General features: G+C 37.1%; 32 protein-coding genes, 2 long non-coding RNA genes, 1 other non-coding gene and 3 pseudogenes across 49 annotated transcripts; 17 read left to right on the top strand and 21 right to left on the bottom strand.

Annotated features, from left to right (window-relative positions):
• Positions 1 to 237: 237 nt before the first annotated feature.
• Positions 238 to 15,991, bottom strand: LOC145216497 (ankyrin repeat domain-containing protein 27-like). Of its 2 annotated transcripts, XM_080084506.1 has the most exons (25): positions 15,758 to 15,991; positions 15,533 to 15,697; positions 15,098 to 15,320; positions 14,368 to 14,600; positions 14,095 to 14,154; positions 13,979 to 14,032; positions 13,819 to 13,884; positions 13,426 to 13,502; positions 11,221 to 11,342; positions 10,637 to 10,666; positions 10,064 to 10,202; positions 9,609 to 9,681; positions 9,482 to 9,538; positions 8,881 to 9,011; positions 8,728 to 8,816; positions 5,322 to 5,437; positions 5,149 to 5,241; positions 4,740 to 4,848; positions 4,182 to 4,348; positions 3,783 to 3,902; positions 3,000 to 3,149; positions 2,170 to 2,352; positions 1,601 to 1,720; positions 1,330 to 1,491; positions 238 to 1,228 (listed from the first exon to the last, which is right to left on the bottom strand). In XM_080084506.1, exons 1-25 carry the CDS (start codon positions 15,857 to 15,859, stop codon positions 506 to 508), a joined length of 3,564 nt encoding a protein of 1,187 aa, XP_079940632.1. In that variant the 5' UTR covers positions 15,860 to 15,991; the 3' UTR covers positions 238 to 505. The 2 variants fall into 2 exon arrangements, with proteins under 2 accessions (XP_079940632.1, XP_079940633.1); XM_080084507.1 differs by lacking the exon at positions 13,819 to 13,884.
• A 410-nt stretch (positions 15,992 to 16,401) lies between these two features.
• LOC145236437 (cilia- and flagella-associated protein 74-like) lies at positions 16,402 to 33,655 on the top strand. Of its 2 annotated transcripts, none has more exons than XM_080099658.1 (40): positions 16,402 to 16,580; positions 17,221 to 17,304; positions 17,370 to 17,493; positions 17,779 to 17,863; positions 18,115 to 18,233; positions 18,500 to 18,673; positions 18,738 to 18,834; positions 19,092 to 19,229; positions 19,380 to 19,516; positions 19,588 to 19,681; positions 19,778 to 19,927; positions 20,364 to 20,534; positions 20,977 to 21,150; positions 21,657 to 21,775; positions 21,846 to 21,912; positions 22,475 to 22,564; positions 22,656 to 22,826; positions 23,258 to 23,360; positions 23,490 to 23,585; positions 24,021 to 24,109; positions 24,228 to 24,350; positions 24,552 to 24,608; positions 24,673 to 24,737; positions 24,808 to 24,936; positions 25,267 to 25,528; positions 25,989 to 26,183; positions 26,612 to 26,720; positions 27,100 to 27,206; positions 27,511 to 27,681; positions 27,931 to 28,067; positions 28,128 to 28,262; positions 29,054 to 29,219; positions 29,666 to 29,785; positions 30,253 to 30,408; positions 31,324 to 31,456; positions 31,666 to 31,820; positions 31,949 to 32,078; positions 32,381 to 32,508; positions 32,955 to 33,089; positions 33,490 to 33,655. In XM_080099658.1, the coding sequence occupies exons 1-40, from the start codon at positions 16,499 to 16,501 to the stop codon at positions 33,586 to 33,588; spliced, it is 5,076 nt and encodes a 1,691-aa protein (XP_079955784.1). In that variant the 5' UTR covers positions 16,402 to 16,498; the 3' UTR covers positions 33,589 to 33,655. The 2 variants fall into 2 exon arrangements, with proteins under 2 accessions (XP_079955784.1, XP_079955783.1); XM_080099657.1 differs by having other exon boundaries at positions 27,925 to 28,067.
• Positions 33,656 to 34,677: 1,022 nt separating this feature from the next.
• LOC145211060 (sulfotransferase 2A1-like) lies at positions 34,678 to 37,294 on the bottom strand. The gene is made up of 7 exons (XM_080080019.1): positions 37,039 to 37,294; positions 36,482 to 36,595; positions 36,174 to 36,283; positions 35,604 to 35,745; positions 35,086 to 35,201; positions 34,855 to 35,017; positions 34,678 to 34,787 (listed from the first exon to the last, which is right to left on the bottom strand). Exons 1-7 carry the CDS (start codon positions 37,292 to 37,294, stop codon positions 34,678 to 34,680), a joined length of 1,011 nt encoding a protein of 336 aa, XP_079936145.1.
• A 2,047-nt stretch (positions 37,295 to 39,341) lies between these two features.
• Positions 39,342 to 42,433, bottom strand: LOC145211044 (sulfotransferase 2A1-like). Its single transcript, XM_080080018.1, has 7 exons — positions 42,178 to 42,433; positions 41,732 to 41,845; positions 41,396 to 41,505; positions 40,263 to 40,404; positions 39,744 to 39,859; positions 39,513 to 39,675; positions 39,342 to 39,451 (listed from the first exon to the last, which is right to left on the bottom strand). Exons 1-7 carry the CDS (start codon positions 42,431 to 42,433, stop codon positions 39,342 to 39,344), a joined length of 1,011 nt encoding a protein of 336 aa, XP_079936144.1.
• Positions 42,434 to 44,211: 1,778 nt separating this feature from the next.
• LOC145211027 (sulfotransferase 6B1-like) lies at positions 44,212 to 47,346 on the bottom strand. Its single transcript, XM_080080017.1, has 7 exons — positions 47,091 to 47,346; positions 46,517 to 46,630; positions 46,000 to 46,109; positions 45,446 to 45,560; positions 44,927 to 45,042; positions 44,379 to 44,541; positions 44,212 to 44,321 (listed from the first exon to the last, which is right to left on the bottom strand). The coding sequence occupies exons 1-7, from the start codon at positions 47,344 to 47,346 to the stop codon at positions 44,212 to 44,214; spliced, it is 984 nt and encodes a 327-aa protein (XP_079936143.1).
• Positions 47,347 to 54,699: 7,353 nt separating this feature from the next.
• LOC145231360 (uncharacterized) lies at positions 54,700 to 59,989 on the top strand. The gene is made up of 5 exons (XM_080096337.1): positions 54,700 to 54,902; positions 55,945 to 56,138; positions 56,487 to 56,673; positions 58,001 to 58,141; positions 59,081 to 59,989. The coding sequence occupies exons 1-5, from the start codon at positions 54,743 to 54,745 to the stop codon at positions 59,383 to 59,385; spliced, it is 987 nt and encodes a 328-aa protein (XP_079952463.1). The 5' UTR covers positions 54,700 to 54,742; the 3' UTR covers positions 59,386 to 59,989.
• A 1,713-nt stretch (positions 59,990 to 61,702) lies between these two features.
• LOC145235423 (cytochrome P450 2U1-like) lies at positions 61,703 to 64,297 on the bottom strand. Its single transcript, XM_080099585.1, has 3 exons — positions 63,389 to 64,297; positions 62,762 to 63,075; positions 61,703 to 62,505 (listed from the first exon to the last, which is right to left on the bottom strand). Exons 1-3 carry the CDS (start codon positions 64,275 to 64,277, stop codon positions 62,095 to 62,097), a joined length of 1,614 nt encoding a protein of 537 aa, XP_079955711.1. The 5' UTR covers positions 64,278 to 64,297; the 3' UTR covers positions 61,703 to 62,094.
• A 2,433-nt stretch (positions 64,298 to 66,730) lies between these two features.
• LOC145220381 (cytochrome P450 2J4-like) lies at positions 66,731 to 69,479 on the top strand. Its single transcript, XM_080087645.1, has 4 exons — positions 66,731 to 67,430; positions 67,987 to 68,231; positions 68,301 to 68,602; positions 68,947 to 69,479. The coding sequence occupies exons 1-4, from the start codon at positions 66,793 to 66,795 to the stop codon at positions 69,352 to 69,354; spliced, it is 1,593 nt and encodes a 530-aa protein (XP_079943771.1). The 5' UTR covers positions 66,731 to 66,792; the 3' UTR covers positions 69,355 to 69,479.
• Positions 69,480 to 70,004: 525 nt separating this feature from the next.
• Positions 70,005 to 73,555, top strand: LOC145220570 (CBY1-interacting BAR domain-containing protein 1-A-like). The gene is made up of 10 exons (XM_080087805.1): positions 70,005 to 70,117; positions 70,380 to 70,512; positions 70,709 to 70,810; positions 70,869 to 70,937; positions 71,023 to 71,124; positions 71,193 to 71,303; positions 71,621 to 71,734; positions 71,837 to 71,997; positions 72,316 to 72,427; positions 72,802 to 73,555. Exons 1-10 carry the CDS (start codon positions 70,074 to 70,076, stop codon positions 72,868 to 72,870), a joined length of 1,017 nt encoding a protein of 338 aa, XP_079943931.1. The 5' UTR covers positions 70,005 to 70,073; the 3' UTR covers positions 72,871 to 73,555.
• Positions 73,556 to 79,898: 6,343 nt separating this feature from the next.
• LOC145220192 (uncharacterized) lies at positions 79,899 to 85,530 on the bottom strand. Its single transcript, XM_080087500.1, has 2 exons — positions 82,232 to 85,530; positions 79,899 to 81,339 (listed from the first exon to the last, which is right to left on the bottom strand). The coding sequence occupies exon 1, from the start codon at positions 85,480 to 85,482 to the stop codon at positions 82,240 to 82,242; it is 3,243 nt and encodes a 1,080-aa protein (XP_079943626.1). The 5' UTR covers positions 85,483 to 85,530; the 3' UTR covers positions 79,899 to 81,339; positions 82,232 to 82,239.
• A 634-nt stretch (positions 85,531 to 86,164) lies between these two features.
• Positions 86,165 to 87,876, top strand: LOC145220477 (uncharacterized). The gene has a single exon (XM_080087719.1). The coding sequence runs from the start codon at positions 86,424 to 86,426 to the stop codon at positions 87,561 to 87,563; it is 1,140 nt and encodes a 379-aa protein (XP_079943845.1). The 5' UTR covers positions 86,165 to 86,423; the 3' UTR covers positions 87,564 to 87,876.
• A 146-nt stretch (positions 87,877 to 88,022) lies between these two features.
• On the bottom strand, positions 88,023 to 102,057 carry LOC145220292 (gelsolin-like). Its single transcript, XM_080087568.1, has 16 exons — positions 101,962 to 102,057; positions 101,682 to 101,823; positions 98,635 to 98,789; positions 96,040 to 96,204; positions 95,693 to 95,827; positions 95,344 to 95,448; positions 93,569 to 93,710; positions 92,891 to 93,034; positions 92,245 to 92,405; positions 91,566 to 91,793; positions 90,750 to 90,871; positions 90,116 to 90,249; positions 89,640 to 89,791; positions 88,919 to 89,069; positions 88,440 to 88,588; positions 88,023 to 88,314 (listed from the first exon to the last, which is right to left on the bottom strand). The coding sequence occupies exons 1-16, from the start codon at positions 101,980 to 101,982 to the stop codon at positions 88,288 to 88,290; spliced, it is 2,133 nt and encodes a 710-aa protein (XP_079943694.1). The 5' UTR covers positions 101,983 to 102,057; the 3' UTR covers positions 88,023 to 88,287.
• Positions 102,058 to 105,137: 3,080 nt separating this feature from the next.
• LOC145234678 (uncharacterized) lies at positions 105,138 to 115,402 on the top strand. Of its 5 annotated transcripts, none has more exons than XM_080099424.1 (23): positions 105,138 to 105,194; positions 105,264 to 105,349; positions 105,864 to 106,004; positions 106,105 to 106,247; positions 106,447 to 106,638; positions 107,363 to 107,607; positions 107,919 to 108,040; positions 108,099 to 108,236; positions 108,705 to 108,996; positions 109,059 to 109,172; positions 109,316 to 109,423; positions 109,837 to 110,112; positions 110,487 to 110,591; positions 111,193 to 111,309; positions 111,387 to 111,436; positions 111,861 to 112,001; positions 112,081 to 112,233; positions 112,642 to 112,873; positions 113,304 to 113,490; positions 113,777 to 114,010; positions 114,485 to 114,662; positions 114,738 to 114,789; positions 115,102 to 115,256. In XM_080099424.1, exons 1-22 carry the CDS (start codon positions 105,190 to 105,192, stop codon positions 114,779 to 114,781), a joined length of 3,303 nt encoding a protein of 1,100 aa, XP_079955550.1. In that variant the 5' UTR covers positions 105,138 to 105,189; the 3' UTR covers positions 114,782 to 114,789; positions 115,102 to 115,256. The 5 variants fall into 5 exon arrangements, with proteins under 5 accessions (XP_079955550.1, XP_079955542.1, XP_079955531.1 ...); XM_080099416.1 differs by having other exon boundaries at positions 114,738 to 114,797; XM_080099405.1 differs by lacking the exon at positions 114,738 to 114,789 and having other exon boundaries at positions 105,264 to 105,310; positions 115,102 to 115,402.
• A 744-nt stretch (positions 115,403 to 116,146) lies between these two features.
• On the bottom strand, positions 116,147 to 119,276 carry LOC145234704 (bifunctional arginine demethylase and lysyl-hydroxylase JMJD6-A-like). The gene is made up of 7 exons (XM_080099434.1): positions 118,902 to 119,276; positions 118,269 to 118,568; positions 117,905 to 118,076; positions 117,330 to 117,456; positions 117,065 to 117,221; positions 116,581 to 116,781; positions 116,147 to 116,348 (listed from the first exon to the last, which is right to left on the bottom strand). Exons 1-7 carry the CDS (start codon positions 119,087 to 119,089, stop codon positions 116,297 to 116,299), a joined length of 1,197 nt encoding a protein of 398 aa, XP_079955560.1. The 5' UTR covers positions 119,090 to 119,276; the 3' UTR covers positions 116,147 to 116,296.
• Positions 119,104 to 120,318, bottom strand: LOC145234716 (uncharacterized). Its single transcript, XM_080099445.1, has 2 exons — positions 120,183 to 120,318; positions 119,104 to 119,984 (listed from the first exon to the last, which is right to left on the bottom strand). Exons 1-2 carry the CDS (start codon positions 120,308 to 120,310, stop codon positions 119,585 to 119,587), a joined length of 528 nt encoding a protein of 175 aa, XP_079955571.1. The 5' UTR covers positions 120,311 to 120,318; the 3' UTR covers positions 119,104 to 119,584.
• Positions 120,319 to 120,813: 495 nt separating this feature from the next.
• LOC145210889 (uncharacterized) lies at positions 120,814 to 121,339 on the bottom strand. The gene is made up of 3 exons (XR_013856253.1): positions 121,257 to 121,339; positions 121,048 to 121,169; positions 120,814 to 120,933 (listed from the first exon to the last, which is right to left on the bottom strand). It is a non-coding gene; the product is annotated as an uncharacterized LOC145210889 (long non-coding RNA).
• Positions 121,340 to 123,265: 1,926 nt separating this feature from the next.
• On the bottom strand, positions 123,266 to 128,233 carry LOC145203077 (integrator complex subunit 10-like). Its single transcript, XM_080075832.1, has 14 exons — positions 127,840 to 128,233; positions 127,356 to 127,423; positions 127,201 to 127,292; positions 127,006 to 127,145; positions 126,520 to 126,721; positions 126,110 to 126,206; positions 125,659 to 125,825; positions 125,126 to 125,302; positions 124,652 to 124,796; positions 124,517 to 124,589; positions 124,255 to 124,457; positions 124,025 to 124,191; positions 123,674 to 123,752; positions 123,266 to 123,455 (listed from the first exon to the last, which is right to left on the bottom strand). Exons 1-14 carry the CDS (start codon positions 128,218 to 128,220, stop codon positions 123,284 to 123,286), a joined length of 2,163 nt encoding a protein of 720 aa, XP_079931958.1. The 5' UTR covers positions 128,221 to 128,233; the 3' UTR covers positions 123,266 to 123,283.
• Positions 128,234 to 128,698: 465 nt separating this feature from the next.
• Positions 128,699 to 130,422, bottom strand: LOC145203093 (catechol O-methyltransferase pseudogene; annotated as a pseudogene).
• A 774-nt stretch (positions 130,423 to 131,196) lies between these two features.
• LOC145209011 (catechol O-methyltransferase A pseudogene) lies at positions 131,197 to 131,847 on the bottom strand (annotated as a pseudogene).
• A 1,783-nt stretch (positions 131,848 to 133,630) lies between these two features.
• LOC145237307 (catechol O-methyltransferase A pseudogene) lies at positions 133,631 to 135,218 on the bottom strand (annotated as a pseudogene). Its single transcript, XR_013861975.1, has 2 exons — positions 135,075 to 135,218; positions 133,631 to 134,823 (listed from the first exon to the last, which is right to left on the bottom strand). The product of XR_013861975.1 is annotated as a catechol O-methyltransferase A pseudogene (transcript).
• Positions 135,219 to 135,539: 321 nt separating this feature from the next.
• LOC145237316 (tetratricopeptide repeat protein 36-like) lies at positions 135,540 to 137,326 on the top strand. The gene is made up of 4 exons (XM_080100130.1): positions 135,540 to 135,783; positions 136,117 to 136,317; positions 136,479 to 136,651; positions 137,074 to 137,326. The coding sequence occupies exons 1-4, from the start codon at positions 135,678 to 135,680 to the stop codon at positions 137,164 to 137,166; spliced, it is 573 nt and encodes a 190-aa protein (XP_079956256.1). The 5' UTR covers positions 135,540 to 135,677; the 3' UTR covers positions 137,167 to 137,326.
• A 78-nt stretch (positions 137,327 to 137,404) lies between these two features.
• LOC145211011 (uncharacterized) lies at positions 137,405 to 143,117 on the bottom strand. The gene is made up of 11 exons (XM_080080016.1): positions 142,912 to 143,117; positions 141,909 to 141,973; positions 140,821 to 140,982; positions 139,923 to 140,096; positions 139,438 to 139,597; positions 139,104 to 139,212; positions 138,729 to 138,872; positions 138,203 to 138,364; positions 137,911 to 137,973; positions 137,766 to 137,852; positions 137,405 to 137,544 (listed from the first exon to the last, which is right to left on the bottom strand). The coding sequence occupies exons 1-11, from the start codon at positions 143,048 to 143,050 to the stop codon at positions 137,493 to 137,495; spliced, it is 1,317 nt and encodes a 438-aa protein (XP_079936142.1). The 5' UTR covers positions 143,051 to 143,117; the 3' UTR covers positions 137,405 to 137,492.
• A 969-nt stretch (positions 143,118 to 144,086) lies between these two features.
• LOC145209587 (growth arrest-specific protein 7-like) lies at positions 144,087 to 163,330 on the bottom strand. The gene is made up of 15 exons (XM_080079906.1): positions 163,015 to 163,330; positions 162,528 to 162,656; positions 161,999 to 162,089; positions 161,707 to 161,772; positions 161,510 to 161,571; positions 161,070 to 161,273; positions 160,629 to 160,718; positions 160,023 to 160,132; positions 159,492 to 159,566; positions 157,667 to 157,745; positions 154,900 to 155,009; positions 149,568 to 149,649; positions 148,941 to 148,986; positions 148,006 to 148,184; positions 144,087 to 145,641 (listed from the first exon to the last, which is right to left on the bottom strand). The coding sequence occupies exons 1-15, from the start codon at positions 163,069 to 163,071 to the stop codon at positions 145,528 to 145,530; spliced, it is 1,494 nt and encodes a 497-aa protein (XP_079936032.1). The 5' UTR covers positions 163,072 to 163,330; the 3' UTR covers positions 144,087 to 145,527.
• Positions 163,331 to 164,451: 1,121 nt separating this feature from the next.
• On the bottom strand, positions 164,452 to 185,952 carry LOC145209588 (short-chain dehydrogenase/reductase family 42E member 1-like). The gene is made up of 13 exons (XM_080079907.1): positions 185,787 to 185,952; positions 185,492 to 185,648; positions 185,219 to 185,314; positions 184,955 to 185,012; positions 184,654 to 184,769; positions 184,097 to 184,172; positions 181,214 to 181,296; positions 174,275 to 174,406; positions 172,213 to 172,278; positions 171,499 to 171,562; positions 169,757 to 169,830; positions 166,305 to 166,431; positions 164,452 to 165,988 (listed from the first exon to the last, which is right to left on the bottom strand). The coding sequence occupies exons 1-13, from the start codon at positions 185,861 to 185,863 to the stop codon at positions 165,888 to 165,890; spliced, it is 1,227 nt and encodes a 408-aa protein (XP_079936033.1). The 5' UTR covers positions 185,864 to 185,952; the 3' UTR covers positions 164,452 to 165,887.
• A 1,092-nt stretch (positions 185,953 to 187,044) lies between these two features.
• LOC145235814 (uncharacterized) lies at positions 187,045 to 188,154 on the top strand. The gene is made up of 3 exons (XR_013861931.1): positions 187,045 to 187,464; positions 187,870 to 187,995; positions 188,068 to 188,154. It is a non-coding gene; the product is annotated as an uncharacterized LOC145235814 (long non-coding RNA).
• Positions 188,155 to 189,661: 1,507 nt separating this feature from the next.
• On the top strand, positions 189,662 to 194,079 carry LOC145209169 (nuclear protein localization protein 4 homolog). The gene is made up of 5 exons (XM_080079423.1): positions 189,662 to 190,787; positions 191,171 to 191,365; positions 191,624 to 191,836; positions 192,426 to 192,667; positions 193,705 to 194,079. Exons 1-4 carry the CDS (start codon positions 189,705 to 189,707, stop codon positions 192,624 to 192,626), a joined length of 1,692 nt encoding a protein of 563 aa, XP_079935549.1. The 5' UTR covers positions 189,662 to 189,704; the 3' UTR covers positions 192,627 to 192,667; positions 193,705 to 194,079.
• A 656-nt stretch (positions 194,080 to 194,735) lies between these two features.
• On the bottom strand, positions 194,736 to 199,438 carry LOC145209171 (HUWE1-associated protein modifying stress responses-like). 3 transcript variants are annotated; one of them, XM_080079427.1, is made up of 8 exons: positions 199,413 to 199,438; positions 198,748 to 199,035; positions 198,325 to 198,439; positions 197,926 to 198,000; positions 197,496 to 197,604; positions 197,235 to 197,374; positions 196,221 to 196,307; positions 194,736 to 195,912 (listed from the first exon to the last, which is right to left on the bottom strand). In XM_080079427.1, the coding sequence occupies exons 2-8, from the start codon at positions 198,862 to 198,864 to the stop codon at positions 195,767 to 195,769; spliced, it is 789 nt and encodes a 262-aa protein (XP_079935553.1). In that variant the 5' UTR covers positions 198,865 to 199,035; positions 199,413 to 199,438; the 3' UTR covers positions 194,736 to 195,766. The 3 variants fall into 3 exon arrangements, with proteins under 3 accessions (XP_079935553.1, XP_079935552.1, XP_079935554.1); XM_080079426.1 differs by lacking the exon at positions 199,413 to 199,438 and adding an exon at positions 199,309 to 199,405; XM_080079428.1 differs by lacking the exon at positions 199,413 to 199,438 and having other exon boundaries at positions 195,848 to 195,912; positions 196,177 to 196,307.
• Positions 199,439 to 199,493: 55 nt separating this feature from the next.
• On the top strand, positions 199,494 to 202,032 carry LOC145209170 (speriolin-like). Of its 2 annotated transcripts, none has more exons than XM_080079424.1 (3): positions 199,494 to 199,903; positions 199,972 to 200,227; positions 200,322 to 202,032. In XM_080079424.1, the coding sequence occupies exons 1-3, from the start codon at positions 199,672 to 199,674 to the stop codon at positions 200,806 to 200,808; spliced, it is 975 nt and encodes a 324-aa protein (XP_079935550.1). In that variant the 5' UTR covers positions 199,494 to 199,671; the 3' UTR covers positions 200,809 to 202,032. The 2 variants fall into 2 exon arrangements, with proteins under 2 accessions (XP_079935550.1, XP_079935551.1); XM_080079425.1 differs by having other exon boundaries at positions 199,972 to 200,131; positions 200,322 to 202,031.
• A 59-nt stretch (positions 202,033 to 202,091) lies between these two features.
• On the top strand, positions 202,092 to 221,653 carry LOC145209168 (NEDD4-like E3 ubiquitin-protein ligase WWP1). The gene is made up of 23 exons (XM_080079422.1): positions 202,092 to 202,235; positions 202,999 to 203,155; positions 203,773 to 203,897; positions 204,782 to 204,907; positions 205,621 to 205,728; positions 206,740 to 206,824; positions 207,081 to 207,148; positions 209,496 to 209,601; positions 210,093 to 210,188; positions 210,782 to 210,929; positions 211,490 to 211,616; positions 212,549 to 212,633; positions 212,928 to 213,059; positions 213,212 to 213,281; positions 213,919 to 214,079; positions 214,880 to 215,039; positions 215,616 to 215,749; positions 216,562 to 216,702; positions 217,036 to 217,156; positions 217,817 to 217,903; positions 217,993 to 218,107; positions 218,366 to 218,438; positions 219,076 to 221,653. The coding sequence occupies exons 1-23, from the start codon at positions 202,187 to 202,189 to the stop codon at positions 219,173 to 219,175; spliced, it is 2,574 nt and encodes an 857-aa protein (XP_079935548.1). The 5' UTR covers positions 202,092 to 202,186; the 3' UTR covers positions 219,176 to 221,653.
• LOC145210995 (protein disulfide-isomerase 2-like) lies at positions 221,073 to 230,904 on the bottom strand. The gene is made up of 12 exons (XM_080080015.1): positions 230,739 to 230,904; positions 230,299 to 230,493; positions 229,855 to 229,985; positions 229,485 to 229,640; positions 228,316 to 228,429; positions 228,073 to 228,198; positions 225,459 to 225,671; positions 225,055 to 225,175; positions 223,705 to 223,880; positions 223,554 to 223,637; positions 222,626 to 222,779; positions 221,073 to 221,529 (listed from the first exon to the last, which is right to left on the bottom strand). The coding sequence occupies exons 1-12, from the start codon at positions 230,902 to 230,904 to the stop codon at positions 221,372 to 221,374; spliced, it is 1,794 nt and encodes a 597-aa protein (XP_079936141.1). The 3' UTR covers positions 221,073 to 221,371.
• Trnas-gga (transfer RNA serine (anticodon GGA)) lies at positions 227,493 to 227,566 on the top strand. Its single transcript has one exon. It is a non-coding gene; the product is annotated as a tRNA-Ser (tRNA).
• A 936-nt stretch (positions 230,905 to 231,840) lies between the features above and the next one.
• LOC145213468 (cytochrome c oxidase assembly factor 7B-like) lies at positions 231,841 to 232,745 on the top strand. Its single transcript, XM_080081756.1, has one exon. The coding sequence runs from the start codon at positions 231,915 to 231,917 to the stop codon at positions 232,668 to 232,670; it is 756 nt and encodes a 251-aa protein (XP_079937882.1). The 5' UTR covers positions 231,841 to 231,914; the 3' UTR covers positions 232,671 to 232,745.
• An 11-nt stretch (positions 232,746 to 232,756) lies between these two features.
• Positions 232,757 to 234,096, top strand: LOC145213449 (uncharacterized). The gene has a single exon (XM_080081735.1). The coding sequence runs from the start codon at positions 232,769 to 232,771 to the stop codon at positions 233,627 to 233,629; it is 861 nt and encodes a 286-aa protein (XP_079937861.1). The 5' UTR covers positions 232,757 to 232,768; the 3' UTR covers positions 233,630 to 234,096.
• On the bottom strand, positions 233,919 to 236,119 carry LOC145213457 (solute carrier family 66 member 2-like). Its single transcript, XM_080081745.1, has 4 exons — positions 235,828 to 236,119; positions 235,637 to 235,770; positions 235,213 to 235,429; positions 233,919 to 234,738 (listed from the first exon to the last, which is right to left on the bottom strand). The coding sequence occupies exons 1-4, from the start codon at positions 236,052 to 236,054 to the stop codon at positions 234,555 to 234,557; spliced, it is 762 nt and encodes a 253-aa protein (XP_079937871.1). The 5' UTR covers positions 236,055 to 236,119; the 3' UTR covers positions 233,919 to 234,554.
• Positions 236,120 to 236,793: 674 nt separating this feature from the next.
• Positions 236,794 to 245,277, top strand: LOC145213426 (E3 ubiquitin-protein ligase Mdm2-like). 4 transcript variants are annotated; one of them, XM_080081709.1, is made up of 11 exons: positions 236,831 to 237,014; positions 237,111 to 237,234; positions 237,481 to 237,570; positions 238,003 to 238,136; positions 238,224 to 238,305; positions 239,980 to 240,075; positions 241,221 to 241,355; positions 242,109 to 242,195; positions 242,889 to 242,927; positions 243,514 to 244,060; positions 244,930 to 245,277. In XM_080081709.1, the coding sequence occupies exons 2-11, from the start codon at positions 237,232 to 237,234 to the stop codon at positions 244,989 to 244,991; spliced, it is 1,275 nt and encodes a 424-aa protein (XP_079937835.1). In that variant the 5' UTR covers positions 236,831 to 237,014; positions 237,111 to 237,231; the 3' UTR covers positions 244,992 to 245,277. The 4 variants fall into 4 exon arrangements, with proteins under 4 accessions (XP_079937826.1, XP_079937835.1, XP_079937843.1 ...); XM_080081717.1 differs by lacking the exon at positions 244,930 to 245,277 and adding an exon at positions 244,595 to 244,923; XM_080081700.1 differs by lacking the exon at positions 244,930 to 245,277 and having other exon boundaries at positions 236,794 to 237,014; positions 243,514 to 244,455.
• A 7,219-nt stretch (positions 245,278 to 252,496) lies between these two features.
• Positions 252,497 to 257,682, bottom strand: LOC145210979 (2-Hydroxyacid oxidase 1-like). Its single transcript, XM_080080014.1, has 9 exons — positions 257,541 to 257,682; positions 256,975 to 257,126; positions 256,825 to 256,910; positions 256,552 to 256,691; positions 255,794 to 255,939; positions 255,509 to 255,600; positions 254,681 to 254,839; positions 254,216 to 254,285; positions 252,497 to 254,154 (listed from the first exon to the last, which is right to left on the bottom strand). Exons 1-9 carry the CDS (start codon positions 257,672 to 257,674, stop codon positions 254,069 to 254,071), a joined length of 1,065 nt encoding a protein of 354 aa, XP_079936140.1. The 5' UTR covers positions 257,675 to 257,682; the 3' UTR covers positions 252,497 to 254,068.
• Positions 257,683 to 264,879: 7,197 nt separating this feature from the next.
• LOC145235455 (uncharacterized) lies at positions 264,880 to 269,570 on the top strand. 2 transcript variants are annotated; one of them, XR_013861928.1, is made up of 6 exons: positions 264,880 to 265,034; positions 265,222 to 265,385; positions 266,578 to 266,737; positions 267,248 to 267,417; positions 267,965 to 268,106; positions 268,885 to 268,945. XR_013861928.1 is itself a non-coding variant. In XM_080099587.1 (5 exons), exons 1-5 carry the CDS (start codon positions 264,977 to 264,979, stop codon positions 269,568 to 269,570), a joined length of 681 nt encoding a protein of 226 aa, XP_079955713.1. In that variant the 5' UTR covers positions 264,880 to 264,976. The 2 variants fall into 2 exon arrangements, 1 of the variants encoding a protein (XP_079955713.1); XM_080099587.1 differs by lacking the exons at positions 267,248 to 267,417; positions 267,965 to 268,106 and adding an exon at positions 269,430 to 269,570 and having other exon boundaries at positions 268,885 to 269,042.
• A 628-nt stretch (positions 269,571 to 270,198) lies between these two features.
• On the top strand, positions 270,199 to 276,665 carry LOC145235439 (receptor-type tyrosine-protein phosphatase S-like). Its single transcript, XM_080099586.1, has 11 exons — positions 270,199 to 270,260; positions 270,432 to 270,707; positions 270,864 to 271,142; positions 271,650 to 271,958; positions 272,433 to 272,754; positions 273,238 to 273,445; positions 274,470 to 274,633; positions 274,766 to 274,940; positions 275,374 to 275,444; positions 275,774 to 276,258; positions 276,612 to 276,665. The coding sequence occupies exons 2-10, from the start codon at positions 270,443 to 270,445 to the stop codon at positions 275,961 to 275,963; spliced, it is 1,983 nt and encodes a 660-aa protein (XP_079955712.1). The 5' UTR covers positions 270,199 to 270,260; positions 270,432 to 270,442; the 3' UTR covers positions 275,964 to 276,258; positions 276,612 to 276,665.
• Positions 276,666 to 278,139: the final 1,474 nt, after the last annotated feature.

The following is a 278,139-nucleotide window of genomic DNA, read 5'->3' as shown; positions in this document are numbered from 1 at the left end:
AACTGTGAGGCAGTGTGATTGCTGGGCAGTAAAAAACAGCAGTGTCGCCCATTTTTTAGAAGTTAATCATGAAATTGGGTTGTTGCAGCTGTTTTTCGCTGAACGAACGGTGAAACAAACGTTTTGATGCGAAGATAAAGATAAAAAAGCTAAGAAACACTTTCGCAAGATCTATACGTTAGCATACAAGCCTGTTGTGTCTTCGCTTGATTATCTTCGATCCAAATCATCTTCAACTTCTGGGCAAATAATTTAATTGCAATGCAACTGAAGGCTGAAAACAAAATCAAAATACAGCAAAACGGGCAATATAAATTACAGAAACTTGTAGGTTTGCGCAGGCAAAAAATACACTGGAAGGCGCAGTATTGCACGTGGTAGCTTAAAATCAGACAAAAAGCACCCAAACGGACAGGTAGAAACAAAAAAATGGTTTTTAAGTGAAATTTAGACACACGGGAGTTTGTTATTGCAAAAAAATCAATCTAATACATCATAACTAGCGTTATGAATTGTCAGAGCAGGCTTTATTATTTAAACACAAATATGATGCGTCTGAGCTCCCAGCAGTGTCACAACAATCCTTGTCGACGTCATCCTGGCTCGCTGTGGCATCATCAATTTGATCGAGCACATCAGAACACAGCTTGGAGGTGATTTCAAAGTAGGAGTCGGTGTTAGGCGGCTTTGAATCTTCCACTTCACATGAATCCTGGATTTTATCGCCTTTGGATACGAGGACCTGGTTCTCACTTTCTGTAACGTAACTTACCTTAGCTTCGACACCCGACGCACAAGGCGTCATGGAGGCGTCGTCATTAGTTTCCACGCATTCTTGTGACGTCACACTTGTATTAGCAACGTCACAAGCGACCACAGTGGATTCGAGTTTGTCTGAAACTTGTTCAAACAATTTTAACGTGTCTTTATTTTCAACGCAGTTTTCCGAAACAGCAGGCTGCATATCGGATTCAATGACGTCATCGCCATCGTTTGACGACACTTTGGATATGACTTCATACAGTGGTGGAGTTGAAGGGGTGAGGTCGTTGAACTTGTCGTACAACTCATTGGCGAGGGCCTCGTCAGCCTCCGATTGGCTGATGCTTTTACGTGACAGTGAATCCGGCGCTTTCCGATTGGATGAATCAGTTGTCACGTGTTCAACAGCAGCTTCTAGGGGCTGACTGCTTTTGGCGTTGGTCAAGATTTCAAAAATTTCAGGTTCCTAGCACACAATACATGGTAACCAATCAAAATGTAACGTTCTGTCACGTGACCATGGTAATTGTACCTTCTTACCGTAAACCAAGCAAGTCGCGAACTTACCGTTTCTGCCCAGTCGCATGGAGTTTTATTGAGGTTGTTCTTGTAATACACCTTGGCCCCGTTATCGACAAGCAGTCGCACGGTGTCGCCATGTCGCCATTTGACTGCTTCATGCAACGGGGAATCCCTTTTGTGGTTGCGAATGTTAACCGATGCCCCGTACTAGAAGAAAATAGAAATTTAACGTTTTGTAATTATGATGTTGCAATGTTTTTAAATTCGTCTGAAAGATATTTACTGGGTGAACTTCTGTACCGGTCGACTAACCTACCTCTAACAGGACTGAGATTGATGCACAATGTCCGTTCATTGCTGCCATAAATATCGGGGTATTTCCCTCGCTGTCACGGATGTCGTAATATGCACCGTGTTTAAGAAGTAGTTTCACAATCTGTTCATAAAAAACACGCGTTTTGAATGCCATTTAATGACTATGATTTTATTCATCATTGAAAACAAGCTTTTTCTGTTAATAAGACACAGAACACCTTATCGCAGTGGTTCTTAACCTTTTTGTTGTAGTTTCCCACAAAAGTTCATCACCAATGTCAAATTCCCCCCTTATTATTCATATGATGATGTTTTTTTTACCGTATATTATAAATAATTTGAAAAACGATTGAAAATAGTTACTTTGTGACTAAATACTCAAATTTATGAGATATTCGAATAACTTTTAAACAACAATTTAGGTACAATTCACTGATACAAATTTCCCCATTTACAGAAGTGGGAAAATTTTCCGCCGGTAAAGTACCACTGTCTTGGAGCAACGTTGCGAATCCCACCACACATTATCGGGATTAGTACTACATTTTTGCACTGGTTACTTTAACTTACCTCAACATGGTCGTATTGACAGGCAAAGTGGAGCGGAGTATGACCTTTAACCCTGATTTTTGTGTCAGTTTTTGCATTATGCTCCAACAGCAGCTCCACCATTTCAACATATCCCAACTTGGATGCAAGCATCAGTGGTGTGTTACCGTCCGGGCCAGTGATGTTAGCATGCAGTACGGTATCCTAGGTATAAGTAACAGTTGGTTAAAATCAGGGTTTGCCGCTACAATAACTTTGTGTGCGGTACGTCCAGGGCGGATTTTGACACTAGAATCCTCGATACTGAGCAACCCTGTCTTCGATGATCGGTAAATGAAATGTGCTGGCCTTCGCACAAAGAAAGGCAAATATAAAGCAAATCATTTATGTTTATCGGCGTATTATGCAAACCCTTTAACTCAAGAAGAAAAAAACGATAGAGAAAAGCAACAATAAGTTAGCAGCAGACAACGTATACTGTTTAGACCTAAAATCTCTCAAAAAATAGTTTTATTGAAAATAAAGTGACCGGTCTTCTGTTCCGTCAATGAATTTGTGACGTCATAAATACGTCATAATACCCCGAAGATTGTAGAATGCATATGAACAGAAGCTTTGTGCTCGGTTCAATGGAGTTTTATTCCAAACTTGGCAATGGAAAATGAGACCATGTACTTTTTTAGTGCACTTTCCTAAAAATACCTGGTTGCCAAAAGCGTATTATGACGTTATTATTCCACATGACAGTTCTTTAACAAAACGCCGGAAGCCAACTAAAACTCTTTCCTACTTATGTGTCAGTATTTCAATTTGTGAACGTTTTTGGCATACACGAAGCGGCCACAACTTACCAATAGAGGAGGTTTACATTTACTGCACTGACATAACGGATGACATTTTTCAGTGTTACCATCCTGGGCATTTTCAGCGGCCGACCAACCGCACAGGAATGAAACCATGTTGGTGTCATTGTCTTGAACTGCTCTCAACAGCTTCTCAACCTGCAAGAAAATCAATCTTCCGTCGTTAAATCGATACTATTTTACAACACTATTTGTTTTTGTTAAATGACAGAAAGGTACAAAAATAATTAATTTTAATACTGGCAGCATACTTTGCGACATTTTCAGAAAACACAAATATGGTTCAATGCAATAAACTCTGCCACTCACAGTTTAAAAAAAATTACAACCAAAGATTTTTTTGTAAATTGATATGCAGCACATCTTTTACTTTTACAACACATCAAAATATATTGTTGGCAAAAATTCTTTTTCAAAAAATAACCTCAAAGTGTGTGATGGAGTAAAAAGCGTGAAGAGCCCTGGTTAAGATAACCAGTGGTCGGCAACCGCCGGCCCCCAGACCGGTACCGGTCCGCGAGGAGTTCGTTACCGGGCCGTATAATTTTCAGTGTAAATGCTTTGAAACATTTTCCCTATGTATCCAGGGGATGATTAACTAATTTAAGCCTTTTTATTTCTAAATATTAGTAGTTTTTGAAGACAGGTCCGCGATAAAATTTTAGTTTCAAAAACGGTCGGCAGAGCAAAAAAGGTTGCCGACCGCTAAAATAAACGATAGGTGATGGATGCACCACCTAGGTCTGTGAACAGTGGGATTATAGGTCAAACCTGTTTTTCGGTGTTGTCTCCATCATCAGTGCTTCCCCGTTTAGTCTTCGATTTTGATTTTCCTTCGCGTTCAGCAGAAACCGTCGCAGTGGCAAGCGTAAAACTTCGATGTAAGGATTTCTGAAAATTAATTAAAAAAATCTTTGAAAAACACAGTGTACAAACATGTAGTGTTATTACAGGGTTTTCCCGTGAAAAGTGGGCATCCTATTTCGACGATCACTATTTATATGTGTATTTTTCTGCAAGAGTAATTGACGAATCAGCAGTGCTTCACAATCGGTCAACAATAGGTGTGAACACAGTATATGCTACACTACACCCATGTGGCATCATCGGTATCACTTAATAAAATTAAATGGGTCAAAAACATTTTCTTTTTAAAGCACTCTACCCAACCTTTTTCGGAGGATCCCTATATCTGGAAACAGCGTTGAGGTCAAGCTCAGTGGTACGTAACGTATTGGTGACGTCACTGTTGTGGCTGACGTCAAACGGTGTTAGATTTTTCCTGTTCTTGAGTTTGGGGTTGGCTTGGTATTCCATCAGAGCTTGAACAATTTTGACTGTAGCAAGACAATAATGTTCGTAAAAATCTATTTTTCGTTAAAAAATATAGCTTTGGTGTCTGTTCAGTTTTCATTTAAGTTGAACAATGTGTGTCAAATTGCAAAATATTTTGTATGCATGTCGTTTTCAGCAGCAGTCTTAGGTTTGATATGTAGAGGGTTTTTATAAGTTTAAGCAAATATGTTAGAGAACATAAAGTAATTTATAGTAAAAGAGAACATAAAGCTTAACATTGAAGGATTTTACCAACATTTATTAAATTTTACTCAGTCGCACACAAAGGTGCCTTGGTGACATATTTTATACATATTTCCATCTCCAGCAAATTGTAAAAACCCTCATATTATACAACACATTCTATGAAACTCAAAATTGATCCTTGCTTACCATATCCCCATTTTGCTGCGATATGAAGTGGTGTGTCTCCGCAATCATTCGTTGGATTGATTTTCACGATTACAGAGATGGGATCAAAGTAGAGCAGCGCCTTTACACACTGCAATTAAACAATATGAATTAACACAAATACTGCCTGTATACAAACACAAAACCTCGAGCTTCTTATACATAAATGTGCAAAAAGATTGTTATAATTTAGTCCAGTGGTTCTAAGCATGTGGGTGGTTACTGGTTACTCCTAAAGGAAAAAATGTTATTTAGCAGCAATTACACTATCTTATATTGTTGCGAGACGTCAATCTTGTGTGACGTTATAAATCAAGGGGGCAAATGAAATTCAAATGGTTATTACTAGGGGTAAGAATAATAAAAAGGAATCATAAAACCATTGACTTACCCCTTCGTGACCACCAAGACAGGCAAGATGTAGTGGCGTATTATTGTTGTTATCTTCGGCGTTGGCATTGGCACCATGATGTAAAAGCAAAAACTGGTACAAGAGTTTGATAAATTGGCTACCATACATCTCTATAGGGGAACGAATTTTGTTTGAGCAACATCTCAACCTACCATGACACTTTGAGAACCTTCAGCAGAAGCAGAGTGCAAGGGAGTACAACCGTGATAATCTGTGGCGTTTAAATCTGCACCAAACTCCACCAGAACATCAACTAACTCATGTTTTCCTGTTGCAAATATGATATGATAAAACATGGGATATACAACCACTACTAAGTGCAACCAGAAAAAAATACAACAATTGAACGCCATAAACATCACACCATAGGTTCCAAAATCTGTGCAGCGGCACATTACAATAAAACAGCCCCCTTTGATAAAGGATAATATGCCCAATGGAAAAATTGGAAAATAATATGGATTTTAGTATTTTAAAACGTCATTGCATCTAGATGTGCTAACTTAGACTTAAAACTAGAAGGGTGGCTTAGCACATTTTGTCGTTGCATTTACACTAACCTATTTTAAAACATTAATATATTTTCTATGCTGATTTTGTATTGGGTCCCATATTAGCCATCGTCTTTTATAACCTTAGTCGTTTCTGCAGGCAGAAACTCATGGGTCCCCACACATGCAAAGTTGAAAATAATGCAATTCAAGAGATAACCATGAGAAAGTCGGGTGTTGCAAGGGAAAACACAGTGTTTGGCACTGGGCTTAAATAATAATACTATGTGGAATACAAATTATAAAACTAGAAGGGTGGCTTAGCACATATTGCCCTTGCATATACACTATAACCTATTTTAAAACATTGATATATTTCCTATGCTTATTTTATATTGGGTCCCATACCATCCACTATCTTTTATAACCTTAGTTGTTTCTGCAAGCAGACACATGCAAAGTTATGCAAAGTTAACACATGCAAAGTTGTAGATAATGCATTTCAAGAGATAACCATGTGAAAGTTTGGTGTTGTAAGGTAAACGCAGTGATCGGCACTGGGCTTAAATAATAATACTATGTAAAAACATAACATTTGAGTATGTTTAATAAACTTTGCAAAATTTCATATAATTAGAATGTTTTTTAAAAGTTCATTTATTTTAGGGGGCTAGTTGAGTAAATGTTGGGGCTAAAGGTAAAACACATCAACTGAAACCTACAAATAGCATAGTCCACATACTACCCCAAATTTTATCCAATCCAGACACTGTTTAAAAAACTGACCCATTGTAGGGGACTAGTGGGGTAACTAATGGGGTCAGACACTCAAACTAAAAAAATATGAAATCTCAATGACTCAATCAATAGTACTGCAAAATTTCAGCCCAATCCGCCAATGTTTAAAATTTCGACCACTAGAGGTGTTTTGAGCGACAACCGTTAATGTTTCAGATGTCATAGGGCTGTTAACAACCCCCTAACTAACGTTCACCAAGCAATCCAAAAAGTCACAAAAGAGTAACATACAACTGCTTGCCCTTGTAACACTATTGAGCAACAGAAATCTTTCGTTTGTGGTGCCCAGTAACACACAAATACGTTTTACACTTTAGGGGCTTGTGGGATAAATGTTAGGACTACAGGGTTAAACACAACAATCGACACCTATAAATGGCATACTATACAAGCTATTCAAATTTCAGCCAATTCTGACACTGTTTAAAAACTCAGCCATTTTAGGGGGCTAGCGGGGTAAATATTGGGGTTATAAACAAAAACAAAGTGGTATGCACATCTACATGAATATATCTACCATCTGTGTAAATTTCACACAAATCCATCAAACATTTGATAGAAAAATGAGTCGGACAAACTTTGGGTAACAAACACTCATTTTAGGAGGCTAGCCGGGTAAATACTGGGGTTATTAACAAAAACAAAGTGGGATGCACATCTACATAACTATATCTACCATCTGTGCAAATTTCAGCCAAATCCATCAAACATTTGATGGAAAAACGAGTCGGACAAACTTTGGGGAGAAGAAAAAAAAACTTGAGTAAAATCAATATGTGTCCCCTTCAGGGAAGGGGACCCATAACAAGCAAACGAAATATCATTTACATATTCCACTTAATGTGTCATTTTTTATTTAGTATGTTCCGGTTTAGTGCATTTGGGCTTCATGCAAGTGCAAAACTACATGTTTACACAATGAACGCTAGTACAGTTTATCCTGTATGGTATTTTATGCAGCACAGGACGTTACTCTGGTGTTGCCAATCACAGCATTTTCAGCAGAGCATGTTTGGCAAATTCCGGGAAATAAGTAGCAAAAGCTTTTTGACAGATGGTACAAACCGCACTCTGCAACTAGAATAGTGGTTTTCCTATATTTTGCCAGTTTACATATACTACATATATTTAACGATGTATCACATATACCATTTACTATATTTATAATGGATGTATATTTGGCACCTACATTTCATTGGGTCCCTATCTTTTTCCCGGCACTTTGCAACATAATTGTTTCTGCAAGCATAATCTAATGGGTCCCCACAAATATGCACATGCGATTTGGTAACAGTAAAATTAGGACACAATGATTGTTAACGTGGAATATAATTATGGTTTTTAATCTGCACATAGCATTCCCTGGCGCCGTTAAGTTTCTACATACCAGCAATACGATTGCTTAGCTGGGCTTTTTATGTCCAAAACCTGTTCTGAAACAGTTTTATTAACGCTTTCAGTTTGAGAAGTCATATTACACAGGTGTAACAAATTGTGCTGCGTTGTCCCTCTGCGTTTCGAAACACGAATAAGTTGACCTACATTAACGTTTACAGCGCAATATAACTAACATTGCAACATCTTAATTCCAACCAGTGAGAAAATGGTCAAGTGACAACTGCGTTCATGCGTGAAGCAGAGGCTTATCGTCAATCACTCCCATTGCGTCAGCAAAGACAGCATGTAAAAACATATTTGGGGTTTAAAATTTCAGCAGGTTAAGTCTTGTATTTCTGACCTCATTAACATGTGAACAAACAAACAAATATTTGGGGGTAAATGGGTGAAAATGGATATATACAACTTCAAGTTACAAAATACTTAATACACTGCAATGTACCAATCAAAAAAGTATGAAACTCCAGAATCATCTGCTTTAGCAAGTATTGCCGTTTTAAAAATGTTACGTTTTGGGGGGCTGTGGATGAACCGAGGGTTCAAACGGTGTCAAAATTCACATGGACCATCTTTAGACCAATATATATCTATAATGTGTGTAAATTTGAAAAAGTTTGAATCATTCTTTCTTGACCAAAACGTGGGAACAAATCCGCTTTAGACGGAAAAATAAAGAAAAAAAATATAGACAAAAACAATATGTGTCCCCTTCAGGGAAGGGGTCCCATAACAAGCACTGCCACTTTTGATTTTGACAATGTTTACAGCTAAATTGACAATGTTTACAGCTAAATGTTCTCGGCCTGTAGTTAAAATGTACACTTTTTTGTATGTATAAACCTATTACAGATGATCTACATGTGAAAAATACCTGTGGTTGCAGCTATATGTAGAGCACACCTTCCCTTATCATCCCTTGTAGTTACAGAAACTTGTGACTTCAACCCGTGCCCATTGTTCCTAGTAAAGTCAAGTGATTGGAAAAAACAGGAAATCAGTTAAGCACAGTTGCAAAGTTTCTCACCCCTGAGTAAGTTTTAGGCACTTTGCACATTCACACAATGGATGGCATTTGTCATGCTCATGAAGGTTTCTCAGTGATTCAGCTTGACGAAGAAATCTCTGAACACCAGACTTGTCGCCATCCCGTATTAACTGCAAAAACATGCAGGTGGAATTTAGTTCCATTTAATTTTTTCACTGGACACCATATGAATGACCCCACTAATGGTGTGTTTTGTTGAGTATGTATTGTGTTTTTTTGCCTAAAATGTTCATTTTAGTGTTGTAACTCCTATGGTTCTTAATAATTTCATTGTGTAAACTTTAGTTTGTTGTAAAAACAACGTTCTTTATAATAGTATTTATGGAGCATATTATGATATTTTCAACCCTGATATTTTTAACCCTAAAAGTTAAACAAAAGAAAAAAATGCGAATGCAACAAAGCTACAGCCAACATGGTAGGAGAACAGTTCTAACCAAGAAGTTAGCTACTGATTAATTGTGGCAAATATTTTTGCACAACATTTGGTAAACAAAGTGCAACTACTGTAAATATTTGTTACTCTGCTTATATTCGTCAAACTTTAAGCAATCAAAGTCAAAACTAAAAGCTACAGTACCATAAATAATCTCATTAATTGCTTTCCATCATCAGTAGAATTTTGTCTTTGCAAAACCTGCAAGCAATACAAAATGGTATAAATTTTGTAACTATATCAAGTTGTAGAACACATAAAAATGTATTACCTTGGCAGCTTCAATATTCACATTTCCTTGTCTAACATGTTCAATGGCTGCTTCAAGCGTTGCCAAATAAAAACTGCATAAAAATCAAGGATTCATTTTAATCAGCAGTTTTTAACCTTAATAAGCTTGTAGGCCAGTAAAATTTAAAAACAATTCTGATGTGTGTTTTTTACCATTTTAACTTTCACATGAAAAAAGGCACATAATGATAATACCCAGGAAATAATACAAAGCTAACAGAATTAAAAGACTTTATTGGTTTCAGCTGTGCTGTGTTTAGTACTGATATTTTTATGTCCTAAAAATCCTAACATTGCATTTACTTTAGGCACTAGTTAAAAAAGTTTTTCATGAAAAGATTTCATGATAAGAGGCAAAATAGGTATATTTCTGATTGCTTATTTGATATGTACTACAAGTTATTTACAATCCCAGTTTATAGTTACTTAGCTTACCCTGATTTATCCTGAGCTGTCTTCTTAAATTGAAAGAACTTTAGATAAAAGAGATTAGCAAGCCAGTTTGCAATGTCACACTTGATGACAAGATAAACCAGAATAGGCAAAAGGTCATCCGAGGACAAGACAGCCACTTCTACAGAGTATAAAAACACAATCCTAATCTAATACCAAGGTAATCCAGCCTAAATCAAATCCTTTAACAGCTTGGTTTGCTGTAATTTCAACACAGGTAATTTAATCGCATAGTGATTACCGTTAAATACATTTCCATGGAATTGTAATTACATCATATTAAAACCCAGCTAAACGTATGAAATTAATGTAGTATTACTACTATCCAATGAAATTACCACACCACACCTAGACCTGAATATGTTTACTGATGGATATATTGGTAAATTGCTAGAGCAATGCCATAGTCTTTAAATGATAAAAAAGTTTGCAGCAAATTCAGTGCTATAAATATGCTTGTGTGATGTCCGGATATGCATTTAACTAACTACCAACTATTGACCGTAAAAAGAATGATGCATATTATGTGCAAACAAAAGAGTGTAAATAACGTACCTTGCTGAATGTGGTCTGCTGCTGATGAACCTGTAAAGCATGAAATTATGAATTGATTTCCATGTGCAATAAATTTCAGTCTAAACAGGTAAGCAAAATTTGCAGTAATTCTTTTCATGCCACTTTTTTTACCATATGGTTAGTGCTATCAAGAGTAATACAAGAGTGATTATACTGAGCCATATCAGACTCTCTTACAGACAGCATGATCATTTACGAACACTGTTTATGACAATAACTGAGAAAGGAAAATATTTTACATGTTACAGAATCAGTCAATGAATTTACATGAAATATATAGCCTAACTGGAATCTATAAATAGTTCTTACAAATTCACAGTCAGTATAAAACATATTAAGAGATGAATAAAAGTAATTAAAACACAACAAAGTGAACTAAAAAAACAAACTGGAGCAGATCATGAGGGAAAATAGCTTAGACAGCCACTTAAAAATTGTTTGGTTATATATTTGGAAATATAGACATATATATGCCATGTAAAATCATTGACTGAGTTTGTTACTTGGAAAATGTTTTCTATGCTCTTCTATGATACTCAACATGTGAAGCTTGCGTGTCATACTTGCAAATGGTTTCTTCTGTGATAGAAACATGACAGCTTTCTGTATGCATGCCAGTTTCTCACTAGGAGTGTGGAAATGATTTAGAAGTGAGAGCTCTCTTCTTGCTCTAGGAACACCAATCCTAAAACATAACAAAAGGTTAAGGTGGAATCAATTAAGTGAACTATTTTTTTTACTTTGGTGTTCAGACTAGCATAGCAGTTGCCTACTAATTATTAATAAATAGTTGAAAAAATTGCATGCAATTTCAAAAAAACTTTTTTTATGTGAGTATGCATAATCATTTTGGAAACTAGAAGAGTGGCTTTCTGATATACTTCCATTTTATATATTCTATATGATATTTACCAATTTACTATACACATCATTTGATCTACACATATGATTGTTTTTGTAAACAAAAACTAATGGGTCCCCACACGCGTGTTTGTGCGGATTTACGGTAAACAAATGTTGCGGTGATTTTTAGATTCTTAAGGACAAATTTTTAGAAAGCATTAACCCAACAATAAAAAAAAATTGTTCGTATTCTTTTGGCACTATTATTGTCATATATATATAATTACAAAAACATTAAAAAACGATACAAATACTTCAATTTAATCTCTTGCTTCGACCCAGATATTGTCGTCCAAGGTCGGGTTTTAAACAAATTTTCCTACAAAGCCTTAATTACAGACACTATAAATTAAACAGCCATTTGCTGCACAGGTATACATAACAAATTGTTTTTTACTTAACTTTGTTTCGCAAAACGACTACCATTGAGCTTTAGTAACCTCTCACTGACCTTTAGTAACCTCTTTTGACACCGTTTTCAATAGCAAGCAGACTTAGTGTAAAACAATACCGGTTTGCCTAATTTTATATTTTAGTATTGGTTTGTCAAAAATAATGAAGCTACGTTGTGACGAAAATTCTATCTTAACTGTGTTTGTAATACCTACAAGTTGACCTTTAGTGACCTGTGGTCATGCGGCGGCCAAGCTGACAACGAGAATTTAAATACCATTTATCACGGCTATAAAAAGAAATTATGTTTATTTTTTCACCTTTATGTTGATCAACAATGTTTTGCTTGACATTTACAAAACCGAAGCACTTTTATCGAATTTAAATTACGTCTTAGGCGTAAAACGTTCGCTGGAAGTGCAAGTGATAACTTATAAAACGACATGGCATTGCTGCGCAAAAACAGTTGATTTCTAATCACTGAAAAGACTGTCTCTTAAAACATCTGTCCGGACGTCAAGCTGGTCCCTCCCGCTCTGCACTAAACCGTTTTAATCGTAAACCACTGAATGACCCTTGGGACTTCTGTCTGACTGACAGTGTACACAAACTATGGGCTGTGAAAGTCATTATTTGGCCGATTAAGGCAAATTTTTGAATACTAAACGAGTAAACTATTGCAAACAATTGTTTGAAATTTCAGCACATTAGAGCTTGTATTTCTGGCCTAAAACCCAAAAAGATTATTTCGGGATTTAAGGGGTGACGATTATTTCGGGGTTAAAGGGGTAAAAAATGGGTAAATCCAATAAAAAATTAGAAAAGTATTTAGAATACCTTACATTGCACCAACCAACAAAGCATGAAACTCTTAGATCATGTACTTTAGTCAGTACAGCCGTTTTCAAAACTTTACGTTTTGGGGGCTTGTGGGTGAACCGCTGGGTCATTTGGGGTCAAACTTTAGGAGGATCAGGTTTTAAACAATAGCTAACATCTGTGTAAATTTGAATAAATTTAAAGCACTCTTTCTTGACCAAACGCGTTTGACAAACCAGCGTTAAACAGAAACGAATATTTTGGGGTTTAAGGGGTAAAAATGGGTAAATCCTGTTAAAAGTTAGAAAATTCTTTAGAAAACATCACATTGCACCAACCAACAGAGCACATAACTCCTAGATGATGTACTTTATTCAGTACAGCCGTTTTAAATTTTTTACGTTTTGGGGGTCTGCGGGTGAACCGCTGGGTCATTCGGAGTCAAACTTCAGGAGGATCAAATTTGGATTAATATGTAACATCCGTCTAAATTTTAATAAATTTGGAGCACTCTTTCTTGACCAAACGCGTTTAACAAACCAGCATTAGACAGAAAAAAGAAAAAAAATACGGACAAAAACAATATGTGTCCCATTCATAGAAGGGGATCCATAATAAACCTAAAAACAATAGTTTTGAGAAAATATACAAACCAAAACTGTTCTTGGATTTCCAGGTCAACACGTCCAATTGAAAGCAGATTCCTAGTGATTTTGTTGAAATGAAAGTCCTGAAATTCAAATGCAATGACAAGAAGCACTGCGAATTTGTGACAATGTGTTTTGTACAAGAAAGTAACTTTGTAAAATTGGGCTACTCAGTGTTTTTTTACTTCACAACCAGGTTCATATTCTTTTCAAATTGGTAGCTTTGTACCCATGGCCATAATCTGTTAACTTGCATAAGAAATGTGTGGTGTACAATTAATTTCAGAAACCACTTTTTAAATTTAGTGCTCGCTCCATGTTAAGAGGCTTCATGGCTTGCGCTGCTTTTGTGTGATGATGATAAAGCTTAATAAAAAATTATATTTTGATTACTGTTACCTGAAAAGAAAGAAGATCTCTCAATTTTCCCATTATTGAATCATGCACGTCATGTTGAACATAATTCTAAAAGCAATTTAGGTTTTTGGTTGCCCTTGTTTCACACATTTGTCCTTTAAACAGAAAAACAAGATTAAAACAAAGAAATGTTAGCTCTTACCTCAAGCGTTGTTTGAAACTCTTCATTTTGGGCAGGAACATCACAAAACTTTTTCTGCAAAAACATTGCATGAGATTTACATCAATTTAATGTCAAAAACTCAGAAAAACTCTTACCAATTTAAAGTCCTTTCGCAATAGCTGATAGCAAGATGTTAACAGTTTCAACATTCCATCCTTAACAACAAGTATCAAGAGATGAAAACCTGGTTGATTAATTCCAAGTTGTGTCTGACTATTTTGACAAGATGTCCAAAAGATTGGATTTGTTCAAATTTTTTCAATTATTTTTACTGTTTGCCATTCAAATTTAACAATGCACAATTTGCCACAAGATTGGAAAATACATCACAATATTAGTTTTAAAAAACATGGCATCCATTCACTTACCGACATGCTGGACACTTCTTTTAGCATTGCCTTTTCATTTTTGGCCATTTGGGTGTAGGAATAAGGCCGTGTCATTTGGTCATTGTTAAACTGAGTAATTTTCTCATTGACTATATTCCGACATCTCGTTGCGTTGCTGGCTTTGCCCCAAATAAACGTTCCATATTGGTCCCACAATGATTTAGGTGGCTGAAGCTCCATTGAGTCAGAATCATCACCAATGTCACTATTTTCTAATTGGATAAAAATATGATATTAACACTCATGATAACAGAAAAGTGATTGTTAAAACATTTGGAATAAAATGCATTCGTTATGTAATTTGTCCATATAGGTGGAAGCAAATCAACCAGGTCTAAAAACTTATTTCTTAAAAAAAAAAAAAAAATTAGGTTTGTGGGCCTCTAAATTAACTGATCATAAAAAGTTCTTCTGATGCACACCACTTAATGAACTTTATTTTAGTTTATTCAACCTGTTCGTTCTACTTCAAAAAGAAGTAGTATATCAAGCTAAACAGCGAAGACAAATACATAACAAGTTTTCAGTAGTTACTCTTTCAAATTAGGTCTTATCAAAGCAGTGACATTGGTCAAATGAGCTAGTGTAGTCATATTATGGCACTCCAGTTTGATGAAAGTAACAGACTATTTGTCTGGGACGTGTCTGTAATGATTAGGACACTGCGTAAAAATAACAATGCTTAAACTGAAGTAATGGATTTAATTACTTTTCTGCAAGACAAGCTCAGATTCCAAGGGCTGTGAAATACATAGAACGACATAACTCTCATCGTTTTGGTTGAAAAATGTCTCCTCAAATAGAATTTCCGATGAGTGACAGCTTTCGATTTGCAGGTCCAGTGTTTCACTTCGACTGTCATATGACGGCTTTTGGAACATGTTACTAAAACCATTTCCACAGAGTATTTTTGACCCTTCAATAGAAACTTCCTAAAAACATTACAAATATTTTAGGTTTGTGGTTGCAAGACTTGTATACATCCTAAATCACAATTCTACACCCAAAGTGAACCAATATCCAAATGTGTTTTGTTTATAAAAAAAACCTGTCTTACTGCAGTTTTTTTTATTTAAAGTTTTTTACTAGGTGATAAAAACAATCATTTATCAGGGTGAAGAATTTCCCAAACTGCAGTCTGTACCTTTCCATTAAATGTCATGTACTTGTTCTGAGCAACATTTCCTTCCTCTTTGTCACTAGAATAAACCACCACTGGTTTCAGAATATGCGACTCAAAATATTTTTGCGTAAATAGATCGCCATCATCTATTCCAGCTTTCCATGTCCCGTTTCTTGGAATGCAAATCTGCACAAGTCGAATATTAAGCAAAAAAACTAATCCGTAAGGAAATTGTAAAATAATTACCATCCATCGTTCACTGGATGCCCTTGCGAATAAATCTTCATGTTTGCCGCAGAGCGAAATATACCAATCGTTTGCTGTTAGGTCTTCGTCGTAACTTGCCATCTCTCATCGCAAATCTTACATTACAAATAGTAAAAATACAAGCGCAGATACGCTTTTACACGAAATCGATATTATTATACACCAGAAACGAGAAACTTTTGACGTCGACTAACACAAAAACTCAAGTCTAAACAGAACTTGTTGCAAACATAAAATCACTCATGCGTAAAGATTGGCGAAAACAAAAAATGAATTTTTTAATTTGATTTTTATTGAGAAATGCAATTTTGTTGTTTTTTAACCAAAACAATTTTTACAATCCTTAAAATTTACAAAACAATTAACATTGAAGAATGTTGATCATTTACTCTCAAAAATTACAATACAAAAGTATTTTTTTAAACTAGTTTTTACCCTCAAATTTTTAATTTGATTTTTATAGATGAGTGCAATTTGGTTGTATTTTGAAAAAAACACTTTTTTATCATAATTAAAATTTACAAAATCACAAACACACACAAAATCTCAATATTTTGTCCTCAAAAATGACAACACAAATATCTTAATAAAAAATTACCTTGTAACCTTGCTGCCATGGAAACGGGCAAGTCCCTTATTGTAGAGAGGTTTAAATTTATAAACTTCGTCAGATTTTATTTAGAAAATCAGGTAAAAGCGAGGATTATAAAGCAAAAAAGCATGGATGACATGTTGGAACCTATTGGAATGCCCAGTAATCAACAGTGGGAAAGTGATTCTGATGACGAAGAAGGCGATTATGGTTTGTTTATTTAATTTTCCGAATAGTGTAAAACTTAAATTGTTCTTCACATCTGCTTGTTGCTGTTGGAACAGACATTAACAAAACCTTTCAGGGAAAACTACTGCCATGTTTATGAAATAACTGTTACTATACACCAGGGGTCGGCAACCTTTTAGACGACGCGTGCCAATTTACTTGTTATTTTCATGTGTTAATGACCTCGCAGCCAACGTTTTTTTCTAAATAATAGTGGTTCATGCCGGCAGATATCAATAATAAACAGAGTGTTTTGTGCATGTAAGGCTGAATTTTGAGACAATGGCATGATAAAAACTATAAACAAGTAGTATAACAGGTTAAATTGTAACACTGTATACATATTTGTTCATAAGTTTAATGGTGAAAATAACGGCCCTAATAGATGTAAAAAGCGACATGCTTTATATTTCAAACATTTGGGCAAATGCTCATGACATCATCGGTGATATGAAGGCTACAAAAAAGATCATTTTTATCCGACACTAGCTTCACACCTTTTTTATCATTCCTTCCCATGACTCAAGTGTATATAAATGAGTGTAACTGATGTGGCCTTCAAATCACGGATGGTGGCCAGTGGTTGCTGATCCCTGCTATACACCATTAACCAATATTTCAGATCACCAATACGATGACTTTGAAGATTTATTTAGCAATGAAACAGACTCTATTGGTTCCAGAGATCAGGATGATAATCAAATTGGTTTGTAATGCAAACAGTTTCTTTGATTTAAAACTTATTTCTTATGGGCTGACCTTTTGTTTTAGGAATGTATTTGGAGACAGACCCAGCTCTTCAAAAAGAAGTAGCACAATTGATAATGTTAAAACGGCATTTAGACTCACTGCAACAAAAATTGCATGAAAAAGAATTTGGTGTTTTGAAAGCAAGGTAGTATTTTTCTGTTTTTAGTAGCATTAAAAGCCGATTTGATCATTTTTGTCCCAAAACCTACAAAAATCCAATTTTAATAGGTTACAGTTACACTTTATTACAAAAGTTAAAAAGAATTGATTTAAAACTAATTGATTGAATGGAACTGATCACCGCCAAATTCTTATTTTTTTATGAAGGGTCTGATAAAAAAATCCGTGATTATGAAAGCTTGAACTTAGGATCTTAATGCCTCTTGCTTAAAATAAAAATAATGAACTAATATAAAATGTGCTTTGCCAGGGAAGAATTGGATGCTTGTCGCGTAAGACTCCGTGCATTAGAAGAAGAGGTGGAAAGTGTGGAAAAGAATATTACTCTTACCAAGGTCTTACAATAGTTATATTTTTAGCAGTTGCTCAAAGATAAGAGAATACTGTGATTACATATATGCCTTGTGATGTTTATGTTGTCATTTGTTGGATTGACAAAAATAAGATACCAATCACTTTGAATTACTTTACCTTAATATAGTTTGCTTTTCTTGAACTTTAGCTTAAGCTTGTGACATAGCATAAATATCTTATTCAGGTTTCAAACAAATTTCAAGTTAAGATAAGACTTTACTTTATATTGTAGGCCAAGGACAACATGGCGTCGTACCATCGACTTGTGTCAAAAAGAGATAAACTCCAAACTGAGATTGAGGCTGATCGGAAACTGGAAGTTGACATTCAAGCTCATTTACAAGAAGCAGAGTAATATTTAAGCCACAACAATCAACCACCTAATTAAAATAGTCAGATTCTAAACAAAAACAATGGTGTTTTAATATTGGTGTTCATATAATAATGGAAAAGCTTCGGCACATTTAGGAAGTATCTTCCTTTTACAAAGCCCCAAACTTACACAGTTTTTGTAGCAAAGAAAATATTCTTTTCTATTGTGTTGCTATCAGTTTTTTAACAAAAGAAATCTCCATTTAGGAACTAGAAGTATAACACCAATTCATTTTTATGTTCAGGTTGTCTCATTCAAGAGTTGAAATTGAGCAAAGGCATTATGCCCATCTTGCTGAGAAAGTTATTGAAAAGGAGGATAAGGTGGCTCAGCATAAAGATAAAATGGCTAGATATCGGATGAACAAAGAACATCATATTGCGAGGACAGCAGCTCTTCGGCACAACAAAGCAGTAAAGTAAGTTTTAAATTGTTCTTATTCGGTTGTTTTATTAATAACATTTGCCTAATGTTCCACGCAGTGACCTTCAGAAAACGATTGAGGAAAAACAGCAAAAACAACAACACATAATTGAATCAGCAATCGAAAATCACGAGAAGGCAAAGGTCTTTCTTAAGGTAACTTTTCAACTGAATGTCAACTTTTTATCTTCGTGTTAAAATACCTTCAAGTCACCTAACCCCTAAAAAAAATAATCACTAAAGTTAAATCTTTCCAGTGAGACATAATAATATAAAACATGTTCACACATTATTACCCACAAAAGAAAAATTGAAAACAACAAACTTAGCTGTGACAGTAAATTGTAAAACAGGGTTGCCCTCAAAATGTTTGTCTTAATTTGAGCTTATGTTTGACTTAAACCTTTTTGTAGCAAAGTCTGTCGAAAGTCCGCCAACAAGAGACCAGGTTGGACAAATCCCAGCAGGTTTATATGAAAAGAAAAATGGACACAATTGTTGGGCTCAAAAGTAGCATTGCTTCAAATCGTGAAAATCTCAGGGCACTACAGGTATCTGACATTATTTTGTCAAGTTTAGAATAAATTTTTCAAACAGAATTATCGGACTATTTGTGTGTAAATGACTGCTATATTTTGTCACTGCTGAAGAATTTGTTTTTTGGATTTTTTTTCAATGTAAGGTGTCTTATTTTTTGCCAGGCTCGTGATGCAGCCTTCGACAAAAAAGACAAAGCAGCTGAAAAACTGGAGCGCCATCAAGTGTTGAATGAGGGTGGAAATCCAGAACAGGTTTTGTTGCGACGAAAGAAGTTGAATCAGTTTGAAAAGGAAAAGCAGTAAGAATCTAAAATCAATAAGACTACCTCCATTACTAACCTCTGTTTTACTATTGTTTGTTAATTTTTAGGGATTTTGAAGCAAGGCAAAAAGTCAACAAAGCCCGAATAGTTTCTTCTATTTTAAATGAAGAAACTAGCATTAGCAAGCGCAAAAAGCAACAGGTTTGAAACGTTTATTCATGTTTTAATTTTGTCCAAAAAAAACAAAATATCAAGTCCCAAAAATGTTACAATTTTATAATTTTAACATTCGTCCAGCCTCAACTGTGGACTGACAAGCACAGGGAAAAGGCAAAGCAGCTCGGACCACCACCAAAACCCTCCATTCACAGCAAAATTGAGTTGACCGAAAAAGATGAACCCGTTTTTCTTCAGCAAGTCAAGTACATGAAACAAACACCTAGAGAAGTAAGACACTATTAGCTGCGTGCTCATTTCAAAGTGAACCCAATTTTTGGTGCTTAATATTTGTTTCTTTGGACAAGCATCGCCAGACTGTGTTATGCTCAAAATTTTATTATTTTCTTGTTTTATTAATTGAATTTAACCCATCTGATGCCACTGGGTCGTGGCAATGGGTGGTTAGTGCAACCACCCACAGTTCGCAAAGTTGTCGATTCAAATCCTGTCCTGGCAACTTGTGTTTTTCTGATCAAGTATCAAGGCAGTTTGGCAACGATTTGGCCATCTTGACAAATCTTGGTTTCACGTTTTTAATCACTCCAGCACACAACTTGGAAAGCAAGCCGTTCATTCAGTTTTCTTCATAATTCGCTCATAAACACAAGATGGCTTATTTAAATGATAATTCGGAGTCAAGGATCTTTTTTTGTATCATGGTCAGGATATTCAAAGAGAAGTTTTGTCGGAAGCCTCGTCCAGTGACGTGGTGGCGCCTCATCCTAGGTCATCATCAGATCAGCGCGTCACACCTCAAGCGCCGGTTGAACAAGAAGAGACTCTTGCACAGCCCGAGTTCCAGGGCTTGTGGGAGCAAAAGCACAAAGTGTACAAGGTCAGTTGGTAATGTTATCTTATACAGTACCAATAATTGCCACTATGTTTTACCATCGATGCACTGACAGCAGCTCACAACATTTTTACACCTTTGTTGTCTGTATTACACGTCATTAGTTCACTGTAGGCTGAAAGTTTGCCCACTGCACCAAAATAAAGAGCCTGGTAGTCTTTGAAAACGGTTTTAGTACCTAACATCTGACATCTGAGTTTTTTATCAGAGATATAGTAGTAACTGTTGTAGGAAAATGTACCACTGTATAATGAAAGTTTTGAAATTAATGTGTTATACTTTCCATTTTTCACACCAAACAAATATTACTGTAGCTACAAAAAAGACAAACAGGGCAATTTCTTAAATTCAATAAAAGTTATCCTACTTTGCAACTAAATATTTTTTTCAAATACACAATAATCAAAAACTGCTAAAAATATCTCAGGTTCCAAAGGAAGATGTAACTGTGAAACCAGTTGGTGGAACAAAAATGGAACAAGAGATATTGAACAAGACACTAAACAAACATAGAGACGGGATTATTGTGAAGCAAGTTGCAGCTGGTCGAGAGTTCAAAGGTCAACCTTTCTACAGCAAACCAGATGTTATCCATTTCAAGGTACTAACCGTGGCTCTCAAATTAACATGCGATAAAACTTAATCAGTTAAAGTTTAAAAACAATAAATTGACATCTTAGCTCAGTGGTTCCCAACCTGGGAGGAATTCCTCTCAAGGCAGAAATTTTAAGGGAGGAAATTACTTTAATTTTTGCATGTGTGGTTTAATACTGTATGACATAAAAGTTGATAAAAGACCCAATTTTAAATGATCTTTTTATGGTTTAGCTCTACTGCATAGTATATTTTTGTGTTTCAAAAGGGAGGAATTCGTGGAAAAAGGTTGGGAACCACTGTGTTAGCTTTATCATGTTGTCAATTCATTCTTTGAAGATTTGTAAACCAATGTTTACTTTAGGACAATAAACCAAGATCTGTTAGTTTTTTTATGAATGTATTTAGTATTTTTTGTTTTGTAGGTATTCAAGTAAGTTTTACAGAACTTTTATAGGACCTTCTGACCAAGTTTATCTGCCTTAACTTAAATAACAAACACATGTTATTTAGGACTTAGATGTGGGCAGAACTTACAAAAAGAAAATCGTCATCACAAATGTGTCATACAGCATTAACTTTCTCAAACTGACAGGATTGTCGGAACATCTGAAGGATTTCATCAAAATTGAGTGAGCAACCTAACAGACTTTTACATAAGTTAAGTGTGCCAAACTAATTTATAGTATTTGTATTTTTAAGCTTCAATCCTCCAGGACAAATGTCTGCTGGGATGTCGTGTGATATGACAGTCACCTTTAAACCGATGGTATGATATATTTCTGTTTCCTATTTTTAGCAGGGCTGTTTCCTGCAAACAGTACTCAATAACAAATACAGACAAATCTGGTTAATTGCATAATCAATTTGCCAGTTTTTCGGATAATGCGATTAAGTGGTTGATTTCTTGAGGGACGGTAAACTACAATTTATGACATCTGTGCAGTTAACCGATTATGCGATTAACCAGTGTGCAACAAAATGAAATTGTCTGTATTTTTTACTCTATTTGCTAGGTTCTTTGCAAAGCATTAGAAGCATTTCTAGGTGATAACCCAAATATGCTTGGACATCGTTATATAATTAGCAATTGACAAATCAAGGTTTATAATTTTAGAATCATTAAACACTTCCTTTACTCGTTTACTGAACTGGAGAGCTTTTTCAAACATATTTTTCGTTTGACAAGAATATTTTAGTTTAAATTGTCTGTCATTGAGTTAAATGATGTGCCGATTTGACTGATCGTTGAGCTTTAACATAAGATGCTGGGCAACACAGTTCCAAAGAATTCAACGAAGACGTCATGTTTTTCTATTTAACTATTTCAGATCAACGAGGATTTGATCGGCGAAGTTCGTTTCATGGCCCAAACTGGCCCCTTTACAATTTCACTGAAATGCACAACCAAGAAATGCGACGTAAGTTATGGATGCAACGTTGTGTCCTATATGCATACCTTGTGTATGTTTAAGACACCGACTCCAAGTTATTTATTTCTCTTTAATTCAGTTATCAGTGGACGTGACGTCAATTGACTTCGGCTCACAAGTTGTGGGTGAAACAATTCGCCGCTCGGTGACGCTAGTGAACAAGGGAGCGCTCGGCACCAGGTTCGACTTCCAGAAAGTTCCAGACAAGCCTGCAACCACGTACACACTGGAAACTTCTCTCGGCAGACTGGTAAGCGAAATTTAGGTGTTATGTATGGTATGACATTGGCCAAAGGTTTAAGTAGGTCGCTCTCCCTTAAAGCAATGGTTTTCAAGCTTGGTTTTGCTAAGTCTATAAAACCAAAGGGTTTCATGCAATAAATCAAATAGCTTTGTGGAATAAATCAAAGGGTTTTATGCAACGGTTCAATTGGATTAAAGTATTTTTTTATATATTTCTAAATTCGTTTTCATAATGGTCCGCAATGTATGTCGTTTTTTTTTCTTCGATTCCTTGAATACATTTTGGATTCGTGTATTTTTTTGTGTTGTCACAATTTTTTTCTAAAAGTTTTACAACATTGTTTGTCATAAACATAACTAAACTATCCGTGTTACTAAAAAATAAAATTATGTCTCCGTATGCAAGGCTCTCTAATTGTCATCCGTTCTCAATTTCAGACAACCGCGGAAACACCAGGTATCACTGACGACTCTGACGCAATGAAGGGAACCCCCAATCCTGAAACTGGCGCAAGATCGAAACGTCCCATAATCAGTGAAGGTATAGGAAAGCGATAAAATGGCGGATCGTTTTTCTGTTAATATATTTGAAATCAGCAACGCACGAATTTTGCGTAAATTTTTAATGAAGAAAATAAATTTAAACTGGACATTATCGATGCTCTTTCAGGTATGCCACAAACAGCTGATCGCTCGTTCAAGATCTCAGAATATCCTGACGCATCAGAACAAGATTATGAAGAAAGAACTGAATTCGTACAGCAACGTAAATACAAAAGATCTAACAACGTTTTTCAGAAAGAAAAAAAAGATTTTTTTGCAGATTTTAAAAACAAAATTAAAACAGGCTTTTGATCCGTATTAACAAATGAAGAATACAGCAAATTAAAAATCGTTTTTTGATTTGACAGAACTTAACTAATTTAAGTTTGCAAAAGTCACTTCAATTTTTGTTTACAGTGGACTACCCATTTTTATTTATTTTTGGTGGTTGAAAATTTGTAATTAAACATGTCGCCAAATAACTGTTTCAGTTTTGCATATTAATAATTTTAAGCTTAAATAGGCTATAGTTTAAATTTCTGGATTCAAAATGATCTAAATATTAAGGTTCTACTATACCCAATACAGAAGTTTTATCAGGAAAACCGTACTAGTATTACAGAAAGTTTGTGTTAAGGCTTTTTTATATCTTGTTCAGATTATGCTCGTGGCGAGGGAGACGAAATAACTTTTGCCACTCCAGCTACCGAATATCAAACTATGGCTGAGGAATTGAAAGTTGGGGAGGTACATTTCAAATAAACCCACAAATTCGCATTGCTTAACTGACTCAAAACAATAATAATTGGACAGAAACAAATTTGATCTATCTCATTATCTGATATTTTTCAATCTTTACAAACAGGTTATGAGTGGAGAAATCGAGTCTTTTTCATCTGTACGGCTTGACATCGTTTTTGCTCCTTGCATACCAGGAGATATACAAGCCACGTTCAGAATTTCTTTCACCGACCCGGAATCTGCACCTGTAAGTTGTCTGTGAAGAAACTCCCATGACCCTAGTAACATCAAAAACAAAAGTTTATTAACTTAAACAGTTTTTTTTTACTATGTTACATGACTGTTACGATGATTAATCTTCGAAAACCAACCCCTTTATTTATAATAAGAAGGTCAAAATATCAACAAATTAAGTTTTCTCTTTTCTAAAACGTCTAATAATTTTCAGTTGGAAATCAAGGCATCAGCTGTAGCAATTCATGTGCCAGTGTGGCTTGAAAGACAGGTATTGTGCAACACTAATTTAATGTTAATTACAATTCAAAGTTATACCGCAACGTTTTATGCAGAACATCGATCTTAAAATTTGCATGTACGACCGGTTGTACCAAGACCAAATCATCGTACACAACAGGTGAGTTCATTTTCTGTCCGTTTAAAAAAACTTAGAGCCCTGTTGATAACTACAAGTGTTTATGCCACAGAGCAAGTACTGCGCTTCGTCTTAACTTCGAGGTACCCAGGGAGCTTCGTTCACATCTAGAACTGCTGCCAAAGACCGGTTACATCCAAGCAAAGTCGACCTTTACAGCCCAACTCAAGTTTCTACCCAGGTTTTAATATGTTTTCACTACTTTCCCGTTATTTCAAGTCTTATCAACAAAAATTGTCGATTGCGTAAAAGGTTTAGTTCAAAATTTAGGTGTTTTCCTGACGAAATTGTTATAAAAGGCTTATTATAGTGAAATAGATCAAACCTCTGTTTGTTTAGCCTAGCTTAGCATCTCAAATCGTACCGGGATATTGTTTGTTTTTGTCATTTTTACCAAATGAAAAATACCTGATATTTAGTACATTGAACTAAGTCGCCAAAAAAATTATAAAATGCTACGTTTCTGACAACTATTTGACGATGTTTTTTTTTTAATTCTACTTTTATTCAGACAAAACTTGGCCGAGGATGCAAGTGGGCTCTTTGACCCAGAAACAGGAATATTAGAAGCTCCACTGGTTATTAGAGTGGCTGACCAAACCAGACCCGTTGAATTTGTTGTGAACGCAGTAGTGACGTCATCTGACCTTGAATTTGACCGGACCGACATTGACTTCGGACATTGTGGGATTTACGAATCGGTGGTGTCCACTGTAAAACTGACCAACCATTCAATTTTGCCCCAACTCTTTGGATTTGTGAATATCCCAGAGGTTTGAAATAACTAAGTGTTCCTATCTACTGTAAGATTTGACCTAAATAATTGAAAAATATTTGCGTTTTAGAATGTTTAGGAAAGTTGTTGTTCTTTTAATTTTAAAAAGTTGGTGGACTTGAAAAGTAGAGTGTTTAGAAACGCGTTTCCAAAGATTTAGCTTACTTTAAACTTTGCAATGATGATTGAAATGTTTGTTTATTTCTAAAATTTTCAACGAAATGTTACGTTGAATATGATTAAAAACAGTATTTTCCTTTGCTTGTAAAGAATGGTTTTTTTCATTGTTTGTAAAGGATGGTATTTTGTTATTTTAAAGAATGGTATTCTGCTTTGCAAATTTTTAAGCAACGAAAAAAATACAACCCACTGCTTTTTTTTCCAAATTTTTATTGTCCCACATTTCCCCATTGTAAAAAGATGCTCAAAACTTTCATTAATATCATACGTTTTCTCAGTTTGTGGACGTTCAACCAAACGATGGTTTTGGCACGATTCTGCCGCTAGAGACGATAGAGATCGATCTGATTGTTGAAGCGAAGAGAGCCCGGCATTATGACTTCACACTCACTTGTCGCTCAGGCATCAATCGTGATTTTCCTTTACACTGCAAAGCTGTAGGAGTCCATCCACCTCTTGACCTCAGCCACCAAGTTAGTGTTACGTTTTTTTGAAATGTTTTCTGGCTTTGGAAACATGAAATATAATTTAAAAGTTCAGGGATTTAATTGTAAAATAAGATTTATTGCATAAAACTGCATTTTATTCAATAAAGGATTTCAAAAAAATCTTGTCATATGTTTGAAAAAACGGTACCTTTGTTTATAACAGACAACATTCAGGTTGTTAATGTTCAACATTCACATTTTAGATAAAGGAGTTTAAGCAAAATTCTTGTGGAAGGCGAAAAACTGTACGACATTTTTTGAAAAATTGTGGATTCAAAACGAACTAGACTAGAATACCTAACCGTCCTCTCTTGTGGACTTTTGTGTGCTCAGCATGTCTAAACTACAACCAAACAATGATATGTTTACAAAAGAACTAATTAAAACTGTTTGACGCTTTTCTGCATTTTAAGGTTGTTCATTTTGCGGCCACGGCCCTCGATGACGTTTCAACCGCTCTTATCCACGTCATCAACGCACATACAAGTGCAAACGAGTTCACTCATCCCGTGCCGAGAATAGGTGAGTTCCAAGCGCTTCATAAAATAATCTCCCTTCTGCTTTATTTCGCATGAATACACGAAAAATCAAATAAGGAATATACAACAGCCCAAATACACGTAAAAAAGCGACATGCTTTATTGTTCAGACGTTTTGACAAATGTTTATCTCATCATCAGAAATATGAGACCATATCAGCAACACCCGTTTAAATACACAGGTCGCATAAAACAATTAATAGAAAGGTTTCATGTCATTTGGGGTCGTTATATCCTTGTTAGATCTATCAACACATCTGTGTATAGTAAACACAACTATTGATCTTAGTTACGTGGTTACGTCTAATAAAAATTAAATGTTTTAATAAAGACTTTCAAAATCTTTTTTAATGTAACTGCAGGGAAAGGAGACATTGTTCCAGTCGGTCCAACCTCATTTGAATTTGTTCTTCCTGGCGATTCCCCGATATCAGTTACCCCGTGTGTTGGAACTGTAAATCCTGGAGAAGTAGGTCTCATATTGAGAAAACCCAGAGTTTTAAATCTATTCCTTTGCTACTTAAAACATTAAATGGTATTTTGTGGTGTAACATAAATTCACTGGCAAAATCATCCAAGTTTTGTGACTAATACCTATGATTTAAAATGAATTGTTCTAAACATATATTTATCAAAAAACTGCAAAGATATCCTTGTTGAGTGTTTTTAAATTACTTCAGCTTTCTTGAAATTAATTATTTTAAAAATTACTCAAAAACTGTTGCAAATTAAATCGTTTGCCTCCATTGTTAATTTCCTTTGTGGCGTCACAGAAGTGTCACGTGACTTTGGAGTTCGCGCCCAAGCTGAGCGACAGTGACGTCAGGAAGGAGGCTGTCCACGTGATGCAGGAGCAGCGGGAGGAAAAAGTGAGAGAGGAGCAGGAAAGATTGCGCAAGGAGCAGCAAGAAATGGTTGCTAGGCAACAGGAGGAAGAAAAAGCGGTACGACAATTCAATTTGGACTTTCGTTGTTTATAGCGTATTTTTAGCGTATACATAAACATAGCGTATTTTTAGAAAGGTTTTTGAATCCGGTTTAGCTGAGTGGAATGATTTTTGAATTATTTTTTGTGTGTGATTTGCCCTGCCTTGTATATACCAAGTGTATTTTTTTTCCTGATATTTCTGGATTCATATTTAGGATACCTGTTTTCTGCACTAAGCAAACGCTTCTAACGATTGCAGTTTCAGGCTAAAGGCAAGAAAACTCCAAAAACACCAGCCAAACCAAAAACTGGCGACTCGACTTCAAAATCAGCTAAAAGTTCAGCAAAATCTTCGGAAAAGTTAGACCAGCCTCTTCCCACACCAGAAATGATCGATGAAAAGTAAGTTTCTTGAAAAAAAATTACATAAATTCGGCCTCACTTATTTTGTTTCCATTCCAGCTCTACAGCGTACAAAGCAGCTAGGGCTTCATTGACCCGAAGTTACCCCGGTCACTTCAGGTCATTTACGATTCCTTGTTATGTTGCAACAGGCAGTTGTTCTGACAATGTGGACCCTTCATCACTACAATTCAAGTAGGTTTTACGACAAAAACTCCAAATTTGGGTCTAGTGTGTCGTTTCTTGATTGTAAAAATATTATCACTCAAAATAGGTTTGAAATAAGCCATTTATAACGCAATTTTAAATGGCTTGTGTCGTGGGTTCGAATTCTACCACAGGCTAGATTTTTTAGCCTCCGCCTTGCCATACAAATCCTTCATGAGACCAGCATGATGTGGTATGGCGCCTTTACTAGGTCATGTGTACTATTATGTTTTGAATATTTCACAAGTTCACAAGAAGCGACCTACCATTTTGCATTGATAGATCAAGTAAACAACATTCTGTCGTTAACCGCATGTCGGGCCAATATTTCGACCACATTCGTGTCGCAATTTATGCTATTTAAAGCTGCAAAGTTCGGGCCGAATTAGGGCGTCTCGATCAGCGTGTCTGACTTGCGTTTTCCGGTTCGGGCGTCAATTTTAGGCGTTTACAGCTCTAATACTACTAATACCATTAATGTAGGGCTTTTGGTTTAGTTTTTTCATAGCTTGTTTTCACTTGTCCCTTTCAATTTTTTTCAACAGTTAAAGGACTTTTCCACATTATTTCTTTGTTTGTCGTTCACAAACCATTGCTCAGTTAATAGGGAGCAAGTCGCGGGTAGGCCCGTGTCGTGGGTTTGAGTTGCACCACAGGCTAGATTTTTCTAGCCTAAACCTTGTTATACGTGGGAATGCTTGGTGACAGGCTTATTCAATATAACGGCTTCAATAGGCCTGGAGTCATATCATTAAAATCATTAATGTATCCATTTTCAGCGACGCGAACACATTGTTCCTCGAAGTTCATTGTCCCGCGATAAAACCACCTGTGGTGATCATTTCCAACCACGGTCACAGTCTCACCGATTTCGGGCAGGTTTCTATCGGTCAAAACACCATCAAGCCAATCAGCATACAGAACATATCGGACCACTCTGTGGAGGTCAGTGACCCTATTCTTGGAAGAAAAAACAGGGCATTTGTTATGTGGGTGTTCTATTACATAAAGCTGTATTCGAAATTAACACAAACTATAATAAACTTCAAACAAAGTATTTTAAAAGTTGAATAGAATGAAGTGTTAGAGAGGCTTTGTGTATACCAGTCGTTTTGGTATTCCACATACAGACAACGGGTTATTTGCAATCCGAATTCCGTTTTATTGAAGACAGAATTCTTAATTGTAGCCCAATATATAAAAAAATCTGGATATTTGCATGCTTACGTTTATTACAAGAACAAGCTTGAGAAATGAGAGCTATTTACCAAAATCGCTTTAGTAGTAAATGAGAAAAATACACTAGTGACTGTTTATAAGTTTCTTAGTTGATATAACAGCTTTTGAATTTAAACAAACACCTTTGTATTATCAAATGGGAAAATATTTAGTTGACGTTATCGGTATTGGACACTAACGGACCGTTTCAAGTCCTCAACGCACTGAGGATACTGAAACCAGATGAAACCCACACATTACTCGTCTCGTTTACTCCAACTGCTGGCAAAGTGGTCAGTACTTGTTTCCTAGTTTCATTTATTCTGTAGCCATAGATTTGGCTTCATACGAAATTAAATGCATATTTTGCCTTGCACAGGTCACAAAAACATGACTTTAAAATGTTTAGAACCAGTGATCTTTAAAATCATTTGTCTAAAATGTTTTTAAAGCAGCTACGTGAGTAACATAAAAAGAGTCTTTTGTATTGGTACAGAGTAACCTTTCTAAAACAATGAATATGCAAAAAAAATCTTAAGACCATATCAAACTAAGTTTACGATGAAAAACGCGTCACAGAGAGTGCAATCAAAATGTAAAAGCAAAAGTAATGTGATTGCTTATCAGCTTAACATTGTCGAGGCCCCTCCCCGCCTCAACAAGTGACGACCGACCCTAAACAAAAACATGTCGTCTCCCGGTCATACAGCCATACGAAGTTGTTTAATAATGCTCAATTTGTACAAACCCGTTTTCTCAGTTTTACGAAGTTTTGAAAATCGTCAGCCCGTCATCCGAACTTGACGTGTGCCTGACCGGAAGAGGGGTAACCCCCGTCGTTCACCTATCGCCGGAAGGTGGCGCCCTTGATCTCGGTCACGTTCTTCAGGGTGAGACGTCAGAAGCCACGTTTACGGTGAGACACCAACCTGCCATTATATCGCAAGTCTGATCCTACGTTATCTAACTTTGTACGAGTGCAAGAATTTACGCATAATTTGCATCATGTCAGGCTAAAGAATTTGTGTAGGATCTGTGTAAAGTCAAAACCGCTTGTTGTACGAAAAACATTTCGTCGAAGCTGTACAAAAAAATCAGTCTAATTACAGTAGACGTGCCTCAATTTTCACCTTTTTGAAAGATTTTACTGATTAAACTCCTAAACCAGGGGTTCCCAACCTTTTTTCGATCTCGTACCACTTGGACGCTTTGTACTGCCACGCGTACCACTTCTTGCAGAACAACTTATTTTATTAAGAATAATAATATTGGCCTACTAAAATAACACGAAAGCACGACAACTAAATTTAATGATATTTTTGTTTACTGTCCACCAATTGGCCGAGCAATCATTTGCCGTCATCAACGCCCACTGTCCCACAGCGTTGTACGGCTTTTCAAAGCAACTGTGCTTCTTGTTGACAATTGACATGGCCTGTAGTTTGTAGATCGTAATGATACGAAACAACATAAATAGTTACGTACCAATAAGAAGAGGCTTGGGGATTTTTTTTGTAAACAAAACCAGATTAACAAAATATAAAGTTGTGAATCCAAATTTTTGTGAAAAAAAAACGAAAGCTACTCGCGTACCACCTAAAAAACCTTCGCGTACCACTAGTGGTACGCGTACCACAGGTGGGAACCCCTGTCCTAAACGAAGGTGTTGCCAACGTGCACTATTCAATGTATAAAGGAATTGAAGCCTTTGTTCCGTTTTTTCCGTTATTAACCCTGTACTGGAGTTTGACATTTTCGTTGAAACCAATTTTTTATTTCCAAACATATTCATGTCCTATGTGCTTATAACACCGTGTTTTACCACCTTCAGCTGGAGAACAAGTCGTCACTTGCTGTGAAATACAGCATCAGAATGGACAGTGCAAGTTTACTTAAGCATGACAACCAACAACAGCTGCCCGAGTTTGTCAGAAGGGACGGAAAACCAGCCAAGGCACTCGTAGGTAAGTCAAAAAATCTTGTTCCCTGTAAAACAATACTGTTAGTCGGCCAGACTCATCAATAACATAGCATGCTTGGTTGAAGTAATTCTGCACTAATGATGACAACAAAGATTGTAGAGACGTCTGCATTGAGATTAATTCAATACATACAAGTTTTCGGGCAGTTTTGTTTTCGGCCAAATTATCCATGCTGTTTGATGTGGTCGCAGGTCCGCAGAATAACAACGGTTCGTGCGTTTTCGACTGTGTACCTTGCGAGGGAGAAATCAAGACAGGTGAAACACACGAGATTGAAGTCACGTTTAATCCGGACCACGAGAGTCGACATTTCTCGGACGGAGCTAGAGTCATTCTCTTCAATACTGTATGTTATATTATGATCTTTGTGTAAAACTAATATGATTTTTGTGTGCGATAAACTATAATGTTTCGTAAAGTCACAGTCTATGAAGGCATTGGGCGGATTTAATTGTTTTGTTTTGATTTTTTTAGGAGGAAGCCCACGCCATTCACGTCACCGGTCAGGGTCACGAACATATGATGTTTGTGACGGGAAACGATCCGCTGGATGTCGCTGTCGAGTCGCTAGCTTCGAATGGAAAAGTTGTGCAAGAGTCAGCAGGTCAGTAATGCTTGCTGCTATATTAGCAGTACAGGGAATGAAACGAAATAACATTAATTTTATACGAGAAAGCTCGTTCGCGAGAAGTTAAATGCAACGTTAGAAGATTGTTTGGAAAATGTAGCAAAGTTACCGAACAATAATCGAACTTTTTGAACCAAAATATGTTCGACTGGGATAATTTCGTACTACTGTATTGCTTATCATGACTTGTGCAATTTGCATGTATGTTAACTTCTAAAAAAAACTGTTTAACTTAAGTTTAGTATATTTTTGTAATCTAAACTCAAACGATTTAACAGATGCATTGGCTCCCGCCCAAAACATCCTCCTTTCCTTCACAAGTCACGTGTCTGATGAAGGTTTCACGCAGTCGACAAGAACTCTTAACGTAGGATGTCTGAAGAGCAATGCATTTGCCGGTCGAAAGGTAAGTGTCTGTAGTTTATTGCCCTGGAATTTTCGTAACACAAAGACTCACAAACCACAAGTAATGTACTGATAGGGGTATATGGACTTATGTAATCTTATTGAATAATGTTTGAAACAGAGTACCTCCAGGTATTAGGCGACTGCTTACATTTTTATGTTGGAAAAAGGATTCTGGTCTCATCCGATTTAAAGTTTGGTAACGTTTGCGACCTTAAAAAAATATTTTTAGTTTTTTATGTGTAGCTAATGCTTTCTACGTGGGTCGTAACACCTGCAGGTACCTTGTATAAAATGTATACAGTATCATATAAAAGACATTTTCCGAAGACGTACAGTATACAACATTATGTGCCTAGAAAACTTATTTAAGCAAACAGAATTGTTTTTCCTAATAGTCATGCATAACCAGCCGAAACTTGGTGACAAAAGGAAGTTTGTTTGTAGAATGGTGAGTGGATTGTTGACAACGTCCAGCCAGCTCAAGGCAAAGGTTTTGTTGCCGAACCACTGAAGGCGTCAGTGGATGTGGATTCTACCAAGGAACTGACATTCACCTGGAATCCACCAGAAAACCACGATGTAAGTAAATGAATGTCAAATCAACGACTGTGATGTAATATTTGCTGCAAGACACATAGAAGTATATGACTTGGTCAAGCATTAATTTCGGACAATATGAAATTCTTATAGCTATACAAGCTTTGATTAAACAATAGCTTAAGAGGATATCTGTTGTCAACAAATTGAAAATATTAACGAACAGTGTGACTCTGTGTCGTTTAATACGCCTCAAAGGTCTTCACAAATTTGGATGTGCTTGAATTTGGGGCTTTTTGTATTACTTGCTGGATCCAGTTTTATTATTTTTGTTATTTATTACTGGTTTTCGCCCGAAAATGCATTGCATAGACCAGCTATGTTTGACCAAATGAGGAGGTTTTGGTAATGCAAATTAAACAAAGATTCTTCTTTTTTGCAGCCGAGCGTACCTGTCGAAACAGCGGTGCTGCTGACGTTAAAGGGTGACGTCACTCTGACGTATAATGTTATTCTTACTGGATTGATTTCTTTCAAATAGTTCCTATTGCTAACGTTTGTTTTTAATATTTTACCGGAATAAAATATACGTGATTTTTGTTATGACACTCTTTTTGTGTGTTTAGTTAAAAAATACAAAACCAGGGTCGGAAAAAAACAGTAGGTCTAAAAAGCACATATTTTTTGGCTTACTTTTTTTCGACCATTAATTAATACTGCAGCTCAGTAATTCTCAAACTGTATGCAGTGCCGAATTAATCATTTTATTTTAATCGGTTATTTTGTGGTAAGTAGCGCTTTATGATATAAAGTTGGTGTTCAGTGTCTAACTCAGGGGTGGGGAACCTGCGGCCTTTTCGGGCACCAAGTGCGGCCTTCGATGTCAAAATACATTTTAGGATGTTGATGTTACAAACTGCACAAGGCGCTGAAATATAGACAAAAACGTATTTGTTGACCTTTATTCCACATTATTGATTAGTTCTAGGACAGCGATTTTCAAACGTGAGTCAATGGTCCCAAGGCGAATTCGTAGGACTACTAAGAGCCCAAGTTCTACAATCTTACTTCTTAGAACACTTGTTTGCGCATAATCGATTGTCTTAAACTTGCCTGAGATGTCACAAGCGGCTCTTAGATAATTAATATTTGTAAACAAGCGAGTTTACACGTAAAATAAATCCTGAATGTTGTAGTGATGGTGGAAATGTAGTGAGGAATTTTATTCAGCTTGGGTCGTAAGTACTACAACTCCACGAAAATGTTGGAACACCTCTTCCCTATGCCTGGGAAATAGTCTGTGCGGCCTAAACGAGTATCGATAAACCGTTTCGTGGCCTTTATAAGCAAAAAGGTTCCCCACCCCTGGTCTAACTTATTACATAAAAGTTGTAATTTAGGTGCTTCAAAAAATTGTTTTCTAAGTCGTGGCGGGTAGAAAAAATAAATTGTTAGTGTGCCACACGCTAAAACAATTAAATTTGTCCATTGTTGTTATTGTGCTCTTGCACAGAAAAACCGCGACGCATTTGATAACGTATTTAGCTCATTAGGTACATTCCAAAACTAGGTAGGCGTTGACCAAACAACAGGAATTACGACTAGGAATTAAGCTACATTACTCCAAAAGCTATTCGTAGATAAATTCAATGTCAGTGTCTCCAAGAACTTCTTCAAATTTTCTGTCGACAAGTTCAGATTGTGCAACTGTTAAGTGATTTTTCCATCCCCCGATGTTACCTAATTGAATAACAATACTTTATTACATATTAGGACAAACTATAAAAGACAAATCCAAGTTCAAAACCTGTCCGAAACATCTGCATTACACCATCTCTCTGCGTACCACCAGCTTCTGCGCGATGTTTCATTGCAGTAAACGAAGTATTTTCGACAATCTTGTTAACTTCTGCATCAGTAAGTTTTTCGCCAAGAAAGTCGGCGATTTTTTTAATCTCCGCATGAGGATTCTACACCACATAAGTAGATAATTAGTTGCTGTAATATACGTTATATCAGAAATACAAAACCAAAGGACCATTTTCAGTTCTTCATAAACCACAATCTTGAAGTTTTCCTCGACTTTGTGCTTGTACCATTCTTTGAGGCATTCAAAGTAGCCTTCCCCGTCTTTAGAAAACGATTTTTGCTTTCCTATAGACACACAAGGTGTGAATTTTGCTTAAGCGCAAGCGCCTTCCAAAAAGCAGTTAAAATTGTCAAAACAAAATGAAAATATTTAGGTCAGCAAAAATGCTCAGTTAATCCCAGTTTCACTGTAATTTTGCAAACCTATTTAAAAACTAAAACACTTTTTCATGACAAATTAAAACGTTGCAACCAAGATGCAATTGTAACTGATACAACTTAAATTATCAAATCATTGTCAATCATAAAACGTGTTCCTTTTTAGTGTTACTTACCTTTTGATGCAAGGGAATACGGTTTAGTTTAGGTTGAACACAACTACAGGGCAAAAAGCGCTTTGTCAAACGTGCGGCAAAGATTTTGCTTGTTTGACTTGAGTATGTGACCTACATTACATCTGACACTCACCAGAAAAGCAAACATCAAGAAACTTGCGCATGTCTTTGGGAAATATCGGTTCCAACGACTTGTGGGACGACAGTGGAAGCGATTGAACAAAGTTGTACCAGGAAACTGCACGGTCTTTTGGATTTCGCATCATATATATCACCTGAACCGGACTTTTAACTTGCATGATGTATGTTTGAAACTTTTTTGCTTGCTTAAAGTTGCTCAGTTAAACATTTCAAGATTTTCTCGGACATTGGTATTTTTAAACTATTCGGCATTGAGAGTGTTTGAAATAAAACAATTGGTTCTCTAGCAACATGATCAATTTGGACTTTAAGCAGGCCTAAAAGTGAAGCCTAACCATACAAATCCGAACCCGTAATGTTATTCAAAGCCCAAACTGGGCACGAAAGTTGATGATATTACAATACTAATGTCATGTCCCAATCCAACCCATTATATTTCAGCTGAAGCCCAACCCGAACCGAAAAGCTCCACCCAGCTTACAACTATGTGACCATTGCTGTTTTTTAGCGTGTTTGGATTTGTTTTACCCCTTTTTTAAACAACTTATGTGTAGGGTTTTACCTTAGCTCCACTTTTTCGGATTTTCTCCATGTTTACTAGTGGTTCGGGAAGATGCGTGCCAAGAAATCGCCTCGGCACCTTTAAGTTTTCAGTAACCCGGTATTTGGAAGCTGAAAAAGGAAAATGAACGATTCTATAAAATACGACACCATTGGTGCAATGTAGAAATCGACACCACTTGCAAAAACAAATAAACACATTTACTTAAGAATGCATGAGAACGTTTATGAGCACAGCTATAAAACAATACTCGAAATTAAACAAAACTCAAAACTGAAATGAACTTTTGTGTCAAAAAAATATTTTACCAGGTCCGAATTCCATGTACGAAAAGAATAGTGAAATCTTGGAAGCCTGTTCCAGAAATTTTGGATCACGTATGTAAAGAATGTTTTGAACAATAGCAGTCATCCACGTTGTACCTGCACCAAGCACAAACAAACTTTTTTTTCCACGCCAGTAAAATTTATTCAAAGAAGTTATTGGCAAAGATATCAGGTTATACGAATGCTGTAAAGGCGGGATTTAGCCTATATATTTTTTTTAAATCTTGTCTTAACAACTGACTTAGTGTTTTTCATACACTTAAATCAACAGACATAAGGTTTGTTTCAGTCTTCATCCCCTAAGCAACGAACTGGGAGATTCTAATTTTAAGTTTAGTATCGTTAAGTACAAGCATCGTTAAACAAAACTACCTGTTTTGTGAAAATTATTACCTCTTAACTATTACCTCTTACTCAAAAATGGTTTATTTTTATATTAAAACATACAAATTAGCCCACAAAACACATCTTTCTTTAAGCCTCACAAATAAGTTACAACTTTTTGTGAACAAAGTTTGATATCAAACGTCAGTATTGACCTGTTTTGGGGTAAGTAGAAACAATGACATCCCCTTTCTTAAATTCGAAATTATTGTAAGCGTATCTTGCGCTTTCCGGTTCAAAGCCAGGAAGTAAATAATATCCATCAATCTCATGCAACTGGTCGCCGTGGGTTACATTTCTCAGAAGAAATTTTCTGTATTCCTCTTCATAAATTCTGTGTTCGGGATCAACCAGGGCAAGACCAGGTGCTAACATAGTTTCTATGAATGGGTCCCAAATTGCTTCCGACATTGTCTAATGAAATCAGTTCAAATTGCTTTTCCTAATTTGCGTAAATACACATAGTTACATAAAGCAGTCAGTCCAACCTGTCTCCGAATTCGTGAAATTTAAAAAACTTTGTGTGGTACAACTAACTTTTAGGCCCAAATCTGAATATCTTTTTACAAACGAACTAGGTTTCAAAGCAATTTACCGAAATAAAACGATTTGGAAACGGATAGGCATGAATCTTAAAAGTTATAAGAATACTCCTTGAGCAAATATATTTCGAACAATGAATGTAAAAAACATACATATACAGCAAAGTTGAAATTTAGGTTTGCATCTACCTAGCTGCCTTAATGAAAATAAATTAAACTCAAATCCGACCAGATACCCAGTACGCAATTGCTTTAAATATTACGCCGAAAACAGTTCCATCAACAAAACGTGGATCGAGTTAGAACTTCTTGCTTGAGTTTTTTAGTCACGTAAAGTAGGTACTATCCAACCAATAAATTCACGAAATTATTTTGACTTTTGGTAATTAGCGAATATTCTGATTAATCTGCTTCTATTACAAGAACTATTCTAGTTGACAGAAACTTTTCTCCTGCTATTGGTTTAAAACAGGCATACCAACCTAGATTGACAAGTTTATCATTTGCTAACACGCATTTGTGGCCGGAAATTCATGTAACAGTTTTAACCAACTAAGCATATATAACAAGGTGCAAACATAGTGTGACTATTTGCGTTTAAATTGAACATTACTGTGCTTCATCCTAAAACATCGGTGCGAAGTAGAGCATGTGTAAAGTTACTAACTTTGACAAAAATGCTCAGTTTCGGCTAAAACCATCATTTGCAACGGCTGATAGAGAAGTCCCCTCGACCTCTTACGCCAACAAGGGGAACAACGACGGCAAAGGCTCGCAAAATTAGCTATGTTTTAAATAGTTTTTTTTTTTCATTGCTTTGTGGGCTGGAAATTAAAAATATGGTATGGATCGGATTTGTAGCTGTTAGAACTGACCGTTTCATTAGCTTTTTTGTAATTTTGCGAAGTCTGTTTTGCGGGAAATGAGATGACCATAAACAAAACAAGAAGATCCCAAGATATTTTAATGCAAATTATTTTGTTTTTGATTACGGTAAATCCGGTATTGGTAATTCAAAGCTTTTCCTTCATTTCTGCTTGTATGGTGGTTTGCACTTTTCTTACGGTTTTACAGACCCCAAATAATATCCTTTATATGTTACTTTGATGTTTGTTCCAGTTGTTTTATTTTGTTCTGTATTACTGGTTTTTGCCTCCAAAACACATTGCATTGACGTGTTTGACTAATGGAAAAGGTTAAGAAATGCAGAAAGTAAACTAACAAAAATCAAGTAAATTAAGATTTTCTTTTTTTCAGCCGAGCGTTCCTGTCCAAACAGCAATTCTGCTGACGTTGAAGGGTGACGTCACTTTGGCGTACAACGTTATTCTTACTGGACTAATTTCTTTCAAATAGTTTCTATTGCTGATGTTTGTTTTTCATATTTTACCGGAATAAAATAAACCATATTTTTGTTATGACACTTTTTTCTTGTGTTCAGTTGAAATACAAAACCAGGATCGGAATAAAAATTTCGGCTTACTTTATTCGATGCTTATTTGATACTGCAGCATAGTAATTCTCAAACGGTATGCTGTGCCGATTAATCATTTTTTATTGGTCATTTTGTGGTAATTAGCGTTTCATGATATAAAGTGGGTGTTCATGACTATAGCACCAAATCTTGATCTTATTTCTCACGTAAAACAGTCTTACTTATTGCATTGTACATATAAATAGGATGCTTCAAAAATTGTTTTTTTAGCCACGGAGACACCCTAAAACTATTCAAGAGCTACTGCTGTTGTCCACAGTGACAGTAAAAGCGTAATAACAGTTATTACGCTTCTTCACACAAAACCTGCTAGGCAATTGTTAACGTATTTAGCTCATCGGGTATATTCCAAAACCAGCTGATAGGCGTTGACCCAACAACCGGAATTACTACTTGGAATTAAACCACACTAATTCAAAAGCTATTCGTAGATAAATTCAATGTCAGTGTCGCCAAGAACTTCTTTAAATTTTCGATCAACAAGTTCAGATTGTGCAACTGTTAAATGATTCTTCCATCCCCCGATGTTACCTAATTAAGTAACAATACTTTATTATATATTAGGACAAAAAGCCAAACTCAAGATCAAAACCTGTCCGAAACATCTGCATTCCACCTTTTCTCTGCGTACCACCAGCTTCTGCACGTTGTTTCATTGCAGTAAACGAAGTATTTTCGACAATCTTGTTGACTTCTTCATCAGTAAGTTTTTCGTCAAGAAAGTCCGCGATTTTTTTAATCTCCGCATGAGGATTCTACACCATATAAGCAGATAATTAGTGGCTGTTATATATGTTACGTCGGCGATACGAAACCAAAAGACCATTTTCAGTTCTTCATAAACCACTATCCTGAAATTTTCCTCGCTGTTGTGCTTGTACCATTCTTTCAGACATTCAAAGTAGCCTTCCCCGTCTTTAGCAAACGATTTTTGCTTTCCTATAGACAAGCAAGATGTAAACTTTTCTTAAGCTCACTACACCTTCCAAAAGGCATGTAGAATTATCAAAAAATAACAATTTTTAATTCAGCGAAGATGCTAAGTGTTTCATAGTTACACTTAAATCTTACAAGCCTGTAAAAAACTAAAACATTTCCCTTTTTCAAGTTAAAATGTTTCAACCAAGGTGCAATTAAAACAAATACAACTTATTAAACCATAGTGATTCATAAAATGTGTTCCTCCTTATTGTTACTTACCTTTTGATGTAAGAAAATACAGTTTGCTTCAGGTTGAACACAACTACAGGGTAAAAGGCGGTTTTTGTCAACTCATAAGTTATACGTTGATGTTTCATTTGTTTGACTTGAGTATGTGACCTACATTACATCTGACACTCACCAGAAAAGCAAACATCCAGAAATGTGCGCATGTCTTTGGGAAATATCGGTTCCAACGCCTTGTGGGACGACATTGGAAGCGATTGCACAAAGTTGTACCAGGAAACAGCACGGTCTTTCGGATTCCGCATCATATATATCACCTGAAGGGGACTATCAACTTAGGAGTATGTTCAAATCTGTTTGCTTTCATAAAGCTGATCAGTCGAATACTTTAGGGCGTTATTTTGGAGTTCAAATGAGATTGAAAGTTTGTTAATAAACATGCTTAGGCAGATTTTCTTTCGACGTTGATATTGCTGGTAGAGACACTAACAACATACTTCACGGCGTACCCACATTTAGCTAAATTTCGATGGGTGTCTCCAAATGCAGGATTATTTATTTAGCAGCCAAAGAGGGGATGATTTTAAATATTCTTTGAAACTCAGTTTTAAGGTTAGTTTTGTAGAATTTTTAATGATAATACCTTACCCCAACCCTAATAGCCTCAACCGTCAACTTTTTTGGAGATATACCGGTTCTGAGTTTTAGAGTTAAGTTTTGAGTTTTTTTTCTTTTCTTTTTTTTCACGGGGTTCGAACCCAGGACACTCCCCGGGACGAATCCCGATCAAGGTTTTTTATGTCTGTATATGAGTCAAGCGCGCCAGGCCATTCGGCCAAGTTCTATACCGTCTCAAAGGTATTCGTGCTATTTGCGCCACCTATCGAAAATTAGCTAAATGTAGGCCTGCTGTGAGGTATAGTGTCGTTGATTTTCCAAAATTGCTGAACTAAAGGGCTTTGCAAGTGTTTAAAATGAAAACGTTGGTTTTCTTACAGAACAAGAATAATCAGAGCGGTAAGCGGGATTGAAAGTGAAGCCTAAAAATACAAATCCGAACGGGTAATGTTATTGAAAGCCCGTACTAGACCCTAAAGTTAGTGAAATTACGGTACAAATGCAGCCTTAAAATCAGGCCCCAATCCAGCCCATTGTATTTCAACTGAAGCCTAAACCAAACCGAAAAGTTCAACCCAACTTGCTACAATGTGATCAATGGCGACTGCTGTTTTTAGCAATCAAGTGTTTGGATTTTCGTGTTTTGCCTTTTTCTCCCCCTTTTTTTAAATAACTTAAGTAGGGTTGTACCTTGGCTCCACTTTTTCGGATCTTCTTCGTGTTTACTAGCGGTTCGGGAAGATGCGTACCAAAAAATCGCCTTGGAACCTTCAAGTTTTCCGTAACCCGGTATTTGGAAACTGTAGAACAGTAGCAATGAATGGTTCTATAAATTAGGACGGCATTGATGCAACATAGAAATCGACTTTATTTGTAAAAAAAAACAGATAAAACACATGTGCTTAAGGCGGAAGAAGAATTTCCGATGAGTTCAGCAATAAAACACTACTCAGAATCGAACAACTAAAAGCTTGAAATTGATTTGAACTTTTGTGGTATCAAAAAATCGTATTTCTTAAAAGTTACCAGGTCCGAATTCCATGTACGAAAAGAATAATGAAATCTTGGAGGCCTGTTCCAGAAATTTTGGATCACGTATGTAAAGAATATTTTGCACAATGGCAGTCATCCACGTTGTGCCTGCACCAAGCACAAACAAAATTATCTTTCGTTTGTTTAAATGTTTAAACACGCCAGTAAAATTCAATAAAAAAGTTATTTGCAGAAATATCAGGTTAAACAAAGTTTACCGTTTTTCAAAAATCGTTTACCTCTTAAACATTAGACCAATCATAGCAACATTTTGCAATGAAATCGTAGATTATTTTTATATTTGAACATACAAATTAGCCCATAAAACACATTTAATTTTTCTTTTGATCTCATATAATTACATTTTTTTGGAATAAACTTTGACATCAAATCGTAAAGCAATAGGCTGTTTAGCACAACTAATCTATTTCTGTGTTGACCTGTTTTGGGGTAAGTAGAAATAATCACATCCCCTTGCTTAAATTCGAAATTATCATAAGCGTATCTTGCGCTTTCCGGTTCAAAGCCAGGAAGTAAATAATATCCATCAATCTCATTCAACTGGTCGCCGTGGGTTATATTTCTCAGAAGAAATTTTCTGTATTCCTCTTCATAAATTCTGTGTTCGGGATCAACCAGGGCAAGACCAGGTGCTAACATAGTCTCTATGAATGAGTCCCAAATTGCTTCCGACATTGTCTAATGGAACCAGTACCAATTGCCTTTCCAAATTTGCGCAAACCTGCAGTTACTAAAAACAGTTAGGTTGTCCCTGATATACTGAAAATTAAAACCTTTTGTAGTACAATTAACTTTCCGTTCCAAATCTGATTATGTTGTTAATTGCTGAATTAGGCTTCAAAATAATTTACCGAAGAAAAAAAAGATTTGCCAGGGCTTAATCTGAAAGAGTTATAACATGTAGGCTACGACTGTACGCTATTCAATACAGCCGGGCGAATGCATACATCAACACATAGCAAAGTTGGATTTCAGGTTCGCATCCAGCTAGCCCGCTAAACAAAAATAAACTAAACTCAAATTCGACCAGATACCCAATACCCAATTGACCCTAATTTTATGATGAAAACAACGCATAAATATCGACAATAAAACTTGGGTCGAGAAAGAACTTCTTGCTTGAGCTTTCTTGTCACGGTAGCTACTATCCAATTGGTCAATAAATTTTATTTGCCATTTAGCAAAGTTTCTGATTAATCTGCTTCTTTTTCAAGAACCGTTCTTATTGACATAAACCTTTAGCCTGTCATTGGTTTAGAAACAGCCATACCAACCTAGATCGACAAGTTTGCTAACACGCGTTTGTGACAGGAAAATGCATGTAGGCCTAGCAGTTTCAACCATATTAGCATTGATAACGAGGTGCAAACATAGTGTGAATATTTGCGTTCAAATTAAACATTGCTGTGCTTCGTTCAAAAATACCGGCACGGAGTAAAGCATATGCAAAGTTAACAACTTTTACCAAACTGACAAAATGCTCAGTTTCGACGGAAAAGCATTATTTGTAACACGTGATCCCCTTGGCCTCTCACGTTGCACAGGCATTACACCATGGAGGGGAACTACGGCCGCAAAGGCTCGCAAATTTGGCCATGTTTCAATTTTTTTTTCATTGCTTTGTGCTGGAAATCAAAAATACAGCATAGTTCGGATTTGTAACAATTAGAACTGATTGTTTCAAAAGCTTTTTCAAAATTTTGCAAAGTCTATTTTGCGGGAAATGTGATGACATTAAACAAAACAAAAAGATCCCAAGACATTTTAATGCAAACTATTTTGTTTTTGATAACAGTAAATCCGGTAACAGTGCTTCAAAGTTTTTTTTTTATTTCTGCATGTACGGTGGTTGGCAAGTATCGCTCACGACTTATTTGTGTTTTTGCAGGCCCTATTACTGACACTTTAAAGTGAAACGTTGCAAAATAATCGCAATGTCAGCGCAACTGACACAGTACTACATCTTGTGTATAAGTAAGTGGGCCAAAAATCTAACATGGTAAATAGTTTACTAAAACTTTTTGTGACCGTCTGTTGCCATCAAGGATACGAACATATTTGACACCAGCACTCCGATATAATTAAGATTTTTATGTTTTAGATGTACAAAATTTATTTATTTTTTGACCTATTATGACAGAATTTGAAACTTATTAAGAAGCATATGCATTTTTGTATCTTCCATTCCCAAATACCATCAAAATGAAATTTTATGACAATGTAACATGCCGTTTACGTTATACAATCTTCAAACAATACGTATACAGCATGGCAAGTTTCTAACGCTAACAAAAGATACTTATCTATATGATAATAATTTCAAGTTTTCAAAATCACAAGACGATTGCAACCATTGCACGGTCGATCAAATGATTACAGGACGGCCGTAGAATTATAAATGCACAAAAAATTGTCTAACAAAATTTAACAAATACGTTAAACACTCGCTGACGTTAATCATATGTAAACTTGATGTCTGTGTGTCCAAGTATTTCTTTTACTTTGCGATCGACAAGTTCCGACTGTGCGACAGTCAGATGGTCCTTCCAAGCTCCAGCTTTGCCTAAACACAGAAAATAAGTGCTAATAAAATTTTGAGTTTATCAGGAAAGTAGATTACCTTTTCTGAAAATTTGCATTCCACCTTCCTGCTGTGTTCCCGATGATTCAGCCTGTTTTTTCATCGCCGCAAACGAAGTCATCTCCACAATATCCATCAGTTCCTCGTCGGTCAGTTTTTCACCAAGGAAAGTTGCAATGTTTTGAATTACTGTTATAGGATTCTAAAACGACTAAAAACTTTCAGTATGACGTCAAACCGGTTTCGCTGACGTAGTTGTAGGTCTTTTAATCAAGTAATCTTTAATTCTTTTACCTCTTACCCCATGTACCTTTGTATTTGTGGTAACAATAAAGGCCGGTTACAGACAAGGAAAACGTTAAGCTAGTACCGTTTTAAAAGGGCAATACAGTACATTATCATACACACGCTGTAAGTTACTTACATTTACCAGCTTTTTTGCCTTATACTAATAACTTAGTGCCCTTGCACCCCTGTGACTGTTGTGGTTGGGTTAGGTTAAAGAGCGCTGTTTTATTTCGAATTTAACGTTTCAGTTATGTATTGCCATACAAGGTTAGCTCGTTGACAAAAAAGTAAGCACATACCTTTCTTAATTCCTCGAACACGACAACTTTAAAGTTTTCATCGTCTTTATGTTTGTACCACTCCCTTAAACTCTCCAGGTAGCCCTCGCCATCCTTTACGAATGACCTTTGTTTTCCTGTTTACAATAAAATTGATTACAAACGGTAGCTTGCCAAACGTATTGCATTTTCAAATAAACGTTACTATACACCTATAGGTTCATGAGAGAAATGAAGATATTACAGACGACGGGCATAAGCACTTGCCGAAATATTTGATTAATAAAGCATGTGGCTTTATAAGTCTCTTTGGGCCGGTATTTTCTTCATTAAACAATTTTATTATCTTAAACAAAAATAAGGCAGTCAGATAATGTGTATTTAGTGACTACATTGTGTTTCCAATGGGTATAGGGAACTTTGTTGTCATCACTGCACAAGGAAAGTGTTCACAACAAACAAATTCTTTGGCAGGCTTATTCACCCTTAAGTTACACATTAAATCCTACCAACCGGAAAAACAAACGTCCAGAAAATCACTTTCGTTCTTCGGAAAAACATCTTCAAGCGATTTGTGTTTTCTGTATGGCAAACTCTGAACAAAGTTATACCAGGAAACTGCCCTGTCTTTGGGGTTCCGCATCACATAGATTATCTAAGAAGGAATTATGTCGTTTCAAGTAAAATCGTTGGAAGCAAAAGTGGTTGAAGAGAAATTTGCATTATTTCAAAAAAACATTCACACAATAAGATGAACATAAAGTCAAACTGGGATCAGCCCTGAAGCGTCTATGCAAACCATCGATCACAGCACACTCATTTTTAAATCACAGTACCCCAGGCCCATCGAAGGCGCCAAATCAGCCGATGACCAAGTATTCACCACCATATGGCAAGGCGTAAGCTAGAAAAATCTAATATTGGTGACATTTATAAAAATATACATTTATTTGTCTATGTGGAGTAGACAAACAAACGTACATTCATCATTTCAGAGTGTACATAACTTATTATCTTCCCTTTGGGTGAGTTGCCACACAAAAACACTGACTTAACATAAAAATTTGATCCAATAAGACAATAAGATTGCTTACTTTGCCGCCACTTTGCATGACTTTCTTGCTGTTCACGAGTGCTTCGGGCAGGTGAGTGCCGAAAAATCTACGTGGCAACTTGATGTTTTCCATCACTTCATACTTCGAAACTATAATGCGTACAAAACAAAATGCAAAAGTGTGAATAAATGCGTGATCTATAGACCCAAAAAAATGAAGTAATGTAATAAATAAGCTGTTGCTGCCAGGCATAAACAAATATTTCTTTTCCAGTTGTTAGTGCAAACAACCGACGTTTCGACGTCCAATACGAAACGCCCTCAACATCGGAATAATGGCATATCATACAAGGCACACTTCAACAAACTACACATAAAAACGGCCATAAGAAGATCATGCGACTGCAAAATTGCACCAACAGAGTGATAAAACATAGTTCAGTGGTGTAATGTAGTATCGAAGGGAATTGGCGATACATTTAAGTAAAGTTCTGCTATATGTTTGAATTCTGCGTTTGCCAACACCCGACAAAGTTCGAAATGACAGCCCGACAAACCTGGTCCAAATTCCAAATACGAGTAAAACTGTGATACACCGATGGCAAGTTCTAGAAGCTTTAGATCGTGTCTGTAGAGGATATTTTGCACGATTCTAGTCACCCAAGTCGTACCTGCGCAAAACAGAGTAATGCAAAGATCCACGGCCTACTTATTCATAAATCATAGTACGCCTTTGGCCCAATGACTGCGTCATAACAAATCAAGCCGGTCTCCAAACCTTCCCCCATAGCAAAGCATAGGCTTGAAAATCGAGCCTGTACGTGGTGGGATTCGAACCATTGACACGAGTTTTTCCGAGAATTCGCGCTTTATAATTTGATCAAACCGAATCTTCGCGCCTTCACGCCCGAACTCCGTGTCGATTTACAAACGATAAATTCTTTCCTAAAGTTTTAAAATTTCTCCCTTGGGTGGAATTTCTCCCCGGTTGGGAACCACTAGCCCAGAGTATTACAATTTTAGTGACAAACTGATTTTGTTTTCCACCCAGATTTATGCCAATCAGACACGCAAAAAGTTAGACAAACTAGCTACCAACTTCGAAAACGAACAAAAAGTCTTTCAAACTACCTGATTTTGGATAAGTCACAACCAGTACGTCGCCATTTTTGTACTTTAGCTGATTGTAAGCATAGCGAACAGTGCCAGGTTCCATGCCAGGATTCAAGAAATAACCGTCGATTTCATTTTGCTTGCCCCACTTGAAAAATCTCTCTTCCATAAATTTCTTGTACTCTTTAACGTGGGTTCGGTGTTCTGGATCAACCAGTTGCAGTCCGGGATCAACCCACACGTCAATAAACTTGTTCATTGCTTCATCTGACATTATTCAATGCGAGGTTATCCTACCCTATGTTCAAAAAACAGAAATTTAACAAATTTTTGTTGTGAAAACTTATGCCATAAGTTTAAACAGAGTTGTTATGGATGTTAAATTGGGACCCGAACCCAAAATTACAGATCCCAAACCTGGCCACGACCCGATGTTTTATTAACAAAGCTTGTTGGGCTCGAAAGTTGTCCGCTTTTTATAGTTAAGCCTATACACGCGACCAACTGGCAACTACTCTTGTTTTTAACAAGCAATATAAAAGCGTTTCCGCTGGTGTGTTTTCAAATATTTCACTTCATTGCTTTAAAGAAACGTTACCGTTCTGGTAGGCGAGACGTCAGCAAAATTACAAGTTCTTAAAAAATAATTAGTATTTTGTTTAGCTTCAGTCGTGTTTAACAACAAATTTCATAAATATGCAACCTTTTTTGTTTTTGTTTTTTTTGTAACATTGGTAAATCGCTTGTTCATCAGTTAACACTTTACACCTATTTTATAACCCCAATCAACATCTCAATAGCTTATGCAAGCTCACAGTCAATACCATATAGCAACCTCCTTACCCAAACCAAGATCTTGAATAGTAACCTCAAATCATCAGACTTGAAAAAGCTACTTTCGTTAAGTTGAGTTGAATATTACATCGTCAGCTAAACGGTCCTCCATCTTTTGATGAGAATCAATAGATCTTGCGGTAAAAGCCGCATGTTATTAACAGGTTGATAAACATAAAATTGATAAAATCTGCAACCGCTTGACAAGTGGAGGGAAACCGCTTGACAGGTGGAAGTACAAGTTTACAATTTCAGTATATCGTCAATCGGTGTGCTTGACACAGGTTCAACATTTTTAACCGTGTAACGGCCAAATTACTTCCCTAGCCATAATAAACAGACAATTAAAGTATTCTTTCGAGAAACACCTACCCAAAAATGTTTTGTAGGGGTAAGAAAGTTAGAAATTTTTTATTGCGAAAAGTTATTCAAGTATATTTTTTAAAACGTTTTGATTCTGTCGAATTGTTTTACAAATTGTACTAAATTGGCCACGGTGTGTACAAGCAAACAAACAAAAAAATGATTATCCATGGTTAACAGGTGAAAACGTTTAATTATTGTTTGTTTATCAGCATTTCATGCATACGCGTAATTGTAGGAATTCCTTTGCTGTGATGTGGTAAAAAAAACGCCCCCAATTATCTTGATGTTTGAAACTAAAGATCTGCTAGGTTAAATACCTGGGCCCTTACAACATCAATACAAAACTATATAATAATGTTCTAGGGACAACTTGTAGACGATTATATCAGTGTTAACAGATGTGACACAGTGTAGTATTGTTGTTCACTTGCGGATGTTCTACAGGTTGCATTGGACCAGGGAGACTTTAGAATGTTTTCGAAAAAGAATACTTCAAAACGTACAAAATATACTCATAAAGAGTGGCAGACGATCAGCGTCAGTGTAAAGTTTTATTTGCAACAGAAATATTAATTTCGCCTATAAAGGCATCGTCACACTGACGCTGATCGTCTGCCACTCTTTATGAGTATATTTTGTATACTTGACAAGCGAAGACAGATCTGTCGGTCACCACCCTGTTACAGAGGCTGATTCTTGTAGTCTGTTATGACATCACACTCAAAACGTACAATTTAGAGTTGTAAGCAGGTCTGAAATTATGGCCCGAACCCGAACGTACAAGCCCGAAACCCACAGCCAATCGGATTTTTTAGTTAGCGCTCTAAACGTGATGCAATAGCAGCACAAACGAAGCTAAGTGTAAAGTCAGTTTCAAATAAAGTCCGTTTTATTCAAACATAAACTCGAGCACAAAAAAGTCCAACCCAATCCTAGGTTTAAGAAGCCGTAAAAAAGTGTAATCGTATGAAATATACAAAATATACTCAAAAAAGAGCAGCAGACAATGCTATATTTGATAAGTGTAGACAGATCCGTCAGCCACCACCCAGTTACACAGGCTGATTCTTGTAGTCTATGACATAACACTTATAATCGTATGAAAACACCTTTTTAAATTGGAAAGTTTTCTAATTTTAAAATAATTAAAACCCAACTATAACTGTATTTAGTTTTTCCAGACGCAGTAAGTTAACCTGGTGCGTTTCTCCTAACGTTTGTCACAGTTCAACCTGTTTTAAAGCTAAGTTTAATTCACATTGACCTTGTGACAAGTTGCAAAGAAAACAAAGTTAAATGTAAAACTATGGATGTAAGTTCACAAAAAATTTAGTCGTTCATCCTTTAGTTTTAATTATATGTATATTTCGCTTTTACAGCATCGTCAGTATCCGAAAACATGCAGAAAGATTCGTAAAAAATGAAAACAGTATGCGTAAATATCTTCTAATAAAATTCCAGCTTTAAGTTTCAATTACGAGAAAAATAAACTAACTACAAGTACAGAGGTGTATATGGGTATACTTACGGAAACCAACGGCCGTAATTCTAAAACAAGATAACTACGGGTTAAAAATTCACCAGGTATGTTAAAAATCACGACGGTTTGTGTTAATTAATTTAGAATTTGTCCGAATTGATTACATACAAAATGCGTTACAATCACAAACTGCTACAAATTTTCGCACAATGGATTTTGACGCTACAAGTGTAACATTGGTCCATGTCAAATTGCTGAGTAAATACGCGAGTGCAACAAAAACAAACAGTACAAGAGCAATTTGTTTCCCAAAACAGCTCTGGCGTACGAGCCAACTTCGAAGCCGCGCTGCCAAAAGGCAAGGGCCGAAAATTTTCATCACTCCAAAACGGACCCGTGAGTTTGTTTTTCCCGTCAAATTACGAAATACATTCTATTTGTCGCAAAACAAACAAGTGCAAGGCCTGTGGATGCCGATCTCCTTGCCGTGTTTGGAAAGGCGACGAATTGGCGAATTGGTGACCTCTGTCTGAATCGCTGACTGCCGTAATTGCAGATGAGACTCCCGCTGACCGTCGTAGCACCTGCGTTGAGCAAAATTGGGACAATTTTTTCGCCACTGCGTTTATTGATTTTGCATGCGTCGCGAGGTAAATTGGAACCTTTACCTAAATTTAGTATCGTTCTTCTTAGAACCAGTAAAATGCAAATGCACGCGCAATGCAGTTGTTTTTTGAGTTCACACTTAAGACTTAAGCTAAATTTGATCATGCTTAGTTATGTCTTTATTTAGTTTTTCTTACAGTTTAGACCAATGGTTCTCAACCGGGAAGAAATTTGATTTAAAAAAAAAACAATTTTAAATAATCTTTGTATGGTTTAGCATCTACTATGTAGTCCATTGGAAATGGGTTGAAAATGCTAAGTAAGTAATTTGTCGATAAACGTTGGGAGCCGTTGGTTTGGACAATAGCTTAACTAAGAACAAAACTGACATTGAAGTAATATAACTTAATCTATAGTCAATCGGCTAGATTTTGTGGAAAAAAGATGCCAGTATACTCATTGAGTATTGGGAAGAATATCCACATTGATCTGAAAGAAAGACATTCAGAAAAGCGCTTAAAATTTAGAAAGTTTGCGCCATGGAAATGCTTGACTTTATATAAATCGTCTAAAGGCACAGTAAACTATAATTTATGTGTGAGTGTACCGTGATCGCAGGTGTGCATGAAAGCTTCAAGGCTAATCCCAATAATGAATACCTTTTCAAAAGCGTATATATCATAGTAAAGCTTTTTGACGAAAAAAAAACATTCTCTTGAAACGTAGATGTGGTCTAGATAAGTCACTTAGCAAGCCATTTAAATTTGTGTGAATATACGATTCGGTATTTCTTACAGCTTGTTTTTAAACTCAGTACATGTTTGACACCCCGTTATCTTGAATTTCAACCATGACCGTTCACTTTTAAAGGGCGGTTTCCCAGCCCGCTTGCAATCAACTGTATCTTAGTCAAACGACATGTCGGTAGATAATGTCGACCTAATTGAACATTGAGCGTTTAATCCCCTTCATGGCAGGCAGAAAACCACATTAAAACACATTCGAACCTTAGAAAACAAGGGTTATATGCTTTCAGATTGCATTATGGGTTTTATTCACATTATTTGCGATCAGGCAGGACTTCAGACCTAAGTTTTGTCGATTTAGCTTATGCAACATTTGGCTTTAATCAGATCTGGGTAGAAGAAAGATTATTAAAGGTTAAGGCGCCACGATGTTCGAGTATTAAAAAGCAATTGTAAAAATGAGACGTACACTATGTAATCGTGTCTGAAATTAGGCCTTCAGAAAGAAGCTTTTCAACAATCTATTACAATTTACCGAAAATCTGAAAATAGTGCTGTCGACACGTTGTTCTATTTTTGAGTCTATCTTAATGGCTTGTTATTATTATTTAATACGCTTTAACCATAAAAGTGTTCCTAACGTTTCCTAACGTTGGGGTAAAATACTATTTCTGCCAGCTTTAAGTTATGTATTGTTGAGCGCATGTATCAAATTCTGCGTATAATTCAGATTATATCGAAGTTTTGATGATTTTTACTGTGGCGGAACCAGGGCAATTACGAATGTCGTGGGTCTCAGAATGTTCGTCCGTTTGTCCGGTGCGTTTATTTGTATGTTTCGCGGTCAAACAAACTGGCATCGTGCTCTCGCAGTCGGCGAAATACGTTACTAGAAAACCTGACAATTTTGAAAATGTTGCCGATTTCTGAGAAGACGACGAAAAGTTAAACTTATTGTATTTATGTCTGAATGTCGTAGTTTGAAAGATGCAGTTAATAAAGGTGTGGTACAGGTTTCGCAGTAGAAAATTGCTTTGTGCTGGAACTCGAACAAATATTGAAGATACAAGTTGTTGAAATGACAGCGAAAAGTGATTGCATTGGTCAACGGTTTTGTAAAGATATTTCAATGCTAATTTATAAAATAGTTTTAAAGATCATTGCTGTTGCAGTTGCTAATGTAATGAGATGTGGTTTTGCCGAAGAAGTTTCACGAAATAGTAAGGGACATTTTTGCAGTCGCAATACGCTAGTCAGGTAGTAAATCTTTTCTTATTATTGAAATCTCCTTTTAAGTAAAGCAACTGCGACAACTCATGATCATCAAAATCAGATCAAGAAAATTCAGTGTGAAAACCATTGAATCTGTCGCTGTGTTTTGACGCTAATAAGGGTTATTTTCCTTTTTGTCACCAGAGGGAAAAAGTCTGTCTAAAAAAACATTTGTTTGTCGAAAATCGATGAAATATAGGTGTGGCCAGATTATAGCTTATGACATGAATTTGAGCGATCTCTAGAACCAATTTCTGTCAATCAGCAACTGTTGCGCCGCCAACACTAAAACCTTTCCTGGCGCTTTAGTGGTTAAACGATTTTCGAGCAAATGTTAACAAAACCGCCTGCAAACAATATCTTGTCAGGTGACTTTAAACAAGTCATTACCACAACCAAGAAGGTGTAAATTTTCCCACGCGATTCTGTGTGAAGCAATTAACAGCTTACGGCCAAGTTTTTGCATATTGCAGATAATCAGCAGCGCTAAACACCTCTGAGTTTACCAAAATTGGAGGTTGCATAAGAGTTGTGTGTCGGCCCAGGCCTTTCGGGTTTGGACTAAGGTTTAAATAAATATACCTGATTCGGGTCTGACCTCACGCTCGGGGGCAATCGTGGCCCAGTTTTAACAGTTTTCTGACCTTATTCCGGCTTTGTAGTAAAAAATAATCTGGTTTGGCCGGATTTTGGGATTTCGGGTTCGGTCACAAATTTGAGTTCGCTACTAACTCATATGTTTGGTAAAATTAAAATTTGCAACACAATTTGGGAGTAGAATTAAATAACAAATAACTTGTTTCTGAGGTTGTTTTATTGCCCTAATTTTCTTAAGGTTTGCGATAAAATGGATACAATCACGCTAAAAAGGTGTATATACACGGTACAACTTCGCATCAAAGTATCTACATCAACAACACGAATTAAACATACACGTCAATGCATCATGCGCTCTTGTGTGATTTTAGCGCTAAAATAACAACCGCGTCGTTATGGCAGGCGTGCCCACGTAGGAAGTCACAAATTCAGTCATAAGCGCCAAACCAAGTTTTTAAGATGTTGCTAATAGGACTTCCAACCAACAAATGGACATAGTGAAATGGAAAAACAGTGTATTTGACCAAAATAGGTGAGCCGCACCCGCACTGCGCCGGCCCTGTTCAATGCAATCAATACCACATTTACAGGGCCGATAAGAATCTGATTCAAAGACTTGTGATTTAAATCACAGTGGGCGTGAGGGGTGATTTTCAATATTCGATTTTTTTGGTTTGGGGTTGTGATTTGAGATACCGAATGTGCGCTATGTTTTTCAAACCGGACTTTTTTGTACAATTGCTTGCGCCGAGTGGTTACGACGAACTTTTTTGACGAACTTTTTAGTGTTAGGCCATTAAGTATAACTAAGACCAAGTACAATTTTTAATGCAAATAAGTCTTATAAACGACCTAAATTATGTTTGATAGTGGTAATACGGAGGGTTGATTTGACGGTTACCCTTTTTCTCTTGTCCATAATTGCGCCGCAAAGTTTTAACTTTTGTGATAATTGGTTTTCTAATTCACATTTAGGACTTAGTAAGAAGATATATGTTCATGAACTGAAAGTGCAGAATAGACAGTAAAGGGAAGGAATCTTAGTCAGTCGTGCTAATAGCAGCGGCATTAGGAAAGTGCAAAGCAGTTTAGCATAGTATGCTTATGCTTGTTTCCTGTATTTAGCAAGAGCTAAAAAAGCTTAATTTTTGTTAAAAAATGTCGAACCAGTATAGCAAATATTGTGAATGTATCTTTCACAATAGATTCGCTCAATCATCTGTTTTGACGTAACTGTGGTTGTCGTAGCGACAGCCTCCGGTGCGCAATTAAATTCAGTTTTGATATGATAAGTGCGGTTCAGCAATATAATTTTGGCCACAAAATTTGTTGGTTCCGGGCCGCAGGAAATGTTTTCCGCGGCTTACAAAGTGCCATGGTGTTATATCATCAAATTTTTGAACTTCTGTCACTTGCAACGTATCACTTTTTGTGTTTATTTAGAGAGCATGGCGTCGCATTGACATTAGGCAAACAAAATAAACTGCAAAACACAGCACAGGCTTGCCTAACGTACGTCTAGTTATTAGACATTTCATAGACTTTACGCAAGAGAAGGAAACGACCAACATGTCAAAACATTATATTTTGTGTAGGAACGTAATATATACAATAATATCTACAGAGGTGGCTGTATGTCGGGCAGGTAAAGAGAGCGTGTCATTCAACATTGTATTTTCATACCTAGCCACATTTAACTTTAAATTCTATGTTTTTTGCAGGGTTGTATAACGCTAAGTCGATATATACCCAGATAATTCAGAGGAGCAATGGTGAACATGTTGTCTAAGGTGGACCCGGTGGTCGTACGGATTTTCCTTATTCTGTTTGGCTTTATCATATTCGTGTGTGCTCCGATATTCGCCTTTCTCAACAGTATACCTGTTAGCGTGAACACGTTTGGAACCAATGTAAAACTCTTGGCACCAGGCAAGTATATTTTCTGTACAAAAAGCATTGAGCGTTGTACATAGCAGTAAGTATAAGCCAAACGGTTCTTATGTATTTTCGTACTGGAATTTGACCATGGCTACACAATGTACACATGTGGTATGGGCTACACTGGAATGTTTGAAAGAACTTAAGAGTATCGTTGACTATAGGTCATCATGGTGAAAACGTATTATTTTTTTAACGCTTTAATTTCCACGCCTAAATTTGTGTACAAGCCATTACAGCATCGAGAAAAACTTAAAGAAAAACTTATTTTTCGTAGTAGCATTGGTAAACTGCGTGTGGTATGCAATATCTTGCAGGAAATGTACAGTAAACTCGGCACAGCTGCAATCATCATGTGAAACGTGTAGCAAAAACCACAGTTTATCAAACACTCCAATTAAATAAGAAGTAGTCTACGCCCAATACGTAAACCGCTAATACACAGTACCACCACGAGCCAAGTTTTATCTGTGTTAATATCGCTGATACAATCTTGCTATGACGCAAAATTCGGTGGAAAAGTTATATTAGAGACTTTTTAGTTGCAAAGTTCGAATTGATATAAAGGAGAATGTCCTTTGGTTGGTTTTTCACGTTTTCCAGTACATTTTGCGTTTTAGTGGCCACTGCTTTAATCCCGCTATGAGGTCAACTTGGCCGATAAATGTTGCTAGAGTACATTAAACAATGTGTGTTTATCATATATTCGTGACGCTGGAATTTGTTTTTAGTCGGTCAATATTTAGCCATAATTAAAAGAACACTGCGACCTCCGTAAAGGGTGTGTTTGTCATCTATGTTAAGCATGTTTGTAGACCCAGTCCAAAATAAGAAAAACATGCTCTGGACACAAAAACAACACATAAAATTTAACGTTTTGGAGGCCTGTGGTCGAACGGCTGGGTCACCCGAACAAACCAGCTTTAGACAGAAAAAAAACACAGACAAAAACAATATGTGTCTACTTCACGGAAGCGAACCAATAAAAGGCAGCTTAACATTTTTGATCTTAATCTGTTTGTTTGTTTCACAGAACTTTTCGAACACAACATGGAAGTGTTAAGTGACAAATACCCGATCGATATAACGCCAGCCGGTTGGGTGTTCTCCATTATATGGCCCCTCATCTACTTCTGGAACTTTATATCTGCTTGCTTCATGCTTACTGCGCTTTGCGTCAAACCGTCCAAGAACCCGATTCTGCGGACTGAATATCTTCTTCCTAACGTAAGTACTTTCTTAAGTAATGACATATAACCTGTCTTATATAAGGTATGTGTGTTTGGTATCAAACCTTGGGCGGCTTAAAGCAGAATGTCATGTGGATTTGTTTCCGACATTAAGAGCAAAGAAAAGCCGACAACATTAAAGACTATTTTAGCTACATGTATACATGTATAAAAAACACGAAAGGGAAATAATTGAAAGGATAACGAAAGGCTATGTATGACTTAATAAAGTCCATAATAATTGCTGAATTGGTATTTAATAGCAATACAATTTGACTTCTGTAGTTGTATACGACGCTTAGCCACTTTTGTATGTCAATAAATCGAGACCTTGTTTCATATTTAGACTTTCTTCTACTCGTGGATGTTGGCATTCGCCTGCATCGTCGGTTGGCTTTTCTCATTCGACCGGGAAATATTCGAATTGTCGTTTGTTTTGCTCGCTACTTCCACAGTCGCCGTGATAACCTGTCTAGTGGTGTCATATCGAGCTATTCTAAAGGAAGTTTCTTATCTCAAACATCAACATAAAGGTATAAACCAGTCAAAGTGTTTTCCATACAGATTAACTAACATTTGAACATTTTCGCGAAAGATTAAATGCAGATCTGTTTTGCATATTTACATGTAGTCTTTTTTAAGTAAAGATTTTTTCCATTTTTACGTAAAGCAGTAAAGATTTTCGACCGGTTCGAATCTGTATGTACCTTAACAAAAATACTACACAAATCGCAGTTTTCGTACATAAAGATATTGGGCTCAGTATTGGCTTATAGAGTTTGAAAGGTAATCTCAAACCTTCATGTAGTTAATTCCTTACCTCTGTGTCATCTACGGCAGGGCTACTCAAACTTACTTGTTCTGCGACCCCATTTTAGAACATAAATTTCTACGCGACCCCTTGATAGATATGATGTAAAGAAATACTTATATTTGATATATATACCATCTAATGGCGCCTAAAAAGCCCAAATTAATTACTAACTTGATACACAGATTGACAGCCTTAGTTTTTATGACGTCATAATCTATTGTGTCGCTTGTGGTATCTGTTTTTTCGCATTGTTTGCACACAATAGACATAAAAAAGTCTGGAGCATATGACTACTATTAGGCTGGTAATACTCTTTTAAGTTCTGCAAAATGTGTTTAGAGCAGTTTGGATACACGGGAATGATATTTAAACAATAAATGTACGAACGTATACCTTGTATTGTGACATAATAACCCATAAAGTTTCGCGACCCCAAAATTATATTACGCGACCCCAATTGGGGTGGCGACCCACAGTTTGAGAAGCCCTGATCTACGGTACCTATCCACCAGATGACAGCACTGAGCAATGTCAGTATTGGTTAACTGGGGCGTTTGGTTAAGGAGAAAAGGTCCCCGGCTAATCCTCTGTTAACCGCAACAAAATTATGCCGTGACGGCGCTATGCTCTGCATTTTAAAGGTCAGCCAGTTCGGACCATGGGAACAAAATGTCCGTTTGTTGACGCATTTTTCCCGCAACAAAACCGCAGTGGCCGCAAACTTGCACAAGCCAAAAGTTCTAGTTTTTTAAACTGATTAGGTAAACCGCAACCCAGCACAACCTTTATGTCGTTTAACGTAATTTGAATGAAAGCCATACACCCGGCACAGTCGATTGTTTTGGGGATGCAGTTTCGGGCCCCCAAGCATTTTTTGTCGGCAACGTGTTGACCTTAAGATGTAAAACCTATATTCAGTTTAATCAACGATTTAATTATGAAATACATTAAGTAGTTCCCTAAATACATCTTTGATTATAAACAAGTACCATCGCTGCAAACAAAGTTTTTTTTATTTTTAAGTTTGTATTTTCGTTTTTCTCCAGTTAATCTCTACCTGGTCCGCATTCTTATTCACAACGGACTTGGAATATTTGGAACTTGGATTGCTGCTGCAACTTTGCTTAACCTTAACGTCGTGCTCGTTTACTACGACAGTCCTGGCGTCACGATTCCACGCGAAAGGGGTAAGTGCACAAAGTTGTCGAATGCAAACAACAAAGAATAAAGAAAAGTAACTAAGGTATAAAACAGTGGTTCTCAACCTTTTTTCTTTCGTGGCCCACTTTCATTGCACAAAAATTCTGTGGCCCAGTAAATTTTTATGAAAGAAAGAAACAACTATAAAGTAGGTTCAGAACAAAAAAAACTGCAGGACATATTTCAAACACATAATAAGTTCAAAATATGTTAATGCGAAAAATCATAAAACAGCACTTTCCCTTCTTTAATCAAGCACTTTCAGGTATGACCGAATAATTGGACAATTGATATTCTGCTATTATCTGGCTTTATTGTAATCACAAAGTAGTTTATTACATCATAAACATACGGGGTTGCAGAAACTCAAAGTAACTTTATACCGTAAATAGAATAATTCAAAATAATTTACATTCCTTCTCAATTCCTCCCCAAGCCATTATTCTTGTAAAATTGAGTGTAGTGACACAAATGAAAATTCTTAAAAAATGCTTTCTATTTGATTGGTCTGTGGCCCAATCAAAATGCTTCCATGGCCCACTGGTTGAGAACCGCTGGTATAAAGGGAGAAAAATTCCTGCACACAAAACTTCAAATTGACTTCCCCCCATAAAAACATACATTTTGTAGATTTTTGTGCACACTAATGAGTAGATTTTTTTTCAATTTGATTCTGCCTGTAAAATGAAATGAAATTTCAATGGAATGAAGTATTCTAACTTTTTGCGTCGAAACTTTTTATTGGGGCTATTTTTTTCTGTAGAGTTATTCACACACAGAGTTGTTTGTAGTACTTGTTTAAACTGCGATCATTAGGTGTGGACGTGCGGCCTTCAGAAAGTTAATAAGTACAAAGTGCAAATAATACTGGACGCACGATTCTAAACACACATCAAGACCTACAATTACCAGATCTCTATTTGCAGGTTTCATTTCCGCTGAAACTTCAGGCACCATCATGCTTTCCATCCTCATAGTGGCTGTAATAGTCTACTTCATGCTGGAGAACTTCGTCTTCGAACGTTACTGCCGCTTTACGCTTAGCATCTTCCCGGCGCTTCTCTTCGCAACCAGTGGACTTTTTATCCGCAACTGGTACGGATCAGTAGGAAGACAGAATCCCATTCTCTCGGCGTGTCTGGTGGCTCTCAGTGCGGTCGGCATGATCGCTCGTTTTACGCTCTTCTTCTACAACTACGCAAAGCGCGTCCGACAGCGTCAAATTTGCTGAGTCACGGTTCTGTTGTACTGAGTCATGGTGTCATGCCTGTGGGTCGCACTTTAAAGAAACGATTTTATTTCACACAGTTGTTTCGAAATTTTAAAGAAATTAGTTGCATAGAAATGCGAATGATTCGTTCTGCTATTTTGGCGCATCTGTGCGCTTTAATGCTTGCTTGCGCTTGTTCATTTCAGCTAAAAACGAGATGAGTTGATTTGTTGCATCAGTTTGACGTATTTTCTCCAAACTTTGTGCTCACATGTTTACGACAATTTTCAAGATAGCATAACAACGCTCATTTCTCTCTTGATACACATTGTGGACCATACAGTGGTTTACTTTGAAGCAGGGGTGCACAACCATTTTGCTATAGTCGGTGGCTATATTGGTTTTAACTTTACCAACGGCTTCTACTAAGAGAAATATAAAGAATCTACCATGGGACGGTCCTTGTTTAGTGTTTTTAGCTGCAGTTCGTTTAATCCAAACCCTTAATGTTGCATTCATACAACAGCTAACATTTTTTATTTAAATTTAATCGTTAGGTTTATATATTGTGTTCGTAGCGTTATCAATCTCTGACAACCTTTGCAATACACACAATTCACTTGCACTTTGACATATATTTCGAAAGTAGTTGCGGCAATTTTCTCGCAAAAACCAGCTGCGGCCTTGAAAACGAGAAAGTGACCTTCGGATTTTCAAACAACACACGTAACTTTCAGGAATCGGTTAATCAACACAAGGTTACGAAACGCATTAAAGCATATTGCGGTATTTACCATCAGTGCTTGCGTTTGTGGTTACCCTTTAGCAAGCAATACGGTTTCAGCAAATAACTGCTGAATTCTTTTTCTGAAAGTTCTGCGTTTGGACACAGTTGTACTTTATGACGTTTCTAGAAAAATTGGTATGAGATAGCCATTTCAATTGACCGTGTCTTGGGGCCCATTCAATGCACAAGAGCTGCGAAGTAAATTATATTACAGGAGCTGCGACGAGTATGCAATATTACTGTGATCTGGTTTCCTAACTAATCGGGCTTTGACTATAAGCCTTTATTGCCATTTCGTCTGAACTATTTTGCAAAAGCATCATCAGTGAAATCTAGTAATTTAACGACCCGTTTTTTTTTACCGAAGAACACACTTGGGTTCTCAAATTGATTTTTCACGTTTACCCTGCAAAGGCAGTGTGTAAGATCAAATTTATCGACATGTTTTTCGTACCAAACTTGTCCCACGAAACTGTTGCGAAAATAAAGTCCAATTAAGTTCATTGCGACCTTGTTAACAGTTCGTCGCTAGCATGTGTACAAGTCATTGTGAACACAACGAGAACCAAACCAGATAAGTCAATTTTAATTTCCCCAAAAACTGTTGAAAGTTCTGTTGAATTTTTTTATCCCACATAAGCATGTCGATTTATATGGAACAATTCAACTATAGTATCAGAATTATTTCACACTTCTCTAACTCGACCGGAAGCATACAAAGCCAAACAACTTGCGTCAACAGAATTCCGAACATTACCATTACATCATTCCCCATCTTGTTTGCTCTTGCCGTTTTATATCTCTGTGAGCAAACATTTTGTTCCTACAAGCGATGCCAAATGACCAAAAGTTGAAGTGAAACTGACCTAACGTAACCTCTGATAAAGTCATGTTAAAAAGGCGCATTGTAAAGTTTTTAAATAGAGCTTTCATTACAATGCAAGTAATTGCTGAGTTGTTAAGCAGATAAATAGCCTGTTGTAAGATTCGAAGTAAAGTTTAGTTCCATTTTTAACTTCCGCTTTGAGGATAAAATCATTTTTCGCGCTCCTTCTATCATAGGTAAAAGCTGTTCCAATTATTTGGCCATATATGGTCATTGTTATTTTGCTTTGTGTGCCTTTGTATATAGGCACCATTCTTTACCTCGAATATACATGAATCATTTTCAAATCCAATTATAATAATTTAAACTGCTTTGTGAAAGTATTAAGCTCGACAATCGAATCAAGCTCAGACCATAAGTTCACTTGGCTGATGGCCCAGATTATTTCCAGTAATCCTGATGTATTTGAACGACCTATATCAGCAAAGTTACCGAGTTCCAATAACTTCACGGCTTATTGTTTGCCTCCCGGGTAAAGGTGATACTTTACCCCGAGTTTATCGGTTACAGTTAAAGTTCTCTGTTCAATGCAACGAAACCCAATTAGCAAAAACTGGCCAAATCTCGTGCATTATCTTAAAATCGATTGTATAGGCATTCAACACTTTTCATTTTTAATCATTTTGCAGCAAAATGCATAAAATATATGTTAAAATTGTAGCGTATGCAAGACCACAAAGAGGGCGTACAGCATTATAACTTCAAGTGTGGATCAATTCATCATAGATAACACTCGACAATTTTCTTAAGTTATCCCAAATACGGGTTTAGCTGACAAATGCTACACGAAAACAATCGCTGCAACAGATAATAGCTAGAAAAAGAATCAAGAAACAGCAAAATAATTTAACGGATCGCGCGATGAAATAATAAATGAACTTCACAAAAATCATCACGAAGCAATAACTTTGTTTCGCTTTACCAATAAACGGAACTTAAAACCAAGCCTGCGAACAGATTCCAATGACTAATCAAGGCACAGCCTATATACTCGGATGTAATAACGCACAATCTTCAAACGCTCACAACTCACACAAAAGCTGAATGAACGATAAATTCAAAAACGCTTTGAAATGACCATTTCACAGGCCGGGGGCCGCAAACTGACCATGCTGACACCTCTCATATCCGGATTTTCCCCAGCCTTCAGTGCAAAGCGAAATTTGCGCAGAAGAGTAGCAGAAACCGTGAAGAGCTGCATCTTGGCAAGCTGCTGACCGAGACAACTACGAGTGCCGACGTTGAACGGAATCACGTTGGGAGACTTGACAAAACAACCGGCAGCATCCAAGTGGCGCTCTGGCTTGAAAAGTTCTGGTTCAGGCCATATTTTGGGGTCGTGGTGAATACCGAATAGATTCGTTAGCAAGGTGGTTCCTTTTGGAATTCGGTAACCCATCAGATAATCAGTTTTGGATGCAATGTGCGGAAGACTCAGTGGAACAGCGGGGCGACACCTTGTGATTTCCTGAAGCAAAATAGTGCAACGTTTTTTTTTAAGATTGGTATTAGCGACCAATACATTACTGAAAATTAAATAGTCCATAAAAGTGCTTGCAATAGATCACTAAAAACCTTCGGATAAAAAAAACAGGCCAAATTTTGTTTTCTTTAGCAAATTCCAAAACTATTGCACCAAGATAGGCTTTACAAAGTCCTAATGTTTAAACCAAAAAAAGCATAACAATGCAGAGGATCTAGTGGTTTTAGTTTCAAAACTGTACCTGCAGGGTTGCTCTGAAGTAAGGAAGCTTATCCATAAGCCGCATCGTAATGATACCACTCTGCCCATATACGCTTTCTAACTCCTTTTGGACTTTATCTTGAATGTCCGGATGTTTACAGAGGAAAGTAATCATCCACAGGGTGGTAACGGATGTGGTATCCGTGGCGGCCATGAATAGGTCCTTAGTGATGTGGATCAACTGATCGCGGGAAAAAGAAGAAAGAGGACGCCACTCACCCTGATGAGATGATTCATCATGATCATCCTCCTTTATGCTGTTGTTATTCTCATTTTGAGGTCTACTTTTGTTTTCTGTGTAATAAGAAATAACGACTTTGAGTAATTGTAAACGAATAACATCAAAATAAGGGCGTAAAGGGCAATCCTGAAGTAGTGAAAATGTTGTGGAAGAGCGTTTTTTTAATATTTTTATTCTTAAAATAGCTGATAAAATTTAAGATGCAACGATAAATCTATGAGCCTATAAGTTGGATAAAACATCTTTTAGCTTGTGGAATTCAGCACTGTTTTAGTTTATTTACATTAATATATTCTGAATCTGTTACAAAAACCTTGAAACTTCGCTCGAGTATTTTCACAGTTTCAACATCATTGACACTCGTACCATTGGCCTGTTGTCGTTCTGCTTTTTCCATCTCATCAAGGAAGCAATCGACAAAGTCACGTGGATTTCCAGGGTCACGTGTTCTAATGTGCTCGTCGATCTCCACTGCCATCAAGCGGTGAAGCTTGTTGCGGAACAAGTCTTCCTTGCGTCTCGTGTAATTAAACACTGGGAGGCGCTGCAGGAACGGGGCAATGAACATGATCGCATGGAGGACGTGGAGCTTGCTCGGCTCCACCATTTCCCGGAGAACTTTCTGGAATTCTTCCTTCTCCTCAGCGACCTTATAGCCGAACACCATATGCGAAATGATATTCGAAATTGTGTCGTACATTAAATATTCCATTGCAATAGGAGCTGAAACCCCGCCGTTTTGATCACAGATCGAGTCTAACCTATCACAGAGTTCGTTTGAGATCTCAATTAAAGTCGGTTCCAGCTTACGTTTGCCCATGCCAAACTCTCTAAGCTTGTTGAGACCGAAGCGCCGCTGTTCGGTATGAAATTTCCCGCTTTGTAGAAACAAAACTCCGTACTTGCTCGAGAAAAGAGACACCGCGTTGGAAGGTCGGTCGGCAAAACTGCTGGACTTTGCAAAAGCTTCGTTTGCGGCTTCGACGCTTCCCAAAATCACAACATCCATCAAACCCATTTTAACCATACACACGGGCCCGTACTTCTGACTCCACTTGGCCATCACCCTTTCGGGGTACGCGCGCAGGGAGGTGATGCACCCTAGCAATGGTAGCCCCCTTGAGCCAGGGGGGCTAGCGGGGTGCTTTTTGCTCCACAAATGCCAAGCCACGTAGCCAATCAAACAAAGCAGAATAGTGGCGTCAATAAAAGGTTTTGCAAAAGACGAAAAATAGGTTTCAGAATCCATAGCCATTGTAGTCTTGCGTGTGTTACTGTTTACAGATCCTGTCACATTAACAAAAAAGCAATATTGGTGACAATTAGCCTCGTAGTAGCAGCAGGGGTATTTTACAACCATAATAAACGCAGCTACATCATCAGGATACTCCATATTGCACATTTATTCAACTCGGAAAGATACCTTTAGATATAGTATACTGACAAACAAGGTGCAATTGGCGAATGTAGCGGCAAAAAAAACTCTTTCTTAAACGCTACGTATATAGCTTCAACGATATTTAGAATTTTACAATATTTTGCCTTTTTATTGTGCCTTATCTACGTCAACTTTAATACAAAACACCTAAAATGTCGCCTAAGCACTTTTTCCTTGTACGTTAAAAAAAACCAATACCTCAAAAAATATGTAATGTAAACTATCCAAATCCAAACGGATTTGTTTTCCACAATGACAATAGCCCAATATCTGTTATAGATTTGAAAGCGTCCTAGTGGCAGCAAAACCCGATTGCAGCGGGTAATTCCACGAGCGTCGACTTTTAAGAAAGCCGAAACGACCGCTTCAGACTTTTTTGATCAACAATTGTCACGTGACCTGACCTGCGCGCTCGAGAGCCGAAACCGCCCGAAAGCAAAAACACAAGTAACAGGGGTTACTGTGGGTTAGGTGCTCGAGTAACCTCTAACCGAAGAAGAGCTTTGGGCTTTAGACTAGGAGACAACGTGCCGTCAATAGCCGTGGTTTGCTGTAGTAGGATACGCCTCATTGTACAAAAAGTAGGTGTGTCTGGTGCAAAACAATATGGGAGTCTCCGAATGTATTTTGCGCCCTTTCTCACTACCTTCTGTTCAAACCAAATTTTTGTTTTAGTGGTTAGCACACAATTAAATTGTTTTGAGACACCCAAACTTGAGAAAACCGTCTCACACCATTGTCTGCTAACACATCCCTTTGAAATTTAGGGAGCAAACGTTGCAACAAATTTCGGAAGAAACTATGTAACAAATTTCACTTTAGGGGGGATAAAAAACTTTTAAACTCAAGGGACAAAGTAAGAGTAAGTTGTTTAATGAACAGCAAGTAAACTACATAAGTCACTCACACCCTTGAAAAAAGCCGTCTCACACCATTTGTTTGCAAACACAGAACCTTTTTAGAGTTTGTTTGTTGCACATTGACGTACTAACGCTGAACATTCTTTGCAAAGCGCTCTTCTGAACATTAGGGCAGCACACATAAGCTTCTATTTACACACCGGGTGTTCCTGGAAAATTTTATATTGATTACTTTTGCCCGCAGCAGCAATTAACAATTTCTAAGAAGTTTTCTGATTGGAAATTAAGGTTGGCGGTCACGAGTGCAACACTCAAGTTCATAGGACACTCGTGAACTTGCTTGTCGCAATAAACAATAAACTTAATTGCGTTCACTCGTAGGAAATTCCCAGCTGTTTGCTCAGGCTATATGTTAACCAAACCGAAGCGAACCGGGTATTCGTTTTGAAGTCAGTGTACAATGATCAAATGTCTTTGTCACCCATCGATCCTAAAACTTGGCGAGTTTGGGCAAATTTTCAATGCAACACCGCATTATGATGCCTCAAGTCAGAATCATCAAGATACAACAATGTTCAAAAATGGATAATTTAACAGTTTCATGTATTTGTTAGAGTTTCTTGTTTGATTGTACATAATTAGGAAAGGCAGAATGGCACACCAGTTGTAAATAAGGATCATTATTTTACTTGTGTGCGTTTTCAGCAGTTTCTGCGTTTTCAGCAGGTGTAAATTGCCGGGCGCAAATTGGCTTGATTGAACAAGAGCGCTTGTCGACGCGAATTTAACAACTAAGAAACGCACTGCCTTGATAGCAGTTCAGGTCTTGCTTACCTGGTAGTTCCCTTGTTGCAGAAAACAAAAGCTTTTCAATTCAGAGAACTTGCCACATTGTAGTTTCATTACACAGGCAAATTTGTTTGCAGTAGAGTTTTTAGTTTTTTCTGGTAAGATTCGGGCTAAAGTTTTGAGTTTCAACAAAACTACTAGATTTAAGCCTGACTTTCACCAACTTTCGGGCCTAATTAGGGTATTGTTTTGAAACAAATCGTGCAGGCCGCAATTTGATGCTCTTTGGTTTAAAGTGTTTGCTTTACTTATGATCATCAGGTGTGGTTCGTCGTCCGACCTTCCGGAAGTTAATGAGTAATGTACAAAAAGTGCAAATATTTCGAATATTTGAAACCACTTCAATGTCGGCCTTGTTGCGGTTACCGAAACTGGTTTGCTTTGAGGGTGCGGGCCTTAACAACTGGTAACTTACGGGTTGTTGATTTGTCCACTTAGTTGCAGTTGGCAGGAAGGTAGGGTATTTTCTTAGTGTTGGAAGGTAAATTAGTAAATTTTAAGCCACTGTTGTAGACTGACATGTATCTAAATTTGTGTTAATTATTTTCTTCTTTCAGGGTCTAAAGATATATTTTGATTTCTTTTCTTTTCATTATTTATTTATACTTTGTTTATCAACCATCATGTCGACTGCCTCTTCGGTTTTTCTTACCTCCCTGGAGCCAGTTTCCTCCTACGGCAGCACCGTAGCATTAGGAATTCTTCTCTGCGCTGTGGTGTGGTTTTGGTGGAACCAAACTCCCAAAGGCAGTCCGCCGGGATTTTGTGGTGTTCCATTTCTCGGCGTTATACCGTTCATGCGCAATCACCCAGAAGTAGCCATGACTCGTTGGTGTAGAAAATACGGCGACGTATGTTTAGTTAAGATCGGCCTTAAAGACGTGGTAATAGTTGGAAGTGTTGGAGCCATGAATGAAGCCTTTGCAAAGTCGCGCAGTTTTGGTGACCGCTTACAGAACTGCATCTCAGTTTTCGACGGGGACCTCGGGATGCTCCTGATCAACGGCGGGGATTTTCATCGCGAACAGCGGCGCTTTGGTCTCAACACACTGCGAGATTTCGGCATGGGCCGCAGCAGCCTTGAGCCCCGATTGATTGACATTGCTAACGAGTTGTGTGATCGCGTGGACAGCTTGTGTGGTGTCGACGGGCGATCTGAGCCGTTCAACATCGAGCGTATGGTCCTGGAAACAGTTTCGGATGTTGTATCGCAAATTATGTTCGGACACGAGAAATCACAAAGCAGCGAAGCCATTTGCAGGTGAACATTAGGTTGTGTTCAGTACCTGACTAAGTTGTGGCGCAGAAAATATTTAGGCTTGTTGTATGTGCCACCACTTTTCGTGGAAAACGAAAGTTTATCGAAAAATATCTTGGTACTGTAGTACTAAACTACTGCAAAACAGCTACACAGGACCCTTTATTAAACCTGTCAAAAGTTTATACTTTCGTACAATGCTTGTCTGGTGGTCTGAAAAGAATACTTTTGAACCATTTCTCCTTCATAACGCTTGGTTTAATAAAGTTACTCATGTTTTTAAATCTCTTTTACGTCATTTAAGTTTAGTTTATGCAGCTCATTATCATTAATCGTCTAAATCTATGTTTGCAGAGTAATGCTTGTAGTTTTTTGCACAATAGTACTTGCAAGAGTAATTCTTGGGTTTTGCTGAGCAAAGGTATAATTTTTTTCATAGCAGTTCTTGAACGTTTTGCTGAGTAATCCTTGTATTATGTAGACTTGTAGAGTAATGTTTGAATTTCATTTTCCGGAGTAGTGCTTGTATTTTTTACTGATTAATCCTTGTATTTTGCAGAGTAATGCATACCCTGATGGAGCGGAACAAGTTCTCCGTTCTCTCGTGGGTCATTATGTTTGCGCCGCGCATGAAGTATCTACCGGTGTTCGATGAAGTTCACGCCAGAGGTATTAGACTTCGTGACTCTGTACATGACTCGATCCGAAAGGAGCTCGACACTCACATTACGTCACGCCACGCTTCGTCAGAGGCACGTGACTTCATCGACAGCTTTCTGGATGAGATGGACAAAGTGGAAAAAGGTTAGTGTGTCAAAAAAGCATCGGTATTTTTCTACAGGAATAGACTGGCAAAAAAGTTTTTGTTCACAGGGAAACAGTCAACCAACAATAACAACAATAACAACAACAGCAATGAGAATCAAGAAAACAACAACAATGCCGAACAGTCAACCTCCTTTACTGAAGAACAGCTTATTCATCTGGTTCGCGACATTTTCATGGCGGCTATGGACACCACCTCTATCGCCATCTGCTGGACAATCCTATTCCTGTGTCAGTATCCGGAAGTGCAGCTCAAAGTACAAAAAGAGATTGATTCTGTGATTGGACAAAGCGGCCTTCCCACAATGGCTACGTCCAAGAAAATGCCGTACGTCAAAGCAGTGTTACAGGTTTGTCAGATTTACCAAATATTTAAGCTAAATTTACAGGTTTAAATGTCAAGCCGACTGAATTCAAAAACTCCAAGACTAAATTTTGGGTCTAATCATATGCTGTTTTAATATGGATTTGGACGCAGTGTTGACAAAGCCAAATTTTGTTTCAATGCAAATTTTCGGTACATATAATTACCTTGTGGGCAGCGGTAGTATGTTTACTGTGACACTAATAATTTGTTTTCAACAATACCCCAACAATTGTGCAAATATTAAAGCATTCCGCCTTAAAACCTCTCTCTTTCTCATCAAGTGGGAATTTTAGCCGAACAAAAACAGCAAATTGCAGTTGTTTACAGGAGGTTCTGCGCATTCGGCCACCCGTACCACTCTCCGTTCCACACGTAGCTTCGGAAAACGCATCTCTAATGGGCTACCGGATACAGAAGGGTGCAATTGTCCTACCTAATATTTGGGCCGTCCACCACAACGCAAGCATTTGGCCAAAACCTCATCTCTTTCGACCTGAGCGACACCTGGACGTCGATGGACAGTTTGTCAAGTCTCAGAACGTGATTCCGTTCAGTATTGGTTCAAGAAGTTGCCTCGGTCAGCAGTTAGCTAATATGGAGCATTTTATACAAACTGTGGCACTATTTCGGAGGTTCAACTTTCAACTCAAACCTGGACAGAATATTGACATGCACGGAGAAAGCTTGGTGACGTTGCGACCACACCCATTCGACTTGATTGTCATACGGCGCTAAATCTAAATGTAATTTCCTTTTTTGATATATCAACCAACGCAACAGCTGCTCCTTCTTTAATTCTTTTTTGTTTTGATTCTGTTTATTTTTGATTGAACAGTTTATCTTTATATTTGGATGCAATAGACCCTTGAAAACAGCTTGGTTTGCATCTTTTGGCGTGGAGCATAAGTTTAGTCAGTAGCCTAGTAAGTTTTCTGTGTCCGTACCCGTTTTTAACTGTTTAGCGTAGCAGTTCACTACAGTCATAAAACTTATACCCGAGTGATGAATCACTTACTCAAAATACACAATTTAGTTGAGTAATTTTAATGCGATGCTACAAATAAAGCAACTACATTACCCCAATCAATTATAAAAAATATTTTATTCAACCGTAAAAATCACCGTTAGACACGCTTGAATAATGTTCAGTCATGCGCAACAAGGGTACGCCGAAAATAAAAATGTTTTGTTGCGAGGCAATAAAATTGAATGTTTTTCTTGGTAAATCTCTTCTTTAAAGCCAAAATAATCACTTAAATAACTTTAAAGCATTCATGTAGATTAATTGTATACGGTAATGTGTATACAGCACTATAGTGCAGACATATTAAAGTTGTTGCATTATTTATTATAGAATTGCGTTTACGTAATAGTAACATCAACTAAATCTATAACCTTAACCGTATTTTTTTAAAGGCAAAACAGTTTAAAATCAAAGATTTAGGTACTAAAGAATGATATCTAGAAGAGGACATGCGTCTCCTGAAGCAAGGGCGCGGTATGTGTTAGATTCATTGTATTTTGTTACTGAAACAGTTCAACTGGTTTAACTAAAACAAAATGGTTGAGTTATATAAGCTTTTCACTTGATCGTAGAAAACACACCAACACAAGAAAATACTTTAAATTTCTCTGTAACTCTCAACTGGCTCATCGTAGGATCAACACACAATATATCATACATTGCATTTTAAGTGTGTATGTTATGTTTGATATGCATTCATTTATTATTAATTTTTATTTGTATTATGTTCAATCAGAGAGGATCAAACTCGCTTTATAGAAGACTCTGTGAAGAAAGTGGACAAGCACTTTGGTTCGATTTGCAATGAACTTGGTTCTGTATGCAGAAAGACTGGTCGCTTAAGAGACAAATATGACAATGTGGCAAAGGTGTGTACATCATATCTACATTTTTTTCTGCAACAGAGTTTTTCTAACCCAAATCGCCAAGGAACACGGTAACAATAAGTCTACGCATGGTATGGGGGTATCAGTATTTGTATGGTGTTTTTTTTATGTGACATTGCTCATTTAGGATTAAAACGTTTGCAACAATGTTTTATAAACTGTACATATGTTTGTTCAGCTGTGTGTGGAATATGCAAAGACTGAACCCGAGCCACTGAAAACAAGTATGACACATTTCGCTGAAAGACTTTCTGCAATTCAAGATTATCGCGATGCACAGGTAACAAATAAAGATTCAAATTGTGTGCATAAAGCACAAAGTTTGTACTTTTGTACAGATTCAGCGATTGGAGCACAAAGTAATCAACCCTTTGACAACATATGGAAAAGAATGCAAGCATACCCAGGTAAAGGCCACTGTTGTTGTTCTGAGTTACTGCACATAAAGGGTTAATATATACAGTGGATAACTAAACATTTTAAATTACTTAGGCAAACCTGAAATCATCAATTAAGACACGAAATGAGGAAATGAAGCAACATGACAAGGTTGAGACCCTCCGTAACAAATCAGGAGGTGATAGACATGCCCTGGTAAGATTTTATGTGTGGACCCCTAAACCCCTACAAAAAAGGCAAATTCAAATTTATTTTATTTTAAGACCCAAGCTGAGGCTGAGTTGCAAAGACGGATGGTTGATGTTGAGAGAACAACACGAGTTCTGGAAGAGACAGCTGACAAGTTTGAATCAAAGAAGATACAAGATCTGAAAGTAAGTTTAATCGTAGCTGTTATAGAAGTGGGAAATGTCAAACAAATGACAACTATGTACATGTATTCAATAATCACAGTGTTGTTGCCGGCCAATTATTTGCTGACTCCAAATGTGTTTGAGTGTATCATGACAAACCAGCATGATTCAATCTAATGTTGTTATTATGTACATAAATAGTTGTGTTTTAGTTAAGACTATTTTTAAGTTTGTGGCTAATGTTTTTAATTTCAATCTCCAAATTTTATTTGTGGGTATCAAAATATGGAGTATTTTTGCAGTTAAGAAGTTAAATGTCTACTTTATATATGCTTTAGAAAATCTTCATGGAGTTTATCAAAGTTGAGATGTTGTTCCATGCAAAGGCACTGGAGCAGTATTCAGCAGCTTTCAATGGCATGCAGAACATTCAAGAGGAGGAACATATTGCGGTAAAAACCTTTACGATATGTAAATTTTCCATCACAAAAAAACTTTTCTCCTTTGACATAACAAGTACCTTCATAAGTGGAAATAATGAATTGCAAATTTAGATGTTCCGTAACACACTGAGGCCAACTACCAACATGCAAAACAGAATGGATTTGGTAAACCAAACTGCTGACATGTCATTGGGTGATGCAAACAGACCTGCAACCAATCAGCAATTAGAACCCACACCAAGACCAAGAAACAGTGCTCAGCCGTCAGACCAGTAAGTTGTACTTATGAACTTGGCATTTGGTAATATTTTTGCTTAACAAATAAGCTAGTTTACCAGACAATAATAACAAGCCAAATTTAAGTGCAAGACAAATCAAAGCAATTTTTTACACAGTTATTCATAAGCTCAACTAAAAAATGAATATGTTGTGCTGTCTTGTACGATATATACCTAATAGTTGCATGTGTGGGATGCAATAAATTTTTGCTTGTGGAAGCAACAATGCTAGAAAAAACATTAGCTCAGTGAAGCCACATAATCGATGTGGTAACACAATCAGTTGGCTTAATCACAACATGCAATTTTCAGACACACATCCAGATCACGGGATCAAGAAGATGATGAAGACGATGATGATGAATATGACAGCGAGGAAGATTCACAGGAATATGATGATGATGAAGAAGATGATGATGACGAGGTTATTGTTTTATATTTAGCAGTTTGAAGAATGCATAAAACAGAATGTGTCCTCAATTTTGGTGATGAAAGTATGGTAGTCCTATCTTTTATCTACTCACCATGCCTACAGTGCCTGCAGAATCTAGTGAAAACTTTTTTTGATAAAATGTGTAGTATATTATTCAAATTAACGTGGGTGTGGCCCAAGAAGAATGGATCAAAATTTATTTTAGCTAGAGGACAAGATTTTTGTAATTGTCTTTTTCAAAACCTCCAAGCCAAAAAAATTCTTAGCATTAGAAATAAGTTTGGAAACTGCTGGTGTAAACCACTGTGACACTCATTCTTGGAAAAACTATCACCTAAATAAGGCCAATTGGTTCTCTTTTTTAGGATGAGGATGATGACGTTGAAGAAATTTCACCACAAAGAAACCAAAGGGCTAGAACCAAGCCCTGGTGATTTTTTTAAATGAGGGGTAACATGTATTTTTATGTACACATCTGTGCAAGTATCTTGCTTTCGGATTTATTTTATTTCAAAATCCAAATTTTGAGATTAAATGACAAAAAAATAATTTGCCATTGATTAGTTCCGCTGCTAGTTTTTCACATTTTTATATACTGTTAATAAAATAATTTAAAGTTTTTTACTCCCTTGCCGTTTGGTATGTGCCGTTCAACATCAAACTAGTATTTGTTACCAAATTGGTTGTAGAAAACGTGTTCCTGTACGTACATGTTATTGGACCCTGTTTTTAATCTCGATTTTTACATGGCACCAATTACACCTTAAAATGTATGACTCGTCTGTTTTAATTGCGTACTGTGGCACTTTTTGTCATCACACCTTAAGTTTTTTAATGTAATGAACTACGGTTGTATTCATTACATTTTCATTACGAAGAGAGAAAATATTATATGATGGTCGACTAGTAGAAATTTTAATACAATGAAGGTTTGAATTATTTTGCACAACTCGGATTTCGTCCAAATCAGATCTAGACACTGTAAAAAAGTTTTCACTTCTTTCTGTAACCGTTCGATTCAATCGATTCATAACTAGCAAGTGTTTTAGTTAGAGCGTTACGTAACTTGTGCTTATACCGTGCTTAGTACGATGCGCAAATACATTTTCCTAAAAACTATGGCTCGGTGTGTCGAATTCGTTAGGTTAACAGTAGTGATGTGACGGGTACTCGGTATCAAAATATTTTGCCTCAGTTTTCGATACCAACGTTCGATACCGAAGGCCCCAGTATACACCATAAGAATAAGGGCGACTTTTTGCCAATTATTGCTTCGGACAGCACAAAATCAGGAAAAAGATCCGCCAGGTTACATTTTTTTGCTATCGTGTGGAGATTGCATTTTTCTTCATGCGTTTGTAGTCGCCTGTATCCCGGCCATGGCAGATAATTTGGCCAGTGATATACAACACTATACATAAGTAGGCTACTCCGTACTTGGTATCGAAGGTATTTTTACGTGGTAGGCTACTCGGTATCGGTACTCGCTTTGAAACCTGGTATCGTCCCATCACTATAGTTAACAGTGGTGACTCTTAATGAACCCATATGATCAATCCGATGTTAGAAAAGTTCCTAATGCCATAAATGAAGCAATAAACTTAAAAACTAATTTGATGTTTGACGTCATCCACAAACCTGCACTATGTTGTTCAATTCAATTGCGACTCGCAGAAGCAAATTAAATTAGTTCATCCAATGCACTGAGCTTAGCCAGAAGCCTAGTTGAGCAACCGTCCACAAGCGATACTGGCTTCAATACATTGGGTTTGGGTATGCTTGTGAAAACAGCCCAGAGGCTAAGGATCTTCAATGTAATCCAGTCGACTACATATCTAGAGTACCTATAAATAACAAAGTGGTTTTGAAATCGAAAACTTGCACGGGTCTGAACACTTCGTTTTGCAAACAGCAAACTCTATTCCATTTAGATAAACTTTGGTTTTCACAGAGTCCACTTGAAAGAAACTATGGAATCTGAATAAATAACTTTGATCCATAGAAGTCAACTAAACACTTACGAACCTCCTAACATTCTCCGACATTGTATCAGTAATATACTTTAAACCACAAGTTCAGACAATAAATCATTGAAAAATGTTTGTTTTATACACCTCTTGGCAAGTAGTAGGCTAATTTTATTGCTACTACACGTGTAACTGTGGCCCTTCATATCACTGATGGCGGCATGAGCATTTGCCGAAACGTTTGAACAATAAAGCATGTCGCTTTTTACGTCAATTTAGGCCGTTAGTTTTATCATTAAACTTATAAATAGATCCGTGTGTAGTGTTTCTTATTACCACTTTTCTGATAAAACTGAAATATGTGCAGGATTTCTTCTGCTTTCGAAATAAAAGTAAACTAAATTGTATGACAGAGGCTATTAGGCTAATCTAAAAGAAAACTGACAACACAGAACAGTTGATTTTTGTTTCATTTTATTTGTAATTGACGTAGTTGAGTCCACCACCAGAAACATACACCTTTGTTGATTTTGACGTCATTGTTGATTTATACAGTATCCTAATTATTTAACAACCATTTCTACAAACCTACACCTGTAAAACAAAACAAAATATTGTCAAATGCAGTCTTTAGCACTTTTTCTGTAATTAGAAATGAAACCTGCAGAGACTACATTATACCCTTAAATTTACCATCTCATATTACACAACAGAAGTCCGTAGACACAAACCGCCGAGACACACGAAAATATACCTAAAACACCTCTCTTTGTAATGGTACCACCGGCGCAAACGAACCGAAATAGCTAATTACTTGATAAGTACAAAACTAAACAAATTCTTAAATCACTTAGATTATTGCCAAAGTATGAATAAGTTAGCACATATGAGACATATCAAATGCAGCTAGAAAATCTGCATGATTAACTTGTTTATTTGCTGATGACGCTTAGAAACTGAAAAAAAATGTGCTGTAGCGCCATTGTCACTGCTTTTACCGTTTTCTTGCATGCCTACAGCGAACCGGACAGATTGCCTTCTTTCTTTCACTCTCGTCTTATGCGGCGTATCGGAAATCTATTTTCGATGTACCTCGAATGCACATTTAGCTACATTTGATGCCCCTAAGCTTTTCAACAAGTTTTAAATAAAAAACAATCGGTATGCAATCACAATTAGGCTACATTACCAATGGACTTTGAAACAAGCTTTCTAATGTAGCCTTCAACATGCAGCCTGTGGGCCAAAACAAAAAGTAGAGATTTTTTCTCCCTTTTACAATCTCAACGTAAAACAAACATGGAAAATAAAACAAATAAGAAGTAAAACATTATGTTACATGTAGTTTTAACTTTATGGAAACAATACCCTAAACTCCATAGCAGTGGTTCCCAACCGGGGTGCCAATTGCAATGCTCAAGGGTGCCGCGAGATATTAACATTGCATTACTGAGGCCCATTCTTTATTTTAACTTTAACCCGTGCCGTGCGGAATTTATTTATTTTTAGCCGAATTTCAGTAATAAATGTTAAGCACTCATTTATTTCATTTAACACTAGACGGCGATTCGCTTGGTTCATCATGATAACATTGTTGGAAACTTTTGCATGGGAATACGATACATAGCTAACCGATCTATACATAGCTAATAGCACGATGCATAGCTAATCGAGAAATGGCTAAGATATAAACCCTTTAACTGCGGCGGGTCCATAAATGGCCACGAAGACATTTGTCAATTTGTAAATCGCGATAGAATACAAACTAGTACGAATTTTGTTTGCCAACTAAGGTAGGCTACGTTTGAAAGCAAATGTGCAAATGGTTCTATGTGTGAGTGGCTTTTTCGTATTGACAAACATAAAAAAACGACAACGGCAACTTATAGTCGAAGAAGAAATGCGGGTGTCTTTATCGAATGTGCACCCAGATATTAAGGGACTTTGTGCAAGAAGCCAAGCCCAAATTTCACACTGACTTTTGAATAGATACATTTATTTACGCGTGCTATACTGTACAACTTATTCTGTGTTATTACATAAAGTTATTTGAAATACAGAAACCTCATAAAATTGATCCAATTTTGCCAGGGTGCCGCAAACTATTTATCTCTTTGATAAGGTGCCGCGAGGTCAAAAAGGTTGGGAACCACTGCTCTATAGAATCAATAAATGTTTTTTAGGAGATTGTTTACTTTGTAACCCAGATACGTTGCTAAATCTACGTTGTGTCATTAAACCACACAACAAACAAGAAGTGTCGCCAACATATACAAGACTACTTCCTGTCACTTTTATTTGAAATGATCCGTCAAATTACTTCAATTTCCGGTAATACAGGCTGCATGTGGTTCCTGAGTTTCACACCTCTCGTTATAGGAATTATCACAGCAGTTTGGCGATTGAACGTCAAATGGCATCAGCGGTTGGGCTAAATGTTTTTGTAACATACGCAAAAGCAATATATTTAAACTGTTAAATTCGTGTCAACGAAAAGTGTCACTTAGAGTTCGGTTAAACTAGGCTGGTCTAGCAAAGTTCGCATGTGGGTTACTTTGAGTATTAAAAAAGGAAAGTCACCAAAGGGTGTCTCAGTATTTAAATGCATTGCCAAATCGGAATTTTTAACGGTATTGTGTCGTCTGCTACAATGCAACTGTAATTTCAGATGTTCGGTTCGGTCGCCACCCACCGGCCCTTCAGGCACAAGTCATCTTTGTGTGAGTCGCCGAAGTGCTTAGCGGATATAAATAGCTTTTCCGGCTCTGGGTAAAACAGAACCTGAGAAGAGTAATTCCTTGTCTTCGAAAAATTACCAGGCGGCACATTTTGACAAGTAAATCACTCTACCATTTTGTGACGTAGCGAAACAGGGACCAACCTGTAAAGACAACCTTCATTGTACCAAACCCCTGTCTGAGGAAGCTGAGAAACAAAATTTACAGCATATAAAACTTACAAAGGTTATTGCGACACGCGCATAAACAAATGCTACATCGAAACTCATTTTCATTTTAACACGACCACTACCTAGCTCCCCTAAAAAATGTACAACGAGTAATGCAAAGTTTCGACAGTAACAGCTTTAATACGAACAAACTCATGGGTCATAGGGCCATGTACTTTACAAAATTACGTCATTCTTAATTGACTGTGGTGTGGGGTTCAACTTAGGTCAAAAGTTGTAGTACATAACTTCAGGTTGATATCTAAAACACGCGCGAATTTTAAGTATAAACCTTTCTTTCCCAAGAAAAGAACACAACCTGTTCACAAAGTAGAAAAAAAAACATGCGTCCGCACAAAAAAACAAGATCCATAACTAGACTAACAGCTCGTCGGTCAGCCATATCAAAAAATGATTACTGTTAAGGATAGGAAGAATTTTTTTCACCCCTGTGATACAACTGCTACCGACAACAGTAGACATTTTTCGCGTGGGGTGTGTGGGTGAACCGCAGGGTTAATTAGAATCAAACGCTACTCCCTTTCTTCACAAATTGATTTAATTTGTGTATAAAATTGTTTTCAGGTATAGACATTATACGTCAATATACGTTCTGCTATATACGTATTTTTAACCAACAATAGTTGACGCAGAATATAGCATTACTTAACAGCGTTATCTAGCACCACAGCATGTGGCTTACATTCTTTTTTAACACCTCAACATAAAGCTCACAATCGAGTAAATAAGGTAATTTATAAAACATTTGTGCGGAAAATAGGATAAATAACGTTCGGACAAATAATTCACTTTGAATAAATGCACCAGTTTAATCGTGATTGCTCCTAAATACCTTGTGCTGTAACAGGGGAGACATATCACCCCGGTCACCTCTTAATTGACACCTGTGGCTGTAATCTATACAAACTGTAGTTAGTTACTACAGTGCACAAAATCCAAAACATTTAACGAACAAAATTCAATGGATTTGGCACGCCAACCTATCGGAAAGTTTCCAAGAATTGTCATAATCTACGCTGCAAACAGTAAACGCCCCCATTGGGATATAATTGATCACAGCAACAAATCAATAATTAATACATACAGCTGACTTTTCTGCCTCTTTAACTAAACTTAACACATCCTCCCTGGAGCGTCCATGCAGACTAGCGGTCACGGCATACTCATCCAAAAAACATAGCGCGCCAGGCCCATTAAAAGCGTCATACCGAATCAAGCCTGTCTTCCAAGCACTGCCACATGACAAGGCACAGACGAAAAAAATCTAGCCTGTGGTAGATTTCGAACCCTCGACAGAAGTCTTCTTAGACTAGCGCTATGTCATATTATAACTATTATGTAAGGCGTTCGAACCTTATTTACCCATGGTGCCTTGCCTTGGTTATCGCCTTTTTTTTAAATTTACGAAGCGAATTACGAAATGTTACTATCCTTTGGATCTTTCGAATTTATCAAGCAAAACTTATTTAACGAGCATTTTTGCTGACATATAGGCTTATGTAGACTAAGACTTCTACCCCAAGTCCCTAACAGCTTTGTTTTTGAATACGTGCATTTTTTATGATTTGAACATAATTTAATGTTCTTTGCTAATCAAGGCCACAAATGCTACAAGCTTGTGTATCCAACCGTTTCCTGTGCAGAAATTCCTTCCCCTGGGAATAAGACTTCGTTTGTTGTCGCCTTGACAAAGGCTTTATCATCAAACACACAATTATTAATAGCTAGCCTTTAAAAGTGCTAATTAGAAAAACTAAGAAATTTTAATACAAAAAGCTTGTAGTTTTATAAACTCTGGCACATTATTTCTTGTGTATCGCAAGACACAAAAGTAGATAATTAACATATATTGCTTTGCTTGAATGCATGCGCCACACACTCAAAATGAGATAAAAGTAGTTTTAACATTAAATTTTCATAAATGGTAACAGTAAATTTTTTCGTATAAAATTTTGCACAGATACAGTAACTATTCCAAAACCAACGCTAACGTCACTTAATTTAGTTTATACAACATCAATTGATTTCCTACATAGCCTTTGCTTAAAAACACTTATATTTTTTGTTGTTGTGTATTGGGTTTTTCATTTCTGCAACACTTTATTTAAATAGTGTTCTACCCAGCTAACTGTTTTGGGGTTTCACAACACTTGACACATATATCTTATTACATAACAAACAAAACTGTTTTTACTTGTACAGACTAATCCTGTTGGTCACATGACCACTTTGTCATGCATTTTTCAGAAGTTTTTCTTCAACAAATAGCTTTTTTTCTCTATGCAATTTAAAGGATTGCCCAATTAACCAGATTTGTCATATCGGTAACATAGTTTCTGTGCTAATGTATTATTATTTACAAAATAATATTCCAAAAATTCTTGCAAGCAAAATAATCTTTGGCGAACACAACCATCTCAGTTGAACATAAACATCCCTTCGTACTGATATACATTGTAAACATAAAAACAGCACCTAAGCTTCATACAGTAGTGATCCATACACTGATGCAAGTCTTGGCAGCATATGCAGCAAAAGTGGTGTTTATTATACAGAAGACACAATCTACTGTGCTTGGCAGGTTGGCAATAGTTACATAATAGCACAAAATATCAACATTATGTACACAGCTAAAAATAACTGCTGTCATCAGTTTTCTTCAACAATTTTGATTTTGCAGAAGTAGCATTGCTGTTTGCTAACATTCCAAAAAAAAACATGCTTAGCCATGTTGTTTAACACAACAAAAAAGTGATAAACATAATAAGTTCAGAAACAAATCAGAATTTGACTCATATTAAGTCAAGAAGTAAACGTTCAACATGCACAGATGCATGGTTTATCAAAAAACTAATATGCTTGTTTGAGTTGATTGTGTAGTTGTATAAATTGTATTGCCAACTTAAATAGATTGCAGCTTATCTTGCACACATACTTATAACTAAGCTGTCATTAACAGTTTGGCATTACATCTGCCAGAACATTATTATACATTTTACATAATTAACAACACAGACAAAATCTGTTAAAGGCATGACTAATTTGTCAAGCTTTTTTCAGCTATTACACAAATTGGGTGATTAACCAATAATTTTCATAAAAGGTTGGATTTGCAATCCCTGATTCCCCTATGCAAATAAGTTGGAATAAGCTTATAATTTGTGGTATTTATGAGTACAACAAATGGTTTAAGGTAATCTCAATTCTTTATGATCCCAACCATGGGATAACTAAGACATTTGACCTCAGTGGCAAAATATTTAACTAAAATACAAAAGTTTTCATGTAGTCAGACAGAACAAGACTATAAACATAAGGGATGTGTATGTTGCTTTGATTCCAATCTTCCTTTTTTAATTTTAGCATTTAAAATGTGCAGGCTGCACACATATACTTTTCCTCATACAAGTTTATATAACCTAAACTTTTTTGGCACACCCCAAAACAGTATTAACAAATCTGAACAAGTTTTAACAGTAAGCTGGCTCAGCATGTAGTATATAGCAACAAAATACAAAGCAAAACATGCCTTTTCAAATTTACTAAAACATATTATTGTAGCACCTAACAAGAGTAGCAAGGGTGCTAATTTAGCCTCCAAAAAATCTTAATGAAAGTCCTCACAATTTTTTTACTTCATGTAAATAATTTGTAACAGCCTTAAGCTACAGTTTAAGCTGTAGTTTTTCAGATTTTAAAGTAAAATCATTAAACATTTTTTCTGGCCTTTAAAGTATCATAATCCATTGATACATTAAACATAGCACATAACATATACATAAACAAGTGAAAATTGAGTGATGTCAACAACAAAAACTGTACAAGATTTGACAATTGGCAAACTGTTGACAACAGAACAGTTGCTTCAAAACTGCAGCAAAGACTAAACAACAAAACAGATTGGAGCTTGATTGAATCATGTGGACAGTATCTCTGTTGTCAGGTTTCACATCACACTGACTATTTCCCTGCAAGCATTGAAACGAAACAAAATAAGTCTAGGCAAAGTGTGGCCTTGAAAAAATATGATTTTTTATCAGGGATGGGCCATAACTTGATTTGGCACCAAACATTACATTATAAAGGCTTGAATGAACTGTAAAGTGATCTTATGTGCCTGAACAAAATAAGCTTTAGTCTAAGCAAAGTATGTTAAGCAATGAAAAAAATTTAATTTAATGTATATAAGTTGAAATGTATAATCGCCAAACACTTTTCTCCCAGACCTAGTATACCATATTTTTATGTGTCAAAAACAGAGCCTCCCAAGTAAAAATGCTGGCCTTGGCCCATCCCTGTTAGATATTTACAGCAGTAAACATTTGTTTAAATCTAGGCACTTCTTCATAGAAAATTCACTTTTACATGGCCTAAAACATATATATACTAAAGTGTGTCTATCTATACTATAGTGTAGATATTATATATCTTATTTACCCAATTTACTTTCTAAAGTTAACAAAACAAGTTATATAAACAAATGTTCACAAAACAAACGCTTTGTAGGGAATGCATGCTTTTTTACAAATACATATATGTAAACACATTGTTTATGTATGTTAAAAAAATTGAGTAACAGAAAATGAGCTACATTATCTGACCAAGCACATATCGTAAACATACACACACACACACACAAACAGCCAAATATTTTTTCTTAAACAATCCAATTTCAATAGCTAGTTATATTTAGGCCCAAATCATATTTTATGTATCATAGATTACAAAACTATTGCAACTGATTAAACCACCCAAAACACAATAGCACCAGATACACCAAACAGTCACACTTCATTCAACTCCACTATTTTGCACACAACAACAAAAAACAGTTAAGTTGTTAGCCATTTAAATTCCCACCTTTGAGCTTACTGCAAAAACAGCTTTATAGGGCGTTGGCGCAGATTTTTGCCCTTAAGTTGATCTATTGCAGCCCGAGCAGCATCAATATTTGGAAATGATATTAATCCATCTCCTGTGGGTTTGCCTGATTTGTTATACATCAATCTCACAGAGTCAGGTATCGGGTCAAAACTCCAAAAAAACTCAACTATGTCCTCTTGAGTAACTTTAAAATTTAAATTTCCCATTTTAACTGAGACAAATTTGGCTGGGTTCGGGGGCAATGGTGGTCCACCCATAGGAAAGCGGGGTGGTCCAGCACCTACTGGAGGGGGAGAAAAATAAAATGGTGGACCACCAGGGCCTCTAAGTCTTAGCAGTTCCTCTGGAGTTGGTGGTGACCGGGGGCGCATAAAAGAATCAGGGTGGCCAGGTGGTGGCATTCTACCATCACCAAATGGAAGAGGTGGCGGCAGGCCATCCTTCATCAACCCTGGTGGCAGAGGTATTGGTGGGTAACGACCAGCATCTGGCGGAATATCTCTTGGACCAAACATTGGTGGTAGATCCCTTGGGGGCATTCCTGGCGGTCCATCCCTTGGATGATGCATTCGTTCATCACGATATGGTGGTAGCGATGACTCGGGTCTGGTTGACATTGGAGGCATCCGAGACATTTGTGCTTCATTTGGTGGTGGAAGATTTGGTGGACCACGAGGAGGTGGGCCCATTGAGCGGTGGGGGTCTGAAACGTGCCTTGTTATTTCGGCATTCATTCTTTTGTCATGGTTTTCTATGTCTTTTCTCATGTTATTCCTTGACAGGGGAAGAACTCTGATCGAGTTTCCACGGATTGCCAGTATGTTATGCAAGTTTGCCGCTTTTACACACTCCATGGCAGAGTCAAGCTCCATGTATGCTTCACCTGTGCATTTTCGATCCAGGCCTCTCATAATAACAAGGCTTTCTCTAATAATCTTTAAATCCCCAAACAAATTAAACATGTCACCAACATTGGTGTCCCATGGTAGGTTTCCCACACATATACATGTTAGATTGTCACTTTTAATTCTTTTAGTTACAGAGTCCCCTAAAGTTGGTGCTGAACTACTTTTGTCAAATGTTGGTGTATAATTTCCTTTTGTGAGCCTAAAATATATTTCCTGAAACTTGTCCATGTTTGAAGCTTGAACGAGCACATTTCTTCCTAACAAGGGTTCATCATTCTTTACAACAGCACGTTTTGCATCATTTACTGATGTGCATTTAATAAACACATGCCCTGAACGCATGCCCTTTTTCATTATAAACTGGATTCCATTTGGTGCAATACTGACATCACTGAAAAATCTTTTTATGTCATCTTCAGCTATTTGAAAAGGTGTATTGGCCATTCTGATATATACAGAGTCTTCCAACTCATTTTTTACTTCTTCAACAGCAGCAACAGCATCCCCATTGGTTTCTTTAGACTCAGTTGGTTTAGGTGGTTCTCCACTGGCAGACACAGAATTGATGGTTGTGGCAATATCTGCTTTATTCTCCATTACGGGTGGAGTTGGAGGTGGTGGCAAGGCTGAAGCAGTGGGTAAAGGTGGAGGTGGTAAATTTGCCATGTTTGGAGGCATAAAATCTGAAGGATTTAGGTTAGGTGGCAAAGAAGGTGGTAAAACACCAGGTATTTGTGGCATCGGCGGTAATGGAAAGCCTGCTCCAGGGACAACAAATGGCATTGCTGCTGCACCAACAATGCCCCCAGATGCACCAAACACTGGTGGTTGTGGCAATGACATTGATGCTGGAGTACTTGTAGTGGGTAAAGTCTGCTCAACTTCTTCTATTTCCATTTCACCAGCACCAGAAACAGTTTCTTCTTTTTTAATAGTGGCTTGTACAGCTAAAGAACTACTGTCCGTCTTGCTGTTTTCAAGGTGCTGCAACTCTGCCTGCCTTTTTTGTTCAAGTTGCTGTTGGTGGTGAATATCATACATTCTTTGGTCCTCCATACTCTTGAGAAGCATTTGTTTTTCAATGTCTCTTCTCTTTCTTTCCTCCTCTTCTTTTTGGTGTTGCCTTCTAAGCCATTCATCCATTTCCTTTTGTTTCCTCAACTGGTGTTCTCGCTTTCGTTCTTCTTTAATCTTTTTTTCTTGCAGCTTTTTCTCTTTTTCCCTCATAAACTCCTCTTCTCTTTTGGTCTTCATGTGTTTCTTGTGAATCCTGATTTGCTCCAACATATTTTGCTTGGACAAACTGATTACTCGGACCTGTTTTCCATTCAACATGTCACCATCCTTTAACAGAGCTTCTTTAAAATCAGCATAGGCCAAAAATTCAACAAACGCCCGCCCTTTGCAAACTTTTCCATCTGTCTCTACATACAATCCCCCATCAGCAAACCTTAGTCTGGTAAAAAACTCACCCACAGACTTAAAGTTGGCAGTGGATGGCAGACCTCGAATTTCTACACAGTTGTCAGAGCGTAAAGGCGAAAACTCTCGTGAGCGTTTTGGGGTGCCTTCAGATGGTGAAAGTGGGCGCTTTCTGTCCACTGCTCTCAGTGGATCATACATTGGTGCTGGTGGCAATTGTGGTTGTCTATCTGCAATTGGATTCAACTTAATATACCTGTTTCCAAAATAGGTCCTGTCTTTTTTCATTGCCTGATAAAGATCCATTGGTGATTTAAACTTTACCAAAGCATCTCCAGTTCGTCTACCAGCTTCATCGACCATGAATCTTATGCCAATAAGGGGAATTGGTGCAAAAAAGTACATTATTGCACTCTCGTCGACATCAAAAGGCATCCCTTTTATTTCTAAATGCATATCATTGCCAGTTGGCAAAGAAGGCATTAACTCCGGACTGGGAGGTTTGGCATGAAATTGCCTGATTTGTTGTTGTGGTGGGTATTCTGCTCTACCAACTGCTGATGAATGGCTGGACAAGTTAGTAATAGGGGGTTCTGGTGGGCGGAGGCCTCTTAATTCTTCACAAACCCTTTGGCTGTCCTCAATAACACTTTTCATCTCTGAATGGCTGCTTAGCATCAACTTGATAGGCATTCCTGTTATAGTCTGCCCATCGCGCATCATTGCCTGTCGTGCATCTTCATCAGTTGAAAATAATATAAAAGCTGTACCTTCTTCACCACCGATAATGTGAACACCTCCATCAGGAATACGAAGACCACCAAAAAATTGACGAATATCAATTGTGCCAGCAACAAGCGGCAAATTACGTAATCGAATTACAACACCAGTTGCCATATTTTTGACAGGCAACAAACCAAGAAAGCTATAAAAAAATAGCCATTAAAAAAGTCTTACATAAAATTTTAGGAAAGTTTAAATTTGTAATCTTATGTAAAAGAAACTCCTTTAAGTCAAAAAGGATCTAATAAAGATATACACAAACAGTTAAAGAAATGGTTATTTTAAAATTTGGCTGAAAAGCGACAGACAAAGACAACAAATCTGCATGCAAATTTAATCATTATTAACAAATCATGTTTTACTTCTCTTTATCAGATGACTCAAATTGAAAATACTTGGGAATTCTAGTTTATTCTGATTATTGATGCAATGCAGTCCCTAGCTTGACAAAAAAAACGCATCTCCTACCCAGGTTACGACTTACGATAAGTTAGACAAACAAATTACAAAAAGTTATCAGAAAAATCAAAATGTTTGTACAGTTTTTGCAGATGTTTGCATGTCTTATTTTCTACAATTGTCGTTACAAGTTGAAACGCAAAATAACCTTAATTTTCTATCTGAAATCTAACTGCCAAAGAGGTGCATAAACGTTTCACTTAACATTTCAGCTAACCTCATTTTTTACCAATGTTCGCCATCTTGAAGTCGAAAGAAGAAAGCAAAGGTTAAAGGTCAATTGTTGCATCAACCGTTGTAAGCAAGCGTTTTTTAAATAATAGGTTTAAATTTTGTTTGTATAAACACATCAAGACAGCAATGGTTTTAGCAAATTTTATTTAGCAGGCATATGCTACTAATAAGGTTAAACACCTATGGTACAATATGGTATACGTTTCGCAATACCTGTATACGTCAAATGTTTCACCGAAGGGAAATACACCGGGTTTTCGCTGAAAACTTTCTGATTTGTGTTTTATAATTGCAGTATTCTTTAAAGTAGTACTACCGCATAACAGTGCCGTGCCTGAAAACGTATGGATGATTAAAAGAGTATGGACTACTCTGCTTTTACAGAAGAAGCACATAGGCTATTTTTGACGGACTATTCATCAGAGTTAAATCGAAATGGGATTTTACAACCGACAAAAAATCGAGACCCTATTTTTCCGCCTTGGCTTGGTATCGAATACGAGTCTATGGAGATGGACAGAGCGAAGTACTTTTTGTACTACACTTCAATACACTTATGTTTGAAATCATGGGACCCTAAAAATATCCTGAACATATTGGTCGTAGGTGCTGGAAGGGGTAGACTTGTTGATTTTTGTAACGAGTGCTTAAATGAGTTTAACATATCTGGTACTGTTCATGTTTTGGAAGTTAATACATGTGCCAACAATTTACTAAAACAAAAATTTGATGGTGACTCAAAAGTTGTAATTCATGAACCCATTGCCATTAGAACTGTAAAAGAAATAGAAAGTGCAATAAGTAGTAATCATTGTGATTCAAAACTAACTAATCTTGCAAAAACAAAATGTGTTGATTTGTTTGTTTCTGAACTTTTTGGCAGTTTTGGCGACAATGAATTTGTAGCAGAAATTCTTTCCGCAAGTGTTAAATTATTCGGTAAGCACTCAGAGAGTGGTTTACCTTTGTGTACCTCAATTCCAGAGTCATATACAACATATATTTGTGCTATTCATTCCAAAACATTGGGAAAATACTTCAAAGAAAATCCCAGTGAGCAATTGCATGTTCTTGGGCTACCTCGCGATACAACTTTTTTGACCCAGATTGCTGATGTCTACACTGCATCATGTACCTCAAGATTGGACAATACCAAACACAATGTCATATTTCACAGAAAATCTGGTACTGAAGACATTACGTGGACAGGACTGGCTGGGTATTTTAGAGCCAAACTGTATGGTGAATTGTACATAGATACAAGACCCACTGCTAAACAAAATACCTACTTTTGGGAGTCTGCTTTTTTTCCACTGACTAATGATTTTACACCCAGTTGTCAAACAGTTACAGTTTCAATTTCAAGAATATGCGAGAAAGTCAAAAGTAAACAAATTTTGGATGTAAAATATCCACAGCTTAAAATGTGGTATGAATGGACCTGCCCAGAAGGAACAAGTACACACAATGCTAATGGAAAGCACCACATTCTATACTTATGACTTTATGCAGTTTGTGACTATTGGACAAAGTATTTTATCAGCCTTGGTGCAAAGTTTCCCCAAATCAAGAGTTCCACCTCACAAAAACTTTATCAAAATTCTTTCATAATGTGTTTCTAAGATGTTACCTTTTTATTTTCCTGTAAAAGTGTTTCTGTCCACTTCTTGCCTTATTTTATTGCAGTTTTCAAATTATAGCAGACTTTTTTATTCTAATCAATATTGAATCGGTATGTAATATGCAGTACTTTGTAAGTCTTATTGGCTTTTAACATGTATATATATATTTTAAAATACACAGATGCTATGACTACTATGGTATTTATTCCTAATGTTTTTCCATCATATTTCATTCTGCTATGTTAAAGCCATTATACCATCTTTACCTGAAAAATCCTGGTACACATTTATGACCCCTTGTTAACTGGACATAAACAGTGAGAAATAATGAAAACTTGCTCCTTAAAATAGTTTGACATGACAGGCCAATGTATTGTGGAAGCTCGCTCCATACAAACAACAACAGTCACAGCAGTATGTTTTATATAAGGTGCAAAAAACGTTTTGTTAAGACTGCATTTTGTAATTCAAACAAGGTATATCTGGAACATTCAAGTACGTCTTCTCAAAGGCCTGGTTAGCATTCGAAAATTGCACGAGCTTGTCTATGAAGAAGCCATGATGGGGGTATGTATGTACAACTTGTTTGGGCTTTCCTGACTCTTCAGGCCCAAAGCTCGTGGTCCCAACCCTGAAAAAATAAAGGCCTGATAAAACACTCTTAATTTAAGAAACTGACCAGCGGCCGTTTACGCTGACTACACATCATATTATAAATTCCCATTCACAGTTTTTTATATGTCACCAATTAGGTACCTGGAAAAAGCCTTTGAATGAAAGCGGTTCCTTGCCCTGATGTATTTTGTATATCGGAGTCGAGCCGTCACGGTCGCTGGGATCCGATTCCAAGTATTCCTGAGCTTCTTCTACTGCCTTGACCTTTTCCTGATCACTTGAATCCTTTCCTGTTTTTATTATTGAACATTTAAGTTAGGGAAAACTAAATCAGTTAAATATAATCGTCGCTAGTTTCTTTTTGAAATAGATTAACAGACAAACCAATACCAAATAGTAATGTATGTACAGCAAATCCGAACCGGTTTGGAGCAAAAAATATATGAATTAGGCGAAGGTCCGGATTATTTGATGTCGATTAGTTCAAGTCTTCACACATTAAATATCCTTTATACCTCGAGTTTTGTCCGAACTGGGCAAAGATCCGGATTAACCGAGGTTTATTCTATTGTACTTGTATGCAATGCTACAAGCTTTCAAAAACTCATGAATAACATTACCTATCCACACATAAAGAACAGTCCATGCGTCAAGCAGCATAACGTTGTCAACAGTCAAATCTTCCTGGGTCCAATCACCAACGACCTCTTCCACGACAATGTTACCAGTGGCATCAGAGCACTCAAACAAACGTGGCGGTTTCGTCTCATTCTGTGTATTAAGTTGCAATTAAAATTAAGGATTTGGAGACCTGTGGGTAAACCGTTTGGTCATTCGGGGCCAAACTTTAGGAGGATCAGCTTCGGATAACTAACTTGTGATCACAAGGTCATTGATTCTAATCCTATCTCGGTCGCTTGTGTTTCCCTGAGCAAGAAATTTAAGCGGCATTGCTCCAACCAAGTGGTTCCCGATGGGTTGAACTAAACAGACAGCTCGACGGCGAACTCATTGTGAGCATAACGCTTTCAAGCGTTGCCCGCCCACCGATGATAAAAATGAAAACAAACAAACGAAGTAACATAACTGTACATTTTGATTATGTTTTAAGCATTCTTTTATGACCAAACGGTTGAAACAAACCAGCGTTAGATAGAAAAAGGAAAAAATGGACAAAAACAATGTGTCCCAACCTAGGAAAGAAGATTATTAGTGAAACCAAGCCATGTAAATTTTATAATTTTGATCTCGTGTCATCTAAAGAAAGCTTGCACACAATGTAAAAGGTATTCGCGTGCCACAGTTTGGGAACCATTGAACCAAAGTCACAGCGATACCCACCTCAGGACGGGGGTCAGTCGCATAATCCCCTTTGCCACCTAAAGCTGCCCAGAAGTTTCCAGATTCGCTTCCCTCATCGTGGCTTGTGGGTGATGACGCCCCGAGCAACTTAGCAACTTCGAAGCAACCTTTTCTTTCAGCACTAGATGCTCCTGCAACGAAGGGAGATTTTGAACATTACACAGGGCTCATCAAAAGCAACAATAACCTTTCAATATAGGCTAACTTTAATTAATGCATGGTTTACAATCCAATAGGGCTTTGGAGACATGTACTGTGTAGTACTGTAGGACTGTAGGTGATCAGCCAACCCTTGTACTGTTTTTGACAGAAGTAATCATACTGTTAACATTCTCTTATTGCGGTCTGTCCTAAAAGCACATTTATCCATACAACATCAATAAAAGGTGTTTGCTATGTATTTAGGGGCTACTAAGATAAATTTAAGTTCGCACTTTTATTTACGAAAGTTTTACCTTGCCCCTCCCATAGATAGTTGGATCCAGGTGTGATCAACAGAAAAGCGTCGTTTGAATTCAGAGACTGGGCCTCTGGGGCGACCTCAACTGCCCGACATCTGCCGTTGAATCCAGACCTCACGTGGAACAACCTGAATATATGTTGTATTATAATAGAATGTTAGTTGATAGGTCAACTGGGGTAAATAGTTAAGATGCACTTTTTTATGTACGAATATCATGTAAATATATCTCTCAAAAAAAGTGTAATTGTAACCAACCGCCGCTGAACAGTGAAAAAATATTTTGGGGAAAATTATTAAAACAATATTTGTTCCATTGATTGAACTGTAGCTGTGCCCATAATGGCTTACTGACAGTGGTGGGATTCAGCCGGTTCGAACCGGTTCTATAGAACCGTCTCACGAAATGTTATGAGATCAGCGAACCGGTTAGCATTACTGGTTACTGTCAATGGACTTTTTGTAACAGAGACAGCTGAGAAATATGACTTTTTTGATAGAACCGACTGACAATTTGTTTTGCACCGCTGCTTAATGTCCATTAACAAATGCTACCAAAGGTTACCGGTGTGTCATATGGGCGTATATTGTTTGCTTGTGTTGGTGGTAAAACACAATTTTGGGGTTACCTTGTGTCACCGGCTTCCGTCTGTCCACCATCCCGGGAAGTCCCCCCTTGGTAGATCACCATTGGTGAATCGCCGAATAACATCATCAAGTGAGGTGGTTCCTTTCCTTGTGTTACACGAATCTGATAAACAACGTTTACTATTTGATAAATTGCGCTAAAACGTCGGGCAAAGACTTGAAATAGTTCGCTCCAGTAGTGGGATTCAGCCGGTTCCCAGGGTTCTATAGAACCGTCTCACGAAATTTTATAAGTTCAGCGAACCGGTTAGCATTACTGGTTACTGTCAAAATAGACTTTTGTAACAGAACAGGCTGAAAAATATGACTTTTGTGATAGAACCGGCTGACAAAAAAATTAAATCTCACCACTGGTTTACTGTTATATAGCCAAGTATATCTAATACCGCTTTGGATTCATGTTAAGGGGCCGGTTTATTAAGTACCTTGGCGTAAAACTGTGTTCCGAAGCAAATTTTTGACAAAGTTACTCTGTTATTCAAATAACTAAAAGCGGTATCCATAATGGCAACAGTTGGTCATATTTAACTATTACCCATATAAGCATTTGCGGAAAATAAACCAATTGGTTGCAAAGTTGTAAGTCGGGTTCGGGCTCTAAGTTCAAATAAAACAGACTTGGCTTCAATCTCGAAATAACTTGTGTTGCAATTTCACAAACGTCAGGGCCAATTCGTTTTTTAAAAAGGTATCCGGGTTTAACTGGTTTCGGGCCGTTTGTAGTTAAGACCGATTACAACTGTACTTTGATGCACTGAAAATGGCGCACAATTATCACCCTTTAACAAATATCAAACCTGAGTAGCCATGCCGTTGCATTCATCATTGTCAGTTGCAATGGTGAGTATAGGGAGAGCAGTCACTTCGCCAGGTGATGCCTTTGAACCAATCCAATAGTAGATGAGATACTCTTGGCGGCCGCGCGGTTGATACGAGTAAAGAATAATGTAACAGTCGCCTCCGTAAAACTGGCCATAAGTGCTGCGATCAACGGCTGCCTTGGAATTGCCTTCAACGCGCCAGATCTGAAAAATGAATTTAACGATTGTATCCAGTATATTTATCCAGTAACCGTTTTTGTTCAGTATAATAAACGACCATTTTTTTCAGTTACAATTTATCCCGTAGAGAGGAACAACCACTTTATTCAGAATAGTATAATAAACAAACCATTTTATTCAATAGAGATAAACAACCATTTTTTTCCAGACACCATTTCATCCAGTTTAGATAACAACCATTGTATCCAGTAACTACTTTATCCAGTCACCATTTTTACCAGTGACCGTTTTATCCAGTATGTATAGTTAAACAACCATTTTATCCAGTAATCATTTTGTGCAGTATAGTTAAAAAACATTTTAACCAGTTTTTCCATGTTTTGAGAGATGGAAAATCAGTTTACATCTACTAATGTTTCCAGTGACACATTAACTATCACCAGTTTTAACTGTATACTCAATAGATTTTTCTCACCTTAACATCCCCACTACCGTTGTCGGGCAGTTGATATTTAGCTGCGAGATCAGGTTTGGTGTGAAGCGTGCTTGCGTCAAACTCAACTTTGGCCACTTTAGCGATTTTGTTAATGGACCAAGTTTCACCCAGTCCCTTCTGCATGTCCTCATCACGCCAATCTAATACAACAGATGGTATTGGTCCAGAAATTTTAAATAACCAATTGTTACAGACGTGAAAGAACAACCAAAAAGCAAATCAAAGTTCTAGGACCAAAGTAGGTATGGACGCTGTGGACTCAATTTTGTTGCGGTAAAGCGACGTAATTGACTACAACTTTGTCCGATGTTTACTGTTAGTAGATTAGGCTACCAAATTTAATACAACTAAAATGACAAATGACAGTTTTGTGTTTAAACAACTGCACTTCACATATCATTTTATATTAGAGGCTTGTCTTTGACTTTAACAGTTTGTCTTAACCGTTTGCGATTATGCAAGCAAAATTGCTGGCAATTGTGGTATAGCATTTCCCAAAATTAAAATATTTTTAAAATTGAATCATGGTACGCCAGCCTTATTGAAGGCGTGATACTGAATCAATTCATGTTCATCTTAAATAATTATTTAAAATTTGGTTGCTTTGAAACTAGTGTGAACTTACTGCCGAACATGTTCCTGAAGACGGCGGTCTCGGCGTACTGAGCCATGACGGTAATACGCGTATGCGGGGGGAGTCCCTCTTGCTCGATGAACGAATTAGCAATCTTAAACGCCTCTCTGCGTTCCTGGCTTGAAGCTTCTTTGCCTGCGAGAAAACAATTCTTAAAAATGAAGAGATGGTTTTACTATGGGTCTGTTGTGTGAGTTTACGCCTGTGTTTGAAATGAAGTTTATAGAGCTCTTCTGGCAAATGTATTTTTATTCCAATGTTTCGACGTCGTATACAGGTCGCCTACATCAGGATAAATAAAACTGTTATTTTTGTTATTTAGTGTTATTTTTTAGTGTACGCTGACAAAGGCGACCTGTAGGACGTCAAAACGTCGGAATAAAAATAGCCCACATTTCTCAGAAGAGCTCTATAAACTTGATATTATGCTTGGCAGCAATATCTTATGTGTTAGTATTAAATCCTAGTAAATTTCTGGGAATCATTCTATACTCTGTTACCATTTATAACGATTTCCACCTTCTTATTACATATCACAAAACTGGAAACGTTTATTTACAGGATAAGATCAATTAACCATCGTGTATGGAACAAACATATTTCGCATATGCAAGCGACTTTAGTGTCTTATTCAAATAGAGTGTTAGTTTTAGCTCGATTTGTACACACCTTTCCACACGTAAATTTGGCCCATGTCGGGGTTACTCGTGATGAAAACGTTGCCTGAATCCAGCATGCTCTGTTTGAACGGTAGACTGTCAGACATTAGTGTGGTCACGACCTTGCCACTGTCATCAGAAACCTGGTAGAGCTGAAAACACAATAAGGGTTTTGTCAAAAGTCATGTGTTTAAAAAGTTAAATTATAGACTGGCTTGTAGAGCAATATTTTACGGATTACAATGCTTGCCAAAACATTTTAGAGATGACTACGCGGTGTGTAATACTTCAATGACAAATTTGTTTTTAGTTTTGCAGTTTTGCACTCAATTAATGAATAGCAGTACATGCAACATTTTTGAGCCATGTAAACTTATGCAAACAAACATATATTTTCAATAACATCCACTTTTAGCACTTTTGACAATAAATGGTTGACCCAGTTGCCGAAACATGTTCACTAAATTGTTGAATTTTAATGAGACGTGACTTCATGTAAAAGGTTAAAATGGCATTTTAGCCGAGGTAAAAGTCGGTATTTGTACCCAACCAAAATCGAAACAACATTTCATCTTACGCACGCACGCACAACAGGTTAAACCGACCAAGTTTACAAAACAGTTTGACGCATCATTCCGGTGAACTTTAATACGAAAGGTGACACACCAAAACCAACGCAAAACCGGCCCTGGGGCATCAGTATCGAAAGGTTATACGTTCTGCCAAAACAGCAATAATACACTGCTCAACCAGAACGGAAAAAAGTGCGTAGGTGTTGACATACGTGTACGATAAAACCTACAGTTGAAGGTGGCAATTGTCGACATGTTTGTTGGCTTGCGCTATTACTTGCGCTCTATGTGCCACTGGCAAGGATTGTGTATTGCTTTCCTTTTTTGATTTAGCCTTTGCAACGAATCCTAAACCGACAAAGGCGCTTTTGTTTAAAGTGAAACTGCTTGGCATCAGAAAACACAGTAAACCGGCTCCCAATGTAGAATATCCGATTTTATGTGTTTAAAAGACGTGGGAACAACAAACCATAAACGTGCGCATTTAGGTTGAGAATAAATAACACAAGAACGTCTGGGACTTCGGTGCGTTGTTCTGTGCTTACAAGGCGTGTCAAACGTGCGTTTTCCTAGCTTTTTGAACTCGAGAATATACGACAAATGAGAAAAGACTTCCGGCTACACCGTTTGATGTGCTATACTGTAATTCATAACTACCAATCCAACAAAAGAACAGGCAACGTTTTAAGAATGCCTTAACTATTGTGTCGCTTATTAATGTACATTGGTTTGGTGCGTGTAAATGGCCTGTTCATGTTGAGAACCACTGGCGTAACGTAAACATGCGAAATACAATATAAACGTTTCCAACTGAATTGGTGTCAAGTAGAGGCCATACAGCGCCACGTTCTGATCAAATCATTTCTGTATTTCACGAGTTGTACACTGTGTCTAGACAAACATTTACAGTGTTCATTGAGCGAAGGAAAACCCGAGCCGAATACACAAACTACAACGTACACGTGTAAATACTTATCAACGACGCGGCTATAAATTTTGTATTGACTGAACATAGTGGAAGCTTTTACCGACGTCTGGTGTGTCGTACTAAAATCTGGTGTATAGTTTACGTAACTGGTGTAATGTTTTAGTTGAAAACTATAGTAACTTTCACATTACGACAAACGCCATCACCTTACCTTCGACCTACGTCCAGAAAAGATAATTTTCGAGAAATTATTCGGTAAAAGGAGAAAGTTTATTCAGATGGTACCTTGCAGTTTCTGCCGCTCTTGACTGAGCTCTGCGAGGTTCGCTGGTTGGTTTCTGGTTCTCCTTTGGTGATGTGGCCTGGATATCTTCCCAGGAATTGTTCCAGCTGTCAGAAAATCAAATCGTTGCAACAACCACTTAACCCACAGTAGAGAATACAGGTTGCATCGAAAATTTTGAAACAGTAAAACACCGCTGTTAACTTTAATACTACTTGAACTGACGATTCCCGTTTCAAAGCAGATTTTGTAGTTTTATTAACTGCTATTGGAACATAATACATAGTAGACTTGTTTTAGACTTCATAGTCACTTTTTGATTTTGTTTACCAAAATTATTACGGAACTCACCTTCTTTGCATCACCATGAATTTCGGTGCACTTCGCCCTTCCGGCTCTCTCATCATCCCGGATGCTCTTAGCAACAATCACAGCTTGCATCTTCTCGAACCGGTTTGCAAGCGGACCACTCCAGATAAAGATATCCTGGGAAACAAAATATTTGTTTTCTAATAATCCTAAAAGTTACAACAAAAAATGTGCGACTTGGATTTTAAAAATGCTTGATTTTTTGACTAATTTAAAACTATTGCTCACAGCCAGTCGCATGTTTCGTGTAACCAAAACATAAAGTCTAGACTAGATCAAAACACACATTCGATTCACAAGATGTCGCTGAAGAGCATAATCAATCCTACCTTGCCCATGTCGAAAATGAAAGTGTCTGATTGGTTAATATTGGACCACTTCATCTCGACGATATCAGCTCGTACTTGACGCCGACCTCTGACCCACATTAGTCGCTTGATGTCGCCAATATCGTTTGAAACAACGTGAGTAAATCCGGTGGCCGCTCCCCCTTCCTGCAAAAATGCGATTGGCTTGGATATGATGATTTGTCAGAGAGCAACAAATGACGAAACTGCCATATCTAAAACCTATTCCAGTAAAATAACAATGGTGCTGCATGATGGTATGAGTTTTTAGAATACAATGGACAATAGTCTTAAACTAGAAAATTAGGGCGTGCATAGGTTTGAAGGTTTAACCTAAAATAATGCACCTTTTCGGACTGGCATGCAAATTTATTTATGATGGTTGGTCTGCGTGTGCATTTAACATAAGTGTTTCACAAATTATGAAAATATGATTGTCCAACCATCACTAAATGCACAAATCATGACTGGTCTGGCAGGACAACTCATGTACCTAATGTTTGTATACATAACATTTTTTATTAACATTGTAGGCCAATGTAGAAGTTATCTATACTTCGTAAGGTACCTGAAGGTATATAGGCCCGGAAGGTAATAAGGCCCACTGCTAATATTTTTTTATGTGCCAGAAAAAATGCTTCCGTTTTGATGTAATTTTAAAATATATTTGTACTCAAAATGATTTACAAAGTTTTGGACCTGAAAGTTATATGTAATTGTTATCATGACCAATCCAAATTAAGAAGTGTTTATTTTTGACTTTTTATTATTTTTTGTTAAAATTGGTAACAAAAATGAAAAGATTGTGTTGTCGAAATGAAAACTTATTAGGACATATTAGTAATGGGGTCATTTTAGTTTAATTGGAGCATTATCCGATCTGGAAAAAAGAATACTTGAAATAAATTTTATTACGGTTTTGTTTGTCAGCCATTGCTTGCAATAAGGCCCAACGATTTTTTGTCATTTTCTCAAGTGTCTTTTATAGTAAAGACGACTGATATGCACAAAATTTGCTTTTTTGCTTTCTTAGGGAGATAAAAAGTCCGAATAAGATGTTTGTGGAAGTAATCTTTCATTTAATATTTTTGGTTATCAAACGCCAAGGGGTCGTTTATTCTTTGTTTTAGTACCTTCAGATTAACAGTTATATGTCTTAGTTAACAGTATATATGTAATATGAGTTAATAACGTTGCTTGTTTGAACTTTTATTTGACCGAAGCAAAGTATAAATGAGTTTGATTGGTTTCTAGACTATTTTTAAAAACATGAAAATGTTGGGCTTTATTAACAACATAGGTTTGTATTAAGGCCCAAGTTTTAATTTTTTTAACTGTTATCTTACAAAAACAAAACTTGCGAACGTCTTCAAAATTTAATGGATGTTTAATATCAACCTCTGCAACAATCATGCCGAATTTGGCCTGGAACGGTTAAATGGTTTTTCAGTTATACGCAATAGTTTTTTAATGGGCCTTGTTAGCTGCAGGTACCTTATTTTAAATGTTATGCACTTTACAAGGACACCAATTTATTTTCTGAACTTCTAACAAGGGACCTTCCATCTTTTAGTCATGTTATTGAGCGCTTACCCTTACGGCTTATACAAACACACATCATGTAATTTTGACTTCGTTCACGTTTTATGGCTTTAAACTTGTTTGCTAACAACTACCCTTACCGGTCTGTTGACGAATTAAACCCTGATTTTAACACTGCGCTGCCGAGAGTAACTACCATCAAGCTCCCAAATGCAATTTTTCATGTGTGGACAACAAAACTTGGAAGTCTAAAAATGCCAATGGGAATAGGTATTTGTTGTTAATGATGTTCTACCATTGCTGTATTGTTGGCCGTGCGTACTTTATTTGGCACAAAAATTCAGTCCGACAAAAATTAAGGATACTGCCATTTGTTGTTCAATGTTATGTATGTACCAACACAGGAATTTTGATAAAATGTTAAAAACCTATGGCAGAACATATTTTTCGGACAAGCTGGTGTATTTGATGCTGTTCAGGTGCCGTTATTCATTACAATGCATGGCCTTGAGCCTTAAATTGTTTAATTATTAAAGCGGATGACCGGAGAACCTTCCACCGTTCTTAACCTGATTCCCAGGATCTGTGTGGGAATACAGGCACAGAAGCAAACGCTCATGCATATTTTATCGTATGTTTAAGGCAGTGATGACGATTCCACGCATTTCTGATACATTTTGTATCGACAGCCAAACACTGACATACGTTGTATGTGTTACACACAAACAGAGAGCACAAAGAACATTTATAGCATATATGTTGGGCATATTTTTTGTATATAGGTACAATATGGCTATCTACTTGCTTAGTGTATGTGCTACAGATAAAGCGCAAAAAGAACATATACAGTGGGCATAAGCCTATGTGTGACCTTAGCCTGAACATCTAAAGATGCCAAACGTTATTTGGGACTTGTGTGTAGGCGAATACACATGAAACGTAAGAGGGATCATTTGATACAACATGCGCAACGTTAATGCATGTCGTTTTGTAGCTACTCAAACCTTTAAAACACGATAATGAAAGAAAACAAACCTGATATTTAATGGCAGGCTTAAAGTAGCCACAGAACATGGCCGATTCGTATCCTTGGGTTTCCCTGTGTTGCACTGGAAGTCCACCCAGACTGTCATCCAACTTAGTGGCATGGATTGCACAAGCTCCATACTCGTCCTGGCTGCTGTCCTTGCCTGCAAAACCACAAAATATAAAATGCATTACACATATTTGGCTCTATTTCTAACAACACATATTCATTCCTAGGATTAGCCCTGCCTAAAGGTTTAACGCAGACAAGCGATTTACGATATTCATGTATGATTGGTATAGTTCAACTGTATAACCACAGGCGGTAAGGCAAAGGCTATAGGAAAATCTAACCTGTGGTGGGATTTAAACTTACGACTGTTCCCTATCTAGCCCGCGGTTTGCCACATGTGATAACGTTTGGTAGACCGACTTGATTCGGTATACATCGCCTAGGCCTGGTGCAGTATGACATTTTTTTACAAAAGGTAAATTTAATTTAGAGTTCAGTGGTGCAACGGTTTTGTGTCAAAGGTGTGAAAGCGCCACTGAAGTAAGCCTTATATATTTAGAACTGTCAAGGTTAAAACGACCCGGTTGCAAAATCGATACAAAAGGTCAATTGTAATTTGCGTCAAACCTAACCGATGCTGAGGAAAGCTAGCTCGAATAATCGCACACCTACAACACAGTATAGTTTGCAATCGCAGTTCAGCTCCAAAAAGGGTCAAGGTTTCAATGTGATACGTTTACAGTTTGAGAGATTATTACATGGGTGGGCATCATTCAAAAATCCATCGTAAAAGATGCACAAACGGCATACGCATGGACCAGGTTTACCACACTATCTTATATTATTGTTTAGTTTTGCGTAATACATAGGGGGTTGAATTATTTTTTTTCGACAGTCCACAGTTTTTCTATTTATGGTTCAAAATCAAACATTACCAGACCACAAACGATGTTAAGGGTTAAATTGCGACCAGTAGATAGGCTTCTAACCCTGCCTTCCGCTAAAATACAGACGTGATTTAGGTTACTATACATAATTTTGTGTGTACAAGGCAACCGAAACATGTGTCAGCGACATATGCTGGATAGAAAAGAAATATAAATTGAAAGGTATTGACATGGGCTGTTAGGGTAAACAACCACCCCACTGTTTCTGTATGTATGGTGCACACAAACGGGTGATGATAAGTCAAAACTGAAAGTCGAAAACATACTCGGTTAAGTTTCACCAGGAACTTAAGGTCATTGCCTTGAACAAAACGTATTCATCTTATTATTAAAGCGTGTCAACAAAACTATTGTCACCATTGCCAAATATTCGACAGTTATAGTCAATGAACAAAGGAAAGGAATGTTGGTTATTCACTGGGCAAAATTAGTCGACATTGCGAAATTTGATATTAAACGGGGTAATAGTGACTGAGAGAGTATTTTGTGTAGTACTGTTGTGAATGTCGGTAAACGTATCAACATATCTCTTTGACTTTTGGAAACACAACTGTTAAGTGGAGTGACATTTCCTGGTGTAGTTAGGTTGTGTGCTCTTAAAGATCACTAACACTGCGCAGCATTGAACGAATGCCAACTAATTTGCATATTGTACATGAAGCGAAAGAGTTTTATTTTTAGACAGCGGCCATAAAAGCTACAAATGACGTGCCAATACAGGCATTTTTATTAAAGTACATGTTTTAAGCTATAACCCCCAAAACGCAAATCATAGCTATTTTGTTTAAAAATAATTTATCGGTAATGTCCAATGGACACTTTCCAAAAACCACCGGAATTTTATTAAAATACAGGTTTTAAGCGATTTCCCCAAAAAACGCAAATTAAAGCTATATTGCACAAAATGAATTTATTTTTTAAAAACGATTTATATTGATGTCATGAAACGTTTTTGACTTTTCAGCTGCAAGTTGCTGAAAACATTACTGTCTCAACTTGCAAGTAAGTGATAATTCAGTGACAGGTAATGTCCTGTCCGGTAAGCCAATCATATATTTGTATTGGGCAGCCAACCGATCTGGAACCTTCCTCCTACGTAATGAATACAAACAAAAGGAAGGAGTCTACACGACGACCGGAAACAGTGAACTGAGTGCCATGACGTCATGAAATTTATCCGCATAAGGCTTTGTATTGTTATTAATATCTTGTAAGTTATAACCAAACGCATATTTAACACATACAAAATGCTGCAGATGTATAAGGGTAATAAAAATCATGTGGTTTACGAGCCTTGTTAATACGATGCAAACGGGACATTTTACATTTAATAGTCAGTTGTACGCCTCCGTGGCAAATCACACGCTATTACAGCAGTTAAACCTCACCGCAAAACAAGATTCGAAGTTAAAATAGGAACTTATAAACGACATATTACATGTCGTTACAGCTATTCTAAATCAAAATTCACACAAACAGGTGTTGCGGGTGAAAGATACATCAGAAGTTTGGTTTTACTCCATAGTTTCTTTAGAGTTAGTGTAAAATATCAACAGCGCCTGGCCTGGTACGTTAGTATTTTCCACCCACTATCAAACATCAACAAGGTTCATGCTGGTGCCTTGTCACTCCAATGGGAATTGTTAGAACTCGTTTGTCATATAGGCGAATATAGCAACGTATCTCCCATGGGGCAAGCACTAATCCGTGAGGACTACTTTAAGAAAGACTATAGTTCTAAAACTTCAAACATTAAATAGTCATGAAAAATGTTTAAACAGGAAATGAAACGAAACCGAAGTTTGCACAGCTGCAAATAGGATATATTTTACCTCAAAAACGATAGCGTGTTTTGTGTTTACGTACTCAAGCATGCAATTCACCTTATTACCACATCCTTGATAGTATACACACTTACTTCACGACCTAATGTGCCTTGGCGGCCACTGAACACTGTCCCAAAACTGTGGGTTTGATTATTTTTGCAGGTCCTTACAGCCAACGCACGTAGGCAGGCTTGCAAAGCATATATTGATCTCCCTGCTGAACGACCCTTGGGGCTAAGAACCGGTACGCTGTAATTTAATCAATCTTACCTATCCACATATGCAGATCGTACGTAGCGTTTCCCTTGGAGTCTTCCTTCTTGTTCATTACAATGTAGGAATCTCCACTGAAAAAGTAACCATACTGGGTGCGAGGAATCTCGACCATTTCGAACTTCTCGATTCTCCATATCTAGGCAAAATTAAAGCACACATAGTCACATACATTTACAAAGACCAAACCAAATCACAAAAAAACAAAGTTTTAAATGCCTAAATAGTGTGTACAGATTCCAGACTGTTTGGCCGACGTAGAACATGCAAAACTTACGGTAAGTGTTGAGCGACCCATAGCTGAAAATTTAATACCAACTAAGCAGCTTCCAAAACAACACTAAAATGTTTTCTGAAAAAAAAAACTGTCAATTAAAGTGCACTGAAAGCTTCAGTTCTGTCAGTAGGATTCACGGCCCCAACATAAGTCTCTTATCTGTTAAAGCCAGAGTCAGACAAAAAAAACGCAGCATGCAGAGTTGCAGACAATATAACAACGTTCTAATCATTACACGATGACAAAGGATACTGACGTCACAAAGCATGCCCCCGAATAAGGCAAAAATTGTTTATGGTACTAAAACGAAAAAAAAACAGCAGTAAAATTCGTAGTGTTACTGAATGCTGACTCTCTCAGCATAGCTAACTGACTTGAACGTTAAGCTTTTATCTATAGGTCTACTTAAAGTATATAAGTACTACTGCTTTCGTCCATAACATTTGTGACAAGTGACAACCGCAAGTTTTACAGATGGTGTATTTGCAATTTTGCATAAATTGCATGCAATGGTATTGTTCTTTAAAATATCAAAAGTTGCTATCATCACTAAACATTCAACACTTTTAAACCACAGCTATGAACAAGCTAAAACTTATACTGGCTATCAAAAACTCAGTTTACAATCTGTGCGAAAAAGTTCTGCCCAGCAACGCTATCACACAATACAAACGCTTACTGCTGTGATCTGCAGACCTGATCGATACAAGTATCAGGCGTTTCCGTTGGCTGCACACGCGCAGAGAAAAAAGGCAATTATCATCGCCATGAAGGTTTCTCCACAAATCATTTGCCGGAGTACCTGGCATAAAACTTTATTATTGTTATGTCTGAAATTCAAAAGTTGATTCTTCGGTCCAAGATAACAGTTTACTAAAGTTTTCATCTTGAACGACAATATGTCCAATGCAAGTTTGATTTTTAGGTCAAGGGCATACAAAATGCGTACAATAAACTCGGTGTACATACAATAACTTGTGCATTGAGATTAGGCCTACACCAGCACTGTTGTTTGTGTTTAGCGCTTTGACTGATTCATATGCCACCTTACTCACTGTTCTTTGTTTTTGGCAAACATGTGTTTTGACTACAAGACCTAAAAAGGGTTGCTGCCGACCGGTCACCGCCCTTCCTAGATTTTGATCTTTATTTAGGGTGAATGAGTAAAATGCCAAAGCATGACTGTTAAATGCGTGAAATACCATGGCACTGAAATTTCGGCAACTAATCGCGCTTTGCAAACGAAGTACGCATGTTTCAGTGCAGCAAAATGTACGTAATGCCTAAACTTCATTGACAGCCTAATTTGCAAGTAGGCTAATCACGTAACGCCAAAAATGAAATCTACTTTTTGTTTTCATTGTGAAACAGGACCGTCAAATGGTCTCAATTTAGTTTTGTAAGCTAAAAAATAGTAAAGATACCAGAATTACTTCAGTGAAATACAAACTTATATGTCTTAGGGAAACGACTTACGACTTTAAACTTACCAAAGTTTGCACTTTACAGTCTGTTATTATACGCGTCCGTTGTCCTAGCCTCAGCTGGTTATTTGTGCTTAAACAATATACCACACATGGTTTAGATCTAGGTTGTTTGAATAAATGCATTTTGTTACAAGCAAAGTCAAACGCTGTTGATCTACAAAAACAGATTAGACAGTGAATTTTAACACAAACATAAAAAGTATGAGGCAAAAATATTTTTATTGTAAACATTTTTTATTTTAATTTTTCACATGTAGAATAAGCGTTTTTTTGTTTAATTGCTGGAATGTAAGTGGATAAACTTATTGTGTGTCGACCTATTCTTGCTATTGTTTTACAGGTTCCGGATGCTAAAAATACGAACGTTATGTTTCCACTTTTAAACAATAGACAGAACAACAGAGGCTCAATTAAAGTTTCCTTCTTCAATACAAAAACAATCAATGCAAGTCACGAACAATCTTCCGCTAGTACGTCAGTTCCCATTCGATGAGCCAGTTACGCAAATCACGCACTAGCAGTTCATGAAAAGGCAAACTATACAGAAAGTCATGAGAGCTGCACGTTTGGTCTCTACCACGGATGACGCATTAGTTAATTATACTTAATCAAAAAACATAATTAAAGCTGGGTTTCCATTTGGTATACACGCTCATAGCCTGTTCCACAAACTTTAAAGCAGACTACCTTACTCACAATTTAACTAATCCATACAGTTTACATTGTAAACAAATTTATCTTACTTAATAGCAACTACTTTATTCAACTCAACTTAACAACTTCGAGTCTAAAACAGTCACTTGCAAATGAATTACGGGAAATAGACCATATGGCTACATATTACAAACCCCTCTAAAAACAAGTTTAAAATTGCCGGTCTACCAATTATCATGTTGCGTCCAATCGCCCAGGAAACATACCATATTTTGTACTACCAAAGCACTTGTAAAGCTCATACTACCGAAAAGCATCTCCCCCGTTCAAATGTCAACAAAATACTGTTCGATATTGAAATTCTTGTCAATTTAAACAGCAATATTCGTACCCAAACCACCTGGACATTCGCTATTTAAAAACAACACAGCATTTGCGATTTAGAAAAGGCTAAAAATACAGGACTTAAGCCAATTCTCGGTTTACCATCGTAAAGTAAAAATCACGAAGGAATCGTTCCCGCAACCTATTCAACCATTGTACCGCAGTCAAATTTATGATAACTCCAAGGTATGATTAGTGTAACTCCCAAATCATAATAACTCCCAAATATGTTTGGTTTCATTCTCTAAATAAGTGCTCTGTTAATATGTATGTGCATTTGCTCGAGCAAGGAACTGTAGGATTTTATTGCAGGTTGTTTGATTGCACTAATTCAGTGTCGTGTGTTATCACTTTAAATGCGCTGAAGCAACTTGATTGCGCTTTAAACAAATTGAAGAAAGGTTCAGACAATCAATACATTAAATACAGCTCTGATTTTGCTTGATTATAGAATTATGGCTTGGTTGGGGTTCAGAAAATTTTGCTAAACTTGCATATAGCTTTATGATATTAAAAAGCATGGTGACATAGAGAACACTTTTTATTCATGTGCCGGTTACCGTTCGATTGCCTAGCACTTGCAGCCGAGCTTGGCGGCAAAATTGTGCTCCGAGGCTAATTGATCGCATTCCGCGCTTTATTCATAAGCAGTCTCCTCACAAACACGTGTTTCAGATTGAAGTTTGATTTCAGCTCAGTCAACATGAGGTAGGCGTCGTTTTTTGTCTTGCTATTCTGTCCTGATTTAAGTTAATTAATATTATGTTCATTTTGCAGTTATTTGGTGTTCCTGTTTGTGTTTCTGGTTTCTGGAGTATTTGCAGGTACGTCGAAGCAAGACTGTGATTGTGCTAGCGCACAAGGTAATGGATTACTAAATTTATAAGATTGGTGTGAAAACTATTCAAGGAGAAAAATACTGGATAAAACGCATTTTAACTTTTCAACATGTTTTCCTTAAAAACACTAGACTTTTAGAACAATAAATACGGATCTGTTCATAAGTTCAATGATGAAAATAACGGCCCCAAAAGACGTAAAAATTGACATGCTTTATTGTTCAAACGTTTAAGCAAATGCTTATGTCATCATCAGTGATATGAATGGTCACATCAGTTACACCCGTTTATATCCATTTGAGTCACGTAAAAGATTGATAAAACATGTGTTTCACACGCATGTCGCTTTTTACGTCTATTTGTGTTGTTATTTTCATCATAAAGAATCTATGTTGTTTTACGTTCTTTACAATTGCTAAATAATATCACAGTTAAGTCTAAAGGTTGCACTTTGGTGGTGATATGAAAAGGGTTATGTTTCGAAAACCTTTACAACTAGTCGCATCACTGACATGAAGTTGTGTTTTTCTTACCAAAGAAGCCCCAGCAAATCTCGATGTAGAATCCCAATTGACTGGTAGAGCACTTGCTACTGCGGACGATGCCGATGGTTTCAATTATACCGAGGACGAAGGCTCGGGGGCTGAAGGGAGGAGTACTGTTCAATTGGAAGACGGAGGTGTCAATATTCTTATTTTTACACTTTTGTTTCTAGGACGAGTAAATCACAACAATTAAACAAGGGCCTTGTTTAACTAAACCCAACACGTTATTTTTAGAATGCATACTGAAGGAAAAACAGATGGATGTTGTGTTTTTGATCGACTTGGGCGTGCAATCAGGCCCACACAGTGTCCAATTTTTTACAGAATATATAATGTCAGTTCTTCGACTTTTTGACATTGAAGATCGTAATACAAGGGTAGGAGCATAAACTTTACACTTTCAAAGAAATTAAGATTAACTCGTAATGATTACAATTCCGGCATGGTAAAGAAGCCTACAAACATTTTGCCTCGAGTAATTTGGCTACGTTTTATTCCTTCTAACTTATCTAACATTTTAGAAATCCTACGTGTTCTGATTAAGCACACACACACATATATATATATATATATCAGGTAGCGCTCGTGACATATGGTTCAAATTCGTTGGACGGTTTGGTGATTTTGGGCTTGCGAGAAGGCAACAACCATCGAGCAATTCAGCTGAAACTTCAGGAGCTCATAAAAGGCTTCTACACCTTCAGTCTTTCTAGAGCTTTGCGGAAGGCTGGTTCCATATTTGCTACCAGCCCCAGAGCAGCACAAAAGGTCTGACTTTTTATCGTTTGATACAGTTTGGTTAAATCGAAACGCTACGTTATACGGCATTTTAAGAGTTGGTTAGATGGTATAAAGCTACTGACGCGGTGACTCCTAGGAGATCCAAAAGTGCTTAATTTTCGATAGGTGGCGCAAAGAGCTGAATTATTTATTTAGCGGCTAAAGAGGGTTGGTTTAGGATGCAAATGTTTAAAAATTTTACATCAGTAACTAATTTTTTGGGTTAGTTTTATTGAATTTTAAATGCTAATACCTTACCCCGACCCTAATAGCCCTAACCGTTAGCATTTTTTGAGATATACCGTTTTAAAAATTAGGCACTTTTGGATCTCCTAGGAAGCACCACGTCAGTAGCCCTACCTGGTTAGATAAACTGAGTTTCCCCTGAATTCCTTAAATATCTGTTTTAAAAACAAATTTTCATTCTGAGAAACTACTACTAAATGAGAATGCAAAACAAACCTTACAATTATGCGCTATGTTTAGACTTTTAGAGCATTGCTTTCCAACCTTTATCGACGAAATCGTCCCTTAACAATTCAAACAAATTTCATTCCTCCCTAATATACTACATAGTAGAACCATACAAGAATCATTGTAAGTATTAAAGTAAAATCCACCCTAAGTTTTAAAATTCTTCTTCGGTTGGGAACCACGACTTTAGAGAAATACGTATATTTGTCTTTAATTAATGTTCTACCACCATTTACAGCTCGTGTTCGTCATTACTTTCACGCCGATGGTTGGAAGTGCGGAACTGGCAGAGATATTGGCGGCTGGGAGGGCACTAGGATCTGGAGTGTCTATATACCTCGTCGCAATAGACGGAGCATCAAGCGACCACCTTCTGGCTCAGTTAATGCTCAATCGAAACATGTTTCGGGGTTCTTACAAAATTACTCAAGATTATGATATACTGGACATTGTGGAAAGAACGCAAGACGCCCTTAAGCAGCAGTTAGTAGCTGATTTTTTTTCTAAACGGCTTTTAAGCAGTACAATAGTCTTTTAGTTTGTACACCGGTTATTTGCATATATCGCTAAAATGCATAGGGATTGTAAGTCCTAAACTCATCATTTGTTAGGAATTTAGGAAAAATCTATTATTTTGGTTAATTGCACAAAACAAAACTTATGCGATAAACCAGGTTCGTCTATATATACTTTTATTTGTAAAAGTAGCACTTATCATGTTATTGACCTGGTAGTGTTTTGTAGTTTGTTTTTAGTGTGTATAGATATGGTAATTTCATTTTCGTTTAATCAAGGTATCGGTGCGACGAATGCACCACGAATCAATGTCCAAGATATCAAAGCTGCACATCCGTGGGAGGACAAACAGTTTGTGTGTGTAATCTTGGATACGTTGATGGATACTGCAGTGATACTGGTAAATCTGTAGAGAGTATTTAAGAAATACAAAAATAACTGTCAAACATTTTTTACAGATCCCTGTCGTGCAAGTCCGTGTCCACCTGGACAGATTTGTCGTCGAAATGGTTTCAGTCATACATGTCAGCCTGACGATGCTGATACTTGCTTGGGTACAGTTTGTTTGAACCAGGCACAATGCTTTATAGAACAAGGTAACTTTATCTGTTAAAGCAAATGAATCAATCCGTCCACAAATTAGGGGTTCCTAAACCCTGTCCAAAGCGGAAGAATTTACAACAAACAAAGTTTGCTAAATACTGGTAAATGGCGTAAAAAGCACATTCAGTTTATTTAAATTAACAGTAAAACTGGGATAGAGTTAGGGACGAAATGTAGGGTTTCTAAGTTGTTGTTTTTTTGCAAATCTTATAAGCCCCAATCGTCAGTATTTTCACATAATTTAACTTTAAAATATTCTTTATTGCTTATTGCGCCATCTATCGTTATTTAGCACATATTCTGTTGTGAGTTCTTACGCAAGTAGAATTTTCAAACAACGATCCATTAACATTAAGCGCCTAATTGCAACAATAACCCTACACTACATGTTAAACTATGATAAAATTTGACAACTCTATGAATATTCGTAAGTAATTAATCCAAAATGTTGATTTATACAGGTATGCCGAAGTGTCAATGTACTCCGGGTTACGTCGGTGACTCCTGTCAGGCCAGATGTCCACGGTGTTCAGCGAAACATTTCTGTCTATTCGAAAACCAGCGCGCCGTCTGCAAGTGTAGATCTGGCACCGGTCCAAACTGCGACCCGGTTACGAGTCCGTGTAGCCTAGTGAAGTGCATCAACAACGGCCAGTGTGTTGTAAACAGCGTCGGGTTTGCGTTTTGCAGATGTCCATTGGGTTATCAAGGGACTGTGTGTGAGATTTCTCCATGCAGAAACCACCCCTGCAGGTAAAGACTGTGAAAATATTATTTTAGATTAATTTGGCTTAAGATAATTTTTTTTGTCATAGAAACGGAGGCACTTGTGTGGTTAATAGCAGTCGGAAACCATACTGTGTCTGTTCCTTGCATTTCGAGGGAGAACACTGCGACAAGCGTAGTGACTGTACTGGAAAGGTTTGCAGGTACTCATATACAGTGTAGCAGCGGTTCCACCAAATTCCTTTGTTTGTTGGTTGAAGTATTTGCGAAGCTACGATTCCTATGCCAAGAGAGCAGCGAAATTGGCTGGTTTCAACCTCCACTAAACAGACTGTTTGTTTTCCAGAAACGGCGGTTATTGCGAGATGCTAAGCAACGTTGCAGTGTGCAGGTGCATGCCAATGTACTTCGGCCGCGACTGCGGCGAGTCTCGCTGTGACACGCGCCACTTCAGGTGATTGTTATTAGATTGTAAACAGTGTGTATTGTAATTGTGCCAAGTTGGATGATCAACATATATATAAGAAACCATATATGTGTTTTTAAAACCACGTTTCTCAGAAGGTCTGAAAATTTGTTAAGTATTGACCAGTTTTGGAGCTGTCAGCAGTAGCATAGAATTTAAAACCAATTTAGTCAAACCATTGGTAAGCTATAGAACATTCCATAATTTGAAACCAGTGCAATGAATAAAACGCACGCTATCCATGAAAACAAGCACTTGCTTTGGCGGTAAAAATAACCACGCAAAAGATTTGGCTTCCTAGCTGTCTCTTATTAGTTGCTGCACAAATTACAGTAAAACTTTGGTTCAAATTAAGGCACGACTATTTTTATTTGCAACTTAAACCCCTGGTTACCCTACAGATGTTTTAACGGTGGTGTATGTGAGCTTACCAACGGTCATCTCCCGACCCGCTGCCGATGTCCACCTCAATGGAAAGGGGTCACCTGTCAGCTGTCCACCTGCCAAGGCTACTGCTATAATGGCGGAACTTGTGGAATTATCGGCGGCCGCCCATCGTGCTCTTGCCCACCAGACTACACAGGGGACAGATGTCAAACCGAAACACCCGATGTCGACCCCTGTACACCCTTCTATTGCCAAAATGGTGGAACGTGCATAAGTTTTGGGTCACCAAGGTATTGAAATTATTAACTTCATAGAGCTCTTCTGGCAATTGTATTTGCATTTGTAACAATTGCCCGAAGAGCTCCAAAATGTTGGTATTATGCCTGTCAGTGACAGCTTATATTCGCATTGAAATTATTTTGTTATTTCTAATTGGCAAACCTATATAGCTGTTTGTGTGCACAAGTCCAGTTTAGACTGCAATACTTCTTTGAAACGTACCTATGTCCAGTTGAGTTTATCACTGCACCAATTCAATACCTGTTCTATAAACTACCTATATTGCAACCTCTTATATGTAATATTACAGTTTTAATCCTGCGCACAAGCTGTTGAGTAGGACAACATTTTAAACGTTGTTTATATGTTACTCTGTACTTTGTAGAGTTCCAAGCTGTATTTGTGGCCCAAACTTTACCGGATCAAGATGCGAAAACACTCTGTGCACTCCACCCTGCACGAACGGAGGAACATGCCTCATCACATCCACGTAAGGCACATGTTTCTGGCGATGACTGTTAGTGTCTAAGTGGCAAATAGGGGAACAAAATGACAATAAACGCGAAAGTATAGTGAATAGTGATCCTTACAGGACGTAACTGAGAATGGCAAATATTTTCACTTAACAATATCAGACGCCCCAACAAAGAGTATGGTCATTGACGATCACTGTTTATGACAATAAATATGTAAGAATGGAAAATATTTTCCAAGTATCATTGATTGATTCTCTTGAAAATGCTTTCCATTGTCCGTTGGAGAGTCTGATATTGTTCAATATAATCACTCTCAGTTCATTATAGGACATAACTTGACCTGCTCTTTCAAAGTACAGCACTGATAGGCGCGGAATTAAGAAAATTGTGACCGGAACCGCCAAACAAATTCTTAGTACTTTAAGTATTTTAGCTGAAATTGACGTGAAAAGTTTTCATCACTCATAAAGAGTGTTTTTCCCGATAAGAACTTAAAAAGAAAACCCACAACTATAGCAACAGGCCGAAAATGACTTGACATTACCATTTCAACTGTATTGGTTTGCTGTTCGACAATACCCGGGGTTGATCTGGCGATTCTTTGTGCTTTTGTAGGGGAAATGTTTGCGAGTGTGTGTTCGGTAGATATGGGCGCGGATGTGAATTCACCCCTTGCGACCACGGGTATTGTCAGAACGGCGCCACTTGCGTGGAACGACATGTTGCTAACATGTGAGTCTCCATCCTATCTCGTTGTGTTGCTGTTATATCTCGTTCTAACATATTCCCATGCATTATTTTTTTCGCAGACTGCTACCAGAGTGCCAGTGTCCTGTTGGGTTCACAGGAGATTCATGCGGTGAGTGGAACTGTTAAACAGTGGTTCCTAGTAAAACTAAAACTTGAGGGGAGGCATTACTTTAATTTGTAAATGTGGTCTGTAAATAGACACTGTAGGTCTGGGAATATACCCAGTGAACTTGACTACCTCTGTATAGTTTTGCATCTACTATGTGGGAGGAGTGAGAATTTGTATTGGATTGTTAAGAGAGGGATTCGTCGAATTAAGGTGGGAATCGCCGGGTTAAAACTTGCTTACTATTTTAATTAGCGTTTAGACATGGCAGCACAGATATAACGATCTCAACAGCAGCGTTTCGCATTCTTGCATTGTTTGGCCATATCTAAACCCTAATCTGCAGCAGTACAAATAAACACTAGGTTATGTTGCCATCAAGCTCTCGCGTATTAATAAATTAACACACACTTTGGTTGATTTGCAGAAATCCCTACCCCGCCTACACCAGACCCTTGCAACCCCAACCCGTGTCTGTCCCCTTGCCAGTGTTATCCGTCCTGCAAACACGATCAGGGTTATGTTTGCGAAAGCGTCGATGGACTGCTGGGCAAGACATGTAACATTCGTAAGTGATATATGCTTGATCATTAAATACAGCTTGCCATATTTGAACTTGAACTTACCATTATGTTTCTTTTCCACAGCAAAGCCAAATCTTTTGTGTGAGCAGTCCCAAATTTCCATTAGTATATCCGATGTTCTCTTCCAGGAGTTTGGAGGCGCCAAGGTCGACGACGCTTTCTTTTACTTTGGACCCAACGAAAATTTTCAGCCTCCTGAAGTTTGTAAAGCCACAGGTTACGTTTGTTTTTCTCTTACGTGTTTTTTATGAAAAATATGTTAAACACACGTCGCAAAACATTCTAATTTTACTAAAGTCTGTCCCTTACTATATCTTTAAATGTAACCAACTGAAGCAAATTTAGAACAAGGGCTAGATTAACCACAATGTAATAGGAGCACGTGCTTAGTGTTAGTGCAACAAAAAATGAGGCAGAAGACAAATTTATCAAATCTGATGTACCAGTAATACAACTTAGTCTTGTATTAAAATGTGTTGCAACAATACAACAACAAATTTGAACTTCAGGCTCGCTTCACTCCACTCACTAATCATTCGTGGATTAGTGAGTGCTCAGGGCATCTACATTAACATGGCCGACCAATGCGACCGTGTAAAAACTGCTCATCCTTTTGCTTTTTAGTGATTGGTAGTGGTGGAACCATGCTCCACAACCTCAAAATCCTTGAACCATTCGAAACCTGCGAAAGCATAAAGACACGTAATCCATCCGGTGACGTCATCGTACGTAATAAGATCTGGTTCAATATTAACGCCGGAATGATTGGAGGGCTCTTTGACATGCCCATTCCAGTCCTGCAGTTCGAATGTGTTTATGCAACAGATTTCACCGTCAGCACATCTATTCGACCAGTGTAAGTGAAAATTGTTAAGAAACTATTCGGTTAATTGCATAAAAAAGCTCAGTAGTGGTTATGCGATTAACCGGATTCTTCGGTACCTCTTAAATGGTTTTGGATACTTTAAGCGTTAATTTACTTTCAACAACAAAAGGATTTACTGCTATTAACCACTAAATTTGTTTTACAAATTACTTTTTTTAGCAGCAGGGGTGCATGGTAGATATGTTTTCTGCCAGACAATAAATAACTTATAGTCTCTGATGACCGTCACAATGTGACCACTCGCTTTTGAAAACATCTAACATGAGTTTAGAATATTTATCTAAACTTACTCATCATTACAATAAATCCACCCCTTCTCGTCCGAAAACTATTGGTTACAGTAACAACACCTTCCATTTCCAGCCCTTGACTGATCTTAATGCGTTTTCCTTCTCCGCAGAGTGGACAAGATAGACAAATCACTGAACGGAACGTATATGAAACGTTTTTCTGGCAACTTCAAGTTGTGCAAAGAAGTGAAGACCTGTATGGAGACTTGTCCACCCTCTCTTACAGTCAACCCAGGAGATACATACACTGTTGGACAGTTCATCGGCATCATTATTTCACCAGATCCGGCACTTCTGGTAAGTTTGAAATATTCTCTAGACCATGTAAAAGCATAGTCTAGACCAGCTATAGGAGTATACATCTGTACATTGTAATATCGAATGATAAACGCTTAAGAAAAGTAAACTTGTTCAAAACTGAGTGAACACATATTCCTGGCAAATATTTTGATATTTAAACGTGATAATAGTTAAATTTCTTACTGTACACAAGCATCAATTTAATAGCCGTACATTACTTATTCCAGTTTTAGTAGAGTGGGATCATAAAATACAAAAAATAACTTTTTGTTCTTTTACAAAGACTCCAGGCAAGCGTGCTGCCGTTCATCGTCTATTTATGTCGTGTGCGGACGGTCTCTTGTCCGTTCCGGTGGTCAACGTTGTGAGCAACGGATGTCCACCAAACGTTCTTCCAACAATCGTCAAACAACATTCCACGTCCACTTGTCTCTACTTTCAAATTCCTCGAGTCCACCAGTGCGAAATCGTCTTCTTTCATGCCCACCTGATCATATGCGACGAATCTGAATTAGAGGTAATTTCCAATGTCAGTAAAGCGTGTCCGGATCAATTGGAGAGCTCCGCGAAAAACACTTTGTGAAGTCTTTTAATGAAACAGATTGCTGTATCATCACGTAAAAAGTCAAAATGATGTTTTATTTATGATAATAGAATACGCGTTGAATCGATGGTTTTGGCAATAGTTTTGTGTTCCTGTCTTAGTTTACGAACCGGTTAGATCATAGTACGGCCTATTAAAGGCGCATTTCCCAATTAAGCCCGCCTCTTGAGAATTTCGATATGGCAACGCATAGGCTAAAAAAACTTTAATGTGGACCTCCATTCTTATCCACGAAAGGAGTCTGTTCCTGGTTGGTGTCCCAACCAACAGAGTCACAGGCTTCATGACATGGATGATGATCCCAGTAATTCATATTTGTTCATCTCGCTGACAAACCTATGTGGTTCTAGCCATATGCAAGGGACATATTTTTACTCTTTGTTCCAGTACTGTTCTACCACCGGACTTCAGAGCAAATGTCCAAATCCTAACAGAAGACGTCGAGCTGTAGTCGATATAGATCAGGAGGACGTGGTGGGTCCGATCTTCCTTCATGATGTTCCATCGGATCAAATTATCCTCAACCAAATTCCTGAGCTTCCATTCGAGATGGAGAGCTTCCCAGGTGTGCAAACGCAATTTTATGATTAATAACTGAATTCATTTAACGGTACAACCTGTTTTGATTGTTGTCCTTCAGTTGTACAACCATATGCTACTAAACGCTGTCTAGCAATGAGCTGAGTATGAAGGTATCCAGGTTTGCTAAGGATATTAACATGTTTTTGGCGGAGGGTTAAAAAACTCCCTAAGTAATATTAGTTTTACGAGATTGTTTTGTTGAAGAAACAGACATCTTTTTCCTTTAACAGCAGTCTTAAAGAGGCAAAAAAGAAACAAACTTTAGAACGTTTAGAATAAACTCTTTAAATTCGCTGAAGGGTTTCAATAAACAGTGGCTCATCAATTTTCTGCGTTACCTCTGTATTACATAAAATGTTTGTAGACAAGACTTTACCTGTAAAATTACTTTCAAAAAAAACTTACTGACCTACCTTTTCCAGATGCACCAGTTGCTCCAGCTGATGACGTCAACGTGCACGGCAGCAGCTTCAAGTCCCGCGACCTGCTTATCATCCTTGGTTCCTTATCATTCGTTGTACTTTCGTTGAGCGCCTTCGTTTCAATTAAGTTTTACCGTTCTTACCGTAAGAACGCCCATGTTTGAGCTCACAGCTCATTTTATCAAGCCCGACTTCGCAAAACCGCAACATGCTCGGTTGACTCGTTTTGTTTGCCGCGTGCATCTATCGTTATTTGCATGCTTGTTTTGCGTGTTTTACGAAAAGGGAATAAAAATGAGGCTACGGCTATTGATATCACAACTGTTTCTGGTTTTGACAGCAGGAGAAACTGTTAGAAAAGGCTGTTGAGTGGAGTTTGAGAAACTAATCAGTAAAAACAGTGAAGTTGATTTCGCTTGGCAAAACATAGCGACACAAAAAAACAATCGCCCAACCCTAAATAGCTGAGCAACGTTCAACCGTTATGGAGCGCAAAACAGTGAAGGGCACAGTTGTTGGACAATGGCCAAAGGCGCTGCAGCTATATCGTGTTAAGATGTCAAAGGCCGCTGCAGCCAGGGGCCCCAATTCTCCAGTTTTAGCGTCTTTGCACTATTAACGACAGTTTTATATGAATGAATATATATGGATCGGGCCTTCAAGTAACAACCAGCGGCCCCATACAACCTAAATCCACCCCTGGTACAGTAAACTGATAGAATTGCGGACTGGGACTGCAAACTTGTTCACGTTGCAACGTTTACCTTCACTAGCAAACATCGCGGTTTAAGTCTTTGTTGTACCTCATTTATTTTTATCGTACAAGTCGCCTAAGATTTCTCTGTCAGTTTTGCCTTAAATTGACATTGTGTACAGAAACTGTAGTTTGTAACCGATTATACTTAAAGCGGACCCGACAACTTAGAAACGGGAATTTCATACTACTTGCTGAACACATGGCCCCGAGCAGTAGTACAGTGTTAACCCTCCAAAAAGTTACATTTCGGTAGCTGTTTCACCTCCATAAAAATTCCCACCAACCAAATGAACTATGCAGAAAAAAAGCGAAGTTTATTTTTAGGGAATAAAATACATTATAAAGTTCACAAAAAGGCAGCGATTGAGAAAATGTCGAAAATCATAAACAAATATCCTGGTATGTGGTTGCAGCAGTACGTGTGACGTCATGGTTACGTCATCTATCGGCGCGATCCTGACAACCACCCTCCGATTTTGGTCGCTTTGACCTGCATGTACACAAAATACTCCATTAGTTGTGGGTTATGTAAACCTTTACAAAATATCCATTTTATTAATTGTCAATTATATAAAAGCGTTTAAAACAAAGCTATCAATTTTGCAGTAAAATTGTCTTTTATTTGTCACTACTGGATATTCCAGGTTTTGTAAGTTACAAGCATTACTCCTTTGGATAATTTCAAGCACCTATTTGTTAAGGCCCTTAAAAATCTCACTTACGGTGTTTGGCAGGCATTAGCAGCAGGTCTCTTTCGACCATTTACATGATTATCTTGAACCTCCTCAGATTCATCAGATGAACTAGATGAAGAATCACTGGAAGATGAAGATGAATCGCTTGATGAGTCGGACTCGATTGAGTTTGCAGTACAAATGTCTTCTGATAATGCTGCCACCTCTGGACGTTCTTTCCTCAAAATTCTGCATTAAGTGAGATAAGTTACAGCACAGCAAAATAGTTTGTTACTACTCCACGGCAAAATAGGGGGTGCATACCCATAAAAGATTCTATATATATATTGCAAATAACTTGCTTAAAATGTTATCCTAAAAAAGTTAGAGCAACACCCTTAATATGGCAGAAACTAAGTTTCTGACTAAGTTACCTTGGAAAAAACACAAATATTTTTGGTACCCTCTGCAGCTTTAGCCTGCAACTTTCGAGATTTAAAATTGACACACATCAAATCAATTATTATCCTACCTGATCCATTTGTGTGAGAGCTTCGGTCTTCCTTTAACTGTTTTGGCCCACACTGTTTGAAAGTTTGCAACTGACGCAAAGTTTTGTGTGACTGCAATCGCCGTGTCAAGATTGAGAACAAGATGCCACCAGCCACCCGGCACAAACACTGTTTCACCTGACAGAAAAAAATAAAGAGCTGTTGTTACTGGATTTTGGCTGATATTACTACTTAAAAATTGCTATCATCTACTACTAACTACTATCATAGCATTTATATGCTTACCAGGCTTTTGTAAAATCTCAAGTGGTTTGTATTCAGCAGGCCAGTCTTTGCTTTGAGTGCGTGGGTAAATCAAATGGAACCATGTGATTGCTTCTCCTTGCTGCAGGGGACTTTCACTCTTTTTTACCTGATACGGAGATATACCTTTTTTAAGGAATAATATCTTATTGCAGTGGTCTTCAACCTTTTTTATAGGCGACCCCAATTTAAGGGAAAATGAAATCAGAATATACATGCGACCCCATTTTTTTCAACACTAAGAAAAATGTTTTAAGTAATGCTAAACGGAAAGTAGAACATAATATTAGTTTCATTAAGAACATAATATTTGTTTCATTTTCTGTTATAAATTTTAAAATGCAATAAATTAAATTCGGTGACTAATTGCGACCCCAGAAAAAGTTTAGGCGACCCCACTTGGGGTCGCGACCCATAGGTTGACGACCACTGTCTTATTGGATGTTTATGAAGCCTTTACCCACAGGTTTTAAATACATTGCATAATAGCATATGAACAATATTCCACATTATACACCATGGCATGAATAACATAAATATTTTGTTTACATGCTTACCTTAATTAATTCTTTTGGTGTATTATTAGGAAAAAGGCACCATCTTTTATGACCCTTCACCAAAGCGTTCCATGCACTTGTTCCAAGTGGGTCTATATGGATTCCTGTTCCTGAAAGTTTTGGCCCCATTACAAACCATCTGTATGGTGGCCTTCTCTTTTCCCCTGCGTACCTGCAGGACGACAAACACAAGTGTAAGTGCAAAGATGTAGAGATGTGCATAATAAAAAACATTGCAATAAGAAGATAAAATTGTAGTGCAGGGATTTCAGCAATTACTGTTGCCATCATTAGTGCAAAGTGTCAATTTTAAGTGCTGAAACCATGGATATATTGCCTAAACAACACAGTGTACTAAAGTTACCTAAACAGGTCGTCTTTAAAATAGGAGGGTATTTCAAAGTCCTCCAATAGTTGTTTTCGCTTGTTGTGTTCCCCATAGTTGCTGTCAAAGATGTAGAGTGGGCTGTCGTCTTCAGTTGACTTTAGATAGTCTATGTAATATTTCATTTTCATCTTGACCGAGTAGCCATCGTTGTCTTCCCCACATTTGAATTTCTGGTTTCTATACTTTTTCTTTAATCGCTCAAGGGTCCATTTATAATTGGCCTGCCAGTTTTTTTGTGAGTTCACAAGAACCACAGGCTTGGCAGGCCTTTCGTATCTGGATTCACAAAATCATGCTTCAGTCAAACTGCCCTTATCGAAATGATTTAAAAGATATTCCGCTACAATTATGTTTGGGATTTACACCTGTGATATATTCTAGCCAATGCACTCTGTACATTTATGAGTCAGTATCTTTTGGACAGAAACATTGTAGTAACACCTTACCAACAAAGTTTGCCAACTTGGATGTTAAATACCAGTGACAAACCTAATCTGCAAACAAAACCATTAAATGCATGTTAGGGAAACCAGCTATACTGTCTACAACATCCGTAAATCTGATTGCAGCATTACCGGACCAATGCTTTCAAAGTGTTATGATACTTACTTTTCAACAAACTCTTCGTGGGATACCTGCAAATAGTCTATCCGCTCAACATTGTCCTTCACTGTTTGGTGAGAAAGATCAAACCATTTGTTGTAACCACCCCCCAACCAACCCTCCTCACCCTTCAATTCGGGCCGAGCTGCTTTTTTTGCAATTCTAATTCGTTTCCGAGATTTATGCGAAGACATCTCGATTCTCGGCCTTACTGGCAAAAAACGATCGAATTTTTTTTTTCAAATCTAAAAGGTAATCAGTTCCTGCTGGGAGCTTTTTGACAGCTACTGGCAACAACTTCAATGCGTTTCGTTTATTTTGTACATTCGCCAAACTTTTGTAAGCGAAACAATAATGAAAACGTGAACGTGACTTCCCGATGTCGGATGATGTCTGTGTCAATAATTATACAGTACAATAAAATTTCTTGATATCTATTGCAAATAGGATTCTGAGGTGCAGTAGTTTTGCAGTGTTTTAGTCATTAAGAAAGTTGAATGCATTTTCATGTTTGCATTCAAATACACTTTTTATTCAATTTTAATGTATTTTCAAACTGACAGTACAGTTTTTAAATAGAAGTGTTATTTTAACACATTTACATATTTCTGTCCCAGGTCAGCACAGGGAACTGTGTTTTGCAATCTATTGTGGACATGAATTTAAATATTTCGGTTCAATGTGTTAAGCTAGCAGTCAGTTTCTTGGTGACAATGGGTTGCATCAATGTAAAATACAGATTTGCCGACAAACTCTTTCATCAAACATTCCATTGCTGGGTTTCTCACCAGTCGTTTTCTGGAATCTTCTGGTTTTCGCAAAGGTACATTTGTTGGTACTTGGTAGTATCCGGTTTCAACCACTTTTTCGGACTCCTTCTGTACATTTTCGTTGACAGTCGGAATAAACCACATCGATGTTTCCGGATTTATATCTTCCGCGTATCCGCAAGTTGACGGTGGAGTCGACTCAATGAATTTTGGCGGGAATTTATTCGCTGTCGCAGCAGCTCGCATTGGGGACATGGTTCTGTTTCTCTGTAATCTTTTCTGGCACCTACACACCTTTTTAGCTTCGGTCCGTAGTTTTCTGCAGTGCAATAAGGTACATTATAGCTGCTGTAATGCTTGTTTTGTTTATATCATTTTAAAAGAAAATACGTTTAACATAGGCCTACTTGACAAAGGTTTAATTCCTATTTCTAGCAGGTTATAATTTTTAACCGGAAACATCATTCTCTGTAATTATCAGGGCGTAATTAAGTGCTGCTAAAAGGGCAATTATTACTTGGAAGCAAAGAAGAAGAACAATGGATTGAGACACTCGCATAGCCACATGCAAAGGTAGGACGCCAGACCATACCACCAATCCAAAGTAAGTTCTTCACTTTCATTAAGTCCACCTGTCTCTAGCATGTGATGCTGATAACCTAACAAAGGGACAACATTTGCATATGTATAAGGTGAAACACAGGTGATCGCTAAGCAGTTACGAGTTTAGAGTGAACCGGTTTAACAAGTTTAAAAGGATAATTAGCATAAACGAATATTGCCTGGAGTTTTTCAAAGAGTCACTGTGCTAAGTTTGTATTCTTATTTGAACAAAATTTAAACTTTTAAAACATCAACTACTGGTGTAATGATAAAAAAAAACTTTGGAACAATGAAAATTATCACCCAAGGACAAATATAAAACACTTTTAACGGATTGAACCTACGGGAATAAGGCAAATAGCTGATATTGAAAAAGATGACCACAAGTGCAAGTTGCACTAAAATATAATTCTCTCTTCTGGTTCTCTTTTGATCGCTCGTACTAAAACGAGATGACTGACGATTACCTGAGAGCGAGAAAAGGTTGAAAAACAACATAGACTGCTTTCCCCACATGAAAAACAACAACATTACCCAGTTGTTTTCGTCTGCTGCGTTGTTGGTAAATAATTGACCCGGTGGCTAAAGATGTTGCAAACATCAAGCATATCGGAATGTAGTAGAAAATATGGTGCACAGCTGTGGCGAACTGGTGAACTTCTCTACTATATAATTGTTAGGTTTAAGTATGGCACCAATGGTGCAAAACTTTCAAAAACTGGTGTAAATTAAACACTTCTAGCTTTAGTTGTTTTGTGTACGTCAGTTATATTTAATACCTTGTTTGGTTTGTCGCACAAGACGCCAAAGTGTTGCATCGTTGTTCATCTTGCACTGAGGCATGCATAAACACTGGTGCGCTAAAACCAATGACCACAAGCCAAACAAGCGTATTGTAGGTCTAAGTCAAGAGAGAGCAGGATTTAAACTGATTTAGTTAAAATAAATATTGTACTTCTGCAAAAGATATTGTATTAGCAAGAGTTACCTTCACATGCAACGGACGAAGGTCGCTGTACCAGGCAGGAAACCGCAATGACATGTAACGAACCAATGTAAATGTACACACATTTATGGAGACAGCGTAAGAGAGTCCGAATTTAGTGCCAAGGGCCAACCTGCAGGTCCAGGTGGGAAGTTGAAAATTGACAAATCCCCACGCCCGGCGATATAGATGCAGAGGACTGAGGAGGCTTGAAACCAGACCTGCTGCGCATATGTTCAGGATAATAAGATCAAACGCGGATCTGCAAATTGTGTATGAGGTGTTACAATTTAGAAGTTCCCAAAACTTGCTTTGCCGATAAGTAATAAGATTATTTCTCCTTGCCTTTAATTCATTTTAAAATTACATTAGTTTAACCCACAATTGTATTGTCTTCATGTTTTTCGCCTTTTTCTTTCCACTTCTAGTCTACTTACTTCAAAATTTTGGAGCTTGCTATTGTTGCTATGGCAACTAAATTCATCGCAATTTCGGCAATTGCTATCATCATTACCACCGCTGCTAGAATGATCAAAGTTACTTGACTGACGCCGGAAATGCTCTCAAGTGTTGCGCCAGAAATGCTCTGACTTCCGCAGGTTTTGTTCATCTCGAAATCCGACATGATCACCAACAGGTTGCTTTGCTTTTACTTCTATGTGAAACTTGACAACGGTTTCTATAACTGCAATTGGTGTATTTGTTTACAGGTAGTTGAAAATGTAAACCAAGATAATGCAAATGTACAAAATCTCATCTGTACACCTTCCGTGTACCAGTATTAAATATTTTCACCCAAAAAGTGTGCAGGTTTTTCACAACGCATAAGCAAATAAATAATCTAGCAGTTGTAACAAACGAAATAGACACTATACTGCGATACTTAAAAAGTCTATGTATACTTATACCGTTTCTGGTCAAGAATTAGCATAAACCGTCGTATTAAACTCCATGAATAATCGTCTATCGGGTTCAACCAGGGACCAGAAAGCAAACGCAGTTCTCCACTACTTTGTATAAACTTTTTACCCACTGTAATCAAACGCTGTAAAAGGACATAACCAAGTTACACAGTATTTATAATCACAATAATCAACCACTCTCTATGCTCCGACTGTTTTTCCCTCGCCACATGCCGTATAAATTTGCATTGCAATGTTATGCAGCCGTTTTGTTGTGCCGTTAATATATCTATTTAAAGTTAGACACACTGTTGTAACTTCCACGGTTTCACTCGCGCTGGTGTGAGAGTTTCGAAGGAAAAAGCAAGAATATAAACCATTTGATTTTTCAATACATTTACATTTCGTCTTTACAGAACCATCAGTATTGTATTTAAATTTTCTCATATTTTTTTAATCATTTTAGCTAAGTTGTTGGGGCACAAACGAATATTGTTTGGGCAAAACAAATTTCTGCGAGATATGGCATTATCTTGATAAGGCGTCTTGCATAGCCACGTCGAAACGTCGATTATTTATGATAAAAATTGCTAAAAGCGCAAACCCGTTTATACATTATGCCTGGCACTAATAGCTTATTTGTTGGGGCATGCAGGGTTTTTTTTTAAGGTTTTTTTTTTTTTTCTTCACGGGGTTCGAACCCAGGACTCTCCCGGGAACGAATCCCGATCAGGTTTTTTTTATGTCTGTATGTGGGTCAGGCGCGCCGGACCATTCGGCCAAGTTCCTGCCCTTTTTTTAAGGTTTGGTTTGGGTGACCGCTAAGTAGTTTTAAGAGACCGCAAGTGTTTCATTTAAATACCAAAAATAGCCATATTTGCTTAAACGAATTATTTATTAGGCTACTGGCAAATTTTGGGAAACCGCTGGAGAAATTTGGGGGACCTTAAAAAAACACTGGGGCATGTATCTTCAATGAGGCTCACATTGTTCAGCGACAAAATTTGTTGTATCCTTGCGGTTGCGTCACCACTAGGTATGTGACGTCACGAAATTGCCTACGACATCATACCATTTGCATGACTTGATCCAAACACAAACAAATTCCCAGATTTTATGTGTTGTATTTTATCGGGGCTCGACGATATTAATGCACGATAATATCACTTCTCGGTTTTCCGACAAGTATCGATGAACGAGATCTGCCGCCGATTCCCGACTCCTCTGTGCGTTACGCTTCATCGCACTCCAGAACTCCTCGTCCGCTTCACGGTTCACTCCCCGGGTCACGTGAGCACGTCTGGGGACAAGAAACTAAGTTGTTACCAGATATATCGCACCAACAACAAACACAATTTCCTAGTTTTGGAATGTTTTAGATATTTTGTTTTCTAATTGTGCTGCTACGATTTGTTTCAACGGGCGAAATTCGAAAAGGAAAAGATTATTAATAACTTTTAGGGTTTGGTTTGTTGACACTGAAAGTATTGTTACAAGAAAAAGATAATCAGCTCTTACTCTGTGGGATTTTGCTTGAGGTTAAGTTTGCACGTTTCCTGATTCTTGATGTAAGCTATTTCCTCAAGGATGTCAATATCTGAAACAGATTTTTTACACCATGTATAACCTAGTTCAGCAGCGATTGTATTAATGTAATAATATGTGTGGAAGAAATATATATCTTAAGCATACTTAAACTTATGTGATTGATTGATGTTGTTTAATGTATATTTAATACTTGTTAATCTTGCACCAAAGGTTTTGGCGAACAACGCGTTGATAAACACCGATTTGTATCTGTCCTTAATGGAAATAAAACTATGCACGCTGTTGCACATACTTCACAACGTGCCATTGTTTTCAACTTACTGATAACGTATTGAAAAAATAAGTCAAACTTGAATGATCGCTTTTCTACGAGGCGCGTCAACACACGGCTGCTTTGAGACTTCCAGCGTGGCCAATCATACTGCGACAAAATAATCAGGTGACCCAGCACCTGGTCGTCCTCGACCGAACGCATCACGCTCTCCAAACTAAACAAAAATCACTAATTACGTCGGCAAGTTATGGCGTAATTTACAAAAGACATGAAAAACCTTGAAATGAAAACGTGAACCCAAAATGGAAGCAAGTCTTCGACACTCAACACAACAGATTGAAGACTGGGTTGGGCTCCACCAAGTAAAAGGTCGTGATTTTGCGGATTACCCAAGGGAAGTAGCCTCGTCACTTGTTCGCTGTTTGGATGATAAGTATAGGGAAGGTGGGAAAGCAATTGGAATATATACTCACATGACTCCTAAGATGTTATAACGCGGTTTAAGACAAAATTTTAGAATCATGTATTAGGCGCCTTACTTGAAATTTTTCCAGGGAGTAGAGTGTTGACGCTAACAGGCAGTATATGCGAGAGATTACTTCTTTTCGGGGACTGTGTTGCAAAAAAGAGCTTTGTGAATTGATTTTCTGAAGATATCACTTTTTAGTACTTACCAAAGCTCTTGAAGTTTGGACTCAACTGCATTTAATCTGCTCAATGCTGCTTTATAATTGCCATCCATATTGTGAAGGTCAACAAGAAACAGTTGAAACCACAACCACCGCTCACATTTCCATCTTCGGGTCAGATGGTTGAAATCTGTACAAAATTGCAAACAATCAACAACACCTATAGACCTAAAACAAGCAGTATTTGGAACCAAATGTATTTCAGTATTGTGCGAAGAAAGATAATAATCAGTGGTGGGATTCAGCCAGTTCGCACCGGTTCTATAGAAACGTCTCACGAACAATTTTATGCGATCAGCAAACCGGTTAGCATTACTGGTTACTGTCAATGGACTTTTTGTAACAGAACTGCCTGAAACATATAATTTTTGTGATAGAACCGGCTGACAAAAAATGGATAAAATATTACAAGTAAGTATTTTAAATGATATACAACAAAAATGTGATTCATTTCAGTACCTTTTTCGAATGAATCAATGGAATGCAAAATATTCCAAGCTTCTTTTCCAACATTGTATGCTTCTCTTAAGTCTGAAGTTCGTTTTGAAGCTCCCTGCATTCCAGGTGATGTCTGAGGTTGCCCTTGGTCTCCCACAACACATATGTGAATGTAAGGCTGGTCTGTAGAGCTGTTGTCTGAAATTAACTATAAAACTGATATCAATACTCTACGACCGAATATTGCAATGGGTTATTTGAACTTTTAAGTTGTACATGTTTCTCCAAGTATACAGTTCTATAATGATTTAGTTCTGTGATTTTAAGATTTTACACATTTATAAGCAAACAAACTCTTGATAGTGTTCTGATAGAACCCTTATATTTTTTAACTCAATGACATCAACCAATAAACATGTTTCATCCTAATCAGAAATTTAATGCTCATTTTCTGTTGACAAGATTAGCGATAAAAAAGAAAAACAAAACTAAATAGCACAATATATCTTCTTCAGATATATAAAAAAGTTATAGTACAAAAAACTTTTTTCTACCTTCATATATTGATGGATCAAGTAACAACATGTATGTGGAAGCTGCCTCAAAAAGAAGTATGATTGTGGAGTAGAAGATTTGTTTCCGATTGACAGCTCCGTCCACGTCTGTTCTGCTTCTTCGAAACAGGTCTCGCATAAATGACATCCGATCACTGATAGAATCACTAAGCACAAAATGTGTGTTTAAAATCATCCAACACCAATATCAAGGTACAACATGCAAAACAAGCAACACAAAGTTGGGTACTTTCATTCACTTTAATTCACCTGGAAAAGAAATAATTATTGACCGATAAACAGTCACCAAGCTAGAAATACCTGCCTAACCTTACAATGTTATGGAGGGCAGATTTGGTGGATTAAACTGGTCAACAATACCAGTACAAGGCATGAGTTGTTGATTGAATGTAGTAAAACAATTTAAACAACAAACATTATGTAATGTTACTTGTCTGAAGAGTTACTGTCCAAACTCCATTCACACCGCATAGCTATCCAAGAAAGTAACTTGCTCATCTCTGTCCAACTTTCTCTTCTTTCAGCATCTTTAAAAAATGTTAGATTTTATCTCATTGTGGATAAAACAACTACTCAACACATTTCATTTAAATTTAACATTTTTTTTTACATAATGTGGGATACCATAATCCTTTTCTGGTTCCATTAAAAAAACTCACTAAAACTTTTTTGAAGAAACAAAATAAGCATAGAAAAAACCTCGAGAAAAAAATAACTGTACAACTACATAAGTCAAGTTTGTATCAAACAAATAAAAATGAATCACTTAAACGTCATCAATCATAAAGTTGGGCATACTTCAATAACGTAAAATATATCATGATCAAGTTGGTTACTTACCATCGCTTGCTGTGAAGAAACATGCATAAAACTCGGTTGCTTTCTGCAGCCACTTATAGAAGTGCTTATGGGAGACTCCAACATTTCCATAACGACATATCACAGGAAGAACTTTGCGGACCAACAAGGTACGGCAATAATTTACTGTGTTGTTTTCAGCAACACGTCTCTCTGTTTCAACAAGTTTTTCAGTAATTGCCAACTGCAATCAAAATAGATTTTGATTAAAATATCTTTACAATCAGACAGCAAAGACAAGCTGATTAAGCAATTAAAAAATGAGCATCAAAATTATTTCCATTGCTTTATTTGTTATTTTCAAATGACTTGATCTTATCCAAACCATGCAATGATTTGTTTGTAATGGCTGGTACCTAACATTTGTAAGGAAAACATCTTATTTAAAGATGCAAAGTAAAACTCTGGCATGCTTTCTTGACTTTGAAGCAGCATTGTGAAAACTGTTTTTGTGCAAATCATACTTACCCCATACTTCGATATTGTTTCAGGGAATTTGTTCATGAGAAGCAGCATTAGACGACAGTAATGAGCAACATTGACAACACTTTCTGCACTGCCTATGATCATTCCCTGTTGTGTGATTGGGGGAAGGTGATCAAATATTTCTAAACAAAATCAAATTTGAAACTTATTTATTGATAATCAATACTAAAGCAATACCTTTTCTGAAGTCATCATTTGATTTTTCTGTAGCTTCTATAAGCAACTCAATTTCTTTCCAAAGCTGTGGTTCATTTGAAAAATCGCGATATCTGTAAAAACACAAGGCTGCAGGTCAGGTCACACAGTTGCCACATAAAATTTGATAATCATACATTTCGTTCAGAACCCGGGCACATTCTTCTGTGTTTTTCTTCCTGAGTTCCAAATGATATTCCTCAATCTAAACAGAATGTTTATTAAAAATGATGGGGTTCCAAGGTTTGAACCAAACAATCTGTTAATCTTATGCAGTGGTGGGATTCAAACTTTTTGTCAGTCGGCTCTGTCATAAAAGTCATATTTTTCAGTCGGTTCTGTTACAAATTCCATTTACAGTAACCAGTAATGCTAACCGGTTCACTGATCTCATAAAATTTCGTGAGACGCTTCTATAGAACCGGCGGAACCCCACCACTGATCTTATGTATGTGTAAAACAGTACATGGGATACCTATTACTCATCTGGCCACTATAAAAGGGGGTGCAGAAAGTGCACAGCAAGAAGGACCCTGGATTTCAAAAATATAACACATTTTGTGCGCTGGACTCTCACGCATCAATACTTGAAATGGTGTTTATTGTTTTTGTAAGTTTTACCTGTAATCGGAAACTCTGCGGAAAAATTGTTTTCGCAGTCAGAAGCCAACTTCGTGCTGAATATATGTCTGAATCGGTTTGACTTTTGGAAACACCTAATATCCACTCCTCTTGATTTGCAGCCATATCAAAAATGCTAGCGGGGCAGTGGATCTGTAATTCACCAATACTTGCAGACATTTTATGGGGACTTCCCCTACCACTTTTGCCTTGTATTCGGTCATTAATCCGTGGCAGTGGAAATATTTTTTCTGTGTCTTTAAAAGCAGAATTGCCATCATGGATATGGTTTTTGTCTTCGTGCATTTCCCCAAAATGCCACGTTTTTCTTACTTCTCTTATATTTATCATTTTGGCCAGGCAACCAAACATCACCTTCATTGTTCGGTAAATAGGCAACCATTAAATGATTAAAACAACATGGTTTGTGCCGGACATCGCCTTAGCTTGGCCCAAGCCATGCTGCAAACAAAAAGCACGACACATCCCCACGCCGTCTGGTATTACCCCGGTACCGGAGGCACGATTAATTGAGAGCTGTTTTGTATGGACTTTTTATTGGTTTCTCTGGTTTCTTTGGACCGACCTAACCTCCACCCATTATCGGAAAAGGATAGCCCTCTACAACAAACTTGAATTTATTGATGTAGGTTATATGCAACCAGTCTTAAACTAAAAGGTTATGAGGTTTGAACCAACTCCGATTTTCCCTTTTTTGTTGGCTAATAAATTAATAGCGAAGGTTTTATATTTGTCCAAAACACCAGTTGTTGTTTTCGTTTGGGTTATGCTGAGTTTATTTTGCAAGACAAACAAATCAAAGCGCGCTGCACTACAAGAACAATCGCTATCCCTGAAAATGCAACATTAGATTGATGTGTGAAGCATTACACACATGAGTGCACAATAAGCATTGCTATACCATAGATTACGGTTATTGGTGTGTTGCGGCTGCTTACAAAGTTTGCGCTTGATGCACTGTGTTAAAAACAGCGTAACAAGTCAGTATAGGAGGCCCAAAAAACTTGTTCATACAAAATAAATATATTCAAAATATCCTATGTTCGTAACTGGGTACGGGTTTGTACTTTCGAGTAATTAGGCCCGCCTAGAGCCCCGCTCTAATATTGTATAGCCTCGCAGTATCAATTTAGTAGAATAACCGAGCTTTTGTACATGCGAAGTGTTAAAGAACGCGGTTAAAAATTATACAAAAAGCTTTCACAAAACGGAATTGCAAGCAGTAACAAATGTTATATTCTGTACACAGATTTTTCAACTCCATCTGGTGATTCTGTGTATCGCAGTGTTCCCATAAAGGTTTGACATTCATACTTTGGGCTGTTTCTGACATATTCCAAATAATCCGGACATCCAGGCCAAATAATGTTATCAGCTGCAATCACACTTCCGTAGTGGATCAGATTCAGTTCTTCCAATAGCAAAAGATCAGGCTTGTACAACTCCTTCATGTGATCCATAAACACAAAATCGAAACATGGAATTGTAAGAGACCTGATTACGTTTGTGCTATATCCTCTGATAACAGTCACTTTGTTGCCCATTCCGGCAAAGTCAATAATCTTTCTCGATTTTTCAACATTTAATTCATCTGGCTCAACAGAGTACAGCATTCCACCATCAGGTGAGGCACGGGCAATTCTTAAGGCGCTATATCCACTATAGGTACCAAGTTCTAGGGCTAACTTTGGGCTGCATTCTTTTACGATATCTTCCAAATGTTTTCCTTTTGTTATTCCAACACTGAACGTATCTTTTGCAAAAGTAATGTAAAAGGAATCAATGGTGTCAATAACGCTGTTTACATCACCCTTCGTGGCATTTTTAATCACATATTCCACCAGTTTTTGAGAAACTGTAAAATCCACATTAAGAGACATGTCGACACCTATCACAACCCGTAACTTTAAACAAAAACAATGCATATTATACCAACCAACAATCATGGCCAATAAATATATTTACGGCATGTACCTACTTTGACATTTTAAAATACTTCTGCGATAAGCAATTTTTTATTAACCAACATTTAGGAAGCACCCATTGTAGATACGCTGAGCTATAGTCTACACTTTGGAGTTAAACAGGAATCATCCAGAACAAGAACATATTATCCTGAACATTCATGTTTTTTACACTTGCCTTTATTTGAACTTCTGTTAACCTGAAAAGAATTGCAATTTGTTACATATCTTTGCCTTTATCAAGCGCTGCTTTAAAACGAGGAAATCATTGTACAAGTCTGCACACCAATGTCATATATTAGCACACATGACTGAACTGCCAAAAAAATGCTGATGCTTGCGATCCCAGGCTATATATGGCAAATTTCTTGGTTTGCTGCGCAGTAATTCGTGCGGCCGAGGTTGTACAATGCAAACATCGCGTTTCGTTCATTGTGTGCAAAAACAAGTTTAAAATTACAACTTTGCTTCTGCTTTTCAATTGTTTGCGCACTATATAAGCCCAACTATTTGACGCGTATGTATATTATGTTTCTAATGTATATCCCCAGTACCCCAAAATTCAATTAGAGTTGTTGTTTCAGTGAAAGAGTTTTTTTAAACCACGGTCGCCAGTTTATACACATTTTTTCGTTATTCATTGTTTCATGAAATCCGAGCTTAAACTGTCATCGAGTTTTTTTAATAAAAAGATCGTTTTGAAATTAACAAGTCGTTTACGAGACTAAAGAGAAGTTTAAGAAACACTTGTTTAAAGTAAAAGTGACTGCACATGGGTATACCCAAAGTCAGACCAGACAGTGTTTTAAATTAAGCACTTCCGTTTCGAGGAGTTATAGAAACATCTTAGTTTCTAAGAGAAAATATATCGATGGAGTCCTCTGGCTCGGTAAACCAAAGCAAAATCAACAACAAAAGTAGCGGAAAGTTTGTTTCCATTGATCTGCACAAGGTTTATGTACAACATTAGAAAATGCTAGATTTTGTACACAGATGTTTCGACACACCTGGTTAATTCACATACTACAGAGTACGGTAATTATTGTGTTGGCTGCTTAAAAAGTTTGAGCTTGGACTATGTTAAAAACGGCGGAGTAAGTCAGTAGGACAAGCGCTGGAGGCCCAATAAAATTGTAAACACAAAATAAATAAATAAAAATATTTTTCTTAAATACGTTTGTGACGGGTGACGGGTTTGCACCTTCGAGTTTGGGCCAACCTACAACTCTGCTGATGTGGCAGAGACTAGCAGAAGAATAGCTGAAATTTTTCAGAACGCGGTGTTATTTTCAAAAGTTCAACAACCTCTGTTAAAATAATTATACAAAAAGCTTCACAAAACGGAATGGCAAACAGTAACAAATGTTATACCTTAGATTTTGTACACAGATTTTTCAATTCCATCTGGTGAATCAAGATAATCCAATGTACCCATGAATGTTTGACAATCATATTTTGGGCTGTTTCTGACATACTCCAGGTATTCTGGACATCCCGGGAAAATAATATTATCAGCTGCAACAACACTTCTGTTATGAATCAGCTTCAGTTCTTCCAACAGTGAAAGATCTGGTAAAAGAGAAACTTCTTCATGATCCAAAAACACAAAATCAAAGCACATGTTTGTGAGAGTTTTAAGAACTTCTTGGCTACTTCCATTGATCACAGTTACTTTGTTCTCCATTCCGGCAAGTGCAATCATTTTTCTTGCTACTTCAGCATGTGATTCTTTAATTTCAATAGAGTACAGCTATCCATCATCGGGTAAGGCACGTGCAATTCTTAATGCACTGTACCCTGCATAAGCACCAAGTTCTAGGGCCAACTTTGGATTACATTCTTTCACCATGTCATCCAAGTGTTTTCCTTTCGTTATCCCAACATGCATTGTTTCTCTTGCAAAGTTGAGACAAAAATAATCAATGGTGTCAATAACACTATTTACATCACCCTTTGTAGCATTTTTAATATTCTAATATCTTAGAGGGAACTACTGTTGGATCCATTATCACACTTAATTCTTACAAAACCTTTAAAGGTAAAAATGCATAATATCAATGACATGGTGGTGAACAAAGAAGATAGAGATCGAAATGAACCAGTGCGGTTTTATATATACCCCGCATAAAGGCGTTAAATCGTATACATGTGCTCTTGCACAATTACCACACAAAGCAGCGTCCAATCACAGCAAAATTGGCATCTACTTAATTAACTGCAACAGGAAATATTTAAAAGTTCAAACATGATTTTGCAATCCAGTTGAATAAAACCGTTGCACCATTTGACTGCGAGCTTTGAGCTAGCAAGTTAAAATGAGTTAATTACGTAAGCTACTATTTGAAATTTGCACAAATTATACCGCAACCGCTACAAATCCGTTCACTGTTTAACCTAAAAAGAATTGCAATTTGTTGCATATATTTGCCGTTTTTAAACGCTGCAAACCAAACCGCTGCTTTGAAAAGAGGAAACCATTGTACAAGTCAGTGCACCAACGTTATTAGCGCACACATGACTGAATTACCCCCCAGAAAACGCTGATGCTTGCGATCCCAGGCTATATATGGCAAATTTGTTGGATTGCTGCATATAGTCATTAGTGCAGCCGAGGTTGTACAATGCAAACATCGCGTTTCGTTTGTGGTGTGCTAAAACAACTTTTACAGCTTTGCGCCAGTATATAGCCTACATCAGTGTTTCTTAACCTTTTTTGCGGTCGTACCCTTTGAGCTTTCATAAAATTTTCTCGTACCCCCTGTCTACAATGACCGACGGAAGTAAATAAAATTGTAATAATAGGAATTAAACATAGTGTATTTATAACTTGTTGAATGCATGCATGAAAACAGTATTGTAAGTGGGACAAAACTAACCCGTTCTAGATATATAACAAAGTAATTTGATCTACAATTACAAATTAATGATTAAGCGACTGCCCTGAAAACAACACTCTGCTTTACGTGACGAAAACGAGGCCGTACAAAAACTATAGGTATACCGTATGCGAACATAAGAAGTGGCGATTCCTAGTAAAGCGCGTTTTTGAAACACGACGATTTGTAGCTTAATTTGGTAATGTTTTTGTCACAGAGATTTCTTCGGAGCACGGCGTTCGTGAACTATGGCCTAAATTATAATTGGCCTGTCTGAGGGCAAATTACGATGAGTGGCTAAAACATTATATTCATCACTCTGCAGCAAATCATGCCGTTTTCTAAATAAAGCATCCAGCGGCTATTTAGAATGTGATAAAAAAATCATACCTGCCACAGGCTAGAGATCTTGTGCACTTTGAACAGCCTAAATCCTGCAGATGTTTCATCAATCGCTGTTGTCATCATCAGTGCGGGTTGACAACTGTGCTTAAAACGGGGTTTATTTAAGCACGAAGGAAAAAATTAACGCAAGATGTGTATGGTGACATCACAGATAGCATATGGCACTGGTGATAATTGGGAATGTGTTTGAGAGGTTTTGTTTCTCAAATTAGAGTCCGCGGACTGCGTAAAAGACTTACAATTAAGTCTGCGACCAACTTACGACAAAATAATCTTTACTTAAATCCATCATTTTATTGAGGCCGAGGACGTTTATGAGGTAAAGATGATCTGAAAAGGTTAAGAATCACAGAGTTTCCGCATTTGCAGAAAACTTGACAGTTTACTACGATTTCTATGTGCAAGGTTTTTAACATCCCGCCTTTTTACGTTTTCCGATGTACACTGGACGGGGATTGGAGCAATTCAAGCAATATTAAAGGACAGTAATCATTCTCGTGTTTGTTCAGTGGAATTTATTTGACAGGCAAATTGAACCGTAGCAATGCAACTGTAATACAATAACAGAATATACATACGAGCAAAGCTTGATCATTCATTATTAAACGTGAAAGACTGGAGAAGGCATTTTGTGCATCGAGGTTAAACACACTACAGTTACACAGGTAATACAAGCTATTGTGTTGCTAAGAATCAAGGGTGTAATTGGCTTTGTGTATTAAAAAATAAAACTGATGTAAATAGGAAAAGACCAGGCGTCCTTATGACTGGCAAATCCATGCTTGCAGCAATATGTATGTAATCTTACTGGCAGTCTCAAGTGGTGAAAATAACACAGAAGTGGTAGGTGGTTAATTTTGTTGTTGCTAACATTCATTATGGTGCAGTTTTGAGGTCGAGACATACTAAAATTGAGGTATGTAAATAAGCTTATAGAAGGCACAAGGTCCATACAAAACAAGGTTTAACAATGCTGTACCAGTTAAATCTATGTTAATATTTACAGTTTGATCAACTCAACAAAAATAAACAAGTAATTGTGAGTGTAACAAATCTTAGATTTTGTACACAGATTTTTCAATTCCATCTGGTGAATCAAGATAATCCAGTGTACCCATGAATGTTTGACAATCATATTTTGGGCTGTTTCTGACATACTCCAGGTATTCTGGACATCCCGGGAAAATAATATTATCAGCTGCAACAACACTTCTGTTATGAATCAGCTTCAATTCTTCCAACAGCAAAAGATCTGGTTTGTACAAAGTTTTTTCATGATCCAAAAACACAAAATCAAAGCATTTGTGTGTAAGAGTTTTAAGAACTTCTTGGCTACTTCCATTGATCACTGTTACTTTGTTCTCCATTCCAGCAAGTGTAATCATTTTTCTTGCTACTTCAGCATGTGATTCATCTATTTCAATAGAGTACAGCTTTCCATCACCAGGTAAGGCACGAGCAATTCTTAATGCACTGTAACCTGCATAAGCACCAAGTTCTAGGGCCAACTTTGGATTACATTCTTTCACCATGTCATCCAAGTGTTTGCCTTTTGTTATCCCAACATTTATTGTTTCTCTTGCAAAGTTGAGGCAAAAATAATCAATGGTATCAATAACACTGTTTACATCACCCTTTGTAGCATTTTTAATCACATATTCCAATATTTTGGGTGGAACTTCTTTTTCATCCATTGCCACACTTGATTGTTACAAAACCTTTAAAGGAATGCTACAGACAGTGCTTTTGAAGAAATTGTAATAATGTTATAGTAACTTGGTGGTAAACAACATGAGAGAATAGTTTATATTTTCCAAAAACTTTTTTTCTGACTACATACTAGTGCATCATATTTCATTTAATTGTGTTGTAAGATTATTAAATAGGTCGTAGTGTGAAAAAAATTCATTTCCTTTCTAATAAAATTTATTTCACAATTACATTTAATGCATTGAAATTATTGTCTTACCACTACACAACCTTCCGAATTCCTGATTTCGAACATTACTTAATCTTGCTGCAGGAATACATTGCGGAAACTGCTGTGCAAGATTGCTACACGTCCTGCCTCTGCATTAGCTGATTAATATGCATGAATACGCTTTTGAATTTTACGCATGAGTTATGGTTATGTACCTGCTATTGTAATTGACAAGAATTAGCAAGCTAAAACTATCGGTGTCTAAAAAATGTGTGGAAAAGGCATGCAGTGTCAAACAAAATCAAGAATTCTAACGCCAAGAGGGCCAAAAAGATTTGCTTGTAGTGTATTGGTGGAGCTTGGGTGCATGTCAAAATGACATGGCTTCCTTCAGATAATCTTCTGGTTATTATTATTATTTTTGCACAAATAAAAGTGTTGTGAGTTTAGGCAAAGAGGCTTAAAAACTACCTCTACTCAAGTTAATTACTTTGAAAAATAATAATAAATCGGTACGATTTCTATGATTAAAGTTTTCGCAGCTCGAGGCAAGGCGATTGGCTGAAAGTGCTGGCAGAAGTGGGCGTATTTTCCATTGCATTGTAGCTACATTGATTAAACGATTAACAACTGTGAACGTGTACGTTTAAAATGGATTCCGTAATTTGTAAAAATGACAAGCAAGTGTTACAGATGATTATCAACCCCAATCTGCCTCTAAGTGGAGACGATGAGGCCGAAGCTAGCCAAGATTACGGTAATGTATTTCTTAACTGTCTGCTGTTACATACTGTAGTTGTTGGTTCGTCTTTCAAGCGCCAAATGTACAACACCATATTATATTCACATAATAAAGATCCAATTTTATACGCCACGGACGTAAAAGTACAGATAAAAGGCAGTTTTTTGCTGGCACAGATTTGCAACCAATAAGCCAAAAAGTCAGTGAAGATGATGACAAGCGTAAAGTTATGCCCAAATCAAGCCTGTTTTATTGAAATTTAAACCAATATAGCCAGACTTACAACTTAGCGACTCTGGTATAAAATGTCTCAGTGCTCCAACATACTTATTTCATTTTTTTTTGCAGATACTGTTACAGATGAGACTTTTGACCAAATAAAACTTGCAGAAGTCAAGCGATTAGAAAAGGAAGGAGTCACATTTGCGGAAACTGGAAACACAGAGGAGGCTATGAAATGTTTTGATCAAGCAATTACAATGTTACCCCAGCGTGCTTCAGGTTACAATAACCGTGCACAAGCTCGTCGCATCAGTGGAGACATTGATGGTTGGTGAAAAAACTGCTACTACGATTCTGTGCTAAATGCCATATCAGTCTTTATTGTATAGACCAAATTTACAATTAGTGATTGAGCTACTGTTAAAACATTTTTGGCAAATGCAATCGCGGACTGATATAGTGCAGTTTCAATATGATCTTTGTTTTAGGGGCTCTTGAGGATCTAAATGCTGCCATAACATTGACTAATGGAGAAGGCAAAGTAGCAAGCCTTGCTTTTACCCAGAGAGGGCTTATAATGAAATTAAACGGTGACACATCTGCAGCTGAAAGTGATTTCAAACAAGCAGCAAAGCTCGGAAGCAAGTTTGCTAAACAAGAGGTAAATTTTTTTCATCGTTTTTGCGGTGCATACATAAATTATAACACAAAGGAAAAGTTGCTGAACTGCTGTGCATACATGTGTGTGTATGTCTAAATTGTCGTTTTGTATTCAACCTTGGAGAAAAAAAATTGGACTGTGTTGTTTTATGGTCATACCAATCTAAGTTTAGATGTAAAGGTTTAGTGATATAACTGCAATTTCTAAATTTGTCTCAATAGTGTTGCAAAGGTTTAAAATCCGTTTGTTTACTTTAAGTATGTTTGTGCTAAAATTTGAAACACCATAATTTATTCTTTTTAGTATGAAAACCCTATAGGTTCCATTTCATGTAAAAGGGGAATGTTCAAATGACTAATTTTATTGGTCAAATGCATATGTACTCATGTATGAAAAAATATCACCAGCATTTATTTTTGTAGTTGATCCAGTCAAACCCATATGCCGCACTTTGCAACAAAATGCTTGGACAAGTCATGCAAGGTTTGAAAACTGGTGCACCACAAAATGAATGAAACTGCCTTTTCCACACCTACCTTGTTATGGCACTTGTTTGTTTATCATTTTCTTGTATTTTATGGCTTTTATCACTTCTTTGTCTGTTTCACTATTTTGATGGAATGACACAATTTCTAACATTGCCTTTTAAATTTGATACACCACTTCGCACTGTGATACTTTTGTTTGATTTTTTTCTGTCATATACTGTACAGCAAAAATATTTAGCCACAAATGAGCACTGAAACAACTTGGCACATATAAATGTATGAATATATTTCGCAAAAAAGCATAGAGCTATATTTAAGTGCAGTGGCAACACAAAACAGCATATTCTTTAAATTTATCCCTTCTTGGCAGACTTTGTACTTGTAGGTCTGGACCCATTTGTTTTCCTGCAAAAAAATCCGGTATTGTTGGAAAGTTTTACTTTTAATTATCAATGGCAACTAAGCAAAGGTAAATGAGAACACAAAATGCAAGGTAAGATGGTTACTATCAGCTTTGTTGGCTTAATACATGACATGCAAAGAATGAAAGGTAAGAAATCAAAGAAAAAACGTCTCTGTATGTTATGCTTTTCACAAGTAACCACAAACACGCCACCATCACTTACTGGTCACTGGGCGACCTTTGCACAGGAGGAAAACGGGCTTTCAGCGGACTTCTATCAGATGTTAACCTTGGCATTGCTGATCTTGTTCTGTGAACAACATGGCTGTCATGAAATTTTCCTTTACAAGCATATAAAGCCTACTTACCGCCGTCTCGCGTAATGTTGCCTGAACAGTTCAGGACGAGAAGGCGTGATTGGCGTCAAGCAACTGAAAAATGAAATTTATTTCACCATTTATTGTTGGAGGATGCTTGAGTATATTTTTGTACAGTACGTTTCGCTGGTATAGTAACACACTTTTTCGGCTATTTGGGTCTTTCACAAGGTACAAAATTGTTGATTGATCTATTGTTTTCAGGCCAAATCTATGTTAAATGACGCTTTTATCACAGCCTAATTATCGATTGAGAGCTACGATTAAAAAGTGTAATACGCACTGATCCATTTTCCATGATACTTCTGGATCTACCATTCCTGATGCAGTAGCCCGACTGTTGTAGCCTTTTCTCACACAGACCGGCATTTCCAGCAGGTACCGCAAGGTGTCTGTATTGTAGTATGGTGCGAGACTGTTCCACGTGAACGGTGTGTATGGTTGGCTACAAACAAGATTTTGATCACCTCGGATTAAAGAGACAAAAAACCTAAGAGTGATGGAGTTGCAAGTGGTGGCATCTCGAAAATATCGTTTTCGACGTTGTATAACTGTCAATTTAACGTGTTTGTTCGCTAAACGTTTTTCACAAATATCATAAGTTTAACTGCAGTGCATATTGTTTCGACTTGTACGATTTTATCAGTGCTGCTGGTGACAAAAGATGCACCGCACTGGTTAGTATGGCTATCGAGTTTGTCGGGAGTAACAGCCCTAAAAAGTCATGCCTTTATGCTTTTACATTATAAGTTCAGCTATTCAATCATGGTTTACAAAAAAATCTGACCAATCCTAATTTAAACTCTTACACTTTCGGTCTTTTGTTGAGAGCAACTTTGGCGGTTTTCTTCAGTTTTCTCTCCAAGTTGTCACATTCTTTTTTGAGATATTTGAGGTCGGAACTTTCCGCCATATATCTTTGTGAACGTGCCGGCGCAGAACGGGGCTTTTTGCTGGAAGAAAAAATAGCGGAATTTATGAAAAAAGCATCGCCAAAGACCTGTACATATTGCACATTATCAAGGAAACTTTGTTAAAAAGGTAAAATAAAGCATTTGTTTATGACTTGAGGCCGTCCGTTCGCCTTAGCGGCATATTGGTTGTTGTGAAGACTTAGACTTGGCTAAGTTTTTTGTGTTGTTTCTACAAAATAGGAGAAATTCTTGTGGTAGAATTAAACCCACCGGACAATGATGATTTCGGTTGTCACTGGTTCGAGATTGTTGTCCTCCTTGGGCCTCGTAAATCTTGCACTTCTGGGGCTTGCTGCCTTCGGACGCTCAGGAGTTTCATCTATAAAATATAAGTTTGTGTTTATCTGACGATAAGTGTCACAGTGTGGTGACAAAAGTCTTTAGTATTGGTTATAATTGATGACTAAATAACACTACGTAATTCATTTTCTGAGAGAATTTTTCTGCCCTTTGAAACACCGTGGTACCATGAGAGGTGGTTTATATGAGGAAAAGGGCATACTTTTGGATTTACTTGGAGTGGCTGTTTAATAACACGCCATACCTGATATTTGGACTTTTTTCTGCGATTTTGTATCGTCATCCATTTTTCGAATCGCCGATTTCGGTTTTACACTTTTTTCCGACTTCTCGGAATCCGAATCACTACTCGAATCGCTTGATGATGATGAGTCCGATGATGATGAAGAGTGAACTGATGGCGCCTGAAAAAACATTACGATTTTTTTACTGCATTTGATCATAATATAACCCCGATGGCCTACAATAATTCACATGACATTTATTGAAATTTAACCCTTAAGGGTCGATTTCCTGAGATGTTCTTCATTTCCCTGTGTAGGCTATAGCCCAAATCCTCCCCCGAACCGAATTTTCTTGGCCGGGAAATTAAATGCTGCCGAGTAATACCAATGCATTCTTGCAAAAATAAGTAAATTTACGACACACTACAAATTGAGAATTGGGCCTTTCAAATCTGATCCGTGTGATTTTTGAAAAAAAAGTTTATACGACTTTGTTACGTTTTACCTTGGTAGGGGTAACGACACGTTTTGGGACAGGGGGTTCTGGTGTTGTGCGTTTTGGAGGTGGGGGAGTCGGCGTTCGGGGCTTCGGAGTCGAAACACGTGATGTGTCTGACGTCACTGTGGGTTTTTCTGCGGATCGTACACTGACAGAACTGGATGAGTGTTCGGACGATGTCTGAACAAAAATAATAACACATAAATACTTTTGGGAAACCTGCAAGCACTTATTTTACGGCAGCCGTGAACCGGGAGATATTACTTCTTGCAACGTTCACCGTAAGGTTTTGGTTCTGTCACATTACTCACATTAACTTCCCCAACCCGGCCAAAATGAGTTGAATTTATTTCGCTCGGGGAAATAATCGTAGCAACACAGTGGCAGTAAAATTTTCATCTTTTCGGAGATAGCTTTGCAACATTAAGGCGTTATAAAGCTCGACAAAGTATAAATGGCGCAGTTGTTGGATAGTGAGTTAACGCGCTGCTGCTACATCGTTACTGCTAACCGTCATGTGACGTGGATTAACATTAGAGGGTAAGGTTGGCCCAGACTGGGAAAACGTTGGTGGAACCAGTCAAGTTGGCATCTAATCTAACCACCTGTGTTACTGAAGAGGGTTGGGTTCGATCGAAAAAGACACCACCAAAAGAAACCCTAATGGGTAGCTTTGGGCACCGCAAATACTAAAGTTTGCTTTATATGCATAACTCTTTGAAGTCACCTACCAGGTCTCGCATCCCTCTATGAATTGTTTAAGAAAAGCAGTTCTTAATCTCCAGCCCTATTGAACACGCACTCCCTATGAACGGTTCTCACACCCATAGTTACAGAACCCTGGTTTTTACATAAACCAACAAAACAGTTTCAGTGATCAAGTGAATTTCGCAATCCATCTTACATCTTTGTGATCTGACTCTACTTTTGTTATGGTGGAAGTTCCAGGCTCATCTTTAGTAGCAGGAAGACTGTGATGGGATGAAGATGCAGCGGATGGAGGTCGGATCTCTTCCTCCCGTTTCTCTGATCCTGAACTGGAAGACGAAGATGATCGGGATCGCGACTGAAATGTAACAAACACTTTTAAAAAACAAAACTAAACTCGGCAAAAGGTAAATATTATTAAAAACAACACTTCCAATAAAAAGTCCATAAAAGATAAAAAGCAACAACGGTTGTTATCCACGCTATAGTGATTATACTGGACATCTTTTATTCAGTGGTGGGATTCAAAATTCTTTTTTCAGCCGGTTCTGTTACAAAAAGTCCATTGACAGTAACTATAGTAATGCTAACTGGTTCTCATAAAATTTCGTGAGACGGTTCTATAAAACCGGTGCGAAACAGCTGAATTTATCCTGTGATTTTGTGGAAACTAAAGCTGCCAGTTGGGCGAAATATATTTTTTTTAATGTAAATTTATTGACTGATTCTGTTACTTGAAAGTTATTTTGCATTCTCAGTTAGATCTTTTTTAAGAAGCATGTTTGCCAAAACGAAGTTCGTTGTTCCATTTATTCTACTTTAAAGATGCAAACAGCCCAAAGCTATAAAACTAGCGCACAGATAACTCCTTTAACAACCATGGTAGTAAAATATGGCGATAAAACCAAGTGGAATGTTTGTTCAAGCACAAAAGGGCAACTTATACTATTGTATTGTTCCATACTGCAGCAAAATGACTTTTCACTTGTTTCCAAAGCATTGTGTTAGCTCTTGTATGGTATGCAAACGTTCTACTGCTTATTATCACAATTTGTTGTCTAAAATAGATTGTTGGAATAATAAAGTTTGCTAAAATCGACATCTATATTCTCGAGACGCAAACGTCAATAATACTTTATCGCCAAGAATAAGACCATTACAAGCCGCAAAAGTTAATATTCAAACCCATTGCCGAGGCCTAGCCCACAGGTGCAAACACTTGATTCGTTATGTAAAGGACCAAAGCACACCGTTCTCAGGAACTAATAAATGACTAAAACTCACCGACGAATGGAGCTTCAAAATATCCGGCTTTTCTGGTTGCGGTTCCGGCTTCTCCGTGTCAGAATCTGCGCGCAAATATAATTTACGACTTTCACAGACCTCGGCCTCGAAGTTTGTGCCTGAGTTTTTCGGGCACGGCTTACGCTATATGTGTGCGTGTGTGTTTTGTGAACCAAGGTCTCTGATTTCACGAGGACTCGTCCGTGCGATGTCTATAATAACACGGTCGCTTTGTAGGTAGCCCGCTGTCCAAACACAGGCCATGTATTCAACAGCAATACGTTACATTCCTATACTTTTGCCATAACAAGAACGTTTACCCGAACAAACTCTCCGATTAACACTTAACTGATTACAAAAATCATCTTGGAAAAGGAATATTAAATGCACAAATTGGTAACTGCTTTAGTTACTGTGGTGATGGCCACTTATTGTGTCTCCGGAAAAAAGGTGGTCACTACAAAAATGTTAACACTTTTATATTATAAAATTCGTTACTATTCCAGACCTGGTGTAGAGCACCAATGTTTTATAGGTTCTTTATTAAAAATTTGCTTGGTCAAGCAACCCAGTTTTGTTATTGGCCGTGGTTGTAGGCTAGCATATTTCGGGCTCATTGCCAGTATTCGTTGCGTTTTTGCCCATTCATTTAAATGAGCAAAACGTTTTTTGTATTTGTGATCGTTAACCAAAAATGCCCGAAAACTATAAATAACTGACACCCTATAGGTAAGAACTAAGGTTAGTTAGCTGTCGTAGCTTGCATGTCAAAGCAGACATCTTCTGTTTATATATTTAATTTATTGGACTTCGGCAACTACCATTTCTTTGCAAAGAACGTATAGTGTCAATACATTGACCTCTATACGAGTTTAACCTGTTTTCTTGTTTGAGGATTAAATCTGCCCCAGTGAAAACAATATTTCTGACATGCTCAAATCTGTTAGTTTAATTTAACTGGGAAGATATAAATACTATGCTAAGTTCTGTATTAACTACGTACCTGAAGAGCTTGAATGCGAAGACGACGAAGAAGAACTTCTTGACGAAGATGAGGACGATGTTCTTGATCTTGCTTTTTCCTCTTCCGGTTTAGATGGTGATCCTAAACTCCTCCTATCCTCTTTATCAGATTGATCCATTATTGCAGCACGGGTAACCGAAACTTATCTAACTTCAAACACAATTTAGCGATAAGTTTTCCGAAGCGGCCTACATCCAAGCCCACTTGTGTAAGACGAGAAGGGCACAAAAATCGTTACACAGTTTTCTGTATCTAATTTGTGAGCATCGGTGTCCCCTTACGCTGGCAACCTGTCGCTCAACAGTGACATGAACGCGTCGAGCGTGTGTTTAACAACCCCGATCACTTTTCAAGGGCCCTTTAAACGAAAGAGGAGCGCCGAAATATTAAACGAAATATTTATCCAATATCAGACATAAGCGATCGGTTTCTGCAACCTGGATTTTTGCCCTATATGGATTTGTTATATTGATTTGAAGAAAAACTTATTCCTGATTTTGAAGGGCGGAACATAGTGGAAGCACTAAATTTTGTTCCAGGTGCAGTTTTACCTTTCTACGAGTACCGGAACAATAAGCTCTATTTAAACTGTAGATCGAGTACAGAACCTTGTAGTCGGTGTTTTGGATACACGAGAGCCGGCTTTTATTGTACATGTTTAAAGTGCCAGGCACAAACGAACAAGACGAAAGTCCTAAACTTTCGAGGTTGAAGGGCAGAGTCCACAAACGAAGTAACTAAAGTTATGAAACTGAGTAACTGTTTACAGATGGTCAAGAGTAACAATACTTTTATTGCTTTACCTTAACACAGTCACTGCACCTGTCAGTTGGAAATAACACTTCTTTTCACATACTATTACTGCACTGCAGTGATCTCGCAAATTTACTGTTATGTTGAGCTCGGGTCTGTAGTAACCAAACAGTGCCTTCTGTACAACACCTACCTCAAAACTTATCCATCTAAATCACGCTTCGGTTATGAATGCTCTGAGCCCTGACGAATTACCTACTGTTAACCCATTGTTACGCCACACAAGGCTCACTATTTACTCGCACACCACGTGACTCGGTATAAGTCAATGACAACTGGCGCGTCGCTATGACAACGGCGGCCGACGACGCGAGCCTAAAAACCAAGTCATATCCACCGTGGCCATTTCGATGATTTTATTTCGCAAAGGAAAAGAATCAAAATACAATTAACGCCTGTTGATGACGTCATGCTTACGTGGTTGTGACGTAACGACCTGTAACTGAGTGGAAGATGAGATTGTGTGGACGAAGTGCGTTACGTCATAAATTTGCAGTTGTGTTGCACGAGTGACGTAGCCAATAGATATGAACACAAAGGCGCGGCAGTGACGCAATAGAAGTGACGTAACGATCAGAAATAGTAAGGCACCGGATAAAAAAGCTTCACGTAAATGCGAGTATTTCTTAAAACGAGGCGCAAAAAGGCAACAAAATCGAATTTTAAAACAAAATCTTTTGCGAATATTTAAGGCGGCGCGTGAAATTTAAGGCGGTTACAAAGGCACTGAAATTCTGGTGAAAATACACAGTACCGCATAGTAAAAGTCCGTACTCGCTACGTCAACACAAAGGGGTTGCTGGTGCATAACAACGAAGGCGGTTTTATAAACACAAGACATGATTGACAGGTCATCAAACACACGGTTTCATATGAAAACCGTGTCGTTCCACGGCCTATGTGATTGTGTGAATCAAGGTGTACCTGTGATTCAAGGTTTAGTACAACGTACATAGACTTAAACTTATAGTGGCTTGTAACACAGGTGCTTGGTGTTGTTTGTTGCGAAAACAAAGGCAGTACCACAAGTACAGAACACTCTACCTTTAACAAAGTACCCTTGGTAGCTGTACTTTGCTTATAATCAATTTTACTAGCCATTTAAATTGTGCGCATATGTGTTTAGATTTCGTCGAAAGTTTTTGTGGTACGGTTTGTTTTTACGACGCAGTTATACAAGAAATATTGAATACACATAGTGCTTTAAAAATAAACAAAAACAAAAAATGCATTGCGTCTGTTTGCGACAACGGAAATTCATCAGAACGCGACAAAAATACTGGATGAGAGCAACTTATTGCTACGGTGAAACTTTTAATGGGGGGCGAATAAAGATACTTTGCATTGCGAAACGTATACGTACAACGGTTTTTGAATATTTATCCATCAAGGGCCTTTGAAATAGATCCATTGAAACAAAAATACAAATTGCAACATAATACGTAGTTTTGGAAACCAGTAAGGTGAAGATTGAAACAAAACGTGTTAGCTTAAATTGGATTGTGTTAAATTTAAGGTTGTCTTGCAACGCAAATTTAGGTTTAAAACAACCAATCCGTTAAAATAAACAAATATAAAAAGCAGGCTGTCTGATACAGAAAATAGGACAACGTAAATGGCCACAAAGCCTCAATAAAACATAACAATAAAATAAAGCATAAACGAAGCATTTTGTCCACAAATTGCGCCGCAAGCGGATGTTTTTTTACAAATACACAAAAAAGAGAAAAAAGAAAAAGGCGCACAGCGCTCTGTCTCGAAAGCGCCAACAAGTGGTCAAGGTCATACCACAAGGTCAACCGGCTTCACTTTACCAGTAGCGTTTTTCCGTACCCACAATTCCCTGTCCTTGTCGGCGTCGGTGATGGCCAAGTGCTGCACGATGACGTCACAAGTCTGAAAACCAAATGTTACGTCATTATAAGTAAAGTACGTAGAACAGTGGTTCTGAAACGGTCCCTTTGCCATTATTTCGAGGGCTCGCGGTCCTCAAGCTTGAATGTGTATTTCAGAAAAACGAAAGTTGATTGCAGGATTTTAGCATGTTATGCAAAAATTCGCATAACATTGATCCAAAAGCTGGTTGTGACATCACAGACAAGACGCAAACATTACGATTGCGCGAGAACAATTGCCTTTTTGTCATGCAATAAATACCAATGTTTTGCAATCGAGACAGTCGATTATCAATTCTACTTTGATTTGAACAGATTCAGTGGCAGAAACTGACGCCAAATAAGATTATAGAATTACTTCAACCTCCTCGCCGCCCCCCCCCCAAATTGCCTAACGGACACCTAAAGGACCGCGGACCCCAGTTTGAGAACCGCTGATGTAAAACTACAATTTTGCATGGGTTAAACAATTCAGGTTTAAGTCAAAAAAATCGAATCAATTTGTTTTTGGAACTGCGCTATAATCAGCTGGAAAGCTGGACAATAAATATTACTCTAGGAGGCAAGCAAAAATATAAACAACCTTCACATAAGCTTCGGCCGCTGGGTGACGCCGCAGAGCACAAAAAGACATCACCGTCAGACCAACATCGCCTCAAGCCATTATTTTAATACGGCCCTAACTGTACATATACCACGCGTAGTTTTAGGCGAAGTAATACTGTACCAATCAATCGTAAAGAGACAAAACCCCAAAAAACACTATGTGACGAAGCGTTGAACAACTTACAAAGTTTGGTGCGAGATTAGGCGTTTTTAAGTAAATATTACATCACACAAAAAAGGTTCACATTAAACTAGTTCCATAATTGAATCTTCAAATTGAAACGTGCTATTTCGTTTGGATTATAATGCACCTTCAAAATGTAAAGCACCTTTGTGTAATGAAACTCGCAAATTGCAGAAAAAAAAGCTTTGGTGATTCCCGTGTCGTAATTTAAACTTGGTTTCACTTTTTTCATCATTAAAGTGTTAAACAGATTTTGGTATAAGAGCATCGAACATAAGGAAAAGCAATGCCTGGTTGTGAATAACAGTTAATAGTGGGAGATAGCCCGGCCGGGCTGCGGCGACCAAATTTTGCACATGTGCCAAACGCCTCATAACACGCACAAACCTCTGATAACTCGGCGCGCGCAAAAAAACGCATATTGGGCCAAATACGCTGTTTAATCAATAAATGCGTCGAAAATGTGTCAAATGTCCTGATCTGGCACGAACGGGCGGCCTACAACGTCTGTGTTGCCGTTTCCGTGGATAGCTAATCATCTGGAAACGGCTGGAAACCCCGACAAAGCGGAAAGCGTAGGATAAAATGGGCAATGATATGAAGCAGTTGTGCCCGAATGGCCGTATGACTTCTCATTGTCGACTTCCAAAACGGTATTAATCTTGTGACATTTGGTAAATACTAACGTCTGGAAAATCCCTTGCATTGCTTGACGATTTGGGATAAGTTAATGTTGCATTTCCCTGTATAAACGTGCGTGAACTTTTGAATTTTTTGGGTCGCAAATATTATATGATTTCAACTTGTGCAAAATTTATCACATTTAAAGTTGAAGTTTCCTGTATTGAAGTGTGCAAAACGTGAATTAGTGATTTTTTGGAGTCGCAAAGATTATGACTTTTTCTGGTCGCAAATTGTGAAAAATTGATCACATTCGGAAAATCCTTGCAGAAACGACTATTATTTCGCAATTAAAATGATAACAGATAAACTATTACTTTCTTAATTTCCCAATTATGTTTAAACCATTTTTTACATTTGCCCGTTAAAACTATGTACGAAGCTTATCAAACATTTCAACTTTAACACAATAACATCACACACGTGACGTAGATTCACAAATGTGACGTCAGCGCTCAGCCGGACCGTGACGGCCTAATTGCGCTGCAGGATGCGCAGTGCCAAAGTCGAGCGGGATCGACCTTTCCGATTTTTCAAATAGCAAGGTTGGCATTGTGCAACATGGACCTGCTTACGCAAGCGGTTTACGCAACGTCTAGTGGAGCTGGCCAGCTTTTAAGCGGCTTCAGTCCCAAGGGATACACAACTGACGTAGGAGTCTGATCGGTAACAGTCAGACGGGTACAAGATTTGGTCACCACACGGGCAAGCGCCTATTACTTCATTGGATGGGTATATGAAACTCCAATAGGGCACAAAAGGGAAACAAATCTGGCAAACACTTGCGCCATGAGGTTTGCTTCCTGAAAAATGGTATTTTTGCCAGGTTTCTTATGATGAATATGGGTTACACGCCTTACTTCAAATAAACTTTACTTTTCTTGTGGAAATTACCTGGTGCCGTTTCGTGGCACTGTCTTGGAGCAGTTTCGCATAGTGGGCCAATACCGACTTTACTGACTCGATCCTGGCCACCTCATGGCGCTCTAGGACGAGTGATGACGTGACCATCTCTTCAAACCAGTGTTGTCGAGTTTGGTTGTAAGCTTCCACGGCATGAGTTAGTTCTTCAGCTGCACAGAAAATCGGTTTCAACACACGAAATTTCACTCTTTTTCCACTAGGATCTATCAACTGATATATATATCATGCAATTTTTAAGTAAAATGCAATTGTTTTCGAAAAATTTGCACTTTTAAATTACTCTTGAACCAAACTGGAGTGTATTTGAGGATACGAAAGTGTATTAAGTTGTTGGGCAAAGGCATTATTATGGCTGAAAGACTATCCATGCTACGCTTATTACTAGGAACAAGCATAACCAAGTATTGTCTTTAACACAACTAGTATAGAGTGTTTTGAAATGTTAAACCTAAGTTCACAATGCAAGACACAACACTTTTTGAATAAATGGAATGCGAAAAACGGTGCTTTTGGTTTTGAAATCATACGATTACGGTTGATGACTCAATATATGTTGCTTTTAGACAACATCATTCAAATACAAAACCAGTCACAACGCCTTTTAAACCTACTTATATGACTAACGCTTGCAATATCAATAGGTGAATACAAAATAGTACCTGGCGTTACAACCATTAATGAACATTCAGAAGCCGCAGAATGTCCAACGCGCACTAATTAATACACTCCGTCGCTCATTTGCCAATCGACATTCGGGTCGTTTGGAAGTCGTTACCCACTTTGGCAAAGCACGACCTGCTACGGCTAGTGCACCTGATGTACCACGTGACACTTGACCGCAGGTAACCCCGCGTGACGTCAGGGTCCTATGGTTTAGCCCGCAATAATCTGTTACCGCGAATTACCTTGTTTGATGGACTTCTTCTTGGCTTTGTTCACGTCTTCTTTGGTCTGTAATAAAATAATATAGCATAATAGGTCATATCATATGTGACTGAAAGTAACCCCAAATACGCCGTTTCGAACCCGCTTTGCGCAGTCACCCGTAACAGCCGTTTTCGATTTTTTAAAAACCTGGCTAAGTATTTAAATATTTTGTCGTTTTTTTACATAAGTCGTAAAGTGATATAAAATCTTGTTCTAGAACCTCTTTAAAACGTTTTAGTAAACGTTTTGGACCTTGCAACTTATGTTAACAATATCACACTTTTTAACGAAGTTCAAATTTCAAAACGTCGAGAAAACCGTAATCCGCATGACTAATTTACCAAGTTTTACGAAAAAACTGTGTTGGTTTAAACATTGGTGGAAATTCTTCTGTACGCAGTAGGCTCGGAGCAAGGGAGAATTTGAACGGCAATAAATAACTAAACATGCCGCCGAGGGCGTTTATTATTTTATCGAAAGCGTTTTGTTGAATCCACATAACAGCCGATGGCAACTCAATAGTTAGAATGTTTTTGCTAAATGAACGGAAGTTTCAATTTCCCTTCTCAGCTAGCTGCCTATTTGTACAAGAAAATGTAGCTTACGTGTTTAGGGGAATTCATTTTCATTTCAAGGTCACGACCCCGTTCGAGAAGAAGTTGCTTGGCCCGTTCTGCCCCTTGATACCTGAAATCAAATCACATTATTAAGCCAAATACACACCAAATATGTAAAATTTGAAATTTAAACAGATTAAGACCGTGTATAAATCGTCACGTTTAAGTCTTTAAAGAACTGAAAAATATGCATTATAGGTGCAAAAAGCAGATAAAAATGAGAAGGTTAGGTTATAAGTTGTATTGTTAACATGGTAGTTTCGGTGTGGACCAATGTTCAATACAATTTCCGTGTGTCTTTAGTACACACAAGTTTCCTGAGGTAACTGAACACCAAGTGTACACATCATTAGATATGCACTACATTTAAAGTTCACGTATCGTAACGTCGATAGACTGGCCAGCACAATTTTTGGTGTCTTTAATGTTAAAACTGATATTGACTAATTTTGGGGTGCTGATTTCAAAAATCATTACGGTTTTCTTTAATCAGGTCAACTTTTTAAGTTATTTACAAAATCAAAATTTATGACCATATTGATTCAATGACTTTGAAATCACGCTTTTGTGTGTTTGCTAATGTTTTGTTACATTATACACATCAATTTCCTACAGTGCAGTCAGTTTCATGGCATGAATATCCGTTCTATGCTTATGCTCTGTCTAAAAATGATTGGTGCAGGCTAACGGTAACTTTAAACTATACGTGTTTTATGGAGTGATTTTCAGACTAGTAAAGTAAGGTGGTAAACTAGAATTAATAGTGGCTAGGTCATCTATAAGGTGTTGCATGAAATAACAAGATGTTTTATGCTACATTACTGGTGAATATCCATACAACATAACTAAAAAATATATATATCTGTATCAAATGTGCATATCTTGCACACTTCAAAGTGGCTTTAGGGGTTTAGGACAAGCAATGGACCCCACTTACCTAATGTTGATTGGAATATTGCCGTAATGGACAAAAACAGTAGAAAGGGACTGAAATTATTAGAAAGAGTACATAACTAAGTTATTAAGCGGTCTGAAAAATTTGGCACAAAAATGAGTATGAAGCTACACTTTCCTTAAAACGTAGGGGATATAAATGGTGAGAATTAAGCTGAAAGGTTCCAACAGGATATCAGTAAAACGAAACGTGTCAGGGAAGAGGGAATAATGTGGTCCTGGCTAACTGCTGTTGGTCAATTAAACGGGACGATATTGCTGCCACTCAGTTCCGAAAGTTACCAGAGTACATGTGTAGGCCTATACCTGATAACTTACAAATTTGAAACATTTTTTTTGTTGAATTTTGTTTGTTAGGAGTGTCCATCTGTTACATTTAAAATTAAATTCGAAATTTTGTTCTTGCAATAACGATAATTCCAAATAAAATACTCAAAACCAGTTTCCCTATAGTGTATACATATGGATTGTTTTTCAAACAAGGGTGTACCATAACAGGAAAACTAGACGTGATACAGATAAACCGATTGCATTTTTGAAATCAGGGCACTAGAATTAGTCAAAATCAGTTAAAACATTACAGACACCAGTGAAAAAATATTTTTTTGTTGCCCAGTGAATTATTTATAAAACTGCTGGATGAGCAATACTCGTTTATACATTATGCCTGTAGCTTACTTGTTTCAAGTTCACATTGATGCTCAACATACATTTGTCTTGCGCAGCTTAGTGGAAACAATAAACTTACGGGCAACATATACCTTTTTCACGGCATTAATGGACCACATATCCTACATAAACTTACGAAAAGGCCGTTAAAGCAAGCTTTATGGGCGTTTCAATTTTACAACCAACTCGTTTCAACCTGCCCTTCTCATTACAAAAACTAATCAAGGCAATGCAAACTCGTCTTGTGGCGGGATTTACGAGTATTTAAACAGAAAAACGGTCTTATCGGTAAAAATGCGTCATCAGTATTAGACGCGGGTCGCTTGCGACAATAACTTTCCTATACAGTGGGGAGAAAGTCACTTTCAGTGAAGCGCAGCCGTCTGTGACGTAAGAATCGCGGTTTGACGTATGCTCAGAACTGTAAACAAAGATTCAACTGTATATGTGTGTGTGGCGTTGCTCAAGGGAACGTCAAACTTTGGCCGATTTCATGACGCAACAGAAATCGAAGGTTGGCAGGTTGATGCATTTGTTTTTAGTGGCGAAAAAACAAAAACCGATTTTTTTAGAAAAATTGATTAATAGACAACAAATCACTCCCACCCAGACGGTTTTATTACTGCTTTTTGCTACCAAAGTTACGAAAAGGTGATTAGAGTTTAATGAGGAAAATAATTTCCCAAAAAGACGTAAAAAGCGACATTCTTTATTATTTAAACGTTTCGGCATACTTATACGTGTTATGATGGGCCACATGCAGTTACTCCCGTGATTGCCGTAATACATTAAATCACAAAGGCTTTCGTGAGTGTGGTAGACCCTTGTAATTGATATGCGTTTGCACATATTTTATGTACATATCAAAACTACGTTAAACGGTTTCTGCAACAACAATATTTTGTGTGACCTGTTTTCTTTGTGTGGCGCGTACGGAACAACACATTTTGAACGAAATCGAAACAACTTTAACGTCATTACTGCGAAAGTGTAGTAGGGGATTTTTCGTTTCCGTTTAAACCCAACCAGCTATAGAAAACGAAAATCGAACGTATATCCTCGTATAACACTATAGCTCAACAAATTAGACAAGAAACTGTTTATAGTGACCCTCTCTAAAAAATTCAAAGTGCATTTCGCAAACAAAAATGCTGGACAATTGGGTATACATTACATCACTTGGTTAGACTAACGAAAGAAGACCATTCTTTTAAGCCTAAACCCTATGTGTGATCGGAGTTTAAAAATAACCAATGTTGCGCAAGCACTTCGGTTTGGCCGCCAAACATAGGTCTGGCGGAGTGTGTTTAGGAATCATTAATAATAGTCCACTGTCACAAGTGAATGACTCCGTTGCCGCTGATAGTAATTGTGACGTCGGTGGAAGAAACAATTACGTTGTTTTTATTTAAAATTGTATTCTCGGGTGTGGCCTCAAGCGTTTACGTTAAGAAACGTTGTCGAAACCCTTGTATGTATTTTAAGCTATTCTGTACTTATTATTTGGGAATTGTTTTTGTTAGTATTTCAATGCAAAAAGCTATACGCGATAAATCAAAGGCCAAAACAGGTGTTATACTAAATCAGGACGTTATTTTTTCTAATATGGATATTTTCAATTTATGCAGCAATTTTTAACGCAGCGAATCAAAATGTCACCAAAGGCATTTATCAGTTCGGCTTTGCTAAGATTTTTATGCTTGTGGTTTCAATATTTAAAACTTGTCAAACTTTTTAGCTTTATGCAACAAATCAAAGGTCATTTGCCGTTCGACAGTAGGTAAATCACGCTCTTTGACGTAAAACGTGACATTATCGGGTTGCAACGGTGGACATTGGCATTCTGATGCACGCCCCAGACATAACTCGACCTCCAGATCAACTGTGAACTTACCCGATTACTGAACATGACAAAAATGCGAGGCCAAGAACGTGAAATAGATGTTTTTGCGGGTTCAAGTCGCCTTTTTGGTTATAAATACGCAATCAAAATATGACGTGAATATGAAAGCTATCTGGTTAGTGCTTAGTGTTGAAAAAATACCTTCGCAATGTTACGAACGTAAAACAGATGTAATTGCGGCCTTTTTGGGCATAGATATTTTACTATTTCAAAGGTGACTAGAACAGTAAAGTTACTGGTTACAGATTTGTCAGCGCGAAAAAAATCAAATTCGCCAAGTCGGGTTATATATTATGGAGTTAAATTTGACATTTTATGAAGGACACAAACTGTCTTTTATGTAGAGAGTTGTTAGAAATATATAAATACGATATAACAATATGACGTGCAGTGGACCGTTTCGGTCCCCCAAATTTCTACAGCGGTTTCCCAAAATTTGCCAGTAGCCTAATAAATAATTCGTTTAAGCAAATATGGCTATTTTTTGGTATTTAAATGAAACACTTGCGGTCTCTTAAAACTACTTAGCGGTCACCCAAACCAAACCTTAAAAAAAACCTGATGACGTGATTAGTAACGCTACTTATTAAAGATTATATCTGTGTGGAAAAAATACCTTCGCACAGTTTTAAAACTTATATTTGGCAATTTGATGGACAAGACTGCCAGACCACTTGCAGAGCAAAAACTATTTTTGCATACGTTTCCAAAACCGCTTTGTTACTTGTTATCAACAGTGCAAGGTTGGTTATTGCAACGTTTGCAATAAACTGTATTCACTATAGTGTTTACATATACGATATCTTTCGAAGCTTATAGTTTTTAAACAAGCTACTTTTCAACCATTGTTCTTAAAAACTGACCTGTTGCGCAGCATTCAGCGCACAAAACGGGTTAAACGTGTTGTGTTCAGAATTGTAAGAACCCGAAAGTACCGAAACCCGGTCCAAAAAGTATGATAACCATAACACCAAAATATCACAGCTGCGTGTAAATTTGAGTGCAAATTTTCAAAGTCTAAAGCACACAAATCACCCAATCACGTTAAAACATCATTAAAAATCCCTTACAAGCCACAAATTTATGAAACGAACTTGGTTGTGCTGACTAACGCACAAACGAGTCGTACGTTGCACGCTACTCTGCACGCTACATTGCAGGAACACCCGATCAGCAAAAATTTATTGTCAGCCACTTTACCCGGATCGGATGCAATTACTTTAAAACCGCTTAAACGACAGAATTCATGTTTGATTACACAACTAGATATTTCACGGAAGCTTACAATTTGGAACTGATTTTTTTTTCTTTTTCGAGTCTTGCCTAAAATCGATTTAAAACTCTAGAGAAGCTGCTTAAGAAATCGTTTTCACAGAAAAAAAACGTTCAAGTGTTAAATATGTGTCATGTAAAATAGAACATGTGCAAACTTGGGACAATAAAATGATGAACCAAAATGACCAAACAGAAACTATGTCGAAAACAAAACGGAAGCATGATTACCTAAAAAAAAAACATTTGGAATACAAGCCAATTTATGAGTGAAAACAGAAAAATTCTGTATATTCCTAGTGGTGACAAAATGAGTTGTAAAAACGCCTCAAACATGTCCTAGTTTTAACCATTTGATCACAAGACTGGTTTTGGGCAGTGGTTGCATAATTTCTAATGGTAACATAAAATTCAAAAGAAAAACATGTTGCACCCAAAATAAATACTTCTATTTTTCTATCACGACTTTGCAAAAAGCATGATATTGTCCTAAATTGATAATGGGAAGCGCAAAAAACTTACTTAATGTGGACTTGCTTCCTTATGTCACTCATTCCCGCCGAAAGCTTCTTTAAATCTTTTTTCGCTTCCTCCTTCTGATCTTGAAGCGGCCGTTCCACTTCGCTGCGCAACTGAACAAGCAGAAAACAACGTCACGCGTGTGCATTAAACCGTGTCCAAACGAGCGAAGATGTTTTGTGATCGTTTGCAACACGATCGTTTTTTGAATCGAATTTGTCCGTAAAAGGTGTTGAAAACGTGGTTTTAGGTCCGTTTGGAACAATCTGTCTTGTAGACCTGACATCTGAGGCCTTTTACTCCAATTACTTAAAGCGTGTGTGGGTGAAAGTTGTTTACTGTTAGTTTTGGTTTTGAACGCCAATGCATTTAATTTTAAAGCATACCTGTGCTGTTGTGATACATTTAATGGCACTTTACAGCTAAATTGACTTCTTCATATCACTGACGATGGCATGAGCGTTTGCCGAAACGTTTGAATAATAAAGCATGTCGCTTTTAAAGTATATTTGTTTTCTATTTGAAAAGTTTTAAATATAACTCGCAGTCATGTTTTGTCACAATAGAATGCGAGTATTAAATACATTTATAATGTACAAACCGGGTTTAACAAATTTGTCATTCAACTGGTGTAATGCTAAACAAAATACTAGTTGCTGTTTGTTTTCAAGAACTTGTATACCGGGTACGCATATCTGTGTTAAACAATATTGTAACAAAACTTTCGTGTCCTAATAAGTCGAAAAACACGGTTTGGTCTTAACGATCGTTAATAAAAATTTACGTCCGGCATGTTTGTTACACTAAAATTGCGTTAATAGGTGATTACGCCTAGCACGCAAAAAAATACAATCATTTATACAATGAATATGACGTCAGGGCGTCATGCATAAACATCACGAGGGAGGGTTTCCACCGAAAGTAGCTCTATACAACGTGGTATATATTTCTAGGCTTTACTGTATGCATAAATCAAGCGCCGAAGCCCGTTTGAGCATAAAGATAACTTCCGTTATTGCTAATTAAAATTTTAGAGCACAACGCCCGCAACTATGTGTTTTCCCACAGCTTGTCTTTCCTGGTATTCGGTTCGTTATAAAGTCAGAGGAATAACTATCTATGTAACATTTTATCTTGCTTTGTATATACGTGAAATGGACTTATACAAACACGAAATATGTGATTTGTTTAGGGGAGTAAAATGGTATAACCAATGCAATCTTATCATACTTAAACGATGCTTATTGCACAACGTAGAGCATAGTTGTACAGGCCTGAAATCCGGACCCGAACCCGAAAGTACAGGCCCTAAAAATGTTTTTGAAAACAAACCGTTCCCGTTGTGTTCAAACTGAAGCCTAATCACGATCCCAAAAGCTCAGGCCAACTACAGACACAGATACCAATGCAAGTCGTATTTCTCATATGTCACGCAAATTCAGTTTACGGAATTCTTGTACATGAACTTTGGAATTCTCACCAAATATTTCTGCCCACGCGAATTCAATATTCCAATACAAAGCCGTAACTTCCTTCCCAATGGGGAGGAACTAACAAAGGAGAAACACTAAATTGGAAATGCGTTAAACTGTGCGGAATTTGAGAATTGTTTCTCAAAACGTGCTCAGTATGGCAAATCAGACCAGATAAAACGCCGTTTAATGTCCATTCGTAGAAACTATCTTTTCACAAAATTAAGGTTGTTTTCTTGCAAAACAAAAGTGTCAGTTTACTTTAAATTTACTTCAGTAGACTTAAAAAACACATTTTTATTAATTAAAGTACGAAAATTTAAAGATTTGACCTATTTAATAGGAAACGTCATATTTTCTTAGCCTAACAACGTTTTCCATTAGTCGTAATTTGCAGCTTTAGTTGCGCATGCATTGTACAGTCTTATAATTTTTCTCAATTTGCACACCCCTGCCGGGATTTGAAACCACCACCCCGACATTGAGTTGTTAGATTTGGAGACCCGCAAAAGTCGAATAAGTTCGATGTAAGTTTGGTAGAACAAGTCTATGCCCTGAAGGCAACTCATGGTAACTATCAAGTAACAGAAAATGAGTATGTAGAAAAGACAGTAGCACGAAACTGGTAAATCTTAAGGGCTTGTTAGTAAACGAGTTTCGTGTAATAACCATGGCATAGTTTCCCCAACATAAGTCCTGAGACTACGGGGTACACGATATCTACACAATAAAATAATGTATATCATAGTGGCATAGTCATCATTTACATGTTTTATACTAACTTTCAGTCCTAAGCTTTTCACATCTTTGGCTGTAGTAGGAAAACATAATGATTAAACGCCCATATTTAGGTTTAAAAACAAATTCAAACCTGGGCCCAATTAATTTGACAACAATTGGACTATGGCCTTAACACCTAACTTTATATATTTGTTTACCACAAAGGGCCAATTACGTTAAAATATGTTCTGTTGGTTAAACATAAATGCCGCAATAAGAAAATACAAACCAATTCTTACGCATGTATAGAGCATTTTGTGTTTACATACAATCATTTTTATGCATTTTCCTAAAGTTTGCACAACAAGTATTGGCTTGCACTTTCAAATCAAAGAAAGTCTACAAATTGAAACCTAAAAATGTGTACATAATGGTCGTAGTGTATTGAACAAGCAACTTTTAAATCTAAAAGCGAGTCCTAAAAGGCAGTGACGTACGTGAGGTGTTTTGTGGCAACGTAGCATGTGAAAACAACCCTTCCTTTTAAGCCTATCGCGTCTTTGCCTAGTCTGGCCTACCTTGTTAGCGAATTCCTGGTGCAGCTTGGCCTCCTGCAGGGCTGCTTCTTTCACTTGTTTCCATGTTTCTCCCAATGTGCTGTGACAAAACGTAGCTTGTTAGGAATTTGGAGTTCGTTAACATAACGTGTGTAATCTCTAGGCCTTGAAGTTTTGCTACGGGTGCGTTGAAAACGTATAGTAATGTTACTCCGGTTAAACCATTTGTTCCCAACCTTTTTCGACGAATTTCTCCCTTAACAGTTCTAAACATTTTCGTTCCTCCCTAATAGCTATAGTAGATGCTAAACCATACAAAGATCATTTAAAATTGGGCGTTGTGTCAACTTCACAGGTTATATTCCCAGAGTTTAAGTGTCTGTTTACAAACCACATGTAAAAATTTAAAAAAGTAAATTCCTCCCCTCAAGTTTCAAAATTTCTCCCCGGTTGGGAACCACCAGGTTAAACCACAGGAATAGTAGTGTCCTGGTTTACCTATGATATTTAAGGCAACCCAACATCTTAGAACACACTAAAAAGTCGTAACGCCCTGCTTTGACTTAAAAGTTTAACAATTTAGCACTTGTATATACATACTGTAACCCAGTTTACAAAGTATTTTGTTAATTATAAGGTTTGGTCTGTTATTGTCGAACAGTAAACAATCAGTTCAAAATGGCATTTCAATATCAATTTGTAGCCAAAGTACAAAATTACTGAATCGAGGCATTATTCAGACGAAACCGACCATCAAAGCGTGTAAAATATTTCAAGGCATATCCAATAAAGTTTGAAGCGAGCTCCATAACACTGCACTACGCAATGTCAATAAACAACTATCGGGCACTCAATTCCAGTGACAGTTTTATAGAGCACGATGTATGTACTTTCACGAAACAAGAACCTACGTGAACCATTGTACAAGCGAACATCTCGGCAAATATTGAAGTAACAGCGCTTTGGAAAGCTTCAAAAACGGGCGAGGCACGTTTAAAGGGGTCGTTAACCGATATCTGAGCACACTGGCGGCCTTTTGCTCGACAAACACCATTTATGTACGTTTATAGGACCAACTCCGCTATTATGTAATTACAGAGGTAAGTCGACTGAGAAATGAAGCTGAGCAGCAAAAATCGACTTGCGTGCTTTACTACCATGAGTCACGTGCTTGATGACATCATCGATTTAGTCAACCAGGTGATTTTGTTTTTGTCAAGTGCGTTAAACAAATGGTGAAGTACGCGTGCTAGTCATAATAGCAGTAACCGCCGTTTTCAAACATAAGCATTTTTGTGTTTCTGATACACATACGTATTTAAACTTTGTCAATTGGAGATGACCATACATCAACGTCATACACTATGATGTGGCAATTGTATTATTAGCTAATTTTTTTTATTTGTGGCCAATAGTTGTTTATAAATTAGTAAGACATTTTAAGAATTCGTTATCTACCAATTAACAAACATGCGACACAGGTATACTCTTTTACAAAGAAACCCACAAAAACTAAAAGCATAGCACGTGAATGAATGCAGGTAATTTTACATTTTGAAGACGTTATCTACCAAATGTAAACTAACATGAATAAAAACAAGTGTACCCGTTCAGAAAGAGACCCATAACAACTAAAAGTGTATAGCACACAAATTATTGTAGTCAATTTCTACCAAATCATCATTTGCATGAATACAACAAAAAGTACATAAAGTACAACAAAATAAAAAATATTTTACAAATACGATTGTGAAATTTCATCTATGTTAGCTGCAATTAAACGCAAAAAAATCCAACCAGTTATAAAGCATCAGTTCGCCACACAAACTATTTAATAAGTACCTACCCTCCTTCCTGTGCAGCATGCATGCTGTTAGCAATTGAAGTGAGTCCTTTCGCATACTGTACTTCTAATGCTTCCCTATAATAAAATACATCACAATTATTGGTGGACAACATCCACATTTACATAAACAGCAATATCGTTACGGCGGTCGTGAAAACAATTAAAAGCACACCACATATTTACTACCATAATGAACATTCAATGGGCTTGGCGTATAATGATTGACACATATATACTGATTACATTACTGCATGCATTGAAATTGATAGACAGGTAAAAACATTACAACAATTGATAATCAACAATATTTGTATATAGATATATATCAGTATGCAATGTGATATGATACGAAGCGAAATTGAGCTATTTCTACTACTGTTTACTAAAGCTACAGCAAAACTTTGATGGTGTGACACAGTAAAGACCCCATTGACTGTCGTTCATTGTTGTGCTGTTGTTAGTTTGTGTACGTAGTGGGGCACGTTGTTGGCAGACAAGCATAGGACAATTGGGCTATATTTAAGAACGTACCTGGCTTTAAAAAGATCGCTCATCTCTTTGCACATTTGCTTGCCGGCAAGCATCTTCTGATAGAGAACATAAAATCCACTTTGGAAACTGTGATTTTCCACTCGGTCAGACTAAAATGCAGATTTCTTGTTAAAGAGGTAACATGCTATAACATATTCTTTAAGTGTATTAGATTATACCTACAGTGCACCATTTGGTCCTTTTGTTTTCTATGACTGCTTTTAATTTAATATGTATACAATAGAAAACACATCATAGAAAATACTTCCATTGCACCTAATCATGGTTGCCTTTTTATAGACAAAAAACAAAGACAAAGAAATAGATTTGAGTTAAACACAAAGTAGTTCTACTAGATTGTGTTTTAGCTGATACACCATAAAAATTTACAATAATGTTACAGGTCATATTCATCAACAAACTAGTACATGAATTTTAAGGAAATCAAAACACAAGGTTTTGGGACACAATAAAAACAAAGAATGATGGATAGGTTTTTAAAGTGACATGCAAAATCGTGCAGAAGAATTTGCAGTGTACGTGAGGATTAAACTTTTGGCCTCAATTCAAACAGGATAGCAGGAAGTATCTCATTACCATTCTTACCCAAAAGTAGTCACAATAGCTGAATTTTCCTGGCTGCAACAAACTTTGTTCTTTTGCTTCCTTATCTGTGGGGTACGAGATTCCATTATGCTGCAAGTAAATGACAAAATTCAATTAAAAGCAATTATACACTGTAAAGGTAGCCTGGGGTCTTAAACTGGCAATAACATGCCAATAAACAGATTGTTGTTTTAAAAGTGAAAACCAAAAAAGTATGTATGCTAAAGTGAATGGTTTTGCTCTGTTTTAATATGTTTACAAAAAAGATAATTTGACTATGATATGTTTTGAAAATGCCTAAAAAATATTACCTTTTGTTGCATACCAGCAAAGGCAACAATATTGTCCAACAAAAGACCTTTGCTACATGACATATATGTTTGTGTGTGCTGATCTGGCACCAAGCAAACATACGGAAGACAAGCAAGACTAAGCACTTACTATCCTTATCTGTGGTTTTGGGCTGTGCCCATTCGACTGTGGAGTATTAGGAGTCGTCGGTCTGGGTGAGCTAAGGTTTGGTGAAGGCGACTTTGGCATGGGCGTCGTTGGTTGAGAATTGGATTGCGCTGTGAGCTGTATAGTTAGCTTGTTTTGCTGTGGTGTGGTCGGCTCAGAGGACGATAATATAGGCTTGGAGTTCGGCTGTACAGCAATAAGTTAAGTGTGCTAAATGTTTGGTGCAGTGGAAAATAAATTAAGAATGCTTTCACTAACAATAGTGTTTCCTACTTAAAATGTGACTTACATTTTTTTTTACAACAGCACTCAATGTTTTGATGAACAGTTGTTTTAAAGTTTTAGTTTAGCAGATTAAACAGGTATACTACAGATTTATTACATATAGGTTACACATCTAACCATACTAGGTCCCATTGTACCTTAATATTTTCTTTGCTGTCTTTATAGTCTGGTGTCAATTCAAGGGTAAGTCCAGGTGGCCCTGGAAACCAAAAACATAGCTTTATCCGAAACCGAAAAGCGTTTCTAGTAAGCAATTTGTATTGAGCAATTCATGAATATGCCAAAGATACTTCCTTAATCGCTTCCTGTAAGTAGACCTATTATTCATACAAACCTGTTGCGTTTGGCTTTGTTGCTTCATCGCCGCTACTTATTCCATCTGGTAATTCCCACGAACTTTCTGTTTAAAACAGTAAAGGAAAATGAGTTTATATTTTGAACTGCTTGAGTCATACCACTGCTAGCTAAATATGTTTTACTTCCCACAATCGGGTACATTAAGCAAGTTATCACGCCACTACAAGGAAATGCTTTTCTGCCAATTTTGCACACTGTTCAGGGGATCATAATAATAAAAGCATTCCAATTTCTATGAATATAAGTCTGTGTAACAGTAAAAGACATACTATTTGTTCTTGTATTGACATAGTAAATTTCTCCAGTTGGCGTTTTCACTTCATTCCATTCATCTGATGTGGTTGATGATACTTCGGATTCCTTCAAACAAATATTTGGTTACTCATTCCTTCAACATGACACAATAAACTTGGTATATTTAATGGAATCTTTCTGTTAACACAGGACAGACAAACATACTCTAGCTGTATTTTCAGCTTTGGGAAGTTTAACATTTCCCAAATTTACATAATATTCGCAATAAACCTGCACACCTTATATTTTGCGACAAAACTACTTGGACACACAAACAACTAGACAAAGCTTTTAATGTATTTTGCTTGTGTACAATCAGCGGCTTTTATTTACCACAAACAGACACAATATTGGAGATATGCCTTATCTTTAAGACTTTAAATACATGTTTTGTTGTTTACCAAGTTAATCTTATAGAAAACAACCGCAAAAATCAGCATTTGGTTTATGACTTCAATTGTAATCCATATACCACCATACGATATTTGGCACAACATGTCGTACCTGTACTTTGGTGACATATGATGCAGGGAACCATCCTCTTCTTCCATTTATTTCTCCTTCCCACCATCCTTCGTCACCAGAATACAAAATCTGGATGGCTTCACCAGCATCAAAGGTTAATGTTGTAATCTGAGAAGAGAGCAAGTGTTTTATTTTCCACAGGGACCAAGACATGTGTTATGCCAACGATGTCAATTATAGTTGCGCACAAGTATACTTGTATACAATTCTGTAAAATCACAACAATTGTATAACTAAGAAACGGTGGTTGTTTAATTAGACACTTGTATTGCAATTTCTAGTAATTTCACAAACAAATCACAAAATGTAACGTACTGTAATGTGCAACGTGTGCTTCATTTGCTTTGGACCAACATGTGCAACGTGCTTTGTTTGAAAGAAGTTAACAATTTAATTTTGTGGCATATTGTTGCAAACTAATTTAAGCGATTGATACAAAGCTGGCTATGACAGGTTTACAACTTACTTCTCCGCCACCGGCACCATTATATGAATACAGCGTCTTACATATTCCTTCCGCCATAGTGGGCAAGCAAAAAGTAAATCCAAATTCGAATATCCGTGTTACAAAAACAACAGTGCAAAAAGTCCGTATAATTGCTTGCAGTTGTCCCACAGCTGCCTCAGTAGGTTAAATCCCGAGTGTAATATTCAGGTGCGGGTAAACAACAACAAGATTCGCCAGCTAAGCACTCGTGTCTCCTCGAGCCGTTTTTGTCTTCTGTCTCGATTGCCGCAGACGCAGACCCCCGGCTTGTCGTGTTTTCGCGTCACAGCGCAATGACGTCACAATTCGACCGTAGGTGTGATGTGCTGGCGACACCGTACGGTCATTTTTTAGTGGACTTTCTGCTTTAATCTCTGCCCTGTTTGAAGTCTGGCACGTTTAGCACTGGTGATTTGATTTGATAGAACTTCTTTCAACGACCAATATAGGCAAATTTACCACTAATAGGAGTTTTTATCAAGCATTTAAGGGGGTGCAAAAAGAGGACCGAGAAACACACGTTTAAAAGCACGCAGAAAACAGACAACAGAATTATCTCGGCCCCAGTCCACGTGTAAACACAACATATCGATTTTACTTCACGAACAGACGGCACGAGTAGGCCTAGACATGAAGAATTGGCTGTTCGATCCGAAATGCTTGGTTGTTTTCTGCTATTTTTAGGCGTAATTTTGGTACACGCAAATGAGTTACAGCTAAACGTGTATCTTTTTAGTCACCAATTGCCGAACTCTGGTGAATGGCATTAACGTTTCGCTCGTTTTCAAAGCGGTTCATGTGAGTTTTGGGAAATAGCCTAGGCTACAGCATATTCGTGTGTGTGTGTTTGAATCGTCTTTAAACCAAGACTACCTTAAAATCGGTAATCTTATTGGTATTGGTGTTCTGCAAAATGTTTGGCAATTATGTTGTTTGATGGTCGTTAGCGCTGATCTCGCGTCGCACGATGTTAATGCAGCAAATTGTACCGGACCAAAGAAATGGTTTGCGTGTCTCATAGTGCTGTACAACTATAATAGCTGTGCTATAGTTGTTTTGCCACTGTCCACATTATTCATCCAAACACTTTTACATTAAAACATAGCACCCATATTCCGTACTTATTGTCAAATCAGTGTTGCTCGACGAGCGTAGCTTAGTATTATACGTAATTATGCCTTTTAGCAGACATTTTTTGGTTGTAGGTTTTGTGTAAGCCAATTTCGGCCTTTTTTAAAGTGATATAACACCCATTTTTGTTGTTCTAAAACGAGATTTAGAGCAGCGTTTCTCATCCGGGCCTTATAATATAACGATTGACTTTAAGTTTCCCAAGTTCGCCATGTATGGGAGGGAACGCATGCTGAAAAAGATTGAGAGCCACTGGTCTAAAGCCTATTGTAACGTCAACACACATTTTGAGATGAATTCTTCTATTTTTTTCCTACTGTCAAGCAAAAGCGAAAAAAACAGTACTATAAGCTTTTAATGAAGCGATACAAAATTTACGAAACTCGGTCAACGTACTGTGACGTCATAATTCCGACGACTAGCATTGTGACGTCATTGCCATCGCACGTGGTGCTGTGGTCATAAAGCAGTGACGTCATAAAAAAGTACGCAAAAAGTTTAAAACGAGATACAAAGCATGACGTGTAGAAAATCGGCCACTTAAAATGACGTCATAGCAGTTACGTCATGATTAAGGATAGTACGCAAAGTTTGCTTGGTCAAAAGCAGTAGGTCATTAAAACTAGCGCAGCTATTAGTTTTACCTTGACAAAAATACTGTGAAAATAGTACAGGAAATTGCAGGGCTCACGAGACATACATAATGTGTAGGTTTATAGGTCCAGACACACGAGTTAGGATATAAATATATGGGCTTGTTAATATATAGAGGTGGAACTTTTTCGGCAAATAGGTAATTGTGCATTGTAAGCGGAAATACAATATTGCATTGGTGAGAAATTGCAAAAGAAAATTTCAACTGAGATTTCCAAAAGTACGATGGGTTTTGCATTACACGGCGAGCCAAAGTAAATAAATGTGCAACTGTTGGTACAAGAAATTTTTCATTTTCATTAAAATATTTCATTCGAGAACCGCTAGGGGGTAACCTCGTGAAAGGGTCATGCCCCCATCATGGCACCAAACTCACGACTCAAACGCAAAAAAGTGGTAAAATCGCGATTTTATATGGAAAGTATGATAACTCTTCAGGTAGATTAAAAATATAAGCTTTTCCAACACAAAGTCACATTGCGAAAGCCGCTTGGCTGACACCTAGTGGTACAAAACACGACACAGCGCATGTCTTACTTTTATGGTCTGTGAAAACCAAGTGCAAAAATATGTTTTTAAACTTGTTATGGCTTCAGACTCATGGTTTTAGACACCAGCTCAAGGGCGACACCCTCCGACGCCTGTCTGATATTTAAAAATACCGCCATGCGACGCCAGAGAGTCAATAAGGTACCGTTTGTCACAGTATGAAATGTACTGGTAAAATGACGAATGCTTGGCTTACCACTATTAAACTAAGGGCTCGTGACATGAAATTAAAAAAAACGACAGAATTATTAAGTAAGGATCAATTAGTTGTGAGAAAAATGTTGCGCAAACGCCCTTTTTCTCTTTTTGTTCAAAATGTTTTGATATAAAGTTTTAAAAACACTGCGATAATATTAACGTAGCTTAGGATTAAGTTCGGTAAGATAAATTATCAAATAATAAGCATTTCCGTCGCACAAACTGGTAGACAAACTTCCTGTAAGAGCTTACCAGTATGAGTAGAAGAAAAATGACGGAAAAAAGTTACAGGGGGTTTGAGTAGATCAGACCACACGATTTCATAAAAGCAAGAGTTGTAACAAACAACAGAACAAGGCCAGGCCTATTAACGTGATTTTGGCCCAATAGTTCCCTCTTGTGTCCCTGATTGGATCAACACCTAAAAATAAAAATGTTTTTTGTCATTGATAATCAAAAAGTCGGTATGACGTAGCGCACATTTACGCAGTAAAACGTGAAAAAGGTTTACTGTAAGATCAAAATGAGGACGTATAATTCCCACATTTAATATTTTCTGTTTAAACAGCTTTTGTTATATTCAATCAATGTCCACGTCGATTAAAAATAACTTTACTACACATAATAGTTCGTAGACAAACAAAACATGTGATCAAAAACGTACAATTTCAAGAAGTGGCACGTTTTTGTAACAACTAGCACCTTTTATAATAAATACAGTAAAAACGTGTGCTTACTTGCTGTCGGGCGTTCTTTGAGGTAAAGTTTTGCAACGTCGGCAAAATCGTATATCTTGGGTCTATAACCCAGCTCTTTTATTGCTTTGTCCATGGTGTGAAAGTGGGAAAGTCCCATTTTCATTACCTAGAAAAATAAATGCATATGATTTCTATGTTTTTACAGGTTTATTACATCGTAATTAGCCGGTTCGCACCGGTTCTCTAGAACCGTCTCACGAAAGAGATCAGCGAACCGGTTAGCATTACTGGTTACTGTCAATGGACTTTTTGTAACAGAACCGTCTGAAAAATATGACTTTTGTGAGCCGGCTGAAAAAATTGAACCCCACCACTGATCGTAATGACTTAAATATCTCAAATAACAAAGTAAACACCCTAAGTCAAAAACACGTTAGACAGGGTTACGCCCAAACCAAAAATATGCATTTAAACAATGGGTTACAATGTGAAGCGTTTCGTAGGTTTCTCGCCTCTGTATAAGCTTGATATTATCGCAGAGATAATCTGCCTGGGTTTACGTCACTAGACGTGTTACTGTGACGCAACAAAGACACATTTTTGTGGCTCTAGCAGTAGGTGAAAGTGTGCATAGGAGATTAAAATGTGTAAAATACCGGTCAAATTTTAATGCTTTAACACAACAACAAAATTTAATTCGTACTGCAGTGTTCTATTTTAACAAATTCGCTTAAATATGGGGCAAATATAGGGGAATATAAGAATAAAACACATTCTTTTTTAATGTGCATTTCTTTATTAGTGAAAGGAACCAGGCATGTGTGTGGACTTTTATTAAAGTTTATTGAAGGCTTGCATGGCAAATCACCTGGAATGCATTATTTATATGCCGGAATGTAAACGCCTGATTTTGGCTAATGTACGAGGCTAGAATCACCAGTGAAAACGAAATCGTTTTGGTCAAACGCATTGAATAAAAACTTTTAGTCGGTTGTCTTGCTTGACGAGTAGAATGCGCACATTTAGCCAAAAAATGGGCACAATTGGTTGTCTCAAACCAACATAAAATACACATGGTGCCAAAACATTGGTACAATCGGCTTTACATATATAAGTTTCGTTACGTATCGCAGAAAAAAACGTTTCCAAAACAAATGAACATTTCGGTTTTCGTGCCGTGGTATTTTAGCATCGTGAAATGGTAACACCTCAAACACAAATCAAACAAACTTTACCAAGTAAATGGCCGAAAATTGTCATGCCACACGAATAGTTCGTAAGCATTTTTATCCCATTTCCGTTTTTTAGGATTTTTTGGTCAATGTGCACAACAGAGACGCATAAGCATATTCTCCGACGGATCTCCTTACTTTCTCTTTACTATACATTACAAGCCGCCATAACTTTAAGTCAATGCGTCCCATTGATGTATTCTTACAAAGAACAATCTTTACACATACGTTAAAGATTTTTTATCGTATGTGATTTGTTTATCTGCAAACCCTAAATCTATAATGAATCATATAAATGTAGCATTTTTGCTCAATGGGGTTCTAGCATTTCTGAGAAAACGGACAAACATACCAGAACGGCGGTTTAAAACAATAAATGTAATCAACTTTGCAGGTTATCTTTCGTGATTTGAATTGGATGGCAAAAACTAGGTGCAAAAAACAAACGCGCTTTAAGGAACATTCAAAACACTAACCACGAAAAGCCTTTAAACCAGTGGTTCCCAACCGGGGAGGAATTCCTCCCTAGGGAGGAATTTTATGAGTTCAGGGGAGGAATTTCATAAAAAACTGTAAAATAATTTACATTGGAAATGTTACAGAATATTTTTGATTTTGTATGTGCATTGGGGATGTCCATTATAATTTGGATCCGGTTGTAAAAGATTCTAAAATGGACCACCCTAATTACAAGGTCTATTTTAAATTGCTTTAATTTTTCATGTTATTGTTGTTTTTCGTCTTATTGGGAGGAATGAATAGTTCGAAAATTGGCAAAGGGAGGAATGCAACAAAAAAGGTTGGGAACCACTGCTTTAAACAGTTGTTTTGACTGTTAAGTACGTGCAAGTCAACGCTCAACAACGGCATAGCAAATTTTCGCTGAGTCAGCAAATGCAAAGGGCCCAAGTCTTTACACAAAAATTAAGACAACTACAATTTGAACAATAACAGCATATGTAAAAAAATTAGCAGTCCAGTGTTACATCGACTTTATCCAGTGTTACATCGACTTTAGACCCAACCACAGTTTTTCTCTGCCCTTTGACTTACTTTTAAGCCGTAGTACGCTGTGCCTTTCTGACACAGGAAGCAATTGGCTTGTTGCGTGGGTTTAGTGTGGTTGCAAACACTTAATCCTACTTGTCAAACCGTTTGCTTGGCTGCACCGCAATTGTACACTATAATGCGGCCTGAACGTGGTACCGAATGTAAGCAATTTTACCACAACAAAACCCGACCAAGATACGCTCGCCTTTATATAACATACATTGTACATGGTAGTGGCATATGGTACCTTTGAGTGGTAAAAATTGAAGATAGGAATGCTTTGAAATTGAAAAACGCCAAACAGTAATCGTCAGTTGAAGCCTATGGTTTCAGAACTCATTGCTGAACATGTGGGTTTAGTTACATGTGAGAGAAATTTGGATTTTGGAAATGTACTTCAACTGTTTGCCTGGCAATTGTCCACATGCAAACCAAATTTGAGCTTGGATTTTTTATGGCTGCTTAACATTTTTTAAGTATTTTTAAACAGAGTTAGGAACACCCCATTACGGCAAATAGTTTTAGAATATAGTGCAGCACAAGTCAAATTATAGGAAAATCGTAATTAATTTTCTGCTGCGGTTTACCGTGGATAGGCAATTTCCTCTGTACAGTGCTGGTACCTGCTCTAACCACAGCCTGCATTTTAACCGGTTTATTGCAAATCTTTTTTAAGTAACTTCACGAGTTCTTGCGCATATAAAGGCGCTGCGCTAGAGCAAATTAAGATGGTTGAAAAAAAATCACTTTTGTACTTTACATTATTGGATTTGTGTAACAGTTTATTGCTAATGTATACTTTGAAACCGTAATATGAAACTTCCAGTGTTTATTTCCCACAGAATAGCACAGCACTCTCCATGACAATGCGTGTTAATATATTCAAACCCATTTTGTTATTGTTTGATTTTCATACAATCACTTGTATTATTTTGATATGGGTTGGCCTGGTAGTGGTACATGTAACCACGAACTCACATTTACCCCAAAATACAACACTAGTCACATAAAAGCAGAATTCACAATGCAAGTGATATCAGGTTTCAACCACACAGGAAAACCAAAACGTTTCATGACTTAACCAAACATGCTATGAAACAGCTAATTAACACAAACTTTAAATTATTTTTGCTGAGTCGGCAAATTTTAGCAGGCCGCTTGGTGCATACAAAAACGGAAGTAATCATTTAACATTTGAAATTTGAATACCTCTGTTCTAGTTGCCAGTGGAGCAACCACGCGCCAGGGTTTCATCAAGTGATAGACCAACTCCATTAAAAAAGCTGCAAAGAACAAAAAGACATATTACATGGGAATTTGTTAAGCGCTGTGGTTTTAGGCAACATGCCAACCTAAACAGCGTTTCGTTAGCAAAATTTTGTCTTCAACTATTGTAATGTGGTTTCAAAGTGGACCACATATTTTCTTAACATAACCTTACCAGATGAAATGTAGACAAGAATCTAATACGGTTAAAAACAGCGGTTTCAAACTTTTTTGTTCCAAACCCCAAATTGTTAATTTAAAATCGGTTGTATGCCTTTACATGCTGTAGAACTTTTGATCAAACATTTACAACTATACAAACAACCGCATTATGACATTGTAACAGCTTAGTTTATCATAAAGTACAACACAAATCAATACATCTGTTGTCGTAAAAAAATGTCTTTATGGCGAGTTTTGGATACAGCAGTTTAAAAATACATAAACTTAATTTGAGATACTTATTGACAGATCAACCTAAAATTGGTGGCGCGCACAAAAGAGCATTGTTGCGCTTTCCTAAGTGCTTTTAAGGCCATTACTGAAATTCCTATGAGAGAGCCATGGAAATGTGTACTCGTCCCGGGAGGTCGTTATGGCAACGGGACGCCAAAGATGCCAATCAGACGTGCTTGTGTTAACAATGTCAAGAGCGGGTATTTGAGTTTTGAATAATTGATGCTGCTGACAACCATTCGTCGGTCGTAAGTTTTAATACACAAAGGACGCTGGTATTGTGGGCTCCACTATTTTCCAAGGCTTAGAATGGTTGATTGCTGATTGATGCTAGTAGTAGTGCTTCAATATGTCGGTATTTTTATAATTTATTTATTGTCGGTAAAACTATATCTTTTGGCCACAATCCACAAAGTGTTCAAAAAACCATAGTATTTTGTTTAGCATCACACGAGTTAAACGACAAATTACTTAAATATGCAACCTGGTGGACGAAACGCTTGTTCGTTGTTCAGAATTACATTGTACAGCCGATTAGGACAAAGTATTTTCGTTTCTGGTTTAATACCCAAGTCAAAACAAACCTCGTATAATTGTAAGTTTTTTTTATGGCAAGTGGGCAACAAAGACACTCTAAGTTCAGTGGCAACCATCAAATGCGCTCACAAGTCACGTACACTTGCTAGAAATGCTGGTGGCGGGCCAAAAAACGGGCAATTTCAGGACAATGCGGTGCGGGGTACTTGATAATCCATTCACAACAGCTTAGCAACCGGCCGCTGAGTTTGAAAACTGGCAAAGTTCTCAATACGATTCTAGTGTTGTTAAAGTACGTTGTGCGTTTGGTACGTTAATATGTCTGTTTAATGTCATTGATAGTCAATTTGAGGCATATATGACAACCCAATAAGACGTTTTGTGAATGTATGGGTGTCCCAAAGCTATTTTAAGCCAATGCGACTTAAATATTAAAGTAAATTTAAACGAACATACAATACCACATTACTCTTACCGATACTAAACGCATAGGCAAAGCGATTTTCAAAGTTGTCCAAGCTAAAAACAACACACAATCGGCAAAATCAATGTTTTTCCACAACTTAATTCCAAACAAATTATGTGTTCAGGTTGAATGAAATTTTAAAATGCTCGTCAACAGAAAAGCAGGGGGGCTTCATTTTTACACAGTGGTTTTTTTTAACCTAGTGGCCCATTAGAAGTGCACTTACCGGCATAATATACGAAGATATAAGGACACTTGTAGCGCGGCGGAGAGTGCCCGAGACCGACAAACTGCAAGGGAAAAAACAAAAAGGGCGCCAGTTAGAAATCTCGAATGTTACCAATAAACAGACGTGATTGTCGAACCTATAGGGGTGGGTGGATTTGCGTGTGTATTGCACTGTAATTTAAGCATTCAAAAAGTTGAAAATTGATACGCAGTGCAGAGCATTCGGTATTAATCTACCTACCTAATGGAATGTATTGGCTACTACAAAGTTGGTTTGTGCCCAATTCCACATACACAATAGTGCCTTAGGAATACATATTTTCAACCATATTTTTTGCACACAAATCGTGATTCTCCAAGCAGAAACATACACAAATCCAACAAAGTAAAGTTACAAATAATGCGTTTCTATCAAAAATGTGACAAAATGTTAGTTCAATATATAGCACGTTTAATGTATTACATCAGTGGTTCTCAACCTTTTCGATCAATTCCCCCATTAGCAATCCAAACCATTGTCATTCTCCCCTAATATACTTCATAGTAGATACTAAACCATACGTAACATTGGGTAATTTATCAACTTCACAGTTCATATCCACGTAGCTTAAGTGTCTATTTACAAATCACATGTAAAAAATAAAGTAAACTCATCCCGGGTTGGGAACCATTGCATTACACCTTAACGTTCTCAGAATATACATAAACTTACCAAGGGTGATAAAAAGTCGAAGAACCGGACAGGGTTGTTGTCAGAAACGAAATAACACTTGCCCGCCTGCAAGACAACATTTCGTGGTAAATTATGTGTTGGCTTAGTGCAGGGGTGGGCAACCTGCGGCCCTTCTTTAAAGGTTGTGCGGCCCGCAGAGACGCTTGGATTTCAAAATACTGGCAAACGAGTCAAATTATTACATATTTTTGAGTTGATTATTGCGCCTGATACTAGTTTTCTGCGATCTGGCAAAATGTGGCTAGAATCAAATGCGAATTTTACTTGTAATTTAGCATATTTGGTAAGCAACAAAGCAAAATCACTTTGTGTTACACACAGGTGCGGCCCGCGATCCAACTTTGACATTTGTAATTGGCCCCACAGAAACAAAGGTTGCCCACCCCTTGCTTAGTGGTTTCCAAAGCCGGTGGCCCAAAATATAGTTTCAGTGGGCCACAAATGAACTTGGGGTACTGCATTATGTAATAAAATAGGTTTCATAATCTCTGGTGTACATATAATTGCAACTATTTTTGAAAACTTTCATAAGTCATATTACGTTTTAGACCATAAGATTTTGGCTTTTTTTAGATTTAAAGCGTTTGAAAACCACTTTCATAGAATCAACTAATCCTAAAATGGGTGAATAAACATGGTTAAGGCTTGCTACCCTGAGAAAAACACCATACTAGTCAATTGTGTTTGATGTATTGTATAATAATCATCCATTGGTATAATATGCACCTTTGGGGAGCAATGGGCGAGCATAGGAAAGCGTTTTAAATTGTTTTCCGCTTGAGTGAGGCACCTCAAAATCCCGCTACCATATTGAACAAAGCTGAAATGATACGCAAAAAGCGACATCGAGTTTAAAAAAAGTCCAGACGCGGTCTTACTACAATCGACACTTTCCCGCGAGAACCTTAAATGAATAATTCATCGGCGTCACCGTATGACGTCATAATGGCGGTCTATCCCCCCCACCGATGGCAAGCGATAGAACAATTCCGACACGCCGACGAGCCTTTGAAGTAATCTGCTGGGAATAACTTACAGCTTTGAGCGGTGATGTGCTTTTTAACGTTTTAAAGTTATTCCCGAAAGACTTTGAACGTTCGACAAAATTGGAAATGACGAGACGTTGACCAAATAAGTAACAGCTTTTTTTCGTCGGGCTTTGACTTCCAATTTGCTTCAAAATGACGTGATACTGTATAATATAAAGTTTAGACCCTAGCACCGAAATCATTCGAAATTATTGCTAAGCAACGCTTACTTGTCATTTTAAAATACCATTTTGGCATGAGAAAAAAATATTACTAACTTATGTTTTTTATGCAGAAGTGCGGTCAAAATCGGTGGAACCGGATTACAATTTTTAATGGCTTAAAACTTGACAAATCTACATCAAAATACCACAGGAGGGAGCAAGGCGTCCTGTTGTTTCAGCTTTTGAGGCTCGACCAACGCATATTCAGTATATTTTTTAAGGTCCGTTTCGGAAAATACAAACAAAAAGCGGTTCGAGTATCTGCACACAGGCCTAATAGGGATCAAGAACAATAAGTTTTACAATGGACCAATACTCAATTGTGTTTAACGTTTATAAAACAAACGTTTGTTAGATTAAGCAACAATGTTATGGCGGCGTATGAAAAAGAATGGACACCTTCAGCCTTTTCAGTAGTTTTTCCAATATTTTTTTGGGGGACTCGAATGTTTATTCCATAAAGATTGTCTGTGCTAATTTTGATTCACGATGCACCCGCGTTCATTTATGCGAAATAACTCTTGAAAGCTAACATTGCTTTGTTAAATAGACCGCATGTTGTAAAACTGCGCTTTTTGTCTCTGTAATAGTGATGATATTTTATCAAAAATAGCACTCTTTGGGTTGGTAACGTGTAACAACATGCTATACAATGCATTGTAACACAAGTTTGGTGTCGCCAAAGATACTTATTAAAACCGTCCGGAATTTTGCTCATATAGATAAGCTATAAATACAATTTCTGGCGTCAGGGGTCAACATAGCTAGATTGTAAAAGTTGCAACTCACCGCAATGCTGTTGTTGGCAGATGACAGGGCTGGTAATGCAAGCAGGTGGATTTGAACGAGATTATTAACGTGAACCCAGTCTACAATGGCATCACCAATCTTCACGAACACAAGATTCATTTCCACGATGGCCTGAAAACAGGAACGAAATTGAAAAATACGCCACTCTATAATACTAGTGTGTTGAAATATACGTTTTTTAAATGGTGTGTCCTTTGACTATGCCTTACTTAAATGGTGTTTAAAAAGGTTTTTGGTGGACTTATTACAGGGATTTTTCATAGTTTAACGACCACACTTTAAAAACCCTCAAGAAGGAAATGCTATAGTTGTTTATAGGTCTAAGAATGAAGAAATCAACATAGTGAATTTTTAACACTCAGTTTTCAATCTGAATTTGTAAAAAAACGAATATTTTTAGGGAAGAAAAATATCCAATGTATATATTTTGTTGCCAGCATTCACACTAACGGTCGAGAAATACCAAACAACATTAGTCAAATCGTATGTTCGTTGTGGACATTTATCAATCAGCAAGACATCCGTTACAGTATCAGTTCGCCACGTCAAATAGTACAAGCGATGCTGACACAACAATTTCACGTTATAAGAGTGGGACGCAAAGTGACAATATGACAGCGTTTTCCGTCGCCCGCGGGTGCGTTTAACATTAAAAACTCTGGGCGTAAATCCGTCGACGATTTGGAACACCATAGGCTGCGTACAGGTCTGAGGAAACACCCGGCAATTATGCAAATATGTGCATATGTGTGTGTGGGGGTGGTTCGGTCAAAATCGTGAAACGTGGTAACAAGGTTACATCCTAAAGTTCCTTTACTGCTCGCGCCAGCGTTGTAAGTCGGGTCGGGTTCGGGTTTAAGTTTGATTGAATAGGGCTTGATTCTGACCTGACTATCAACTTAGCATTGTTTGTACCGCATTTTTACCAACGTTTGGTCCTAATTGGGTTGGTGAGACATGGCTTTTTAGCTTGTTGCTCTCAACAAACTGGAATGTCGTAAGATGGCTACATTGGCACATCCGGCCGATCTCTCGTTACCAGCTGTACTGATGAGACCTTATAGGTCGGAACAGTGTCCACTGTCTGTGAATTCGGGGAAAATTAAAACGAAAAATCGGGTCCAGGCTTGAACTTACGGGTTAGTGTCCCAAAAAATGTATGCTATGAGTGAAACGTCATCCAATACGAGGGCGCACATATAACACAGTGGTCCTCAATGTACAAAGGTAGTTTGCACGCATTCCCAAACGCATTGGAGTGCACTATTTATGTGTAAATGTAGCATAACGAAAAATACAGCCTTGCTACATGAATATAGTGTTCCCAAACGCCATAGAGGGGCGTTGTATGATTGGTAACGGCTACACAAAGTACACAGACTTTACTGCTAAAGGCTTGCCGATTTGAGGAAAAATATGTTTATGATACAACGATATGTGTACAATATGATACGAGTATATGGAAAAATTGATTACAACGTAAACAGTAAACAAACCAGCGAATCGATTAAAGCGAAAAAGCTCTATCGATTAAAGAAGAAACTAGTTTAGCTTTATCGATTAAAGATGGGCTTCCAGCATACACTAAAATATAGTTTCAAGCAGTACAACAACTGCAGCAAATTTTATTGCTAACTATAGGCAACGTGCAATGACACAACGTAAACGGCTAGGTTTCCACAATTATCGTGTAATGCCGCAAATGTACATAAATGTCACAGAATGTCGACAGTTCCGGCCCTAGGACAAAGTCTTATTTATACGTCATAATATGCGTTTTGGAATGATATATCAAACTGTTTGGCAAGCATATACCTATACGTTCTCGGCATAAAAACAAGTTGGCATTTAGTTACAATGTGATGTAAATTGTGTTAAAGTTAGCCCCAATGGTAATAAATTAGTCGAGTGGATTGTTGTATAGGGAAAAAAACAGTGGTTCCCAACCTTTTTTGACAAATTCCTTACTTAACAATTTAAAATATTTTTATTCCTTTCCCAAAAGACTACATAGTAGATGCTAAACCATGCAAACGTCATTAAAAATCGGTTCTTTTATCAACTTCACAGGTTATATTTCCGGAGCAAAAGTGTCTATTTGCAAACCACATTCCAGATTTCAAGTAAATTCCCCCTCAAGTTCTAAAATTCCTCCCCGGTTGGTAACCAATTTTCTAACCCATACACAAATCATGTGGATGTCGTAACTATGTTATGAAACAAACATAAATGTCACGTAGGGATACAATTTAGGTAACAATAGGCCCTGTGATGTGTAAACTCACAGAAAATCAAAGTATTAAAAAGGTTGTTTACACACAAAAAAACGCAAAAACATAATCTTTCTAGCATTTTTTGAACCCCCTTGTTTTCTAATAGGTCCTTAGACGCCACAATCGTGCGTAAAAAAAACAGTTAAAATTGCAAAAACAAACGCACAAATTACTTGTGAACAAATATAGTTATATAGGGTCACAACAGCCTCGCACCTCACTCAGTCCAATCAAAGTCGTACAGGAAATTGTGTCATCAATATCAGGCCGATATATATTACAATCATTCACTTCAACGCACAGCCTTTCGTTTCAAATTTCATCGATTTTATGTGCATATAGATTTGTACTTCTGTACTAATCTTGATATAGCATATTGGCTTTCGGTATTAAATCGTGGGTACTGTTATCAGCAAAACATTTTGCAAACAATGTATTTTTGTACGTAAACGCTTTAAAAGAAATCTATACTATCCGTAGCCTTTATCGGAGCCTAATATCGTTCAGTGTAAATTAGATGTATGCCATAAGGCAGTGATTTTCAACCGGTGTTCAGCGCAAGAAATTTATTTATTGGACCAGTGGTTTTTTGGACACAGGTCAAAAATCAAATATTGTTTTGTAATAATAACACTTGTTTGGGCAGAACTTAATATGTACACATATATACAATCTCGTCGAAATTCGCTAACAATATACGGTCAAAACAGTGAAGCGATTGTGAACATCAATGCCATCAGATCGGGTATCGCGGAAATTGTCTATTGGTTCATAACATGGGCGTTTCCTTTCCACTTCCATTGTATTGCGTTAGTAAGTTTGCCATGAGTCACTTTCGTTGGTTAATAACGTGTTTTATTTGACCTGAAACACGGAAACTCATTTCCTCAATCGTATTGGTCATTACATGAGAACAAGTTCTATGCACTGATACGGGATTATGTTTAAGTAGGCTATGACCATATTTAAACACATTTAAACACACATATGACAAAAACAAACGGAGGTCTTATGACAAGTGACATTTCGTTTACACGCAAACAAAATAACATAATGATACTGAAAGGACGTTTAATGTACTTTCATGTTAGACGTTGGAACGTATGGACATACTGAGTGACCGTTTTCTTGCTCAACGGCGGAAGAAAACTCGATTCTTACATTTTAAGGAATTGCGCGTGATCAGAAATGGTGTAAAAACCATTGGCTTAAAGTTTACACTAAAGAACATTTGAGATATGAAAATTTCATCAAGAAAAATGTCACGTGACATGAGACAACCTATGAGACTTATCTGAACTTGGCATATATCAATGATGACATACCACACGTCATATCGTGACGTCACTATTAAAAATTACATTGAAGTTTTTTCATACCAAACACAAAGAACGTTCTCATTTCGATTTTTTGGAAAAGAATCCACATTTTTTTCGCTAATTTGCCACAAGATTAATGGGCGACATGTGTTTCCAATAACTTTTAAGTGCATGATGAATGTGTTTGGAAGTCGGACAACGGAAACGTTAGCACAGAGCTATTTCTAAACTTCCTGCATACGACGTTTCAACACGCACAAACACAGGGCAATATCCGTTAGCAAACAAACATAACGGCGGGGTCCAGGCGAAATGAACCAAACGCAACACGGAAACAATCTAAAACCAATCACAGCATGTACGAGTTTGGCAACAAAGTATGTGATTGGAATAATGGCGTGGGCGGTGAGGGGGCGTGTCCGGAAAAAAGTGGGCGTGGCTCTCACCGACTCGTACAGTTTCGGCGTAAAGTTATCGGAGCGATTACAGCATACAAATAGTGCTGTTCACGGCAGAACGAATTCACAAATACCCGGTAATTTTGAGATCACGAAAAGTTAACAGAAATGCTTGCGGAATAAGAGTACATACTAGATAACAAAGACAACGTTATGGCGTCTAGACTAGAGAGGCGCATATTTATTCTTAAAGCTTGGGTAAATAATATTTTTGAATGCACCGAAAATCAGATTGAAAAGAATTACTCGTAAACTAGAAAGCAGATATCTGTAAAATCGCGCATATGTTTTTATTTGGTTATGTAGATACTTGCTGCCAAAAAAATGAATTAAAAGGCTGCCAACTCAATTTGCGAGGATCTTTCACATCACGTAGGTGTCAAAATTTAGCATGGTCGCTTTGTAGAAAATGCCAGTTTCTCAAACAACACAATGACCTATCCACCTGCAGCAGTAATTCATCACTGCAGAGCCGAAAAAATATTACAGATTTACCATACAAAACCCATCTGTTCAATCAGTGTAGGGCGGTAGGTAATACAACAACTCATGTTAAGGCAAAACAGTGATGGATGGCTTATAGACTGGTTAAAACCGGATTCAGAGAGTCACTTGGCATAAGGAAGTCCCAAAGCTTTACCCGCTGTGGAAATCCCTAGTGTTTGCGCTTGCTGGGAAAGCTGACATCAAGGGAAGTTTTAACTGCAGCTTATGCAAAAACAAGCTGCTTTACAAATGTATTTCATCAGAAAACGAATACTTTTACCAACTAGTTTTAACGCTTACTATCATTTGCGCGATAAACATAAACACAACTCAATACGTTAACCTGAGGAAACTACAATCGTTTTAAGTGGTACGTGGTTACAGCTTTCTGCTATACTTAATTCAAGTCAGATACAAAAATGCAACTCAACTAACCCAAACCATCAGCCATGGTTTGGGCAAAACACGTGCCATGGACATTCTATTAGAATTGTTAACCTTGCTGGTTTCAGAAACATATTAGCCTTGTATAGAAGAATAGGCCTATCTTTTGGTCCATCCATACAAACAGGGTTTAGGTGATAGTCGTGGTACGTAGTGATATGAAGTCTTGAGGTGGTACGAGATCAGTAGAAGGTTAAGAACCATTGATATAATGCATCAAAACCGGTACAAAAACTGTGTTTGCGACGTTTCTGGGCCACAGAACAAACATCACGACAGCAATGCCACGTAAACAAGTTGTTCTATCACAATACCTAATGTGACATCATGGTTAATATGTTAAGAGATTGCATAAGTTTGTTATTGTCTGGCAAACGGCCTCTGCAGCACAACAGCGACTGACACGTAATGATTACACGACCATTATCGTGCCTGAACTTTGTACACACTAAACCAGTGGTTTCCTAGTTTTTACATGCGGTTTGTAAATAGACACTATAGCTTAGGAAATATGACCTGTGAAGTTAATAAAAGGCCCAATTTTAAATAATAATATTTGTATGGTTTAGCATCTACTATGGAGTATATTAGGAATGAATGAATTTGTTTTAAATTTAGGTACACTATTCACGGTTTTGAATAATCTGAGCAAAAAAATCAGAGCCAATGACCTGACGATGACAATAGTACTTGTCGAAACGTAGTTATGCTCTACACCAGGGGTTCTTAAACTGGGGGGCGCGCCCCCCAAGGGGGGCGTGAAGGGTTTGTAAGGGGGGCGCAGCACATTATGGCAGCAAAGTTAACGCTTCATTAGGCAGCAAAGCAAACGCTCATTACTATGAAATGGATGTCCAGTAGTACTATCTAAACTTTTTTCCACTGCGGGCCGAAAACGTTTATTCGCGCGTGCGGCACAGTTTACATGCCCTAGTGCTGTCTTCTCAAACTTAGCCCACGGGGCGATTTTTATAGGGGCGCCAAGATATGATCTTTTAGAAAAACCATTTAAAATCTATTAAATTGTATAGTTAATCTCATCTTACAAGAAATGCTTGTATATTACGTCACAAGTAACACAATAAGGCAATTGTTTGCGCACAATTAACACTTTTTGTTTTGTCTGTGACGTAATAAACTGGCTTTGGGTCAATCCTGGGCATTGCAATATTATGAAAGTCGGTAATATTAATTTTGCATGTCGGAACAGTAAACTTTCGTAAGGTGTAGATTAATTTTTGACAGTAACAAAGTTATCAATACGTTTTGGCAAACCTAATAAATGGGATCGCGGGCCGTAGTTTGGTGACCCCTGTAGTATATAGTCGGCTGTACATTCTTTATTTATTCGCAATTTCGCTTTAGAGATTGCCTTGACTTTGAGTGAATCAACAATTTCTGGGCAACATATGCGTAGTTTATACGAATACTGACAACGTGGCTCAGTGCCCGAGCAAAAAAAAACTTCGCAACTTATCAGCGTTGAAGTGGCCTTTTCTAACGATTGGAACTAACTTGACAGTAGCTTAAAGGCGGACCTACGATGTATGTTGTTTTTTTTAAAAAAAACACAAGACAAGCATCATCAGTGCTAACGTTTTTTAGGGGGGCGTGAGAATAAATAAATGTGTCAAGTGGGGCGCGACCGAAAAAGTTTAAGAACCCCTGCTCTACACAAACATATTGGCTCTGATTTTTTTGCTCAGATTGTTTTAAATTGTTAAGGGAGAAATTCGTCGAAAAGGGTTGGGCACCATTGGGTTATAAAAAGGCCTCTACATCACAACAGGCACCTGTTACGTGATAAATGCACGCCCCGTATCCTACTTAAACTTTGTACACACTAAACCGACTTCGGAATTCAGAGTTCAAATAAAACCGCAGGGAAAAAAACGCGTTGAGCGAGCGTGGCACAAAGGAAATAGCTGAACCACTTACCGCAGCTCTGTCGATGTGTCGCCGTTCGCCCGGCCCGAAAATACCAGCTGGTCGGAGGCAGCACGTTGAGAGCTGGGAACCCCCTGAATAATAAAACGACCACGGTGTCAGGTATACTTTAGCGTGTGATAAATGGCTACACTTGTTAAAATACAGTGCTTCCTCTTTACCGTAAGGGACAAACAAGTTTAAATTTTACTCGAAGGGTTTTTTCCGCGAAGGGGTTCAGTAAGAGACGTTAAATGTTTAAAGATCGCACGCACAGACCTTACTAACCATATCTGTCCTGTCATTAGGGCAACAAGACTTGTTTATTAGTTCATGTTTGATCAAGCCAGAGGTGTAAGTGGGCACGAAACGGAAAGTACAAGCCCGAAATCCGGCTGATTTTTTTTGAAAATTAAACCCGAATAAGTAATATCTATCAAGGGTGAAATTACGACACAAATATGGCCTAGTGTGAAGCCAGGCCCGAATCAAGCCCGTTTTAATCAAATTGAAGCCCGATCCGACCTACAACTCTGCAACAAGACATTATAGCAGGTTTTGGTATGCTGTTCTGTTAAACAAGTTATGATGGAAAAAGTAGATTTTAGACACTTTACCAGAAACAGTGAAATTTAAGTAGTGCTTCACATGGATGTGTCAATGTTGTTGTTTGATACAAAAACGTGAATGGCGGAAATGTCAACGCGTAATCTATGTTACGTTCTTGTTTGTAATCACAACGCTTCAGGGTGTTAGATGACGTTGGTTGATGAATACAAATTGTATTCAAATCGTGTGACACGGGTTAATAGTGCATACAATTTCAACCTTTTTGCCCTTGAATTACAAAACTACCTGGCGAAAAGTAACGCAGTCGTAACGATAAAATCTTTCTTAACAATCGACAAATGTTAAAATTTGAAGAGTTTCGGCTTTAAAGGAAACCTTCGCCAATGTGCCGGTGTGCAATATCCTGAAAATGATTAACTTGGTTTCCTTTTCTATTGGGACAGACGCATTTGTGGAAGTGGGTTTTGCTGTTGCGTGGAGGGCAGTTTATTTTAGCTGTAAACACATTTAGGTGGAGAAATTTTGACATCAATTTTGAAAATGACAAAACATGCATTGGACTTAAATAGTAAACAAATGGAAAAGATTTAGAAACACTTTACACCGATCTGTTCATACGAATTGTGATGTGCATAGATTCCCAAATAGATTATATCGTTCATAATGGCATTTTCAATGTCTAGGAATAACACATGCGTTTTTACGTGTATTTAAGTCATTATACACCACAAAAATTTCTGATAGACCTACAAACGCCTACAAACAATTAAAATGTTAAGATCTGAAATGCGAACTTTTCAAAAACGAGCCGCATTAAAATGGGCATTTTTAACTTGCATGAAATCCAAAATCATCTCAACCAATATAATAATTTAAACTTGACAGCATAAATAAACCACAAAACAAATAGATAAGCGTCCGGGAATAAAAGTAACACGGTTTACATTCAACCACAGCGTGCGTTGTGCGGCCAAACAGATGGGTCGATTTTAAGTGGTGGCTGATAAGAGTGCGGCGTATTGTGGTGGCGAAGTGGATGGTTAAGCCGGTTGAAGCACACACACACACCAGTTCAGCTGGTTCGACTTGTTCAGTTGCATACAAAGTTATGCAACATCTTGTAATCGTGACCTATTTAACATTACACGTTTTGTTGTATTGTTCTCGTAAAGGTGTTGTGTTTTTATGCTTAATTACATTAAACTTATAGTACATACTGAAAATTTGCTTAATTATCTGAAGTTTATACTAATAGAATTAATGTGTGTAACTTTGTTATTGGAGTAAGTTATACAATGTCTTGTTATCAGCTGAATTGATGAGACACTGTTTGCAGCTTTCTTAACATGAAATCGTTCCATACTTACATTAAAACGCTTAGAATGTCTTTTTCAAAATATACCTTTGAAAATGTATGACAGCAAATTACATTTTTGCACCAGCGAGATGCACAAAATAACATCGCTTTTGTTTTGGTATTTCACTACGTTCGTATGCGCAATATTACGATCTCGCGGTGCGATAAAAGACTGACTGTAAAAAGCGATGATTTCAGGGCAAACTTTTAAACTTTGGTCATGAAATATCGATGATTCAAAAATGAATCACCGTTGAATGAGCACTCAAATCGCGCATATTGTTTGTCGGGAAATAAACTGCGCCATACAGCTATGTGAAGGAGAACGGTTTGGATTTCAAATTTCAAGAGAAAGAGAGAGAGAGGGGGATAAAAGCCCTGAATTGTGAATTTGTGTTGAAACAGTAGGCTAGGTGTTGGAAATAAACTAATCTGAAACTAATCATGTTTAGAATTGCGCTGTACGACCTGATATAAGTTGTTGAAATTTCTTGGTTCTACGTTACGAAATGTTGGCTTAATATTCCAAATACGTTCCAATTTGGTATTCGTTTTTTATCTGCTGAAAATACACAGTTAATCTGTCAACGACATCTTTGTGTGTTTTTGGCGAGCTGTGGTAACTGTTAGACAGTTTTTTTTATTCTGTGTTGGTGCCACAGCTTTATAATGTTGGTTTAATACATACCATATACGCTCTCATTTCAGATTCAGTTTTTGCTTCGAAAAACACACAGTTATTTTGTTTTTAAGATTTCTTCCTGGCAAGCTGTAGTGACCCTTATAGTACGAAAACTTTGCCTACACAACATCAAAAATATGCCATATCATTTCAACGGCCACAAAGCTATACGAACCAATCAGCCGCAAAGCAAATTGCTTTGTCGTCTTACGGCAATGGCCTACAAGGGTAATGAATGAAACTCAATAAATCCTTGCTTCGATTAGCAATTAGGTTGAACACTTACCGGCTACCAACGATCCGTTTGCTTTCACTACGAGCTTGTCCGCTCTCAGTTTTGTCGAGGAATAATAATCCACCATCTGCGCGCAGTAATACGTTATTAAAGGGCATTAGGGGAAAATAGAGTGTTTCAAGCAGTGCCTAATTGCCCGCTTATACTCGTATTTGGGTTACGTGTCCAATGCCTTGCGTACATAGATAATTGGTTCTCATTTGTTATGGTTTAAAGAGTGTAATAAAAACGGTAAAAAAGTGGGTCATGAATTTACTTTTAAATTTTTCAAATTTGTATCTTAAAATCGCTCTACATTTTTTCTACCACCATTTTTTCTGGAAAAACAACAACAATATTTTAACATGTTTTAACTGGTTTAGTTTTAATTCTGCGATTTTACATGCAGTCTTAATACTAATCACTACAGTTCAACCTAAGTGAAGGCATTAATCTTTCCATGGTTATTTAACTGACAATGTTACAGGCTGTTATGTGGGCTGGTGCGCTATCGTTACTATGGTTGCGGGGTTTTGAGCAGAAGTTACGCCGTGATAATAAATGAGCACCTTTTCCGGGTCGCCATACGGAAGGTCTTCTGTGCCGTTACATATCTCTTTCCCCTGCATGACCACGTTGTACGAGCTTGTGTAGATCAGACGGGTTATCCCACATTCTTGGCAAGCTGTTTACATTAAAAATGCATGAGTCTATGATGCCTTGGTGCCATGGGAACCCAATGTAGCACGACAGTAAATTAGATTGCTAAAAAACCCAACCACCAATGTCACAGGCATGAAATGTGGGTTACAAAATTATCATAAAAGTAGGCTATTAGGTTTATTGTACATACAAATTGTGGTGTGTTACCTTTGATGATGTTTTGAGTTCCTCCAACATTTACAGCTTCATTCAATCCCTTATCAAGCTAAAAATACAAAAAATATCAGTCAGTAACATACATTTTTAGGTTGTAGCAATTACATGTATTTATTCACAAAACAGTATAAAAAAAGATGTTTGTTTTGCATTTTAACTGTCACATAGAAAGCCTGTTTTGTACAAAACAAAATATAAAATTCTCGAAGGGTTTTACATTATAAATTAAAAGGATTAAAATTTAATTATTCATACCTGGTCTTTTCCACTGAGTCCAAATGAGGCAACATGGTAAACACAATCAATATCTTGGCAAGCTTTAAGGACAGCAGAATAATCTCTTACATCACCCTTGAAAATTAGAGAAAAAATACAATTAAATTAGCACCAAATCTAATAATGGCTGTACACTAACAAAATTTAAAGAAAAATTTGTCCAGAATGGATATAACAGAATTTAGATTCATCTTTAGGTGATATTTTTGGTTTTGGATTAGGTAATAATCTAAGCCACAATTTGAATATTACCTGCATGAACTTTAGTCGGTTGTCAAGATATTTTTCTATGGTTTTGGGTAACTGAATGTCAAGAATAGTAACAAATGCTCCTAGATGATGTAAAGTTCTTGCAAGCCTGAAGCCAAAATATCCACAACCCCCAGTGATAAGAAATTTCAGCTTTCGACTGGAAAAAAAATGAAAAGTTAAAAACACAGAGTTAAAAAAATATTAAAAATACAAATTTAGTTTGCTCCTAACAAACGTAACTTGTCTAAAGTTACCACAAAAACGGATGAGTTATGGAAAAAGTATGTTAAATCACCTGTGTCCATTTGTGCCTGTGGTGAGGGTAAATTCTCTAGGAATCCCTATTTCCTCCGCATTAAAAATATCCCCCATATCACAAGCTTGCTTCTTTTCTCGACAAGGCACACAATCTAGAGTTTAATGGACACTGACAAAAAAACACAGAAAATTATTCTGTCGTCTGCTGCGACCTAAAACCGTTTTCAAATTCGTCCCGAGAAAATGTGTAGCTTAACAGACACTTAAAATCTAATACACTAGCCTCGTTGAACAGTAACAATAAGGCAAAAGAATTAGGTCACGTTAGAACTCTCTTCGCGCATAAAAATCGATTACAAATCGCTGCATAATGACACAGAACAAACTAACCGCCTGCTTCTGCTTCGCGTGCAGACTGAATCAGTCCTCGCTAAAACGAGACAAAACGGAAAAAAAGTTTGCCTTTTTCTTCTTTTCCTCTCGCCATGGTATGAGATTTGATTGACAGATTTACAGCGTCACTGTAGTGGATTTACAAGCTCGTTTTTAAATTTAAAACGCTTTAAAATTTTGTTTTAACTTTTATAAGATTTGCAATATAAAAAATATTTATACTTAAACGGTTGAAAGCCCGCTGGTATTTCTTACCCCAATGTTTTGCAAATTCGCCCTAGGGCGGCGCCAGACATTTCCAAGGGGGGCGTGAGCCAAAAGTTAAATAAAAAAATATTTAACTGTACACTCACCTCCCCCTAAAATTAATTTTGCAAGTGTAATGTATTGTTTGTGAGCACATACGTTTTTAAAACAAACGAATATTATAATGCATTACCTTATGGCGTAAGACAAATTTTGAATATTGACATCCGTGACAAAGTTTTCAGTTTGTCAGTTTAAAACAGGGGTCACCAAGTTTTTTAACTGCGGGCCGGATAATTTTATTAATCACGCTCAAAAGCCGCATGGGTTACAAGCCCTGACGCAGACTTTCCCAAACTGGATCTCGCGAGGCGACTTTGACGAGACCGCAAAGGGTTCATGTCTTCCCACGATCTAATTTGTATTCAGATTGTGCCGCTGTTTAATTGTAAAATTATGCAAAATATAGAAGTGTCACATACCAACTATTGTACGTTTATCTACCACAAAGAACTAAAAAGGCAATTGTTCGCAAACAATTACTATTATTTGCTTTGTCTGTGACGTAACAAACTGCTTTTGGATGATACTTATGCAATCCTGTTAGACCAGGCAAAATTGTTACTAAAATGTATTCTGCATGTTTGCACAATCGTTAACGCCCCAGGCCTGTAATTAAATGATACCTGATTTACAACATAGGCAAGGGAAACTTCTGGTAGTTCTATTGCTGCAAGTATTCGAAAAAACTGTCGTTTTTTGCCTGTTTCAGGGGGGCGTAAAGTGCCCGACAAATACCTTAGGGGGGCGTGGACAAAAAAAGGTGAAGAACCGCTGTACTAAACCATGATTTGAGTCCTGCACAAGCTTCGTAAGTAACCAACACACATCGTTGGGGACGGAAGCCAGTGATATCACGACTGACATCCTGAAATCGACGCGTCATTGTGCACCCCAGATTCCTTACATCTTGTGTATATTTTATTCATACTATGGGACTGAGGCACAGTACTGTTGTTACATATTGAAGAGACAAAAGATTGTTAAGATGGATCCTGCGAGCTGCAAATGTTCAGGTAAGATTTGACGCTCTACGTCTATGCGGAGTTTAACTTGTTGCAAGTTAATCACATATCTTGGATCAGTGGTGGGATTCAAATTTTTGTCAGCCTGTTTTATCACAAAAGTCATATTTTTCAGTCGGTTCTGTTACAAAAAGTCTATTGACAATAACCAGTAATGCTAAACGGTTCGCTGATCTCATAAAAGTGGTTGAGACGGTTCTATAGAACCGGTGCGAACCGGCTGAATCCCACAATGTCTTGAATACATGTGGCCAAATTTACTCGTGTGCGAACATTTGTTGTTGCACACTGTACAAACTTTTTGAAGTTAAGTGCATAAATAGTTTAGGGGCCAATTTGGGGGCGCATTGTTTATTTTTGAAGGTCCGTTTGTAACATTGTCGTGAATGCTTTCAGAAACTGGCCAATGTGCTTGTACACCCGGCCAATGTAAATGCAAAGATTGTAAATGCTCTGTGACTCAACAGGACAGTAGTGGTGGTTGCTGCAAATCCAAGTCCTGCTGTGAAACCAAAACAGCATGTAAGTCGTGTTGAGTTGGAAAAGTACTCCAATTACCTAATGAAATAACGTGTTGTTTTGGGCCTCTTTTAGGATACAAGGAGACAACGAAATCATCACGCCTGTGCCATGGCTTGTTACATGTACTTTGTGTCAATAAAATTATGTCGACCAACACGATGCTTGTGTGATATTGTTTAGAATCAAACCAGTTTGTTATATTTTTAATGTAAACGTTTTTAATTAGCCGTTGACTTTACTTTACAATTAGAATTATTTTCTCAAATAGAGACCTTGACGTTTATGAAATAATTCACATTGTCCACAAGTATGCTAAATGTTTGTCACCACACTGAACATCAAGTCAATGAATCAACGTCAAAAGAAACTGGTTTTGGTTCAGATTCGTTACATTGCTCCTGTGTACAAGACCGATCCAAACTAGAAGCGTTGTTAAAATAAAGCCCAAATTAGGTCCAATATTTTGACTTACCAAGGTAAAGTTACGACAAAAATTAGCACCAGTGTAAAGTCAGACGAGACCCGAAGACGAGTTTTTCTTTAAACTGAAGTCCAAACCCTCCAGAACTCGGTTGGACCGGCCCCTGTGTCGATCTTATCGTATATTATGAGTTTTAGCAAAAAATATATTATTTTGTTTTGCAAAATTTAGCTCTAATAAGAAAAAAGAGTATGCTTTATAGAAATATTACGGAAGTCTATGATTTTTATGTTTAAAGGCTGTGGGTAGTGTGGGAAGATTTTTGTCATGCTATTTGGATTTTGCTTTGAAATATTATCTTGATGATAGTGAGTGTTTTAACTTGTATCATGTACGTTACAGGTTAAAATGTATTGTGTAATATCCGAAGGTATTTATGTATATTGTCGTGTTTTGTGTGTTTGTATTTCGCTTAATTCGCTTCTCTGTATTTGTAACTGTACTTAGAAAGTTTTTTGTTTGCGCGGAGGATTAACTTTTGATTGACAGGTAGATTTAACGATTATAGCAATTTGTATGTTACTCCCGCAAGACTGCGAGTCTACTACATAAGGAATAATTAAACTTTAACACAACGATTTTTTACTAGCTTCGCTCCATTGCGCACGTAGCGTTTTTGCCTAAGCGTATACCTTTTTATTTTCATAACGACTCAAAATTTTGCGCTGATTTTCTTGGGCAAACTTTGTTGAAAAGTCCTAAATTGTCGGTAACTAGGTGTCAGAGAAAAATATGTATTGAAGGAACTTTTTTGTGCCAAGCCGGATTACCTCCCTAAATGACAACGTTCGACTTTAAAATGTCATTTCAAGCGTGACAAACGTAAGGTTCTGATGCGCTTGACCGATTTTCGTGGATTATGTTCTGTGACGACACATAAATTAATTGTGCTATGTAATAAAAAAGAAATTGCGCGAACAACATTTTTTGCGAATTATACGTCAAAATCCTAAATTTGTGCATATTACAAGAAAAAATATTGCAAGGATCCCAGCGAACGTGATTCTTTTCATCTGCTTACTCTGTGTCTACAATCCGTATTCACCCATACAAATATGCTACAAATCGTAAACTTGTTATCGTGCACTGTGCAATGCACATTCAGTGTTACCTACTCTGATGAATGCGACCTATATAGGACAACGAAACGTTGGTATAAAAGTACAATTGCCAGAAGACCTCTGTAAATTTTAACTTTTTTTGTGTAGGACTAGAGTTGACAGACAAAATGATTATAAGAATTCAATCAAGTGATGGAACAAAGCGAATTGAACTATCAAACAATGACACTGTTGCGACTCTGTTCAAAAGAGTGGAGGATATGTTTCAGCTGAAAGATTCTTCCTGGCAGCTTTACCAAGATCGCAACAAAAAAGGCCTTTTAAAAAATGTAAGACAAAAGTTAAAAGCAGCAAAATTGAACCATGGCGATATGCTCTATTTGGTTTCTTCAAATGGAGCCTCCTCTCGGCCCAGCTCTTCTCAGTCACAGGAGTCACAGAATGTGGTTGAAGACCCAATTGACTTACAATTATGGAAGGAGGATGGTCGAATAAAACAAAGCAAAAGTGCTGCTGGAATTTTTAAGATTGATGACCTACCAACAGAGCCCTGGGATGAACTTTACCTGAAGGGAAAAGAAATTAAATTTATGTCATTCCATGCATATATGAGGCAGCAAACGGCCGGGGTTGACAAAGGAAAGTATTTTAAACTAGAAAACTTCCGTGCTGCCTGTAAAATGAGTACAAATGGGACCAAGCACTCTGTGGTTGACCTTCCATCAGCAGTGACGCTAAATCGGCAAAAATACCGACACATTGACAATATTATGTTTGAAAATCGGGATATAGTGGACAGGTTTCTCAATTTCTGGCGTGTATCAGGGCATCAAAGAATGGGCTACCTTTATGGTAGATATACACAACATTCAGAGGTCCCACTTGGCATAAAAGCAGAAGTATGTGCAATTTACGAGCCTCCTCAAGACAGTTCGGTAAACTCGTTGCAATTTCATGACGATCCGATGCAAATTGTTGTGGATGAAATAGCTACCAAATTGGGTCTCGTAAAAGTTGGTTGGATCATAACAGACTTAATAGCGCAGGACCGTAGCAAAGGAACTGTCAAGAATTTCCGGAACTCTGAAACACATTTCTTGACAGCCGAGGAATGCATAACAGCTGCTTATCTGCAAAACAAACATCTGAATTCTTGTAGACTGGCATCAAATGGAAAATATGGGTCAAAATTTACAACTGTTGTAGTTTCGGGAGACAAAGACTATCAAATTTCATTCGAAGGCTACCAGGTATGTTTGCGCCAATACTATAAGTTTTCTAAATCATATTTTTTTGTCAAAGCTTTATCTATTCAACTGCAAGTTTCTCACTTAAATAATTTGGAAAGTGTATAGAGTAAACCTCGGTTAATCCTGACCGGTTTAGACCAAAACAAAATGTCCGCATTAGGCGAAGATATAGATTAACCGATGTAGATTAGTTAAAGCCTTACCATATTACAAACCGTTTGTACCTCAAGTTTTGTCTGAATAAGGTAAAGATCTGGAATAAACAAATCCGGTTTAACTGAGGTTCACTGAACATTTGTTTTGTTCCAACAAAAATATCATGACTAAAGTGATTAGACCTTTGGCGATGAAAATACAAACCTCTCCTTAATGTTTGTATTAAGGTTTCCAATCAGGGCATGTCATTGGTTGCTGATGATTGTTTAATTCCAACGATCGATGCCCCTGAGTTGGGTTATGTACGAGAAAGCTCGCCAGAACTTTTTGTAGCTGATGTATATTACAAAGAAAAGGATGATTATGGAAATGAAGTCACTAAATTGGCTCGACCTCTACCTCTTGAATATCTTCTACTGGATGTAAGTAAAAACAACACTGTTTGAGAAATGGGTAAAATGCTGATTAACTAAAATGGTATTCTATAGTATAGATAATTGCTGCTAACGTCTGGAAAAGCCATGGTGAATCATAAAAAATTATCAGGTTCTGCATGGCAAGTAGTCTCCTGAATATTTATCTTTTTAATGGCTATAACCTTCTGTTTGTGTATGTTTCTTGAAAGAGTCTGGATTTACTCAAAATATATTGAAACAAAAGCTCTCGTCAATTTTCTTCAGGTCCCTACAGCATTTTCCAGAGAATCCCAGTTTACTTGCAGTAACAGTATTTCTGAATTTCCCGCCTGCAATCGTGATGCTGTTGGCCAAGTACAGTCATTGTCAGCTCTTTCAAAATACCTCAGTCAATTCCCTGCTGACAAATTTGTAGATGCATTGTCCGATTTTCATGTCTTAGTCTATTTGGCTACTAATGACACTATTTCTCTAAAGGTAAGGACATAAAAGTACACTGTTTGCAAATTTCAAGAATAGTCTGCTTTTTCTTGCAAATTTTTAAATAACTGTTGTTTAAATAAATTTTCTTGCCTTTTTGCCCAAATGCGAACACACTGAGCAGCCTTGCAAGATTCCCACAACTTTTTGGCATGCTCATTTTTTAAGTTTGGTCAATTTTAAATTTTGTTACACTTTTGCTGTTTGTGAAATGTATTCAGTGACGATATAATTAACTAAAGCTATTGATGCAAACCTTGAAATTACACCTTCTTGAACTTACAGCTATATATATTGTAGGGTTTCGCTAGTAGTGTATGAATAATTTAGGGCTGCTTCCCAGTTTCTAGAAAGTGCAGATGAAAGATGCAAAACTTGGTTTCCCTTATTAACCAACCCATTGTTGTTTTTGTTTTAAAAAAATAGTCTGTGCATAATGTCTGGACTCATTTAACACACAGCACTTGCAAGTTATGCAAGCAAAAAGTGTGTGAATAATATCACAATTCCAACTTGTAAAAATATTTCTTTTGTTTGGCGTATACCATTACTTGCACAAAACCTTAAGCTTCGAACTATTTAACAGGATGAGATGGGCATTCTTCTTGATGCTGTCCGCAATCATGATAACGATTTAGCCACTCACTGGAGCCAATCTGCCAGTTGGTCTACACTACAAGAACTAATGAGGCATTCCAACGAGGCCATTGGTCATCACCATAGCGATGCACATAGTATGGATGCAGAGATGCGAGAAGCAATAGAAAGAAGCCTGCAAATGCAATGAGCCTGTATTTTTCAGCATTTAATCATAAACAAGCAGCACAGGTAATTTGCTGCAAATACATTTTGACTGATATGTGTTGGGAACACTTAACATACTGTCAAGATGGCCTAAATGTTGGCATAGCCACCTTGTGTTAACAAGATTGTGCATTCTAATCCTATATCGGTCGTTGCTCCAACCCAGTGGTTGCGATAGGTTGGATTAAACTGAAGTTGCCAACTGCCTGAGAAAAAAGATTTAACAGGCTTAATGGAGGATAAAAATGAAACAAACAAACAATGAATATTGAAAGTCTAGAATAGACTGTTTCCACGTCAAGTTCTCTGGCAGTTTTTGTTTTATATAATGATAGTTATGTGATCATAAACTGCCATATTTTTACCATAAATAAAGAGACCAACTTGGTGTATCCCAGATGTCGCCAACCCGCAGCTCCGGAGTCGCATGCGGCTGTTTGATCCCTTTGATGCGGCTCAGTTTTTGAAATTATCAAATGTTTTGAATACACATTCTGTGACGATTATGCTCTACACAAATGTCGAAAATACCAAAAATTGTCGTGCAATAACATGAGCAAACCCGCTCTTAGTAGCTACAATTAACCGCGTCTATACCATGAAACGTAAATTTTAAAAGAGGCAAACTGACGGCACGTTTCAATTTGTTAATATCTGGCTTACAATACGCATAAAACAAAAAATCAGCGTCTGAAGAAAACAAAACATTCAATGCTACGTGGAGCGCTTCATTTGCTTTTACTGCTGACGAGACCGGTTAAGTATGTGTGCCTAATATGCAAGAAACCAACAACAAAAAGTCAAAATGCTGGAGACAAAAAAGTGGCATTTCATTTGAAATTGCAAACGGCTTTGTGGCTCCCAGCATTTTTTTTACTATGTGAAATTGATCAGAGTGGTAAAGGTTGGCGGCCCCTGGTGTATCCTGTATGAACTGCTAGGTTCGACCCTTGAACCCCAGCATTTAAACAATTTTTCACAATGTCAAAGCTGAATAAAATTTGCAGTTTATAGATATTGTTGTAATCTGCTATCTATTAACAAATGGTTTTCATTTGCAGGCTCTTGTGCAATGCTGTGAATTTTTGGTACTGTTTGAAATATGACTTCGAAGATGTCAAATGCACCAGAACTATTTCTACCTGCTTTGCCACAAAAATTGAATTCAAATGTCTTCACACCTATTTAAAAAAAGCAAGGATCCTGAAAAGTGCCAATTTCCAGTTGGTGTTCCAACAAAGTAATTTGCAGCCTAAAATGTTTATTCTATTTTTGTTCTTCACTTTAGCCGACTGTTTTTGATGTAGTACTTCATGTTATATTTGTCACTCAAATTCTAGTTGCTCCAATTGGCATTTTTTGTTTTGTTTTGCTATAAAAAGTTCACGCTTTGTATGTGTTTGTTTAATTGGGAATAAACCTATGGTTCAATGTTAGTATTTTGAGATACTAGAGAACAATTCTGTTTCTTGGTAGAAAGAGAGTCATAGTGAAACGTGCAAGGAGCCAGACTTTTTATCGGACTCTTACAGTCCAAGGTGCATTGTCCAGTTGGCTTGAGCACATTAGAAGGTTTGCCCTTTAAAGATACTTTTGGGGCCTGTATAGCCTGATATGCTGCTGGTGATATAAGCTAGAAGGGGAATTGGAAAGCTGCAAACGCAGCATGGAAATGGGAATGTTTGTGTCGTCACAATGCATCGAGTGTATTCAGCTGAACATTAGCACAAGATGTTCGGTGCAAACAGAAAATTTTGACCCATGCCTAATACTTTTTATCATATATATAAACCAAAATGGGAACCCCAAGGGGTTAGAATCATGGTTAGGAGTCTGCATTCTACTGGAACAAAGAATTATGAGTCAAACTTTACATCATCCGACTATGCAACCCTGCATGAAAAATGTGTGCTAATTTATTTGTACAGTTTTCTTCGCTTGGTAGTTATGTATAATGGTTGGCATTCACTTTGCTGCAATTTTGCCACTTAGTTTATGAATATAGCATAAACTAGAAGCTTCCTAAATTACTGCATCAATATCTGGCAACATACCTGAGCTACCGATACTCAATACATGGTAGACTAAAACATCTGTTACACACTTATTAATGAAGAAACACTTTGTTTTGCAAAAACACAAACATGCATCAAAAACACATTGTTGTTGTTTTAAATAGTCTGATGATACTATTGTTTAACGTATGGCAGTCCAAGCAATACTATGAGGCACAAATATAATGGTGTAAGGTTCTATGTCAAAAATATCCAGTAGTAATACAGTTGAATTGTCATTCATTTCGGGCTTTTAAGAAAATGAAATGTACGTATGATAAGTCAGAAATGTGTTTTAAGTTTTCTTGAATTACAATGTAGATGCCACACCCAAATTTTGACAAATTCAATTGGCAGTTCAGGAGAAAAAAAGAGTAATTCTACAGCACTAACAGGTAAAACACCAGTTTGAAAAATTTTGATCATGATTTTAAGGGTTTGACTGAGATATAGAGGTTCAGTTCCAGCAGATTTGCGACACCAAAAACCACATGCCAATCTTAAACAGACCTATTCAATGCGATGCATTTTGGCATAGGAAAATACCGTCACCACAGTGCTTATGCTAGGCACCCCTGGTTTTAGGAAAATTCGTTAACTTCGTGCTGTATTAAGTATCAAGCCCAAAAAGTTTAAATCAGTAGTTCCCAACCTTTTAGGTGAATTCCTTCCTTAACAATCCAAACCATTTTCATTCCTCCCTAATAAAGTACATAGTGAAAGCTAAACTATGCACAGATCTTTTAAAATTGGGTCTTTTATCAACTTCACAGGTCATATTCACATAGCTAAAGTGTCTTTTACTAACCATATGTCAAAGGCAAGGGAATCACTGGTTTTAACTATTTCACAATCAAATGTTATTGTTATAAAATACAACAGCATTGATATCACAACGTTTGTAATTTTGGGGTCGAAACACAAAAACAATATTTTTTGTCATAAAATAAAAAAGTTGCAGGATGCAAAATGTGCATGCGAACTGTACGAACAGCTGGTTCCAGCCGGCACACATGTTTAAATAAAAGCACAAAAAAAGGTATGTACACATTTTTTTCGAAGTTGAGTTTTATTTCCTACGCTTAGGTGAAGAAGGTTTAGCATCTTGTGCTGTTGCCCCTCGCTTTCGTGAAGGGGAATTTGACCGTGCCCCTGCTGTTAAATTCCGTCGTTGAAATTCTTCTGACAGAAATGTTGTTAAATCAGGATGAAAACCTGAAACAAAAGGAATAGCACTTTTGTGATGTGGCAAAGATAAATAAAAGCAAAAGTTGTCTTTGTGCAAGTTTTTGCCGTGTTAGCAACATGAAATCTGACACAACATAGTAGGGATGGGCCAAAACTAAAAAAAGGTGACATACCGATGATAGCTTTGTAGCACACAAAGTTTTATAACTACTCCATATACTTGTAAATTTTATTGTTATTGTCTGGATTCAGAATCAAGTTGCCTAATTGTTAATGCTCCCACATTGTAACCTGGGCAGTGTTCTAAAATGCTGCCAACAATGAAAAAACAAAACCTTGTTGGCAAGCTCTTGCAGCAGAAGAATTTTGTCGCAATGGTGAGTCACCTCCAAAACTGATATCTGCCATTGCACCATTCAACCCTGTAACATACATAAAGCATATGCTGATTATGTCGTTACAAAAATACAATCCTTTTCTTAACAATTTTACGAAAGAAAAATTGCTGACATAAAACTACATGCATTTTTACAAAACAGTTAAAATGCAGTTCATGAAAAGAAATTTCACATGTAAAACAACATAAATTATTTTTTGCCATTATAATCACTATTGAACAGTTAATTAGCTTTTTATTATTATTTAATAACAACAAGCTATTTAACATATGCTTATTATGTTTAATACTCAAATACACAAGAGAAGCATTTTTAATTTCACTGTATCAGCAAAAAAGATTGTTGCAACACACAATTAAAAACAACCTTTCACATTTTCAAATCTTGCAAAAAGTGCGACAGGTGTGGTTTTCTTCGTTTTTTTCACAATTGACAAATTACCAACATTCACAGACCAACATGCATGCCTGGAGGCTGTATATCAAAGGGCCCATTATTTCTTTGAAACCACACCTTGAACCTTCACCAATCCCTGGTTATCTAAATATGCATCTGGCTATTCTCCACAGAAAGTTGTTTTACTTGGTTGCACGTCTTATTACGCAACAAACTGGAATGCTCAATAGACTATTGTACCTTACAAAACACAAATGCCAAAGAGTTTTATGAAAAATGGACAAAACTGTCTAGAAACCAGCATCTCAAATGCCGTGGTTACTGCCTTGCAAGCCTGGTCTTCTACTTTTAAATGTGTTTATAAATTCCATTTGAACATAACAGAAGGAACCTTAAGCTGTGAACTTTTTGAAGTGAGGACAAAACTTCAAAACTTTCTCAATCAAAGTATTTACTGTTTTGCAGCACCAAAATTCATTTTCAGGCCTGATCTTTTTTATACTTTTAAATGGTTTCAAAAACACTTTCTATTTAAACATCAGTAATGCTACCTACCGTTCATAGAAACAGCATCATGAAATGTTTGAAGTCGATTTTCTCTGCTGCCATCTTGTGACTTTGAATGCGACGAGCTGGGTCGTGACGACCGATGGGGTGGAGACCGTCCACATAAATATCCTATTAAGTCTTCTCTCCTGAAACACAATTCATTTTCAATGAAACAATTGTCCTTCAAGCATCAATTGTTAGTGAACATTTTTTTGTTTTCACTCAAATCATAAAAACAACATGGAGAATAAAAAATTTTACGCTTACCTAATGTGTCGTCGCTTTTTCTTCGCCCAAGAAAGCATTTCTTTATTTCTTCTGCTGTAGCCACATTGTATTGCTCGCTCACAAATACTTTTTGAGCCATCTAATCCATCTAGAAGTGAAAAGTAAAGAAACAATTTAGCTGCAGCACTGAAGTTTCATTTTTTGCTTTGAACATCCTGTTCAGTGAGTTTTTTAAAAGTACAATCTTATTGCAATCACTAAGGGTCTAAGATCTACAAAACATACCAAACCTGTGAAAAGTGCCTTATTAACTATCATAAAACAATATGTATAAATGTACAGAAACAGTTATCACCCTATTACAGACAACATAAGCAGTCAAATTGTTACACATTTCACTAGCAAGTTAACACAGTTCCAAAGTTATTACATTAAAATCATTTTTACAACCTCAAATTAGTCAATTTACCTCTATACATATTGGTGGCATATTCGGCTGCACTTTGAAAAGACACCCATAGTTCATCTCTGCCTTGGGCACGATCTAAAACCAAAAACAGGGTTAAACTTTTAAACAGCTAAATGTGACAAACCAAGTGTATCAGTATTCATTTTATCCGTAATATACTGAAAATTGTGTTTCTGCAAGTTATGTTGTTGTTAAATACATACTGTTCTAGGTACATGTTTTCACTTTTTCTAATTTGTTAAAACAGTACAGAATGTATTGCATTTATTGCTAAAAGAGTAAAATTTTTAAATGGAATGTGAGGTGAAAACGTTGGATACATTGCAACAACATTGCAGATTTTTTGGTTTGTATCTGCTTTAAATACATGAGTGACTGCTTATGTAATGCATTACTGACCTTTATACAGTTGTGCAATTGCAGAGGCAGTGTTTTGAAAGGACAGCCAAAGCTTCTGTTCCAATTCTGTTGTTTCGGTTGCATATTTTGTTTCAGATGAGGGCTCGCTATCAGCCTGAATATGGCATAAAAATATTACTAGTCTTCTTCCTACTTTGTTAAACATGTAGGAAGATATGAAAAAGAAACAAAAAAAACATTCTATGTGCAGTTTTAACAAAGTAAACACAACTGTTAGTTAATGTGTTATATAACATTACAATTAAGAAATTGCAACTAAAATTAAAAAACAATTTTTGTTGTGCAAGTTTAAAAGTTACTTCCCTATGAATTGTGTTTTCATTGACAACATTTGCTGCAATTTGCTTGTAAAAAAAATACACTTTGGCACAAAAAATGGCTGAAACAAGGTGAAATACACACCTCTAAAAGACATTGTTCTTCCCAGTTGGTGAACCATTTTCCAGGGCTGTGATCCTGTAAATCTTTTGCTCCATTGGCAAAATTCTTCCCAGACTTTCCCAATGAATGATCATCCATTGTACAGCCTTCTTTTCATTGATTAAAAGTGTTTTGATTTTCTAATTTCCTTAGCTACATGAAATAGGTGAATCAAGTACCAAAATGAAAGCAGTTGTTTTTGAATTGGTCCACTTCTCCACCGGTATTCAGTGCTGTTCTTATTTTATCAAACTAACAACAAAGGCTTTTCTGGAAAAAAAATCATTTAAACTGTTACCCATAAAACTAAATTTAACAAAATTGTCAGCTATATTGACTCAAAATCTGTCATAACCGGTAAAATTCCCTAAATATTTAATAAATATGCTGAAAGCACAACACACACAATGTCTGAAGTCTAAATATTGGCTTTTTGCCTAACCAGCAACTAACGCGTAAATGTTACTATTAGCAGTCGAGATTACCAAAAAGACATTACCTAAACAATCTGATTACTTTGAACTAATCATTATTTCAATATACCTAAAAGTTATGGTGTAATGTGGTTCTTTTTGCGCGAAACAATCGCAAAGCAAGTCACACCCGCTGCCATTCATTAAACCGTTGATGTGCTTTCAGCCACTCACCTCCAAGTAGGTCACTGCGCATGCGCAACGGCAATCAGCTGATTTGCTGCAACTTGCGCACACTTACGTCACCAGCTGCAATAAAACACAATAAAGAAGATTTTAAGACAATTTTTTGGTGTTACCAATCAGTCCTGACAACAATTGTTGCATCATAAAGCAACTTATTTGACTGTGGAGGCATTATTTGCCTAATATTTTTACCAAAACAATTTGGCTGTATTGTCTCAACAAGTTTAGTTTTATGGAGTAAGTGAACATGGATTTTTCTGGAAGCTTTAATGAGCTGACTCCGGAAATAGAAGTGCAAAAGCTGGTTGAAGAAAACAAAAAACTAGAGAAAGAAATCAAAAGGTTGTCATTTACTTCGTTAAAACAGCGTAGCGATGAAGACTCTATGGATGGCGCCGCAACACCAAAAGCAAAGATTGTAAATATAACCAAACCCAATCAGTTTAATGATAGTGTGGACAACGAAGTATCCTTTTTCCGTAAGTTTTCTACTGTTTTTAATTGTCCTAGTAAAACTGGCAAGTTAAATAACCAATTAGTTTTTTAGACACTAGCTTCAAACCGCTTCCCTTCGACAATGCGGCAGACACAGAAGATTCACTGGATGCCGATGACCAATCTTTTACTCCCACTACCTTACCTAAACAACCACCAAAACCATCTTTACCGTTGAAAGATGGTACACATAAACAACAAACGCCACAAAGGTCAATTTCGCCAGAGTGGAAAAAAGATAATTTACCTAACTTAAAAAGTCCTAAATACCAGACTACAGAACACCACCCAAACTCAGATATTTCAAGGTTAATATTTGCTTCTTTCGATTTAATAATGAATATGTGCACAATATTTCTCATGGACTGTAAAATAATGTTTTTTGTTAAACCATTTGCGCAGAAAACATCAGGAAAAAGTTAATGATGTCGGACATAGATTAGTCGGAGAAATTGCTTTCCAACTTGACAGAAGAATTTTGCAACACGTATTTTCGCATCGCAAGAGATTGTACGGTTTCACAGTTCGTAATGTTACACAGAAGATAATGGAATACACCGAGGACTTCCAAACCGGAACGGTCGACTTGCATAAGCGAAAAACTTTGAAAGAAAAAAGAGACAATGCGTTTCGCTTTCTACAACACAACACTGGTTACAACGCAAAATACCATCCGATATTTTCAGAGATGCTAGTAAACAAATTTGGCGTGTTAAAAATCAGCTCGAAGAAGAGTATTAGCGAGTACGACGAACTTCAGAGTGCAGATTACATCAAGTCAATCATTCTATCCGTTTTAAACCCGGAATATACTTATGATGCGCTGATTTTGCTGGACGCTCTTGTACTGTTTTCAGATTTTGATGGAAAACCGTTACTGCTATGGTGACAAAAAATAAAACCCGAAAAAACTATGTAGTTAAAAGGGGGTTATAATATTTTAGTGAGCTTGTTTACGGTTCATCGGACTTGCGTCATACACATAACAAGTCAGGTTTCACATTAAAGAAATTAAACATATTGTTTTTGTTAAAAAGAAAAACCTTAAATCATACCCCATATTATATAGTTAACCACGTATCTTAAAAACGTTCAAAGAAAATGTGTCCAATCATTTTTAGTGGGCGATGGGTAGTTCATCACGTGACTACTTCGTCATTCATTGTCAGCTGACTTCGGTGTGTTTGTTAGTTTGGGTGTTGTTAGTTGCTTAGTTAGCATTTATTGATTTGTAACTTAAATAGTCGCTGAATTTCAGCAATACTGATTGTTTTACTTTGACCACAATCAGTTTTTAAAGTTTTGAGTGTATCTTCGGTCGGTAACTGTTTCTAAAAGTTTTTTGTTTGTTTAAAAGTTTAGTTTGGTAATTTGTGAGGAAAGGGGATTATGTAATGTGTATTAGAAATTTGTCATAAAATACGAACATTTAACATACATTGCACTTCTACAAAGTGTAATGATACACTAAATCAACAAAAACAATGTTGATATTTATGTCCTATTTAAAATTACAAGAGTAATCGTTTGTAAAATTGGAAATGTTGTGTACCAGTGCTGTGTATATATACTAGCAAAAATCTTCAAGCCTTTTTCTTGTCCTGAATATGAAACAATTTATAATTAGAACAGAAAAATGGTACTTTGTTTTTTATTGTTCAGTAATTTGTTGCAGCAGTAAGAAGTGTTGTTTAGGCCACCATGCAATATGAAGAAAGATTTTGTGCCTATATGTGCAACAACACAATGTTTGGTGATCTTTAGTCCAACCGTTAATTGCTAACCTTTCGAAATTAACAACATCCAAATTCATTGAAATTTGACAGGTTTATTTTGGCCAAACACATGATTCTTTACTAGACTCGGAAAATTACATCTAACAGGATGATATTTAAATGATTTTTAGCATTATGGTTTGTCAATGCGATTGCCAAAAGTGATGCCCTTTTCCTACTTGATAGAATATGTCAGTTTCTGAAAGGGTCTTCAATTTCAATTCATTTCTCGAGAATCACAAAAAATGCAAATAAAAAAACCTAAACAGCCAATCTGTGTGTCGAGATACTTTGACTGCAGATACTATATTGTAAAAACAGCTAAAATCACAATTTAACGTAAATACAAAAAAATTGTACAAAATAACAATAACATCAACTCTATATTTTACAGTTAGTAGGCCAAAAAGTAAAGTTTGGTATACTGGTGTTTTTAGCAGGGCTCATTCCTGTTTAGTGATGTATGTGTTATAACACCATGATAAAAGGAGAATGTCACAAAACACCACAAACGGTTTTCTGTCTCAAATACAAATAACAGGTAAGTTATTCTGGTACTTTGGCTTGACCGAAAAATCAAATGAGTATAAAAGCTGTTGCTGCCAGGCATAAATTTTTGTAAATACAATTGCCAGAAGAGCTCTATAAGGTTAAATAAAATGAAAAAAAATTACCTACACTTTGCACATCCACCCACAAAGAAAATTGTAAATCACTCAACTCACAACATAGTGCTGCTTTCTGTTTGAAAAAAAAAACATATTTATAAGCAGTTCATGGAAAAGGCATTCCCTGCAGTAAATAATATTGTTTTAGAACTTTTAAAAGCACTTGAAAATTAATCCTGTCCCTGTGAAACCTAAACATTAAATCATGTTACAAAAGATTTTTGTGAAAGGATTTGTTTTTTTTTTAAGTAGTATTTAGATTTAGCTACATTGAACTTTTACCATAAAAAACGACAGGTTCTATTGTCTATATTGTAAATTATTACTAAATGTATGTTGTTTAAAAAAGTCATTAGCTTTATTAAGTGTGCTTTATGTTGTTGAGCATGCATGTAATGAACATTAGTGACTACTATTACTTTCCACAAACCTAACCAAACAGGTAGCAGATAATGTATGTAAAAAATGGTCTGTACAGTATTCATGATGTTCTTGTAACGAAGAAAAATAGCCAAAGGCTCAAAAACACTCATTAATTATCTCTGTGCCAAATTCCATATGATACTCGTTAAAAGTTATGCTTTCCAACCATAGTGATTTATCAATGAATTTTAATAGAAACTTTGTTATGTTTAGTATTACGAGGTCATCTCAAACAGCTGCCAACGAGCTGGATTTTTGGCAGCAAAACACCGGACTCGTATGTCAGTATTAGTGTGGATCAGCAGCCTCCAAGAAAGACTGAAATCGCTGCAAAATCTGTTAATCCTATTTATGATGCATCCTTTACATTGTGAGTACCTCTGTGCTTTTTCATAGGCCCTTGAGCCTAAGGGCTGCCTTGGGATTTGGGTTTGCTGGCATTCGATACTGGAGACAGACGGTGGGACTAGTTTATTCTTAGCTTTTGGCAGTCAATTAATGTTTCCTTTTTCTGTAAGTTGTAGCTTTGATTTTAGTTGTTAACTTGAGCAGACTGACACATTCAATACATGAGCGTAGCGTATCAAATGGTTTTCAAATCTACATTATAAACGCAACCCACCATATTTATTGAAATATATTTTTTTGCATTTAATTTAATCCCAAAACATTTATTTGTTTCAGGTAAACTTTAACTTGACATTTAACTTAACCATGACACTAAACAAATAATGCAGTTCCACTGAATCATGCAATAATACAGAAAAAGAAGATTCATATGAAACTAGGTTAAAATGCTAGTATTCTTGAATTATTAAAGAGCCTTCACTAAAGAAAAACTTGAACATGTTTCTTTGACTTTTAACAGTCTACCAAGGTAAAAGGATTATAATCAGCTAAATTGGGGGTCATAATTCACCTGTAGTATTTGTTTACAACGATTTGAGGTCATTTGTAAACAGTGACTACAAATGCATTTTTTTGCAGGTTGGTAACTGTGAACAGCATAGTCGATTTCAAAGTGTATAGTTTTTCCCAAATAAAAGCCGACACCCTTCTGGGCTCTGCAAAATGTGACATTCAAGATCTTTTGAAGAATAATAATGGCTCTTGTAAGTATAATGTACAATAGAACTGCAAGCTTGTGACTGAAACTTAATGGTTCTGTACTGAACCTACTTTGTATGTGGAGACATACCTGCAAGGGGTAATTGTGAGGAGAAATAGTTGGGATGTATTGTCTCACAAGTGATCTTTGTACTGTTGGCGTTTACAAACCAATCATTTAAATGCTGTGACATTTAGGACTTTTTTAGTAATCTTACTGTACAAATTGATGCCACTTTACATGGTTATTCAGGCATTTAGAACAGAAAGTTTTAATCTCAATATATATTGCATTTTATATACCGCCATTTATGCATATTTGCTATGTCCTAGAGCTATTTAAAGTTGAAAGTGTAATAAAAAAAAATTGACATTGTTTTGTCTCATTTCAAACTGATAAAACTATTGTATTTAGATTGTATTTAGTATTTATTGTATTAGACTGATTTAATTACATTTTGACACTTGTTTGTTAAATCTTGGCAGTATGCCTTGTTAGGACACTAGCCAAAACTATCATTAAGTCAATAAACGTGCGCAAATCTGTTGTATTACGTGCTCATGCCTGATGTGTCATAAATCATTGTTTGATGACCCCAGTATACATTCATATGTCAGCTGTTTCTACAATTAGAACATGCTGTCTTGACCAAAAAATAGCACTGTGTCTTCTTGATTATTAGGAGTAAATGATATATATATATATATATATATACTTCAAAGGTTCACCAACTTTTGAGTTTTTTAAAGAACGGTTTAGCAAGTTTTAATAATATGTTTTTTACTGTTTAATGCTGATTTTGTCCTGCATAAAAAAATATGTTATGATTTTATGGTAAATATGTTACAGCAAGCAATGTGGTCATTTTTGTTACAATTTTTTTTGCAGTGCACAAAGTGGATATAAAACTCAAACTGTTGAGCGAAACCAAAGCCCAGACAGTTGTGGGGGATCTAGATGTACAACTTGATGGCTTGACCACACAACGGCCTGCTCTGACTAACGGTGTAGCAGGTATGTGGCTGCTTTTAGACCTGAAATCAGGCGTACTGTCGTTGCACAACATAAAGTACGGCAAGTCAAAACTTGTAATGTAATGTAAATGCTAGAATTAATGGTTTGATGCATTTAACCTAGTGCTTCCAAACCTTTTCAAAAAAAATCAGTTATTCATTGGCAGGTTCTCAGTCATGCTTGAGGCAATTTTAAACCCCACAGAACTGAAACGAGGACAAAACACAACTAGTCCGCACTAATTGCATGGAAGATAAACATTTTTTCATATCGAATAGGACTTCGTGGGACGTCATAAATGATTTGGTTGATTGGGCCGTATATATATATAGAAAAACTGCTGAATATTCGGTTTTGGCCAAATCAAAATTTAGCCGATTCGGTACGTCACTAGTCTATTACAAACCACATGGAAAAATTAAAGTATATTCGTACTCAGTTGGGAACCACTGATCTAATTAATATGCTCAAATGAAATCACTGATAATCCAGGGTTTAAATACTGTCGAAGAAAACAATGCATTTTCCCTGAAAACTGTAAACCCTTTTAAGTTACAAGTAAACAGTTAAATTGAGATAACTCTGTCACACCTCAATGGTTGGACAGTTGGTTTTTCACAATTTTTAACATTAGTGTGAACTACTGACGCTTTAACAGATATTCACGAACAGATCTATTGCTTTGATATTTACTGCCTTTTTCTGCTTTATAGAACCAACACCAACCCAGACAGGATTTACAAATGAAACTCAACCATCTCCTCAACCTCCCCCTCCTCCTATTCCTCCTCGAGTTGCTCCTCCAGTTCCTCCAAGATCAGGTGCGGTACATTGTTTACAACACAGTCAATTGTTTCATGCTGTAACTACCACATTAATTATGGATCTATTATTAATTTAAGCAGGAAAATTTGCTAGACAGTTGAAAGGTTTCACTTATTATTGGTGCCCTTCCCTGAAAAGGACACATATTGTTTTTGTCCATATTTTTTTTTTTTTTGTCTAACACTGGTTTGTTATATGTGTTTGGTCAAGAAAAGGTGCTTCAAATTCGGACAGATGTTATTTATTTATCCATATATCCTCCTGAAGTTTGACCCCGAATGACCCAGCAGTTCACCCACAGGTCCCAAAAACGTATTTTTTTTATAAAAAAAAGGCTGTACTGACTAAAGTACATGAGCTAGGAGTTTTATGCTTTGTTGTTTGGTGCAATGTAAGGCATTTTAAAGAATTTTGTGTCTTAACAAAATATTTACCCATTTTCACCCCCTAAACCCCAAAGTATTCGTTTCTGTCTAACGCTGGTTTGTTAAATGTGTTTGGTCAAGAAAGAGTACTTTTTTCAATTTTATTAATTCGTTTTTGCTTGCAAAAACAGTCATATGTGTAGATCAAATTATGTGTATAGTAATATGGTAAATAGGATATAGAATATATTAAATGGAAGTGTATTAGAAAGCCACCAAAGGCATAAATGGTTTGATACTTAATTTAAAAAAAAAACTAGAAGAAGGATGGTGTGGAGAATGAAGGTAGTTGAGGACACAGTTTAAAATCAGTACAATATCTTAGCTTTCCTGGCAACAGTCTCAACTGGCATTTATTTGTATCTCAACATACATTTTGTTGTCTTGTAAATGGTAGCTGGATTTACCATTGAGCTGTGTGCCATTACCCTTATGGTTACGGCCTGTTTGTTGTTTAAGCAAGGGGAAAGTTCATGTAATATGTCTGGAAAAACACAGATATATTTATCAGTACATATCTGTTAGTTGCATAAATATGTTGAACTAGTTTATTCCATTGTGACTGTTATGCATTTTCTTCAGAACCAGCTTCGAGTGGTGATGTGCCAGGGACCTCAACTAACCCCGAACGACCTGTCAGACCTCCTAGACCAGCTCTTAGAAATGGGTAAGTTTTTGCCACTGCATGTAGATGTAGTTTTTTTGTGAATTGCATCTATAATGACCATGATAAGAAATAACATTATTTGACTGCAATCAGTGGGGAATTCCCTTGCAATTTTCTTTAGTGCCTCAGGACTTACTATGAGTTACAAAACATTTTTTTCATGTAATTGTGATACTTCAAGTACTTTCAGTCGGTTGACATTTCTGCTGTTTCTGCTCATATATATATATATAGCATAAACATTGTCTCATTTTAGGTCTATTCCAAAAAGCCAACCTGATAGGCCTCTACCAGCAATTTTGCCCCAATCAACCAGTACCACAGGTAAGAAAAAAGTTTTACACATTTTTATGTGACTCTAGTGGTTATAAGCGGGTGTACCTGATGTAGCCTCTGATTATGGCATGAGCATTTGTCAAACGTTTGAACAATAAAAACCTGTCGCTTTTTATGCTTTTTTGGGCTGATATTTTTCTCTTTAAACTTAAGAAAAAAGTTGTATTTTAGTAGCTTTTTGTCAATCTTTTTTGTGACATAAGCAGTTTTAAACGGGTGTAACTGATGTGGCACCTCATATCACTGATGATGGCACAAGCATTTGCTGAAACGTTTGAATAATAAAAACATGTTGCTTTTTATGTCTATTTGGGCTGTTATTTTCCTCTTTAAATTTTAGTAAAGGAAAGTATTCTAATAGCTTTTTTGCCATGTACCTTATCAAAGTTACTGTAATCTTTCCAAAACATAAAAAACAACCTACAGCCTTTGCAAAACAAAAACTGTATGAAACAAAATTGTCAAAAAATACTGTTTCTCATTTTAACTGGCACTTTTGTTGTGGTTTAAAGTTGAATTCTGTTGAAATGAAATCATCCATAACATAACGTTAAAATGAGACCACAATCATTTGTTTAGCTTGGGTGTGTGTGTATGTATTGGAGCCATTTGTTACCTGTTGAAGGGTTTGTTATAGACTACCTTTTCACAGATTTTTTGATATTATGTTAACATGGGCTGACCTGGAGAATATTCTACAAAGTGTAAAATGGGCACTGCACTGCTGACAACCAAGAAAACATTAAAGATATTTTGACAACTTTGGTGAAAGGACTTAGTATACTTGTTATGGGTCCCCTTCCCTGAAGGGGACACATATTGTTTTTGTCCGTATTTTTTTTTCTTTTTTCTGTCTAACGCTGGTTTGTTAAACGCATTTGGTCAAGAAAGAGTGCTTCAAATTTATTCAAATTTGGACAGATGTTAGTTATTAATCTAAATTTGATCCTCCTGAAGTTTGACCCCGAATTACCCAGTGGTTCACCCACAGGCCCCCAAAATGCAAATTTTTTAAAACATGGTTTGTTATATGCGTTTGGTCAAGAAAGAGTGCTTCAAATTTGTTTAAATTTTGTCAGATGTTAGTTATTAACCAAAATTTGATCCTCCTGAAGTTTGACCCTGAATGACCCAGCGGTTCACCCACAGGCCCCGAAAACGTAAAATTTTTAACGCTGGTTTGTAACGCTGGTTTGGTAAAGAAAGAGTGCTTCAAATTTATTCAAATTTGGACATATGTTAGTTATTAATCCAAACTTGATCCTCCAGAAGTTTGACCCCGAATTACCCAGCGGTTTACCCACAGGCCCCCGAAACATAAATGTGTCTAACGCTCGTTTGGTCAAGAAAGACACTGTAGGCAGAAGTCCCAAGAGAGTAACTCACTGGTTTACGATAGCAGGAGGGCTCAGCTTGACGTCGGACAGACGTTTTATGAGACGTCGTTTCGGTGATTGGAAATCAGCTGTTTTGCACAGCAATGCTATTTCGTTTTATTAAGTTGTCACTCACATTTTCAGTTTTGGCGAAGGTTTCACACCTATGACGTGATTTAAACCTAATAAGCGTGCTTCGGTTTCGTATATGTCAAGCAAAACTTGTTAATCAAAATAAAGTTGAAAAATCAAACTTGACATTTTTGCAAGATAAATGTGTTTTTTTAAATGCTCGTTGTCAGGTTGGCCGCCGCATGACCATGGGTTACTTAAGGTCAACTAGTAGGTATTACTAACACAGTTCAGAACTTTCTTTCATCATAATGTAGTGTTTTTTTTCTATCAATTTAGGAATCAACACTCAAGGCATGTATAAATTAGGTTAAACGGTTTTGTTGAACAGTAAGGACGGCGTCTATTGAAAACGGTGTCAATAGGTCAAACAGTCGTTTGGCGTGTGCACCCTGAGAGGTTACTGCAGGTCAATGGTACGACAATATCTGGGTCAAAGCAAGAGATTAAATTAAAGTATTTGTTTCGTTCTTTTTTAATGTTTTTGTAATTATATGACAATAATAGTGCAAAAAGAATACGAACAATTTTTTTATTGTTGGGTTAATGCTTTCTAAAAATTTGTTTTTAAAAATCTAAAAGTCACCGCAACATTTGTTTACCGTAAATCCGCACAAACACGCGTGTGGGGACCCATTAGTTTTTGTTTACAAAAACAATCATATGTGTGGATCAAATGATGTGTATAGTAAATTGGTAAATATCGTATAGAATATATAAAATGGAAGTATATCAGAAAGCCACCCTTCTAGTTACATACAAAATCATCTTGCTGTGCAGGCTTTTACCTTTTTAAAGACAATTTTTAAAAAATAATTGCTTTTTAGATGTAACCAATCCTACAGCTAACGGACCAACTTCCCCCAACACTGTGGTGAATCCCCCAGCCCCGGCTGCCCCCACTAGCTCCAACACTCACCCTCTTCCATCTGGGTAAGTTTTTTGACTGTGTATTTTTTCTCAAAGTCTTGTACAAATACTGTGCAGTCTAAATGACCAGTAAACTGCCATAAAGAGGTTGTGTAATTTTTTAAGGTTTTTCCATGCCCCAGCACAGGGTCAGCTAAACCTCCTGAACTTCATGTGTTTGACCTGACTGCGTTGTTAGTTAGGTTTATTTTCGCAGAAAAAAAGGATTAAAATTTGGTCAATTTCTGTTAACTTGTTTAAATTGTAATCAACATTAAACCCAATTTGAACTGGTTAAATACATTTTTAGTAAATTACAGAACACTTAGTGCACTGTTTTTAAAAAATTTGATTGTAATAACTTATTCAGAACTATTTGTACCCAAAACCATTTTGTAGCAGTTAAAAAATAGGTAAATTAAATGATTTGACAATTAAAGGAACATTTAGGTGCCCAAACGTATGGGGCTTTTATGTGCAATATAAGGCAGTGTTTCAGATTTTTTTGTTTCTAGTTGGGAGGAGAGGATTGATCGAATGGGCAGAGTTTACTACGTCGATCACAACACCAAAACCACCACTTGGGAGCGCCCAGAGCCACTTCCATCGGGGTAAGTAATCTAAACTCTGCTGTGCACCCTTGTTTGCATTTTCAAACCTTTTTCCCTCATACACTATTATGTCAATTTGTCCTTTTTGTTGTTAGCTTTTTCCTGTTAATTGTCAAATGATACTTAGCGATTTAAAAAAAATTAATATAGGTACACAGTTGACGGTTTTAAAGATTTTGACAAGAAAAAACATGATTGTAAAAAACATGACATTTAAACACATGTTATGTCATTTACAAAGCGGCAAGTAAAAGAAGCAAAAAAAATATTGTTTTTTATCTGCATGTGTTCACCTACCATTTGTGCCTTTTACTGGGGATTCATTTGATATGAAAAAGACATAAGATATGTCGAAAAATCTTGTTTTTACAAATATATTGGCTTGTCTGTTGTCAAATTAGTGATACTTTTGAAAGTACATCTGTTGCTAAATAGTGAAAGATACCATAAAACTATGTGATGATTTTGCTGAAAACACATTTGTTGGCATAAGCTTCCACTATATAGGTGCTAACAATGTTTGTAATTTACTTATGAATGGGAGCAATGCTTACTGACAGGAAACTCATGACTATAATTATGCTCATTTCCAGATGGGAAAGGCGTTTGGACAATCGTGGCAGGATTTATTATGTCGACCACAACACCCGCTCTACCACATGGCAAAGGCCAACCCAACAACGTGTGCAAAACTACACAGATTGGAGAAATCAACGGGACAACATACAAAATCAACGACAGGTAATCTTTTTGTGGTTGTCTTGTCATATCAACTCTTTTTTTTTGCTGCTGTTGACCCAAGGTCTTTTTTTTGCTGCCGTTGACCCAAGATCGGTTAATGATTTGCCCGAACAATAGTTTATTTGCTAAGCTAACATTAGGTGTATGGGTGAGCGGACTAAACCGGTTTCTTATTTCTCGTGACAAGCTCGTCATGCTAAATATAATGCATGTGATGTTTGTGTATGAACTAACTGACCATACATCAGCAAAAATGACATTTTATTCACTTGGTTAAAAAACTTACAGTTGAATTTATATTTCATGGTGTTTAACAAGCAACAAAATTTAGAGAAATTTGAGCTGTTTTCTTGTATATTTGAATCACAAAACTTGAGTGAGCTATTTAGAGTATTGCTACCTGACAAAAACTGTTAAATGAAAAAAGATTTAGGCTGGATTCAACCTCAAAAAATTAGCAGTGGTGACAGGATGTCAAACATTTTACTGCCTACATTTTGTACACTTCATCATAAAAATTACCTAATAAAAGTTATAGCTATCTACATTTTTACTTCAAGGCTTTCAACCAAAGATTCTTGGTTGGCCAAACCCAAAGCAACCCGCCACCAGAGGCATCAGTGAGCAGTGCCGCCCCATCCACATCTCAACCCAATGATGGACTGGGTGTTTTGCCAAAAGGATGGGGTAAGTAAAAACACCGTCTATTTGGCATTGAAATCTAATGTAGGTGGTCAAAGCCTTAAGTTTTAAAGGCAAAGAATGGACTACAAAGGTTTTGAATGTCACCTAATAGAAACTTAGGCAATTCTACCGATATAGGCCATTACTTTTTCCTTTTTCCATGTAGAACACATGATTTGTTAATTTATGGGAGCAAAAAAATTTAAAGGCTTGCATGTGCTATGGGCTATGTTTATAAGACCAATGATTTAACTCTTACATATCCAGATCCAAAAGTGCAAGAATTGTAAAATAAGAACACATACTTAGAAATTTGTTTTATTTATTTTGTATTGCTTATTTTTATTTTCCCCACACATTTGCACACAGGGAGATTATTTTGTTATGATGAGGTAAATATCATTCACAGTACTTATATTATTGGACAACCTGTTGCCCCACTTAACTTGAAAGCATTGTCAAAATCGGTCAAAATGACCAACGGAGCAACACAGTATTATAAAGCCCACAATACCATTGGTTAATGACCCCTTACTTAGAATAATAGCTACCTAGCAAAACTGTAATGTCACCCTTTACAGTTCAGTTGAGTTGACCCTTTACAGTTCAGTTGAGTTGGACTTTTCTAATTCCTGCTATTGTAAATTATTTACATTTCCGTGACATTTTGGTCGAGCTAAAAAACTGAAGGTCATTTATTGCATTTGTTTTCACCGTCATAGAATACAACCTAAAAGGTCAAGCCTACTTATGTGGTTTATGTGCAAAAGTGTTAATATATATGTAAAGGAAAGTGTGTGTGTTAAAATGAACAAATATATTTCGAATGAATTATCCTATTACAAAATATAATACCCAGATTACATTTTTCAAATATTTATCATTTGCATAATTGCTTCTCTGTTTCTAATTCAGTTGTTTTTCTAAACTTTCAGAACAAAGAACTGAAGCAAATGGTCGGGCCTACTTTGTCAACCATAACACTCGCACCACCCAATGGGAGGATCCAAGAACGCAAGGGTAAGTGACGTCAATCAATTAAAACAACATTTGACCATAATACATTTCTAAAAAGCTCTCCACTGTTTGTTTTTATGTCAACTCCATTTAAACATTAAAAATGGCAGTTAAAAAGTGATTAACGTGTTATAAGTTAAGACTATGAAAGCTGCCGAAGTTCTTTTTCCTCTCTGTGAAAAGTTTAAAGCCGCAAAGAGGTCACCAAGCACCTTTAAACTGTTGAGATCTTTTTGTTTTCTTTTTGCTTTTACATGATAGCAGTTTAAGGTAATATTGACTGTTTTATTTCTTTAGCATGGTAAACGAAGCACCAATACCACCAGGTTGGGAAATGCGATACACTGATGAAGGTGTGCGATACTTTGTCGACCATAACAAGAAAACAACAACTTTCCAAGACCCCAGGACTGGTGGAAAATCTGCTGGGTGGGTTTAGTTTGGCTTTGTATAACTTTTTCCCTGTTTAAATACATGAAAAACTGTGTTTTGACACAATTTTTTATGGGATGTGTAGTATGTAGTGGTTTTTTTAGTTTTAAAAAAGAGTGCATTAAAGTTGTATGTTTTTATTCTTACAGTCATGGTGTGCCAGCGGCTTATGAACGGAGCTTTAAGTGGAAACTAGGCCAGTTCCGATACCTCTGTCAGGTAATAAATTGTTTTGATGTAGAGTGCATAAAAGGCTCTCAGATTATTGTTTAAGGGCTACAAACATAAAAACTTTAAACCTTAAAAACAAAAAACAGGCCAAAATAATTCACCATTTGCCACATGTGTGTTGTCATCATTTTTTGCACTCTTTTGACCTTTGTCGAAATGCAATTGATTTCTTTTTCAAGATTTCATTTCGGCAGTTTGTCACAAGTCATTTTTTTATTTTTGTTGCCATACAGTAATTTATCAGGATGGACCAAAACTGCAAATATTCTGATTAGTCGAACACAGAGCATCTCATGTTAATGCCTGGTCACCAGTAGTATGTTAAGCTGTACAGGCCTCAGAATTCACCATCTTTTACCAGCATGTTAAAAACAGTCATTTTTGTTGTTAAATACCTGTAACTAGTTTCGTTTGTCAGCAGTGCATGATATGCAAATTTCATGCCGGGGTCAGTTTGTGCAATAGTTTGGCTGAGCACCAAGCATAAAAAATAGCGATGACCAGCACCAATTACTGGCTAGGCTTAGCCCCATCCCTACTAATATATGTGTATTTATTATAGTCATGTGGACAAATATATGTTCAAATAGCATTTTTACACAAGTTTTTTTCCTATTTTTTTCAGTCCAACACACTACCAAGTCATGTGAAGATAAATGTTGGTCGACCGACAATATTTGAAGACTCATTCCAACAGATAATGCACCTTCAGCCATACGACCTCCGACGAAGACTCTACATCACTTTCCGAGGGGAAGAGGGCCTTGACTATGGTGGTGTGGCCAGGTAAACATGTTTCTCAAAAAAAAATCTTTTAGTTTTGGATGATGGCTTTTACTTGATGTGTTGCAAAATGCTGGACGTGTATGATAAGTCAGATAGGACAGTATTTTATGCTATAAGATTGTAGTTTACACTGATGCTGCATTAAAAATTACTGATAAATTTTGCCCCTGAACATATGTCAAGCTGTAGTGTCATAGTGCAAATAAATTTAAAAGTAGTATCGCCCAGACCAGTGGTTCCCAACCTTTCGCGGACTGTGCCCCCCCTAAAAGTGACTTTTGGGCTTCATGGCCCCCCTCAAGTAACCCTACAGGACCTGTGGCCCCCCTAAAAATGTAAATGGCAATCTCGTGTTGAAATTTGGTACTAATTTCAGCTTTAAACAATTCCAGTAGCGTAAATAAGAATCTGTAATTGTAAAAAACCTCACTATAGACAAATAGTATGTGAACTAGTCGATTAAATTGGGGAATAATGTTAAAAAGAAAATGGTTTTTAGTGGGTGTTTCTGGTGAATCTACACCCGTGGCCCCCTTGGGGGGCCAAGGGCCCTGGTTGGGAACCACTGGCCCAGACAATGTAAACCACCCTCGTCTGTAAGCGGCATAAACTGTAGGGTAAAAAATACTTTAGAAGTTGCAACTTACAATCATATAAATACGGTAATTGTTTCATTTCAGTTTTCTTCCACTTTTGTTGTATATTTGTCAAAATGTTTTTCAATAATGAAACCTAGGATTTTTTGGGGGGGTTGGTATCTATTATTCTTTCTCCAATGAATTTTGTTGCAATTTTACCAGGGAATGGTTCTTTTTGGTGTCCCACGAAGTCCTCAACCCGATGTATTGCCTGTTCGAGTATGCAGGAACAAGTAACTACACATTGCAAATTAACCCAGCATCTACGATCAACCCTGATCACATCCACTACTTCCGATTTGTCGGCAGGTTTATAGCCATGGTAAGCTGTTTGCTTGACATTTTTGCTTGTAGAAAATTGTAGGTGCCTTTTTGTGAGCAAATTTGGCACTCTCTAGTCTCAAGTTTAAACTAGATTACCAGTTTTTGTTTATGTTTGTGTGGTGTATATTATAGCAACTTATTTTAACACTTTGATGCTAAAGAGTTAAGGTTATGACAATTGTAGAAGTTAAATTCTAATTGTATCATAAATCCTAGTAAGTTGATGCTGGGAATCATTTCCTATTCTGTTACCATTATCATAACGATTTCCACCTTTCATCTTTTGTTTCACAAAGTTGGAAATGTGTGTGCCAAGACTGAAATCAGTTAGCTTTAGTATAAGGAACAAATATAATTCACTTATGCATGCATCGTCAGCGTCTAAAACAGCAACACAAAGGATACCTAATTGTATGTTCAATATGTTACATGTTTGTCTTTTGGTGTTAAACTTTCAGATTAGGTCCTTGCACATCGTAGTGGTATTAGGTTTAAAACTTTTTCAAAAACAGGGGCATCCGATTTTGTAACTTAATTTACATCTACCAAATGTCATAATAATTGCTTCTGCTAGGCTTTATACCATGGGAAGTTTATTGACACTGGCTTCTCGCTGCCTTTCTACAAACGAATGCTCAATCGCAAACTCACAATAAAGGACATTGAATCGGTGGATGAAGAATTTTATAATTCTCTTGTATGGATCAGGTGAAACTTTTGTTCAATTTCTGTTCTTAGCGATATGTTTCACGTAACTCATCAAAAAATAACATAAAACAGTTTGACATTTTTTACTCATTTGTTGGTTCTGAAAAGTATGGCAAATGTACATATTTACTAGTGACAAAAAGTTTTTACACAGTTGTTTAATCGCATAGGTCTTATAATATCACAACCATTGCCATTGTTGTTTAGTTAATTGCAAACTGATTAATCAAGAATTCTGAGAAAGATTTTTTACCATTAAAATTAGTGTATTAAAAGATTTAATAGCTAATCACAGCCATGCGTGTTAAATATTCAAAATCAATAAGAATCTTTTCACTTGTGTTTTTTGTAAGCAAAAATTAACCAAGTTTAATCTTCTACAGCAGTGGTTCTCAAAGTATGGGTCGCGCTATGGTGATTCAATTATGCCCAAACGAACTATTACTGCATTAAGTAAACACAAACGAATTAACTTAATGTAGTAGTAAAGTCACCACACTCGACCACATTGTACAGTAAAATGAACCAACCATTACCACATACACACCACATAGGACAATAGCCTTCCAACTTTACTGTTACGCACAAGGCGATTGTAACGTCATAGCGACCTCGTTAAGCCTGCAGCCATTTTGACATGGGCAGGCCCCTATGCGGCGACGGCTTGGCCTCAAAATTGCGTCTAGTTAATAAATTTTTTATGTTTGAGGCTTGGGTCGTGAGATGTTCATAGAACTCCGATTTGGGTCGCAGTCAAAAAAGTTTAAGAACCACTGTTCTACAATTTGTAATATATTTTTGGGTGGTCACAGGGACAACAATATTGAGGAGTGTGGGCTGGAACTTGATTTTACGATGGACTTTGAGGTGCTCGGTAAAATCGACACCATCGAACTCAAGAAGGGAGGATCAGAAATTCAGGTCACTGAGGAAAACAAAGATGAATACATAAAGTAGGTTAACTTGACTTTGTCAACTTAAAACTGACTTAGTTGGAAAAATCTAAAATCAAAATAATTAAGTTAAAAAACATGACTTTTTTTAAACTTAATGAAATAGTAGTTGGTTTGAAAAAAAATAGTGGCTTGAAAATTCTAAATAAGTTGGTAAACTTACAAAAAGCTGATCTAAAAATTTTTTCAAACATACTAAGCACATAAAGAACTCAAATATTCATATTTGGAGCCAAAATCACAGTTCCTGTTGTTTCAATGTAACCAACCATTGACCAATTGCTTTGTCTCCTATTACCATAAAGTACCATTGTAACATTATTCCTTTCACAGACTCATGATTGACTGGAGGTTTTCTCGCGGTGTTGAAAGCCAGACCAAATCATTCCTGGATGGATTCAATGAGGTTGTTCCACTTCAGTGGCTTCAGTACTTTGATGAGAGAGAATTGGAGGTGACATGTTGTTTTTTAATGAAAACTGTGTAGTTATGTCTACGGTCAAAAAACAGTTGTTTACCAAGTTCCCAACATTTTATGTGAAAAAAAAAAAACAGTTGTTTACCAAGTTCCCAACATTTTATGTGAAAGCTCACGGCATTGTGATGTCATAGATAATTGACTTGTCATAGATTAAAAAAAAATTGTTGGTGGATATATACATGTAAAACTGTACCCTCCCGTGAGGATATCCAGGTATTTTGACGAAACATTCTTATACAGTCTCATCTTGTTTATGTTAGCATCAAAATCATTCTTACCTATGTGTAGTTGCTCTTGGGGCTAAACCAGCACTTTTTAGCATGGATTCATGGTGAACCTCATGGTACAGCATATAAGTTATATGAGTACATGGGTAAAGGGGTGGTATAGTGGTTTATCCAAAGAGTTTTCACATTTGATGTCCTTAAACGTTTCATTAACCACACAGTGCATGGGATCGCAGCATATGTGAACGATGCACAAGAGAAAGTTCAAAAATTAAAAAATCTTAGATACACAATGCAGGGTTTTGAATATTCTAAGCACAATAACGCATCGAAACATTGGGATGTTTTTACACTAAAAAATTTTTTCTATCATTGCTGCAGTACAAACTTTTTTTTCCAATTTTAGCTGATGCTTTGCGGGATGCAAGAATTTGATGTCGATGACTGGATGAGGAACACAATTTACAGGAATTACAACAAGAACAGCAAACAGGTACATACCTTCGTTCCTCCTAATCGCAAAATGTATTATAGGGTGATTCTCAAAATCAATTAGAATTAATACCATCTTCTGTCTACCAGGTGATCTGGTTCTGGCAATACATCCGTGAAATCGACAACGAGAAAAGAGCAAGGTTGCTCCAGTTTGTCTCAGGAACATGTAGGATACCTGTTGGTGGATTTGCTGAGTTGCTTGGTAAGGCAAACTGAATTTAATTGTAAATTCTGTGAAGTTTTTTCTGAAAGCCCCAAGAAAACATTTGTTTTGAACAAAAACTATCAATCAACAAAAGTACATAGGATTCATCAAAGAGTTTTTTAACAGTCGTTGTTGTCATCTTTAGCGCAAAACTTTTTATTTAAAGTGTGCATTGTAAGGATAGTAGTAATATCCTGTGGTATGTGTATGTGTAAAAATTGACAGTTGTGTTACCAATTTGTTGATTTTGTTTAGGGAGCAATGGACCACAAAAGTTTTGCATTGAAAAGGTCGGCAAAGAGACTTGGCTGCCTAGGAGTCATACTTGGTAAGCAACTATTAAAAATTAAAACATTTATCATTTGGTTGATACTCCCAACATTTCTGTGGTACGCACATTTCATAGTTCTAATTTTTTGTTCAAAAATGAGCCTTCATGTGTATTTGACCCTTTAAAACAGGGGTTCTACACCGGGGTTAAATTTGACATGTTTGAAGGGTAAATAAAAGTAAGCATAACTTTGTTAGTTAAGACAGGTTCCTAAAGGAACTGTGGAGTAAAAAGACCATCGAAATGTGGGTTTACAGGCGAAAAAAGCATTGCTCATCTAAATATATCTTTTAAAACATAATTACACAGGTCAAGAAAATTCAGTGTGAAAACCACCAAATCTGTCACAGTGTTATTTATTTATTTTACGAAAACAAATGCATTTTGCTTTTGTAACCATCATCAGTGTCCCCAGACCAACAGCAAGAAACCTCTCTTTAATAAAACTGTCGCCTTAATAAAACACAGCGACAGATTTAGTGGTTTTCACACTAAATTTTCTTGATCTGATTTTAATGACCCTGAATCGTCGCAGTTGCTTTACTAGGAAGAAGATTTCAATAATAAGAAAATATTTACTACGTTACCACACAGGTCTTCACTGTTTTACATTATCTTACATTTTATTTCCCAGTTTTAACCGGCTCGATCTTCCGCCATACAAGAGCTACGAACAGCTCAAAGACAAACTCACCTTAGCCATTGAAGAGACTGAAGGCTTCGGCCAGGAATAACCGTCTCACCTGTCACTATGTTGCCAACGGTGACGTAGGTTGGCAAGGAACTGCATGACGCCAGCGTCCTCAGAGTGACGTCATTATAGTGCAAAAAGTCGAACGCCGAGCGCTACCCCTTTATCCATTTGTTTCTTATTCAATTTAAACTTACGCGTGTAGATTTCTGTGAAGTCATCCGATTTAGTCCTCATGACGTCAGCGGTTTTATGTGTGACGTCATTGAGTTGTGAACTGCGCACCACGGCAATTGTACATATTAAATGGGAATTCTAAAAAAACATGTGTAAAAATGCCTACAAAAAAAGAATTAAGTATTTTATAAATTTTAGCAACATATAAATGTCTGGAACCTTTAGGGCTTGGATAATAATTTAACTGCTACCTTTTCATGTATTGAGGTGATTTTAAATTTTGTGTATTCTTAAAATTCGTGCATTTTCTTCTTTGAATGCGACAACTTTCTCTTAATTCAACAAAGAACGGTTTGCAACGAAGTATCCCGGTTTATTGCACACATTGCGTTACGCGCATGCGCAATACATGTGTGCGTTGTCAACCAATAGCTATGCAGCATTGAATCACGTGCCGCACTGACCGTTGCCAAGCAACACTGGGCTATGGCCGTTGTTTCCGTTGGGTTGTACGGCTCAGATTGAAAGTTGTTTTTGTTTGTTTCGAAGGACATAATTCATATCTTGTGTTTATGTCTTTATTCGTCATTAAATCATTAGCGACAAAGTACAGTAAACGACATTGTTTCGCATAATATTGGCACTTTATTCACAGCGACCAGTTTTGAGACATATTTTACAAAAACTTTAATTTTGATGGGCAATAACTTAATAATGACCAGTTAAAGAGATGATTTTTCACCCAAATTGTAAAAAATGCCCCTACCACCTAAAACTACATAAAATATATCGTTGATTTAACCTCAGCATTATATATTATTCCCTGGGTGCTTTCCCTTTCTCCCCAACCCACCCTACTATACCCCATATTTTCCGGTGGATTTTGTTCGGTATGATACAACCTTATTATTTGTTTGTTTACTTTTTTCGCACACCTTTGCTGTAATTTTCATGAACAGATTTTTGCTATGACAAGTTCCCGTAAAAATCCCTTAAGGTGTCATTTTTCATTTATGACATCATCGTCGTGATTTGTGACGTACACAAATCAACGTCACGCTTCATTGCGTTCGTGAAATTTCCACACATATATCGGGGTGTAACGAAAAAGTTTATTATAGCCAACAATAGAATGTCGTGCAATTTTTGTATCTCTGGCGCCACCACGCACCTGACGTCATCATCAGTGACGTCACACCGTATCGAGGTGCGTGTGCAGTCAAGCGACCCCTTGTTTGCAATTCGTCGTTTGTGTAAAAATGCGCTGCGCTCGCGGTTTTGAAATGGTCGTTTTTTGTGCGTTGTGGCGATAGCGATGTGTACAAAATACAAAAGCACCACAAACGAAAGAAATCTCGCGTCTTTTATTACCAGGGCGTAGTACGTTCTCCGTTTGCGCGGTTACGAGCCCGGCTTCCTGATTCGTGGATGTCTGGGGTCCCCAAACCTGCGCTACACAAACTCATTGTGAAAATCAACGCCTGGCGCAGGATTTTGTGCGCTCGGTGTCAAACGCAATGGTACAATTATATTTAGAACTAGCACTTCATTTTATAATTAAGTTGCATGATGTCTAACTAATCGCTGCAAGCTACGTAATTTTAAGATTTAGTGGTTAATGTAGCCTACTGTGTCACCATAACTTAGGTTTAAAAGTGAGCTTTTTTCGCTAATGCTTTGTTCTTTTACGTTTATTGATGTCAAGTATTTCCTAATTTACACCACAATTCGGTGTAACTGAATTTATTGAGGCTAATTTAACTAAAGCAACTATCATTTATTAGTTATACACTACTGAAATAATACACTTGTTAATCTACACGCAGAACGAGTAGGGCATAGGAAAAAACATGGATTTTGATTGCAAAGCATTGACGGGCACTTTATCAACGCCTGAAGGGGAAACCGAAGACTTTGTGGTGCCACTAGAAAACCAGAACATGCCAAGTCTAAAGGACTCTGTCACGTCGATGCAGAAATTATGTGGAGAAGCTATTACAAAACGAATAGATGCAGCCAAAGAGCCAGCTGCCAAGAGAACTAAAACGGCAGAAGAAGACTCCTAAAGCTCATAATGGTCCTGGGTCTTTTGATTGTAGTCGTGATTTTCGAAATCCGCATGTTTTTTCGGATCCATGTGATCCGGATCCATTTCCTCCGGTTCTAGATGCTTTAGCGGATGTTCGTCTTTGTGTTTTGGATCCTCGTGCGGCTCTTCGCCTTAAAATGACAAAAACACTGATGTTGAAAGATTGTAGCAACTGTCGATCACTTCTGTCTCAGTTATTGATGTTTTATGGATTTACCTTTGCGAGACCATGTTAATAAACTTATTTTTACAATATGATTGTTAAAAGGGGAAACTCTGTAAGGCTGGCGGCGCAAGGGTAAAAAACATCAGCACTAAATGTCGAAGGAAACGTCCGTTTCGGCACTTTCTTTTATCTTTGTTCTTTAATAGATCTTGTCAATATACTTAAATGGTGTCAGGCAGTGATGGGATTCAGCCGGTTCGCACCGGTTGTATAGAACCGTCTCACGAAATTTTATGAGATCTGCGAACCGGTTAGCTTTACTGGTTACTGTCAATGGACTTTTTGTAACAGAACCGGCTGAAAAATATGACTTTTGTGATTGAACTGCCTGACAAAAATTTGAATCCCACCACTGGTGTCAGTCTAACCTAACCTTTTCTAGTATCAGATCATTTTTGCCCAAGTATACCCATTGGCGAATTAGGTACGGGTTAATTACTATTATAGCAACGTTTATTGGTCGCGCGTACCATACATACGGACTCATTTGAGTAACACGTGTTAGTACTGTTTACGACAGAATTTTTACCTTACTTTCTGTTTCGAATGCGAAGATTAAGCAGAATGTCAATTTTTCTTTGAGTTTGGACAAGCCAAATCATGTTTAACTGGACCAGCGACTAGCCTATATCTCACAATATTTGAAATCTCCATATAAATGGCAACATTAAGCGCATATAACACCTCGAGTGTATATTTTATAGGTTATGTGACTTGTTTTGTCTAATCTGTCAGCAGTTGTGGTCTACAAGTTTGTTCCAACCAGTAACAACTACAAAAGTTGGCGGAATGGTCAAGGGCGCTTCCCCATCAACGGCCTTCAATAACCTAATCGGTATTGAGTCCCGTGCAAAAAAAAACATATCTAAGTTTATTTAGCCGATACATAACAGCCGTTTGACACTCTTTGGGTTGTGGATTTTAATCACTTCTCGGACTGTTGTGTAGTTTTGTATTTAACAATTTAAGATGTGTTTTATGCCTTCAACACATGGACCTACCAACTTCATGTTGTACCGACTTCTCCAGGATCTCTCTTTCCTCCGCTGCCCACTTCTCCTTTCTCTCCTCCTCATCCCTCCAATCATCGACCGGATGAGCCTTGTCATGCCACGAAAAGTCGTACTCTGCCCCACCCTCGTGATCGTGAGGATCCTGAAGGGCATGAACATGATTTTAACCAAAAGTACCCCACAGCCACCAATATAAATGTAATTGAATAGGAAGGTTCCTGACAGATTTATTTCACTCGATATTGGTTTAGAAAAAGCGTTGCACTATACAGTAACCTATGCATGCAGTGCAGAGTTGTGCACGGCCTGAATTCACCCGTTTTATGCAAAGCCCGAAACCTACCCAAAAAGCACAAACCAATTTACAATTATAGGAATCAGATTACCCAACCAAAAAAGCCCGGTCCATCTTGCAATTCAAACAGTTCCGACGAAAACTATCCCTAAAGTACACGAGTTATACTTAGTTGTAACTTTAACATGTCCTTTTCTATTTTAGTTGAGTTTTTTAGACATTATACTTTGCACATAAAGTATATGTTTAAATGGAGTTTAGATGCAGTTTTTACTTTTTACCAGGTGCTCGCTGGAAGGTATAGCCTGGTGAGATAACTAACAAGTTTGTTTGAGTTGATCTGATTAGTGGTTTTCCTTAATGCTATCAGCCTGGTGAGATAACTAACAAGTTTGTTTGAGTTGATCTGATCAGTGGTTTTCCTTAATGCTATCAGCCTGGTGAGATAACTAACAAGTTTGTTTGAGTTGATCTGATTAGTGGTTTTCCTTAATGCTATCAATGGTGCCTCTTCAAGAATTGATTATTGAATAGGTGCGGTTTAAAATTTGTTTTTTGTGAGCACACCCTGCTGGTGCATAAAGGTTGAGATACACTAAGTTACGATTTCAAATGGTTTACCGTCGTGTGGGCTTGACTTGCACCTCCCGTTTCAATGAAAGCCTTCATTGCAGAAACCGAAACGTCTCCTCTGTATTTTACCACCTGGGGATGTTAAAAGCAATAACTCTTGGCTATAATCTCAAATAGGTTACGCATATAAAGTTTATACCTCTCCGTTTGTACGGAACATCTTGAAAGACGGATAAACAATATGAACATCGAGCTCTCCGTCGTTTGTTGCCACATTCATTTTACCAAATATCAATGTCTGATTACTTCGCATTTCCTTTGCAAGATTGTTGAATATTCCTAATGCTGTTTCGGAGGCGTCATGCTTAGGAACGTCTGTTTGTAAATGTTACATTTTCACGATTGAAACAGTTTGGGTTTTGAAACTACAGTAGCCTATATCGGTCTTGGCTTCGAAGTAATTTCATTTGTCGTGAAGATATAAATATACCGGATCTGGTACATACCCCAACGCCATGCAACATATATTGGTAACAAGGTCAAAAAATGACTTTTAGGTTTGTTTAAACCAGTGGTTCCCAAACTTTTTCATATTTTTTTCAAAACGGTCCCTTTGCCATTATTTCGAGGGCTCGCGGTCCTTACGCCTAAATGTATATTACATAAAAACGAAAGTTGATTGCACTATTTAGCTAGTTATGCAAAATTTGCGCATAACAATCATCCAAAGACAGCTTGTGACATCACAAACAGGACAAAAAAACATTACAATTGTGCGCGAACAATTGCATTTTTGATAGTTGTCATTCAATAAAGGCCTTTGTTTGGCAATGGAGACAGTCAATTCTACTTTGATTTAAACCTTTTTAGTGGCACAAACTGACGCCAAATAAGATTATAGAATTACTTCAACCGCTTCGCGGTCCCCCCAAAATTGCCTCACGGACCCCTAAAGGACCGCGGACCCAGTTTGGGAACCGCTGGTTTAAACAATTTGGTAATAAAAGTTTGGACGTCAAATTTATCTTCAAAAAAAGTCAAGCAGTCAACGAGAAATTTTTTTAGGACTCTATAACATGAAATTGTAGCTTTTAACGAACAAAAATGTACGGGATTTCTATTTGTTTATGTATAGCAGCTTGTCTTACACCTCGTCTAACAAAGTCTTTGCGTTGGTCGTACGAGCGAGGTAACGCTCACTTCACACAAAATAGAATCACCCAGCACGTTGTTTAGTGCATGAAGACAACAATGTACCTTATGTCTAAGTTACTCGTCTTTAAGTTTTTGAGATATAGATATTTCGCTTTAACAGCATCCAGTGCCGGATTAACCATTAGGCAAAGGCCAGTCAAAAATCCAGGCCACTTTACAACAACGATCTTGGCAACACTGATAATTCTATTTTTTTAGTTGGCAACCCTGATTTTCGGGCCACTTATAAAATGTGCCTACAGACCAGCAGACCCTTAATCCAGCACTGACAGCATCATCAGTATCTTTTTCAAATATACTCGAGAGAGTTATATTGAAATGTTATAGTACTCACAGTACATCATGAACACTACTCGTTGCTTGTCGCGAATAAAGTTGTCATATGTGGATCCCACAATTATCTTCACGTCATAGTTGTTCCAATCGGAGGGTGGTTTGTCACTTCTGATGTTACGCTTCAAACAACAAGAAATATTCGTTTGTTTTTTAAATTAAGTATGGTTAGTGGTGTACCTAACCCCCTAAAACTTTTGCTTTGAGGTGTTACCGATTGCTGTAAATAGTTGGAAATTTGAACTATAACCTAAATTAAGGCAGAATCAGCCGTAAATAAACAATACGACATCTCGCCCAAATGTTTGCTTCGTCCGTATCTGTTTCAAACATACAAATGTCTGTACAAATCCGCAATAAAGCCTGCAAAGTATACAGATTGTGCGTTAGAAGCTATGACGTCACCTGGACTTTCCCAGCCATGACGTCATCCGTAAATCTGATGAAACCTTCTGCAGTGAAGTCTTGTTTAGCGGGTATGAAGCGGGAATGGTATTTGTCGATTTTTGTCATTCGGTTGCAGGGAACATCTTTTTTGGCATCCACGTGATAGAATCCCACGTAACTGTCGATGTTTTCATGTGAAGTGTCAACGTGAATGAATATTACTTTGTTGTTCTGCAGTAAACGATAGTGCCTGGTTATTTTACGCTGTGGGTATTCTACATCAGCGCACATATTAAAATAAAAACACATATTTTTGACCCGAGGTTCAAGTTTGGTCTTTATTATTGTCTTGAAATGATTATTTTATTTATATTTTTGTATTACAGGCAAACTATAGATGTAAGCAGTTTAATACTTGATTTGATTCATAGGCTTGACGAACACACACGTTATTTGAGCTCGTGTAGTGCTATGTACCCCTGGTAAATACTAACGTAAGAACGGTATGACTTTAAACTGTGCGCGTCTATCGTGCTCAGTTATAAGCTGCGCAGCACTTAAATGGCCTTTGATTTTAATCCCAAGCTAGTAGCAATATAGGAAATTGTCCAAATATGGTGTTTGCTGTTCAAGCGAACGTAAACCGTCGTAAACAATTAACAAACTATTGTCAACATTTTTTACGTAGCTTAAGTCCAAATTTAAAGAAGCCTGCGTAGCTGAGTTGGTAGAGCGCAAGTCCCATCGTGGGTTCGAATCCCACCGCAGGCTAGATTTTTCTAGCCTACGCCTTGCCATATGGTTGTGAATGCTTGGTGATCGGCTGATTTGGTATGGCGCCTTCAACAGACCTGGCGTACTGTGATTTATATATGAGTGTGCCGTGATCGCTGGTCTGCACTCTGCATAGACGCTTCAGGGCCGATCCAAGTTATGAATTTATGTTCATCTTAACTCAGGGGTGGGCAAACTTTTCAGTGCAAGGGCCGCATTCAAAAGTTTATAATCTTACCGGGCCGCATAGTATTTCACCAACGACCGCCAATTGCTTGCTGGTTGTTTTGTTTTAAAACAACTGATGTAAAGAATAAGGTTTGTATCATATATATACCATTTAAAGTCGCCTAAAATGCTCTGATTAACAATTTCTAACTTGCGCATAAATTTAGCTGAACGGAGCTAACTGTTTATGACGTCATAAACTGTATTGTGACGATTGCAGTGCCTTTTTTTCGCATTGTTTGCACATAATAAGCGGATAAAAAGCCTGGCACATATGGTTACTAGACTGCTAATCTTTTTTCCAGTCTCACGAAATCTGTTTTAGCAGTTTAAAAATCAAAATATTTAGCAAAATAGATTGCGGCCGCAGGTTGTGCACCTCTGCGCAAAATTATTACATAGTATATTTTCAGCTTTATGCAAATACGTTTGTTCATGACTGTACAAACATTGGTTGAAACGCTACAATTGTAATTGTTTCAAAAAAACAAGCGTTTGTTGCAACAAAGGCTGAACCACGTTTTTTGTTAATAAAGTCCGAGTGCCAACATTAAACAAAAAGTACTGCAACGACCTAAACATGATCCAAAGTGACCAAAGTTTGGGCGTCAACAGTGCAAAGTGGGCTGTTTTTGAAAACGTGAATCGCTTTTACTTTTATCGAACGAAGAAATTGTGTCAAGTGACGATTTGCATAATAACGTGGCAGAAACAACAGACTAAAGCACGTGAAAAGTATCTGTGTTTAGTTCCAAAGTATCGAAAGGGTACAGATACTGCATATGGCATTGGTATCGGCAAGTCGCACCTCCGGTATTTTTAAAACTCTGCGCCTGTGCTCATAATACTATTCAGCGTTACTCGGAAACATTTGGCGGGCCGCATAAACTCCTTTGGCGGGCCGCATGCGGCCCGCGGGCCGTAGTTTGCCCACCCCTGTCTTAACTGATACTGGTCAATCAGGCGATCCCCTACTACGAAGCTGACATGTGCAGCATACGAGGCAGGCAACGGTGCTTGTGATTCGACTTTCGGCGGATTCTCCACTGAGCCTGCGTAGCTCGGTTGGTAGAGCGCGAGTCCCGGAAAGACTCCTGTCGTGGGTTCAAATCCCACCGCAGGCTAGATTTTTCTAGCCAACGCCTTGCCATATGGTGGTGAATGCTTGGTGACCGGCTGATTCGGTATGGCGCCTTCAATGGGCTTGGCTTACTGTGATCTAGACCAGTGGTTCCCAACCAGGGCCCATGGCCCCCCCGGGGGGGCCACAGGTGTAGATTTACCAGAAACACCCACTAAAAATTCCCTAATTTAATCAACTATTTTGCATACTATTTGTCTATATTGAGGCTTTTTACGAATGCGGACCCTTATTTACTCTATTCGACCTGCGTTTAAAGCCGATATTAGTATTCAATTTCCACACGAGTTTGCCATTTACATTTTAAGGGGGCCACAGGACTTACAAGGTTACATGAAGGGGGCCACGAGACGAAAATGACACTTTTAGGGGGCCACGGTCCATGGAAGGTTGGGAACCACTGGTCTAGACAAATTAAAAGAATTGACGAGCGCATAAAGCTCAGCCTTGTAGCTTTTTTTCATAATTTAAATCAAAAAGTTTGGTCACCTTATCCTGGTACTTTTTGGCGGCTTCTTTAAAAGTGTTGAATGTTTGCCTGTAGCTTCGGTCTTTCGATGAACAAAACAGAATGTGGTGGTATTCGACGTCAACATCGTGAAGACGGTGGTTGAACTGTATAATTTAGAAAAAAAATCGATTCAAAGTTCTTCAACTATTTTTTCCCAGCAAAATCACTTAACCTCCGAACTGCTGTTGCAAACTCTTTTAATACATATTAAAAAAACGTACCCCTATGAGATCGTGTTTGTAAATAACCGGCTTCGTTTCTTCTTCCACAAACTTGAGCAGATTGTCGAAATACGTCACATCACCGCTGTACGTCACCTTTTCACCATCTTCAAACTGTATCAGAAATAATAAACTGCTGCAGAATATTGTGCACAATTTCGACGTATAAGGTTGTATCAGTGCAGCTGGTGACAGAACATTGGTAAAACAATGTACATGCACTGTCTACAGCAGGGGTGGGCAACCTGCGGCCCGCGGGCCGCATGCGGCCCTTCATTAAAGGTTGTGCGGCCCGCAGAGACGCTTGGATTTCAAAAGTACTGGTAAACGAGTCCAATTATTACATATTTTTGAGCTGATTATTGCGCCTGATGCTAGTTTTCTGCGATCTGGCAAAATGTGGTTAGAATCAAATACGAATTATGCTTGTAGTTAAGCATATTTGGTAAGAAACAAAGCAAAATCACTTTGTGTTATGCACATGTGCGGCCCGCGATCCAATTTTGACATTTATAATTGGCCCTGCAGTAAAAAAGACCCACCCCTGGTCTACAGCTTACTGATCATGTAAATGGCTCCACTCTGTGTACTATTGAAATAAATACTGATTATGGAAAGAGAAGGGTATGTTACTATTGTTTATGTTATGTATATGTTATGTTGGTCCAATATTTTTGAGCGCTTATTGGACTGCATAAAGCGGCGGTTTCCAAAGATTTTTTTGGTCACGTACGATTTAAGAGTTCGGAACTGTCAACGCGTAAAAACTTTTTTTAAACTAATCGTAAGGGAGTGACCGTGTAAAAAAATCCGAGCACATTTAAGGATCCAGACACGCCCAGCAAAGGATGTAGGTAGGAATAAATTCGACAAAATTAGAGATATAAAAAATGTGTTTACAGTATTTTGTAAGGATATCACAGAATCACCTGCAAAGTCACATGTACTACCAGTGGTATATGCGTACTACAGTTTGAAATCCACTGCTACAAAACATGACTGAACAACTCATGGCACAAATGTGTGGTTGTGTTATTCAAAATCAGAACCCTGTAACGTACATGAGAATTTTTTGTCTGCGAAAACCATAACACTGGCTTGATTTCAATCAATAACTATGTACTTATGCTTAAAAGCGGCATAAGCCAAACGTTTATATTAGATTTTACCTTTTTGTACACTGTGACGGATCCGCTGGTAAGCGACAGAGATCTCGCGATCTGTGCTGACGTCACGACGGCAAATCTTGGCAACGTCATCTTCGGGTCGTACACAAAGTATTCGCTGACTTTCTTGAAGTTAACGTACGCGTCTTCCGGCTTTGCCTTGAGATAGAACACAGTTTAATGTTTAAACTAGGACGTCTCAACCATTGCTGTATGTGCCTGTTGAGACTCTGTTTAGAATATCTTTATAGATCAAAACGTGAACTTCAAAGTAAGATGGTTTAGTAGCTTATAACAAGTTAAGAGGGTTAGATACAGATTATTGTCACCTAAATTTGACATGCCAAGCTCAATGACTGGTAAAAAAACTTACCCCGGGGAAGCAAGCCACAATAACACACGTAGTTTCCCTCAAGTCATCCAGTTCTTTGGGGATGTTGATTTGAATCGGGACGTTCATGGCCAGTTCGAGCCATGTTAGAATGTGTTCTGCCGTCTTTGTGCCTTAATTGAAGAACCGTCAAGCACAAAAACACAACCGTTTACAGTACATGAAATTATTAAACCGAGTATAAAAACATATTTTTTGTATTAAACAACAAACTGTACATTGTTATGTATGTTGTGAAGCGTTTTTGATATTCAATTAAATGTTATTTGCCAGGCAAAATGGCCTTAATACAATGCTTTGATTATTCTTTTAATTTTCTGCTAAATGTAAATTATGTGAAACTTTGACAAGGTTCAATTAAACTCTCCCATGTTAGAAACACATGCCGACAGAATTGCTCGTGCAAACCCAAGTCGTGTTTTATACCGTGATAGTCGAATCTTCTTCCATTCTTGAACAGTCTGAAGGTGGGCAGTTCGTACACAGGGAACTTTTTTTGACTTTCCACTTCTTTTTCTGTGTTTAACATCCCAGTATGAATGTCCGGATTCGATGTTGCCAGTTTTTCCTCGATCTTTGAAAGCTCTTTTACCGCATCATCGCTTTCCTTGTTCTTGGAATCTGCAAATGTAAATCGCTTGTTACATGCGTTATTTAGCATTAAACCTATAGCTTGATAATTACATAGGTCCATATTATGGTAATAAAACATGTGTTTTTGATGCTCTATGCTTGCTTGTAATGTTTACATGAAAATTGCTTTAAAGGAAAGATTTTAAATGTGAAGGCTTTTGCACACTAAGCATGCAGCAAGTTTAATTATCGACAAAGAGCCGACAAACGTACGAAAAACAAGTTTAACTTACAGTAGAATACCAGCACAAACTTGTATTTGATCAGTGAAGCATAGAAACAGTGATCGTCCAACAACAAAACTCCATTCTTTCTAGGAAAATGCTCATCTTGTTTGCGTTCTGCTTGGGCAGAAGCAATTAGTAACAAACTCAAACATAAAAATCCAGCTTTTAACATTTTGCCGTAAGGTGTAAAACTAGTATGGGAACGTCGCCTGGGAACTAACTTTAGTACACGCAAACTACACGTGTATAAAGTGGGGAACCAGGTGCGTGTTGTTGCTGGATTGGATACTGATAATAATTCAAGTGGTTGCTGTAAAAACAACCGGTTGAAAATGATTACGTCAGGTGGCATTAGTGATTAGAACAATTTCGGCATCTTTTTTGATTAATTTTTGTAGTAATGTCGTCGTTTTTGTCTGTGACAAGTAACCCTTTTTACGTTTCTTTTTTTCAGATGCTCAAAACACAACCAGAGTGAAAATGTTGTGATTTTAACGACATGAAACCAGATGGTAGGATTTAGCCGGTTCGCACCGGTTCTAAGAACCATCTCACGAAATTTTATGAGATCAGCAAACCGGTTAGCATTACTGCTTACTGTCAATGAACTTTTTGTAACAGAACTGGCTGAAAAACATGACTTTGTGGTAGAATCGGCTGCCAAAAAAATAGAATCCAACCACTGCATGAAACTAATATTTTGACGTGTTTGTCTCGTAAAAAATTGGTAACAAACAGTTTTTAAAATTCGTTTTCGTCTGTGGTTTAACCAGTTAGGGCTAAGTACGTAGGTTACGACCTTTCTTTATCCAATAATAAAAACGATCTCTATGATTTGACATGTGCCAGATTTAACACAATAACAGAGTCAGCGGAAGTTTGAGCGCTGTCTGTGAATTGCGACTTTGTGTGAATTGCTGCTGTGAGTAATATACAAGTTTACGTTATGTTTGCTCAATAAATTGAAATATAACGTGTGGTGCAGTGTTTTTGTACTTAAACAGGACAAAGGAAAAGAAGCTTTAATGTGTTTTATTTTAAATTAGTTAGTGAACAACCCTTCTTTGTTTTGTTTTTACTTTTCTGTGGTGCACCTCTTTCACATTAACTTAATTTCTTGTTTCCTTAGCAATGGACTAGGCATTTAATTTAGGATAACATATTTAGTTAAATACAAGCAATATGGCAGGTTTGGTGGATTTTACCAATGCTGAAGAGGTGAAAGAGCATCTGAACAACACAGAGATTGAATTTATGTTCGGTTGCCACAAGGAAAACAACCAGGACAGTTGTTATCGCCTTGCTGAGTTTCTTGATACAGTTCGTAAAAACTTTACAGAGGCCGGATCAATGTATACCAGTTGTTGCAAAAAATTTTCTAATGCTCCATGTTGCTACAAGGCTGGTCAGTTTCATATGCTAGGCAAAGGTGGTTTAGTGAAAAGCAGGGTTGAAGCATTTAAATGCTACCACACTGCATGCTCACAAAAGAATTATACTGACCAGGGAAAAAATGACACTATAGCAGCGGCTTGCTGCAACCAAGGCATGCTTTTGGCTCAAGACACTGAGAACCAAGAGTCCTATATTGATTATATCAAGCAAACAGATGGGAATGACCAAAAGTTTTCTATAGTAGATGATGTTTTAAAGTCCTTTACAAGAGCTTGCGATCTAAATGATGGAATTGGTTGTAACTTGTTAAGCATGTATCATATGGATGGCTTACAAATGAAGGTGCCAAGTAACTTTAAGTTGGCAGCGAAGTATGCAGAAAAAGCTTGTGATCTTGGAAATCCAAAAGCCTGCCATAACTTAGCATTAATGTACAAGAGAGGTGACGGTGTGACACAAAGTGATGAAAAGGCAATGGAAATTGCCAATAGATGTCGCGAACTGGTAGAGGGAAATGTGGCGCTGACGTTTGGTGACAAATGATTGTGATTTAGTTTGTTTATTTATGTCATGAAATTTTACTGTGTGAAATTTTTTAAGCAATTGCTTCTTTTTCAGGTTATTTTAATTGCGAAGTAAACATGTGTTCAAATCTAGAATTGAGTGCTGAGGTGGTAAGTATGTTGCAAAAGCAAAACGATTTTCTTTTCGAGCAAATACAGAAGTTAAGAAAGGAGAGTGTAAAATTACATCAACTTATCCAAGTGCACCAATGGGGCCACAAGTTATTTGCCAAAGACAATGAAACCCTGGAATACTTGACTGGCTGTCCATCTTATGCTGTATTCGCCTCCATGACACAGAGTCTCACAGCAGACTGTGCAACACACCGAAGACTATCACCAGCCAACCAACTGTTTCTTACTCTCATGAAAGTAAAGCTGTACCTTCCACATGCCTACCTCAAGGCATTATTCCGTGGCATTAATGTGGAAGAAACTCTTAACATTTGGTTGCCACTACTTGAAGAAACTCTTTCTCAGCTGCTGGTTTGGCCATCACCAAGAATCAGAACTGACTTCATAGTCAGTTTTTTCAACTTACAATTCACTTTGCAAGTTGCAGTTGTGTTCACAACCAAGGGGTCCATTTGTTATGTAACTGAGGCTTTGCCAGCAGGTCGACTGTCCTTGTTTGAAGACCAAGAGTTTTTGGGACAGATTAACCATGGCGATCGGGTGCTTGTTGTGCAAACCGGTTTTATACATAAGGCAACAAAACAAATGAATGTAATCAAGTTTCACCTGACTGGTAAGAAATCAAAGGATGTTGCTGCTTTCAATCTTGCAGAGAAAGCCATAACAAATACACTTACAAGGCTGGGAACTTTTGCTATTTTTTCGCAAGGTGTTGATGAGTTTCGACACATGAATGCACTGGTAAAAATTTCAGCTGCACTTGTCAATCTTTACCAACAAAACGAAGATAGTGATTCATTGTGACTTTGTTTTACATCTTTTAAACTTGTTTTTCACTTGTCATGTTGCAACTTAGCACATATATTCTAGGCCTATCATATGTCAACTTTTTAAGAACATGCCTTTTTTTTACAAAAACCAAGTAGCCCTTTCAATGACCCTAAAAGATACCCTAAATGTCCCCATTGTTTTTCCTGTTTTTCAAAATATATGTATGTGATCATTATGTCTTAAAAACAGCCAAAATCTTGTATGTTATTTCTTTGGTCTCAAAACTAGCTGGGTAAATTTCTTAGTTAAAATGCAAACAATGCACATGTCCACCAATTTTTCGTTATTCAAACAAAAACAAAGTAAAGGCACAATTTAAGAAAGTTTCCTAAGACAGTATTAAGAAGCATAGGTTAAGTAAGCAACAACAAAAAACTGCGAAATGTGCTACATTTTGATGCACTTTTACGATTTACATGAAAATACACAATTCATTTGTAGTTTCTGACAGGAAAACTTTAAACACTCAGCTATGTAATGGGGTCTGAAAGTTAGCACATAAGCAAAAATTTGCAGATGAATATTAGGTCTGTTGAAAATACAGCTGATTGCTGTCCAAAATATTATTGTAGTGTTTATTAATTGCACAGACGTTGCCTAAAAGCAATCATGAAATATAAGAAGGCAAACACAATAAGGAAAATGTGCCATTTCCAACTATTCCATAAAATGTCACTAAAAAAATGAAAACATATTGACAAGAACCCACATTAAAATCGTATTTAGTTCATTTTCGCATATGCATAGCTTATACCTCTGAAACAGCCTACAGGTATCAATGTTCGTAGCACAACTTTACTTTTGGATATAAATTCATTTTTATTTAATTTCATCAATGCTTAAAAACCACTCATCTTAAGAAGCAACTCAGCAATTTGGCAAGAACAAAAAAATGAGGTCAAAGAGCAGTTTTTCGCACAGGTTGGGGAAATGATCGGTAGTACCAAACTTGTATCAAAATGGCAAGGTCCAAACAAACTTGTAGAATACCACAGATCCAAAATTGTACAGGAGCTTGGTTGGCCACAAAGTACCCAGTTTTAAAAACATCTCCACTTGTCCACATCAAAACCATCTGTACACTAAAATAAACAGTTTTAAACATTGGCACTGGAACAATCTTGCACTAATTACAATAATTCGTCTTTAGAAAAGAAAACAGATTGCTTAACGTTTTATCCTTATACATTTAATTGTATAGGAATCATAAATCTGCACTGAAGCAACTTGTTAAAACAATGATCCATTTAATTGCACATTTTGGTTAATAACATGAAAAAAAACTTTAAATTCTAAATTTTTGGTTAATTTGTTTTCTGATTAGCCGGAAACTGTTTTGACGTTAAGGCCTTGCCAGTGCCGGTGGTGATTAGACATTGACCTATAAGCCAGTGTAGCCACACTATAGCAGTCAAGTTTGAACAGAGTCTTATGCTAAAAAGACTTTACCTTGCCAAATCTTATGTTCATGTTTTATTTTATCTTTGACACATTGTAACAAAAATCTGCTTGGTTCTTGTTCAATTAGCAATATTTGACAAGTTATTTTGACCTACCTCATTCCAACTGTAGACTTGTTTTGAAAATTTCTGTAAAATTGTGGAGCGCCCAACATGGCTTCGATAAAAACAGCAAGAAAACCAATTGTTTCAATGTAAATAACAGAGTCAATTAAAATATAGGTGAGGTAGCTTCCACAGGCAATGAAAAGTAGAACTGCTTGCACATAATCAGAAAATCTATTCCATTTCCAAAACGTTCTAAGCTCAAAATCTAAAAATAAACATATATAGTTCCCAACCATTAAATGCCAAATCAGCTGATTATTCTTATTCAACAATAGTGCATTTAAATAAAAAATTAACACCGAGTTGTTAAAAAATTGCAATTCACATTTTACATATATATACAACACTTTTACAAAACCTTTTTCAGACATTTTCTTCTTATTTGTTTAATGGTTACATTGCAGTGACTTACCAATAAATGCTCTTCTCCTTGGACTTAAATCATGAGTATTTTGCACTTTGACGCAAAGATTCAACATTCCCATCATTGTAAAAATCATAACAATACTTTGCAGGAGTAGAGGAAGTTCGAAATGGCGACCAAACCTAACAAAGCAAAAAAATAATTAAAAAATTCATAAACTTTCAAAACATATCATTTACCAGAAAAGAATACGTAGAAGATTGGCCACCAAAAGAACAAGGCACACATAAGTAGAAAACCCCTCAGAATTTTCTGATCTTTTAATGTCCCGGTATTGTGGAATGTAAGGTACCACGCCACCCACAACCATTGCTCCAGCTGAAATCCATTTTACCAGGCTCTGAATGAATGCAGTAGCACTCCAGTAGCTTAGAGAAGTATCCATTAGCACATTGTGCACGGGCATCAGCAAATTAAAGTTTCTAGCAGAACCTGTTTCAAATTTAACGACTAAAAAAAAGAATATTAGACAAAAAAGTGTTGGATACAGAGAAAAACAATAGACTAACAAACTGTTCCGGTTATTGTTTTAAAATTTTGTAGGCAAGTTTCAATTTCCTGTAATTCTAAACCACACAACATTTTATTCATCACAAAACAAACGACTACGCAACCAAATCAAAATCGCTCAACCGAATCGCGGTCAGCTGATTTTTATGGGATTGTGACGTCATAGTGTAAACACCACCACGTGTAAATACAAGTTTTACAAAAAAAAACTACTTTTATTCTGTACATTTTCTTATTAAAGGGCAAGTATTTAATTTAAAAAATCTCCATTTATCAAAAAATAGTTAAATGGGATTTAGGCTTGTGATACGCAAAACAAACAAAATACGTTGATGCAAATATGTTATATAAGTGATTTTAAAAATTGTGTATGCGGTACATGGTGACAAAATCGTGTATGAAACTAAATATTTCACAGCTTAGAACAGAGCCCAGTATCTGTGCAGCTGTATACCAATCGCAGTCTTTAACAGTCTGTGTAAAAGGCGCTACATTGTTAAACATAAACCTTATACAAAGCACTCGGTCATAAAAGTAACAACGTCTTAAATTATAGTTCCATAAAAAGGCTCGCATAGAATATGGTACTGGTATTTGCTAAGCCAGCGCGCAAACATTCGTAAATTCGGAAAACGGCACAAACAAGAGCGAGTCCAGACAAGACTTTCGCGCGGTTCACACTGGTTCAAGCTTATAGCATACAGGTCTATGTTAGGACGTTGCCGGTCGACGTGAATGATTTAGCCTCTGTCATGAAAGATTTGCCAGGCTTGCCCAGACTTGTCCCAGAGGAAAGACTCACCAGCCTTGCAATTACTTATTGATGGTGCAAGAACAGATGATATATATTGGGATTGTGCGTATCTTATTCGTCATTATGAGAACATTTTTGTCCTTCGTTATTTTTTCGATTGCCTGGTTGACTTTGACAGTTTTATGTGTTTTTTTTCAGCACAAATAAAAAGGTTTTGAAAAAGTGTACACCTCAATCTTCATGCATGGGGATTTTATAAAGAAGTAGTCGGGATTCCCCAACTGGAGTTTCTGGGATTTTTTCAAGCAGTTAACAAGGCATGGTAAGTAAGAAGTACAAATACAATTCTGTGATTTTTTGTGCGTAGAAATATTTTTTCTCGGTGAGCATTAAACAATTTTTTGTAGTTTGGTTTACATAAATAGTAATGGTTACTGTTTTTTAATATATGAACATAATAAAAATGATTACCAAAACTTTGGATTACAATGTAGGCATTTTAACATGTGATTTTATTACGTCGTTTGTCATCTTTCAAAAATATTAACTGATTGATATATTTTTTTAGACTTCACAACAGTATTTTCTGACCAGACCAAAATTGTTAGCTATACTTCAAATGGGTGGTGCACAAGGTCAGCTGTTTACTGCTGAACAGGTATTGAATTAAATATGAACAAATTCTGTGTATTTGATGATAACGAGTAAATTTTACAAATAGATTTAAATGAAGTACTGCAACATTAGAGTGAGAGTTGTAGATATTTAAAAAAGAGAAAACCCATTTAAATGTTTTTCAACCCTATCATTTTTGCTTGTATTGCTTTACAACTTTGTCTATATTGTGAACCTTGTGCTATTGTCTGCGGAAACTTTTACAAAATGTGTACCGAAGTTGTTTGCAAACTAAGTAATCTGTTAAAAACCATCTGTTTAGTGCATTACATACTATAACCAATATATATACTACCAGTTGGTAAATGCTGTATTAACAATTACTGCTTTTCAGCAGATTTTTTTACATAACCACTTACATTTCATATGAGACGCTTCCAGCAGAGTCTCTTCTAATTCCAAAATATTTTTGAAGGTTGTGTATTTTCTCGGAAAGTATATCGAACAGAAAGAGCTTTACGATCCAAGCAACAAGCGGATTATTCGATGTGAAAACGACCTTTTAGGAGAAGTGTTGCAAGTCCCCCAGTTCTTCGTTACTGATTTCAAGTAAATATCTATTTTCATAAAAAGCAATTTCAAACTGTTCAGCTAAAAACCTGTTTGTGTTTAAGAACGACGTGTTTTCTTGTGTAGAAACCTATGGAAACTTGTGTTTCCCTGCCTAATTCCAGCAACAAAGCGGGAATTGTCATCTACAGATTTAGTAGAAGATCAGGTAGGATTAGTTTCGGATCGAGTATGTAATCCTATTAATTTCCTAGCCCATGTGACAAAGCTTTTTTTTTTTTTCATATTATGTATACAATATATTTTACAATATAAAAATCATAAATCATAAACTTATAAATATGTGAGTGCCAGAAAGACTCTTATGGGTTCGAATTCCACTGCAGGCTAGATTTTTCTACTCTGTGTCTTGGCATATGGATATGCATAGGAGATTTTATTCAGTATAACGCTTTCAGTGGGTCTGACATACTATGATTTATCATAAACTGGTATTTATGGGTCCCCTTCCCGGAAGGGGACACATTTTGATTTCACTGTGTTTTGTTTTTTTTCTGGTTTTTTTCTTTTTTTTTCTTTTTTCTCCCTTGAAGTTTGTCCATGCACTTTTGGCATGAAATCTTTGGTGATTTTGGATAAAACTTTCACAGATGGTAGATATAGTTATGCAGATGTGCCATTTGCTTTGTTTGACTTGATACCCCAGTATTTACCCCGCTAGACCCCAAAATGTAAAACGTTTTTGTATGTTGCTGCGCACCACAAACGAAAGATTTCTGTGGTGTAATAGTGTAATAAAGGTACCAGCACATTTCATACTTGTGTTTGTGCATTACTTGGTGGACGTTTTTGCACATGCCAGTCAGAGGGGTATTAACAGCTTGTGACGTCAGAAGCGTTGACGAATGTTCGTAATAACACCTCAAGTGGTTAGAATTTTAAACATTGTTCGATTTGGATAAAATTTTACATTACTGTTAATTAGGTCATCGTGGTTTTATATTTTATACTTTTGGGTGTTAAACCCCATCAGTTACCCCACTGACCCCCTAAAATGGTTTTTTTTTTTAAACGGTGTCAGAATTTAGTGAAATTTGAAATACTTGCAGAGTTTGTCATTTATGGGTGTCAATTGTTTTATTTAACCCTGTAACCCCAATATTTACCCCTCTAGCCCCCTAAAAAGGGTAAATTTTTTAAACATTGTCTGAATTTGATGAAATTTGGACAGCTTATAGAGTGTGCTATTTATAGTTGTTGTTTGTTATGTTCAACCCTGTTGCCCCAACATTTAACCCACTAGCCCCCCAAAATGGTTCAACTTTTTAAACAATGTCTGAATTAAATGAAATTTGGACAGTTTATAGAGTGTACCATTTGTAGGTGTTGGTTGTTCTGTTAAACTCTGTAGTACCTATCATTTACTCCACTAGACTTCTACAGTCATGTACTCACTCACCATCAATAGGAGCTGATTGTTGTGTTTTAGCCTATTTTCTCACTATTTCACACTTTTTCTCAGATAGTAATAAAATAGAAAAACCTTATGTAAAAAATGTATGAATGAAATGATATTAAATAGTCTTTACTCCATATACCATATTTATTTATTCACAGCACCGATCACTGTGTTTGACGATACAATGCCAAACTTTCTCATTGTTATCTCTTGAAATGCATTGTTTACAACTTTGCATGTGTGGGGACCCATGAGTTTCTGCTTGCAGAAACAACTAAGGTTATAAAAGACAGTGGATGATATGGGACCCAATATAAAATAAGTTTTGGATGTAAATATATGTTAAGAAATAGGTCACAGTGTATGTGCAATGGCAATATGTGCTAAGCCACCCTTCTAGTTGTTAAACTTTTTTCTTTGCAGGGTGAATCCAGCACAGACTTGCCATGGTGGTATTTTGTATCAAGAAGTCGTAGACAAACTGAAGGAGATGAAGCAACAGAAGTGGGAAGTTATGCAGTAAGTGTTGCTGACTTTAAGCCGAAACCATGCTAAGAGTTGCAGCTGGTTATGCTATTTAAACAAAGTTATTTTTGGTTTTAGTTTTTTTTTTGTGCATGAACTATTTCCTTGAAAATTATTAGGGTAGATTGTTAGCAGAATAAACTTAAGTTAAACATGTGGTCCACACACTTGATAAATTTACAAGAAGAAAGTCTTTACTATGGATAGACCATTTATCGACCGGTGCTTTTTTGTCTTCAGACTGCAGACAAAGGGCACGTTTGTAACTGTGTTATGTTTATTTGGTGCAACTGTGTCTCACCTTAACATTGCCTAGTCCAGGGGTGGGCGACCTTTTTGTTTGTGGAGGCTGCCAAACGGTTTATCGACACTTGTTTAGGCCACACAGACTATTTCCCAGGCCAAGGACAGAGGTGTTTAAACTTTTTGACTTGCAGAATGGTCGATGTGCTATTGGACCTTCGGTCCAAGCTAAATAAAATTCCTCACTACATTTCCACCCTCACTACACATTCAGAATTTTTTCTAAAGTAGAAACTCGCTTGTTTACCAATATCAATTTAAAAGCAGCCTGTGACATCACAGATGAGTTTTAGACATTTGATTATGCGCAAACAATTGTTCTTTTGCAACACAAGAAGTAAGATTGTAGAACCTTGATCTCTTGGCAGTCCTACGGAAATCACTTTGTGTACCAGTACGCAACCATTTGGCTCTAGTTTGAAAACCGCTGCCCTAGAACCAATCAAATAGTAATGTGGAATAAAGGTAAAAAACTACGTTTCTGTCTAGTTTTTAGTGCCTGGTGCAGTGTGTATTATCAACATGCGGCCTTTATGCCGCAGGTTCCCACACCCCTGGCCTAGTCACTGATTGGTATCAAGGCAAATCAATACAAAAAGTTTCGAGTCTCTGACATGGCTTTCATTAGTTCTATTTTCCTTTTTTTTAATTTTTAAAAAGTTGAAAAGTTTGGCCCATTACTGCAACCAAAACATTGGTTATCAACCTACTTAACAACTGACAATATCAGTATCAGCCTAAAAAACATAACGGTCTATCTGTAGTCTTTACTTTATAAAGGTTGGGAATTATCGATTTATGCAAACAGTCAGTTAACCTATCATCTATGTCTTTAGGGTAAAGAAACCGTTGGTATTCAGGACAGTGTGTATGACAGCGATGAAGAACCAATTGAATTTGAACCAGTTGACAGTGAGTCGGATGATTCAGATGCCACCGAACCAGTATCCTCAGATGATGAAATTCCAAATGTAAGAAACTGTCTTAGAAGTTGCAATCAGTTTTGGCTTGTCTTTGCAAATGAGTATTACTTACATACACATGGCATTGGATAGGGTGCTTATCCTTGTAAACTAGAAAACAAAAAACTTTGAAACAAAAAAAATTCAAAGACCAAAACTCCCAAGTTTTGGCTTTGCTCAGTGGTCATCCAAGCATGATGGACTTTAAGTTATTTTGATATGGTAAACTTTTGATTATTAAACTACATTATAGTAGAATTTGGTTGGGCAATTGGAAATCAAAATGTCTACTAAAAACTGGCACAGCTTAGCCCATTTCTAGCTAAAAATGTCCTCAAAACAAGCAAAATATGTCGTACAGCAAACAAAGCTTTGTTGCTTTGTATTGAGTATAAACATAAGTTGTCAAGTCAAGCAGGACTAAACTGCTTTGGACCCTTCCCACAAATTAGCAGTAGCAAACCCCAGAACAGGCCCTTAACATGATTACTGATAATAATTAGCTTGTAAACGCATTGTTCAGAGCTGATATAAAATATATTCTTTGTTCTTATGAACTTGGTGCCTTCACCTGGAAAAGCAAGAAACACAAGCAGCCTGAACAAGATTTGAACCTACAACCTCATGATCGTGAGCCTTGTTCTGGTTATATATCTTTTCCACATTGCCAGCAATTAAAGCAACTACAATAATGTTGCAATAAAATATTAAAGAATGAGTGAAAATATCTGTTTTACAATGTAAGAATTGTTTCGTTATCAGTTGGAAACATTAAAGAAGTTTCAGACTGATTCAGATGAAGAGACCACCACCACTGATTTTAGTATGGATTCTGACATTTTACTTGAGGTAAGCACTTCATGTGCTCATACTGCATTGTGTCATTGAAATATATCAGCTTGTTTAATCTAGAGATGTACCAAATCGGCTTAATTTAAGTTTGGCCAAAACCAGTGGTGGGGTTCACGTTTTTCCGTTTCTGTTACAAAAAATCCATTGACATGTAACCAGTAATGCTAACCGGTTCGCTGATCTCCTAAAATTTTGTGAGATGGTTCTATAGAACTGGCTGAATCCCACCAATGGCCGAAACCAAATATTCAGCGGGTTTTCTGAATAAATTCCGCTGAATTAACCATATCATGTATGGCATTACACAAAGTCGTAATTTGCAGGTTTAACATAAAAATATATGTTTTCTGCCAGACAAACAGTGATGCTACACAACAGGACAGTTGTGTTTCATTATCATTTTAGTTTTGTGGGGTTTAAGATTGTGTTGGCCACAGTTGCCAACCTGCCAATCAATTACTGACTTTTTGTCTGGAGTGAAAAAAAAAACGATAATGTTTCAAAAATTATAATAGTTGACACAATATTAGTTTGGCGTAGCTTGAAAAATTGTGTGCTACCTTATGGGGCAAAAAAACACATTGTATTTTTTTGAGAAATTTCCTTTTCATTTCATGCTGCTGTTAAGTTTTTATTTACTAAATCATCTCCCATTTCAACCTTGCAAAACGAAGCTTTGTTTTTTCTTAGCCTGTTTTGAAACTGGGCTGTGGATTTAGAAATGAAAAGGTCTGAATGTTTTTATTGCTTAAATGTTTTTATTTTTTTCTTGAACAATCTTTTTTAGTTGATTTGGTGGCATATAAAGTTGCTTAATCCTGGCTTAATGTTGTAATTCACTATTTTGCGTTAACTTTGATTTAGAATTAAGTTTTTTTGCTTATATTTTGGAATTGCATTAAACTAATTTTGTTGCTCACTGTTATGTCTGTAATGTGCTCAATAAGAACAATAAATGGTATCTCAGAAAACAAAACTGCTCCATAATTGTTGTTTTCCTGATTTTATTAAAGCAAATTTTCTGACATGTGTTTTTGTAACGTCTAAAATACAGTAAACCCCAGTTAATGCTGACCCAATAAGACCAAAAAGTTTGTCTGAATTAGGCAAAGTTTTGGACTAACCAATGTCGATTAGTTAAAAGCTAACCATATTACAAATCATTTGTTCCTCAAGTATTGTCGGAATTAGGCAAAGATCCTGGTTAACCATATCCAATTTAAGTGAGGTTTACTGTCTTGTCCAACTTAAAATAACATAGCCAGGCTGTTCTTCTACATTTTGCCCGGTTTTTACAAATACTATTTTCCATTAGGAGCACTGGAGTTGCGTGGAGTGTGGGACAAAGAACACACCAACAGTGGGTTTTTGTCAGCGGTGCTGGAAGTTACGCAAGGGATGGGTTTCAGATGGGAAAATACAACAACAATTGGAAAGAAGCATGACAGACCCTACACAATCACAAGAAAAACACTCTTTACCAAGGACTACAAGTTTAGATGTTCCTGATTGCAGTCAGAAGTCCAGTTCATCAGGGTTTTTTGACATGCAAAGGACTTCGAGTCAACAAAGCGACATAAAACCTGTGTTACCCAATTTTGAAAGCAGTAAGCATAAGTTGACAGACCAAACCCAAGACCCTTGCATTAAGAAACCACACTTGGATGACAGCGTCTCTGATTCGGACGCATCCAAGCAAGGCAGCTGCTCAAGCGTGTCCACAAACAGCTCAGGGGATTCACCCCACTTTCCAGGCCTTTGCAATATTTGTCGAAATAACCCCAATGATGCGACGATTGTTCATGGAAACAATGGGCACCAGTTCTGTTGTTTTCGATGCGCAAAACGACTAAAAAATCGCGGTAAGAATTGTCCCGTATGCCGACAGCCCATTATGTTGGTGATTAAGAATTTTATTGTGCAGTTTTAATTCTCAACGCCGAATATGCCTCAAGGAAGAATTTGTGTAATTCGAAAGAGATTTTTTTGGGGGGTTGCGTGTTTCGTTTTTTGGTCAATGCTTAGTTCAACTATAATGTTTACAGTATGTAAGAACCATGGTTCAACATATTGCATTTAAAGCATTAAACTTCCACCTGGGTTCTGCACAGACCCACTAAACAAATGGTCAAAACTTTTTCAAATTTAGTATAACTCAAGCTTATAATTCATAACCGTAGCTTTTTGTTCTTGTTCGCAATCATACTGCCCGTAGTGACCCCATTTGCGAATTATTACAACGGTATATTACAACTCAGTGCTTCGTTTCTTACATTACAGCAAAATGCAAAAAAAAACATTTCTGGTTGATGACAGTAGGGTGCTAGTGCCCTGGTGGTGATCATGACAGGCAGTTTGCATGCCTTTTTACATATGGTCAATTTCTACCCCTTTAGGCATTCAATCAATTAATCGCTCAGGACTTTGCGCCCCCTCGCTTTAGGCATTGTAATGTGGAATTTGGCAGCGCATACGTGCACTGGCCAAAAAAGTGACAGATTTAGGCATATGTTGAACGGGCTCCTGACTGCTGCTTTAACTTACCCAAACGGTTGCTTTAAAATGCCTATACCCACCCCAGTTTCGTCCATGCAGAAGTTTGTTTTTTGTCAATAACTCCCCAGACAAAATTGATCAGTAGCCTATGTATATATACTGTCCAAACCATTGTGAAATGGCGCCACAATCCACGATTTGCCGGTTGTGACAAACAAGACGTTTTCTGTTTCAGAGGCCTCCATGATAGTTTTGTATAGAATCCGCGTAAGCTCGGAAATCATAGCATGTGAGTAATCGTCAAACGGAAACAGCTGCGAACGATCTAATGTCAGCGAGCGGTCTCGCACAATGGTCAGGTTGTGCAGTCTATTGTGTGCACTATTCTTTGATATTCCACTTTCGTTTTGTTTTTTCCTATCTTTACCGGTAGGTTTGGTGCAGCATGTGTTTTAGCTGTGAGCTACTTTGCCAAAGTCAATGACATCAAGGACATACAAGGACACAAACTTATTTTGCACACAACGTGCGTTATTTTTATGTTGTGCTAAATATTGAATAAAATATATGCATCATTTTTTAACTTTTAGCCAATATAGTGGATCACCCAAAAAGTCCATCGACCACCAGCTGAGAATCACTAACCGAGCTGCTATACTTTTTTTCAGGAGACAGCAGCTGTTTTGTACTTACAACTTAATCCGGAAGTGACAGATAAAACATTCGAAAATATGCGCAAAAAACATTGGTGCACACGAAAATATACGCGTTAAAGTAAACATTGTACACAATAATATGGCCGCTACACCGTGCACTGCCTTTTTTTAGAAACAACAACAAAAAAACGCAAAATAATGTACAAATGTTGGTAATTAATGCAATTAAGGTGTTAAGTGACATGCAGAGTGTTTTAGGAGACATGTAGCATTGTAGAACTGTTTTTCACACACATTACATCGATGAGGCTTGTCACCCTTGTGAAACACCGTGTGCACTTTAAGGTTCCAAAGGTGGTCAAACCTTTTGTTGCAAAACTCACATTTAAAATGTTTGACTGTTGTGTGAGTAGTCATATGTGACATGACCTCTTGCTTCGACCGAAAACTCTTTTCACAAACTTCACATCGATATGGCCTTTCTCCGGTATGCGTTAACAAGTGACGGTTTAAAGATCTTTGCCTTGTGAAGGTTTTTTCACAAACTTCACATTTATGGCTTGGTTCCGAATGTAGGTACATGTGTCTTCTCAAACTATCCGAATCAACCAAATACTTATTACAAACATCACATTTCACAGGTTTTCGTTTGCTGTGAGTTAAAGCGTGCCTTTTCACACTGCCTGGCCACATAAACCTTTTCTCACAAAATTCACATTTGTACGGTTGCTCTCCAGTGTGAGAACGCATGTGTGCGTTTAACATTGTTTTTCTTTTAAATATCCGTTCGCAGAAGTGACATTCATATTTTTTCTTGTCAGAATGTCTACGAACATGTGCTTGTAATGTTTGGGGTGACTTGAATTCCTTTTCACAAATGTCACAACGATTTGCGCTTCGATTTTCATCAACCATTTTTTACACTTTGCCTGTCAGTGCAAGATGTTCCAAGCTACAAGTAAAATACATATATTTGTCAAGAATCTGCTCCATTACCTAAAATGTAAATTAAAAAAACGCCCACTGCTCAAACTGTAGCCTTGTCTGTGATCAGCTTTACTGCTGGACTAGTGGACTGTGGTGTAGCTGCAAACGCAGGAAGCAGTGTTGTGATAACCCGCCTTTCTAACTTTCACTGTGGTAATGTTTTGGCCGGCAGGCATTTACTTCACCATCATGAATGCGACAATGTGCAGTCATTCGTGACAAGTTTGGAAAACTTGAAAAAGGGCCAGGCGCAAGCTTCAGATTTGATGAGACAACAACACTGCAGTGCCAGTCTGCAACTTTTCATTTAGAGTTTCCGTAACATGCATGCAGGGTCATGGAAATTTTCCAGTTCCTATAAAGTTTAACTTCGGTGCTTGTGGCAGAGGATTATTAACAAATTATGTAGGCCTAAACGCAAAACCTTTTCGAAGTTTCGTATCTAACAAATGTACGCGTTATGCCAATACATACCTGGACCTCATGTACTTTTGTTAAAACATACACACCCGTTTGCAAAATTGGAACGCAAATGTAACAGTGTTAAAATTCCAGCTTTTTTAAAAAAACTCATTCCCGGCTGGTAGATACAGGGTTCCAGTACAAAAAGAACTAAAGCACTTGTGTCATCAGTCAAAACTGACGTTTGACTATTACGTCATAAACTGTAATTGATCACGCCACCTTTTTTAGAGCAAAATGCATTAATAAAACAGTAACAACTATAGTTAACCCTTTGCATTTTAAGCACAACGTTTTAAAACAAGTGTTGGTACAAGTGTTGGTAGGTTTTAAACAAGTGTTGGTAAACAAGTGTCGCCTTTTTCTTAAAGTTCGTCTTGGGTGACGCTTTTGATTTTCTAACAAAAAAGTTTAAACTGAAAAAGAAGTGTGTAGAATGTGAATTAAGGCCAAAAAGCTAATCACATTTGCGTGGGACATAAGCGATTCAATCCTTAGTAGAAGGCCATGGCGCTGTGCTTTTGCGACTGAAGAAAATTTTGCCTTGGTATCTCCTGTGCGCCTAGCCCTTTCGCTGCTGTTTAACTTAGCTATTTTCGACAAATAAAACTGGATTTTACGGGTAAAGCGTTGATTAGAAGTTTATTACGCATGATAGTGTAAACACAAGAAAATATAGTGAGGTTGGTGATGGTGTTCGACCGTACGAAAAGTGGCACATAGCAATAAAGGCTAGCCCGAAAAATGCATTGCGGGCAATGGGGAGAGAGTGGAAGAATGTCCATAAATTTTGTTTTAGGCATTTGTATAGCGATTTTTGCAGATATGATTTGTAGCTTAATAGGACGCATCTATTTCAGTGTATAAAAACTTATAAATATGCGTAGATTGACTGTGATGTGTATTAGTGTAGGTGAACTGGGAATACGCAGTTGGGTTAATACTTGTCCACCCTAACTGCTATGATGTCTTAAATGCATTTATATGTGCGCTAACTGCTACTTGTTGGTTGTTAATAACTCTCCAGATGGACTTTATTAGTGCAGTCCAAACCATTGTGAAACCTTGGGCCACAATCCACGATTTGTCGATTGTAAACATTAAACAACAGGAAATTTTCTGTTTCAGAGGCCTGTTTCATAGAATTTGCTTAAACTCGGAAATCATAGCATGTGAATCGTCAAACGGAAGCAGCCGCAAACGATAAAATGGGAGCGAGCGGTCTAGCACAATGGTCATGTTGCGCATTCTATTGTGTACAATATGCTTTGATATTCCACTGTCGGTTTGTTTTTTCCCCATCTTCGCGAGTAGGTTTGGTGCAGCATGTGTTTTTGCTAGTACAAAACCTGTTCGTGGGCTATTTTGCCACAGTATCCCACCAAATTCAATGACATAGCCTACATGGACACAAACTTATTTTGCACACAAGAACATTACACTAAATTAATGACGTGTTTTTGTCATAATATGCAAAAACAGCATGTTTCTTTACAACAGACATTCGAGTAGTAATATGAAATAATTGAAATTGTGCTAAATATTAAATAAAATATATGCAACATTTTTCAGTGTTTAACGAATGTAGTTGAACACCAAAAAAGTCCATCGACCACCAGTTGAGAACCATCAACCGAGCTGCTATACTTTTTTCAGGAGACAGCAGCTGTGTTCTACTTACAACTTAATCCGGAAGCGACAGAATAAACGTCCGGAAATACGCGCAACGATGAACGAACACTTTTATGTTGGTGCAAAATATTCTAGAAGAACCAAATGACTCTTTGGCATCGGAACGAAAATGTTTTATGTTAGAAACTTATTGTGACGAGTTAAACACATCCCGTCGTAGTATAAAACGTTATAGTGCACACGAAAACATACGCGTTAATGTAAACATTGTAGGCCTACACAATAATATGGCCGCTACACCGTGCACTGCCACTTTTCTCAAAAACAACAACAAAAAAACCCAAAAATGTGCAACTGTTGGTAATTAATGCAATTAAGGTGTTAAGTGACATGCAGAGTGTTTTAGGAGACATGTAGCATTGTAGAACTGTTTTTCGCACACATTACATCGATGAGGCTTGTCACCTTTGTGAAACACTGTGTGCACTTTTAGGTTCCAAAGGTGGTCAAACTTTTTGCCGCAAAATTCACATTTAAAATGTTTGACTGTTGTGTGAGTAGTCATATGTGACATGACCTCTTGCTTCGACCGAAAACTCTTTTCACAAACTTCACATCGATATGGCCTTTCTCCGGTATGCGTTAACCAGTGACGGTTTAAAGATCTTTGCCTTTTGAAAGTTTTTTCACAAACTTCACATTTATACTTTGGTTCCGAATGGAGATACATGTGTCTTCTCAAACTCTCCGAATCCACCAACTGCCTGTTACAAACATCGCATTTTACAGGTTCTCGTTTGCTGTGGGTCAAAACGTGCCTTTTCACACTGCCTGGCCACATAAACCTTTTCTCACAAAATTCACATTTGTATGGTAAAGCTCCAGTGTGAGAACGCATATGTGTGTTTAATGTTGTTCTGCTTTTAAATATCCGTTCGCAGAAGTGACAATCATATTTTTTCTTGTCAGAATGTCTACGAACATGTGCTTGTAATGTTTGGGGTGACTTGAATTCCTTTTCACAAATGTCACAACGATTTGCGCTTCGATTTTCATCAACCATTTTTTACACTTTGACTGTCAGTGCAAGACGTTCCAAGCTACAAGTAAAAGACATATATTTGTCAAGAATCTGCTCCATTACCTAAAATGTAAATGAAAAAAATGCCCACTGCTCGAACTGTAGCCTTGTCTGTGATCAGCTTTACTGCTGGACTAGTGGACTGTGGTGTAGCTGCACTGCAACGCAGGAAGCAGTGTTGTGATAACCCGCCTTTCTAACTTTGGTCACTGTGGTAATGTTTTGGCCGGCAGGCATTTACTTCACCATCATGAATGCGACAATGTGCAGTCATTCGTGACAAGTTTAGAAAACTTGATAAAGGGCCAGGCGCAAGCTTCAGATTTGATGAGACAACAATACTGCAATGCCAGTCTGCAACTTTTCACTTGGAGTTTCCGTAACATGCATGCAGGGTCATGGAAATTTTCCAGTTCCTATAAAGTTTAACTTCGGATTATTAACAAATTATGTAAGCCTAAACGCAAAACCTTTTCGAAGTTTCGTATCTATCAAATGTACGCGTTATGCCAATACATACTTAGACCTCATGTACTTTTGTTAAAAAATACACACCCGTTTGCGAAATTGGAACGCAAATGCAACAGAGTTAAAATTCCACCTTTTTCAAAACTCATTCCCGGCTGGTGAATGGTTCCAGTTTAAAACATAAATAGCGCACGCCACATCATTGGTGTACATAACAACACGAAAACAACGGTGTGTGCAAAGAAAAACGTGTACACAAAACAACAACTATATAACCTCACTCCATGGAAGTCAAGTACGAAAAGAAGCAAAACTACGGTGGCCCACAAGTGCAATTCAACATTTTTTTGGCGTACATTTATTTTTCAGTGCAAACATTTATTTTTCGGTGCAAACATTTATTTTTCAGTGCAAACATTCATTTTTCAGTGCAAACATTTTTATTTCAGTGCAAACATTTATTTTTCGGTGCAAACATTTATTTTTCAGTGCAAACATTTATTTTTCAGTGCAAACATTTTTATTTCAGTGCAAACATTTATTTTTCGATGCAAACATTTATTTTTCGATGCAAACATTTTTATTTCAGTGCAAACATTTATTTTTCAGTGCAAACAATTATTTTTCGATGCAAACATTTATTTTTCAGTGCAAACATTTTTATTTCAGTGCAAACATTTATTTTTCGATGCAAACATTGATTTTTCGATGCAAACATTGATTTTTCGATGCAAACATTTTTATTTCAGTGCAAACATTTTTATTTCAGTGCAAACATTTATTTTTCAGTACAAACATTTATTTTTCAGTGCAAAATTATTATTTTTTGCAAACTTTTTTTGAGCAAACATTTATGGCTTCATCACCTAGGACTTACACGGCGTGTCAAAAATTGCAAAATGACATGGTAGGCATTGTGCAGCCTACAGTCGGAGCTTAGGATGTAATCAGACCTTGTCCGGGCCAAGTGTGCTAAGCGATGGCTTAGTGCGGTGGTTCTCAACCTTTCATAGATCGTGCCCCCCTTCAAGTAACCTTAAGGACCTGTGCCCCCAATAAGTAACCCCTTAGGACCCAGTGACCCCTGCACACAAAAAAACGCAGATAAAAAACTTACTTAAATTAAAGTCCAGGATTTATAGGGGTAGTAATAAATTTCTATAAAACAGACAAACGGCATAAATATTAAGACATGGGCCATGCCTACCTTAACAAGTACAGTGCTCACGTTTTACAAATTGCTATGGCCATGAAATTAGGTAAAAAGCCGAATCCTAAAAATAGGTAACGGCAAATCAACTTTTTAGTTCCAGAATCGTTAAAGTTTATTGTTGAAGAAAAATCACATCAAATCAAGTAGGTATGGTACTTGGTGGCCCCAATGTGCCACGAAGACCGAGTGACAATTTGTCGATTAATTTAAAAATACGAATGAACATCCATATGTAATAAATCCAAAGTCAAGACATTTGTAACATATCCTTAATTTTGTGCATTACGAAAGAAAGGGGTTACGCCACGAAGGAAAAATTACTTAATGTCTCTTGGCGAATGTTTCTAGTGAACCGACACACGTGGCCCAGAGGGCCCCGGTTGAGAATCACTGACGTAGTTCATTGAACAGGGGCTAAGTCTAAGCTGGTTAAGTCTGGACTTAGCGAGCTAAACAAGGTCAACTAATGGCTTAACAAATTTAACACGGGCTAAGTATGGACAGATTGGGGCCGGGCTAAGCTGGCTGTGAGAGCGAAGCGGGAGTACAGTTTCAGGCGTAACCGGGAGGAAGAAGGCTCAATAAAGCCATATGCAGCAATGGTTTCTAAAGGACTACTTTCTAATAGGGCACAAATAAAATCGATTTTAATTTATCTGAATTTTCGGGACTTGAATTAAATATATGTGTCGGTTTACCTACTTCACTTTGACAATATGAAGCAAAATAGCAAAATACTTCACTTTGGCATTATAAAGCAAAATAGTTCGATGTGGCGGACAATTTGATTTTTTTTTAAGAAGTTAACACAAGGGTAGAAGTATTGGACCTTTATTTTAAACTAAACAATAATAGGAAGTGTGCTGTATATTGCTTGACAATGAAGCCTATTAACAAGCTTCAATGTAAAACAACACAACATTTTACATGTCCTACAGTGCAGCTAAGACAAACAACTCCAGCGTTTTGGTCTTTGGCATGGTGTGCAGAGAGTAGGCTACAGACAGAATGTAAATGTGGATAAGTGCAAAAAAACAATCCATCTTAACTTTAAATCCACAACATACTTGTTATTATAATTTTTATTAACTATAGAAAGTACTGAATTGTTTAGTGGCCAGGGATTACAACCAATTGCCTGTGTAATGTACAGGTTTATCACGTTTCAACAATTTTGAAAAATTTTGACACACCCTGTAATGGAACCTAAAAATTTTTTGGCACTGAAAAAAAAATGTTTGCACCAAAAAAAATGTTTGCATCGAAAAAAAAATGTTTGCACCGAAAAATAAATGTTTGCATCAAAAAAAAATGTTTGTATTGCAAATAAAATGTTTGCATCGAAAAATAAATGTTTGCACTGAAAATAAAATGTTTGCATCAAAAAAAAAAAAATGTTTGCACTGAAAAAACTTAATGTCAGCCAAAAAGTTGTTGAATTGCACTTGTGGGCCACGGTACAAAACACTTGCGTTATCAGTTAAAATTGCCTTTGACTATTACGTCATAAACTGCAATTGACCACACCACCTTTTTTCAAAGAAAAGGTCATTAATAGAAATCAGTAACAACTGGAAAATAATAACAACTATAGATGGCCCTTTGCATTTTAAGTACAACGTTTAAAAACAAGTGTTAGTTATTCGCCTTTTTCTTAAATTTCGTCTTGGATAACGCTTTTGATTTACCAACGAAAAAGTTTGAACTGAAAAGAAAGTGCGTGGAATGTCAATGGGGGTCTCTGTCAAAAAGCTAATTCTCACATTTTTTTTATTGTATTTTTCGAAAATTAGGCGGAAGTCCGAGAACTGAAAATTGCCCTTTGTCGTTCACAGCACTCGAACCAAGGATACTCCCGGGGACGAAACCCGGTCAGGTTTTGTATGTGGGTCAGGCGCGCCAGGCCATTCGGCCAAGTTCCCGTCTCACATTTGCGCTGGACATAAGCGATTCAATCCTTGGTAGAACGTTATGCTGGGTCACCTGGGTGGCTTTAAATGACTCTGTGCTTTTGCGGCTGAAGCAAATTTTGCCTTGATATCTCTGTAGGCCTAGCCCTTTTCGCTGATTAAACGTTTATTACACAAGATATGCACAAGAAAATATAATGAGAATGGTGATGGTGTTCGACCGTACAAAAAATGGCAAGTAGCAATGAAGGCTAGTGCAATCACGTGACAAACTTGTGGTGCTGGTGGTGTTTTTGAGGTATGTTAGTTTACGCCGATGCTGCTGTGCAACCTCAACACCAGAAACTTTACACTTTTAAGGGCACGAGTTGTATCTAAACTCTTACGTTGGCATAAATACGGAAAATTTCAGACCTACACGGTTTTATACGGAAATTGAGATGCAGTTGGGTTGAAAATTGACAGTCGTTTTAGAACAATGTTTTCAACTATTTTTGACCCTTCATGTTTTTTGACCCCAAAATAAAATTTAACTTTCACAAATACAATACTTCTTTCCCTCAAATAAAAAGTAAGAAAAAAGCGAAAAATAATGTATGTTTTATCGCACCATCAAAGTAAATGTTTTACACAATTTGCATTTGTAGTTGGTATTTTAAAAAACTTCTCAGAAACTGCTAAAACAGTCACGGACCCCCTTAAAATTGTCCCACACATGTTTGGGAAGAGCTAAGTTTGGAGACCAATGATCGTAAAAATACATATTTTACGTATGGACAACATTTAGAAGCATCATCTCTAAATGTTTACACACCGGCTAAAGACGACAAAAAGAGTAAAAGAAAGGGGTACATATAAAAGCATACGCCTACTACTGCATAGCGAAAGTCAAGTCAATTACTAAACAACTGTAGGGCAATCATAGATAGCTGGTTCGTTGGAATTATCTATTATACCTATCCCACTTAAAAGCTATTTTGCCCTGTGTAATAATACGACGCCGTTACCACTACGTCTGTTGCTGCTTGTAATTCCGGTATCGATGCAAAACCTGTAAAGTTTTCGGTTTCAAAAAAGCAAAGCACACAAAGATGCTCATGCAAGCTATCTACCTGCTAGTTGCATCGCGATCTTGAACTCATCCCGCAAAATGGTTAAGACCTGTTTCACGCCTTCTGAGCCCTAAAATGTATGCGATTAGGCTTTTAATTCGACAATGCAAAAACTAGTGCAGAAGGAATGTATCCCCGAAAAATTCAACGTCAATAACTTATACCAAAATAGCCTCTAACAGTAAAATTCATGTAAATAAAACTAAAAAAAACAGTATTCCATAACTTATGAAACACTCATAGCTGCATAGCATTGGACTTAAAATTAATGAGTGTTAGACATTTGACGTTTATGGATCAACCGTTCTCTCATTCACAACAGAATTAAACTATTCACATGTTTTAAATGAGTATACGTTTTAAAATCCATTGGTCTTTAATCCATTAAGAAAGTTATTTGTTATTGTATCTCTGCGTTCGTTGCGTTAACTCATTTATTAAATGTTAACACTAGATTGAACTCACATTACATGCTAAACCCCAAACCACAGGTCGTCCAACGAACACTGCCTTAGCACCGAGTGCAATAGCTTTCAAAACATCAGTTCCGCATCTTATACCACCATCAAGAAAAACATCACACTTTCCGTCCACCGCTTTGACCACCTCTTGAAGAACGTCGATCTATAACGGAATATTTAAACAAAAATATTATTTTACATCGCATCAGCAAACAATTGGTACAGATGTGCAGCATGTTTGTGATTTCACTTTCGACTAGTTCACCACAGTGCCAGTGTTGCGCAGTTTGTGGAGCGCCTGCCCCGCAAGCCCTCTGTCTGGGTTCGAATTCCACCGCAGGCTATGATTTTGTATAGCCTATGTCCTGTCATATGTGAGAATTAGAGTTTAAGTGGGCCTTAAATTAGGGCCCAAACCCGAAAGCACAATCCCGAAACCCAGTCCGAGCACGATACGTTTTAGAAAAGCCCGTTTTGGCCCAAAAGTTTGATTGACAGATCTATACATTGAAGCCCTAGGAAAAACCAAGACAGCAAACTCAATAATCCACAATCGGTTTTGAACAAGGCGTTTTAGGGTTGTTTGACATCAGGTCAGGTCCAGCAACTATAGCTACTTAGCTAGTTAAATTATTATTTTTTTAAAGTACTGACACAAAGTGTAAAGTCAGGCTCGAAACAAGGCCGTTTTTTGAAGAAACTCAAGCCCGAGTGTTTTCTAGCAGCTACATATCCGTGCAGTAGGCATAATACAGGTTAGCTATCACAATATAAAGCAAATTATTTTAGGTGAAACCGACAGTTTCTACATTGTTTTTAAAGATTACATTACCGTAGCTGGCTGACAATCCAGTTGTCGGCCTCCGTGGTTAGACACCATTATTCCGTCCACGCCATACTCCACCGCCTTTTTAGCCATTGCACCTGAAAAGCCCTGAGTTAAGTTTGCTGTTACTCTACTAAAACAATTACTAAAATTTACAATCAAAATGTTTCTTTCTACGGGTAAAAACAAGAAGTAATAGCGTTGGTGCTTTTCTTTGCACAACAATACAATTTTCTTTCAGAATTTAGATAAATATGACTTAAGTTCTGAGTTTTTTTTACTTGAACCAACCGCTCACGACTCCTTTTAGCAAAAGGGGCAATTTGGTGATTGACTTAATCCATACAACATCTGACCAATTTGATGAAGGGTCGATCATATTGTTGATGAATCCTACTTCCAGTTCGTCAGCGCTGGCGACAGGAAGATTGGGGAAACTATAATTAGAGTATACGGAAAAAGATTCGCTGTAGAAATAACTTACATATTTTTGTTGGGTTTGGCATTACGTTAGACCAAGTGATACAATCCGTTGGTTCTATTTTTAATTTCTTAAATCATAATAAGTGTCTTAATAAACTCCGTCAATTATTTGAACAAAATTCGTTGCTCGTATTGTAACTTATATGTTAATTTCCGAATTTCGGAGTAAGTGTCACAGCAGTTTGGATGACTGAACAACTTTTTGAGATAAAATGTGCAGCCAACCTTCATCGCATAGCAGTTTAATAACGCCTAAACCAGGGGTTCTTAACCTGGGGTGCACGCACCCCCAAGGGGTGCGAGAACTGTTCCTAGGGGGTGCGGGGATGCTGAATCATTAAGGTTGGTTAGGTCTATTCTATTTAAGCAATTACAGAAGGGGGAGCGAAAATTGGTTAGTGATTTGAAAGGGGGTGCGAAAATTGGTTGGTGATTTGAATGGGGTGCAGCAAGGAAAAAAGGTTAAGAACCACTGGTCTAAACTAATCAGATTGAAATTGACACAAAGGCGTTTGAATATAGCTTTTGTCACGTCAATTATTATCTGGGTAATAATATTGATTTACTTTAATGTCGATGGCGGAATGAAGTTTTTTCGTATGTCGCCATATCGAGTCGCTACCACCGCGTAGTCGACAGTTAAAACAATTGCGTTGCATCCGCTTTTTTCTGCACGTCGAATCAGATCTACAGTCCAAGATCTGTCCTGCATGGTCAAATCCAAAATAATAACATTCAAAATACATCCATACACAACAACAGCATCTTATTGCCAGATTTTAAAGATTTTTTTACAAAATAGAGCGCACCTTTAGTACGTGTATTTAAAACCATTTTACGGAGTTTTTGGTGTTGTTGGTTATGTGTTCGATGGGAGTCGTTGACCAAAAGCTCAATACAAAACCGGTTCCTAACTCGGCCGCCGCTGGCAAAAAAGAAAGAAAATTCAGCATTATGACAAAAGGAATAACAACTACACTGTCACAAACCTTTAGCAGTCTCCAGTTCACCTTCGTCATGAAATAGTTTCTGCAATCCAGTTGGTGTAACACATACTGGAAACGATACTCGCTCTCCAAGCAATGAGGTTGACAAATCAACCTTTGACACGTCGTTCAAAATATGTGGACGAATTTTATATCTACAATTTACCAAAGGTAATATTCAGGTTCAATACTGTCATTTTTTAGGCGATTGTCCAACATTTTTGGGGCTTTTTGTCTGGCTCCGTGGCCCACATGCAAACTGTTTTATAGCTAAACTGGTTTAAAAACGCTGATCTAGCCCAGGGGTCGGCAACCTCATAAAGGCCGCATGCCAATGCGTGCCAACATTTTTATTTTAGCTGATTTCCATGGCAATCAGAAAGCAGGCAGATGAGTTTTCCAAATACAAAGTGAAAACAAACAATGTTACTTTTATATGACAAAAATAAATAATTAAGTACATTCAAATCATTTGGCGTACCACAAAAATGAGCCTGTAGCTTTAAGTGGGACGAAAAAAAAATGATGAACGCTGCTTTGTTATACGGTGTACGTTGATATAAGAATACCTCAGAAATGCTTCGCAGTTATCTTTTTTTGTGACTCCGTTTCCACCTTCAGAATCACAATATTCAAACGCAAATTGAGAGCATTTCCTTTTTGCCAAGGCTTTGAAATCCTGTACACAGACCAGTTTATCCATGTTGTCTGTTAAAAATGTCTTTGATGAAAAAACAAAGGTTTTTTTTTAATAAAATACCCTTATAAATTTGACAAAATAACTATTTATTGCTAGACTTTGTTTTTCTGCCTTGTGTTTCTTGTCTAGTCTAACATGGCCCAATTTTCCAAGAAATTTAGGCCGATTTTTTGCAAATGAATCATGATCGGACGTCCAGTCACGCACAAGACGTGATTTTCTAGCACGCGGTGCGGTTGCATGCGACGTTGCCATTTGATATCTACGACTACAGCGAGGACGACGCCAATATCCATCTTTCAGTTTGCCACCGGAAGCTATCTCTTTAAACCAAAATTTGTTCGGCATTCTATACCACAGTCAAGAAATACATCACACTTTTGCCACCCCGTGTAAAAAGTCAATCTACAACGAGGTTTTGAATCAATTATAACTTTTTTGTCATCTGCATCGCGTTTTTTTACATCGGCCACCACAAACTTTTTGTTAATTCACATTACCTCTATCTCTTAAAAATTAGAAACAACTTTTTTGACTAGTGTATACCAAGGAAACAATATCCGCATTTTGTTGTGCGAAATCTTTTCTGTAACTGTGGATAATAAATGCTACCAGCGCCAACGCTTGCGTTCGACTCGCGCCGTAACTTCGCTGCGCAGGTTTTTCACTCCCCAATAAGGACACATGGTTCAAGTTTGTCGCTTTACACGTCGTTGCACTCAATCTATCTTATATTTAGCCAAGCAGTGATGCGTGTGTGGCAAGTCTGAACGGTTGAAATTCAGCCAACCAGCAGTTTTAGGATGCCTCTCCTTTTACCTAAAACTGCACGTTTAAGTCCCAATATTTTCGCTCGACGTAAAACCTAATGACAAATGCTTCGATGACTTTTATATCTTACTGCACTCTATTACAGGGGTGGTAAAACTACGGCCTATCGACCGACCAGACTTAAAAAAAAACTCTTATTAATGCAGTGAAAATGAAAATGTAGCCATGAAAATATGCAGTGAAAAAAGTATATTTAGCCTAATTAGTCTGTGGTTCAAACTTTTTAACGTTAAATTCTGCATCTTAAATTGCTTTTCATTTCTTTTCGAGGGATTTCTTTTGACATTGTATACCTTTGACCCCAGGTCAACATTATTGTACAGATCCTTAAGGCCTGAAGTAAAACAAAAATGTTTGGTGACCTCAACTCTACTTTAATTCTCTGATTTAAGGTTCCGCGATCGTTTTTTGAGCAGGTTGCGTCTAACGCACTTGAGGCGGTTTAATGGAGCAGAAATACGCCAAAAAACAATGGTTTGACAACTGCATCGTGATTTATTCATTATTGTGCTATTCATATTGGAGTGTGTGGACACAGTTGCCAAAAAACACGTCAAACCACGCAATTGCCTAAAGCCTTGCAGATTCTATTAATAGACCAGAAAAACCGTTTACTGCATTCTTGGATCTCACACAAACTAATTCATTTTTTTGTTTCCGACCTGTCCTGGTGAAATAAAAAACATAATAAAAGCAATGAGACTGAACTGAGCTGTGGTTTTGATGAGATTTTCATCAAGGTAATAAAAGCGTTGCCTGAAAACTTTATTATCTGTCTTGCTTACATTTTAAATCGATCATTAACTTCAGGAGTCTTTTTGAATGAATTTGAACTCGCAAAAGTAGTTCCGAATAATAAACATGGAAATCGTAAATTGTCAAACAACTACCGGCCAATAAGTTTGCTTTTAAACCTTTCAAAAGTACTAGAGAAGCTGGATCTTTGTAGTTAACAACTAAAAGCTAATTTATTTCTTGCGAAACTATTTCCACAACACCAATCTGGATGAATTCAGTTTACTAGCAATTACATTATATTACTTGGCGCGGAAATGTTTTAATGGTAATTTATTACGTCACAAACAGGACTTTAAAAACTATATTTAAATTGTGCACGAACAATTGCCTCTTAGTGTCCTTTAAAAATGCAATAAAGAACTATTTCTTGTCACAGAAGACACTTTTGTCTAAATACAAAAACCTCAAGAACCTCGCGGTCTCTACAAACTCGCGTAGAGGACCCTAGTTTGGGCACCGCTGCTTTAGGCTTATCCCAAAACTCTCAATTAGGCCCCCTACTTTAATATGTACATAAATGATTCTGCGAATTGTATAAAATTTGAATCGCCAATAAAGTTTGCCGATGACACAACCAATTTATTATCATCTAAATTAGTGGTTCCCAACCAGGGGGGAATTCCCCACGGGGGAGGGGGGGGAGTTTTGTAATTTGTAGGGGGGGGGGGGGGAATTTGTGTCACAATATTAATCTTCTACTGGTTGTCTGTGCTATGTGTTATTGCTGCATTTGCCAAACATATGAGCTGAGAAAAAGAAAGTAGGGGGGAATTAGATTTGAATATCGACTAAGGGTGCACAGGACAAAAAATATTGGGAACCACTGAGCTAAATCCAACAAAACATTGCAGTGCATGGCGAAAAAGGAAATATCTAACATTAGTAACTGACTAACCGCTAATATAAACTCAACATTTCGAAAACTATCCTCTTTCGTCAACAAAATCCCAGCTAATAACCAGTTTAAGTCAAAGGTCATGTACTAAAGCATGTCGAATCCATTAATTTTTTAGGAATAATTCTCGATGAAAGGCTATCCTGAACGAAGCAGAGAAACAAACTGATTTTGGAAAAATGGAATTGAAAAAACGTCATGGAAAAAAAAACTTGATAATCTTATACAAGATATAACAAATTCTCAATAAAAAGACCTTTCAAATCTGTATAATTTTTAATTATTTCCCACATAAGGTATTGCATAACTTACTGGCACCACGGACAATCAAAATTAATTACCAGACTCCAGAGTATATGTCATAAACTTCCGAAATGTGTGTTTGGCATTACACATAAATGTGATCTGGCCAAAATAATTAAGGAAAAATCTCTGCTTTCCATCAGTGAGTTATTCGAGCCTGTTGTTATTATCAATACACCTGTACTTTACTCATAAAATCTACGCCTTAGGCAACCAAGGTTTTTGATACAGTGCCACACAACCAGCATGCGTTTTGAGTTGTTGATGACAGTACACTAACCGCCTATAGCGTAATTTACTATCGCTAAAGTACTACTTCTACTAACAGACTTTCCTGCCTGATGTTACGCATAAAGCAAATTCAACTGGTTGATACCAGTGGGTCAGGGCTGCCACTTTTGTTTGAATGAAATAATCTGGTTTGAACCTCAAAAAATATCCAAAATCATACCTTAACATAAATAATCTAATTTAATGTAAACTAGTAGGCAAACAACAACACATACAAAGGTTTTTATATTAGATGTTAAAGAAGCTTACTTCTTCCTTTTCACCACTATACTTTTTTTCTGTAACAATTATGTGGTTACCTGGGTGGGACATCTGTAGGTTTGTTCGGTTCCTATGGTCTTTACAAACGTTAAAAAAACTATCTAGCTTTTTTAGCCATCATCTACATCCCAATTTTTTTCATCTAGGCTTAACTAAAACTATCTAGATCTCGCTATAAAATATCTGAAGTCGCAGCCCTGCAGTATTAGGTTGATATAAGCGAAAACTGCTATTACACATACCCGCGCATGCGCGCGCGTGTGTGTATGGGATTTGTCTTTGCACATCGTGATAATTTGCACTTTACCTCACCTTGAAATATCAAAAATCGCGTGTTGTGTGAACTAACATAATTACCTGCAAATGTGCTGATGTCTGGTAGTTGCATGAGCAGAGTTTCGCTGTAGTTGTTTTCGCATGATGCAGCTGACACCGGATGGGATATGACAAACTCCTGCAACCCCGAAAAGAAAGTCTGATCATCAAAGCGTGAACTTAGAATCCATTCAGATTTTTTTGTCTGTGTATGCTGTATAGGTTAAGAGCAGTGGTTCTCAACCTATAGTGGACCGTGACCCCCTAAAAGTAAGTTTTTTGGCCTCGTGGCCCTCTTCAAGTAACCCTGTAGGACCTGTGGCCCCCTTAAAAATGTAAATGGCATATTTCGTGTTTGAATTCGGTAATAATTTCGGTTTCAAACAGGTCGATCCGTAATCGTGAAAAATCTTAACATAGACAAATAACTTAGTATGTGAAATAGTCGATTAAATTACGGAATAAACTTAAAAAGAAAATGGCATTTAGTGGGTGTTTCTGGTGAATCTACACCCGTGGCTCCCCAGAACACAGCTTGTAGCCCCCCTGGGGGGGCATGGGCCCTGGTTGAGAATCACTGGTTTATAGCATAGACGAGAAACGTCTACGTTCATAAAGGCCAATGAACACTTTATTGTCACTTATGTAGGCCGCATGTACTGTCCCAGATGCCTTGACTGTTGTTCCCAAACCATTTAATTTACAGATCAGACGTTTCGTAATTTCCCGTGTATGACTCGTGGTCCAAGATGAATGCAAGCTAATAAAAACCTTAGCAAAACAAAACCTAAGTAATTTTTACTTTTACCACCACAGCATGCAAGATTCATTTTAACTAAATGTTGTTTACTTGGTTAAAACTAAGTTATTAATGATCTAAAAGCGGTTTGTGAAATCACAGACTAGATTAAGGTATCAAGTTATGCGCAAACAATTACTTTATTTTGTTACTTGTGTTACAATAAAAAAAGGGATTGGCTCGCAAATAAGATTGTCCAGCCACGAGCTGAGCTCTTGGAAGTCGACAGAAATAGCGTCGTAACCTACTAAGGGACCAGCATGCATTCTAGTTTGGAAACATCCGGCATAAAGTGCTAATTTCTTAAGAATGCAACCACAGTTTTCCCTGCGACGGGTGTAGCGTTCAATATCAAGGTCTTTGAAAGCATTTTGACATGTAAGACCACATTTATTTCCCTAAAAAGGCCACATGTGGCCCGTGGCTTCTAGGTGGTTCGTAATTTGGCCCGGCACTGATTTTGAGTGGGATACCCTTCTCATAGACTCATTTATTATTATTTTTTTGTATTTTTGTTGTTGGTTTATTTATTTATCTGTTTGTATTTTTTTGTTATGTAATACAACTGTTTTTAGTCCCAGTCTTGAAGTCCAAATACTCTCCAATGTGAGTCCCTGTCACATAACGCTTGTAGTAACAGTGTAGCTGCAGCGCGTCTACCATCTGTCCACCAATGTACCATCACCTTTGTCGTGCTTTTTAACTTCTAAACGTTGCGCAGCTATTTTCGGAAATAAACTCAACTCAACCCAACACATTGGAAAGTATATTTTAAGAACACACATATAATGATGGTTTTTGAGCCTGATTCGACTTTTGTCTGGGATGTCACACATAGGTCGTTTGTCGGATCCTTCTTTTTGCGTCGAGTTCGGGCTTAAGTTTGAATCTAACGGCCTTGATTCGATCGGGCCTGACGTCACACTCGGCTACATTTGTGTCGTAATTTCACTTTAGTAAATAGAGTTTCCTGCCAAATTCGGGCGTTTTGAAAAATATGGGCTTGAGCAAAGCCTTTACCGTTAAGACCGAAAATGAGTCTGGTTTTTAGTCCCACTTGCAACTCTACTACCAGAACCTATACCCGCGTAGCACGCTCGGTTTAAACAGGTTAATTCTTGTCGATTTAAATTCCACAAAAGGCGTGTTTTGACAGGTTTGTTCAAGCTGTAATGCATTCCGACCCCTGTTTAACTAATCATGACCTGGTACCTTGAAGAGCATTTTTAACTGTTTGTCAATGGTTTGTAACTGGTATGCGATATACATATCAGAAAGGAAAGTTACAGTCTAATGAGGTGGTCGGCTGCCCCAGCCCGCGGCCCATGCCGGCCCGCGAGGAGTTCGTTGCCGGGCCGTATTATTTTCAGGTTAAATACAACTTTCCTCGTGCATCCCGGGCATAATAGACTAATACAGGCGTGTTGTAGACTCTGAACGGCCGCAAGGCTGAGCCTCACAAAGGGGGTTTGTCACGTTGAAACACGCCCCGCCCATTCCCACACAAATCACACTTCCCGAGTCACGTGTAATAATCCACAGCGACAACAGCGGCAACAGCGGCAACAGCCAACAACCACAACGTCGTACACAATCAGGAACGGACAGAAACAGGAATGAGAACGGAAACGGAGACGGTTTTCTAAACAAAAAACGAAACACATTTGACATATGTCAACGCACAAAAATGCCAATGACTAACTTACCAACTATTTTGCGACACAGGTCAACAGGTACAGTACACGTTAACAGTTGCAAGACGATGAAGCAATCGCTGCAAGCACTATAGGAAATACAGCACGCCATAAGTCACACATAAAGCTATGAATTAATTTAGGTCACAAATCGAATTAAACACTCACCGACAATCACGGTAAACAATCTTCACTTGAAGATTAATTAGTCAGTCGTCACAATATTCAATTTAGCCTTATTCGTCTCTAAAAACGCAACACAAACGAATTTACTTGATACAGTAGTAAAGCCACCTTACTCGACCACGTAACCACGTTGTACAGTAAAATGAACCAATCATTGCAACATTCAGACAAAGACGTTCCAATTTTACTGTTACGCACATGGCGATTGTAACGTCATAGCAGGGGAATAATGAGACAAGTTAATCATGCGTAACTGAACGTGGAGATGTAACACGTGTAATTGCTAAATATTTGTAGTTTTTTGAATGCTGGTTCGCGATAAAATTACACTTTCAAAAACGGTCCGCAGTCCAAAAAAAGTTGCCGACCCCCTGGTCTGATGTATGGTCCATATTTGCAATGTCAATCCTGGCAGCAAAGTTAGATGCATTTGTTCCACCTTGTCATGTCACCATACACACACGGTGATAAAAGACATTAGGTTTTTTACAGCACCTCATTTCAAATTGTCAGCGATTTGTTTGCCGCACACCGTGTGATGCGTTTCCGCTCTGCGGCTCCGTCGATCTGGAACGGAAGATGACTTCACGCATTAAAGCGGGCTGCTTGATTGTCCCTGGAAACCATAGAAAGAACATTATCTGTCCTGGTGAGTTAAACACCAAGCGAGTTGTTAATTGAACGAGGTTGGGTGTAGGTATTTCTTCTTCTGTCGTTCAGCAAACTTTGACTTTTAGTTATAACAACAACTTTGATAACGTAAACGTATAACTTCAAATAGATGTATCATACCTGTAGCTTTTTAAGCAAATTTTATTCATTGGGAATGCAAATTTATTGATAACTGAGTTACAGCATTTTTTTCTTGCTAAAGGAATTTTGATCTAAGTGATTTTCTGTGTACAAAGCCGGGAACAGTGATTTCGACACAGATGCTTTTCTTTCGCGAGTTTTTCCTGCTGGTGTTGCTTTGTGCTTGGCAAACTGAAGGTAGCCTACGTTGCTGTTTACTAAATGCTGTGTCTTTAGCTAAATGTTTTTATCTAATAAGCTTCTGCTTTAAATCATCGGTTATACGTTCTTACTTCTGTTAGGGATCGAAATTACACTCCTCAAATAAAAAAGGGTTGTTATATTGTTCCATACCCTTGTATGCGTGTATGTTTGCTTCATTTAGCCAATACGCCATGTGTCCACACCGGTACTACGGACACAACCAGAAGGACTCAGCTCACATCGGATTGTTTGTTTTTCACGATGGCAGTAACAGATGCCACACCGGGACGAAAAATTGCAGCCAAAATGGATTCTGGTACCCTCGGACCCAATGGGATGTGCCGGGTTAGAGTATTTGTTTTAATGAACTCCATAACTTTTTCACTCTTCTTTAACGCAGGCTTATTTTTTCGTTTTGTTACTTTGTAAAATTTTCGTACATCGACGCAGCACACATTGTCAGGCTTTTGTGTCGGATCAATATAGCAACTAATACAAGATCACACCTGCATTATAAATTGACCACACTAACATTCGGGGCTTTTGCATACTTGAGTACCACTAAATTGTCTGTCGAGTCTCAATTTATGCCAACTCTCACGAGATTCGATTCTCAAAGATTTCCTAATAAAGACTTACAATCAAGTCTGAAAAGTGAAAAGGGCAAAACTTTGATATCAGACTTGCCGAAAGCGCATGGAATGAGGCAGGAATAAGCAACGTTTATCTCCGTTGGATCAAATGCGATCTGCATGATTAGACCACGTGTCGCCGCTTCATAAAACACAAGTTGACTTTTATACTTTATTTAATTTTATAACTGCGACTGAAGTTAAACAGGTAACCAAACTACAGTAGAATGTGTAAGCTCGAAACTTTTTGAGCGAAACGACATGAAAAATTTCAGGAAAAAACAAAAGTTTTTTGAACGGGGATTTCCCGTGCCGTAGCAAACTATGTCTGCATTCAAATCAAGTCAAAACAAGGCAATAATAAGTGCATGTAAAATGTAATCAAACAATAATACGCAAGCAACGCAATTATTACTGGTGCCTGGATGTCATGGCCATCATAAATGGTTAATAAAAAACGCTGTGTGAAAGTACGGACATTCTGTTTTGTAGATTTTGTTATAAAATCTTGAACAAGATGCTTATGGTGGCTTGTAGAGCGTTGTCTTAATACTGGTCACTAATAATTGCTTCGAGTCAAGTAAAATTATTTTACTGACAAAATGAAAATTGTGACGCTATTTTATCATTACAGCTTTTATGTCATAGTGCTTTTCTATAGTTGGCAACTTTCACTAGGTTGCAGGTTTGCAGCATTAATGTTTGGATTTTTCACTTAAGCAAACACAGAATGCCTTAATAAGCACAAGGCACTTGTTTTGATCACTTGGTTCTATTGTGCGAAAAGATTCTTACCAACAAAAAACATTTTTGCAACTTTTATGAAAATCTTAATTGGTTGATTAACACTATAGCGCACACCTTTTTTAAAGGTTTCTTGAAATGAAAATTCTTATCATAAACAGGTTTACTCGGGTATATCCGATACAAACTTTATTGATAAGTTTTTGATTGATGGAAGTAATGATGGATTGATTTATCAACCCAATGATGCTGTTAATGCAAATTTGTATCTGACCTGTTTTCAGGATGCACCACAACCAGTTACATTTTCATTCTACGCAGGTATGATGGTTCTCATTGTCTATACTCTAAAAATATGTCCAAGACCACTTATATTACCTGGACCACATTTGAGAATCATTTCCATTGGCCTACATAGTACAATACACTAAACTGTTTATGAATATCTCTTTTAAGGATACATATTTTTCTAATATTCCTTGTTTTAGTTTGTGTACATGCGATGTAAACATTTGTTTAAATGCCTCAGTAACGGCTAGTTGGAAAATGCTACAAAAACTTACAATCTGTCTGTTTTCTTAATTTTTAACAAATTAGCTGGCACAAACAATCATTTACACCCACAAAATGTTGGCAAGTGGAGCCCTAATTATTTGATAAAACAAGTAAATTGCCATCTGGTTTTCAATAGGTGGACAGTCACAGTGTATTTAAACACACATTGATTGGAATTTTAACATGTTGTTTTTTTCATTTTTTTGTAAATGTGTGTGAAATAAAACTTTTAGCTTTATTTTTTTTTATTGTTTTTTTATTGTTGTTGTTTTTTAGTTGATACTGTTAATGTTGAGGAGATTGAAAATATTCAGCTTCGGCCAAAAGACAATTCTACTTCCTACCAACCAAACACATTGTATCATTGAAAAGTGATTAATTATGCTGATGATGCTGAGGCATCATTCACTTTAACATACGAGATACATGAGAATGATACTATACTGGTAAAAAAAACTGCTGCTCTCAATGTACATTTCCTTTTAGTTATTTTGCACTAATATTATTAGTCATCTCAACCATGTGCTTTGCAAAAAAGAAAGTTTTAAAATAGGCAACTAATGTAGAACATGCTGCTTACTAACACTTACCGTAAAAGTAATTCAAAAATGCAACAATTGGGTGATAGTTAATGCTATCACTATACTTTTCCATTCAATCTGTACCACTATTGCAAACAGAACCAGTTATGCATTCCTGAAAAAGAACCACAGCACATTTTAACAATAAAAAAGTTTTAAACCATGTCATTATGATGTGTCAATTAGAGTGTTTTGTCATTTTGCCCCATTCGTTACCCTGTTAAACCACCAAAATGGATCCAAAATTAGTTTAACAATTTGCATTATTTGGGAAGCATATTGGCACTATAAAAAGCATTGCCATATACAGGACCAAATGCAAAAATTAGTCAATATGCTGTGTACTGTTTCGCCATGGCCATGTGTAATTGCATTGAGGTGAAACATACTCACGTTTTTAATTTTGTAACAGGGATACAGTGACAATGAGCAGCACTCACTAATGGTAGAGACATTCCAAGGCTCTTTATATTACACTGGAATATCTATTAATGTACAACTCTTGACATCAGATACAGTCAACCCAATGGATTACTCATTTGAATATAGAGCAGGTGCAAGGATTTTCATAGACAGGGTGGTCCAATACTAAATTCAAAAATGCAGGTTTCATAAATATTTAACAGAATGCGAAGCAAGAAACTTCTTTGTATCAATAAATAAGTTTTCTTCCCAATCTACTTTGTGCTAAGTGACCTGGTTTAAACAGTGCACATCCGCTACCCAGTTTTATTGAGTGTTGGTGTTTCGAATAACAAGCAAGAAGTCAACACCCTTTTTTTACCAAAGCATAGAAAATCCATAGTTACACGACAATAAGTATATATAGACCTGGTGCGTTACGAAGGGCAAAAATACAATGTGATTTATTTTAAGCTGTCATTGTGACAGAAAAGCTGTCACAAACTGCAGACTAGAACTTGGATCATGCTGGACTATAACTTTATGGTGTCTTCTTTTTAATTGATTGATTGCTTTCTAAAAATACAATTTTGTTGTTTTAACTTCTTGGTCATAAAAATGCTTCAGAACAGAGTAAATCTTGTCACAGGATATCAATTAGGTTTGATAAATCTAGGAATATTTTGTTTTTTCATCTCTAATACCTTTTTATAAAATTGTTTACATACACTAACGTTCAAGTTTCCTAATTGTACGTTGCTAAAAGCTATATGACTTCAATGGTTTGAATTGTATAGTAAATAAAAAACAACTGTCAATTTATTTCTGTTGTGGTGTGCATGACTACAACCTGAATATGGACCTAAAATACAAAAACATTATTTTTTAAATCAATTTTTTTACAACATGCAGCAAATTTATGTGTTGTAGGCCTTCCATGTTTGACTCGGTATACACAATTTTTGCAAAGCTGGAATCTGCAATATCTGACTACATGTCCTTCGCGGCAGCTCATGATACATTTTTTTAACCCAATATCCATTGTTATTTCTTTGCCTGCACAAGAAGTTCCTGGCGTTAAATGCAATGTAAGTCCTGTATAGCCAAAGTTTGTATTTAAGTAGGCAAAACTTTTTTGTTTGTACATGCTTTTTGTGCCCTGAAGAGTAGCGAAACTGTGCAAAACCCATGTACTTTTTTCTAACTGTTTGTGTAAATCGGTTCTCAGCCGCGGCTCTCAGGGCTGCATGCAGCTCCCAACTACTTATTTTGCTGCTCGCACCAGACCTCAGAAAACCACCAAAGGTTGCTATTTTAGCTTTCAAAGAATTAATCTTTATTGATTTTCTGTGGTCTCGCTTTTATGTAGCTCCTTAAACTATTTAAAAACTACCATTTAGCCCCGTCAATAAAACAGTTTGAGATCCACTGGTGTAAATTATAAGATTTAATTTGTCATTGCTTCTTCTTTTCAGATCTACCAAGGAAACAATACTGACATTTTACTTGAAACCTTGGAATCAAGTCAGCATAGTATTGATGTATTTACGGTAACAGCTCATCAAACTCTCATTCATTGTTCAACCCCTGAAAGTTATGATGGAACACGTTGTTAAAAAAGCAATTTGTTCTGCAACTAAAAAATGTCCAGCTCAAAGCAGTTCCACTAACTGGCAACCAAACTTGTTTATTTAAAGCCCCAATCAGACACTAGCAGAACCAATTAAAGTTAATTTCTACTTGTATTTTTATAGTGACAAGTGATTCTAATTAATATATATATATATATATTTTTTTTGAGCATTTTATAGGTAGGTATACATACAGAATGTAGTATAAGTTGCATGAAACATGTTCTTTTTTAAAAAAAAATTTTGAAGATCTGTCCTCGAGGGTGTATATTATTAAACTTATAATCCCTTATTTTTGTCTCTAAGCCAATTTTGGTACATATATGCATGATAAAAATCCTGTTGTGATTAAAACAGTTTAGTCATAGTCCTCCTGTAAAGTATGTTTAATTTTTGTGTGTAATAGTGCCCTCCCCAAGTAGTCCAGCAAGCACAGTTACTGCATCTGCCATGTTTTTGATCATTGAGTGGAGTCCTTCACCCCATCATGGCGAAAATACTACATATTCAGTGGCATTTATGATGCTTTTGGGAATCGCCTGTTTGATGAAACCAATGTGACAAGTCCATATACAATTACTTCATTAACTCCTTCCACTGTCTACTATATAACTGTAATATCGCATTTTACCGTTAATATTGAAAAGTGCTCTGATATCTCCAGACACTTGACAGGCAAGTTTTATTATAAAATTGCTTTTACTTGCTTTTGTTATGCCCCAAATTTTAAAAGAAATTGATCTAGTTGTAAAAAAGCAGATAGCCATAATAACTGTGGTAAAATACTAATAAATTCAAAGAATGGGATGACCCACAGAAAATTAATCTGATCTCCATACTTCGCAGTGCCGGATCAAATGCCTCCACTAATGGTGGACTTTGTCTCAGCGGACACAGTTACAGTTAATTATAATCCTGCTATTGGTGGTTTTCCATGTTGTGAAATCACTCAATATGATCTATTCATAAATTCCACCAGTGGCAACCAGTCATTCATCAATTATCCACCAGAAACAGCTTTAACATTTTCTGCATCACCTAACAGTGCTTACCAAGTGTCTGTAAGAGCAAGAAACAGTGAAGGCCCTGGAGAGTATTCACCAGAACTTGAAGTTAACACCAGTAAGTAATGTCAAGAAGGTAACACTTTTTTGCATAACTAACAAAACAAATTTTATGCTGTGATGTAATATTTTCAAGGTCACAATTTAAATGTAAGGTTGTCTTGATTTTATTAATAAATTTTATTGCTAAATTTTGCAATCATTTTATGTATAGAGCCAGGACCAGTTGGACCACCAACTCAAGTTTCATCCACTTCCGTCTCTATTTCTTTTGAATGGGAACCCTTGATGCAGGGGGACTTTGTAATCCCTAATTATGTAGCTTCTATTAGTCCTTATGCCTCTGGGGATGGGAGACTATTTGTACCAAGAGGAACCAACGCCACATTTGCAAACCTGGAACCTAATAGACAATATGCTGTCACTGTCCAAGCTGGTGCGGTTGCTGGATTGGGAGCAAAAAGTGCAGGATCTGTAGTTTTTATGCACACAGGCGAAAACTCCTAACAAAGTAACATATTGTGCTTTTACTGGTGTTCCTACTTCTGTTTGACATCATTAATAAACCTGTAAGACTAGTGACGTTGATGTTGTTTACAAAAAAATATCACACTGTTATTTGGAGCATGCAGTACAAAGAATGTCTAATGTGTAGTTTCCCATTGGCTTTTAAGTGTAAATAAACTCAGATATGTTTTGCTTGGGTGCATATACTCGTGTTACTTATGGAATTATCATGTGATGAACGTTGACACCCAGTGGTGAGATTCAAATATGTTGTCAGCCTGCTTGCTGATCTTATGAAAATGGTGGTGGGTTTCAAATTTCCAGTGGTAGAATTTCATTTTTTGTCATTCTAACCGGTTCGCTGGTCTCATAAAATTTCAGGAGACGGTTCTACAGAACCGGTGCGGATTGGCTGAATCCTACCACTGTTGACCCCCCAAGTTTACTTAACTGAATCGAAATTCTCATTGTAATTTGCATCAATTTTTTGTAGCTCCAAGTTCACCTCCACCCCCCGTTTCATCAACTGCTTCCCCTCCAACTACCTCAATGATTACATTTGAGCGGTCATGTGCTGAGTTTAGAGGTTGTTTGGAAATTACACGGTATCGAATTGAATGGGTCCAAGTTGGAGGAAATCAGAGTGATAGTGGGTCTGAAATGATCGACACAGACCCTGATTTATGTGAATTCACCTACCACATTTCTGGTCTCAGAGTCAACACATTTTATAGCATAACAATTGCAGCTGGAAATGCCTATGGCCTTGGACCATCTTCAGATCCAGTAGAAATTTGCACAAGTAAGATACAGGCTTACAGTGCTGGTTTTGGATCCAACCTATCTATTTAGTCTTTCAGTATTGACCTATTTAGTTTTATCGAACTAGTACTTCCATTCTTCATAATTTTGTGATTTAGCAGAAACACAGGAATACTAAAAAACAACAACATATGGATTAAAACAGTGGTTCTCAAACTTTTTTGATGCAACGCCTCTGGAAAAGTTTTCTGGACTTGCGATGCACCATCAAATGAAAGTTAATGAGGAAACTTTTTATTAAAGTTGTGTTTCTTGATAACACAACAAAAAGACACAAAATGAATATTCTGCGATGCCCTTGGAAAGTTAAAACTACGCACCAGGGCATCACGATGCACAGTTTGAGAACTACTGGATTAACTAACGTGACGGTTTTGGCGAAGGCATTTTCTAACAATTCCTTGTATTGCTATAAATATTCGCAAATGTAAATTACAAAACCATACATATTTAGACCCTGCTGTGCCAGACCCACCTTTAGTTCAGTTTCACCATCAACAACAAGCAATCATTGTGGAATGGGAACCGCCAATAGTGGGTGGAGGTGTACAAATTACAATGTACAAGATTGCATGGAGCTCTGCTGCTGACAGTGGACACAAACGTGTTACTGTGACCAATTCAAACCACACTGCTGCTATAAATGGTCTGCTACCAGTAACTACATATGAAGTCACTGTACAAACAATCAATGGTCATGGGATTAGTTCCCCTTCAACCACAGGCACAGTCACCACTGGTTCAGGAATTGTTTGTTCAGAAAAGCCAAGTATTAAGTATGTCAAATCTACACCATTTAATAACATTGCTTTGAGAAACAAAAATAAAACTATGAGGATAGTACCAGTTTTTGAATAAATTGTAATGGATGAACTTAATTTGAAGTGTGTGTATTTGTTTTTCAGCAAGTCTTATCAGTCATGTCTAGGATTTATTCATCTGATCTCTGCGTTCTAAAAAATGCTTTTTTATTATTTCTTTTTACCTCAAGTAATATACAAGGCAAAGTTCCAATGCCTACTTTAAGGCAAACACTTCGATTTCACTGTGTTTTTTGTTTTCTTCCGTTGCCCATTTATCATGACATACTTAATGCTTTAGGAAGAAACTATAACTATTACAGCTGATAGATATAGTTAAGTAGATGTATTTTATGCAACAGGCCAAGTTGTTAAACCACTAGCCTCAATATAAAAATATCTCAGTTTGGTGAATTTTGACATCTTATCCATTCAAATGACATATTCAATTTTAATTAGACTTACTGCTGAAGATGTAGCAAGATTTGGTGCAGTTGCTGGTGATCAAATTGTTGTGTCCTCAAGAGAGATTAAACATCAGGCTGCTGTAAACCAGTTAATGTCACAATGCAAAATTCCAGCTCCTGCTGGAAGTGGAGCCGAATTTCACTTTAATCTTACTGATTGTGAACCACTTGTTGGATTTGCAGTTGACAAGTTTGATGGGGTATGTGTTACTCTTGGACTGTTTTAAAGATCTTGTATTAAGCCTACATATAACTTTTCCTGAATTGCAAAATCAGATAGTTTACTAAATTGTACCCGATAGCTTACTAAATTAGGCCAACCATATGTTCTCTTTTTGGAGGGCATGACCTCCTTTTAACAAAAACCAAGTTGACCCCAGAGGACAAGAAAAATGCCCAAATGTCCTTCTTTTTATTTCCTGATTTACCTAATACATACGTGACAATTATGCCTTTAAAAATAGTCAAATATGCATCTTCAGCCAATTTTTTTTGAAGAATGAAGGTGGACATTTTTTTGAAAATAAAAGCTTATTTCAGTGTAGTGATGTGACAAAGGTTAAACTTTATCCAAACTATAATTCAATACCATCTAATTTCTGAGGCTTTTGTTTGGGGCCCTTAAAGTATTTTTCATAGTTTATCCAACAATTTGTCCTCATTTGGGGGTGGAAATATGGCAAGCCTAACTAAATAGAAAAATACTGAAAAATGGTTTGATACCCAATGCTTCACTGATAAATGCATATCACAGTCCACTTTTTTAGCAGTTGTTGTTCCCTACTACCTGGGCCAATGTAATGTTGCCAAATGGCCAAGTGGTTAGCACAACCACCTTGTTCACAAGGTTGCAAGTGGTAATTCTATCTCGGCCACATGTGTTTTCCTGAGCAATAAACTTGAGTAGCATTGCTACAGCCCAGTGGCCCCCAAAGGGTTGAACTAACTTGAGGTTACCAACTGCTTAAATCAAAAAATAATATTTCAACAAAGTTGCAATAAACAAACAAACAATTGTAAAAATGCAATGTTATATGTTGTTTGTCCCCACATGTAAAGATCACAGTAAATAATAGAAAACATGTGCTTTGGTTGTATACGGATAAACTTAATGCTCTGAAATAATACAAAAACTTAACCTTAATACAAACAGTTTGAGGTGACCCGTGCCTCATATGAGATATTTTGTTTTTAATTAAACTACAGTAACCTTTTGTTTCACAGGTTGACAACACTAGCCTTCTCTACACATACACAATTCAATTGGCAAGGTTTTCTGTTCTGAGCAATGTTGTGCAACGGTTTGATCCAAGAGTATCATTTGATTTTCATTGTGTCTTTAATCGGTCACTCTCAGTGGTATCAAACAATGTACATCCCTACATAATGTAAGTTGGACCAAACTCATATCAGTATTAAAATATACACTGGTCTGTTATACCCTTTTCAAAAAGCTTGCACAAAACAGAAAATAAAAGCTACTTCCAACTTCACTCATGCCTTTGGCCATTTTTTTGCAGTAAGGATTTTGTTGCAATGGATCCCGACCATGGCCAGTTTGACATCACATTAGACTTTTTTACTTCTGACCACTATAACACCTCATTGGTTGGATCCCCGCCAACTGTTGAGGTGCTTACTTTTGTTTTTGCTCAACTCAGTCTTGGAGTGAACACAAGTAACATTGTTCTTCAGGTATGTATAATTAGGTTTTTGTACTAGTTTGTTGGAAGATCTTAATGTTTTTTGACTTTTTTGTGGCATTACAAATTTTATGTTGCAAAATCAACACCCAACTTCACCATAGGTCAACATACATATTTAGAAAACACAATGAAGAACATTTTGTTATACCTGTGCCGAAAAGTTTTTTAACACTCTTTGTGTTTTATGACAAAAGTAGCAACTGTTTTGAAACTGACCTCAAATTCAAACATACTTTAACTGTCTAAAAATGCGCTACTTTTGGAAAATTGAAAACATACTGTGCCAAACAGCGTTTTTAAGGATTATTAAGTACTTTTTTTTGTTAAAATGTTCTTTTTTGATTTTTTTCAATACTTGCAAACTAAAAGTAATGTCGACAATGTATTTTGTTTTTTCCCTCCATAAAAAAGCTTTTTTGTAGGCTCAATATTGTTGGGCGACTCCAAGTAGTTCACCTGAAGATTCAGTGTCATATCCTATAATTGTGGATGGGTAAGTATTTAAACTGGATCCTTTTACTTTTAGAATGAACACCCATCCTAATTATAACAATCTTGTTGAAAGAAATGTTTTAACAGAATCAATAGTGTATGTCCTTCTGTAAGTTATGCCAATTGAAGATGTGTATTGCTTTGCCAAAAGGACAACCTCATTCAAGTTTTTAATATATAAGCTACATCAACCACATGCTTTCACAATCATGTCCATGCATATGCATTAAAATACAAATTCATAACATACTACTTGCCATCCATATGTTTTTAGCTCTGATTCTGTGGTTTATGTCGTACTACTGTTTTATTGTATTCAATAATTTTCAGCTGCCCTGCAGACAACACATATGATGAGCCGGGTGCAATACTTGTCACTAGAAACTACCAGCCCAACACAGCACAGTTCCAATTTAAGGCATTTGTCTGGGTTAATATTCCTGACAAAGGCCAAACAATGTTTGTTCATTGTAACACAATGTTGTGTGACCGTATTGTTCACAGACTGCAGCACACCTAATTATAGCTGGATTGCAGGAACATGACAAAGTTGCTTAAAAAACATTAATATGTGTTTGATTGTTTCGATAAACATTTCCAAACTGGTGTAGTCACAGAAATTAAACTGTAATAAATATATTTTTGTAGTTTTATTTTAGGCACTAGCAATGCTGTGTACCAGAATTCAGTGTTTACTCTTTTAGGATTGTGACGTAATGCGCAAACGCCGTCAAGTACCTTCCTATGGTAACATTCAAAGAGTTACCTATGGACCAATTATGTTAAGAAACAAAGGAGAAGATCTTTGTGCTCAGGTATACGAAATGCAAATTATTTTTTTTCAAACATATACTATGGCTTGTTTTGCTGGTGAAGGCAAACGGAGGTTGTGAGGACCTGTGTATGGTGGAGAATCTGTCGACTAAATGCTTGTGTAATGCTGGACGAACGCTTAATAATGATGGAAGGACCTGTTCAGCAAAATGTAAGAAAATTTATGTGATCACACATTTAAGAACAGGAATTGCAAAGCATAATTTTCAATTTTTGGTTGATTATTATTTCTCGATATACTTGTTTTTTAAAGTACTTGTTGCTTTTGTTTAAGATTTGTTAATTTTTCAACTATATTCTTCCGTTGATAGTCTTGTATTCTGATTTTTTTCAGACTTTGACGGCCAAGAGAACCAAGAAGTTCGACAGTCCGTCTATCTTATGTTGGTTGCTGTTCTTATAGTGGTTTTGATGGGCATCAGCATACACAAAAACAAATCCTGAGAAGACAGTTGTGAAGGAAAATTGATAAATCTTATGTATTCAGAATTGATTATTTGAAATTCAAAAATATGGTGTTTAAAATCTTTCCTTCGTTAAATCTAAGCATTACACTGGCCAACACAATTTTTGGTGTCTTTAATGTTAAAACTGGTATTGACTAATTTTGGGGTGCTGATTTCAAAAATCATTACGGTTTTCTTCAATCAGGTCAACTTTTTAAATAATTTACAAATTCAAAATTTATGACCATATTGATTCATGAAATCACGCTTTTATGTGTTTGTTAAAGTTTTGTTTCATTATACACATCAATTTCCTACAGTGCAGTCAGTTTCATGGCATGAATATGCGTTCTATGCTTATGCTCTGTCTAAAAATGATTGGTACAGGCTAACAGTAACTTTAAACTATATGTGTTTTATGGAGTGATTTTCAGACTAGTAAAGCAAGGTGGTAAAACTAGAATTAATAGTGGTTAGGCCATCTATAAGGTGTTGCATGAAATAACAAGATGTTTTATGCTACATTACTGGTGAATATCCATACAACATAACTAAAAAGAAAAAAATATCTGTATCAAATGTGTATATCTTGCACACCTCGATGTGGCTTTAGGGGTTTAGGACAAGCAATGGGCTCCACTTACCTAATGCTGATTGGAATATTGCATTAATGGACAAAAACAGTAGAAAGGGACTGAAATTATTAGAAAGAGTACATAACTAAGTTATTAAGCGGTCTGAAAAATTGGGCACAAAAATGAGTATAAAGCTACACTTTCCTTAAAACATAGGGGATATAAATGATGAGAATTAAGCTGAAAGGTTCCAACAGGATATCAGTAAAACGAAACGTGTCAGGGAAGAGAGAATAATGTGGTCCTGGCTAACTGCTGTTGGTCAATTAAACGGGACGATATTGCTGCCACTCAGTTCCGAAAGTTACCAAAGTACATGTGTAGGCCTATACCTGATATACCTGATAACTTACAAATTTGAAACTTTTATTTTTGTTTTTTGTGTTAAATTTTGTTTGTTAGGAGTGTCCATCTGTTACATTTAAAATTAAATTCGAAATTTTGTTCTTGCAATAACGTTAATTCCAAATAAAATACTCAAAACCAGTTTCACTATAGTATATACATATGGATTGTTTTTCAAACAAGGGTGTACCATAACAGGAAAACTAGACGTCATACAGATAAACCGATTGCATTTTTGAAATCAGGGCACTAGAATTAGTCAAAATCAGTTAAAACATTACAGACACCAGTGAAAAAATATTTTTTTGTTGCCCAGTGTTATTAAAGGCTGACAATAGATCTGTACCACCTGAGCACCAACCAACAAGGCGAAAATATAGTGTACAATGTATAGCAATAAAGTCATACTTATAATCTTTGCAACCCTTCACATGCC

This window comes from Phallusia mammillata, chromosome 1 (genome assembly GCF_965637545.1).
Source record: "Phallusia mammillata chromosome 1, kaPhaMamm4.hap1.1, whole genome shotgun sequence".
NCBI lineage: Eukaryota > Metazoa > Chordata > Ascidiacea > Phlebobranchia > Ascidiidae > Phallusia > Phallusia mammillata.
Note: the sequence above shows the minus strand (reverse complement) of the source record. Positions and strands in the feature narration are given on the sequence as shown.

Bases quoted from the DNA above. Each gene is read 5' to 3' on its own strand.
- LOC145216497 (XM_080084506.1), bottom strand. From the start codon at position 15,859: ATGGCAAGTTACGACGAAGACCTAACAGCAAACGATTGGTATATTTCG. The intron at 13,503-13,818 runs GTAACAGTAATC...TTTGAATTTCAG, and splicing joins GAGATCTTCTTTCTTTTCAG to GACTTTCATTTCAACAAAAT. The intron at 4,849-5,148 runs GTAAGTCAATGG...GTTTAATTGCAG, and splicing joins GTCTTGGTGGTCACGAAGGG to TGTGTAAAGGCGCTGCTCTA.
- LOC145236437 (XM_080099657.1), top strand. From the start codon at position 16,499: ATGGATGACATGTTGGAACCTATTGGAATGCCCAGTAATCAACAGTGG. The intron at 24,351-24,551 runs GTAAGTTGTCTG...AATAATTTTCAG, and splicing joins CCGACCCGGAATCTGCACCT to TTGGAAATCAAGGCATCAGC. The intron at 29,220-29,665 runs GTCAGTGACCCT...GAAAATATTTAG, and splicing joins TATCGGACCACTCTGTGGAG to TTGACGTTATCGGTATTGGA.
- LOC145211060 (XM_080080019.1), bottom strand. From the start codon at position 37,294: ATGTCGGAAGCAATTTGGGACCCATTCATAGAAACTATGTTAGCACCT. The intron at 36,596-37,038 runs GTCAATACTGAC...TGCTTGGTGCAG, and splicing joins TTCTACTTACCCCAAAACAG to GTACAACGTGGATGACTGCT. The intron at 35,202-35,603 runs GTGAGTGTCAGA...GTGTGTCTATAG, and splicing joins TCTTGATGTTTGCTTTTCTG to GAAAGCAAAAATCGTTTTCT.
- LOC145211044 (XM_080080018.1), bottom strand. From the start codon at position 42,433: ATGTCGGAAGCAATTTGGGACTCATTCATAGAGACTATGTTAGCACCT. The intron at 40,405-41,395 runs GTACAACCCTAC...AGTCCCCTTCAG, and splicing joins TCCGAAAAAGTGGAGCCAAG to GTGATATATATGATGCGGAA. The intron at 39,860-40,262 runs GTGAGTGTCAGA...GCTTGTCTATAG, and splicing joins TCTGGATGTTTGCTTTTCTG to GAAAGCAAAAATCGTTTGCT.
- LOC145211027 (XM_080080017.1), bottom strand. From the start codon at position 47,346: ATGTCAGATGAAGCAATGAACAAGTTTATTGACGTGTGGGTTGATCCC. The intron at 46,631-47,090 runs GTAGTTTGAAAG...TGTTTTGCGCAG, and splicing joins TGTGACTTATCCAAAATCAG to GTACGACTTGGGTGACTAGA. The intron at 44,542-44,926 runs GTATGTGCTTAC...TAGTCGTTTTAG, and splicing joins TGTTCGAGGAATTAAGAAAG to AATCCTATAACAGTAATTCA.
- LOC145231360 (XM_080096337.1), top strand. From the start codon at position 54,743: ATGGTGAACATGTTGTCTAAGGTGGACCCGGTGGTCGTACGGATTTTC. The intron at 56,674-58,000 runs GTATAAACCAGT...GTTTTTCTCCAG, and splicing joins TCTCAAACATCAACATAAAG to TTAATCTCTACCTGGTCCGC. The intron at 58,142-59,080 runs GTAAGTGCACAA...CTCTATTTGCAG, and splicing joins CACGATTCCACGCGAAAGGG to GTTTCATTTCCGCTGAAACT.
- LOC145235423 (XM_080099585.1), bottom strand. From the start codon at position 64,277: ATGGCTATGGATTCTGAAACCTATTTTTCGTCTTTTGCAAAACCTTTT. The intron at 63,076-63,388 runs GTACGAGTGTCA...CTTATTACACAG, and splicing joins AGAACGACAACAGGCCAATG to AAAACAAAAGTAGACCTCAA. The intron at 62,506-62,761 runs GTACAGTTTTGA...ATTTTGCTTCAG, and splicing joins ACTTCAGAGCAACCCTGCAG to GAAATCACAAGGTGTCGCCC.
- LOC145220381 (XM_080087645.1), top strand. From the start codon at position 66,793: ATGTCGACTGCCTCTTCGGTTTTTCTTACCTCCCTGGAGCCAGTTTCC. The intron at 67,431-67,986 runs GTGAACATTAGG...TGTATTTTGCAG, and splicing joins AGCAGCGAAGCCATTTGCAG to AGTAATGCATACCCTGATGG. The intron at 68,603-68,946 runs GTTTGTCAGATT...AGTTGTTTACAG, and splicing joins ACGTCAAAGCAGTGTTACAG to GAGGTTCTGCGCATTCGGCC.
- LOC145220570 (XM_080087805.1), top strand. From the start codon at position 70,074: ATGATATCTAGAAGAGGACATGCGTCTCCTGAAGCAAGGGCGCG. The intron at 70,938-71,022 runs GTAAAGGCCACT...TAAATTACTTAG, and splicing joins AAGAATGCAAGCATACCCAG to GCAAACCTGAAATCATCAAT. The intron at 71,998-72,315 runs GTAAGTTGTACT...TGCAATTTTCAG, and splicing joins AGTGCTCAGCCGTCAGACCA to ACACACATCCAGATCACGGG.
- LOC145220192 (XM_080087500.1), bottom strand. From the start codon at position 85,482: ATGGCAACTGGTGTTGTAATTCGATTACGTAATTTGCCGCTTGTTGCT.
- LOC145220477 (XM_080087719.1), top strand. From the start codon at position 86,424: ATGGACTACTCTGCTTTTACAGAAGAAGCACATAGGCTATTTTTGACG.
- LOC145220292 (XM_080087568.1), bottom strand. From the start codon at position 101,982: ATGGGTCGCTCAACACTTACC. The intron at 93,035-93,568 runs GTGTGTACAAAT...GTTTTCTCGCAG, and splicing joins CCAAATTTACGTGTGGAAAG to GCAAAGAAGCTTCAAGCCAG. The intron at 90,872-91,565 runs GTTTGATATTTG...GTTGTTTATCAG, and splicing joins GCAACGGCATGGCTACTCAG to ATTCGTGTAACACAAGGAAA.
- LOC145234678 (XM_080099395.1), top strand. The intron at 108,237-108,704 runs GTAACTTTATCT...TGATTTATACAG, and splicing joins ACAATGCTTTATAGAACAAG to GTATGCCGAAGTGTCAATGT. The intron at 110,592-111,192 runs GTAAGGCACATG...GTGCTTTTGTAG, and splicing joins ACATGCCTCATCACATCCAC to GGGAAATGTTTGCGAGTGTG.
- LOC145234704 (XM_080099434.1), bottom strand. From the start codon at position 119,089: ATGTCTTCGCATAAATCTCGGAAACGAATTAGAATTGCAAAAAAAGCA. The intron at 118,077-118,268 runs GTAACTTTAGTA...GTCGTCCTGCAG, and splicing joins TTTAAAGACGACCTGTTTAG to GTACGCAGGGGAAAAGAGAA. The intron at 117,457-117,904 runs GTAAGCATGTAA...TCTCCGTATCAG, and splicing joins CACCAAAAGAATTAATTAAG to GTAAAAAAGAGTGAAAGTCC.
- LOC145234716 (XM_080099445.1), bottom strand. From the start codon at position 120,310: ATGCTAGAGACAGGTGGACTTAATGAAAGTGAAGAACTTACTTTGGAT. The intron at 119,985-120,182 runs GTAATAATTGCC...ATTGCACTGCAG, and splicing joins TTCTTCTTCTTTGCTTCCAA to AAAACTACGGACCGAAGCTA.
- LOC145203077 (XM_080075832.1), bottom strand. From the start codon at position 128,220: ATGAAGGTGATGTTTGGTTGCCTGGCCAAAATGATAAATATAAGAGAA. The intron at 127,424-127,839 runs GTAAAACTTACA...CATTCTGTTTAG, and splicing joins CGCAGAGTTTCCGATTACAG to ATTGAGGAATATCATTTGGA. The intron at 127,146-127,200 runs GTATTGCTTTAG...GATTTTGTTTAG, and splicing joins AAATGATGACTTCAGAAAAG to AAATATTTGATCACCTTCCC.
- LOC145237316 (XM_080100130.1), top strand. From the start codon at position 135,678: ATGGATTCCGTAATTTGTAAAAATGACAAGCAAGTGTTACAGATGATT. The intron at 136,318-136,478 runs GTTGGTGAAAAA...TCTTTGTTTTAG, and splicing joins CATCAGTGGAGACATTGATG to GGGCTCTTGAGGATCTAAAT. The intron at 136,652-137,073 runs GTAAATTTTTTT...TTATTTTTGTAG, and splicing joins GCAAGTTTGCTAAACAAGAG to TTGATCCAGTCAAACCCATA.
- LOC145211011 (XM_080080016.1), bottom strand. From the start codon at position 143,050: ATGGATCAATCTGATAAAGAGGATAGGAGGAGTTTAGGATCACCATCT. The intron at 139,598-139,922 runs GTAAAACGTAAC...ATGTTTTTTCAG, and splicing joins GTGTCGTTACCCCTACCAAG to GCGCCATCAGTTCACTCTTC. The intron at 137,853-137,910 runs GTAAGTAGGCTT...TGTTGTTCACAG, and splicing joins CAACATTACGCGAGACGGCG to AACAAGATCAGCAATGCCAA.
- LOC145209587 (XM_080079906.1), bottom strand. From the start codon at position 163,071: ATGGCGGAAGGAATATGTAAGACGCTGTATTCATATAATGGTGCCGGT. The intron at 161,773-161,998 runs GTATGTCTTTTA...TGTTTTAAACAG, and splicing joins TGTCAATACAAGAACAAATA to AAAGTTCGTGGGAATTACCA. The intron at 148,185-148,940 runs GTAATTCGCGGT...TTTTCTGTGCAG, and splicing joins GAAGAAGTCCATCAAACAAG to CTGAAGAACTAACTCATGCC.
- LOC145209588 (XM_080079907.1), bottom strand. From the start codon at position 185,863: ATGGGGGATATTTTTAATGCGGAGGAAATAGGGATTCCTAGAGAATTT. The intron at 185,649-185,786 runs GTGATTTAACAT...TTTTTTTTCCAG, and splicing joins ACAGGCACAAATGGACACAG to TCGAAAGCTGAAATTTCTTA. The intron at 165,989-166,304 runs GTAAGCACACGT...TTTTATTTTTAG, and splicing joins CAAAGAACGCCCGACAGCAA to GTGTTGATCCAATCAGGGAC.
- LOC145209169 (XM_080079423.1), top strand. From the start codon at position 189,705: ATGATTATAAGAATTCAATCAAGTGATGGAACAAAGCGAATTGAACTA. The intron at 190,788-191,170 runs GTATGTTTGCGC...GTTTGTATTAAG, and splicing joins TTTCATTCGAAGGCTACCAG to GTTTCCAATCAGGGCATGTC. The intron at 191,837-192,425 runs GTAAGGACATAA...ACTATTTAACAG, and splicing joins ATGACACTATTTCTCTAAAG to GATGAGATGGGCATTCTTCT.
- LOC145209171 (XM_080079427.1), bottom strand. From the start codon at position 198,864: ATGGATGATCATTCATTGGGAAAGTCTGGGAAGAATTTTGCCAATGGA. The intron at 196,308-197,234 runs GTAGGTAGCATT...TGTATGTTACAG, and splicing joins TGATGCTGTTTCTATGAACG to GGTTGAATGGTGCAATGGCA. The intron at 195,913-196,220 runs GTTTTGTTTTTT...CTTTTGTTTCAG, and splicing joins TGCAAGAGCTTGCCAACAAG to GTTTTCATCCTGATTTAACA.
- LOC145209170 (XM_080079424.1), top strand. From the start codon at position 199,672: ATGGATTTTTCTGGAAGCTTTAATGAGCTGACTCCGGAAATAGAAGTG. The intron at 199,904-199,971 runs GTAAGTTTTCTA...TTAGTTTTTTAG, and splicing joins CAACGAAGTATCCTTTTTCC to ACACTAGCTTCAAACCGCTT. The intron at 200,228-200,321 runs GTTAATATTTGC...CCATTTGCGCAG, and splicing joins CCAAACTCAGATATTTCAAG to AAAACATCAGGAAAAAGTTA.
- LOC145209168 (XM_080079422.1), top strand. From the start codon at position 202,187: ATGTCACAAAACACCACAAACGGTTTTCTGTCTCAAATACAAATAACA. The intron at 213,060-213,211 runs GTGGGTTTAGTT...TTATTCTTACAG, and splicing joins ACTGGTGGAAAATCTGCTGG to TCATGGTGTGCCAGCGGCTT. The intron at 218,108-218,365 runs GTAAGGCAAACT...GATTTTGTTTAG, and splicing joins TGGATTTGCTGAGTTGCTTG to GGAGCAATGGACCACAAAAG.
- LOC145210995 (XM_080080015.1), bottom strand. From the start codon at position 230,904: ATGTTAAAAGCTGGATTTTTATGTTTGAGTTTGTTACTAATTGCTTCT. The intron at 225,672-228,072 runs GTGACCAAACTT...CGTTTACTGCAG, and splicing joins CCAAAAAGTACCAGGATAAG to AACAACAAAGTAATATTCAT. The intron at 223,638-223,704 runs GTATAAACTTTA...TAACATCCCCAG, and splicing joins TGTTCCGTACAAACGGAGAG to GTGGTAAAATACAGAGGAGA.
- LOC145213468 (XM_080081756.1), top strand. From the start codon at position 231,915: ATGGCAGGTTTGGTGGATTTTACCAATGCTGAAGAGGTGAAAGAGCAT.
- LOC145213449 (XM_080081735.1), top strand. From the start codon at position 232,769: ATGTGTTCAAATCTAGAATTGAGTGCTGAGGTGGTAAGTATGTTGCAA.
- LOC145213457 (XM_080081745.1), bottom strand. From the start codon at position 236,054: ATGCCCGTGCACAATGTGCTAATGGATACTTCTCTAAGCTACTGGAGT. The intron at 235,771-235,827 runs GTAAATGATATG...TTGCTTTGTTAG, and splicing joins CTTCTACGTATTCTTTTCTG to GTTTGGTCGCCATTTCGAAC. The intron at 235,430-235,636 runs GTAAGTCACTGC...GTTTATTTTTAG, and splicing joins AAGGAGAAGAGCATTTATTG to ATTTTGAGCTTAGAACGTTT.
- LOC145213426 (XM_080081700.1), top strand. The intron at 237,571-238,002 runs GTATTGAATTAA...ATATTTTTGAAG, and splicing joins AGCTGTTTACTGCTGAACAG to GTTGTGTATTTTCTCGGAAA. The intron at 240,076-241,220 runs GTAAGTGTTGCT...CTATGTCTTTAG, and splicing joins CAGAAGTGGGAAGTTATGCA to GGTAAAGAAACCGTTGGTAT.
- LOC145210979 (XM_080080014.1), bottom strand. From the start codon at position 257,674: ATGGATAAACTGGTCTGTGTACAGGATTTCAAAGCCTTGGCAAAAAGG. The intron at 257,127-257,540 runs GTATTCTTATAT...GGTAAATTGTAG, and splicing joins AACTGCGAAGCATTTCTGAG to ATATAAAATTCGTCCACATA. The intron at 255,940-256,551 runs GTAAATCAATAT...CTCTAATTATAG, and splicing joins ATTCCGCCATCGACATTAAA to TTTCCCCAATCTTCCTGTCG.
- LOC145235455 (XM_080099587.1), top strand. From the start codon at position 264,977: ATGCTTTTCTTTCGCGAGTTTTTCCTGCTGGTGTTGCTTTGTGCTTGG. The intron at 265,035-265,221 runs GTAGCCTACGTT...TGCTTCATTTAG, and splicing joins TTGTGCTTGGCAAACTGAAG to CCAATACGCCATGTGTCCAC. The intron at 265,386-266,577 runs GTTAGAGTATTT...TATCATAAACAG, and splicing joins GACCCAATGGGATGTGCCGG to GTTTACTCGGGTATATCCGA.
- LOC145235439 (XM_080099586.1), top strand. From the start codon at position 270,443: ATGCCTCCACTAATGGTGGACTTTGTCTCAGCGGACACAGTTACAGTT. The intron at 271,143-271,649 runs GCGAAAACTCCT...AATTTTTTGTAG, and splicing joins TGTAGTTTTTATGCACACAG to CTCCAAGTTCACCTCCACCC. The intron at 271,959-272,432 runs GTAAGATACAGG...ATACATATTTAG, and splicing joins TCCAGTAGAAATTTGCACAA to ACCCTGCTGTGCCAGACCCA.